This window comes from Magnolia sinica, chromosome 9 (genome assembly GCF_029962835.1).
Source record: "Magnolia sinica isolate HGM2019 chromosome 9, MsV1, whole genome shotgun sequence".
Lineage (NCBI taxonomy): Eukaryota > Viridiplantae > Streptophyta > Magnoliopsida > Magnoliales > Magnoliaceae > Magnolia > Magnolia sinica.
This window is the reverse complement of record NC_080581.1, coordinates 89241218-89529575: the sequence shown is the minus strand read 5'-3', so window position 1 is coordinate 89529575 and position 288358 is coordinate 89241218. Positions and strand designations below refer to the sequence as shown.

General features: G+C 39.9%; 5 protein-coding genes, 1 long non-coding RNA gene and 1 pseudogene across 10 annotated transcripts; all 7 read left to right on the top strand.

The window, feature by feature from the left end:
* Window positions 1-43286: 43286 nt before the first annotated feature.
* LOC131256025 (uncharacterized) lies at window positions 43287-43966 on the top strand. The gene is made up of 3 exons (XR_009176561.1): window positions 43287-43419; window positions 43548-43603; window positions 43669-43966. It is a non-coding gene; the product is annotated as an uncharacterized LOC131256025 (long non-coding RNA).
* A 1476-nt stretch (window positions 43967-45442) lies between these two features.
* On the top strand, window positions 45443-48273 carry LOC131256024 (oxysterol-binding protein-related protein 4B-like). 3 transcript variants are annotated; one of them, XR_009176560.1, is made up of 3 exons: window positions 45443-45534; window positions 45630-45875; window positions 47883-48270. XR_009176560.1 is itself a non-coding variant. In XM_058257022.1 (2 exons), exons 1-2 carry the CDS (start codon window positions 45804-45806, stop codon window positions 48147-48149), a joined length of 279 nt encoding a protein of 92 aa, XP_058113005.1. In that variant the 5' UTR covers window positions 45449-45803; the 3' UTR covers window positions 48150-48273. The 3 variants fall into 3 exon arrangements, 2 of the variants coding, with proteins under 2 accessions (XP_058113005.1, XP_058113004.1); XM_058257022.1 differs by having other exon boundaries at window positions 45449-45815; window positions 47883-48273; XM_058257021.1 differs by having other exon boundaries at window positions 45449-45875; window positions 47883-48273.
* A 52537-nt stretch (window positions 48274-100810) lies between these two features.
* LOC131255349 (putative disease resistance RPP13-like protein 3) lies at window positions 100811-112955 on the top strand. Its single transcript, XM_058256049.1, has 3 exons — window positions 100811-100960; window positions 110993-112836; window positions 112952-112955. Exons 2-3 carry the CDS (start codon window positions 111032-111034, stop codon window positions 112953-112955), a joined length of 1809 nt encoding a protein of 602 aa, XP_058112032.1. The 5' UTR covers window positions 100811-100960; window positions 110993-111031.
* LOC131256023 (disease resistance protein RPP8-like) lies at window positions 112956-185591 on the top strand. Of its 2 annotated transcripts, none has more exons than XM_058257020.1 (2): window positions 112956-113733; window positions 185287-185591. In XM_058257020.1, exon 1 carries the CDS (start codon window positions 112973-112975, stop codon window positions 113729-113731), a length of 759 nt encoding a protein of 252 aa, XP_058113003.1. In that variant the 5' UTR covers window positions 112956-112972; the 3' UTR covers window positions 113732-113733; window positions 185287-185591. The 2 variants fall into 2 exon arrangements, with proteins under 2 accessions (XP_058113003.1, XP_058113002.1); XM_058257019.1 differs by having other exon boundaries at window positions 185147-185591.
* Window positions 170764-268845, top strand: LOC131256020 (disease resistance protein RPP8-like). 2 transcript variants are annotated; one of them, XM_058257016.1, is made up of 3 exons: window positions 170764-170860; window positions 208199-209883; window positions 267464-268845. In XM_058257016.1, the coding sequence occupies exons 2-3, from the start codon at window positions 208269-208271 to the stop codon at window positions 268633-268635; spliced, it is 2787 nt and encodes a 928-aa protein (XP_058112999.1). In that variant the 5' UTR covers window positions 170764-170860; window positions 208199-208268; the 3' UTR covers window positions 268636-268845. The 2 variants fall into 2 exon arrangements, with proteins under 2 accessions (XP_058112999.1, XP_058112998.1); XM_058257015.1 differs by lacking the exon at window positions 170764-170860 and adding an exon at window positions 198722-198879.
* On the top strand, window positions 170903-212151 carry LOC131256021 (probable disease resistance RPP8-like protein 2; annotated as a pseudogene).
* Window positions 210129-214587, top strand: LOC131256022 (probable disease resistance RPP8-like protein 2). Its single transcript, XM_058257018.1, has 2 exons — window positions 210129-210928; window positions 214571-214587. The coding sequence occupies exon 1, from the start codon at window positions 210147-210149 to the stop codon at window positions 210924-210926; it is 780 nt and encodes a 259-aa protein (XP_058113001.1). The 5' UTR covers window positions 210129-210146; the 3' UTR covers window positions 210927-210928; window positions 214571-214587.
* Window positions 268846-288358: the final 19513 nt, after the last annotated feature.

Sequence of the window (288358 nt, the reverse complement as noted above, 5' to 3'; positions counted from 1 at the left end):
CTGTCCATCCATTTTAATAGATAATTTGAGGGCTCGGGCCCAAAAATGAAGTATATCCAAATCTGAAGTGGACCTCATCACGGGAAAACAGTGTAATTTGAAATTCTATCGTCGAAAATTTCTTGGGGGCCACAGAAGTTTTGGATCAATCTGTTATTTGTGTTTTCCCCTCATCCATGTCTGTGTGATCTTATGAACCGGTTGGATGAAAAATAAACATCACTGTGGGCCCTACCAAGGTTTCAACGGTGGAAGTCATTATTCCCACTGTTTCCTGTGGTGTGGTCCAATTGAGCTTTGGGCATGCTTCAATTTTTGGCTCAGTTACCAAAATGAGCTGAAAAACGGATGGACGGCGTGGATAACCCACACACATTCACGACAGGACCAACTTAGTTTACTCAGTGACATATAAGCCTACTGGTATCTGATCAGTACGCAATCCGATTTCACCTCCTCCGCTGAGGACGCGGACTGCGTCCTGTCCGGGCAGGGCTCTGTGGGGCCCACTGTGATGTAAGTGTTTTATCCACTCTATTCATCATTTTTCTCATTTCATTTTAATGTATGAGACAAAAAAACAAGGCAGGCGCAAGGCTTAAGTGGACCACAAATTGGGGATTGAACGTACAGCATTAAAAACTTCTAGAGAGCTGGAGAAGTTTCTGATCATATCATGCTGATATTTGTTTTTTCGCTTCATCCATGTCTACATGACCTTATGAATAGGTTTGGATGGTATAAAAAAAAAAAACATCACATTTGCCCTTAGAAAGGTTTCAACGGTGAATGTCATTATCACTGCAGCTTCCTTTGGTGTGGTCCACTAGAGCTGTGAACTTATTTCATTTTTTGTCTTATACCTTAAAATAATCTGATAAAAATGATGAACAGTGTGGATAAAACACTTACATCACAGTGGGCCCCACAGAGCCCTGTCCGTATGCAACATGCATCACGTGTGGAAGGGGAATAGGTGAGGAAATCGGATTGCGTGGTGAGTTACTCAAACTCAGTTGGGCCTACTATGAATGTATGTGGTTTATCTATGTCGTCCATCCATTTTTTAACCTCATTTTAGGCATTGAGACAAAAATTGAAGCTTATCCAAAGCTCAAGTGGACCATACCACAGGAAATTGTGGAAATAATGATTTCCATAGTTGAAACCTTGCTAGGTCCCACGGTAATGTTTATTTGTCATATAAACCGTTCATGAGATCATGAAAACATGGATGAAGGGAAAAAAACAACTATAATCTTGATCGAAAACTTATGTGACCCCAAGAATTTTTCAACGGTAGACATTCAATTCACATTGTTTCCTATGATGTGATCCATTTTAGACTTGTATATGCTTTGGTTTTGAACTAAGGCCCTAAAATTATATGGTAAAGTAGATAGACGGACCGGATAAAATACATAAATCATGGTAGATCCCACGGAGTTTACTCAAGACGCTTAGCTTACTGAGTTACTCAGTACGCAATCTGCTTCCATAGGTGAGACCCTGGCCTCACCCAAGATGGTGGGGTTCATGCCGAAGCGGTTATCATGATAGATGGTAGGCTTGGAAGCATGGAAGATGATTAGTGCTAAAATGGTTACAATATGATTAGAACGTGAGAAGCATCTAGATGATTAATCTAATACTATAAATAATAAAAGAATTTAGTAGAAAAAATTGTCTCATACTAGACAACCAAACCAAATCAAATCAATTTTATCTTTTAATTACTTTGTGCTCCTTAGCATTATCAGCATCATTCTCATATGTGTACATTCCTTAGTATAATCGGTAGCAGTAATTGGTAGCAATAATCAAGTTTATGTTAATAGCTGTAATTTGGGTCTACACACATACATTGGATTCAACTTCGAGTATCAAGAAAGTTTTTCAATTAGAGAGGTGCTTTGTAGTTGTTCTTCGCGACCAATTCTAAGAATATCATTTTTGTTTTTATCTGTATTGAAAAGCCTTGTTGTATGGAAGGCAAATGTACAACCCATTTTTCAGAAGACGAACTCCACCCTCTAATAATCATCTAATGATGCTTGGGGTCATAGTTGTTTGGTTTGAATTGATCAACACATTCAATTCTAACATGCCTGTATTAAACCATGTGGCCAAATTTGAAATCAAACCACGACAATATCAGGGCATTATCCCAAAATTGAAGCAAATCCAATCATCTAGTAAACCACACCAAAAGAAAACGTGGTGACTGACCATTAATGGGCAGCAAAAGTTCAGGATGAAGATGATATTTGTTTCTCCCCTTTAGAAACATGAAGGTGCCTGCCAAGAAGTATTTAATGATATGGTATGCTCTACTTATAATTAGGTTTATTTCATTTTATTTTATTTTTTTGGATAATGCCCTAAAATTGTTTGGAAAAAAGGATGACAGCCATGAATATAGAATGCATACATCAAGGTGGGCACCATGGTGAGAGCCGCACCATCTTGGGTGAGGCCAAGGTCTCACCTATTCCACTGCACTCCATTCAAGCGATCTGTATGGAGACTAACCTTCATCGCGTCTCAATCAACTTGATTTTTGGGAGAGATGGAAAAATTGAAGGGGTGCATCTTATGATCACTTGAGGGAGTAAGGGTCCACATAGACACATTGGATTATTAGATTAAAGTTATTGAATAGCCAAAAGCCATTAAAAAAAAATTATTAAAAAAAAAAAAAACACAGATGGCTAATGAATTGATAGGATGCAAATGTGTGGCCCACCTAATGAATGGATATAAGATCTTGAAGCATCAAAATGTGAACGGCCCATATGCACAAGTGGGGCCAAAGTTCAATAATCATGGCGGCTCTAACCCCAATCGGGGTGTTCCAAAAACTTTATAGATGGGATGATTCTTCCCATTCGCATTATGATGGTTGCTTTGGACTCTTCTTTTTTTTTTCTCCAAAATAATTTAATTTTAGGCCACTAATCTAAGGGTCACGATACTCTTAGGTTGGGGAACTTCTTAGGCATTAATCATCCCCTTGGTTACTTCAAATCGATGGCTAGGATCCATAAGCCATTGGCTTTGCATACACAAAGTGGCAAATTGGGATATCTGTGGACACTAGAGGGTGGATTTCCTAATGGGACGAGAGATCTGTTGTCAAAAGATGTCTTCTATCTTCTGGGACGCTCGATCGGTCGAGCGGGCTGCTCAACTAGGCGAGGCACGCTCGACTCAAAGTCTAGTGAGCTCGTTTTTTGGGTGTCCGTGATGCTCGACCGGTCGAGCGGGTTGCTTGACCAGTCGAGACCCTCCTTCGACTAGTAGAGGTTACGCAGATCCTGCGTGGACTGCGTAAATTTGTGGCGGTTTTCGAATTTTTTCAAAGGATGTGCATAAGTGGAGTTTCCTAAACTATAAATATGGGTCCCTAGGGCTATTCTAATGTATTCTAAGGCTTTCTAAAAGTTTTTCAAGGGTTCCTAAAAGGGTTTTATGGTTATCAAAGGGTGAAACAAGGGTGAGATTCGAGGTTGTTCGAATCGAGTAAGTCCTCTCTCTTGTAATTTCTATTTCATAGTGGAATTCTGTCGCTTTGTGCCGTGGTTTTTTCCCGCAAGGGTTTTCCACGTTAAATCTTTGTATTCTCTTGTGTTTGCTTGGTGTCATTGGATTGCTATCATAGATCTAGATCTGTGTAATTCCGCAGCACAAATCCCCAACAAGTGGTATCAAAGCCAGGTTGGGGCACAGATCTGAATCTGAGGGATTAGTAATAATGGCAAGCACTATGTATGATATTGAGAAGTACTTAGGGAAAAATAATTTTGAGTTATGGAAGATCAAGATGACCAGTTCCTTAATCAAGTAATGTGAAGATGATGCTCTTGAGGAGTGAAAGTCTACTATGACTGATGATGAATGAAATACTCTTGATAAGAAGGCTTTATCATCGATCCGTTTATGTCTCACGAATGAAGTTCTCTACAATGTCATAAGAGAGAAAACTACAACTAAGTTATGGGCAAAGTTAGAAGATGTCTATGCGAAAAAATTATCTGAAAATCACCTACATTTAAAGCGGCAGTGGTATAACTTCAAGATGGCAGAAGGTGGAGATCTAGAAGCTCACATCAGCAACTTTAATACATTGGTTTACAAATTACTGGATATGGAGGAAGTGATGAAAGATGAAGAACAAGCATGTATGTTGCTAAATTCTCTTCCGGTGTCATATGAGTCATTCAAGGACACTGTGTGCAGCACGAATAAAACCCCAAGTGTCGACACTGTTATCTCAGCCCTTCAAGGGAAGGCCATGAGAAAGCTTAATGTCGACATTGGGATATCTTTTGAGGCACTGATTATGAGGGGTAGGAATTCTGAACAAGGTACAGGTTCTTTAGGTTCTTTAGGTTCTAGATCCAAATCTAGGGGCAAGGGCAAAAGAAAAGTAAAGTGCTGGAATTGTAGGATGAAAGGACATGTGAAGAAAGATTGTAAAAATCTTAAATCAAATAGAGAAGATTCTGAGGCTTCGTACAGGGAGGTCAATGCTGCCACATCAGATGGATCGAGTAGATGTGATGGTGATGTTTTATCTGTGTCTTCGCTCAGACGACCATACGACGATCGTAAGGACTGGTGGATGCTAGACACAGGGGCATCTTTTTACATGACTCCTCATCAAAGTTGGTTCACCAGGTACAGAGAGTGCGATGGTGGACAGGTATTTATGGGCAATAACAATGCCCGTAATGTTGTAACTGTTGGTTCGGTGCGCATCAGGATGTTTGATGAGGTGGAGCGTACCTTGACTGATGTCAGGCACATTCTTAATTTGAAGCAGAATTTGATTTCTCTTGATGTACTTGAGGCAAAAGGATATAAGTACACAGGTATTGATGGTGCTCTTAAGGTATCTAAGGGGGCACGAGTAATCATGAAAGTGCAACGACTCGATCATGTTTACTAGTTGATCGGGAACACTTTAAAAGGTGGAGCTGTAATGGTTGTAGCAGATTTCACTTCTGCATGTGTGTGGCATGCTGGGATGGCCACATAAGCGGGCAGGGCAGGAAGGCTGAGATGCACGAACAGGGATACAAAGCAGGTGGAGCAGCCACTTATGAGAAGAATCACATGGCATGATCGCAGGATATCGGCGAGATACATGGACGACTCTAATATTACAGGGGATTCATCTTCTATTCAGATGGCTCTAAGTGAGCTTGGTGCTGAGAAGTGAAAGGTGACTATGGGCGATGTAATGGAATCATTGTACCAGATCGACATATGGGAGCGGGTGGAGCTTCCAGTGGGCCGGAGAGCGGTTGGATGTAAGCGGATCTTCAGGAGGATACAACATAAATACAGGGCGAGGATGGTAGCGAAGGGTTATGCTCAGAGAGAAGGGATCGACTTCTCATAGATGTTCGCGCCGACGGTATAACAGGTGTCTATTAGATCCGTGATTGGCGCTAGTTGACCAATGTGATCTTGAGCTGGAAGGATGGATGTGGAGTCTGCACTTCTGCAAGGAAAAGTGAAGAGCAGATCTACATGAAGCAACCAAAGCATTTCGAAGTTAAGGGGGCTGAGAAAAGACTTTGCAGGAGGTTGTGGTACGACCTGTCGCCTAGGCAGTGGTTTGATTCCTTCATGATGAGTCAGGAATTGATGACAAGTAAATCGTCAATTATGACATGTCTGAAATCAATGTACTGAAGACTCAGTTAAGTGGGATATTCAAAATGAAGGATCGGGGGGCTATAAAGATGGTTCTCAGCGTTAAGACTGAAAGAGGAGTAGATTTTGGTAATCACAGGAGGAATACCTTGTGTGTAGGTATTGATCAAGGATGTGATGGGCCAGGTAAAGCCGGACGGTGTTCCTTACGCGTCTCTCCTTAAGTTTTTCTCAGGACATGTCCCAAAACAGATAAGAAAAATTAGGATATCTCATGAGCCTTATTCGAATGCAATTGGCAGTGTGTGCCATGGTTTTGGACCAGTTATTTTACAGGCTATCAGTATTGTAAGCAAGTACCCCGACAAGCAATATTGGGTAGCGGTGAGATAGTAAGAAGACTACGTCTTTCCTTTTAAGAAGACAGGAGCAAAGTGTGGTTGGGCACGTGGATTCAGATTGGCAGACATGTTCACCTAAACTGTTCCTGTAGAGAAGTTCAAGTTCTGTGCAACTTCTCTGGGCTTGGCAATGGCGAAAAAGAAGGACGAAGTGTGCACGAGAAGTTATGATGTGATGCAGAGATAAGAGAAGAGGTCAAGGAGCTACACATTTGAAGATTGAAGATATGGTGGAGATTGTTGTTAGAAGATGACTTTTATCTTCTAGGACGCTCGACCGGTCAAGGCACGCTCGACTCAAAGTTCAGCGAGCTCGTGTTTTGGGTGTCCGTAATGCTCGACCAGTGGAGGGTCAGGCTCGACCGGTCAAGCGGGTTGCTCGACCAGTTGAGGCCCTCCTTCGACTAGTCGAGTTTACGCAGATCTTGTGCAGACTGCGTAAATTTGAGGGAGTTTCTGTACTTTTCCAAAGAAGGTACGTAAGTGGAGTTTCGTAAACTATAAATATATGTCCCTAGGGCTATTCTAATGTATTCTAAAGCTTTTTAAAATTTTTTCAAGGGTTCCTAAAAGAGTTTTAGGGTTATCAAAAGGTGTAGCAAGGGTGAGATTCGAGGTTGTTTGAATCGGGTAAGTCCTCTCTCTTGTAATTTCTATTTCATAGTGGAACTCTGTCACTTTGTGCCATGGTTTTTTCCCGTAAGGGTTTTCCACGTTAAATCTTTGTGTTCTCTTGTATTTGCTTGGTGTCATTGGATTGCTATCCTAGATCTAGATCTGTGTGATTCCACAGCACAAATCCCCAACAAGATCAACTCTCTTCTTTCCACTGTTTTCCTTGCTTAAGGACTTTCGTTATAAGGGGTAAAGAGTGTAATATTTGTTCAAAGTCGCCACTAACCAATTATTACGATTCTACAGTCGGTTAAACCCCATATAAATGCTTAAGATTGGGGACCTAAATATCATTAACCCTAAGATGATTTATGAGTTTACGTTCTAGAAATTCTAAGTAAGAGACCGGGGTTAGAGAGAGGGAAGGTGTTAGGTACCCACACTACCCGTATGAATGTACAGTCTTTACTTCACAAGATTTTACTAATTTCTTAAGAATAAGGTTGGTTCTCACGTGCAAAAAATTTAATGCAATGCAATATCAGTGATGATTAACCGATCTGAATTTTTGATGGGTAGAATCTGACTTTATCGGCAAGACACAAAGTATACATTTGAAATGGTCAAGTGCAGAGTGTAAAGTATATATGTATGTTTCTTCAATTGGGCTTGCATTTGGACTTGAGTTTAGGCTTGGTTTTTAGCTTAAGTAGGTGAGTTAATTGAGTTATGGGGTTGGGTAGGCTGACCGGGTGAGTTGACTTAGTGACACGACTGGGTGAGCTGACTCAAGGTTCTAAATTTTTAGGTTCCTAGGGTTTGGGATTAGGCTGACTAGGTCAACTGGATTAACTTGGTTGAATAGGCTATGTTCAGGGTTTAGGACTAGGGTTACTGGGATTTAGGTTTATAGGGTTAGAGTTAAGGATTAAGGTTTGGTTGTCCATCCATCAATTCAACCTCAATCAACTTATCTGCCTATGATGGGGGGTGTCTACATAATCATATGCTATGCATCAAGACAGTAGAGTTCCTTCCGGTGCATTACCCACATTCAGTGTAGAAAGGCCATATGGGAAGAGGATTACACCACCCAGGCATTGTGGGTAATGAGCCCAAAATTATATTTTATCCATAGTATCCATTTGTCTTGTCCCCTCATTTTAGGGCATGAGCCCAAAAATGAAGCAGATAAAAATCTCACATAGCCCTCACTACAGTGAACAGTGGTGATTGAACACCAATATTAAAAACTTCTCACAGGGTCAAGCTAATATTTGTGTTTTCCCTTCATGATATTTTCCTTATCTATATATAGACTATAGTATAGAAAATAGAAAATGGGTCGTGCTACCACCCCCAACCTCGTAATGGTACCGGCTAGATGTGGAGCCCATGTGATGGAGTCAAACCATCTAATCCATCCATGACATGTGTCAGAAGGACCCAAAATGGAAATGGGCCACAGAAAAAGAAAAAAATCTGTGAGGTAATGCCCACCCTTGAATTCCAAAGGGCATTCCCATGTCGTAAAACAGCATAACTTTTTTCTAGCCTAAACCCTTAATCTGTCTTGAATGAAAGGCCTGAAGGGTCTAGATTCTATATGTACAATATTAATGTAGGCTCCGCCCTCCAATGCAAGGCATTTCCTCTCGACATTTTTTATGTGCTATGGCTAGTTAAGTCTTGGATTGGGTTGATTTATGTGGGTTGGGGTTTCTTTCGGGTTTGTATCTGATGGACGGTTGGATTTTGAGAACATATACTACAAGAAAAGTCATTTTACTGACGAAACTTTTCGTCGCTAAAAGCGTTTTATCGTAGTTAGAACCTTTTACCAACGAACATTTTCATCGGTAATTTCGTTGCTAAAAGCATCAGGGGAAAAATTTTCACCAACGAAAACAAAATTTCGTTGGCAAAGATAAGTCTTTTGACGAAAACAAAATTTCGTTGGCAAAGATAAGTCTTTTGCGGTAAAACCTTTTAGTGAACAAAACTTTATACCTACGATTATTTTCATAGCTAAAAATATAAACAAGTTGTTACAAAACTTTTACCTATGAATATTATCGTAGCTAAAAATATTTACACCACGAACTTATAAAGTATTATAAAGTATTACAAAACGTTTAGCAAGTTAAAAATACAAAACATATGCCTACGAATATGTTCATAGCTAAAAAAAATATTTTACAAAAAAATATTTACAAAACCTATACCTACAAATATTATCGTAGCTAAATTTTTACCTACGACTATTTTCGTAGGTAAAAACTTACTTTTACATAAAGGTATCTCTTTTTTTTTTTTTTTCCAACATTCCAGTGCAAAATTCCTGAAATACACCTATTACAATATATTTCATCATATTCTTCCTGATATACATGTGTTATGTAATATATTTTATCATATTCACATTCATTCACACTAATAGGCTCAACTTGTAGGAACTGAGATATTATATAACATCCTCGAGTTGCAGATCATACAATTCATTTGTTCCCGACACTGGCTAACAAGTAATGAGACTTCATGACCTACCTATACCAGCTGCGCCCATGCTTGGTTTATTTCCACATCCCCTACCACCGCCTCCGCCGCCTCCACGTCGGCCTCCAAATCGGCCACCACTATCTCTGCTACCTCTACCACCGCCGCTCCTGCCACCACCTTCATGGTTGTCACTTCTTGGCTCAAGGCGTAGTCCCCAAGTTCCGAACCGTTAAGTTCCAAGGCCTTGGAGAAACTATCACCATCTGTGAAATCTAGGTAAGCTGACCTGCAAAAAAAGGTGAGGCAAAAGTCACCTAACAAGCAACAACCAAACAGATATGGAAAATCCCCAAATTATTTGCTCAAAAAAAAAATAAAGATTAAAAGAATATGAGCAGGTATGTCAGAAGTGGCAATATTGAAAGAAATGGCATCTTCCCATTCAACACAGCAATGGCACACATGGGGCCAATCAGCACATTTCTTGGGCTGGCTTCCACAGAGCACACAACTGCACTTAGCATACATCTATACACATTGGCAAAACAAATCGCAAGAGCCTTTTTTTTGAAAGGTGTAATAAAATACAATAGGTTTTCTCAAAAGATGTCAGAACAAAATCACGAGCATACCTACGCACATTTGACATTTAGCAAAACAAATAGCTTTTTCACAAGACCTTTTGTCACAAATAGCTTGGTCTAATTAAAATACCATCATCCTGAATAGCTTGGTCTAATTAGAATACGATGCAACATGTATGTATCTTGGAGCTGAGCAAGCTACAGACATAGACTGTTGAATAGTTTGAAAAAGAAAAGAAAAGATATGAAAACCATCATCCTAAATAAAACCATAGTGAAGGTAAAGGACATTCTGTTAGCAATATAAAGATGGAAATGGGCATGGAGCTTCCAAACATTCTGTTGATTCTCCCTGGCTAATGGAAAATCAGTAACCTGCATTGCCAGAAAAACATGAAAGAACACCAAAAAATCCCTTTTAGAAAGAAGAAGAAAACACACACACGCATGCAACTAGCTCAGGCAAGTAGTTAGTATATGATAGACCATTCCTTCCATCTACAACATAAGTTGGCCACCACATTGTTGCTTCAGCTTAGTTAAAAGGCTTTGTTCATGGTCAACATTCATGCTCCTGTCAAACAACAAAAGATAATCCAGAAACCTTTCTTGACTAAGGAAATCATTTACTATAATCTAAATCATTGAAAAGTCTTTCAGGAGGGACAACCTTTTCCATTTTGACAGTTAAAAAGTTCAAACGTTCAGATTTCACAATTCTCCGCTTATTCTTTAGTAATTCATATGCCTGAAACAGATTTAGCAAACCATATTATCTTTGATTTTTTACCTTCATTACAGTTTCTTCCTTCCACATATCGAATCCCTTGAAGAAGTACCTAATACATACATAAAAATAAAAAATAAAAATAAAAAAAATCAATGTACAAATAAGCCCAATTCAAACTAATGAAAGCCAAAATAAAAATAAAAAGTAAGCGAACTGTCAACCTGAAACATATTCGAACAGCCTTGGGTCAGCTTTGATGGGAATAAGGCCCAACCTATTGGCTAGGACTTCATCTTGGACCACGATGTGTTGTCTACACCAACCATTCAATGCAACAAAAAACAACTGAGCCAACCATCTCAAAAGATGGTTATAAACAAAAAGGAAAAGTCATGTGCTATACAACTGCTTTTCTCTGTAAACACCAGCAGGTTCGTTCCCAAGTACGTGCTATACAACTGCTTTTCTCTGCACATATTGAATACAATTAGTAAGATTTACACTTTAAAAAAGGACAATGAGAACCTAATTACCCTATCATTCAACTTGACTTGGCAAGATTTTGAGCTGCGTCTCTTCAAAACTCGTTGGAGATTAACTCTTTAAAAAAAAAACTTGCTGGAGATCCTGTCTTGATCCGGACTCAACAAGACTAGAAACATGAAAAGAGTTCTCACAGGAATCCAGTTCTAAGTTAAATCTTCAATTACACTACATCGATTAAGTTTACTAACAAGTAAACAAGCACTTCACCTTTACTATGTGTGCTTTCCAACAAAGCAAAATGGGACGAGATGTCAATTGACCTTTCAACCAATCATGAAAAACAATTTCTCTGGATCCTTTCACAACCACACCTTGTCTTGGGAAAAACTTGAATCATGGATGAAAGGTTCACATTCTTATATCAATGACATGGATAATTTATATAAACCAAGATCACTGAAACATAAATACTCTTAACTAAAATGAGATGAACTAATTTTAATTTACATTGCAGGTGGATAGTTAATGACAACAATGATGGATATGCATGGCAACATCACATTTGCTGATTGAAATGGAACAATTCAGTCAAACCCATTTCTTAAAAATGTTTCATAAGAGAAGTACAACATTTGGAAAAACCAATTTCCTTGGCATTAGGAAGAAAGGGGATCCATAAAACCAGATCAGGCCGGTTGGTAGTAAGATAGAAAAGCTCTATCACATTTGCTGATCTCACTTAGCACCTAAGGTTGGGAACTGACCTGGAACTTCAATGGAAGAAAACTAATTCTTCTGTCTCAGAAATTGCACAGAACTGTATAATCATGAAGAACATAAAAACATCCTATACTCTAGGATGCACAGATGGACTTTGTCAACATGTACCATGAGGACCACTTAAGAAACTGCCACCGCTAATTATGCACAAACCACAATGAGGCTGTGTTTTGATGTACTCCAAATCACTGGTTATTCATATATTTTGGCAACAAGAACAACCATCAACTCGCCAAGCATTTCGATGGAGTAAGAAACCAGAATCACATTATATGGGATATGGTGTCTCTGCCTTCTCTGCGCAAAAGAATATCCAAAGTGTTTCATCCTACCCAAAACAGAAAGGTATTAATATTGCAGAAAAGCATCCCATCCCACCTTTCTAAGAATATCCAAAATCCAAGTACGGTTATACCCAATTGCGAAGTTCAGGAACAACCAAAAATGTTGGCTTCTCATTCTTATATCACTATTCTTTCCAAAAAATTGTATAAAGCTGTAACAAACACCCCAAGTACGTAAAGTGCTTATCATAACATACACCCCAAGCACCCATTTCCCAATAACTGGCATTGATACCGCAGAAGCTACAATCATACCCACATTCAGATTATTTTTTTTCCTTTTTTCTTTTTTGCCTTTAATACCCTCTAGGCAGTTTAATTTTAGGCAGATGTGCCATTTCTGAGTGCCAGTGTATCATCCATCACACCCTGCCAAAGTATCAAATCATATACAGTAGCGTGGGGCCCACATAAACTTGACCCTGATATCATTTGTCCTAAAAGCGGCGGTTGCTGATTTACTTTCTAAATCTGTTTTCAAGAATCCACCACTTGTGCATTTATTCATAGTAAAGTAATTCATCAACAAAATAGAAATACATAAATGCAAAAACTGTGATGATGCACTCATTCCATCCAAATGGAGCAAGTGATAATCCACACTATAAATCCAATGAATCTCAGTGTGGATGGAAGATGCCCTCTGATAGAGAGGTTCCTGATCTTTCGATCAATGTCCCTGGAGTAAACGGTTAAGGAAAAAAAATACAGCAATAGTCTGTAAAAATGCCAAAGAGTGGATGGTTAGGAACTTCCACTTGGTTCAGGTTCCAATAAAATGAGAACTTGTGAGATTGTTGACAAATTACAAATGCAAATTAGATTTTATCCTAGATATGAAATCACCATTTTCTGTTCCCCTTTTATTCTTCCAGGTGTGGGGATTGATTGGAGATCGACTGAAGCACCTAGAGAGATGGGGAATTGACCATCAAATATGGTACTTCTTGCTTCTAATTTTATTTCAACCCTTGGGCTACTTTAGTACACAAGCTGCATCCATGTTATACCAGTGCCTTATCCATGCCATATCTAGTGAAAATAGAACCTGAATTTCGAAATCCACTCAGGCACTTGTATTGAGCTTTTACAATACAAGCAATGAGAATATTAGGAAGCTAATAAGCGTGTAAGTAATGAGTGTACATAGAATGGAAAACTTAACCAACGGCTACACTATGTTCACAAAACACTAGCTTTAAAAAAACCTCCACTTTAACATAGAGAGTTCTATTAAAACATGAAAATGACAGCTTTAAAAGAAGACTCCGAAAGAGTACCTGAATGACAGCAACACCACCAGAGAGTTTTGCTATTCTTTCGTTAAGCTTCTCTTTCATAATCCTGTTCAGCATCCTGCAAAAACCCAAAATATATATGCCACTAAGGGTGTCATTTGAGGTAGTATTCGTCTTGCATTATTACCAGCTACTCCATTGCCTACATGTTTGATAATACCCTGTGTGTATCTCCATCGCACTCCTAAAGCACAATAATCCAAATGATTCTAGTCTACAAAGAGTAGATTATGCATTTTTACAGAAACAAAGAAGTAATTGAGCATGAAGCTGTATAATGTCAGCTGGAACATAAGTTTCTATCCGTATAATCACAAGACAGTTTAACAGGCCAACATGTATGCCATCATAGTACTAATTTCACTTAAGACATAGGTTTCCCACACCGCTCCCAAATCCATATCGAAACATGTCAAATGCAATTCTTCTCATGCATAGAAGAATAAATGTAACGTGTTTATTAATGGATCAAAAATGTGGAAGGCAAAGAGATAAAAGCAATGGAAGGGTCAAAGGGAAGAAAAATATAAGACAATCATCCATCCTCCCAACTTGCAGAAGTTCAAAGTAAAATATGCAGAATAAGAAGGTTAGGTAAATGCAATTCTCCTCAAAACACAATTTATAGGTCATGCAAACTTTCTTAGGGAAAACAAAAACATGATTCACAAAGATAACCCAATCAAAGATAATGCTTAGAAAACATCATGAAACACCAAAAATATTATTGCCATGTAAAATTGTAAATTTAAACTATAAGAAACATTCCTTAAATTGAAGCAGGCAGAGATGTATACTTATAAAAAGTTTCCATCCAAAAGGCATTTCCTGTTAGAAGACAACCCAGAAAGAGAAAAAAACAATGTCAAAATTTCCACATGATGGAAGCAATAAGTAAGATGTTCCTCCAACTCAGCTCCCTCCAATTCCTCGAGCTCTGCCTCCAGTTCATTCTAACATGGTGAAAAGATTATATTCAGAATCTGCAGCTAGAAAAAGTAAATGGACAAATGAAGATTTATGCGAGGATGAACGTACTTCATCAAAATCAGCTGCTGTGCCAATAGGAGTAGACAGTGCTTCCTGAATCTGTTTCATGTTCTCAGTCTGCTCGTTGATCTCATCCATTGTCTTGTCCACATCATCAATGTTTCTGTAAAATAAAACACCATTATGGAATTATTGAAACCAGTTTTTGCAATATACGAGTTGAGTGAAATTTTTCATTTAAAACTAAGAATGGGAATTCACATGTGTGCAAAGTGCTGTCATCTCAAAACACCATCAGGCCATAAGAAAGTGATTTCAAATGCAATGGGGAAATGGTTGAAGAATTCTAGACTGGATGTTCGTGTATCACGATTTTGCATTGGAAGAGGAGAAATTTTTCACTAGAACTAGGTATCATTGTGGTATTTCCTGTGCAGTTTTTGTAAAATATGGCATTAAGATCCAAGCTAATACAAAGCTCACATCCTCCACAAGTGTTCCATTGTGGCAAAACCATTGCCCAATCCATATGATTTTGTCCATGAACAATACGGTTGTATCATCCACATCACCGGATAAGGGTGATATGGCCCATTTCTATTGGTGACATATACGGCCCACCAAAACCAATTTTCAATCGTCCACATTTTGATATAAAGACTTGATAAAATTATAATCATTGTTCTCTTTGTTTAGTAAAAGAATATAACTAACATGATTATTTTTTTTTTTTCAGGTATGGACATTGGATTTTTCAAATATCTAGCTCAATGCCAAGCATTCAAACTTCAAAATGGCCGTTTGAATAAAATCAGTCTGAAAAAATGAGTGACTAGGATATTACATGGATGAGAAATTTGTACACAAGTGTGGGGTGTGCTGCTGGTGCTGCTACAAGGTTACACACATGTCAAAACACATGTTTTTTTTTTAAATGTTTATATGTAATTCCAACCTAGAAAAAGACGTAAGCTCCATGCATGGTTTTTTTTATTTTTTCAAATTGAATAGATTTTTGGTGTCCTGTTATCATGGTGAGACGATGCGGATTGGCAGGTTGGATGCCATACAAACAGGAGGGTGGGCCCAACAGAAAGCTAGTTGCAGGATATTCTCATCCACAACAGCTGTAAAGGAAGTGGCCTCGAAGACGAAAAGGGAGGTGGAGTTTGATTAGACTAGTGAGTTATAGTAAGAAACAGAGTCACCATCAGGAGAAACACTGACAAGAAGAGAATTGAATGGAGAGGTGCAGCAAATCAGACAGGTGCACCAAAGATGATAAGGGTTTTCAAAAGTTGTTATTGAAGACTGTTGTATTCTTCAAGTTTGTTGCAACAACTTTATCATATACACATCCACTTGTTTATACAAAGAAAGCAATATTATCTTCTACAACTCTAATTTATAACTCAAATGCCCATAGTCAAAATATCCATCTGCCAACATCATCTGCCTGAACTGAGAGAACTTGATTTCATAAAACACTGCCAGATGATGTGGATAGAGCATGATATTTTAGATCGCATATATCTAATGCTTCATGAATACATATTATGAAACTAAAGTCTATAGGATTTTTTGTCGTTATTCATATTATGAAATATATTTTCAATTTCATTATATATCATTGTAGGTGTGCCAGCATATCAGGTTTTCCAAGGTTCCAATGTCCAGCACCTGGTGTCTGTATCCAACACGGACACACATGTCCATGTCCAAGTTACATACAAATTTTCACGAATGCAATATAAGGCTTGAAAGAAACCATTCACCCAAGAATTCATTCTGGATATCGACGGACAGTTGGAACAGAAAGCATTCTGTTAATGTAGAGGCCACTGCTTAAGGTTAGTGTCTTTTAACCAAAAGAAGGAAAATGTACTACATCAATAGCATCAATCTCTATCTAGAAAGGAAGGAGAAAATGAATCTGGGTGTGCTAAAAAATATTTGAAAATTAAAAAGGAGAGATGTTTCGAGGAAAGTAGCTAGAAAACTCTAAATGCTATCAGTGCTGTTTGTCAAGCAACTTACGAACAATTCAACAACAAACTAATTTAGGAATAATGAGCAAGAGAAAAGTAATCACCAAGAAGAGAAATTATATGACTCATACAAACTAGTGGAAGCAAAGTAATCATCAAAAAGATACATGCACATAGCTGGATCTAATAGAGTTTGGCACTCGTAAAAATCATATAACCATGATTCAAGTAATCATAATCACTACAATTGCGGCGAAAGCTATGACATGTTTAAGATAAAATACAATAACAACTACAATAGCATTAAATGAATCGATAAAAAAATAGCTGAATCAAATGGTAGTAGTAAATGTGAGAACGAAGCATATACCTTTTTTTTTCTTGAAGTGCTTGCAATGGCGCCTCTCAATCTAGCAACAAAGAGGGAAACCAGTAGTCCCAGATGCACCGAGACAAGTCAATGATGGGACTCCAATGGAGATGATGAAGGGTCCTCTGAGGTTTTCTGAGGTGATGAATCTGATAGAGGGAGAGGGAGCACGACACAGGGAGAGGGAGATGGAGAGGGAGAGGTAGCACGAGACAGGGAGAGGGAGATGGAGCACGAGATTGGGGAACAGAGATTGAGAGAGAGAGAGAGAGAGAGAGAGAGAGAGAGATTGGGGAACGAATAGAGAGAGGGAGGAAGATGAGAGAGCTGGAGCAAGATTGGGAGAGAGATAGGGTTAGGGAACGGAGCGCGCGGGCGCGCGCGAGAGACAGAGAGATTAGGGCTGTTCACGAGTCAAGCTAGCTCGAAAAGCTCGCTCGACTCGGCTCGAGTCAGCTCGGATTGACTCGGCTTGAATAGCCGATTCGAGCCAAGCCAAGCTAATTATTTGAAGATCGAGTTGAGTTCAAGCCAAGTTCGACCATAGGGCATTTCGACTCGACTCGACTCGAAGCTCGAACTCGAGCTCAACTTGGCTCGATTAATAAATATAATAAATATTTTCTATATATATATATATATAAGTTTTAAGTTTAAACTTAAAAATAAAAAAATAAAGAAAAACCCTGGAGTTTCTACCCGACCGCACGCACCCCCTTCCCTTTCCCTTTCTTCTCTTTCTCTGCACACTGCTAGCCGCACGCCCGCCCCGACCACCACCACTAGTTTTCATTTCAACTCCACAATAGTATGATTTCAATATCTTGAGATCTACTTCTTAGACGAGAAACCCAAGAAATTTGAGATAGGTTCTTCTCAGATTTGTTAGAGCTTCAAGGAAATCCAATGATCTGATTGGCTAAAGCTCTTTACTTGGATTTCTGATCTATGTTCTGCTCTATTTTTTTTTCTAGTACTTGGATTTCTGCTGGTGGAAGAAGATCAAGAACAGATCGGTTCTTATAGGTTTCCTCATCCGATTCGAACCTTTGTTTAGTTTTTTCATCGGGTTTTGCTTTGATTCTCTTAAGATTTTTGAATTTTTTTATCAATGGAGGAGGATCAAGAACAGAATCCATAACTCTCTCACCCAACAAGCTCGAGCTCGACTCGAGGTAAACTCGACTCGACTCGAACCATTAGCTCGACTCGAACTCGACTCGACAGCTTTGGCAAACAAGCCAAGTTTCAATGTTGAGCTCGAGGCTAAGCTCGAGCTCGAGCTCGAACTCGAGTACATCATGGACAAGCCAAGCCAAGCTTGGCCCACCTCGACTCGACTCGGCTCGATGCCCACCTCTGAGAGATTCAGAGATTTGGGGTTTTTCTGGGCGGGCCTCTTTTTGAGAGCGCGCCCAAAATTTGGGGTTTTTTTTAGTATGGCTCTGTGGGCCCCACCATGATGCGTGTCAAACATCTACCCCATAAGTCAGATGCATCATCCCATGGTGGTTCCAGGGATTAAAAATAAAATCAATCTATGGCTTTTGTGGGCCACACCACATACAAAAGTTGAGAGGGGTTACCCTCCATTAAAACATTCATAATTATTTTTTGGGCCCACAGAGATGTGGTCCACAAATCCAGCCCATCCATTATGTGTGTGCCACTTGGATGAGGGGTCATAAAAAGTTTCAGACGCATCCAAATTTCCTGTGGGGCCCACCAAGTGCTTTTATATGTTTTAGGCGTGTCTTCACATGATTTTAGATGGTATGGTCCATCGGAGTTCCGTATACGGTTGATTTTTGGGATATCCCATAATTTAAAGGGGACCCATCAAATGCATGGTGTTGATGTTTGACACACATCATGGTGGGGCCCACACAGCTTAACCTCATGGGGAGGGCATGGATTAATCACATACATCATGGTGGGCCAACATAATAAATGAAATTAGGATTTTAAAATGATACTAAATAAAATTATTTAATTGGAATTTTTAAAAAAAATTAAGACTAATAATATCAAATATTCTTGGGAATTTGGAGAATCTTGTAAGGTCTGAACATATCACATGGCAATATAAATCATAGGTGGACCACACCATTAAAAACTTCCTAGGGTCCAATGTAAGGTTTATTTGCCACCATTAATGAATGGATCAAGCTGGTTTTTGTCTTTTCCTATCATCTGGGCCTGTATGACCTAATCAACAGATTGGATGTCAAATAAAAAGTACAGTGGGCCTTAGGAGGGTTTTAATGGTGGATATCCAATCACTATTGTTTTCATGTGGTGTGGTCCACCTGAGATTTATATCCCTCTCATTTTTGGTATCAAGCCCTAACATGATATGTAAAAATGGATGGACGGCATGGATGAAACACATACATCATGGTGGGACCCACAGAGCACTGACCACTAGCCACGGGGCTGGTGTCAGGGGGAGTGGCCAATCCGTTTCCCTCTTGGACGTCATACGGTGACGTCACCAAGTTTAAAACCCTCCTCATTTATTCCCCTTATTTGTGGGGTGGTTCATTTAATTAATCTTTGGATATGAATCATTTTTCAGATAAATCTGTAAAATGATCTTGAAAAATGGATGAACAATGTGAGTTGATCCCGAATTTTCGGTAAATCCAGAACTCAAGTGGACCATGCCACACGAAACAGTGTGGAATAATGATTTCCACCGTTGATACCTTCCTTGGGCCCATAGTAATGTTTGTTTGACATCTAACAAATTCATAATATAAAAAAAATATAAATGAAGAGAAAACACAAAAATATATGAATTATTGTGGGCCAACTATGATGACAGTGTAAAATCCACTCTGTCCATCATTTTCTCCGAATCATGATAGAATGGGATTTAAAAAATCAGATAGATCCATTGTCAGAGAAATGGAGAGAAGATACCACCATTTGTACCAAAGTAGCCCATGGGTGCAAGATCTAAGTTGTACATCAAGTGAGTCCCACGACATACATCTCTGATTCCAGCCTACTACTCAAGTGGATCACATATTTGTCTTCCTTGACCTTCAAACAGTTGCCACAAACATGTTAGCTATAGAACCTTGCATCACCTATATGCCCATAGTTACTTGAATCGCAGTTTTTTATTTTTTCTTTTTTGTTGGAAGGTATAATCTCAACAAATGATTCAAGAAGACTTCAACAGCCTTGAAACAGAGATTAGAAAGTTAAATCTTTTGGATCCTCAATGATCTTCACTAGAGTTTGCAAGAATGAAGCCAAATCAGCATCATATATAACACGATGATCTGCAATAACATTCACTTGCAAGCATTCACAGTTTTGGCTAGGTGAGTTTGTGGAAGGCTCAAGATTGGAGGTTCCAAGCTTCCAAATAACTAACTGGGCAGAATGTTTCTCACTTGCACATTTGACTTTTCACACCAATCTGGCCATCCTTGGTAGCAACTACAGTTGGTTGGGATGCTCCAATGGCCATGATTGCACCCTGCAGAACAATCCATTGCAAATTTATTTGTCAGACTCTCAATTGAATAGGGGATTGTGTATTTAATTTAAAAAAACTAAAACATAGAATCCCCTTGTTTTGTTTTGTTTTTCTTTTCTTTTCTTTTCTCAAAGTGGGATTGTGTATTTAATTGACGTGGTGCAGCATTTAGGGGACTTCCTGAAGACATAGGAGTCAGGAAATTCAATTTTCACCCATGGCATAGAATTGCATGCGTTCCCTACACTTGTTAAAATTAAATGACACTAGCAGTGCCACCGGTCCTTGGGCCAAGACATAATCCTGACTGCTTGTTGAGTGGACTGCTACTGAATTAGTTTAGTGGGTGTTTATACAAAATTATGCTAATTAATGAAGAAATTTCATGATGCAACCAAATACACCATTACCCAAAAACAAACACCAATTAGATTATCCTAATTATCCATATTATGGGCTGAAAATGGATATTTAAAAACAAAAATCGCCAACACATATATAACAAATAAGAAGGAAATCAACTCTGATATGGTTAGGATTGTTTGATTAGAGTAGCTTTCGTAACTATTCCACAATGAGACCCACCAAAATAAATGGTTGGAATTACAGGGCAAAATCATTTCCCATACACAATATAAGGATAAAAGAAAACATGAACTCTGTTGTAAGTGATTAATTAGTGCATATACCAAGTCATACTCATCAAAGTGACTAACTAGTGCATTTCTGATCACCCTTTGTGAAAAACTACAATCATGCAAATTTTCTGTACTTTGAAAAACTACAATCAAGTGGATTTTCTATATTTGTTAAGAGGAGTTTCTTCAAGGCATATACCAAGTACTCAAGGCATTGGTCAGCCTGGTTTTTCATCTCTGTTATGCTCTCTTTGTGAGGTTTTCTTGCATTATTTTCAACTGATCCGGGCATACACTTGACATGGACGCCATTTCCTTTGTAGCTTCTTTGTCCAGCAGTAGTGATTCTACATCCCAAAGGAAAAAAGAAAAAGGTAAAACAATTATAATCATAAGACATCTACAAAAGTGCACTTCTTGCACGAATTACCTCAAACTTAAATACCTGTATATTACCAAATAATTATGAATGTTTTAATGGAGGATAACCCCTCTCAACTTTTGTATGTGGTGTGGCCCACAATTATCATAGATTGACTTGTTTTTTAATCCCTGGGCCCACCATGGAATGGTGCATCTCACTGATGGGGTAGAAGTTTGACACGCATCATGGTGAGGCCCACACTACTCTCCCCACTGTGGAGATTTCAAATAAACATTACGATGGGCATTACGATAGTTTCAACGGTGGGAATCACTCTCCCTGCTGTTTTCTGTGGTGGGGTCCACTACAACTTTTTATTTGCCTCATTATGCCCTAAAATAATATCTCAAACTGGATGGACAGTGTGGATACAACACATACATCACAGTGGGGCCCACACAACTTGGTGACGTCACTTCAGTAGCCAATACACTACTCAACCTGTATAAGCCCACCCGTGAGTTCTCTCTCTTTCTCTGTCTCGCGACCTCTCCCTCCTCTCACTCTCTAACTCTCTCTTCCTCTCTCTCTGATATCTCCATACGATCCTCTCTCCGTCTCTCTCGCATCCTCTCCCTCCTCTCTCTCTGTCTCTCTCTGATCTTTCTTGCGGTCTGTTGCCAAACGCCCTACCCACGCACGCCCTCTCTCTCTCTCTCTCTCTCTCTCTCTCTCTCTCTCTCTCTGAAGCTTGGTTGAAGGTTGTTGGGAACAAAAGTTATAAGTCCGTAGATTCGGACTTAATGCCTCGGCCGCCTAAGAATGTGCCAAACCCGAGGCATGATTCGCAAAACCGAGACAAAGGTTGAGTCGGTTCCGACGACAAAGGTTGAGTCGGTTCGGACGACTCATCCGCACTCCGGGCATGCGTCGGGTGGACCACCTTACCAGATCGGCCGTCGCAAGATCAAGCCTCATCCCGGATATCTTGGGATAAGATCTCCAACCCCGAAGCTCACGGGATCGGATGAAGGCTCCAGATGGGCACGACCCAACCTCCGTGATACTAGGAGAAGATCCCGCGCACAATATCAGGAAGAGAATCCTCGTGCGATTAAATGCTCCAGCAGCTATAAAAGAGGGACCCCGATCACCCTGAAAGGTACACAAGAACAAGTTCTCTCAAAAAAGCTCCTCAATACTCTTAGACCCAGAATCCAGGCCTGACTTTGGCATCGGAGGGTCCCCTGCTCAAGCCAGGGTCTCCTTTGTCTCCTTTTTGTGCAGGTACACGAAGGTCCAAGAGGAGGAACCGGGCATTTGCATCAACAGCTTGGCGCCGTCTGTGGGAACCGTACAAAAAGCCATCTCGTATCTCTATACTGATTTCAATGGTGATGACTAGAAGGACGGTCCCAGAAGAAGATTTGAATGAGAATGCGATTACAGGGCCAGCGGTCAGTCGCGGTCTCCGCAGCCCAGAACCCACCTAACAACCGCCGACGAGGGGCGACCGGAACAAGCAACAATTAGCGGGGTCGCGACGATGGGCGGTTGGACAAGGAGGTTCAAGAAATCCGCTCTGATATGAATATGATGAAGCAGATGCTGGAACGAATGTATCAGCAGCAAATGCAGCCACTCCCGCATCCTCAAGGGGAGACAGCGCACGTACCGGCGGCGGCGGTTGATCCTCAACCTTCCGCGCCGCAGTCTTTCCGGCCGAGCCAACCCCAAGGCGGATCAGAACCATCTCCAGCGCAGTCAGCCAACGCTTCCCTCCCCCCGACCGATCTTCGACACGAGATAGAGCGAAGAAGGTGCAACCGCCCTTCCACGGAAGGCACGACCGAGAGCAATGAACCTTGGAAAGCCGATATTCAAAATTTTAAAAGAGAAGTGCGGGAAGAAATGGCGAAAGAGATGGCGGACATAAAGCACGACCGGAATGTATATCCAACCGGGTCCAAAGCGAAGGCGTCCCCCTTTGTGGACTCGGTACTGAAGGCCCGGTTGCCCGAGAGGTTTCGATTGCCTCAAATCACTCCTTTCACCGGCAAGACCGACCCAACGGAGCACATCGAATGCTTCAGAACCTATATGGAGCTCCACGATGCCTCGGACGCAGTAATGTGTCGGGCCTTTTCTCTTACATTGACCGATGTAGCTCGACTGTGGTTCAAACAGTTGAAACCAAAGTCCGTCAGTTCATTCGCTGAGCTGAGCGATGCCTTCCTCACCAACTTCATCGGCGGAAAGAAGAAATTGAAGCCCCCTGCACATCTGAACAACGTAGTTCAAAAGCAGGGAGAGCTATTGAAAAATTATATCAAGCGTTTTAATTTCGAATCCCTTCAGGTTCGAAAACATTCAGAAGAAACGGCTCTCAATGCGCTCATGCAAGGAGTTAGAGATAAGCCATTCCTGGCCTCTCTAGACAAAACTCCGCCCGACACTCTGGCAGAATTTATGGCACGGTCGGATAAGTATGCGAATGCCGAGGAAGCGCGAATCCTGCGTGAAACTAAAACTTTGGCAAAAGAGTCGGCCAAAAAGGAAGCCGACTTGGCCGGAGGAAGGAAGCGCAAGGATGATCAGGCGCGTGATGAGCGAAGATCAGGCAAACGGCCGGATCGAAAATTTTCTACATATACTCCCCTAAACAAGACTCGGGAAGAAGTATTGATGGAAATAAAAAACGAAGGCTTTGTTAACTGGCCCAGTAAGCTCAGGAGTAATCCTAATCGGCGGGACAAAGATAAATACTGCCATTATCACCGTGATCACGGACATAACACAAGTGATTGCCGTCACCTAAAAGAAGAGATCGAACGACTCATAAAAGACGGCCAACTCAGAGAACATATGGTTAAAGCTGGGGCAGCTGAGGCACGCCCGACCGAAAGCCAGCCTATGGAAGAAATCCGGACGATTATCGGTGGTCCACAAGGTGGGGGCGACTCAAACAATGCACGAAGGAATCATGCAAGAAAACTTACTCAGCCTCAGTCCGAGCTCATGATCATAGATCGGCCACCAAAGGAGAAGAAAAGAGAAAGATATTGCATCTCTTTCACAGAGGAAGATGCCCGAGGCATCTATCACCCCTACGATGACGCATTAATTGTCACCATGGCTATCGCTAACCGAAAGGTGTTTCGGATACTCGTCGATACGGGGTCATCTGCAGACGTGTTATTTACCCAGGCGTTCGACAAAATGGGGATCGAACGGTCCACACTACGCCCAGTTCGGACCTCATTGATCAGTTTTTCCGGAGGACAGGTACTGCCTGAAGGGATTGTCTCGTTGCCGCTCACTGCTGGTAGTGCCCCATGTCAGACGACGATGATGGTTGACTTCTTGGTCGTCGATCAACCCTCAGTATACAACGCAATACTCGGCCGACCTTCATTGAGTCTCCTCCAGGCCGTGGTATCCACATACCACCTTTCAATGAAATTCCCGACCGAGTCGGGAGTCGGAATTGTCAAAGGAGACCAGCAGGATGCAAGGCGATGTTACATGATAGCCGTAAAAGGAGCCGCCGACAAAAGTCCGACCAACATATTAACGATTGAATCATTGGACCCTCGGGGCGAGAATTATGAACGAGGACAGCCGGTCGAGGATCTTGTCTCGGTCCCCTTGGTCGAGACAGATGGATCCAAGACGGTACGAATTGGCTCGTCTCTGCAGTCCCCTTTGAAAGAAAAGCTGACAGCCCTGCTGTCACGCCCCGAACTCGGAAACCGGGCTCACAAAATTCCCGATCGCCGAATCCGGCGCCGACAGCCTCCGTAGAACCCCATTTTCGGATCCCGGCACCCATTCACCAGGTTCCGATCCTGGAATACTACAAGGAGGATTTCAAGTCATCAGTCTGATTCATAATGAGCATAACAAAAGCATAACCCACAAACAATAACCACAAGAACACCACCACAAAATCCACTAAGATCAAAAACTTTTGAGTACAATGCGATAGAAAAGGAAAATACAATGTGATAAAAGAAACAAAACTCCAGAAGCTCGTCTGCACGGTCCAACTACGGCGAGACTATGGCTGCGACTGCGTCCTGGCGTCACCTGCACGCATCAATCGTGCATAAGCTTATGAAAAGCTTAGAGGGTGGTGTAAGTATGTGCGCAATATAAACGTGCTCAAAATGCAAGGTCAGAGTGATGCGGAAACATGGTGATGAGCACATGAATGCAATCAGCCGTACCAAGGCTATGCGGTGCAAGATATGAATGCTATCGGCCATACACAGCCATGCGATGCGAGATGCAACTCAAGCATGCCAATTCTCAACACGTATCAGTACAGTTTTCATTCTGGATAATCACCGGGGTTCAATACACTCCAAATGGCACTGCTCCTCTCCTAGCCGCATAGTCCAAACGAGCGTAAGAAACCTCACTATCCGCCCGACCAATAGCCAATACCTATCCGCCACGTCGATAGCGGACCCATTCGCGAGCTGGTCAAACTCACCTAGTATTGCCCCTACCCTCGGGCGAGTAAGGCCACACTCCTTTCCAACCGACCACAACACGGTGGGAGACGCGGCCTCTCGGTATTCGGCCCTCGTGCGCTCATATATCCACTCGGTCTCGACATTGGAGTCATCCTCCGGTACCATCGGGTTTAGGGATTTTCACCCAGGGACATCTATGGTGCCCGTATGCTAGAAACAAATTTTCAGTGCTCAATCCTGCCATCCACGATGTATCTGTGGAGGCTACGGCCCTGATGTCGCTAGGGCATATAGTAACTATAATCACACAAATGCAAGTGCATGAGTCACATTATCAGTCATGTCCTGGATGTACCATGCACTTATATGGGGCAACTCCGCCTATCAGGGAGCCCATAAACAGTCCGCCCAAAGGCATATGCTATGATCGGTCACTCCTCACACATGCATACATATGATGCGAATGATCATGAACCATGGATCTATACTAAACATGCATATAGGGATGGGCTCTGCGTATCACGGAAATGGGCATAGACGGCCTGCAGAGTATAAGTATGAACCTATCAGTGGCCTTAAGGAGTGTGACAATGCGGACATTTAACCAACATTGTCCTTACAATGTGGACGTCAAACCAACATTGTTCCCAAGGCTTAGCCCGCCATAAAGCACCATTACACAAACCATAGGAAATCACACATTGCAATGGACTAATATACATCTCATTGGGCCTCGACCCATAGTGCTCAGATACATCAAATGGGCCATCTTATATGGGCCTTATATAAGTCAAGTGGGCCGCATTAGTGGGCCTTATGTACATTGCAATGGGCCATAACCCATGAGCCTTTGAAAACTTCACAATGGGTCTCGTAACATGGCCCTTATATATATCAGAGTGGGCCTCGACATCGGGCCACCAATACGTTGAATGGGCCTAACCTCATGGGCCTTATATATATATCAAGGTGGGCCTCCCCAACGGCCAGAAATACATCAATATGGCTCCACCACATGGGCCTAGGGCCCACCATAATATTTATTTGAAATCCAACCTATTCATAAGGTCACTTGGACCTTGGGTAAGGCCCACTGAAATGTTCATTTGAAATCCAACTTATTCATAAGGTCACACGGGCAAGGGAGGAGGGGAACAACAATTTTCAGCTTGATCTGAAACTTCTGTGGACCCAGAAAGGGTTTCAATGGTAGAGTTCAATTCACACTGTTTCTTGTGATGTGGGCCGCCCGAGCGCTGGATTGGCCTGATTTTTGAGGGGGGTCCATGTCAAATAGTGGCCCACAAATGGACGGTGTGGATACAAAATATACATCATGGTGGGGCCCACGGATGGAGCCGTGGGTCCCTGCCTCTTGGCCGCCCGTCACTGCAGCAGCAGCAGCAGCGCTGCTGCTGTTTTAAATTTTTTTTTTTTTTTTTGTTTTGGGGCCCACCGAGATGTGATTCACAATCCAGCCCATCCATTGTGTGGGTCCCATCTAAATGACCGTACAGACCAAGTTTCAACGACATCCAAAACTCAGGTAGGCCCCACCAAGCGATTTTATATGTTTAGGCATGTCTTTACATGTTTTTAAATGGTGTGGTCTACATGAGTTTCGTATGAGCCTGATTTTTGGTATGGACGGCTGGTTCATGGAGACCCAGCAAATACACAGTGTCGATCATCGAAAGGAGCCAAGGTGGGGCCCACAGCTGGGGCCGTGAGCCCCAGCACGTCCGTCCGTCCGTCAGGCAGCCCAGCGCAGGCGCTGCCTGCGCGCTCTGCCTTCTTTATTTTTTTTTGAAAAAAAGGGTTTTGTTGCGGTTTTTCCCAGGTGGGGCCCGCTTTAGTAAGATCCACTCCATCCATTGGTCTCTGTGGCTTGATACCAACCCATAGAGTCCAATATTGGGCTTTTTCAGATGTACAGGAGCATCAGGGAGCAAATCAAAGGTAGGGACACTGTTTCCTATGGTACGGCCCGCCAGAAAATGGGATCAACTTCATTTTTCGGCTCAACGCCTAAAATGAGTTGAGGAACAACATGGACGGCTCGGATCTTACATATACATCAAGGTGGGGCCTGCATGAGTGGCCCACCACTCCTTTCTTCTCTTTTTTTTTTTAAAAAGGTTCATTGTTGCAACGTCCAGCGTCCAGGGACGCTGGACGGTTTGTATATATTCCCAAAAAAATGTGGTGGGTCCCACGTGAATGTGGCCCACCAATATATATATATATATATATATATATATATATATATATATATATATATATATATATATATATATACATTTAATGTTTACCTTATATTGTATATATATATAAGTACATATTATATTATATATTATATACATATATTATATAAAATATAACATACATATATATATATACATATAAAAAGATGCATTAGACCCATCCCAATAGTAGAGGGTGCGGATCATCACCTATAATAGAGTGGGCCACACCGTCTGATGTAGATGGACGGAGGAGATGTAACACCTATCGGTGGGATCCACACCATTACAAAGAAAGAATGAGAGAGATAAAGAGAGAGATACACGGTGAGATAGAGGAACCCCGCCACTATGGGCCCTCTTGATTAAATCACATACATCCAAATGGGTCCCACCAACAAGTGGGCCCTAAAATTTAAATTAATGGAAAAACACCCACCTTATCTTCCTTCTCCTAGCTCCCTTGGACTCCTTAGCTCCTTACCTTCACTTTTAATGGAGATTGATGAAGGATGAATGGTTGAGATTGGAGATGAGAGGGTGGGCCACACTTGAAGTTGAGAGAGGAGTGTTGGATGAGTGAAATTTCTCATGGGATTTGGAAAATTTGCTAGAGAATGAGAGGGAGAGATAGAAATAATGGGTGGAGGGATGGGTGGAGTGATGGTTGTAAGAAAGGAGTGATGAGAGGTATGGTTTAGTTTGAAATTGGTGGAGAAGAGGGATGGTTGAAGTTGAAAATGAGAAAAAGAGGAATGGTGAGGTGGAAAGATGGTGGACTTTTGGAAAAAGAGGGAATGGGTGAAGTACTTTGAGGCATGGTTGCATTTATGGTTAATTAGAGGGACTAATTGTGTAGAGATTCCCTCGAAATCCGCAACGCGCGGTGTTTCTTCGGAATAAACGCTGATCGGCATCTTCTTACCTGGGTATCGGTTCGGTGCGCAAGTCACGGCGTTGGAACCGCGGCGACGACGCGATCGTCAAGACATAAGTTTCAGATCGAGCCGACGTCGGTGCGCGGGACCTGGCTTAGGATCGTGCGCAAACACCGAATTCGGTGCAAAGGTTGCCGAAATTTGACCGGAAGGACCGCGGAAGCTAACAGAATGGTACGGATTAGGACACGGGTCTTACACCTGCTCCGTAGGTACGCCGACGTCTTTGCCTGTAGTCATGAAGATATGCCCGGGATCGACCCCTCTGTGGTAACTCACCGACTCAACATCGATCCGTTGTATCGACCGATCCGACAGAAGCGGCGACCGCTCGGCCCTGAACGATACGCTATCATTGAGGAAGAAGTCGACAAACTCCTCCAGGCTAATTTCATCGAAGAAGTATACTATCCAGAGTGGGTCGCGAATGTCGTGCTCGTAAAGAAATCCAACGGGAAGTGGCGGGTCTGTATTGACTATACTGACTTAAATAAAGCCTGCCCAAAGGATAGCTTTCCGCTTCCAAGGATAGACCAACTAGTAGATAGCACCGCCGGACATGAGCTCCTTAGCTTCATGGATGCTTATTCAGGATATAATCAAATTGCAATGCATAAGACAGATAAATCAAAAACTACCTTTGTCACCGACAAAGGCCTTTATTGTTACCGAGTGATGCCATTTGTTCTGAAGCTGGCGCAACCTATCAAAGATTAGTTAATAAAATCTTTGCTCGGCTGAAGGTGAACCATGGAAGTATATATTGATGACATGCTCGTCAAGTACACACGGCGGATCATGTGAATGATTTGGAAGAAATGTTTCTCACCCTACGAAAGTTTGGATGAAGTAATCCGAATAAATGCGGTTTTGGGGTGCGCTCGGAAAGTTCCTCGGTTTCTTGGTTAGTCGAGGAATAGAGGCAAACCCCGAGAAGATAAAGGCTTTGATTGATATGGAATCCCTAAAACCATAAAGGACATACAAAGGTTGACTGGACGAGTCACAACACTTAATCGGTTCCCGAGCCACAGATAAATGTCTCCCTTTCTTCAATTGAAAGGAAGACAAACAATGGGCTGGACGGAAGAATGTGAAGTGGCATTCCAACAATTAAAATCATGTCTCGGTTCCGCACCTCTCTTATCAAAGCCCGAATCGGGGGAGTCTTTGCTCCTTTACCTAGCGGTGTCCGAGGCAGCGGTTAGCTCGGCCTTGATACGAGAATCCGAAGGAAAGCAACTGCCGGTTTACTACGTCAGCAAAGCATTATTGCCGGCAGAAACAAGATACCCAAGCCTGGAAAAAATGGCCTTGGCTTTAATCACTTCCTCTGCCGACTCAGGCCGTACTTCCATGCCCATACCATCATCGTAATGACCGATCTTCCGCTTCGCCAGGTATTGCAACTTCCGGCCGACTCACGAAATGGGCCATCGAATTGAGTGAATTTGACATTCAATATAAACCGAAGGCAGCAATCAAAGGGCAAGCAGTAGCTGATTTTATCGCCGAAGGAACTCCATCATTCGAGCTCCCGGTCAACGATATGCCAAAGGATGTTGCAGTTCCAACAACAACCGCTCCCCCGACCCTTACCTACCCTATTCCCTGGAAACTATTTGTCGACGATTCTTCCAACTCGAAGGCAAGTGGGGCTGGGGTTGTGCTAGAAACCCCCGATCATACCTATATACAGTATGCCTTACGACTTGGATTCCAAGCGTCGAACAATACAGCGGAATATAAAGCGTTGTTACTCGGCCTCCGTCTCGCCGCTAGCTTGGAGGTCACGCACCTCAGTGTTTTCAGCGACTCTCAGTTGGTTGTTAATCAAATTCCGGGATACCGAAACAAAAGACCGTTAAGGGCGTACATGCAAAGCGAAAGAACTTATCAACGGATTTCAACTTTGTCGTATCACTCGGATCCCTCGAACAAAAAATGTTAGCCTCCGCCGATGAAGATGAAATACCTAGGTCCGTCCCCGTCGAATACGCGATAAGCCGAGTATAGATGAACCAATTAGCGAGGCCGCAATACAATCAACTCGGAACCATCCTGGATCGATCAATCCGCCAATACCTTGACGAAGGGAAGTTGCCCGAGGATCGCGCCGAGGCTCGACAAATTAAGATCCGAGCCTCCCGTTACACCATACTCAACGGAACCCTCTATAAGAAAGGTTACTACGCCCCTTTGCGGGCCTCAAACCCAGCGAGGCAGACTATGTATTACGGGAAATCCATGAAGGAATCTGCAAACTCTTGAGGGCGATCTCTCGCCCATAAGGTCCTACAACATACCGGCCCACTATCCAACACGACACTCGCCAGCTCATCCACAAATGCGATAAATGTCAACGATTCGCAGCAATTCCGAGGCAAGCCCCCGAGGCACTGACGCCGATGACTGGTCCCTGGCCCTTCGCACAATGGGGTATCGACATCATAGGCCCGCTCCCTATGGGAAAAGGTCAGACCAAGTTTGCTGTGGTAGCAGTGGACTATTTCACGAAGTGGGCCGAGGCGGAGCCATTAGCTAAAATAACCGAGCAGAAGATCACCGAGTTTGTGTGGAAAAATATTATCTGCCGATTCGGAGTGCCCCATTGTCTGATAATGGAAGGCAATTTGATAATAGGAGCTTTCGCGAGATGTGCGACAACCTCGGAATCAGAAACGTTTATTCTTCACCTCATCACCCTCAAACCAACGGACAGGTTGAGGCGGTTAACAAGATTATCAAGCAACATCTTCAGACCAAGCTTGGCCGGGCCAAAGGAGCATGGGCCGAAGAGCTCCCGAAGATTCTTTGGGCTTACCGAACTACGGCTCGAACAGCCACAGGAGAGACTCCGTTTTCACTAGCTTATGGCTCGGAAGCCGTCACTCCCGTTGAAGTCGGATTACCTTCGACTCGAATCACCTCATTCAATGCAGAAGAGAATGAAGAACTCCTTGCACTCGGACTCAACCTTTGGACGAACAAAGGGAAGTGGCGCGGCTGCGCACGGAGGCACGGCAATGACAAGTGGCTCGATTCTACAATACCCGAGTTAAGGTTAGAAGGTTTCGAATGGGAGATATGGTTCTCCGGAAACTTTTTTCCAACACCAAGGAATTTGGATCGGGTACGCTGGGACCCAATTGGGAAGGACCCTATATCGTCTCGGGCACCATACGACCAGGAACGTATCGGCTAGAAGACCTAAACGGACAACCATTGCCTCACCCTTGGAACGCTGAACACCTCAAGGTCTACTATCCTTAGCTCGGTACTCAATGTTTAAAGACTCTGAACTAAGAAAGATTAAAGCCAAATCAAATGAATAAAGCTAAGCATTTTTCTTTCATTCATCAAAGCACGTACAAATACAAGGTGTGACTACATCAAAGTGAATAGAAAGAAAAAATCAAAGGGCCCTGGTAACTGTCCTCATGCGTCGGCCTCGTCCCCAGCAGCAGTGTCTTCGGCAGCGACGTCCGGGTTCTCGGGTTCCGAGGCGATTTCTGAAAGGTCAAGGTCAGGAAAAGATTCCTTTATATCCTTGACGCATTCCAGATATCCGCTTTGGAACAAGCGGTCCCTCTCGTCCTCGAACTCCGCCGACTCAAGGAAAGCTTGGACGGCTTGGTCCCTGGCCTTCTCAGCCTCCCGAGCCTTCTCGTCGGCCTGCCGAATATGCTCCGCCGCCTCAAGCTTAGCCTGAGCTAAGTCATCTGCGCACGAAGCATGAACTGCGAGAATTCTCCGGTTCTCTTCTTCAGCTTCGAAGAGCAGAGCCATTGCCCGAGCAACCTCCGCTCTCGCTTCATCCAAGGCTCTTCTGGAGGAAGCCGCCTCTGCTCCCGCATCTTCGGCAGCCTTCCGGGCAAGGGCCGCCTCGCCTGTCAGGATGCCGACCCGGATTTCGGCCTCCTCGCGTCGCCCTTCGGCTTCTGACAGAAGGGTCTGCAGGATAGCTCCTTGCTGGCCTTAATCAAGCAGGGAGCGAGTTCGAAAAGCATCCTCGCTGCATGGCTGACGGTTTGCGATGACGGGGCGTTATAGAGCCTCACGAACTCTCTTTCGCCCCCGTGGGCTAAGGCCCAGGGAACCATCCCCGATACCACTTGCTGCAGGACAGACGGCCCTTCCTGGTTCGTCTCCTCCCCTCTGGAGGATGCGGTCCTCGTCTCACCTTCCCCTCTGGAAGACGCGGCCCTGGTCTCTTCCTCCCGCCTCCGTCCGTTTCAACGTTTGCAGTCGGGTGCCGCTGAGGTTCCGGGCAACCGCCGTCTCTTACCCTTTCTTGGGTGGGAAGGACGACACAAATTTAAATATCGAATTCACAGTATGCTATTTATATTTCCTTTTAAGTGTCTTACCTGAAAAAAGTTAACCCATTCTAATATTTAAAAAGCCCCTTAAATAGACTGCATCAACCCTTATAATGGTCTAGAACATGCATATAGTTAAGGGGAAAAAGGGAAACAATCTAGAAAAAAGGCCAAAAATTGGATGGCTGGGATCATTGATGTGCGGAAATTATTTGGACCTCCAATTAAATTTTTTTTTTGAAGGGTTACATCCAATCAATTTCCAAGACCTATCTGCAGGATCCAACGTCCTCAACTCTTTGATCCGAGCCGAGGCACTCGAGCCGAGCTTCGCCCGCTTCTTCGGGATATCTGCCAGACACAAGTCCTTCAGACTCAGAATATTACAAAAAATGAAAAAGGACGAGAGAGAGAGAACCCAAGTCACCTGCCCTCTGGAAAGTCCGAGGAACACGAGCCTCGTAAGACCCGGAGTCATCAGTCTCCCAGCGACCACATGCCCAAAACCAACGCTCTCTCCAATGTTTGTTGGAAGTGGGAGGGTAAGTTATCAAGGAACCGCCTTCACCTCACCAAGCAGCGAAGACGTAGAAGCCAGGGTAGTTCGGACAGGTGGAGAAATTCGTCGACTGTAAGCGGTGGCTGGTCCATCTCGGCCCACAACACCGCACACCCGAATAAGTTCCTCCACCCATTCGGGCCTATCTGCCCCGGGGCAATCTCCCCGGACGATGGCCTGAAGGGGCAGACGCAAGCCGCATTGCATTGACACTTGGTAAATGGCGACCGCCCCAGCAGGAGGGTGATCCGGCAAGTCATTTGGACGGGGGAGATAGGTGATGACCGATTCGGGGATGTGATACCCGATTCGGATTCTGTCTAAGTCCGCCTCAGTTAAAACTGAGGGAACCGGACCGCTTAAATCTTCCCCCGATCCTTCTCCTTCAGACTCGGCATGCGCCGGTTCATCAACGGGAACTGGGTCGGAGGTTCCCTCGGCAATCAACATTTCATCTTCTTCCTCCTCATCTTCCTCCATGCCCCTTGGGAAGTTGGGCCTTCCCGGGCGGGTTAATAAAGACGACCCACCACGAGAAGGAACAACAGAAGCAGGGCGCTCCGCCGGAGCTTCAGTGACTCTCTCAGATAGAAAAGCAGCGTTGGCATCCACTGCTATCTCCGTCAGTAAGGAAGGCGATTCCGCAACATTCCAAAAACGTTGCGCTTCGCCTTCGTCTCCGGAAGCTCCCCCCTGGGGACTTCAAGAATCCCTACCCGCCATTATTATCTAATAGAGAGGGAGGAGAAACTCACCGGAGGGACAAAGGAAAACGGAAATGGCGGAAGGAAGCGCTGACGGTTAAGAGAGGAAAGGAAGAAGATGAAAGACTGAGAAGGCTCCAAAGGGAATGAAAAGTAGGAATGGCAATAGAAGTTCAAAATGCGGGACCCCCACCAATTTATAAGATTGCCATACGGCGGGAGTAATTAATGAGGAAATGATTTGACGCCTGCATCGATTCCCCCACTCGACACGTGGCGCTCGTCGACTGACGACAATAATGCCCTTGCTACGTGTCCAACCCTCATTGGCGGGATAAGCGATTTGACGGCTGACGGCGCATGCGATGTCAGGAACCGAACCGCCTCCCGTCAAAAGCGACATGGAACGCATTAAATGACCACCTACTGTCTCGGACTGGGTTGTGAACCGACTCAAAGCTCGCTACTCCTAAGTGTCATATGAAACACACGGAGTAGGGGGGCTTACTGTTGGGAACAAAAGTTATAAGTCCGTAGATTCGGACTTAATGCCTCGGCCGCCTAAGAATGTGCCAAACCCGAGGCATGATTCGCAAAACCGAGACAAAGGTTGAGTCGGTTCCGACGACAAAGGTTGAGTCGGTTCGGACGACTCATCCGCACTCCGGGCATGCGTCGGGTGGACCACCTTACCAGATCGGCCATCGCAAGATCAAGCCTCATCCCGGATATCTTGGGATAAGATCTCCAACCCCGAAGCTCACGGGATCGGATGAAGGCTCCAGATGGGCACGACCCAATCTCCGTGATACTAGGAGAAGATCCCGCGCACAATATCAGGAAGAGAATCCTCGTGCGATTAAATGCCCCAGCAGCTATAAAAGAGGGACCCCGATCACCCTGAAAGGTACACAAGAACAAGTTCTCTCTAAAAAGCTCTTCAATACTCTTAGACCCAGAATCCAGGCCTGACTTTGGCATCAGAGGGTCCCCTGCTCAAGCCAGGGTCTCCTTTGTCTCCTTTTTGTGCAGGTACACGAAGGTCCAAGAGGAGGAACCGGGCATTTGCATCAACAAAGGTCATTCACGACAGTGAGGTATATCTCTCTCTCTCTCTCTCTCTCTCTCTCTCTCTCTCAATCTCAATATCGATTTAGGGATTTGGGGATTGAAGTACTCAAGGATTTGGGGATTTAGGGCGTGTTTGGGCAGTGGGATTAGAAGGGATTATGTGGGATGGAATTGCAATTGGTCCTGTGCCAATTCCACTCCATGTTTGGCAGTGGGCCCCATGATTGGAAACCCCCTGGATTTGAAACCCCTGTGATTAGAATCCACGGTGCCAATTGACCCTAAGGGACTGTTTGGGAGCGTGGATTTGGAACCCCCTCGACTCGGATTAGGAGGTGTTCTTATCATGATCCGGTTGCAATCATATGGTTGCAATCCAAGTGGTGCCTCTTGCTGGTGGCCGTTCTTTGGCATGTGTGGGCACATGGATGTATTCTAGCGGACATTCATCTTTGGATTTTCGAAATCCAATCTCATGTATGATGAAATAAGGTCTGTTAGAGGTTTGCTAAGCCCATGTACAAGGCCTACCCTCTAATGGCATCACATGTGCCACCATGGCGGACAATGCAATATCAAAGCCATCAATCAGGTTGGTCCAGCTGTCAAGATGTTCTCACCCAAAAAATCAGGCTGAAGGAGTAGAGCATACATACCATCCTAACAGTGAGCATCTGAGCAGTGAGCAGTGCATAGGCTGGCTCCCATTGTGAAAATGATCATATACAAAAAAATCACCTTGGTTCACTCATCATGTTGTGTATGCATACAAGTTGCATTTGGACTGCTGGATACTTAATCAAAATCGTTCTCTCTTTTTGTACGAGGGTGGTCTAACGGATGAGTGGATCATCCTGATTTTCTATATGGCCATTTTCATGCTGGGTACCACCTTAGACACCACTAAAATGTTCCACACTAGCCCATAGTTTCAAGTTTGGTACTTGTGCTGTGTCAAAGTTTGTGGAGTTTATTGTAGTATACTATGTCATGGATGGATGGTGAAACACTTGACTTCTACATCTTTGGATTGTTTAGCAAAAGTTCAATGGTGAATTGCTCCCTGACACTCAAAAGATGGGCCACACCATGAGTATCATTTGGGCCAAAAATCAAGACGCTCATCATGCAATCCACCCCATATGAAATGAGTGGACTGGCCTGATTTTTGTGCCAGGTGTTTGTCATGGTGGATCCCACCTTTTGGATGGACCCAATGTTGTATACAAATGGCATGCTAGCATGGGTGGTCTAGTTGGACAGTAAGACCATTGAGGTGGATGTTAATTCATAGGCACAATCAAATATTTCATAGGCAGTTAATGCAATGAGTAAGTATATGGAAAATTCAGTAAAAACACACTTTTAGGCTGTGAAATGGATTCTACACTACTCGAAGAACACTCAAAAGTGTCATGATAGTATCTGTCATGACACTTTTGAGTGTCATGACAAATGGCATGCTAGCATGGGTGGTCTAGTTGGACAGTAAGACCATTGAGGTGGATGTTAATTCATAGGCACAACCAAATATTTCATAGGCAGTTAGTGCAATGAGTAAGTATATGGAAAATTCAGGAAAAACACACTTTTAGGTTGTGAAATGGATTCTACACTACTCGAAGAACACTCAAAAGTGTCATGATAGTATCTGTCAAGAACAATAATAAAAAAGACCATTCCATTGGATATGCAGATGCTGATTTTGCAAGTGATTTAGACTAGAGAATGCTTACCATGGGCTATGTATTCACTCTTGCAAGTGGTCTGGTTAATTAGAAATCGACGTTACAATCAACAATTACTTTATCTACCATTGAGGCAAAGTGCATAGTTACTATAAAAGTTATGAAATAAAGTTCATGGTTAAAAGACTTGGTGAACTTGGCTTAGAATGAAAAAAATAAATAAATATGTGTCTATTGTGATAGCCAAAGAACTTGCATTTGGCTAAAAATAAAGTATGTCATACAAGATTCAAACACAAAGATGTGCAGTATAATTATATTCAAGTAGCTATCTCTGAAGGTACAGTGTCATTGCAGTACAATTATATAAGAGAGAAGTTTATTACATACATGACTTCTCTTGAGCTTGATGTTACTTAGAAATTAACAACATTTAGACAATGGTTAATGCGAATGTTTTTTGTGGTATTAGATAATTTAGTCTTAAGTGAGAAATATTGAGGTCATGTGCCATTTATCTTTATGTACTCTATATGTGGTGTGTTTTTACATAAAGGGATCATGTGTGGAAAGTGAAGAATCTTCTAGGGATTTTTTTGATGAGAGATTTTCTACCGTGGATTAGTGGGAGAGAGAGGTAAGCCTTATTTTCTTATTTTTTATTGTTATATATATATATATATATAAACAAACTTCGTGCTACTACCTCACAAATATAAGCATATCGTTGAACCACATTAATATATATGCCTCCTATCTCTTACACTACAAGAAAAAGATGCAGAGCCGACAGTTGTGGTTACCCTTTGCCGGCCGCCAGTTTTACCGGCCGCAGGTAAAGGGGCCGATAAAAAGAAAAAGGGACGCCCTAATTCATTTGGCTCCCCGATCGACTCTCTCTCTCTCTATTTTAAAATGAAGAGAAAACGACTCTCTCTCGTTCTCTCTCTCGATTGCAGAATCGAGGAATAACAACAGTCAAAAACAGTAATCCTAACCCTAGAAATCTCTCTCTCTCTCTCTCTCTCTCTCTCTCTCTCTCTCTCTCTCTCTCTCTCTCTCTCTCTCTCTCTCTCTCTCTCTCTCTCTCTCGGTTACTGAAGACTAGGGTTTTTGGATGTGAGATCGTTCGGATCCATCATGGCCGATCTTCCCGACGACGCAGCGGCAGCGGCGAGGGCTTCTCCCCGGCAGCGCCGAGCAATGGCCGTACGGATGCGCAGCCGCTGACGGTGTCGGGATCGTTCAAGGGGTCGAGGAGGCGGACATCAGTCTGGCGAAGCCTCGACGCAGACGAGTTCATTTAGTTTGTTTAGATTTCAAAGGGAAGTTGGGATTCTGCCCTGGATCCAATTTTGAGCTAAATCCAACCTTTGTAGTTCCTTGAACTGACCGATTTCAGGTGGCATTTCTCCGGAGATCTACTGATGGCTCAAATTCAACAAAGCCAAGTTGGTAAGTCAACTGATTGCGGCAGGTATGCTTCCATAGATGTGATTCCTTCCCATGTACAAACTCTTGAGATTGGTTGAAAGATTGCTGATTGTTTCAGGAATTAGGATGTCGAGATGTTAGGATGTGTTGGAATAAAATCAGTTCCTTTTTATACTTTGTTTTTTTCTTTTTAGGATCCGTTGGAATAAAATCTGTTCCTTTTTATACTTTGTTTTTTTCTTTTTAGGATCTGTTGGAATAAAATCTGTTCCTTTTTTATATTTTAAATGAGTTTTTTGTCAGGATCTTTTGGAATAAAATCAGCTATTTCTCTTCTCTGTTTTTTTTTTTTTTCCTTAAATTGGAATATGATTCTTTTCTTAATTGAATGGCCAAAAACGTTGCATTGGAAATTCTTTTTAATGCATTTTCTTTTTCTTTTTCATTTCCCTTGTATTCATGCAAATAAAGGCCACAACAGTTGAGGTGCTACAAGCGTTAAAGGGAAAATTGGGCCCTCTTTCTTGTCATTGAAAAATACAAAGGGCCAATTTTGTCATTTCAGAGCAGCCCTCTTTCCCGTTGGAAGAGAAGATGTCAAAAGCACATGGATGTTCTTCTCATGTCCTCATGTTGGAAAGGAAGCTGCAATTGACTTTATGTTCTATTTTTATTTTTTATTTTCCTAATGACAGCATGCATTGGTTGATGAATCTTTCTCCAATCAAACGTTACAGACTCTAGTTTCATTCCGCCGCTGATTTACACATGCATGGGGAGTTCGCGCGACATTGCCATCGGGACCAGTAGCAGTTGTGTCTCTCCTTCTGGGGACTTTGCTACAAAATGAGGTTGATTCTGTTAAAAATCCAGATGAGTATCTCCAGCTTGTATTCACTGCAACATTCTTTGCTGGGATCACTCTAGTCACACACTTGGATTTTTTAGGTAACTGAACGATCTGTTTTACAAGTTTTCCATACCCTTGTTAACTTAAAAGGTCGGTATTCTTTGTTATAACATTGACGATTCTGGTAATGTTTACATATTAGGATTCTTGATCGACTTCCTATCTCATGCGGCCATTGTTGGGTTCATGGGTGGGGCACCCATCACAATTGCTCTGTAACAGCTCAAAGGTTTCCTTGGCATAAAGAATTTTACTAAGAAGACGGATATAATTCCGGTTTTGTGTTTGGTATGGAGTTTTGTACATCACGGGGTATGAAAATCTACTGAAAACGACTGTTATTGATAGTGTTTAAAAGCTTGGATTTGAGATGGAAACCAACCAACTCAAAACTAGCAACCATGATAAGTCAATTAGGTTGTCCAATGACTCAGTCAAGCCAAAACTAAATTTCCCTAAGCTAATGAGTTTAGAAGTACAGATTGTTGTCATTTTTCCTCACTGACTGTTTTCTTCTACTACATTCGCAGTGGAATTGGTAGAAAATCCTCATAGGATCAGTCTTCTTGGTTTTCCTTCCAGTTACCAAATACATTCTAAGTTTTTTCTCTTTGCTTCATATTCCTTGGACTCCATGCTTGTGGAAGGTTTCCTTCTTACATGACTCAAAATTGTTACAAGGGAAGAAGAAGAAGAGCCTTTTCTAGGTGCCCGCGATCGCCCCTTTGATCTCTGTTATTCTCTTGACCTTTTTCGTGTATATTACACCTGCAGAAAAGCATGGTGTTAAAATTGGAAGTTTCCGAACTTTGTAGAGTTAACATCTCTATTTTATCTAATATTAGTCAACTAATAGTGCTGCAAATGTCTAAAAGTTGAAAGACATACAAAGGGGTATAAATCTGTCATCCTTGGACCAAATTCATTTCAGTGGTGAATTTGCTGCGAAGGGTTTCAGAATTGGTGCAGTGGCTGGTATGATAGCATTAACTGTATGCCTACTCCACACACATAAAGAATCCTAATTTTTAAGACATGCTGCTTGCAAACATCCATCTGCAAATGCAAGACAAGTAGTCAAACGCATGTGAGATTCGGGCCCTTCATAAGGTAGGCCCCAAGGTGAATGCCCCCTATTCCAAAAATCAGGCCAGTTCATCCACAGGGTGGCTGCGCATGTATATTGAATGAGGAACATTTGATTTTCTAACCATCTATTGTTTCATACATGTGTGGGCCACCAAGTGAGTGGACTGGACTGAGCTTGGGAATATTCACCATTGAGCCCACTGGATGAATGGTCTGGATCTCACACTGGAGTTCTCAGATTGGTTCATATAAATGCAAAGCCACACCTACTTGTTACTATTTATAGGGAGATTGAAGTTGCTTGTATTTGATATAAATTTTCATTTTCAATATTGTTATCTATATGGTTGTTAAGGAGTTGGGCCTGGGTTGCCTTTGGTGTGGATTTTGAACTGATTGGATGTGCCTATCTGGCTGGCCCTATTCAAAATTTCAATTTTGCTAAGCCCAAGCCTTGCCCATTGACAGTTGTAGTTATCCAACTGTCTACATTTCATTTATCTGTTTTTTTGCTTTTTGCTGATTATGGACCAGAACAAGCTGAAGGTCCTATTGTCCTCATCTTAGCACCTACCAGGGAATTTTTGAGTTTCGAATCCCTAATTAGGGATTTGTCGTGTCGATTCCCTAATTGAAATCATTGAAAACATTAATTGATCTTTTATTGAAAAGTAACTTTTAGTGTAAGCAGTTTTCTCACTATGATTTTCGGCCGATAGTCTATCCACATGTGACCCATCAGATCAATACTCCTGAGCATTAGAGATGTTTGCCACATGTACTTTGATGTAGGAGCTTCATAGAACTTGCATCAGAGATGTTTGCCACATGTTCTTTGATGTAGGAGCTTCATGGAAGTTGCATCAGAGATGTTTGCCACATGCACCTTGAGGAAGGACTAAGGAGCTTCATGGAACTTGCATCGACCCAAATATTAGAATTCCGCTTTGGTCATTCACTTGCTTCAAAAAGAGTCGAGTCAAGAAACACAGGTTCTTTAAACCCAAATATTTCAAATCTGCATTTACAAGCAACCTGCTTCTTAGACCTAAGCACAAGTTCTGGGTGAGATTTGTTAAGCCCACACATGAGTGCACAACAACATGCAGCCACATGTTCCAATATAGCGTAAGGTGCAAGAACAAAGCTTTCCATAAAGTAACCTACGTTGCCTAAAACTTCTGGCATAAGAGTGAAGTTGTTTCACACCTCAAGCGGACCTGTTTCAAAACAAACGTATATCTAGAAATTTGTATTACCCTATTGTGCCCCATTGAGGAATGAAACTTGTATTTTGCTTAAGAAGATCTAATCACTGTTGCCCTCCTCTGTTCGTAGTGGGAAGGTTAATGCTCTGCCTACATCTATGCCCATCAAATTGCGTTTAATCACAATACGAAAAACAATACACTTCCCTAAATTGTATTTAATCACAATATAGTTTTTCTGTTTCTATTTCCAACACCATGCTTCTGTGTCTTATATTAGTTACGTCCACAGAGATGTGAAGCCTAAAAATTTTCTACAGGATCAGAGAACTTGCTCAGATACCATGTTGACTGCAGACAATTTTAAGTGATAGAATGCAAGATATGATATTTATAAACCTCTAGTACCAAATGCAGGAAGAATCTAGAATAGCTAGGAGGATTGGAGAGATCCAGAAAGCAATATAGTTGCAAGTTTTCCATCACAAAAGAATTACAGGAATGCCATTTCAAATCATCCCTCAACAAGTACAGCTTTGTCTGTTAATATGCATGGGTGATTGATCTTTCTCAAAGTATCTGGGTATCATGATTCCGGGAAAATCAGTACCAGTTCATGTGAAATGGATCGATTATACTTTACCTGGCCGTGTCCATTTGTATGTTTTACTTGCATTTCTAAATTTGAAATGGTGATGTATGGAGTGAAACAGTTGTAAGGCTTCCCCTAGGATCTTGAAGAGGACCTTTGGTCATAAGGTTCTAGTTCTTACATATATGTTGATGATTTTACCGGCATAAACTTGAAGAATGTCAACATCAGTGAGAAAGTTTATTCCTATTCTGATTTGTAGAGTAGACAAGAGGCTTAATTCTCCTCAATGAATATTTCATGGTAGTTTTAGATCTTGATTCAATATCCCAAATGGGTTGTTTGTTATGGGTAAGTTGCAAGGAAATTGAAATCTGAGCCATAAAACTATATGTTTGTCCACTCAATGGATTAGTGACTTCTAATACTTCCATTCTCTTTACACAGGCCATCTAACTGGAGGAAAAAACGAATCCATTTTTCTCTATAATTCTTTGTGAAACCTTTTATCTAAGCTGCAAGTCATTCATTTGTTGCACCAACCTTTTGTGTACTTCATTCTTCTTGAGAACTTCTAATTTTTTTTTTTCCTGGAATAATGGCAGGGTTTTGATATGAAACTAATCAATGTAAATCGGACTTGCAAAGTTACAAAGGTGAAGCATGATTAAAATTGGTTTGAATTTCTCGTGTATTTCATCTGTGGAGGTATTTAATTCACTTATAGAGTTGGTGCAGATGTTGCATGATTAAAATCATGTTCCTTTTTCTCTCTTAGGGAGGAGGATGGTGCGACGATGTTACGACTTGCCTCTCATGAAAAGAAAACCATTTGGGTTCATCCAAGAAGACTGGGTTTGATGTCTACTTCTCCATGGCTAGGGGGAATGCCACTTTGCCTGCTATGGAAATGACCAAGTGCTTCGACATCAGCTAGTAAGCCATTGTTATTAAGGTGTCTCTTGCTTGATTCTATACATTAAGGATCCGTTATCATATTCAATTTGTAAGATGCTAATGGAATAACCTGGAACAGTGGCTAATGGCTAAGATTTGTTTTGTAGGTTAGAACTGAATGGTAACCATTCTTTTCTCTATTGGAAGCTCCATACTTCCACAGGTAGGGCCCACGGTAATGGTCTCTTTGTTGGTGTGCAAGTAATCACAAAGTGTGAAGGTAAGCAGGAACTGATTTGAGCATGGGAATGGAGAAGCTTCAGCTTCAAAATGTTAGCAAGTATGAACAGCTAAGAGGCAGGAGCAGGAGCACAAATCAAAAACACAATTCAAAGTGACAGTGGCACCTAGGTAGAAAATTTTGCAGCCGAGGTTGTGCAGTTCTTATGCTGTTGTGTTTTTTTTTTTGTCCAGCATGAGCATGCATATCTGACATCTTTTATTATTGTTTTTTTTTTTTTTTTTCTTTCTTTTAACCTTCATCATCATCATCATCTAAGCCTTATAGGAGGCAGTCGTCTAAGTCCAGAATGGTTCTTGAAAATTCTATTCCTAAACCACTTGAAGCTCGGCTCACATTCAGCTGGTTCCAAGGATTCCAATCTATGTGCGGGCACTGTAAAGGAATAACAATTCTTCCACTGTCTCTCTCTGTCATTTTGTGATCTTCATTTTGTGGCCTATGAAATATATGTTGTACCTAGTAGATCTTCAACAACATAGGGAAGACAAAAACCTTTAAACTAATGGAGTTTCAATGGTCCCATAGTCTCTCTAAATCAACAGTCTTATATGTAGAGATAAAGACAGGCAATTAGTTTTAAAATTATGATTTAAATATGTTGATACTACAATCAAGAATTAAATGAGTTTGTGACAAAGAATATAAGCATGGATGGCATTGACTTGAATATATTGGATTTATTTTTTGTGCAGTTAGGAAAATCTTTTTCCTTGGGCCACCCAAATGCCAAGATTAGTGTCCTCCATGCAGCCCTGTCTTTTGAAGCCCCCAAATTATTTAAATCTTGTGATGTGCAGAACAACATAAACCCATTGTAATCTCCCTTTGTGCAGGTTCTGGACCGTGGTGAGAAGATTGAGCTTCTGGTAGACAAAACAGAGAACCACCGCTCACAGGTGGTGAACCTCAATATCATTGAGGGCCTGAACCTGCTGAAGGACTCCGAAATACTGGTGCTGATGCCTTTTACTGCTAGACAGCTTGCCAAAGATCGACAGAAGAAACGAGTCCCTTGGAAACAATGGCAATCATTGGCAACAAGGAGATCATTGACATTAACCAAGGTATGTTAGCTGCTTAGACTGGTGTAAAAAAAAAAAAAAAAAAAAAGAAGAACTAGGACGCATGTGGGTCACCTTTTCTTTTTCTTTTTATTTTTTATTTTTTGTACTTTTTGATTAGAAAGATTTTCTCTATTGCTACGGATTGTCAGTGGCCATGATCCCTACAGCTACGGATTTCATTCGTAGAAAACTTTAAAAGAGCTACAGTACCAATGGCATGGTCGTACTGTAGGATAGCCATCTTTAGCTACGGATTTTATTCGTAGCTTTTTACCAATTTTCTGGTAGTGTAGCAAAAAGTGGCGATTTAGCGGCATCCAGCACGATCGTCAGTAAAGGTCCTGACCGCCGGTAAATCCTTTACCGACCGAAGCTTTACCGGCTGTTAGCTGACTGCGGGCAAAGAATTTGCCGGCGGTTTTCTGGGAGTTTACCGGCGGTTTTGACCGCCGCTAAATGCCAGTTTTCTTGTAGTGTTACCTTTTGATTTTCCCTTTTGGGCTTTTACTTTTTATCTTTCATTTTGTAGTTGTGTTGCTTGCGTCGATCATATGACGGTAATTTTCTGCGGTACATTGTTCATAGATCTAGAATATTTACTTGATGCATCCAGCCTTCCACCTTTTCTACTTTACCATTTAAGCCATTCCTCACAATGTCCTCATCCTTGATTAGGCTTATCAAATCAACCACCTTCTTACGCCCCCTCTGGCACTGGAGGGTGGATTGGCCGTTGAACACAAGGTTCCCAGTAGTCTCGAGCGCATTTTAAGCTTATTAAAAAATGTACGGCCAGGATCTGATCTCACCCAATTACAGGCAAGTCTTTCCTCTTTCAAGCGAGCCCAACTCATGGACTGAAGAGAAATGATTACGTACAGGCAATTATGTGGACTTTCATATACATATCTGTCTTCAGGCTGATTTGTCACGTGTGTATGACATCTGAGCCGTGCAAAAGATGGGCCACTGCATGAATATCATCTGGCTTGAAAATCAGATTGACCAACTCGTTGGGTGGGTCGCATGTGTTTGCTGTCATTCCACGGCTATTAATGGATTTGAAGGTGTGGCCCACCTTTGGGTGGGTTAGCCTCATCTTCATGTGTTCCCCACCTTCTGCACCGGTAGGATGTCCTACACAACTGACACCATGCCGGAAAAGCCATAGCTGCATGTGAAGGTTCACATAAGGTGTATGTACAAGGAATGATATTATGTTACTCTTATCTCTACACTTCGTAAGAGCAGTTACCAGATTCAACGGCTGTAATTGTTGATGATGTTGGGCCCCACCAAAGTTCACATACGTTCAAATGTATGGATCTGCGTGGGACGCACCCGTAATGTGTATGTGGAATCCAAACTGTCCATCTTGTCTGCCTCCTTTGATTCACCGTACATGTAAAGAGAAATCCTGATCCAAAACTCGAGTGGGACACACCACAGCTATGAATTTACAACCACTCATAAAACCTGTATATTCACTTTTTGTGGCCCACCTGAGTTTTTGAATGGCCTGAGTATTAGTGTGACCCTTATTCCTGTTGCGTCAAACCTGATGATTGGGTTGGATGACATATCTACAACAGGTGGACCCCACATTCCATCTGGAAGTTACTATGGTGGGTGCCTCCCTACCCAATGTCCTCTATTGCTCCCTTTGGTGTGGCCCACCTGAGTTATGGGTCAGGCTAGATTTTGGGTTCGAGGCATTAAAATGTCAGGCACATCTAATGGATGGATGGATGGCATCACACATCACGGGTCTCTACACTGCTTGAACATATGTTTATTCCACCGTTTGGATGTGAGTGTGGATGGGAAATCCAAACCGTCCATCTAGTTGCCCCTAAAGTGGATGACGTATAGGTTTGAAACCTGTCCATCCAGTTGTTGGCCTTCTACTTGAAAGTAAAACTGATCAACTACTTACATTCCTTGGGTACAACTGATGGCTAGGATCATCCAGGCAGGGGCCACTTGCTACTTAATGATTGTGGACTAGTTGATTTTTTCAGGTGATCCTAACTATACAATCAATGCAATTCTTGGATTATGGTTACTCCATAAGAGGGCCCACTAGATTAATGGCCCAAATCATTTTGATCTATTCCCATCACATACAACCTCATAAGCAGTGCCTGTTATATGTGGCCTTGTAGAAGCTTTCCAAAAACGTTTTAGAGATTTGTTGGCCACCGTGATCGATGGTTATGATGATGTAAAAGTGAGGTTGATCCTTAACCGTTGGCTCAAGCTGATCATATGATGGAAGGTGCATGTGGGAGGAAGGTTCAAGGTTTGGTGTAGAAGATTAGAAAGCTTCCTTAAGTAGCCTTTGTGAAATCTATCAGAGATGCACCCACCGTGTCGCTTGATCATGTCCTTTTATTGTTTATAGAAAATAATGCACGGTTTTCAATTCCATGAGACCATTTGAGGGCCTGTTTGGATGATGCCAGTAATTGTGATGTTGTTAGCATACAAATTGAAACTATGCTATCCATCCTATCTGCAAAAAACCATTGCTGCCGTTGGATCATGGAAGTGAATTGGCTTATCTACTCTATGGTTGATTTGGGTGGGCCACCAATTTCGATCTTTCAACTCCGTCAATGCTCGAAAATTGGTTAGTCTCATTTATGGATAAGTAATTGATGTTGTTAGCATATGAATTGAAACTATGCCATCCATCCTATCTGCAAACTATTGCCACCATCCAATGTGGAGGTGAATTAGCTCATCTACTCCATTGTAGTTGATTTGGGTGGCTACCCATTATTATCTTTCAATTCTTTGATTTATTTAATTGTGTTGCTTGATCTAAAACCCTTAACTAAAATGCAAGTCCCATCGGATTTTACCCGCCTGCATGGAAATGTTCCAATGTCCAGTATATGCGAGTGAACCCAAACCATCCATCAGAGGCATCCCGAAAATCTAGACCATTAGTGAACTTTTGGGTGCAACAATAAAAAATGGAAGAAGTGAGCTATGAAGTGAGTTGGGCTAATTTAACTGTCATCCAAACGGGCTATGGTGACTTTTTATCACAAATTGTAAATATCAATCTTTGGGGCTCCCAAACATTTGCTTTTTAGACTTATGGGTTTCTGTTTTTGCCAATGTAGCTTCCTCCTATCTTCAATCTGCCAAAATCACAACTTCAGTTGTATGGTGAGTCTGTGTACTGCATTGGTGAGGATACGCTGAGCAGGTGTGCTAATGGAAAGAACGCTCTAGAGAGATTCACGAGCATTGTTACATGGAATATAACGACAGCTCAGCCAGCGATCTTTGGTTTAGCACTGTTCAATCCCGTGCTTGGAGAAACGCACCATGTGTCGAGGGGAAGTTTAAATGTTCTTCTTGAACAGGTAAGCATTCATGAGGAGTGATCCATTGCACTTCCATTGAATCTATCAATAACAACTGTATAATCTTCACCAAATGGTTTTTGGGGCTGTTTGGGAACATTGAAAACCATAGACAAGAAATTGGTTTCCATAGAAATCTACTTTCTATATATGTTTGATATATTAAAAAAGTAGCTGTGGGAATCATTTTCTATTTCAAAATTTGGCTTGAAAGAAAAAACATGGCTATTAATTTCTTTCAAGAATATGTTAGTTGTCGATTTTCACAGTTACAAGAGAATTCATATCATTTTACCATTGACCTTCTAACATTTTCATAGAAAACAACTATGCTGAACAAACAAGATAACATAGCTTGAATTTATTTCCAGGGTTTTCTTGAAAATAGGATTCATCATTCATCTATAATTTTCCTACCTTTCCAAACAAAGATAAAGGAAAAATGCAATTTTTATCCCATGTTTTTAAGGCACACACCTCTTTTTTCCACTTTCGGCACTGAAATAATACCAAGAGATAGAAAACGGCAGTGTATGCATCATTAACTAGGGATGTAAAAATCGTTTTCATAGACTAACTTTAGGAAAATTGGAGTTGTTTTGTACTCTCGCAAACAATGATGATTGGCTCAAACCTAAGGCCTCAGTCTTGAAACATGTCTTGTCTCCCATTGAGCTATGGGCTTGAATCTGAAGTGTACATTTTGGCATGGATGAACTTGAATTGAACCGTCCATATCGTAGGAACACCATGGATAGATTGGAATCTCAAATCCAGATTGTTTTGGTTATTGTAACCGTTGATTAATGGACATTTTTTTGCTGAATTTTGATCATTGTACTACATTTCAGCCATCTATTATACTTCCAATGATCTGAAGTTGGAAGATCAAATTAGTGTAGATTTTAGTTTATGATCTATCTAATTTGATTTAGTTGTATGCCACTCTTACAATTTCTTAGTACATGACCATCAAACACCAATCAAAGTTCTTCTCTTGGCTTGTTTGGGTAGGAGGAATCCACAGGAGAAGATTTTTTTTCCCCCCCACAAAACCACAGTTCTCCATTGTTTTGATTGCAAAAAAAACGATAACGATCCTCAATTACATTTTTATCTTGATGCAAGGAAAGTGTAATTGAGTTTCTCAAAAAAAGGTAGCTGGTAGTTAGAATTCTCTGGTGGAAGATATGAGATGACCATTCATTGCCATTCCTCAATACCATTTGGAGGAATCTTGTCTTTATTCATTGCAATCCAAACATGACAAAGAAATTATTTTCCATGAAATCACTGGTTTCCACTGTTTGGATGCAAGAAACAGTAAGGCATTCCCAATAGCATTTCCATCTTTATAGCATTTCTTTTTCTTTTTTTGGAAATCATAAATGCAAATTTGGATGTCCTCACCTTGGATTCCTCCTAAACAAATAGGCCTGATTTAATGCTAATTAGAATAGTTATTTGCTCGAATGCTAATCTCTCTCTCTCTCTCTCTCTCTCTCTCTCTCTCTCTCTCTCTCTCTCTCTCTCTCTCTCTCTCTCTCTCTCTCTACAGGTTTCACATCACCGACCAGTAACTGCACTGCATGCAACAGATGAAAATGCAAACATGGAGCTAATTTGGAGCCAAAATCTTGTACCAAGTTCTATGGTTGGTCATTTCAAACTTTCCAAAATAACGTAAGAAAAAAACACTTTATATCTTTATGAATGACTCTAAATGGATTTTTTTTTTGCTTCATTAGTACAAGTTCTGATTGCTTAACCATAATTCTGATGAGATCTGTTTCAAAGATTTTCAATCTCAGTGGACCCAAAAGATGGGCCCCATTCATGCCCCACAATCTAAACCAGTAAAAAAAAATCCCCACTTTTGATAGTGTCCTTAGTCATACTTTCCCATGTATATGTAGCCCACTAGATTGGTGGGGTCATTTGGCTTCCTGCAATCTTTAAAGGGGCTGTGAATTGATTTCCAGGAATACATTCCTAGTGAAAGAGATTGTATGTGGTGTTTGGGTACCAGGAAAGCTATTCTCAAAAATTCAGTTCTTTTATTTGAATATTGGAAAGAGTTCTGAGCATAGGAGAGGCCTTTATATATATATATATATATATATATATATATATATATATATATATATATATATATATATATATATATATATATATATATATAGTTGGCCTAGCAATTTATCATTTTTTCCCCATGTTGGGTGGAGGTCCCACCATCTTTAACTTGAATATGTATTTATGAAGGCAATTTTCATTTCTCAAGCAATCATATAGTTCTATTTACAGTTATGTTTGAAATATAACATCCCTTAAATTGTAACTTTTATACTTTTCATAAGCCATTTACAATTAGGAAATGCTAGTGTTAGCAATATCCCAAGAGCTTTTAATTGATGTGTGGAATGTGCAATCGTCAAACTAGGCTGTCCATTCATTTTTACCTCTAGGATAAAGCAAAGGTGAAAAAAAGAATTCTATGGTGCAGCATCTGCACTGCACAGGTCATGCACCAAGCTAGCAAAGTCCCCTACTTATTGGGCCTTGATTCTCATGACCTATTACAGCTGGCAATGCAGAATTTTTGAGTTTGCCACTTGAGAGTCTTGTGTATGTTGCCAAATTGGATAAATCACGAGGAACACATGCAAGACCCAGTCATTGGAATCCGTAAGTTAGTCATGCACCAAGCTAGCAGAGTTTCTTTCTGCTTGTTTAGCTTCATTTAGTCATGTACAAGTCATTGATGTTTGTTAAAAGTTGAAACAATTGATTGAGATTTTTTAATATCATCTGTTGTTTCTTTGATGAATAGGCATCAGATGAAAAAAAAAAAGTACACAACATTGCAATGTGGATGCTGGTCTATGCACTTCCACCTGTCTTGGCTTTGATACACATACTCATGGGTAGTATAGGTGCATGCTAAATGACTTGGATTAGTTGGATTTAGATGGTTAGTCATATTTACTTGTGTTTGTGCTTGTTGTTGCTTGATTCAATTTGTTTTGTTTTCCAAGTTAGTGAATTTTATTTTCTAAATAGGAGTTATAAGTTGTTGAGTATCTTTGGTTTTATGATTTTACTTGTACATTCCTGTATTGATTGCTTAAGCATGACGATAAGTTATTGAGAAATTTCTTGAAGCATATATGTTTGGGTTTGGATAGATGTGAATATGATGAAATATATTATATAACACGTGTATATTAGGAAGAATATAATGAAATATACTATAACAAGTGTATATGAGGGGAAACCTACGATATATTTCGTAGGTAAAAGTTTCAACCACGTTTTTACCTACGAAATATTTCATAGGTAAAAGTCTCATACACATATTTTTACCTATGAATAATTTCGTAGACACCTATGAATAATTTCGTAGGTAAAAATCTCAATCACGGAATAGTTAAAATTTTAATTTTTACCTACGAAAAATTTCGTAGGTGAAAGTCAATTATAATTGTCCCAACGAATCGCGAAAATTTAACAAAAACTTTTCTAGATAAAAGTCTCATTTACACTTGACTTAAAGTTAAATATTATGTTTTTACCTACGAATGATTACGTAGGCAAGAGTCTCATGAGGGAAAAAAATTATAATTTTACCTGCAAAACCGTTTGTAGGTAAAAGTCTTTTAAAGTGAAAAATTATATTTTTACCTACAAAACTTTCGTAGGCAAAAGTCCCAAACTTGAATTAGTATAATTTTACCTACGAAACATTTCGTAGGTACAATTCTGATGCACGTATGAAAGCTTCCGTAGGTAAAAGCCATAACCATTAGTATAATTTTACCTACGAAACATTTCGTAGGTACAATTCTGATGCACGTATGAAAGCTTCCGTAGGTAAAAGCCATAACCAGCGGGGGGGGAGTAAATAATATGTTTTTGCCTACGAAATATTTCGTAGGTAATAGTCCCATGTTAACCTACAACACTGGACGTAGGTAAGAGTCGAAATAAAAATATAGCTCGTAAGTAAGAGTCCCATACACGTTGTTTACCTACGACACTAGACGTAGGTAAGAGTTGAAATGAAAAATTATATTTTTACCTACAAAGGTAAACGTCACATAAACATTTTTTGACCTACGAAACTTTTGATTGATAAAAGTAATCTTTTTGATTTAAAGTTTGTTCAAAAATTCAAAACACCCTTTCCCTATGAAATGTTTCGTAGGTAAGGATGAATTTCTCAAAATATCCTTTAGCTACGAATAGTTTCGTAGGTAAAGATCACTTTTCCCCAAACTTCTCGATCTTTTGACTTCAAAACACCTTTTACCTATGAAACTTTTCGATTTTTCGACTTCAAAACACCCTTTACCTATGAAACGTTTCGTAGGTAAAGATGACTCTTTATTGAAAACACCTTTCACCTACGAAAATTTTCGTAGGTAATTGGTAAAAGTCATCTTTCCCTACGAATATTAGTTTCATCGGTATAAACTATATTTCTTGTAGTGACATCATTGGGCCCACGTTAACTCATTATTTGTCCATAACTTCAGCTACCCCGCATATGCTCATCATCATCCTTATCTAAGCCTTGGCACAATTGCAGCCATTCCACACAAGCTGTCTTGAAAAAATATACTAATCAGATGATTCGGACCATCTAATCAATGGCATTAAGGACCTTACTGATTTTCAGTCGGTTGGATTTGGATTTCGAAGATCTGATTGACTTGTCTACTAGAGTGACAGAATATGAATGGCTCCTATGAAAGGAAAATCTGTGGAAGAATGCATCCCCTTGGGACATTACCATGATCCCAATTATGATATTATGATGGCCAAAATCAACTTTAAAAAACCTTTTATTTGCACTGCCTTAACAAAAACAGATGATGAATCTTATGCTCAAAATTTAAATGACGCCATAGAATTTTCAGAGCATGGAAGACATTTCTCATCTAATATAACTAAGGCTAATGAGATTTTTTATCTCATTTATTTTTCAATTTTATTTTTAAATAACATTTTCTTATAAAATTTAGGATCTATTTCCAAATTTATTGTTTGTTATAAAAAGATTCTTGAGAAAATCTTCAAGTAGTCATTGGCATGTGCCATATCAACACAGGGCACATATGAAACACTTGAAGATGGACGATGGCACATGTAGATGCTTAAGTTTAATTATTTGTGTTACAGATGATATGCTAGCACATGTGGCATACATGTAAGGTGCAAACTTAAGATGGATGGTGGCGCATGTATCATAGTAGAACATGCACGACTAAGGCTGTACACGAACCGGGCTAGCCCAGTTAACTCGCTCGACTTGGCCTGAACAAACTCGACTCGGCCCGACCCCGAACTGAGTTCGGTTAGGGACGGGCCATTTTCTTCAGCTCGAAACTGAGTTCAGGCCAAGTTCGGACAGGTCCTAGTTCGGCCCGACTCAGCCCTAAATCGGCCCGAAACTGGGATGCGGATTACCTGTCAAAGCTCTTTCCATGAACTTGTTGTAAGGTCCAAAACAAGCTCGAACTCGCCCGATTATTGACCGGGCCAAGTTCGGGCTAGACATGTTAGCCCGGTGACCGGGCCGGGTTCAGGCTGTGTTTGCTGGTGACCAGGCCGGGCCGGGTTGAGCCCAATTCGACTCAGTTCGGCTCGATGTACACCCTTGTGCACAACACAACAAGATATGGAGAATGATACATTAGCACATGCAACTCATGTGAGGCACTTTGTACATGTGAGGCCCAAGTAAAAAAATGGATGGTGACAAATGTGTTATAACAGCGCATGTGCTACACAATAAAAGATGGACACTGAAAAGTTGGCAAATGTGGATCATTTGAAGCACTTTGTACATGTGGTGCCTAAGTGAAGATGGACAATACCTGCACATGTAGCATAGTGGCACGTGTGCTACCACATAATAGAAAATGGACAATGAAAAGTTGCCACATGTGGCACATTTGACATGCTTTATATATGTGGTGCCCAAGTGAAGATGGATGGTAGCACATGTGGTATAGTGGCATGTGTGCCACATAACAGAAGATAGACAATGAAAAGTTGGCATGTCAGACCCATTTGAGGCGCTTTGTACATGTGGGGTCGTCTAAGTGAAGATATATGGATGGTGGCACATGTGGAATAGTGGCATGTGTGCTACACAATAGAAGATAAACAATGGAAAGTTGGCACATGCAATACATATGTGAGACACTTTGTGAATATGGCGCCCAAGTGAAAATGGATGGTGCGCACGTAGCATAGTAGCATGTGTGTGGCACAATAGAGGATGGATAGTGGAACAGTCACATATGTAATTATGCATGTGAGGTGATTGAAGACATGTGAGGCAATTAGAGATAGGTGGTAGCACTTGTGTATTTAGCTATTGAGAAATTCATTTTCCTTCAACTGTGGAAATATCCCCTTGCTTGGGAGGAATAAATTTGTTGATTTTTAATTAAGAGGAAATGAGAAATGATGTTTTTCACTAATTCTTACCCAAAAAAAAAGTCTTCACAAATAATAGAAAACTATTTTAAAGGAAATTTATGTTACCTTACATTTCCTTTCATTGAATATAAACCCGCCCTTATAATTCCTTCACAAATTAAAATGCCTAAGTGGTGCTTTTTAGGGGTAATTACTGAAGTAATTAATTTATTATTTTCATTGAAACATAATAAAATTAGAAAGTTTTGGGGCTAACATGGTATGTGTATGACATCCAGCCTGTTAAACACATACCCAACCATAATAATCACATCAACTAAAAATCTTTCCGATTGAACCACTATATGAGCTAAATGTTCATTTTGATGTTTTCAAGTGGTGTAATTTTTTCATGGCATGGCTCACCTTATATTTAGATTGCCTAAAATTTTCATTCTTCTAAATACCATGATGTACATTTGTTGGGCGGGTTGGATACATAAAAATATCACGTGGGCCCCACAAATCTCCACTTTATCACTTTTTAAAGAAAAAAGTGCAGAGAGAGATGCTTGGGAGAGTAGTGGCTTGAGAGCCCTCTCACAACCTAGGGTTTGCATTATATATGAGATGTAAGACAAAGAGAGTTGGGCCTAAAGGTGGGCCCAGACCTAAAGATTACCCAAATGGTCCTATTTTCTACACTCCCCCTCAAGCTAGGCATATTTTTTGTGCATACCCAACTTATTACAAATTTGTACTCTCATATCCCAAGTTAATGCTTTTGTAAAAATCTCTTAGTTAGTACTTTGATTGAACATGTTTGATGACGATCTCTTTAGATGCGACTTTCTCTCGAATGAAGTGACATTCCCACTTTTATATGTTTCGTCCTTTCATGAAATATTGAATTATTGACAATATGGATAGCCACCTAATTATCACAATGAAGGATCATAGGAGAGATGTCAAAAGTATTCTTGAAGAAGGGATGTCACTCAAATCATTTTGCAAACTGTGTGGCCCATAACCCAATATTCAGCCTCAGCACTGGACCTAACGAATACATTCTTTTTCTTGATGTGCCATATCACAAGATTACCTCCAATGAAAGTACAGTATCCAAAGGTGGAACGTTTATCAATCACAGATCTAACCCAACCTACATCTGTATATCCATCAATGCAAAGATGAGTATTGGACTAATATAATTAACCTTGTCCAAGAGTCCCAAGTAGCGCAAATACGAACCACAATCTCCCAATGTGGTACTCTTAGCTTATGCATAAATCAATTAACTAGTCTCATAGAAAAAGAGATATCTGGTCCAGTTACCGTAAGATAGATTATTTTTCCAACTAGTCGACAATATCATTTGGTTCTTCAAACAGGTCCCCTTGATCATCTACCAATTTACTATTTAGCTCCATTGGATTGTCACATGGTCTATATCCTAGCATTCATGTCTCTTCCATATTATACTTTCGATGGTTTAAAGTAATTCCAACAGTTGAGCATGCACCTTTATTCCAAGAAAGTAACTCAAAGGTGCCTAGATCCTTGGTTTGGAATTGCCACTAAATATATAGAGTCTACCTGGGACTATGATGTCGTCGACGTATATAAACAATCAAAATCACAATCCTTTTCACAATTCGGTTTATATATGAAAATGGAGTGATCCACACAACAATAATGGAAAGTAGTATAAATAAGAGCATCATTAAACTTCTCGAACCACACAATAAACCTCGGGCAATGAAGTTTACAAACGCTCCCTCTCTCCCCCTGGACAATGAACCCCGAGGGTTATTCCATGTAAACTTCTTTTGAAAAATCATCATGTAAGAAGTTGTTCTTCACGTCCAGTTGATAAAAGGGGCTAGGATCTGTTAGCTGCAATTGAGATGAAAACTCGCACCAAGTTTAGCTTAACCACAAGAGAGAATATCTCCTCATAATCTAACTCAATTGTCTGTGTATAACCTTTTGCCAGGAGAGTACTTAAGAAAGATACATTTTATGGCTCTCGAGTCCATTTTATGTAATGGGGTACCAACACTATGAAGAAATGTAATACACCCAAACACACAAGGAGGAAGAGAGAATGACTTTTTTCCAGGGAATAAAAGAGAGAAGGGTGTACACCCATGTAAAACAGAGGATGGTTAGCGATTTATAAGATAACAAGCCATTAGAACTGAATAGTTCCAAAGATACTTTAGAACATTCATGTGTATCATGAGGGAGCGAGCCACTTCCAGAAAATGTGTAGTCTTATATTCAACAACACTGTTTTGTTGCAATGTATATGGGTATGATATTTGATGTGTAATACCGAAGTAATATAGGTAAGTCTAGAAGTGACTACATAAATACTCAAGAGCATTATTCGAATGTAAGAATTTTACTTATCTTTAGTGCTGAGTTCTAATTTTAGCATGAAAATGTTTAAAACATTCAAAAATCTCCGACTTATCATAAAGCATATAGACCCATGTCACATGGGAGCAATCATCAATGAATGAAAGAAAATATTTAAAATTACTCAAACTTGGGATCTGAAAGGGTCTCCACACATTTGAATGAACTAATGCAAATAATTTAGTTTCATGGTTATTAATTTGAGAACTAAAACTAGACCTAGTGTGTTTTGCCAACTAACATGTTTCACAATTTATTGGAGAAAAATAATAAGCTAGAAAGAAGTTTACGAAGAGACTCAAAGGACGAATGTCCAAAGCAGGCATGTCATTTGAGAGTGTTCTGCTCCAAAATGTTGGTAAATGCACATCCATGTCTACCTTGCTCAAAGTAATAGTCCTTAAGATTCACCCCCCCTACCAATCGTTGCCCATGTCTTGATATCCTAAAAGACTTGCCCATGTCTTGATATCCTAAAAGACATAATGAGAAGGAAAAAATGTTATAGAATAATTCATTTGTTTTGTAATTTGACTAAGAGAAAAAAGACTAAAATGAAACTTATGAGCAAATAAAATATATGAAAGAGTTATGTTCTCTCTAAGATGCACTTTTCCTTTTCTATAAACATCAGGTAAGGAACCATTAGCTAAAGAAATAGGAGCACAAGTAATAGACTCATTAAGGGTGGACAAGAGAGGACAAATACTTGTCATGTGGTCCATGGCCATTGAATCAATGACCTAAGGAGACATACCGATCAATGCAACAAAGGCGTTACCTGAGTTAGCCAGGGATGTAGATGAAGTGGCAATTGAGTTTGCACTTGTGTTCTTGCTCAATAATTTTTCAAGGTTGGCCTGAACAATGGACTGCATAGTATCACTTAGATGAGGAGGAATAGTAGTACTGGATGTCCCCTCTTCTTGGTATGAGGGTGAATGTGCCTCATGAGGAGTCAGACCCCCATTTCATCGAATTAAATCCTAACAATGGTCCACATTATGGTTACTTTTTTTACAATATATGCAGTGATGTTGTTTTCTTGGAAGAGATCAGGAGCTATCACTAGAGGAAATCCTTCCACGTTCTCCGTTGCTAAAATGTCCCCTATATTACGGTTGTCAGCCACCACGAGTATTGTTAACCATAATAGAGATATTATCATTTGAATGATGGGATGAAGAGGATTCTAAAGGATTTGGGCCCTTAGCATACATACAAACACTTCAAATGATGTTGGCGTCTTCTCACTTGCCAAAAGTTGTGTCGTAGTAGGGTCTAAGTAGGGTTGGACCGTAGTAAGGAAAATAGCTATGCAAATCTCTTCCTTCTGGCACTGCTGAGTTACAATTTCCTAGGTAAAGGGATTATGTAATTTCTACTCTTCAACAAGACCACAAAATTTGGCACAATGGTCATTAAAATTGTTTCCTTGTCTCATAATTTGAAATTTCTAAAAAATATCCTATGAACTCTGAATATTATTTTTGTTGGAATAAAGTTCCTAAAGATTCTGCCAAATCTCCTTTGAGTTATCACCATACATAACAGTGTGATAGACATGCTCTTCCATGCCATTGGAGAGCTAGTGCATCACGTGATAATCCTCTTCTTTTCATTTGGATAAGGAATTTGAGTTCTATGAAGGCGCACTCCCAGTTAGATACTTCAATTTTCTTTTAAAAGCTAGGAGAAGATTCTGTCAAATCTCCTTCGAGCTATTCCCATACATAACAATGTGATAGACATACTCTTCCATGATATGGAAGAGCCAGTTCATCACTTGATAATCATCCTCCTTTCGTTTGGATTGGGAATCTAAGTCCTTCGAAGGTGCACTCTCAATTAAATACTTCAATTTTATTTTAGAGGTAAGGAAAATCTGAACTGATCGGACCCGGGGGAGATAATTGCTCAGCCCTCATAATTTTAAAGAGGATATATGTTGAACATCAGTTTTCACATCTATAATTTGGAACACCATTCTTCCTAATGACAATGATTTAAAATTGATAAACTACCTCTAAGCAATCAAACGGAAAGCATAATTAAAAAATCAATTAAGGAGTACCATCAAGATGGATGCGAACCACCTCAGTTGATAATGTGTAGATGAATCTAGTGACAGAGATGTCTAGCTATAAGCAATGATCAATGACCATGAGCCACAGTACATGCCAATGGTCTAATCAGTGACAACGGTCACAATGAGTAATCAATGATGCGGTCCAACAATGATCAACAAGCCACCACAAATCTATCTAGCAGAAAACGGAATGCCCAACACATTTGATGGTGCCGTTGATCTAGGCTACGTGCACGAATGGAGAGTGGCCCACAACAACGCATGTGATGAAATACCATTTTCGCATGTGATGATATACCATTTAACAATCCTATATTATAGATGATCTTAGACACCCACGTCACTTGATGAAAGCAATAGGAGAACCACATTACAACATATCAGCGTACAACAATAACAAGGCATCACATTCTCTATTAATGGCAGAAAAAAGTTGCTCTAGTTACGCCATTAATGGCGGTCACAAATGCAAAACCCAACTAGTTATGTGGTTTAGAACAGATCCACCATGCTATTTTACATGCTCAAAACAGTAACAATGGAGGTGGGGCAAAGACGGCTCCAATAGTTAAAGATTGCAAGATGTTATAACATTTGGTAGATTAGAAAACCAACATCTCTGATACCACATTGATTTGGAAGAGAAGATTATGAGAGTGAGAGAGAGAGAGAGGCTTGGAAGCGTAGCAGCCGTGAGAGCCCCCTAATGTAGAGCAGGTCGCGGACAGTTACATGGCCAAGATGGATCAGAAAAGGCCCGGTCGACGACAGAAGTGATCCGGACCATCGAACCTTAAATCGGGCGTATCTTGCAATCCGGAATGAGTTATCTGACGTAAAATATATGATTTTGGGGTAGAACGAGCTACTGAAGCCAACCAACCCGCTACGCCGGGTTGCGCAGCCCGGAATTGTGAAAAACCCCTGGATCAATGGTCGTTTCCCCGTTTTAATTTTGCTTTTACTATAAATAGTAAGTTTTTAGTTTGATTATAACTCTTCATCCGTCGGGCTTTAGGAGTTGCGCCCAACGTGAAAAGAGCTTAGAATAATTAGGAGAACGGTTTGGTGAAGCCAAATAGGACACTTACTATTTTTGGCCGAAAACCTTGCGCACTAGTAGACATCACGACCGTCTATAAATAGTAAGTTTACTATTTATAATAAGTCGCGGATTCTAAGAGTTTGAGTTGTAGTTTGATTCTGATTTCTTTCTCATTGCTTGGTACCCCTATTTAAAGGGTTGTGAACTCGTTTTTATTCATCAATTAATCAATTTCGAATTTATTAGAATTTATTTCTATTTTCTTGCTTTCTTTCCTCGTGGATTTGAGAAGTCTCTGTGAGGAGTCCAGAGAAGCTCCGTGGATTCGGAGTAGTTATCCTTGAGGAAGACGGTGATCATCCTCATCACGTTCATCCCTGCGTCACTTAGGGTTCGCATTATATATGAAATGTAAGAAAAAGAGCGTTAACCTGAACGGTCCTATTACTATATAGTGAACATTATGGTAATTTCATAGCTCAAAAAACACTTCTCCCACATTTCAGTCACACTAGTCATCATTTGGTAGAATCCCAATTTGTGAGGAATTTTGTGGTAAAAATCTTTTTAAAATATGGGTAAAAGAATTATTTTGGGAACAATGATTTTGTGATAAAGTAGCCAAAAAAAAAAAAAAAAAATGAATGGTAAAATTTTCACAATATTCTCCCACTCTTCTCACAATAATATCAAATTTAGGATCTTTCTGCCAGAATTTTATGATATTTGCAAAATTCCATGATATTTGTCACAATGTTAGCAAACCTCTTCGGTCATGCCCAAAGCATCAGACAAGGAAGCCAAAATAACGTTGACAAAAGAACATAATAGCTCTAGCACGATTATGAGAAAAACAAAAATACTCCAGTAGAGTGGGATGGTTGATAGACAGGCACTGAGATGTTATGTACCCGGAATGTAGCTGATTCAAGTTAAACCGTTCAAATTATGGCCTCCACTTTAGATGGATGGTAAAAACAAAAATTACGCTAATTCCTTTTCATTACTGGTAGAATTTTTTTAATTAGTAGTCCATATTTTAAATAACAAATTTTCATTAATCAGATGTTAGGATAGAATCCCAAATTTTGGACGGTTGAATTTAAGTTTGCGTTTGCCACGTGTACATTTTCTGAGTGCCTGTTTAAAGTATCTAATTCTCCTGTTGATTTTCCATGAGTGATCTGAGCCTTTAATGTCCAACACGTCAGACCATAAAAGGTGTCTAGATGCATCCATTGTACACATGTTGGACCAAAGGTTTGATGACGTGGACCTTTAAATATTAGGGAAAGTTATCAAAACCTTTCACTAATTTTAAAATGTTTTCAAGAAGCTACCTCCTTATATAATTATCATTTTACTATCTTCAGTTGCATTTTATTTAACCACAGGTTGGGTAGACGTATGAGCAAATGGGCCAGCTGCTAAGATGGGCTCCACTTTGATGTGTATGTAAATCCATCCTAACTATCAGGTACATCAACTTTTTTAGGCAAAAGTTCCAAAAATGACCACCATCTATAATTCAAGTGGACCACATAATCGTAAATAGTGTAGAGGGCAACAATCACCCTCCAAATGTTTTCCTTGAAATGTTCCACTTGAATCATCGATGAACCTTATTTTAGGTCCTAAGCCTAAATTTAATGTGGCATCTAATACTTTGAATGGATTTCAAATAAACATCCTAATGGACCCATTAAAAGTCAAGGGTGAGCGTCTCTCTGTCAACTATTTTCTTTGATGTGTAGCCCACCTAATTACACAAGTTGGCCTTATTTTTTGACTCTGTGTCTAAAGTAGGATTACACATCTAAGGGACTGTTTGGGCAGTGGTATTAAGCCGGATTAGATGGGATTGTATTACTAATCCCACTTTGGAATTTGGGATGTCATGTTTGGAAGGTGTGTGAGATGGGATCAAAATTAGCTCTATATGCTTTGGAATATGAGCCTGGGAATTAGAAAGGGTCACGAGAATGCCTCTCAAAATTCAACATTGCTTTCCAAATTCATCAGAAATAAAAAAAAAAAAACATAATGAGTCCATCCCGCCCCGCACTATGCGAATCTAGCGAATAGGTGTGGGATCCACATTAGCAAGTTATGTAGGTCCCACCATGATGTATGGGATATATCCAGACCATTCATCCATTTTCTGATATCATTTTAAGGCATGGGCCCAAAAAATAGGCAGATCCGAAGCTCAAATGGACCACACCATAAAAAAGCAATGGGGATTGAACGCATACCACTGAAAACTTCTTAGGGGCCACAAAAGTTTTGGATCAATATGATATTTTGTGTTTTCCCTTCATCCAGTTCTTTGTGACCTCATGAACAAGTAGGATAGCAAATAAACATCAAGATGGGCCCTAGGAAGGTTTCAATGGTGGGCATCACTGTCCCTACTACTTACTGGTGTGGTCTACATAAGCACTGGATCTTCATCTTTTTTTGGTCCATGCATAAAATAATCTCACAAAAAGGATGGGCGGCACAGATATAACACATACATCATAGTGGGGACTACAAAACTTGTTGACGTCGACACACTAAGAAGATCAGGTCAGTGGCTCGTGATAATTCCAAACAACGTATCCATGGATGGTGGATTTTGCTGCATCTACTTCTATAATTTGAATTTAAATCCTAGGATTTACTTTTTTTATACTTACATATCAAACATAGGATTAGAAAACATGGGATAAACCAAATCCACCGACAATACCTTACATTTGCATTTATTGCAACGTTTACAATTCCATCTACCTTAATCCCACCTAACACAGCTATCAGGCCCTAATGGTCAAAGTAGATTTCTATATACATCACGAATGGGCCTGCCAAAAGTCAAGTAGGGGCATCCCAGACCAATATACATAGAAATTCGGTTAGAGAAAAAAAAATTACATTTATTCTTGATGTCACCTTGTGTAAGTAATGAGAGAGTTGGTCTTTTTTGTTTTTTCAAAAAGGAAAAATAAAAAATAAAAAATTGCACTACCCTTAATTTTGAGAGCCCACTGCAATATTTACCCAAGATTCACTCCGACCATTGAATATTTAGTTAGTTCCATGTTAAGCCCAGGGACAAAATCAGATTGATCAATAATGATTCTGATCAACCACATCAAAGGAAACAGTCATGAGAGAGACATTCACCCCTAATTTTTATTTGAACCATTATGATAATTATATGTAACCCACTCTAAACATTAGATGCCATACAAAAATTTATACTTATAGCCCAAAAATGATACTCATCCATGACTCACTTGGGCAACACTAATGAAATTAGTTTAGAGGATGAGTGATGTCATGAACATTGTTTTTAATCATATAAACCACCTAAATCATGCAAGGAACTCATATTTTGAGCTTGGCATAATATGGGATGACATGAGCCCGCCGACCTCTTTGCTTAGTTGCATAAAAGAAAGTTAGATTCAATAATGATTCATATATAAGTACTGGAACGTAAATTTTATACTACTCTGTAATTATTATTTTTTTTGTTAATTACCTTTCCATTATTCCCACCACCGCAGGCAGAGAGTGTCCTGAGCACTTTCCAAACTAGATTCCACCCATCTTATCTATTAATATTGACATTTTCGGATAGGTGTTGTGCTTCTATCATGGAGTATTATTTTCATTACATGATCTAATGCAGCAAACTTTTGGTCATCACTTATCCCTGCTTCAGATGAACGGTTGAGATCCCAAAACCATAAATGGAGACATCAGGATATTATTCATGTCCTCAGGCATCCGGACAGATATTTACTTCACTAGGTTATCAACATGATTACATCCACTCCTACAAGGAGAAAATGAGAAACCGGTTCCTCCGTATCCTCCTCGTCGCAACATGTGTTTTAACGAAGAGTGACATATGTGTCACAGCTCAATTGCGTCGGATTCAGTAGTGGCCCCTCCAGTACTTACGTCAGTGATGGAAAAGCTCCGTGGACCACAAAGATATATATGTTTTATCCACACCGTTCATTCATTTTGACAGCTCATTTCAAGGCATTACCCCAAACATAAAATAGATACACCATGGGAAATAGTGTAATTAAATGACCACAGTTAAAAATAATAATTAAAAATAAAATAAAAAATCTTGAAGGTTACAGAGGTTTTGGGTAAGTTAATATCTATACGTGTTTTCCCTCAATCCAGGTGTATGTGATCAAATCAATAGACGGGATGGTAAATAAATATTACAGTGGGCCTTGGGAAGTTTTTAATGGTGGTAGTTCAATCCACATTCTTTCATAGGTGTGGTCCACCTGAAATTTGGATGTGCTTAGTTTTTAGGCTCATGCCCAAATGAAGCTAAAATGAACATACGACTGGATAAAATTAGGGTTCTACATGAACCGAGCTAGCTCGGTCAACTCGCTCAACTTGGCTCAAAAAAGCTCCAATTGGCTCGGTTCGAAGCTGAGTTCGATTTGAGTTAAGTTGGTTTTTAGAGCTCGAAAATGAGTTCGAGTCGAGTTCAAGCTGGCCCCAACTCGACTTGACTCGATTCGATATGTAGCTCGAACCTGGTTCAACTTGGTTAGTTAATATAAAAGTTAAAAAACCCTAACATCTACTCCTTTTTAGTTTTCAAAAAATAAAGCAATGAGCAGGCTCTAATATTGCCCACCAAGTGTTTAATGGAATGACTTAACGAAATGTTGGTTGGTGACAAGGAAGGTATATTTCATCAAACAAATCCTTCTTTTTTTCTTTTTTTTTTATGTTGCTTGTAAGGTGTTTAATGAGATACCTATAAAACTGCCGTTGGTATTTTACATTCAGTAAGAATTTGAAGGTACAGTCCATATATTTGCGAAAATGATACGTAAGTGAACTTGGCTCAATCTTAGCTCAAACTCAGCGCAAACTCGGCTGAAACTAGCTCGAGCTGCTAACTGAACCAAGCAAGTTGGCCAATCAAGCTTGAGGACCGAGCCAAGCTGAGCTTGCAATGAGGCTAGATAGTGGCCGTGCCAAGTGGAGCTGAGGCCAGCTCGACTGGGTTCGAGTCGACATACACCCTGTATCAAAATGCATACATCACGTTAGTGCCTACGGTGCTTTTTACAACACTTACGTCAGCATGGAGGGATCGCTACGGAATCCAGGTCAAGCCCAGATGATTTGTGGCCTCCGAGGGTGGCAGGGGAATGATTGAACAAATGATCACCGTACGCTTGAGCTGCCTGGGGACCACTGCGATGTATGAGTTCCATCCAACCCGTACATTTGATAAGACCGCCAGGTTAGGCCAAGAAATTCATCCTAGCCTAGAACTCAGGTGGGCCACACCAAAGGAAGACGGGGAACATTTGAGAGGGCGACGCCCACCATGTAAATTCCAGATGGGATGTTGTGGGGCACTGTGTTGTGTACGTGTCATCCAACCAGTGATGATCAGGTGTTCTTTAGCTGAAAAATTCAAGAGGATGCACACCAGATGTTCCAGTGGAGAATTGAATCGGAAGGATTCTTTAGATGTACGGTTATCACGAGGATGCACACCAGATGCACGGTTTGGATTCCTTATAAATATCATAGGTGAGCCCCACACGTCTGGAAGCGTACAGTGATTAATACGTCAGAACGTACGTGATAATTCGTGGCATGTACTGCGGAGGCGGATTAGCTACCACTGAAGTGACTTCACCAAGTTTTATGGGGCCCACCATGATTTGTGTTATATCCACACCGTCTATCCATTGGAAGAGATCATTTTAGTGCAGAACAAAAAAAAGATGAGGCAGATCAAAAGCTCAAGTGGACCCACATAGAAAACAATGGGAACAGCGACGCCCACCGTTGAAACCTTCCCACCCCACCATGATGTTTATTTGAGATGTAATCTATTCATAAGTTAAACATGGACATGTACGAAGTAAAAACACAAGTATAAGCTTGATCGAAAGCTTTTGTAGACCCTGAAAAAAATTCAATGGTTGGCGTTCAATCCCAACTTGAGTATTTGATCTACCTCATTCTTTAGCTCAGGACTTAAAATAATCTCTTCGTGTAGATGGACGGCGTAGATACAACATATACATCATTACGGGCCCACATAACTTGGTGACGTCACTTCAGTAGCAAATTCGCTACTATCTAATTTCCGTCCATTTGGGATTGGATGTCATGTATTTCCCTTTTTTAAGAGGCCAATGGCCTGGGCGTAAGCTGTGCGGCCCACTGAGAAGCTTGTGAGAAATCTACTCCGTCCATTATTTTTTAAATGCTCACAGTAGAATAGTGATTCATACACGAGGCATATCCAAAACTCAGATGGGCCACATGCGAGGAAACAGTCGGAATGGAAACGCCTACCATTGAAACATTTCGGGAGATCACTATGATGTTTATATGCCATCCAAACCTTTTGTAAGCTCACAACTACTCGGATGAACTGTACGCATAAATATCATCCTGATTCAAAAATTCCTGTGGCTCTCACAAAGTTTCCAATGGTAAGTGTTCAATCCCTGCTGTTCCCTATGGCGTGGTCCACCTAAGTTTCGGATCTTCTTGTTTCTCGGATCCCCACCCTTTTGTTAGCTTGTGAAACCAACGGACGGAGTGGATTCTCCACTGGCATCTCTGTGGGCTCCACATAGACTCCTCTGCCTACATGAACGTATTAGGCACGGGCAATTGCGTCCCATTTTTTAGTATTTCACGTTGGAGAGAAATGCTCCACTGCACGTCCCCCACGGGCCTGAAGTTAAAGTTAGGGCTGAAAGCTGGGTTGGGCTCGGGCATGATGTATCCAGTTTAGATTTGGTCTTGGGCTATACCAATACCAACCTGGTAAAACTTGAAGTTATAAATGATGATTGTGTGTGGTTCATCTGTGTTGAGGGCACAAGAAATTCCAGTGATGTTGGGTCTTATTGGTCCACATCATTTCCGATGACTCGAGCTAATAAGATACGCCAGATTTCTCTCCCAAATGGATTGTGTGCTACACAACATGACTTTTAAATGGATAGTTGTCTTATATTTTAGCTTGTTTGTTTTAAAAAAAAATGAATTTTTTTTCAATAAATAATTATATATATAATTAATAAAATCATAAGTACAAAAAATAAGATGTGTATTAAAATATAATAGACTAATGTAATAACAAAAATATTAACATGTATCCACCTAATCAACTCGACCAAGCCCGCTTAGATTGGGCTTGGGTTGAGAATTTCCACCCTGATGTTGGGTTGGGTTGGGTTGGGTTGGGTAAGGGTTGAGGTATAGGAACCTTGGTTTATAGGCCAGCGTTTGAGCACTAACCCAACCGAACCTGCCTGAGTTTCAGCCCGAGTTAGGTGCTCTAGTTGTATTAGGCCACTTAAAAACAGACCAATTTATTGATCTTGACCATTCATTACGTCCAACACAAACATCAGGATATGTAAATATGACACTAATCTAACAAATATTAGCCATTTAATTAATGGACTTTAACATGGACGGTCAATTTAGTTTTCAAAAAAAGGGTTCAATCAACAATTCGATCCATCTATTTGTTAGATTCCACATAAATTACTTATGATTCTAAAGAATCACTATTGTTAAGCCATCTTAACTGTCCAATCCATGAATTGGCAAAAGGAATGGTTGTTGAAAATAAGTCCAAACAAAGGATGGAATGAATCATCCAATCAGGTTGTCCAGAAAATGGATTCTAGACTTAATAGGCAGTTCAGATCCATTGATTGAACTGTCAGCTTGAATCGGTGCAACTAAAAGAATTACATATCTCTTTACAATTTTACTCCTTTACTTTTCAAGTGTTCATTAGATTCGCATGGTAGGACAGCATAGCATGGGTATATGCTCACCACCATGTGATCTCCATTGTGGTTCATTAATGGTCGATCACCACTATTTCTTATTTATATGGTCTACCTGATTATTAGATCTGCTTCATTGTTCGGATAAATCCCTAAAATGATATGAAAAAACGAATGGATAATATGGCGTGGATACAGAATACATACATCAAGGTGGTCTCATGGTAATTAGGACCGCACCATTGTGAGTCTAGGGTCTCACCTAATCTGCTTCCCATTGAAATGTCACTATGCTTGTTGATGCACATGAGGCACTAAGACTACTCGTGAGTAGGAAGAGAATCTTGCTCCCCCACACTTGCCAATGCAGCACGTGCGTATAAGATCGAAAGTGTTCATTAGGTGGTCCTCGGAATTATGCATTTCTGACAAAAATCTACTTAGTTATGTTTGTTGTGGTTCGATTTACTATTTGAGTCACGTGATAAGTGCGGGTGTGCTAGAATTGAATGTGCGGTTCAATTCAAACCGAACAACTATGACCCCAAGTGTCAACATAAATAGATGCACAATATGTGACTAAAATTGAATAAGATCAGTCGCTTATTCAACCACTCGCACGGTATGATAAAACGATCAGTCGATAGTCATAAGGTAGGATTCATCCTCTAATAATAAATCACACCTTTGCCTTATGGACAAAAGTAATTTTTAATACAAATAAAAAAGTAACAAGAAAGAAATTCTTGTAATCAGTTGCGAACAACAGTTAAAAAACACTTTCCTAGAGAGAACCTTGTTTGATGCTTTAACTGAATCTAGTATATGAGTATAGACTCAAAGTACATCTAACGTTAATAGCTATGGGATTAACGTTACGGATTACACAAAGGAATATAAATAGTGAATAAAGTGTTAGAATAGTAAGAATATCTTGTACACAACGGAGGATGGAAGAAAACGATAACGAAATGATCAGATCTATCAAGTTCAAGGCTCAACTGGAATAGTCAATTTCTCAAGACAGATTTATTGCCCTTTTTCTAGAAGTTCTAGCAAGTGTAAACGAAGGAAATCTGCAAATTGTCTTTAGGATACAATGAACTTTCAATCCGATTTTCAACACGAAAATTTGCACATTTAAGTGTTGAACAAATCTCTAGTTTTGACACCGATATGCCTCAAAACGTTTAGAAAAACTTAGCAAGAGATTAGATCGAGAGTAATAGAACAGAAGATGATATAATATCAAGGTTAAGAGTTGTTTCTTCTGGATTATAGTATCCAGGATTTATATCAATTAAAAGGTTATGGATTTCTTCATGAAGAGGTGTTAAAGTGCCTCTTCAAGAAATCTATACCCATTCACAGCAAATAATTGCCTTTTCATAAAAGAACATGACTCTTTATCCTATGGCAGTTATTTCTGTACCCATTCAGACAGGAGCAGTTATCCAACAAGAAAAACTATATCCACATAAGCGACACATGGCATAGGTGACACATGTACAATTATGTCACAATTACTCTCAATCAACAAAAAAGGTAATTAAACATCAGGGTACCATGGCCCAAAAAATATGAACCTAGTGCCAAAAAGACTAAAGCCCTCTTAGCTCCTCGTAACGATGTGCACGTGCGAAGTGCTAAGTGCACCTAATAAAGTGCCAAAAAGGGCCCAAGCAGCTCTACAGCCCACGCCGCGCGCCCGGATGGTGCGAGGAGATTTGAACCCTGGTTGCATAAGTAAAAACCCCTTCTCTTACCGATAGGCTATACACGCTATTTATGAAAAGTTTAAATAATTAATATATTTATTTACTCTCTAAAAATAACTTTTAGTTTTGAAATTTATTTTTTTATTCTTAAAAACACAACAATCCCCCACAATTTCAAAAATAAAATCATTCTTGAACGAATGACATATCAGTATAAATAGGTGCATAAGTAAAGGTATCTTTTGGATTTGAACATTTACTTTAGTGTATACGTATCAAAGTTATGTCAGGTACTTAGTGACCCATTAGTCTTGAACTAAGGACCTTATATGACTCACTGGACACATAATACACATCTATTCATATATAACTGGAGATCTTAAAAGTTCGCACATTTCTGGCTTTGTGCGTATCCTTATTTCATGAGTATTCTAGAGACGATCCCAATCTCTTCAAAAGCGGCCTCACTTCTCTACTCATATAGGTAGATCTATCAAAGATGATTCTGCTTTATCTCAGCAAAGTTTGCTTATAGATCTATTAAGAGTTAATACTCAACCTCTTATGAAATGCAGAAACCAAACACTAGACTTTTAGGAATGAGGCTCAAATTTTCTTTTTCTAATGTATGTTTTAGTCACATACTTGACTTATTTGTCCTTTTGAACCTAGTCTATATTTCAAAACATAGGTAGGGTTGCCATCAAGAGTGAAAGTTACATCTTTATGGATCTTAGTCTCATTCCTTTAGTGGTTCTTCTTATTTGATCTTTTGATAAACCTTTTGTTAAGGGATCTGCTAAGTTCAGGATGGATTTAACATATTTCACTGTGATTACTCCATCTTTAAGCAATCCTTTAACAAAGTTATGCCTTAGACCTACATTTCTAGACTTACCATTATAAGTCTTACTCATTGCACCACAAAAAGTAGCCTGACTATCACAAAAGATAGAAATGGCAGGAGTAGGTTTTGGCCAATACGAGATTTTCAACAGTAGGTATCTTAGCCATTCACCTTCTTTATAAGCAGCACCAAGTGCAATAAACTCACTTTCCATTGTAGAGTAAGATATGCATGTTTGTTTCCTAGATGCCCATGATATTGCTTCTCCTCTAAGAGTGAATATCTAGCCACTTTAGATTTAGATTCTATGCTATCTGCATTCTAGCTTGCATTGTTGTAGCCTTCAAGTACAGTGAGATATGATTTATAACGTAGTCCATAGTCTATGGTTCCTCTTAGATACTTTAAACTCTCGAAATTGCATTCCAGTGTACTTGTCCTGGATTACTGGTATACCTGCTTAGCATTCCTACTGTGAATGCTATATCGGGTCTAGTGCAATTCATTACATACATTAAACTCCTAATAACACTCGCATATTCTTGTTGTGCTTTACATCTACCAATATTTTTAACCAATTTAATACTTGGATCAAATGGGGTTGAAACCGGTTTACTACATTAATGATTAAACTTCTTTAACACTTCCTCTAGATAATGAGAGTGTGTTAAGGCTATTCTATCATTAAGATTATAAATCTTAATACCTAATATTATATTAGCTTTGTCCATATCTTTTATGTCGAAGTTGGTACTTAGAAACTTTTTAGTTTCTTTCACACAATCCTCATTTGGTCTAAATATTAGCATATCATCTACATATAGGCAGATAATGATTTGACATTTAATATATATGCACTTATCTGCTTGGTTTACTCTAAAACCATTAGATTATACTACTTGATCAAACTTCTCATGCCATTATTTAGGAGCTTGCTTGAGCCCATAGAGAGATTTGACTAGTTTACACACTTTCTTCTCTTGCCCGGGTTGAACAAACCCTTCAGGTTGTTCCATATAAACTTCCTCATCTAGATCACCATTTAAGAATGCCGTTTTAACATCCATTTGATGGATTACTAGGTGGTAAATTGTTGCAAGAGCAATTAAAGTCCTAATAGTAGATATTCGAGCAACAAGAGTATATGTATCGAAAAAATCGATACCTTTCTTTTGTCTAAATCCTTTGGTTACCAATCGAGCTTTAAACTTATTTATGATTCCATTATGATTAAATTTTTTTTAAAAAATTCACTTACATCCTATAGGATTTGAACCTAGTGGAAGATCGGTCAAACACCAAGTGTTATTTGAGACTATGGAATCCATTTCATCGTCTATGGCTTCCCTCCAAAACTGTGCATCAGGAAATGAAAGAGCTTCACTAAGCGTTGATGGATCACTTTCAATACTTAGTGGTAGAATAATCTCATTTCGTATTTCATTTTTATCGCCTTTTATAAGGAACATATAGAAATCTAAGCCAAAAGATGTTTCTTTTCTTGTCATTTTCGATTTCATTGGTTCATTTCCTTCTGGATGAGTATTAGATTTATCATGAAAGTTGTTAGACTCTTCGTTCATTGGTTCTATTATATTTTCATCAACATGCCTTTTTGTATGATTATTCATATAGTCTTTGTATATTGTATTTTCAAAAAATATAGCATACCTAGACTCTTTAATCATGTTTTTGTCAGCAAAAGAAGTTTTTTCTAGAACTAGGAATCTATATACGGGACTATGAATCCCATAACCTACAAAAGCACACCTGATTCCTCTAGGACCTAACTTTACTCTCTTAGAATCATTAATCCTGACTTCTGCTATACTTCCCCACCCTTTGAAGTAATGAAGATATGGTTTCTTCTTTTTTCATAATTCATCTGGCGAGATATCTAATTTTTTGTGTGGGATGACATTTAGAATACAGTTTGCTGTTAATAATGCTTCCCCCCACAAATTCAGTGGTAATCCAGAATTTAATATCATACAATTGATCATCTCAACTAATGTCTTATTTTTTCGTTTCGCTAGGCCATTTTGTTGAGGTGTGTAAGGTGTCGTAAATTTATGGATTATATCATTTGATTCACAAAATTCGTTGAATTCATTAGAAGAGTACTCACCCCCTCTATCACTTCTAAGGGCTTTAATCTTTATATTCAACTGATTTTCGACTTCGGCCTTATAAAGCTTAAACTTTTCAAAGGCTTCATCTTTAGATTTTATCAAGTATACATAGGAAAATCTAGTGAAGTCATCGATAAATGTGATAAAATACATTTTTCCTCCATGAGTTAAGGTATTATTTAAATCACAGATATCGAAATGAATTAACTCTAAGGGTTATGATTTTCTCATGTCAGTCCCAAATGGTTTTCTGGTTATTTTAGAATGGGCACACATATCACATTTCCCTTCTTATTGTATTTCATATTTTGGTATAAGTCCCATGATCATCATTCTTTTTATTGAATGATAATTAACACGACCTGGTCTAGCATGCCATAATGATACTGAATCCACTATATAAACGAAAACATCATTATTATTATTAATATTTAGTTTAATCATACCATTACATGAATATCCTTTGCCAACAAACATACCATTCTTAGTGATAACCAACTTATCAGACTTAATCAGTATTTTGAATCCTCTCTTATCGAGAAGATCGCCTGACACTAGATTTTTAGACATCTCAGGTACATACAATACATTTGTTACTGTCAGTCTTTTGCCTGATGTAAACTGAAGCTCGACTGTTCCTTTTCCAACAACGTTCGCACAAATGTTATTACCCATCTTCACTTCTTATCCAATTGCAATACCTTCATAGATCTTGAAGATGTTTCAGTCCTTCAATATGTGAATGGTTGCACCAGTATTTAGCCACCATCCACCATCGGATATTACTGTGTTAGCTTCAGTAACCATTGCTACAAGTTGGTCTTCTGCCATGTTAGCCTGAGCTTTCAGTTGTTTCTTCCTGTGTCCACATTCCTTTATGTATGTCCAGGATTATTGCAAAAGTGACACTTGCCCTTTTTCTTTCCCTTTTTCTTAAACTCTGTATCCTTCTTTGGGGGAAAAGATTTGAAGTTTTGGAATTTTGGCTTGTCATCTTCTACTATATTTGCTTTGGAATGATTTTTCGAAGCACTTTCTTTCTTGTCTCGGTTTCTAGACTCTTCTTCTATACGAAGATGTCGTTGAAACCCTTCAAGAGTGTACTTCCTTTCATCATGTTTCAGTTTCTTTTTATATTCAAACCATGATGAGGGTAATTTTACAATTACTACACCGACCAAGAATTCTTCAGGAAGATCTATCCCACCAATCTTCAATTCATCAACCAAGTTCTGTAGTTCGGTTACTTGGGAGAGAATTGGTTGATCATTTTTAAACTTGAAGTGGACATAATTGTCGATCAGAAATTTCTGAGTACTGATCTCTTCAGTTTTATATTTTTGATCCAATTTTGTCCACAGATCTTTAGCAGAGGATATTTTACGGTACGAATTATTGATAGAATTAGAGAGGGCGTTTAGGATATGACCTTTGCATATAAAATCATCCTCCTTCCTTTTCTTCCGTTTTTTCTTCACTTGATCTGAGTCATCTTCTTTTGGCTCAGGTAGAGAAGACAGATCATCATTTAGAATGTAGGATAACTTGAGAGTAGTCAGAAAGAAAAACATCTTCTGCTGCCATCTTGAGAAGAATTAACCGGCGAAACGATTCAGTCGTACAAAGTCTTGGTTCATAACTTGAATAGAATGAATTGCCTTCATTGTGAAAAGATAAAAATATCTGTCTTGAATGTTAGAATAGTAAGAGTATCTTGTACACAACGGAGGATGGAAGAAAATGATAACGAAATGATCAGATCTATCAAGTTCAAGGCTCGACTGGAATAGTCAATTTCTCAAGACAAATTTGCTGCCCTTTTTCTGGAAGTTCCAGCAAGTACAAACAAAGGAAATCTGCAAATTGTCTTCAGGATACAATGAACTCTCAATCCGATTTTCAACACGAAAATTTACACATTTAAGTGTTGAACAGATCTCTAGTTTTGACACCGATATGCCTTAAAACGTTCAGAAAAACTCAGCAAGAGATTAGATCAAGAGTAATAGAACAGAAGATGATATAATCTCAAGGATTAAGAGTTGTTTCTTCTGGATTATAGTATCCAAGATTTATATCAATTGAAAGGTTATGGATTTCTTCCTGAAGAGGTGCTAAAGTGCCTCTTTAAGAAATCCATACCCATTCATAGCAAATAATTGCCTTTTCATAAAAGGACATGACTGTTTGTCCTATGGTAGTTAATTCTGTACCCATTCAGACAGGAGCAGTTATCCAACAGGAAAAACTGTATCCACATAAGCAACACATGACATAGGTGACATATGTACAATTATGTCACAATTACTCTCAATCAACAAAAAACGTAATAAAACATCAGGGTACCATGGCCCAAAAAATATGAACCGAGTGCCAAAAAGACTAAAGCCCTCTTAGCTCCTCGTGACGATGCGCACGTGCGAAGTGCTAAGTACGCCTAATAAAGCGCCCAAGCAGCCCTATAGCCCACGCCCCGCACGCGTGTGCGGACGGTGCGAAAGGAGATTTGAACCCTGGTTGTATAAGCAAAAACCCTTTCTCTTACCGACAGGCTATACACACTATTTATGGAAAGTTTAAATAATTAATATATTTATTATTTACTTTTTAAAAATAACTTTTAGTTTTGAAATTTATTTTTTTATTCTTAAAAACACAACATAAAGTAAATTATTACACTACAGAATGTAAATAGTGAATAAAGTAAAGGATTATATTAATAAATATAAATTATAAGTAATTGAAATGATAATTAAAAGATAAATTGAATTTGGTTTGGTTGATACCAGACAATTTACTTTATTGAATTACTTTGATATTTATAGTTTTAAATGGGTCATATGGATGCTTCTCATGTTTTAATGGTTGATATAATCATTCAGCATTATCTAACCTTCTCAGCTTCTAAATTTGTTATCTATCCTGCAGCTACTTCAGGTTGATCTCTCTTAACACGATCACTTGTGGATGATGTGGTGTTATTATTCAATGCCCTCCAACTATATTTTCATAAAATTCTCATTGTATATCTTAAAAGAATTTTCAAATACAAAACATTATACACATCTCATTTTAATCAACTTTCATAGAATTTGGAGACAATGGGGATGAACGATGTTCTTCACATGGGATGTGAAAAGATGACAGTGTTAAATAAGATTTTAATGCTCCACATTGAGACATATCTATTGCCATTTTTTCCAAGAAAATCCTAATTTTTTTCAATATTTCACGTAGTAATGGTTGGGTCCACTTGATTAACAGTCTGGATCTCATACATTGTGGCAAGCGTATGGAGAATTGGATTCTCTTGCTACACTCGCGAGTACTCCCGGCAGGGCTTATGGTCCTTGTATGGAGGAGAGTGCTCAAATACACCCAAATGTCTTGCAATGTAATACGTAGGGACCTACTATGAGTGTCATCCAGTAAGAAGATGATCCAAACCGTTTTTACGATGGATGTCATCCTGTAAAATGAGCATTCGGTAAATAAAATCTATTACATCGAATTATTTTAGCACTTAGCAGTCAGTTCTTTTGATTTGAAAATGGACGGTCATTAAAATCTTTAAATAATCAACTGACTGATATAATAAATTCAAAATAAATTTAAAAAGTCTTTGATCAAAGAACAGAGTTCTCACATAAACGGTTTGGGTCCTTAAAAAATGGTCCACTTCCAACAGCTAAAACCCTGATGTATTACATTACATTACGCACTAATGTACTTGAGCAAACCCCTCTATAAAAGATCTCACGTTTAGGGCGTGTTTGGACGGGCAATGGATATCGACCATCCATCGACTTACAACGGTTATCCCGACTCTTCCATCCCACCAGTTGTTTGGCCAGTCCATGTACGGGTGATGGCGCCATCCTCGGAAACGGTGTGTGGGATTTCTATCGGATTTGGCGCATCCGTTCCCCTCTTTTCTCCATCCCACGAAATCTCATGGGATTCACTCTCTCTCTCACGTCTCTCTTTTATAAGACCACTAGGGTCGGTCGGCTGGGAACGTGGAGAGGTGAAGTCGGTTGGCTTGTATCAGTCCTTGTAATGGGACTGGTTGTAAGAAGAGAAGATGCACGATTACGCAAAAGTCGTTGTAATGGGACCGGTTGCAGACCAATTTGCGTGCACTGTGGATGCTTTCTCAGTGTGAAACAAGCTAGGTCGGGGCTGATCCTATCCTCTAAGCATGATAAACGGATTAGATTACCCAAACCGATCACAGAGGTAGGCCACATCAAGTCACAGCGGCATGGTTGCCCTGTTCGCATGCGCAATGGAAATCCCATTGATTCCGGGATTTCTCTGCGAAATTTCTTTCCATTTTCCTTTTTTTCTCAACCCTTCTCCATGTGTGGCCCACTCCCTATGGATCCTCCTGCAAAAACCTCTTTGCAAAACCTGTTTACACATCTACGCAGCCAGTTGTCTTGCATAACCGACTGGAAAGGCAGGAATCCTGCTGGCATATTCAATGCACAAGGATGCTTCTTCAAAAAGGGAGAACGTCCCTATGGTTGATTTTTTATGGACAAACGGATGGACGGTGTGAGTTGTTCAGTGGGGTCCTGATGGTGGCCCACAATGTCCCTCAAACGGACGACTCCCTACTGACCCTCCTGCGAAAACCTTGCTGCGGAGGTCTAATGCCATACCCAAACACGCCAGGCAGGAAGTCAATGGTGTACAGTGAATCCAATGGCCATCCCAAACACGCTGGCCAGCCATCCTAGAAGTCGTTCCATCCCATGGGATTAGCCGACATCCACTGACAACACCATCATTACCTTAAAAACACTCACATCCCTCCTAATCCCATGGGATTGGTCCGGCTAAACACGCCCTTAGTGGGATGATGTCACCTTTATGGCTCAGTTTCATTCTCGCCGAGGTGGGCGCCGCTGGTCATGTGAGCATCACCGAAGATCACAAAACGCCATGTGCCACGTGGACGAGATCCAACTCGGTAGCTTATGCACTTGACCCTAGGTTGAATATCGAAGGCTTTTATTCGTGCAATCACCACTAGTCCATTATAATAAGTGCATAGGATCCGACATGTGAATTGTAATTAACTACTCTGATAAAAGTACTATAATGCCCCTGCAACGACTGCGATTGGCAAGAAGAGACATATGCAAGAGAGGATCAGGTGATATCGCGAATACACGAGGTGGGTGGAATCCTTGACTGTGGGGCTCACAGTGATGTATTTTACTTAAATCCACGCCGTCCAAAAATTCTAAAAGATCATTTTAGGTATGATTCCAAAAATGAAGCATGTAAAAAATATTAGGTGGACCACACCACGAGAAATAGTATCGATTGAATCCCACCATCAAAAACTTCTTGTGGTCCAGCGGAATGTTTATTTGCCAAGTAACCTGATGACAAGGTCACAAAGACCTATATGAAGAGACCACACAAATATCATCTTGATCCAAAGCTTTGATGACCCACATGAAGCTTTTAATTGTCGGATACTACTGTTTCCTATACTATGGTCCATTTGATATTTGGATATGCTTCATTTTTTAGATCATGCCCTGAAATGAGTTTTCAATACAGATGAACATGGTGGATGTAGTCACATAGATCAAGGTGGGTCCCACAGTCCGGGTCCCACACACCTCTGGTGGATCCAGGGTCTCACTTAATCCGCTCCCGACATATGCCGCTTTAGGCTAACTCTAGAGTGTGCGGTGCACACCATTTGTTTAAATGGTTGCAACTGTGGGGCCCACCGTGACACATGTGTTTAAGGGTGTACATCGAGTGGAACCGAGTCGAGCTGGCCTTAACTCGACTCGGCTCGAACACTGGTTGACCTTAGCTCGAACTCGGCTTGGCTCGGTCCTCGAGTCTGATTGGCTAGCTCGGCTCAGTTCGGTCAACAGCTCGGGCCAGCTTGGGCCGAGTTTGAGCCAAGATCGAGCCTAGTTCGCCATTGAGGCATTTCCACAAACACCTGAACTGCAACTTCAAAACCCCACTTTTTACAAACAAAGGCAATAGTTTTATAAATATTTTCTCAAACACCTTGTAAGTAACATAAAAAACAAAAAAAAAATTAAATTTAAAAAAAAAAAAAAAACAAAGAGAAAAAAGGTATTAGCTTCATGTACATACCTTTCTTGCCACTAGTCAAACCTTCCTTGCCACCAATGGCCACCACGGATAGAATGGCTGGTCTATAGTTCAGAACTTTGTATCCTCTTCTGCAAGTAGACAGCTGTTCACAGACCGTGCACTTTGCTCGCTCAGTGCTTCTACTATCGATATCAAGATTGACATTCTTCTGCTTACACTGCACTGAATTTCCCTGCAGCACCGGAGGCTCTTCGACCCTCCTTGTTGTGGACAAAGGATTGGACATGTCCAGGACCAGATGTGATCCTACAGCTTTGCTAGATATCTTCCTCTTCACAAGCTGAATATAGTGATCATGGCCTCTCTGACGAGCGAAATCTTCAAGAGTAAACCCAGACACATCTTGTCCTTTCTCCCATGTTTGTATCCAATCCTGAATAATACAATTGATGAAAAAGCTAGCCGTAAAATCATTACCAAAAGAATGACATTTTTTCAAGTTCTCTATGAAGTGTGGTCCCCAACATGCACATGCTAACATATATGCCAAACCTTCCTTGCCACCAGCATTTCGTTGAGTCATTTTATCAAACATTTGGTGAGCAATATCAATGGCAAAGTAACCGAGTCACCGAACTGGTTCAATCCGAGTTCAATTCAAGCTGCAGTCGATCCGAGTTGAGTCGACCTGGGGCCTGCTCGATTTCGACTCGAACTCATTTTCGAGCTCAAAAAATCAGCTCGAACTCAGCTTCGAACTGAGTCGAATCAAGCTTTTTCGAGTCGAGTCGAGTGAGTTAACCGAGCTAGCTCGGTTGGTGTACACCCCCACGTGTGTTTTATCCCTGTCCGTTTTGAGAGCTAATTTTAAGGCATGTACTTAAATTGAAGCACATCAAAAGCTCAAGTGGACCAGACTATGGGAAACAGTTGTGATTGAATGGCCACCGTTAAAACTTATTGGTGGCCACAGAAGTTTTTGAATCTGCCCGATATTTGTGTGTTACCTTCGTCCAGATACGTGTGATGTCACGCCCCAAACTTGGTAATTGGGCTCACAAAATTTTCAATCGACGAATCTGGTGCTGACAGCTTCCGTAGTACCCCATTCTCGGCTCCCAGCGCACATGCACCAGATTCTGGTCCTGGGATCCTACAAAGAGAATTTTCTAACGTACATTTATCTCATAAGAAGCATAACCACAAGTATACTCAAATCATAAGAGCAACATCATCATCACATATCCCCTAATATAAAATTTCGAATACAGTGCTGCAAGGGAAATACATATATAAAAAATCAAGGCTCCAAAAGTCTGTTACATGCTCCAAGCTCCACGCTGCTGCAACCTAACATCACCTGCACGCATCTATCGTACATAAGCTTATAGAAAGCTTAGAGAGTGGTGTAAGTGTGTGCACAAGGTGAGTGACAAGTATTCAACGCAATGTCATAATCATATAAAGTCGAAATAGGCGCAAGATCATGAATTTTACGATATCAAAGTCAGCGAAAATACTGACAAGTCCATGAGTCAAACAATATCAACATACGCCATATAGATCAGCTATATAAATGAGGAGTCATAACGAGTTAAATATCAAATGTCGAGGATGCAATGCAATATACAAATTCCTGATGAATTCACGAATAGCGTCAACCATACCTAGACCATATAAATGCAGAAACACAGTGACCCAAAATGTCATATGCTGCAGATGTAATGCAATATACGGTGCGAATGGAGTGACCATGCTAGAGTGTGAAGTCGGGATGATAGTACGTAGTATCGCAGGCTATGGGGCCCATCACAAGGGACTTCTATCCAAACTAGTTGCATACCTAATTTGGATAGTCAGACTCAATGTGGTAAACTCCTGATCTCAGGTTAGTCGCGCACCCCAACCGAAATTCTGGCCATTACGAATGTATACGTAACAAATAGTTACGCACCACCAACCCGTGTGGATAGTAAATGAATGAATGAGTATGCAACTCCTGTTCAATAGGTCCACATATCAGTACAGTTCATCTCTGGGATCATTACCGGGGTTTAGTATACTCCAAATGACACTGCCCCTCTCTCAGCAGCACAGTCCAAGTGAGCGTAAGAAACCTCACTATCTGCCTGGCTAATAGTCTGTCAATACCTATCCGGCACGTTGATAGCGGACCCATTCACAAGCTGGTCAAACTCAGCCTAGCTATGCCCCCTACGCTCAGGGGGTAAGGCCACACCCCTTCCCAACTGACCTTGACACTGTGAGACGCGGCCTCCTGGTATTCGGCACTTGGGCGCTCATGAACCCACTCGGTCTCGACGTTGGGGCGTCTCCTGGCATCGGAGGTTTAGGGACTTTCGCATACGGACATCCAAAGTACCCAGATGCTCGAACCAAATATTTTTGGTGTCCCATCTAACTATCCACGACATGCCTGTGAAGGTCACAGCCCTGATGTCACTAGGGCGTACAGTAATCACAACACACAATATAAGATGCATGAGTCATACAATCCAGTCATGCATCAATCCTGCCAATACCGCGCTCTCATGTGGGGCAACTTCATCTATCAGAGTCTCATAAATAACATGCCCAATAATATATGCAATGGTCGACCACATCTCATAACAAACATGCAGATGATATGTATGGGCATGTATCATGATGCTATGCTGTCATATACTCATAATCGGTATCAATAACCGGTATCGACAATCAACCTCGACAATATGGACATTTAACCAACATTGCCCCCAAGGGATGGCCCACATAAAGCCTAACATATAGTGGACCCATGGCCTTACATAAGGACCTAATATACAACACCCTTGGCCTTACTCAAGGGTCATATATACACAACAGGTGGGCCCTGCTCATCGGCCTCAGATACATGACATGTGGCCCTACACATAGGTCTCGAATACATCAAATGGGTCATACATCATGAGCCTAATACATATCATAATGGCCTTGCCCATCGGGCACGAATACATCACAATGAGCCTTAACTACGGGTCACATATACATCATATAGGTCTCGTCAATCGGCCTTGGTAATCGAAATCAGCCTCAACAATCGAAATCGACCTCAACAATCAGAATCGGCCTCGACAAATCGAGATCGGCCTCGATACTCAGCCTCGGTAATCGGTACCGACAACCAACACATATAAGCAAGGCAGGGTCCGTAGATGGACAACCAATCAACCATAATGTAAAGATCGATTTCGGCCGTGGTTATATCAAATCTGATAGCACGGAGCCATCCGTTTATAGTGAATGAGGCCCTCTTATATGGGTTAACCCAGAAGAAAATGATAAGAATGAGCCTAATAAGGCCTAAGGGAAGGTCACAATGTGGACATCCAACCATCATTGCCCATCAATGTGGACATCTAACCAACATTGCTCCCAAGGAGTGGCCTACATAGGGCCAAACATATAGTGGGCCCATGGCCTCTGATACAATCACAATGGGCCTCATTTACGTCACATCGGCCTCGTCATATGGGTCAATCATACATCACATCGGGCCTCGAATACACAACAGGTGGGCCTTATACCTGGGCCTCAATATATCATATGAGCCTCATCGCACGGGCCTCAATACTAAGCCTCATATATCGAGTGGGCCTCATTACATGGGCTTAACAATACAAACGGGCGGGCCCCGCCCATGGACCAAAATACATTATGATGGGTCACACCAATGGGCCTCATCTATATCAAATTGGGCGGCGCCAATGGTCCTCATGTATATCAAGGTGGGCCTCAACAACAGGCCACAAATACATTAAGATGGGCCTAATCACATGGGCCAAATCAAATGGGTCAATACTAATAGGCTAGGTCGAATGGGCCGATTCAAATACATTATTTATCCATAGTTAGAGATTATTTTAGAGCATTATTTAAAAATGAATCATATCCGAAGGATCATCTGGACCATACCACAATAGTAGCGGTGATAATGATCAAAATATCATTTGGACCGCATCACAAATAGCAGTGGAGACAGTGATTTTCACTGTTTAGAAAATTACACGAGGGGCGCCATTACATTTGTTTTCTATCCAGACTATTCATACGGTCATAAAGACCTGAATATGAGGAAAGACAAATTTCATATTGGTCCAAGACTTTTGTGACCCAAAGGGCTATAGTGTTGGACGTTAAATCCCCACTATTATGGCAGTGTGGTCCATTTGATATTTAGTTCAGTCTTATTTTTCTTCTCAAACCCAGGGACGAGCCCACTAAATGTGTGGATGGTTTGGATGGAAAATATCCATCATAGTGGGGCGCACGTGGCACCGTCCAGATGGACGGTGTAGATAAAACACATACGTGATCGGAGGGTCCCACCAGCACCAGCTGACGTGAATCCTCACAACAGCAGTTGATGTGTGAAGTTCACCAGCCAAACCACTCATCAGGTGGTTCCCACGCACGTGGGCCACCCTACCCTCCTCTCTCTTAATATAATATAATATATTATATATTAATTATTATATTAAGCATTTATTATTATATTTTTTTTTGAATCACCGTCCAAATAGATCACCGTCCATACCCATGTTTGGACAGACGGTGTGAGTATACATACATAAGTGGGTCCCACGTGGGGCCCACCATAACATTTGTTTTCCACCCAATCGGTTAACAAGGTCATACGACCCTGGATGAGTTGGAAAAAAAATTTCATAATGGTCCAAAACCTCAGGGACACCCAGACCGGTTTAATAGCAGACGTTTAATCACCTCTATTTCCTATAACGTGGGCCACCTGAGTTCTAAACACGGTTGATTTCAGAGGTAGGCCACGTTAAAAAGGGGCCCCATCAAGTGCACGGTGTGGATTCTCTACACCCATCATAGTTGGGCCCACGGCTGGGACCGTGGGTCCCTACCAGTTCGTCCACAGCAGTGCAGGACACTGCCTGCGCATCCTCAGGCAGCAGGGACATCCTGCTGCATATAGATGTTATTTATTATTATTTTTTTATAAGTTTTCTTAGGATTTTTCACAGGTGGGGCTAGCATCGTAGGATCCATCCCACTCAATAGCTCCTATGGCTCAAGACAAGCCAAACGAGCCCAATATTTGACATATTTTAGGGTACTGAAACATCAAAGTGCATTTTAACGGTAGAAAATATTATTTTCTATGCTATGGCCCGCCAGAAAGTCAGATTTACCTCATTTTTCAGCTCAACGCCTAAAATAAGTAGGGAAAAGGGATAGACGGTGTGGATTGGATTAAGGAATCAAGGACCTAAGAACCACTTTTTTTTGTCCAGCCGCTGTCAGCCCATCCCACTATCTGTGCACACTTCACTGGACCCACGTCCAGCGTCCGGACGGACTGAATACATATCAAGGTGGGTCCCACATAAATGTGGCCCACTTGATTCAGATTCATCTGATATTTGCGTTTTCCTTTTGTCTAGGCCCGGTAACGGTTATACGGTGTAGATCAAACACATCCAGCAGGTGGGTCCCATATGAAGGTGAATGGCTTGGATGAAATATATGCTTCATGGTGGGACACACACACCCCTTCATCATCATCACCATACAAAGAAAGAGTGAGTGAGAGAGAGAGAGAAACGATGATAGAGGGACCCCGCCACTATGGGCCCCTCATGGATACATCATATGCATCAAATGGGTCCCACCAATAAGTAGGCCCTAAAATAAGAATGAACAGTGGATCACTCACCTCTAGGCCCTCTCCTTACTCCATTAACCTCCTTAGCTCCTTGCCTACGCTTTTGATGGTGGTTGATGGAGTTTTGATGGTGGGGATGAGAGATGAGAGGGTGGGGAAAGTGGGCCACACTTGTTGTTGTTTGGGAGAGAAGAGAGGTTGGACGTGGGATGCTTGGGAGTGAAGAAATGGAATGAGAGAGAGAAAAGTTATGGTGGAAAGGGATAGGGTGATGTGTGATGGGTGATGGGTGGAGTGATGTGTTGTAAGAAAGGGATGGATGGAGAGAGAGGGAGAGTTGACTTTGGGAATGGAAAGGGATGGGTTGTTGTACTTGGGGTATAGAGTGACTTGACTTGTACTTGACATTGATTGATTGATTGAATTGATGGGACATGTTGTAAAGATTCTCTCGGAATTTGCACGCGCGGCGTTTTTCTTGAGTGAACGTGGGCCCACATCTTCTAGCCCGGGTATCGATTCGGTAGGCGAGTCGCGGCGTTGGAACAGCGACGACGGCATGGTCGCCAAGGTACATGTTTCGGGTCGAGTCGACTTTGGTATGCGGGACCCGGCTTAGGATCGCACACAAACGTTGGATACAGGTCGAAGGTTGCCGAAATTCGACCGAGAGGACCGTGGAAGCATACGGAACAGTACGGACTATGATACGGGTTTTACACGTAACCTTGTATACTGGTTGGATGGTGAATAACATTACAACGGGCTAGGAAGGTTTGGCTGGTGGGTACGTATCATTAATCCATTGTTTCCTGTGGTGTGGGGATGAACTATTATATGAATCACTTTGATTTTTCTAATAAATGTAATGAAGGTGTTTTTTTTTTCTTTTTTTTTTCTTTTTTTTTTTTTGTTGCGATCTTTAGAAAGTCACTTTTTGTACTCTAGTTTAAATCTTTCCAACACAAACATGCCACTACGTTTTTATCTGGGCTTGGATTTCGATCTGGTCAAGGCCGGACCGTCGAGCTAGAAGTATTCAAAATTTTGATTTTGGTTGGCCGAAGCCCTGCCCATTGAGAGCCTTAATATTGTCAAATGCCCTTTGGACCATTCGATCGGCTGGGCGTAAACAATTGCATCCAATGTAGGCCGTCCATTTGGCTAATGTACAGTACATGTAACTAGATGAACGGACCTGATTGACCATTCACCTACCAAGTGTCATCCGGTCAAATTGCTCTGTTAGATATTTTAAAAAACGTGGCATGCTGTGGTGCACTCATGTAAGGAAGGCACCATAAGTGCGTTTGCCTCACGCTGTTTGCTGGCTTGAAGAGGAATGCTCTACGTGCTGTGCATTCGCACGTGCTAAAACTAGTATAATTTGCTGATGTGGCTCACGTGTTTACCCTGTCAGTCCACGTAAAAGCCCAGACGAATGTATAAAAGAAGAACATGAGTTTTGGAGAAGTAAAACCAACAATCTACATGCAAAACACGTGTGGTGCACGTTGTGATGAGTCGCGAACATGGGTGGTAATGGGTCGGGTCAGCCTAGCCCGGTCAGGCTCGAGATAGATGCCCCAACCAGCTCATCTATATAAGCCATTCCAACCCAAACTTCACCCAGTGTCATCAAAAAGTGCAAATGGTCAGGAAGGTTCTCTCAGCCTGCAATCTGAACCTGAATAATTTCATGGGGGTAGCCCGTCTTTGATAAGCCACCGGCCATCCATCAGATGCTCAAAGATATCTAGGACACAAGTTCATTGAGCAAGAATCCAATCATTGGTAGCCTATTCAGCCACTAGCATTGAATGATAAAACAATTGCTTTTGAGAGTGTGTGGAAGTAATGGATTGTCCTATGTTAATGGGTCACACCTTTTCCTTTAACACAAAATGACTTTTTGATATAAATAAAATAACAACAAAAAATTAATGAATTCTTATATTGGATCGAATGTATTATATTGCAGTATGTCGTAATTACTCGAGCAAATTTCTCTATAAAAGATCTTACATATTGTCGGTTGATGTGACCTTCACGGCTCAATTTCATTTGGGCGCCGCTGCTCACGTGAGCCTCACCGAAGATCACACAACGCCAAATGCCACGTGGACGAGATCCGACTCGGTAGCTTGTGCACGTCACCATAGGTCGAATATCCAAGGCTTTTATTTGTGCAATGACCACTCGTCCATTATAATAAGCGTTTAGGATCCGACATGTGTTACGATAGAAGTACCAAAATGCTCCTGCGACGACGGCGATTGGCGAGAAGAGACTTATGCGAGAGAGGATTAGGTGATACAGTGGATGCAACGAGGTGGGTGGGATCCCTAACTGTGGGGCTCATAGTAATGTATTTTACTTAAATCCACACCGTCCAAAAATTTTAAAAAAATCATTCTAGGGCATTATTAAAAAAATTAAGCATGAAAAAATATTATTTGAACCACACCACAAGAAACAGTCTTGATTGAATCCTCACCATTAAAACATTCATTGAGTCCACCGGAATGTCTATTTTCCATCTAACCTGTCGGTAAGGTCACAAAGACCTATGAGAAGAGACCACACAAATATCATCTTGATCCAAAGCTTTGATGACCCACATGAAGCTTTTAATTGTCAGATACTACTAGTTCTTGTACTATGGTCATATGGATGTAATGACCCAGAATTTTGGTACACGTGCGTACACATACATGTATGTATAATTGCCTTCATTGGAGTATACACACATAGACCCATGCATACATCCACGCACCCATGCACATATGCATCTATCGGCTCATATAAATTGTGACCGTTGATGTGTGATCGTTTTGCTTAGTGTGAACTATTAATTAATGTCATTAATGATTACATGATTTTGGTAGAATATATTTAAGTTTATTTATAATGCACTCTCTCAATTCATATACTTAAGACCACGTGTTTAATTATTAACTAATCCAAATCTAGCCAACATCAACTATTGACTGTGCACTGAGATTAATCTGATCTTAACCAGTAGATTGTTGTTAAAAAATAAAATAAAAATCGAGAACAACCCATTTTTTGTGGGAACCAACCCCACCGTCCGCTTGTGTGTGGCCCACCTGAGTTTCAGATCAGCCTCATTTTTTTGCTTTATATCTTCTCTTGGCCAGGCCGAGATGATGGACGAATTAGATTTAAATTATTGTTAATGGGACCCACTATATCTTAAAAAATAAAAATAAAATAAAAAATGAAAGTTACATCTTCCGCACGACTAAACCACCTTCTCCACTTTCCTTCCGTTTTGTACGGTAATGGCCGCCGAACCTCCCACTAAATGAAACCGTTCCATGATTCTCACTCCTCTATTCCATTACGCATCATTTTATAAAAAAAAGAGAGAGAGAAAGAATTGAAAGAATCAATCAAATAAAAAAAATTAGAGTGGGAGAGAGAGAGAGCGCTGTAAATCAAGAGAGAGAGATTAAAGCGAGGCCGGATCGTCAGACTTTAAGGTAGGTGATCTTAACCTGAAATTTACCATTTTCAATTTTATTATATCTATTTAATCCAAATTTTCGTAGAAATATTATTGTTAATTAATTTAATTTTATATTTTTTATGTAGGGAATCTACGCATTTAGAAATTTCTATTTTATTCTATTTTAAATATTTAATACTGAAATAATTTATACATAAATAAAATAAAATAAAATAAATTTAGAATAAAATAAATAGTTTATTTAAGATTATTTTATTAATTCTTAAATGTTTTGTTAAGAGGAAAAATTATTAAATTAAATTTCAAATAAATTATAATATCCTACAAAATTTTACAGTACAAATAGAATATATAATTAATTATTTAAAGTATTGATAATTCATTATATAGAATGGTGAATATAAGTGATGTAAGATTGATAAGTATATATAAGCAAATATGATTATAAAAATAAAATAATAATATATAATAATAATAACAAATTATAAATTATATAATTGTAATATGTAATCAGTATTAATATGATATATAATAAGATATATAATAAAATAAAATAAAATAAAAAGGTTTATAAGATCATTAATGTATAGTAAAATATAAATATTATGTTACATAATAATATATTAGTAATACAATATAATTGTAGGTTAAAAAAAATAATGACAAAATATATAACATAATTAAAATAAACATATGTAAGATAATATTATATTACATAATTAATACATAAGTATTTAATATTATTTATATGATTATGTTATAAGCAAAAAAAAAAAGTTTTATCTGATAATATATAAAAGTGTAATAAATATAATTTATTATTTCTATAAAAAAAAATTATGTAAATGATGATATTAATAATTTAACATAAAAGTAATATAATAATTATATTAAATGTATCAAACAAAAGTAAATTTATTAATTTAGATAGTCAATTATAAAACAAGGTTAATCATACTGACATAATGTTATAACAAATAATTTATATAATAATAATAGTATTCAAAATTCAAATTAATATCTTTCTTAACCTTATTTAATTTAGATTTAAAAATAAATAATAATAAAATTCTGAATTTAGGTTTAAATAGTTAGATAAAATAATAATAATAAAAATAAATTTTAAATTATCAAATAATAATTTAATTACATTATTAATGTTATATTATATAAATCAGTGTGATAATTTTTGTTATGTAAAGATTAAAATTCAAATTTTATTTCTAAAATTTGAAGAGTTAATTAAATTAAATTTAAATGAACTTAAGTTTAAGAAAATTTTCAAATTTTTGGAATTAAAACTAAATTGATTAGATTTTTATACTTTGGAATTCTAGTGATTAATGTATATTTAAAACTTTATTAAATTAAAATTTTTATAAAGTATAATATTAGATTTTTAACTAAAAAAAAATATATGTATACCTTTTCCTTGTAGTTCAAAATTTTTGTTTAAATTAAAATTTAAATAATTTATCGATTAAACCTAAATATACATTCACAATGAATTATCAAAAAGAAATTAAAATTGTTATAAAATAATCAAGTTATTTCAATATGTGTGTGTGTGTGTGTGTGTATTTGTCAAGTTTATGTGATAAATAAAATAAAAATTTTAATTTTATAATTTAGTGAATAAAAATAATAAATATTTTGATGCTAATATTTAACATTATTTAAGTAAAAAAAATAATTTAATTAAAGTTAGAATTTAAATAAAATTTCTTGTACATTATTTCAGTGTAATTCCTAAATTAAATAATAGTAAAAATAATATTTTATTTAAGTATTTAAATTATTAAAGTTTTAATAAAATGATATCTAAAATTATTAATTAGAAATAAAAATTTATATTGTTGATATTTTAGATGGTAAAACAGTAATTTATCTTATATACCATATCAGCCCAACAACACAAACAGTAGAAAACCTTGATTGGAAACAGCTATGGTTAAATAGACTAACCTGAAATCCAAACCATTCATTAAATAGACCACTTAGGTGTTATTTTCTTTTGGTAGATGGTGTCCTGAAACTCAACTTCTCACGCATCCAGCGAGTGTAGACAGCAAGTTAATGCCATGTGTTGCGTCAGTGGGAGAAACTCGTTGAGAGCGTAAGCGTGGGTCAGGTCTATCATGCGACGCTAAGTAAGTTGTGGGCGTATGGTTTAGTCCAGAAATCGACGGTCCAAATATCAGGTGGGTGATTCTCCTCCATTTATGAACTTTCTGATTTTATATATTTTAGAAAATTTATTTATTTATTTGATATAATGACTTCAAATTAATATTGTCAAATTCCTTTATACCTAATATCTACTTTTCTAAATTTTAGCATTTACTGAATCTGATTAACTTGTAGAGTTAGATTTTAATCTAACTTTTATTTCTAAAATTTGGTGTTAAGATTTAGACCTTAAATCTGTATTAAAGTAATTGATTTAAAATAATATTAATTAATTTGATTCTAAATTTTGGTTTTCCTTTTAGAAAAAAATGGGCAAAGAAAATATCTTGATGTTTCAGTAAATTTTAGGAATTGAATTTTTACGGCATCGAATTTCTGCACATTTGTATAGAACTTGCATTGTTGTATCGAGATTTAAATAATTAAATTATTTCGCTACTGATTTTGGAATAATTCATGACATGCATTCATCTCTACTGATTATGGAATTATAGAAAAAGAAAGAAAAATGAGGAAATGATTGTGGTATTAGCAAGTAGGGCAATCGTGTCCCTTGGGTGAAAGACCCTAAAGCCAGCAAGTAGGACAATCATGTCCCTTGGGTGAGAGACCCTAAAGCCGCAAGTAGGGCAATCGTGTCCCTTGGGTGAGAGACCCTAAAGCTCAGCAAGTAGGGCAATCGTGTCCCTCGGGTGAAAGACCGTAGAACCCGTTGGATCCTTCTGAGTCTCCTTTGGTACGGCGTATGAGTACAATTGTGTGCGCGGACATACGCCAGAGGTACAACGAGCAGTAGTCTGACTAGCTAACGTATAAATGAGTCCCTCACCATGAGGTACTGGTGTGTGGGCGTTAATGCAACGTGGTCATACACCTAGGTACGGTGTTGTAAGATGTGATGATTATTTAATTTTATTCTTGAATTCATGATAGTGTGGCATTCAGTACGTCTTTATGATTCTAGCATCGCATTCATGTCATATGAAATATTTAATATTTTGATTCATGTTTTGGAATTTCAGAAAGTACTTTTATTATTTATTCGTTTGATATAAATCTAGAAATTTCATATTTGGTTGGATAAGATCCCACGAGCGGTTGTGCTCATACCCAAAATAACAGTGTTTCAGGGCATCAGAGTTTAGTCAAAGGCAAAGTGGAGTGAAGGTCCAATCATCAATTTACTTATCTTTTATTTGTACCGATGAAAAAAAAAATGTATAATAAGAACTTAGAAGTGAGTTTAGGCTGTAATAGTTAAAGATTGTATTTGATGAATATTGTTTATTGTAATGAGTTTTAATTAAGTGTGGTTGTGAATGTTTAAAATTGAATCATGACCTGAGATTCGGACCTGGGTCTAGCCAACTCGAGTACCGAATTTCAGGGCGTGACAGATTGGTATCAAAGCTTAGGGATTAGATCTATACTGAGGACCTTAGGTATGGGTTACACTAGTGCTTAAGTATGAATTTTAGAGAAATCGATATTAGCTTTTATCACTGTGCTTAAATAGAATTTAATTAAAGTTTTTATGAGTTTAAATAGAGATTGTAACCGAGCTTACGAGTGGATTTTAGAGAACCTGAAATTATATTTGTTTGTACAAACCTAAACATACTAACGATAGGGTGCAACTTATGTTTATCCTTGTTGTATATTATTGCTTGTGATGTAAATGTTGTTTGTTCTTAACTTGTGTATGTTGTTAGTATATCCTTTTAGTTGCATACGCTTAAGCACATCAGAGTGCGCAGTGAAAGTGTGGTTGTGGGTACGATCGAATCTCGGGGACGAGATTCCCGTAAGGTGGGGGATTGTAATAACCCAAATTTGTATAGTAATTTACACACGCTTTTACTCACACAAAACTACTATACATGGAATGTAGTAAACATATAGACACATAACCGATTATAAAAAGTATCCTTATCAGCCCTTTTGGTGGGTGTGCTTGAATTTCGGGGACGAAATTCTTGTAAGGGTGGTAGAATGTAATGACCCAGAATTTTGGTACACGTGCGTACACATACATGTATGTATAATTGCCTTCATTGGAGTATACACACATAGACCCATGCATACATCCACGCACCCATGCACATATGCATCTATCGGCTCATATAAATTGTGACCGTTGATGTGTGATCGTTTTGCTTAGTGTGAACTATTAATTAATGTCATTAATGATTACATGATTTTGGTAGAATATATTTAAGTTTATTTATAATGCACTCTCTCAATTCATATACTTAAGACCACGTGTTTAATTATTAACTAATCCAAATCTAGCCAACATCAACTATCGATTATGCACTGAGATTAACTGATCTTAACCACTAGATTGTTGTTAAAAAATAAAATAAAAATCGAGAACAACCCATTTTTTTGTGGGAACCAACCCCACCGTCCGCTTGTGTGTGGCCCACCTGAGTTTCAGATCAGCCTCATTTTTTTGCTTTATATCTTCTCTTGGCCAGGCCGAGATGATGGACGGATTAGATTTAAATTATTGTTAATGGGACCCACTATATCTTAAAAAATAAAAATAAAATAAAAAATGAAAGTTACATCTTCCGCACGACTAAACCACCTTCTCCACTTTCCTTCCGTTTTGTACGGTAATGGCCGCCGAACCTCCCACTAAATGAAACCGTTCCATGATTCTCACTCCTCTATTCCATTACGCATCATTTTATAAAAAAAAGAGAGAGAGAAAGAATTGAAAGAATCAATCAAATAAAAAAAAATTAGAGTGGGAGAGAGAGAGAGAGCGCTGTAAATCGAGAGAGAGAGATTAAAGCGAGGCCGGATCGTCAGACTTTAAGGTAGGTGATCTTAACCTGAAATTTACCATTTTCAATTTTATTATATCTATTTAATCCAAATTTTCGTAGAAATATTATTGTTAATTAATTTAATTTTATATTTTTTATGTAGGGAATCTACGCATTTAGAAATTTCTATTTTATTCTATTTTAAATATTTAATACTGAAATAATTTATACATAAATAAAATAAAATAAAATAAATTTACAGAATAAAATAAATAGTTTATTTAAGATTATTTTATTAATTCTTAAATGTTTTGTTAAGAGGAAAAATTATTAAATTAAATTTCAAATAAATTATAATATCCTACAAAATTTTACAGTACAAATAGAATATATAATTAATTATTTAAAGTATTGATAATTCATTATATAGAATGGTGAATATAAGTGATGTAAGATTGATAAGTATATATAAGCAAATATGATTATAAAAATAAAATAATAATATATAATAATAATAACAAATTATAAATTATATAATTGTAATATGTAATCAGTATTAATATGATATATAATAAGATATATAATAAAATAAAATAAAATAAAAAGGTTTATAAGATCATTAATGTATAGTAAAATATAAATATTATGTTACATAATAATATATTAGTAATACAATATAATTGTAGGTTAAAAAAAATAATGACAAAATATATAACATAATTAAAATAAACATATGTAAGATAATATTATATTACATAATTAATACATAAGTATTTAATATTATTTATATGATTATGTTATAAGCAAAAAAAAAAAGTTTTATCTGATAATATATAAAAGTGTAATAAATATAATTTATTATTTCTATAAAAAAAATTATGTAAATGATGATATTAATAATTTAACATAAAAGTAATATAATAATTATATTAAATGTATCAAACAAAAGTAAATTTATTAATTTAGATAGTCAATTATAAAACAAGGTTAATCATACTGACATAATGTTATAACAAATAATTTATATAATAATAATAGTATTCAAAATTCAAATTAATATCTTTCTTAACCTTATTTAATTTAGATTTAAAAATAAATAATAATAAAATTCTGAATTTAGGTTTAAATAGTTAGATAAAATAATAATAATAAAAATAAATTTTAAATTATCAAATAATAATTTAATTACATTATTAATGTTATATTATATAAATCAGTGTGATAATTTTTGTTATGTAAAGATTAAAATTCAAATTTTATTTCTAAAATTTGAAGAGTTAATTAAATTAAATTTAAATGAACTTAAGTTTAAGAAAATTTTCAAATTTTTGGAATTAAAACTAAATTGATTAGATTTTTATACTTTGGAATTCTAGTGATTAATGTATATTTAAAACTTTATTGAATTAAAATTTTTATAAAGTATAATATTAGATTTTTAACTAAAAAAATATATGTATACCTTTTCCTTGTAGTTCAAAATTTTTGTTTAAATTAAAATTTAAATAATTTATCGATTAAACCTAAATATACATTCACAATGAATTATCAAAAAGAAATTAAAATTGTTATAAAATAATCAAGTTATTTCAATATGTGTGTGTGTGTGTGTGTATTTGTCAAGTTTATGTGATAAATAAAATAAAAATTTTAATTTTATAATTTAGTGAATAAAAATAATAAATATTTTGATGCTAATATTTAACATTATTAAAGTAAAAAAAAATAATTTAATTAAAGTTAGAATTTAAATAAAATTTCTTGTACATTATTTCAGTATAATTCCTAAATTAAATAATAGTAAAAATAATATTTTATTTAAGTATTTAAATTATTAAGTTTTAATAAAATGATATCTAAAATTATTAATTAGAAATAAAAATTTATATTGTTGATATTTTAGATGGTAAAACAGTAATTTATCTTACATACCATATCAGCCCAACAACACAAACAGTAGAAAACCTTGATTGAAAACAGCTATGGTTAAATAGACAAACCTGAAATCCAAACCATTCATTAAATAGACCACTTAGGCGTTATTTTCTTTTGGTAGATGGTGTCCTGAAACTCAACTTCCCACGCATCCAGCGAGTGTAGACAGCAAGTTAATACTATGTGTTGCGTCAGTGGGAGAAACTTGTTAAGAGCATAAGCGTGGGTCAGGTCTAGCATGCGACGCTAAGTAGGTCGTGGGCGTATGGTTTAATCCAGAAATCGACGGTACAAATATCAGGTGGGTGATTCTCCTCCATTTATGAACTTTCTGATTTTATGTATTTTAGAAAATTTATTTATTTATTTGATATAATGACTTCAAATTAATATTGTCAAATTCCTTTATACCTAATATCTACTTTTCTAAATTTTAGCATTTACTGAATCTGATTAACTTGTAGAGTTAGATTTTAATCTAACTTTTATTTCTGAAATTTGGTGTTAAGATTTATACCTTAAATCTGTGTTAAAGTAATTGATTTAAATTAATTGGTTTAAATAATATTAATTAATTTGATTCTAAATTTTGGTTTTCCTTTTAGAAAAAAAATGGGCAAAGAAAATATCTTGATGTTTCAGTAAATTTTAGGAATTGAATTTTTACGGCATCGAATTTCTGCACATTTGTATAGAACTTGCATTGTTGTATCGAGATTTAAATAATTAAATTATTTCGCTACTGATTTTGGAATAATTCATGACATGCATTCATCTCTACTGATTATGGAATTATAGAAAAAGAAAGAAAATTGAGGAAATGATTGTGGTATTAGCAAGTAGGGCAATCGTGTCCCTTGGGTGAAAGACCCTAAAGCCAGCAAGTAGGACAATCGTGTCCCTTGGGTGAAAGACCCTAAAGCCAGCAAGTAGGGCAATCGTGTCCCTTGGGTGAGAGACCCTAAAGCTAGCAAGTAGGGCAATCGTGTCCCTTGGGTGAAAGACCGTAGAACCCGTTGGATCCTTCGGAGTCTCCTTTGTGTACGGCGTATGAGTACAATTGTGTGCGCGGACATACGTCAGAGGTACAACTGGAGCAGTAGTCTGACTAGCTAACGTATAAATGAGTCCCTCACCATGAGGTACTGGTGTGTGGGCGTTAATGCAACGTGGTCATACACCTAGGTACGGTGTTGTAAGATGTGATGATTATTTAATTTTATTCTTGAATTCATGATAGTGTGGCATTCAGTACGTCTTTATGATTCTAGCATCGCATTCATGTCATATGAAATATTTAATATTTTGATTCATGTTTTGAAATTTCAGAAAGTACTTTTATTATTTATTCGTTTGATATAAATCTAGAAATTTCATATTTGGTTGGATAAGATCCCACGAGCGGTTGTGCTCATACCCAAAATAACAGTGTTTCAGGGCATCAGAGTTTAGTCAAAGGCAAAGTGGAGTGAAGGTCCAATCATCAATTTACTTATCTTTTATTTGTACCGATGAAAAAAAAAATATATAATAAGAACTTAGAAGTGAGTTTAGGCTGTAATAGTTAAAGATTGTATTTGATGAATATTGTTTATTGTAATGAGTTTTAATTAAGTGTGGTTGTGAATGTTTAAAATTGAATCATGACCTGAGATTCGGACCTGGGTCTAGCCAACTCGAGTACCGAATTTCAGGGCGTGACAATGGATATGCTTCATTTTTTAGATCCTGCCTTAAAATGAGTTTTAAATACAGATGGACGGGGTTGATGTACTCACATAGATCAAGGTGGGCCCCACAGTCAGGGTCCCACGCACCTCTGGTGTATCCGGGATCTCACCTAATCCGCGCCCGACATATGCCGCTTTAGGCTCGACTGTGGGGTGTGCGGTGCACACCATTTATTTAAACGGTGGCAACTGTGGGGCCCACTGTGATACGTGTGTTTTATCCCCGTCCGTTTTGAGATCAGGCATGGACTTGAAATGAAGCACATCTGATTGAGGGTTCGAGTACCCATAGGTGCTGAAATCCCACCATGGCGTGAGTGTGTGGTGGTGTTTGGGGTGTAAAAATAAAAAGAAAAAAATGAAGCACGTCAAAAAGCTCATGTGAACCGGACTGTAGGAAACAATTGTGATTGAACGGCCACTGTTAAAACTTATTGGTGGCCACACAAGTTTTTGAATCTGGCAGATATTTGTGTGTTATCTTCATCCAGATACGTGTGACCTTATATACAGGTTGGATGGCGAATAAGCATTACTGCGGGCTAGGAAGGTTTCGTTGGTGAGTACCGTTAATCCACTGTTTCCTGTGGTGTGGTACACTTAAGCTTCAGATTTGGTTATTTTTTAGTTTATGCTTAAAATGAGCTAGAAAAAACAGATAAACGGAATGGATACAAAATATTCATCAAGTTGGGCTCCACAGCGTCCAACCCAACCTAGCTGGATGGGTTCATTTATCATGTGGGTTACGGACGCACAAGAAATAAAACAAGAGAAATTGACTACCGTAGAACCCACCTTTTACCCAGCGTCTTTTCTAAGAACTCCTAAACTTTAACTTTCCAAAGCAAACCATTCTGTACGGACAATTTATTTGCAGAAAGAAGTACCCTTACATTCATAACCTATAGCTATGGATTATAACCGTAGGGATAGGTATTTAGCCACCTTTGGCCCACGGGTGCTTTGTTATGCAAATAGTATGTCCATGCAGAATGGTTTACTTTAGGAAAATAAAGTTTGGGAGCGCTTTGAAAAGACGCGGGGTAAAAGGTCGAATATACATTCATCAATTTCTTGATAAACAAATGAAAAATAGATATGTGCACGTAGATGAACTGAGAAGTATTAGAGTAATCAAACCGTTCAAGTCGTGGGACCTTCTCGAGATTGATCATTGGATTAGAATCTAAAAGATTGCATGACCATAATTCATTGATTGATGGACATTTAATTAACGGTTAAGATGACAAATGGTCTACATTTCTAATTCGAAAAACTAGTACATTACTTAAAGTCAAAATCTAATTTTCGGCCCAAATTTTTGGACGGTTTTATTTTTAGTTACAAGTAAGCTTTGTGTACAATCTCTGATTGCATGAGCATGTACCACCACTTTCGGTCAGATGTATCCAATAACTGCCCTTGCCAGGAACTATATGATACAAGCCAATATCTTTGTACGTACACGTGGTTTTTAATTATGAGAATTGGGTTAAAGTTTTAGGTAATCAAAGCCATTGATTTATTGTCTAAGAGTAGTTGGAATATGGTAGAAAAAATATTAATCATTGAATATTTTCTCAGACGGTTGAGAAAAGAAATATAATAACGGTTCAAATTCAAATTTAAAATATTTCTAATATCGATTCATGATATCTTTCTATACGGAATATTTCTTATTTATGATCCATCATAAGCTGGATGCAACATACCAATCGTACGGATTACTGAGAATTAGAAACGCGTGTAACTGTTCAAAGTTGCAGACCAGTGTATCATATAATTTCTCTAAGTACAGATAGCTCTGCTAGTTTGCCACCATTCTGGAAATGGTGGTGGCTCATCTTTTCGTATGTGGTACTCATTCACAGCTATCTAGACCATCCAAAATATAAGATGCATTAGGAATAGAAGCATTCCACAAATTATTTTTTTAAAAAGCAAAATCTAATCAAACAATCTCATCTCGTGTACATTACGCTGGTACCTCCGTGTACATTACGCTGGTCAAAGAACAGATTCCCATCCACATACGTCAAGGTTTTGAAGTGAAGATGTTTGCTACTCTTAACGAGTATTCTTGATGATAAGCTGAAACGTAAAAGTTACTTAAAATTGCATACATATCATAAAATTAAGCAAGAGTAAACCATCCAAATGAAGGCTTCCGGTTTAGATATATCATGATTTAAATAATTAAGCTCATTTTATTATTTTCATCTCAGATTGATGGATATTTATTGGACGGCTTAGAATTGATAAATACAAGGGTTGTATTTCAACAAACATATATTGTGAATGAGAGATAACGATAGTTAAAACAATAAGAATTTAAGATAGTGAATTAATATCAATGAGTTCCACAATTTAGTTGGTTTAAATTGAATTAATGTATATCACATGAACAATGTGTTAGTGACTGTGTATGAATGTCACGTGTTGCTTGAGTATCATATTTCAGCGCCTCCTTTCAAAGTCGAAGTCTTGAACGCTCACACGGCAACGCGGGATTACCGACACGGATTGGCCATTTTAGGTCATGAGTCCAAACATGAGCCGAGTCCAAATTTCAAATGGACAATACCACGTGAAATAGTGGGAATATTAACATTTATGGTTTAAAACTTCTTTAGACCCACCATGATGTGTATTTTCCATTCAACCAGCTCCTAATGATGATGCGTAGATTTAAGTGAAGGATTCAAAGGGAAAGCACAAATATATCTTCTATGGTTCTAAGGAAGATTTTATTGGTGTGTGTTCAATCTCACCATTTTCTATGGTGTGATTTTTCTAACTTTGGCGCAGCTTCATTTTGGGGCTTATATCCAAGAATGAACTGGCAAAGAGATGGGCAGACGGGATGAAACACATTCATCATAGTGGCCCAATAAAGCTTGTGCTTATGACAGCTCTATTTATATTCCTGCAGTTCTCCTCCGTTGGTATCTAGGCCAAGAAAGGTCTAGTGACCTTGGTAGCCGATGAAGCAGATTTTCTGTTAAAGCCTTTTGCATGAAGTTGCTGCGCAAGGATGTTGGGTGGGTCTCACTGACACGCTTGTGAGAATCCACCGCGTTTACCCCCCTTGAGAGCTCATTTAACGATATCATACCAAAAATCATGTGTATCTAAAACTTAAGTGAGTCACATGAGAGGAAACATTGGGGATTTAGTGTAAATCGTTTAAACATTTTTGGGGCCATAAAATTGTGTTTGGCAATTTTTATTGGTACTTCCACTTCATCCCAGTAGTAATGACCTTATAAACGGTTTGGATGACATATAAACATCAAGGTGGAGCCCAAGAAGGTTTCAATGGTAGAACTTTTTTTTTCAAATTTGTCATCTCACGTGACCCACTTTAGTTTTGGATCATTTCAATTTTTTGTCACATTTTTTAAAATAAACACACAAAACGGATGAACGGAATGGATTTATCACAGACATATCTGTGAGCCCCCACCTAGCATCCTTGTGGAGAAAGAAAGACCGTGGATCCCGGATCTCACCTGATCGGCTCCCACTGAACTTAGAAAATTCCACGAAAATTCCACGAAGGTGCCGATGCTGGATCATTTTCAAATGGCATGACACCTTCACGTGATGGTAATGATTATTTAGAAAAGTAACAGCGCTTGGTGGCCTCGTAATTCTACCCGGAGCGGATTAGATAAAACCCTATCCTTCGAGGTGGGTGGAACTCTTGGGTATGGGGCTCAGGTTAATACATTTGTCTTAAATTCACACCATCCAAACATTTTAAAAGCTCGTTTTAAGACATGATCTTAAAAATAAATCTGACAAAAATTTTAGGTGGAACACGCCAGGAAATGGTCATGATTGAATCCCCACTATTAAAATCTTAGTAGATTCCACCGGAATATTTATTTGCCATCGAACCTGTTAATAAGATCACAAACACACAGATGAAGAGATCAAACATATATCATTTTGATCCAAAGAATTTTTTGGCCCACAAGAAGTTTTTAATGATCAATCGCCACTGTTTCCTGTACCATGGCTCATGTGTGATTTGGAGCTACTTCATTTTTTTGATCATGCTCTAAAATGAGCTTTAAACAGGGATGAATGGCTTAGATGTGGTCACATACATCACAGTGGGCCCCACGGTTAGGGGATGCACGACTTTGGTGTATCCGGGGTCTCACCTTATCTGCTTGCGGATGGATTCCAGAGTTTTCTTCTTCCTTTTTTCTCTCTTTTTCTTTTTCTTTCCCTTATTTATATCTATTACCCTGTCTCTCTTTCTCTCTCTCTCTCTGCTATCTTTTTTTCATTTTCGTCTTCCATTTCTCCCTTCTTTCTGAATACTCGAAGAAACCCAGCCTTCTTCTTGAGCTGTTTGCCGGCCGGACTTTCAGAATTTCGACTTTGGATTTCAAGTCTTTTGCCCCTTTCAGAAGGTAAAACGTTTTTTCGTTATTATTATTATTTTCTTTTAATCTTTCCCCTCTCTTCTTGGGAAGCGGATTGGCTGATGAACCACACACCACCGAGATCTGGCCGGTGTGGGTACGTGTCGTGTGTAGACGAGTACTGCCGGTCCTCGAGCTCGTTGTACGAACGGTTCAAAGTAGATCAGAGTCATATGGCCCAAAATGATGTATTTATTATATCCACACCGTTCATCCATTTTGCAAAATTATTTTAGAGCATGACCTCAAAACTAATTCATATGCAAAGTTTAAGTGGACCACACCACAAATAGCAGTGGAGATAATGATTCTCACCGTTAAAAAAATTTTATGGCCCACCATAGCATGTATTTTCTATCCAATCTGTTAATAAGGTCGCATAAGACCTGGATGAATAGGAAAACTAAATATCATATTGATCCAAAACTTACTCTCTTTGCAATGGTAGTCGTCAATCCCCACTGCTTTTTGCCAGTGTAGTCTACTTAATCTTTGGATCTTCTTATTCTTTGGCTCAAGCATTATACCAGATGGTTGGGATATAATTCATACCTCATGATGGGACCCACAGAACCTAGATCGGCGGTGTGTAGTACACCAGCTAAGCCGCTGCCCTTTTCTTGATGAGTGGCTGCCCATGCGTATGGGGTCCACCGTAAAGTTTATTTGCCATCCAACCATTGATAAGGTCAACCAAACCACGGATGGAGGAAAAATACGAAGATGGGCTTGATCAAAAACTTTTGTGGCCCATAAAAAGTTTGGGACGGTCATTCAACACTGTTCCTAATGATATAATCCATTTGAGTTTTATATTTGTTGAAATTTTAGAATTACATCTTAAGATATAATCCAATGGTAGTCACTCTATCCCATTGTTTTCTCGGTATTGTCCACTTGGCTTTAGATCTGGTTCATTTACGTGGTCATGCCTAAAACTAATTTGAAAAAAAAAAAAAAAAAGATGAATGGTGTGGATGTTACACGTACATCATGCCACATGGACCAGTGCCGTGTCAATACTGGTGGTCTTCTGCGCCAGGCAATTTGAGCCCCCTAGTAATCTCCCTATGCCTTATCCGAGTAGATGGTACATCTACAGTTATGCCAACAAGATGAAAGGTTTGGATCATGTATCCAAGTACGATCCATCTACTTCTAGATGCAGGCTTTAAAAAAAAAAAAAAAAAAACAATAGTTGCGCTGCATACCGAAATGAATGGGGGCAGTTTGGGTGGTCTGTGGATCCCTAATTGTAGGAATTATATTCCTTTCATCCAGATCGTCCGTCCATTTTGAAAGCTCATTTTATGTCACGATCGCAAAAATGAAGCAAATCCAACTGTTAGGTGGACTACATCGGAGGAAACAGTAGCGATTGAACCCCACCATTAAAAACTTAATAAGGCCACTGGAATCTTGATTTGATCAAGATGATGAGACCACCCGACTAAAACTTTTGTAGCTCACAAGAAGTTTTCAACGGTGGTTACCATTTTTCCTATATTATGGTCCACATGATATTTGGATCTGATTCATTTTTTTGATCCTACCCTAAAATGAGTTTTCAAAACAAGTGAATGGCGTGGATATAAGTCACATATATCACAGTGGGCCTCGCGGTCATGGATCTCACCCAGCTTTGTGGATCCGATGATCCACCGAAGCCGCCCCCGAAATGAAATGCATGTGGTTGGTGGCCTTTCTTAATCAGTGTGAATTTTCAAACAAAAGTCAGTCAACAAAGGTTTATCCGTCCGTCGGGGATTGCGTATTCTCCCAGTACGCTGCTTGGTAATAACTGTTCATGCCTATCCATCCGTTTTGAAAAATCACAATAGGGCAGGATTTTAAATATCCGACAGATCCCAAACTCACGTGAGTCATACCATGAGAAAAAGTGGAGATTGAACGCCTGATATGTAGATATTTGTTCCTAAAGTGGTTTTGATGGTATATAAACATCAGTTCCCAGAAGCTTTCAACGGTGGATATAGTTGTTCCCATTGTACACCCATATAACATGGGTGTTATGGGTGTTACCCTTACGTTGGGGCCCTCTTGATATTTTTTGTATATCCATGCCGTTTATCTATTTCTCTACCCTAATTTTAGGATGAGATCCAAAAGATTATGTATATCTAAATCTTAGGTGGACCATAACACAGGAAATAGTGGTGATTGAGTGCTCACCATTCAAAATTCGAAGAGAGCCAATCCTAAGGTTTGACTTCAACATGTTGATAACACCAAGCAGATTTAGATGAAGGGAAAATAGAATGATCAACTTGATCTTCACCCAGATCCATAGCTAACTGGTAGACTGAGCGGAGATACCTCGATTCAACACCTGACGTGTACTAACAAGCTAACCAAATAAAAAACTTGATCCAGAAAAAAGTTCTGTGGCCCCACCATGGTACATATTTTGTATCCAAACCGTCCATCCATTTGGAGAGATCATTTTAAGTCATGACCTAAAGAATGAACCACATACAAAGCTTTAGTGGACCCACCACAGAAAATATTGGGGAGAGTGACGCACACCCTTAAAAACTTCTCAGGGCCACAAAAGTTTTTGATCAAGCTGATATTTATATTTTCCCTTCTTTCATGTTTGCATTAGCTTATGAACAATTTGGATCTCAAATAAACATAATGATGAACCTTAGGAAGTTTCCAACGGTGGGCGTCACTCTCGCCACTGTTTTATGTGGTCAGGTTCACTACAACTTTGGATTTGCCTTATTCTTTGCTCTATGCCCTAAGATAATCTCTCCAAATGGATGGGCAGTGTGGATGTAACACATACATCATGATGGATCCCACAGAACTTAATGACTTCTCCGCAAATCCGTGCGGATCGCGTCACGCTCAACTTGTCAATAGCTAATCCCCATCCGGTGACTTCTCTGCAAATCTGCGCAGATCGCGTCCTAACGCTGCGGTCTCTAGCTATGAATGGGCATGAGATTTGAGTGGTCACGTGATGTATGGGTTTTATCCACACCATCCATCCATTTTTCCTTATCTTTTCAAGGCATTAACCTAAAACTAAGGCATATCCAAATCTCAAGTGGACCACACCACATGAAGTAGAGGTGATAATGATTCCCACCATTAAATATTTTTTAGGGCCCACCGTGATGTTTATTTGACATTCAACCTGTAGATTAGGTCATATAGACCTAGATGATGGCAAAAAACAAGTATGAGCTTGATCCAAAAATTTGGTAGCCCCAGGAAGTTTTTAATGGTGAGAGTTCAATCAACACTGTGTGGCCCACTTGAGATTTTGATCTACCTCAATTTTGGGTTCATATTATAAAATTATTTTTAAAAATGTATGGACGGCTTTGATTTTTCACTAACATCTTGGTGGGACCCACCTAACATCCCAGCGGAAGAACTTCATGTGAAAGGCTTACGCCGAGAATAGGGTGAAGATGTGTGCCAGAGAAAAAAAAAACTCATTCTTTCAAACTCGCGCATAAGAGCGCTTTCATCCAGATCGTTGAATAATTGATAGCAAGGTTTACATGTCATTACATGTGAACTGGTGCATAGCTTAGCGTCTCTCTCTCTCTCTCTCTCTCTCTCTCTCTCTCTCTCTCTATATATATATATATATATATATATATATATGGGAAATGGTTTTATGCCATCAACCTCATGGGAACTTCCCATGAGGTCGAGCTTGGTGGGCCCCACCGTGATGCGTGTCGAACATCTACCCCATCAGTCAGATGCACCATTCCATGGTGGGCCTCAGGCTTAAAAATCAAGTCAATCCATGACTTGTGTGGGCCACACCACATACAAAAGTTGAGAGGGGTTAACCTCCCATTAAAACATTCATAATCATTTGTTGGGCCCATCGAGATGTGCTTCACAAATCTAGCCCATCCATTATGTCTATCCCACTTGGATGAGGGGTCAGACCAAGTTTCAGACGCATCCAAATTTTAGGTGGGCCTCACAAAGTGCTTTTATATGTGTTAGGCATGTCTACACATGATTTTAATTAGATGGTATGGCCCACCTAAGTTTCATATATGGTTGATTTTTGGGATATCCCATAATTTAAAGGGAACCCATCAAATGCACGGTGTTGATGTTCAACACGCATCACGGTGGGGCCCACATAGCCCGATCTCATGGGAAGTTCCCATGAGCTCAACCGCATAGAACCATTTCCCTATATATATATATATATATATATATATATATATATATATATATATATCTAGATCTATATATATATATATATATATAGGCCCCACATGGTTAGGGTAAAACCCCCCAAGGGGTTACTTGGGGTAACAGCTAATTCGCTCCCCAATTATAGGGCATCCGTTTTGAAAGTGGTTCGATTGGTGACCCCCCACCAACCCGCTATCTAGTGTCGAATCTCATGGTGCCTTACAATGATGTATGTGTTTTATCCATGCCATTCATCTATTTTGATAGCTTATTTTAGGACATGATGTATGTGTTTTATCTAGGGCTGAAAGTCAGGCGGGTTGGATCGGGTTGGTGCTTAACCCCAGCCCAACCCAAGGTTCCTATACCCCAACCCTAACCCAACCTGGGGCTGGGAATTCTCAACCCAAGCGGACTCAGTCGGGTTAGTCAGGTTGGTCGGGTGGATACATGCTAATATTTTTATTATTACATTAGTTTATTATATTTCAATACACATCTTATTTTTTGTACCTATGATTTTATTAATCATATGTGTAGTTATTTACTGTATAAAAAATAAAAAAAAAATTAAAAAAAAAACAAAACAACAACAGCAACTTTATTTTATTTTTCTAAACAAACTAACTAAAATATAGGACAACTACTCCTTTAAAAGTCGTGTTGTGAAGCATGCCATCTATTTGGGAGAGAGAAATCTAGCATATCTTAGTAGCCTAAGTCATTGCAAATAGCATGGACCAATGTGACACAACTGCACTGAAATCTAATGTGCCTTCAACACAAACAATCCACACTCAATTATAATTTATAAGTAATATATATATTTGGGTTAGGTTTAGGCTAGGCGACCCAAGACCTCAACCCGAGCCCGACCCAAGTTTTATTGGGTTAGTGTTTATATAGCCCAAGCTCGAGACCAAATCTAATACATCCTGCCTGAGCCCAACGTAATGTTGGGTCGGTCACAGGTCAGTCGAGTTGAACCCGCCTAACTTTTAGCCCTAGTTTTATCCATGGCATTCATCTATTCTAGTAGCTCATTTTAGGGCATGAACCCAAACATGAGGTAGATCTAAATGTTGGGTGGACCATGCCAGATGAAAACATTGGTGATTGAATTCCCTCTGTTAAAAACTTCCTAAGGCCCACTGTAATGTTTATTTGCCATCCAATCTAATGATTAGGTCATATGACCATGGATGAAGGGAAACACAAATATACAGTTGATCTAAAAGTTTTGGGGCTGCTAGGAAGATTTCAATGTTAAGAATTCAATTCTCAATTTTCCCTATGGTGTGGTTCACTTGAGCTTTTAATCTATATCATTTTTGGGCTCTTGCACTACGATGAGCAAGAAAAACGGATGGACGGCATGGATAAAACATGCACGTCATGGTGGGCCCCATAGAGCTTTGAGCTTTGAAACCAACTATTTCGCTGACATTGGGGTCACCATTCAAACCACATCATCCGTTTTGGTGGGATAAGGACTCTATGGGACCCACCGTGGTGTAAGGACTTTCTGAGACCCACCATGGCACATTGCGTAAGTACTATGTGACACCCACAATGGTGTTTGCATTTTAGCAACATCAACCATTTGTTTTGCCGACTCATTTTAGGGCATGGTCCAAAAATTGAAGGGATATTCAAAGCTCAAGTGGACCACACCACAAAGAAGTGGGGATTGAATACCTACCATTGAAAACTTCTTTTGTATTGTAGAAGTCTTTGGATCAATTTGATATTTGTGTTCTGGGTCTTTATGACCTTATGAACAGGTTAGATGGCAAATAAACATCATAGTGGACCTTTTGTTTTTGTTTTTGTTTTTTTTTTTAATTTTAACGCCAACATCATAGTGGACAAATTATGAACAAGTTGAATGGCAAATAAACATCATGGTGGGCCTTGGAAAAGTTTTAACAGTGGGCATCATTGTCCCCATTGCTTTCCGTGAGGTGGTCCACTTGGGGTTTGAAACTATCTCGTTTTTGGGCTCATGCCTTAAAGTGATTTTGCAAAATGGATGAACAGTGTGGATATAACACATATGTCATAGTGGGGCCCACAGAAGTTTGCCACCTCAGCAAGTCCGTTGTTATGTTCTATACTACCCAATCCGAGCCTAGGGAGAAGCGGTAACTAATGTGAAAATATGTAAATGAACAAAGTCTAATAAGCTCATTGGCATCTCTACTCTAATTCAGTAAGAGTTACTCTAATAAGCTCTTTTTCAAGTACGAAAAGTTATTATTTAAAATAAATACATTTAGAAAAATATTTAAATTATAGCTTTTTTAGGGACAATTGATGTCATTTTTAAAGATTGTGCGAGCTCCATTATAAAAGCATTCGAGATGGTTGTTTTGTTGGATCTTAGATGGATCGTGCCCCAAATGGTAAAAGACTAGATGGCTATATAAGATCTTCATATATTAAGACATTTGGGCCATCCATTAGGTCGGATATTAGATGCGGATCGTCTATATATGGAGCCCACCTTTGATGTGGACCGTCCATTGTGTGAGCCAAACTTTCAAAGTAGGTCGTCCATCATGCAAAACCCGTCTCATATGTATAATATTCATCATTAGGGGCCCACCTTGATGTAGGCCATCCATCATATGGGGCCCACCATCAATGCCAATTGTCCTTTATGTGAGGCTTCTCAATGTCCGCTACCCGTCACCTACACGTAGAGTCCACATTTGATATGTTCATAATGTGGGCCCTACCTTCGAAGTGGCTTGTCCATCATGTGGGGCCCACGTTTGATATTTTCCATTCATCATGTGAGGCTCACCTTCTATGTGGATCATCCATCATGTGGCCTACTTTGGATACGTGTCCTCCATCATGTGAGACCTTGGATGTGGACTGTCCATTAGGTGGGGCCCACTTGATGTGGACCGTCCATTACGAGGGGGGACACTTTGATGTGAGTCATCCATCATGTGAAGCCTGCTTCATCCATTATGTGGGCCCACCTTGATGTGGACCATTCATTATGTGGGCCCCACCTTCAATGTGGGTCATTCATCATGTGGGCCCACCTTCAATGTGGGTCATTCATCATGTGGGCCCACCTTCAATGACCATCATCCATCATGTGGTTCCCACCTTTGATGCAGACCACCCATAAAATGAGACCCACTTGATGTGGATGTTCCATCATGCTAGGCACGCAATTTGATGCATATCATCCATCATGTGGGGCCCACCTTTGATGTGAATCATTCATTATGTGGACCCACCTTGATGTGTACCATACGTCATGTGGGGCCCCCACGTTCAATATGCATCGTTCATCATTAGGGCCCCACCTTTGATGTCCACCATCCATAATGTCAGTCCCACCTTTGTCATGGACCATCTATCATATGGGGCCCGCTTGATGTAGATAGTCAATTATGTGTGGGCACATTTTGATCCGAGTCATCCATCACATGGGACCCACCTTTGATGTCCACCAACCATCATGTAGGTCCCACCTTTACTATGGACCATCCATCACGTGGATTCCAACCTTCAATATAGGTCATTCATCATGTGGGCCCACCTTTAATGTCAACCTTTCATCATGTGGCCCCACATTCAATGTTCACAATTTATCATGTGGGTCCCACCTTTATTGTGGATTGTCCATCATGTGGGGCTACACCTTGATGTGGGCCATCCATCATGTCGGGCTCACCTCTGATGTGACCATGCATTATGTGGGCCCACCTTTGTTGTGGACCATTCGTCATGTAGGGCCCCACCTTCACTATTGGTCGTTCATCATGTGGGCCTACCTTGGAGAGATTGTAAAGAAAAGAGAAGGGTGCAAGATGGAAATTATTTTAAAACTCTAAAGGACAAAATTGTTTAAAAATTGATTAAAAATACTATCTACCCACTTAAGCCAAATAATCTATTTTTCAAAAAGTAATCTTTTTTCCAACTTATAAAATCGAAGCTTATTTGATATTTTCTAAATGAATAAACTATCTAATTAGGCTTTTACCAAATAGCCTAAAATCTTTAAAAATAAAAATAAAAATAAAGCCAATAAACTCTTATTTGTAGAGATCCCAAACACCCTTTAAATATATATATTTTATTTTTTGTTCTTATATTTTATTAGCTAACCTCACCTTTTACATCATAAACCGCGGGTATACTAAACATGGGATTAGATGGGTTTAAGTGGGATGGAATTACCGAAATGTAAGGATTACACTTTGTCAGGGATTGTCTTCTAATCCCATGGCTCATAGGCCATCCCACTTCATGTTTGTGAAACGGATTGGCTACTCATCTTGCCACCACCGGTCAGTGCTTTATGGGCCCCACCATGATGTATATGTTTCATCCATATTGTCCACCCATTCTTCCATGTCATTTTATGGTATGAGCCCAAAAATGAGTTTGATCCAAATCTCAAGTGGACTGCACAGTTGGCCCTAGGAGGTTTTTAATGGTGTAATTCAATCACTACTGTTTTCCCTTGGTGTGGTCCACCTGAGATTTATATCTACCTCATTTTTGGGATCAAGCACTAAAATTATATTTTAAAATGGATGGATGGCATGGATAAAACACATACATCATGGTGGGGTCTACGTAGCACCGACCACTAGCCACTCAAAACTCAAAAGTAAGATGGCATAAACCCTTGCTCCGGCGCTGATTTCAAGAAGGGGCTTTCTTATGTGAGTCCCAAACAGGACAGTGCAACGATTCATGGGATCTTAAAACCCACTTCCACTTAATCCCATTTAAACCCCTGCGCCAAACACCCATTAACGATTTTGTGTTTTAGATCCAAAGCTAAAGTGTACCACACCACACCTAAAAGAAAACGGAAGGAATTGATGCTACCGTTGAAAAGTTCTTTTGAGTCCACAGAAGTGTCTGAAGAAGTTCATATTTGTGCTTTAGATTCATCTAAGTATGTGTGACCTTATGAGCATGTTAGATGGAAAATAAGCCTATCGATTGGTCTCATGAAGCTTTCAACTGTAGTTTGCTCAATCACCGCTGCTCTGTGGTTTAGTTCACTTGAGCTTTGGATATTACCTAATTTCTTGTATCATGCTTTAGAATTATTTAAAAAAATTAATGACCGGTGTGGATGTAACACAAAAGTCATGAGGAACCCGAAAGTTTCCATGCTCTAAAAGTTGCGTTGTGCCGATTTTAAATGTCATCAAGTAACAATGAGCAACAACACTGGAATTTCCGAAGTCTTCCACACGGCTACTCCCCCGCCACCAGCCCGATGGTTAGGTGTCGGTGCTTTGTGGGCCCAACCATGATGTATATGTTGTATCCATGCCATCCATTTATTTTTAAGGTAATTTTATGTTTCAAGCCCAAAAATGAAGTATATCCTAATATCAAGTGGACCACCTTACAGGAAACAGTGTTAATTGAACGTCGACCATTAAAACCTTTTTGGGGCCATAGAAGTCTATATGACCTAATCAACAGATTGGATGTCAAATAAACAGTACAGTGGTCCTTAGGAGGATTTTAATGGTGGATATCCAATCAATATTGTTTTCCATTGGTGTGGTCCACCTGAGATTTATTTACCTCTCATTTTTGGGATCAAGTGCTAAAATTATCTGTAAAAATGAATGAACGGCATGGATAAAAGACATACTTCATAGTGGGCCCGTAGAGCACCTACTATTAGCCACCGGGCTAGTGGCAGGGGAGCAGCCAATCCGTTTCCCAACAACACAGATGATCCGCACTCAAAGAGAGTCGTGGGTTTTACGAAAGCAGAAGATGAAATAACTAAGTGCGCCTTTGCTTTTGTAGGGAGAGACTTTCCTTGTTGAAGAAGGCTATTTTTTGAACATGGAAGCTCCTGAAGGAAGGGAGACAGAGAGAATGGCAAAGAGTGCTGCTCAATCCGCTGCAGAAACTCTGACCTATTTTCTAAGGCAGAAAGATTTTTACCTTCCCCATGTAGATAGGTGTGTTATGCCACTTCGAAACGAACTCAAAGCCTTACTCAAAGACGTGGATGGGATGCGCGGGTATAATGAAAGTGTTCAGCTAATAGAAGTAGCAAACAACATCAAGAACGTCATCGACTCCTTCATCTTTAAAATTGCAGAGCAACGAGGAGCGACGAGTGCTGGATTGATGAGTTACCAATCCACTTTTAATAGTGGCATCAAAGACATACCAGCCATTGAGGATCTTGGAAAGAAGATCTTCGACTTAAAAAGAAGGCTCGACGAGATCTTGTCCAACAGATCACAGTACGGCATCCACAATATACAGGCACGTGGAGAAGCTTCAACTTCTTCAAATCAAAGCCAGATACAGAGGGAGAAGAGGGCTCCTATTGTCGCTGAAGCCGAAGTGTTCAGCTTCGAAGACGAGACGAGGACACTGGTGGAGAGGCTGATTCCAGGAGATATGCGGCGTGTTGTCATTTCGATCACTGGTATAAGAGGAACAAGTAAGACTACTCTTGCAAAGGAAGTTTACCACCATGTACGGAAGAGTTTCGGTGTTCGTTTTTGGGTGAATGCGCCTCAAGAATATCTAGTGCGAGATATTCTTTTAGCATGTATCATTAGTATATGTCGATGGCGAGGCTCAATGGAGAGTGATAGTGAGGAAGACTTGCGGAGAAAACTCTCTTGGTACTTGGAACGGATGCGGTATCTGGTGGTAATTGATGGTATATGGTCCAGAGAAGCTTGGGATGGCTTGGTTACTGCATTTCCAGATTGTGAAAATGGCAGCAGAGTGCTGCTCACGACTCATAATGAAGAAGTAGCAAAGTATGCAGATACGCAGAGCACACCTCATAAATTACATATTCTCAATGAAAACGAGAGCTGGACATTGTTTTGCAAGAAAGCACTACTGGAAAATCCTTCTCCTGCATGCCTTCCAAATCTGGAGGAGTTGGGGAGAAGGATGGTTGCGAAATGCGGAGGTTTACCTCTAGCAATCACAGTCTTAGGAGGCGTCTTATCAAGGAAAGAGAAGTCAGTGTATAAGTGGGAGAAAGTGCTTAGAAGTGTGGAATGGTGGCTACATCAAAGTGAAGAAGATGCAATCTTGGGCATATTGGCCCTGAGCTACGATGACTTGCCCTATTACTTGAAGCCCTGCTCTCTTTATTTTGGAGCATTTCTTGAACACTCCGAAATCTGTGTGGATGAATTGATTCGGATATGTATAGCGGAAGGATTCGTGCAGAGAAGGGGAGAAAAAGAAATGGAAGACGTTGCGGAGGATTATGTAGAAGAGCTCATCAGTAGAAGCATGATTCAGGTGGCCGAAAGGAAAAGCAATGGAATGGTTAAAAAGTGTTGGATTCATGATCAACTACGCGACCTTGCGATTTCAAAAGCAGAGAGCGAAAGATTCCTGTACGTGTACGGTAACAAAGCGCCTACGTCATCCATCATGGCAGACCGACTTGCAATGACTAGTGGTGACATCAGCAACTGCATCTCTCTTAACAGCTCCACTGCACACCTCCGCTCTTTATTGGACTTCAGCTACGAGGGTGACTTGAGAAGGAAACTAGCCCTGAATACCCTGGGCGGATCTTTCAAATTTCTTAGGGTGTTGCATCTCGAAAGCGGAACACCCTTACGTGTCCCTGACGAAATTGGGGACCTAATCTGCTTGAGGTACCTACGTCTGCGGGCGTCAGAATTTCTACCATCCATCAGCCTGTCTAATTTACAAACTCTTGATATACGGCATTCACTCTGGTCAGGTCTGCTACTAGATGTTATTACGCAGATGAAACAGCTAAGGCACTTAATGGTAGGGTATGGTTGGTTCATCAGCGGCATGCAACTCCATCACTTGAGCAATCTCCAGACGCTGAAAGGAGTAAAGGCGGGCAGCTGGATAGAAGATGGGTTAGAGAAACTGACCAATTTGAGAGATTTGGAAATAGATGAAATACAAGGAGATGTCCATATGGCATTATCTCGTTCCATTAGTAAATTGGTCCACCTCAGATCATTGTTGCTAGATGCACTTTATCAATCGTGGATTCCAGCTTTTGAGTCCTTCTCAAAACATGAGCATCTATATAAAATGGAATTGATTGGACGTTTAGAGAAATTACCAGAGCCGCATGCATTCCCACCAAACCTCACTGAGCTATTCTTATATGGGTCCAAATTAGATCGAGACCCGATGGTAACACTGGAGAAGCTGCCCAACCTTCGGAGTCTCTGTATCGACAGCAGTGTTATTGGAGAAGACCCTTACATGGGAAAGGAAATGGTTTGCTCTGCTGGAGGGTTTCCACTGCTCGACACTCTGAATATTGTTGGATTCCATGAATTAGAGGAGTGGAGAGTGGAGGAAGGAGCTATGCGGAATCTTAGGTGTTTGGCGATTGAAGACTGCAAAAGATTGAAGATGCTTCCTGATGGATTGCGATATGTCATCACCCTTCAAGAATTGAAGTTGGAAGACATGTCAGAAGAAATGAAAGAAAGGGTGAGAGAAAATGAGGGAGAGGACTGGTATAAGATCCGAGACATACCCTCTCTTATCATCAAATAAGAGTAAGGATGTCTTTTTCTTTATTTAAATTTTATTTGTCTTTTCAATATTTATATATTTATTAAAATTGGATCCTCTGCCCGCCATATCAGCAGGGATTTCTTAATTGTTGCAATGTGATTAGTGGAGTCAGTGATAACGTAGCCATTCACACTGGAACAAGCAGGAAATCCCTGCTTGTGTCAAAGAGAAGATCCAAACTCTTATTTATCCTAATTGTCAGTGAGGGATGTTTATTGCCCCGTCCCACTGGCACCAGGATATCCCTGATGGCTCGATGTGGTGCATTTTTTTAAAATTTTTTCTTTGGTATTGTATTTGGAGGATCCACCTCCTCCGGACGCCGATTGCGCACTGAGCAACTCATCACGCTGAGAGTAAACTCTGTGGGGTCGACCATGATTTACATATTTTATCCACTCTGTCCATCCATTTTAATAGATAATTTGAGGGCTCTGGCCCAAAAATGAAGTATATCCAAATCTGAAGTGGACCTCATCACGGGAAAACAGTGTGAATTGAAATTCTATCGTCAAAAATTTCTTGGGGGCCACAGAAGTTTTGGATCAATCGGTTATCTGTGTTTTCCCTTCATTCATGTCTGTGAAATCTTATGAACCGGTTGGATGAAAAATAAACATCACTGTGGGCCCTACCAAGGTTTCAACGGTGGAAGTCAGTATTCCCACTGTTTCCTGTGGTGTGGTCCAATTGAGCTTTGGGCATGCTTCAATTGTAGGCTCAGCTACCAAAATGAGCTGAAAAACAGATGGACGGCATGGATAACCCACACACATTCACACTAGGATCAACTTAGTTTACTCAGTGAGATATAAGCCTACTGGTATCTCAGAACGCAATCCGATTTCACCTCCTCCGTGGAGGACGCGGATTGCGTCCTGTCCGAGCAGGGTTCTATGGGGCCCACTGTGATGTAAGTGTTTTATCCACTCTATTCATCATTTTTCTCATTTCATTTTAAGGTATGAGACAAAAAAACAAGGCAGGCACAAGGCTTAAGTGGACCACAAATTGGGGATTGAACGTACAGCATTAAAAACTTCTTGAGAGCTGGAGAAGTTTCTGATCAGATCATGCTGATATTTGTTTTTTTGCTTCATCCATGTCTACATGACCTTATGAATAGGTTTGGATGGTTAAAAAAAAAAAATAACATCACGTTTGCCCTTAGAAAGGTTTCAAGGGTGAGTGTCATTAGCACTGCAGCTTCCTTTGGTGTGGTCCACTAGAGCTGTGAACTTATTTCATTTTTTGTCTCATACCTTAAAATGATGAACAGTGTGGATAAAACACTTACATCACAGTGGGCCCCACAGAGCCCTGCCCAGACGCAATATGCATCATGTGTGGAAGGGGAATAGGCGAGGAAATCGGATTGCGTAGTGAGTTACTCAAACTCAGTTGGGCCCACTATGAATGTACGTGGTTTATCTATGTCATCCATCCATTTTTCAACCTCATTTTAGGCATTGAGACAAAAATTGAAGCTTATCCAAAGCTCAAGTGGACCATACCACAGGAAATCGTGGAAATAATGATTTCCATAGTTGAAACCTTGCTAGGTCCCACAGTAATGTTTATTTGTCATATAAACTGTTCATAAGATCATGAAAACATGGATGAAGGGAAAAAACAACTATAATCTTGATTCAAAACTTATGTGACCCCAAGAATTTTTCAACGGTAGACATTCAATTCACATTGTTTCCTATGGTGTGATCCATTTTAGACTTGTATATGCTTTGGTTTTGAACTAGGGCCCTAAAATTATCCGGTAAAGTAGATGGACGAACTGGATAAAATACATAAATCATGGTGGACACCACAGAGCTTACTCAGGACGCTTAGCGTACTGAGTTACTCAATACGCAATCCGCTTCCATAGGTGAGACCCTGGCCTCACCCAAGATGGTGGGGTTCCTACTGTACAGCCCACCTTTATGTATGTATTCTTTATATATTCACACTGTCAATCCGTTTTTCCGTGTCACATCAATTCTACCCTATTTCTACCGATTCCTACAATGGCCAATCAAGAAAGCTTGATGATTAGGAAATTTTCATTCTTCTCAATACCATGGTGTACATTTGTTGGGCGGTTTGGATACATAAAAATATCACGTGGGCCCCACAAATCTCCACCTTATCACTTTTTAAAGAAAAAAGTGCCAAGAGAGAGAGATGCTTGGGAGAGTAGCTGGAGAGCCCTCTCACAACCTAGGGTTTGCATTATATATGACATGTAAGAGAAAGAGAGTTGGGCCTAAAGGTGGGCCCAGACCTAAAGATAACCCAAATGGTCCTATTTTCTACACTCCCCCTCAAGCTAGGCATATATATTGTGCATACCCAACTTATTACAAATTTGTACTCCCATATCCTAAGTTAATGCTTTTGTAAAAATCTCTTAGTTACTACTTTGATTGAACATATGTTTGATGACGATCTCTTTAGATGCGACTTTCTCTCGAATGAAGTGACAATCCACCTTTATATGTTTAGTCCTTTCATGAAATATTGAATTATTGACAATATGGATAGCTGCCTAATTATCACAATGAAGGATCATAAGAGAGATGTCAAAAGAATTCTTGAAGAAGGGATGTCACTCAAATCATTTCACAAACTGTGGCCCATAACCCTATATTCAGCCTCAAGCACCGGACCTAACCAATACATTCTTTTTCTTAATGTCCCACATCACAAGATTACCTCCAATCAAAGTACAGTATCCGAAGGTGGAACGTTTATCAATCACAGATTTAACCCAACCTACATCTGTATATCCATCAATGCGAAGATGAGTATTAGACTAATATAATTAACCTTGTCCAAGAGTCCCAAGTAGCGCAGAATACGAACCACAACCTCCCAACGTGGTACTCTTAGCTTATGCATAAATCAATTAACTAGTCTTACAGAAAAAGAGATATCTGGTCCAGTTACCGTAAGATATAGATTATTTTTCCAACTAGTTGACAATATCATTCGGGTTCTTCAAACAGGTCCCCTTGATCATCTACCAATTTACTATTTAGCTCCATTGGAGTGTCACATGGTCTATATCCTAGCATTCATGGCTCTTCCATATTATACTTTTGATAGTTTAAAGTAATTCCAACAGTTGAGCATGCACCTTTATTCCAAGAAAGTAACTCAAGGTGCCTAGATCCTTAGTTTGGAATTGCAACTAAATATATAGTGTCTACCTGTGACTATGATGTCGTCGACATTCATAAACAATCAAAATCACAATCCTTTTCACAATTCGGTTTATATATGAAAATGGAGTGATCCACACAACAATAATGGAAAGTAGTATAAATAAGAGCATCACTAAACTTCTCGAACCACGCAATAAACCTCAGGCAATGAAGTTTACAAACGCTCCCCCTCTCCCCCTGGGCAATGAACCCCGATTATTCCATGTAAACTTCTTTTGAAAAATCATCATGTAAGAAGGTATTCTTCACGTCTAGTTGATAAAAGGGACTAGGATCTGGTAGCTGCAATTGAGATGAAAAATCGCTCCAAGTTTAGATTAACCACAAGAGAGAATATCTCCTCATAATCTAATTCAATTGTCTGTGTATAACCTTTTGCCAGGAGAGTACCTAAGAAAGATACATTTTATGGCTCTCGAGTCCATTTTATGTAAGGGGGTACCAATACTATGAAGAAATGTAATACACCCAAACACACAAGGAGGAAGAGAGTGATTTTTTTCCAGGGAATAAAAGAGAGAAGGGTGTACACCCATGCAAAACAGAGGATGGTTAGCGATTTATAAGATAACAAGCCATTAGAACTGAATAGTTCCAAAGATACTTTAGAACATTCATGTGTATCATGAGGGAGCGAGCCACTTCCAGAAAATGTGTAGTCTTAGATTCAGCAACACTGTTTTGTTGCAATATATATGGGCATGATATTTGATGTGTAATACCGAAGTAATATAGGTAAGTCTAGAAGTGACTAGATAGATACTCAAGAGCATTATTTGAATGTAAGAATTTTACTTATCTTTAGAGCTGAGTTCTAATTTTAGCATGAAAATGTTTAAAACATTCAAAAATCTTCGACTTATCATAAAGCATATAGACCCATGTCACATGGAAGCAATCATCAATGAATGAAACAAAATATTTAAAATTACTCAAACTTGGGATCTAAAAGGGTCCCCACACATCTGAATGAACTAATGCAAATAATTCAGTTTCATGGTTATTAATTTGAGAACTAAAACTAGACCTAGTGTGTTTTGCCAACTAACATGTTTCACAATTTATTGGAGAAAAATAATAAGCTAGAAAGAAGTTTACAAAGAGACTCAAAGGACGAATGTCCCAATCGGGCATGCCATTTGAGAGCGTTCTGCTCCAAAATGTTGGTAAGTGCACATCCATGTCTACCTTGCTCAAAGTAATAGTCCTTAAGATTCACCCCCCTACCAATCGTCGCCCATGTCTTGATATCCTAAAAGACATAATGAGAAGATGTTATAGAATAATTCATTTGTTTTGTAATTTGATTAAGAGGAAAAATATTAAAATGAAACTTATGAGCAAATAAAATATATAAAAGAGTTATGTTCTCTCGAAGATGCACTTTTCCTTTTCCATAAACATCAGGAAAGGAACCATTAGCTAAAGAAATAGGAGCACAAGTAATAGACTCATTAAGGGTGGATGATGTAGAACCTGTCACAGACACGTTCCTAGCATGGTTGAGCCAAAAGAAGATGGACCGTGAATTGACTATAACTTTTGTTCCGGGTATCGTTACGGGGCGCACAACCTATCAATCTTTACTGAAATGGGCCATCCGAGGTGAACCGACCCACAAAGTGGGTCGCATCTGTCCGTTTCGTCAAAAAAGGCGCGCTTTCAGCTCAAAAACGAATTTTTAGAAAAAAATTTACTATTTTTAGTAATTCCGATTTTTTTAATATTTTTTTAGAGTTTTAGATTTTCTTTCCTTTTAGAAATAAATTTTAGTTATACTAGGACTCTTCTAGAGAAGTTTATTTGCAATTTTTATTTTTAGAAATTAGGCCTTAGAAGAGTTTTATTAGAATTAGGATTTTTATTAGAGTTAGAATTTTGCTATTTTTGGTAATTACGAATTTTAGTTTATTTTTTTTCTATATTAATGGTGTAAGGAGACACATTAGAAGATTATCAATTATTCATCAATCAATTTCGATTTTATTAGAATTTATTTCTATTTTCTGCTTTCTTTCCTCGTGGATTCGAGAAGTCTCTGTGAGGAGTCCAGAGAAGTTCCGTGGATTCGGAATAGTTATCCTCTTGAGGAAGACGGTGCTCGACCTCACGTCCTCCCCTGCGTCAGTTTGGTATCAAAGCGAGGTTTCTCCTCGGATTGATGGCTTTTAACGACGAGTCGGGCAACAATCCCATGGGCGGTGCTCCAGGGAATTTACCTTTAACGGCGGCAGCTTTCGAAGCAGCACGGCGAGAGAATCGGCAAGCTATGCAAGGGCTGCAGGCTTCCATCGATCGCATGGCGGATCGTTTGGCGGAGGCCCTAGGACAACTCCGTGTTCATGGTGGTGATCCACCATCAACAATTGCTAGAATTCGTAATCATATTGATCGTAGGGCGACGCTATCAGTGAACCACAGGATCACTCCTGATAAAGTGAGATCTAGCGACATGATTTTACAGCATCCTAGACGAGCCATTGATCAGATGGATTGGATGGACCAAGAATTCAAGATGAAAGTCGATCTTCCTAGTTTTAATGGTCAACTCTACTTGAGGACTTCCTCGATTGGTTGCTTAAAGTCGAACGTTTCTTCGACTACATGAATATAATGGAAGAAAAGAAAGTTAATCTCGTGGCCTACAAGTTGACGGGCAGAGCTTCAGATTGGTGGGAGCAACTTCAACTCGAACGAATGAGACAGCTGAAGGCGCCAATCCGCATGTGGTCGCGGATGAAGAAGTTATTGTGCATGCGATTCTTTCCTACCAATTACGATCAGGTATTATTCCAACAAAATCAAAATTACTGGCAAGATAACCAATCATTAAAGGGTTATGCAGAGAAATTCTATTATTTGTCGGCGAGAGGTGATCGAGTCAAAACGGAGTTGCAACAAACCACAGGATTCATCAGTGGAAAACATGTGACCCCTATGGGAACGGTGAGCCAACTCAAGACTTCTAAAGTGGAAGGACAATCTCTCATGACTGAACAGGCATTTGTTAAACAATCTGAGGAAACGGGAGACATATATACAGTAGTTGAAGAGAAAAAATATGTGGAGCCTATGAATATCTTAGAGGATTTGGAACCAGTATCGCAAGAGTTCAAGGGGGTTGTGCTTGATGAACTCCCTAATAAATTACCTCCCATACGAGATATGCAAAATCACGTTGATCCCATCACAGGGGCAAGTCCGCCTAATTGCCCACATTATCAGAAAAAATATGAAATCTTGAAGACGGATGTGAAGGAATTAATCGATATTAGTCAAGTCAAGGAAAGCATGAGTATATGTATTGTATCGGCTCAAAAGCTTAATGTCAAGTACAAAAAAAAGTCTAATGAACATTGGCGTCAGAAGTTATCTCAGACTCATGTGCCAAGTCTCTTGCAGTAGGGAAACCACGTCCAAGGAAATACAAACTGATGTAGAACCTATCACAAACACGTTCCTAGCATGGTTGAGCCAAAAGAAGATGGACCGTGAATTGACTATAACTTTTGATCCGGGTATCGTTACGGGGCGCACAACCTATCAATCTTTACTGAAATGGGCCATCCGAGGTGAACCGACCCACAAAGTGGGTCGCATCTGTCCGTTTCGTCAAAAAAGGCGCGCTTTCAGCTCAAAAACGAATTTTTAGAAAAAAATTTACTATTTTTAGTAATTCCGATTTTTTTAATATTTTTTTAGAGTTTTAGATTTTCTTTCCTTTTAGAAATAAATTTTAGTTATACTAGGACTCTTCTAGAGAAGTTTATTTGCAATTTTTATTTTTAGAAATTAGGCCTTAGAAGAGTTTTATTAGAATTAGGATTTTTATTAGAGTTAGAATTTTGCTATTTTTGGTAATTACGAATTTTAGTTTATTTTTTTTCTATATTAATGGTGTAAGGAGACACATTAGAAGATTATCAATTATTCATCAATCAATTTCGATTTTATTAGAATTTATTTCTATTTTCTGCTTTCTTTCCTCGTGGATTCGAGAAGTCTCTGTGAGGAGTCCAGAGAAGTTCCGTGGATTCGGAATAGTTATCCTCTTGAGGAAGACGGTGCTCGACCTCACGTCCTCCCCTGCGTCAGTTTGGTATCAAAGCGAGGTTTCTCCTCGGATTGATGGCTTTTAACGACGAGTCGGGCAACAATCCCATGGGCGGTGCTCCAGGGAATTTACCTTTAACGGCGGCAGCTTTCGAAGCAGCACGGCGAGAGAATCGGCAAGCTATGCAAGGGCTGCAGGCTTCCATCGATCGCATGGCGGATCGTTTGGCGGAGGCCCTAGGACAACTCCGTGTTCATGGTGGTGATCCACCATCAACAATTGCTAGAATTCGTAATCATATTGATCGTAGGGCGACGCTATCAGTGAACCACAGGATCACTCCTGATAAAGTGAGATCTAGCGACATGATTTTACAGCATCCTAGACGAGCCATTGATCAGATGGATTGGATGGACCAAGAATTCAAGATGAAAGTCGATCTTCCTAGTTTTAATGGTCAACTCTACTTCAAGGACTTCCTCGATTGGTTGCTTAAAGTCGAACGTTTCTTCGACTACATGAATATAATGGAAGAAAAGAAAGTTAATCTCGTGGCCTACAAGTTGACGGGCAGAGCTTCAGATTGGTGGGAGCAACTTCAACTCGAACGAATGAGACAGCTGAAGGCGCCAATCCGCATGTGGTCGCGGATGAAGAAGTTATTGTGCATGCGATTCTTTCCTACCAATTACGATCAGGTATTATTCCAACAAAATCAAAATTACTGGCAAGATAACCAATCATTAAAGGGTTATGCAGAGAAATTCTATTATTTGTCGGCGAGAGGTGATCGAGTCAAAACGGAGTTGCAACAAACCACAGGATTCATCAGTGGAAAACATGTGACCCCTATGGGAACGGTGAGCCAACTCAAGACTTCTAAAGTGGAAGGACAATCTCTCATGACTGAACAGGCATTTGTTAAACAATCTGAGGAAACGGGAGACATATATACAGTAGTTGAAGAGAAAAAATATGTGGAGCCTATGAATATCTTAGAGGATTTGGAACCAGTATCGCAAGAGTTCAAGGGGGTTGTGCTTGATGAACTCCCTAATAAATTACCTCCCATACGAGATATGCAAAATCACGTTGATCCCATCACAGGGGCAAGTCCGCCTAATTGCCCACATTATCAGAAAAAATATGAAATCTTGAAGACGGATGTGAAGGAATTAATCGATATTAGTCAAGTCAAGGAAAGCATGAGTATATGTATTGTATCGGCTCAAAAGCTTAATGTCAAGTACAAAAAAAAGTCTAATGAACATTGGCGTCAGAAGTTATCTCAGACTCATGTGCCAAGTCTCTTGCGTAACTCGAGGACGAGTTTTTTTCAAGTGGAGGGGTCTGATGTAGAACCTGTCACAGACACGTTCCTAGCATGGTTGAGCCAAAAGAAGATGGACCGTGAATTGACTATAACTTTTGATCCGGGTATCGTTACGGGGCGCACAACCTATCAATCTTTACTGAAATGGGCCATCCGAGGTGAACCGACCCACAAAGTGGGTCGCATCTGTCCGTTTCGTCAAAAAAGGCGCGCTTTCAGCTCAAAAACGAATTTTTAGAAAAAAATTTACTATTTTTAGTAATTCCGATTTTTTTAATATTTTTTTAGAGTTTTAGATTTTCTTTCCTTTTAGAAATAAATTTTAGTTATACTAGGACTCTTCTAGAGAAGTTTATTTGCAATTTTTATTTTTAGAAATTAGGCCTTAGAAGAGTTTTATTAGAATTAGGATTTTTATTAGAGTTAGAATTTTGCTATTTTTGGTAATTACGAATTTTAGTTTATTTTTTTTCTATATTAATGGTGTAAGGAGACACATTAGAAGATTATCAATTATTCATCAATCAATTTCGATTTTATTAGAATTTATTTCTATTTTCTGCTTTCTTTCCTCGTGGATTCGAGAAGTCTCTGTGAGGAGTCCAGAGAAGTTCCGTGGATTCGGAATAGTTATCCTCTTGAGGAAGACGGTGCTCGACCTCACGTCCTCCCCTGCGTCAGTGGACATGAGAGGACAAATACTTGTCATGTGGTCCATGGCCATTGAATCAATGACCTAAGGAGACATACCAGTCAATGCAACAAAGGCGTTACCTGAGTTAGCCAGGGATGTAGATGAAGTGGCAATTGAGTCTGCACTTGTGTTCATGCTCAATAATTTTTCAAGTTTGGCCCAAACAATGGACTGCATAGTATCACTTAGATGAGGAGGAATAGTAGTACCGGATGTCCCCTCTTCTTGGTATGAGGGTGAATGTGCCTCATGAGGAGTCAGACCCCCATTTCATAGAATTAAATCCCAACAATGGTCCACATTATGGTTACTTTTCTTACAATATATGCAGTGATGTTGTTTTCTTGGAAGAGATCAGGAGCTATCACTAGAGGAAATCCTTCCACGTTCTCTGTTGCTAAAACGTCCCCTATATTATGGTTGTCAGCCACCACGAGTATTGTTACCCCTAATAGAGATATTATCATTTGAATGATGGGATGAAGAGGATTCTAAAGGATTTGGGCCCTTGGCATACATACAAACACTTCAAATAATGTTGGCATCTTCTCACTTGCCAAAAGTTATGTCGTAGTAGGTTCTAAGTAGGGTTGGACCGTAGTAAGGAAAATAGCTACGCAAATCTCTTCCCTCTGGCACTGTCAAGTTACAATGTCCTAGGTAAAGGGATTATGTAATTTCTACTCTTCAACAAGACCACAAAATTTGGCACAATGGTCATTACAATTGTTTCCTTGTCTTGTAATTTGAAATTTCTAAAAAATATCATATGAGAACTCTGAATATTATTTTTGTTGGAATAAAGTTCCTAAAGATTCTGCCAAATCTCCTTCGAGTTATCACCATACATAACAGTGTGATAGACATTCTCTTCCATGCCATTAGAGAGCTAGTGCATCACCTGATAATCCTCTTCCTTTCATTTGGATAAGGAATTTGAGTTCTATGAAGCCGCCCTCCCAGTTAGATACTTCAATTTTCTTTTAAAGGCTAGGAGAAGATTCTGTCAAATCTCCTTCGAGCTATTATCATACATAACAGTGTGATAGACATACTCTTCCATGCTATGGAAGAGCCAGTTCATCACTTGATAATCATCCTCCTTTCATTTGGATCGGGAATCTAAGTTCTTTGAAGGTGCACTCTCAATTAAATACTTCAATTTTATTTTAGAGGTCAGGAAAATCTGAACTGATCGGACGCGGGGGAGATAATTGCTCACCCCTCATAATTTTAAAGAGGATATATGTTGAACACCAGTTTTCACATCTATAATTTGGAACGCCATTCTTCCTAATGACAATGATTTAAAATTGATAAACTATCTCTAAGCAATCAAACAGAAAGCATAATAAAGAAATCAAATGAGGAGTACCATCAAGATGGATGTGAATCACGTCATATGATAATGTGTAGATGAATTAGTGACAAAGAGATGTCTAGCTACAAGCAATGATCAATGACCATGAGCCACAGTACATGCTAATGGTCTAATTGGTGACAACGGTCACAATGAGTAATCAATGATACGGTCCAACAACGATCAACAAGCCACCACAAAATCTATCTAGCAGAAAATGGAATGCCCAACAGATTTGATGGTACCATCGATCTAGGCTACGTGCACGAATGGAGAGTGGCCCACAACAACGCATGTGATGATATACCATTTTCGCTTGTGATGATATACCATTTAACAGTCCTATATTATAGATGATCTTAGACACCCACGTCACTTGATGAAAGCAATAGGAGGACCACATTACAACATATCAGCGTACAACAATAACAAGGCATCACATCCTCTATTAATGGCAGAAAAAAGTTGCTCTAGTTACACCATTAATGGCGGTCACAAATGCAAAACCCAACTAGTTATGTGGTTTAGAACAGATCCACCATGCTATTTTACATGCTCAAAACAGTAACAATGGAGGTGGGGCAAAGACGGCTCCAATAGTTAAAGATTGCAAGATGTTATAACATTTGGTAGATTAGAAAACCAACATCTCTGATACCACATTGATTTGGAAGAGAAGATTATGAGAGTGAGAGAGAGAGAGAGAGGCTTGGGAGAGTAGCAGCCGTGAGAGCCCCCTAATAACTTAGGGTTCGAATTATATATGAAATGTAAGAAAAAGAGCGTTAACCCGAACGGTCCTATTACTATACAGTGAACATTATGGTAATTTCATAGCTCAAAAAACACTTCTCCCACATTTCAGTCACACTAGTCATTATTTGGTAGAATCCCAATTTGTGAGGAATTTTGTGGTAATTTTTAAAATATGGGTAAAAGAATTATTTTGGGAACAATGATTTTGTGATAAAGTAGCCAAAAAATGAATGGTAAAATTTTCACAATATTCTCCCACTCTTCTCACAATAATATCAAATTTAGGATCTTTCTGCCAGAATTTTATGATATTTGCAAAATTCCATGATATTTGTCACAATGTTAGCAAACCTCTTCGATCAGGCCCAATGCATCAGACAAGGAAGCCAAAATAACGTTGACAAAAGAACATAATAGCTCTAGCACGATTATGAGAAAAACCAAAATACTCCAGTAGAGTGGGCTGGTTGATAGACAGGCACTGAGAAGTTATGTACCCGGAATGTAGTTGATTCAAGTTAAACCGTTCAAATTATGGCCTCCACTTTAGATGGATGGTAAAAACAAAAATTACGCTAATTCCTTTTCCTTACTGGTAGAATTTTTTTAATTAGTAGTCCATATTTTAAATAACAAATTTTCATTAATCAGATGTTAGGATAGAATCCCAAATTTTGGACGGTTGAATTTAAGTTTGCGTTTGCCACGTGTACATTTTCTGAGTGCCTGTTTAAAGTATCTAATTCTCCTGTTGATTTTCCATGAGTGATCTGAGCCTTTAATGTCCAACACGTCAGACCATAAAAGGTGTCTAGATGCATCCATTGTACACATGTTGGACCAAAGGTTTGATGACGTGGACCTTTAAATATTAGGGAAATTTATCAAAACCTTTCACTAATTTTAAAATGTTTTCAAGAAGCTACCTCCTTATATAATTATCATTTTACTATCTTCAGTTGCATTTTATTTAACCACAGGTTGGGTAGACGTATGAGCAAATGGGCCAGCTGCTAAGATGGGCTCCACTTTGATGTGTATGTAAATCCATCCTAACTATCAGGTACATCAACTTTTTTAGGCAAAAGTTCCAAAAATGACCACCATCTATAATTCAAGTGGACCACATAGTCGTAAATAGTGTAGAGGGTAACAATCACCCTCCAAATGTTTCCCTTGAAATGCTCCACCTGAATCATGGATGAACCTTATTTTAGGTCCTAAGCCTAAATTTTATGTGGCATCTGATGCTTTGAATGAATTTCAAATAAACATCCTAATGGACCCATTAAAAGTCAAGGGTGAGCGTCTCTCTGTCAACTATTTTCTTTGATGTTTAGCCCACCTAATTACACAAGTTGGCCTTATTTTTTGACTCTGTGTCTAAAGTAGGATTACACATCTAAGGGCCTGTTTGGGCAGTGGTAGTAAGCCGGATTAGATGGGATTGTATTACTAATCTCACTTTGAAATTTGGGATGTCATGTTTGGAAGGTGTGTGAGATGGGATCAAAATTAGCTCTATATGCTTTGGAATATGAGCTTGGTATTAGAAAGGGTTACGAGAATGCCTCTCAAAATTCAACATTGCTTTCTAGATTTGTCAGAAATTTTAAAAAAAAAAAAAAACATAATGTGTCCATCCCGCCCAGCACTATGCGAATCTAGCGAATAGGTGTGGGATCCACATTAGCAAGTTATGTAGGTCCCACCATGATGTATGGGATATATCCAAACCATTCATCCATTTTCCGATATCATTTTAAGGCATGGGCCCAAAAAATAGGCAGATCCAAAGCTCAAATGGACCACACCATAAAAAGCAATGGGGATTGAACGCATACCACTGAAAACTTCTTAGGGGCCACAAGTTTTGGATCAATATGATATTTGTGTTTTCCCTTCATCCAATTCTTTGTGACCTCATGATGAACAAGTTGGATAGCAAATAAACATCACGGTGGCCCCTAGGAACGTTTCAATGGTGGGCATCACTGTCCCTACTACTTACTGGTGTGGTCCACATAAGCACTGGATCTTCGTCTTTTTTTGGTCCATGCATAAAATGATCTCACAAAAAGGATGGGCGGCACAGATATAACACATACATCATAGTGGGGACCACAAAACTAGTTGACGTCAACACACTAAGAAGATCAGTTCGGTGGCTCGTGATAATTCCAAACAACGTATCCATGGATGGTGGATTTTGCTGCATCCACATCCATAATTTGAATTTAAATCCTAGGATTTACTTTTTTTATACTTACGTATCAAACATAGGATTAGAAAACATGGGATAAACCAAATCCACCGACAATACCTTACATTTGCATTTATTGCAACGTTTACAATTCCATCCACCTTAATTCCACCTAACACAGCTGACAGGCCCTAATGGTCAAAGTAGATTTCTATATACATCACGAATGGGCCTGCCAAAAGTCAAGTAGGGGCATCCCACACCAATATACATAGAGATTCGATTAGAGAAAAAAAAAATTACATTTATTCTTGATCTCTCCTTGTGTAAGTAATAAGAGAGTTGGTCTTTTTTGTTTTTTCAAAAAGGAAAAATAAAAAATAAAAAATTGCACTACTCTTAATTTTGACGGCCCACTGCGATATTTACCTAAGATTCACTCCGACCATTGAATATTTAGTTAGTTCCATGTTAAGCCCAGGGACAAAATCAGATTGATCAATAATGATTCTGATCAACCACATCAAAGGAAACAGTCATGAGAGAGACATTCACCCCTAATTTTTATGAACCATTATGATAATTATATGTAACCCACTGTACACATTAGATGCCGTACAAAAATTTATACTTATAGCCCAAAAATGATACTCATCCATGATTCACTTGGGCAACACTAATGAAATTAGTTTAGAGGATGAGTGATGTCATGAACATTGTTTTTAATCATATAAACCACCTAAATCATGCAAGGAACTCATATTTTGAGCTTGGCATAATATGGGATGACATGAGCCTGCCGACCTCTTTGCTTAGTTGCATAAAAGAAAGTTAGATTCATTAATGAGGTTTTGCATATATATATATATGTATATATATATATATATATAAAAAAGTACTGGAACGTAAATTTTATACTACTCTGTAATTAATTTTTTTGTTAATAACCTTTCCATTATTCCCACCACCGTAGGCAGAGGGTGTCCCGAGCACTTCCCAAACTAGATTCCACCCATCTTATCTATTAATATTGATATTTTCGGATAGGTGTTGTGCTTCTCTCGTGGAGTATTATTTTCATTACATGATCTAATCTAGCAAACTTTTGGTCATCACTTATCCCTGCTTCAGATCAACGGTTGAGATCCCAAAACCACAAATGGAGACATCAGGATATTATTCATGTCCTCACGCATGCGGACAGATATTTACTTCACTATGTTATTGACGCAGGGATGAACGTGATGAGGATAACTACTCCCAATCCACGGAGCTTCTCTGGACTCCTCACAGAGACTTCTCGAATCTACGAGGAAAGAAAGCAGAAAATAGAAATAAATTCTAATAAATTCGAAATTGATTAATTAATGGCTAAAAATGAGTTCACAACCCTTTAAATAGGGGTACCAAGTAATGGGAAAGAAATTAGAATCAAACTACAACTCAAACTCCTAGAATTCGCGACTTACTATAAATAGTAAACTTACTATTTATAAACGGTCGTGATGTCTACTAGTGTGCAAGGTTTTCGGCCAGAAATAGTAAGTGCCCTATTTGGCTTCACCAAACCGTTCTCCTAATTATTCTAAGCTCTTTTCACGTTGGGCGCAACTCCTAAAGCCTGACGGATGAAGAGTTATAATCAAACTAAAACTTACTATTTATAGTAAAAACGAAATTAAAACAGGGAAACGACCATCGATGCAGGGATTTTTCGCAATTTTGGGCTGCGCAACCCGGCATAGCAGGTTGGTTGGCTTCAGTAGCTTGTTCTACCCCAAAATCATATATTTTACGTCAGATAACTCATTCCGGATTGTAAGATACGTCCGATTTAAGGTTCGATGGTCTGGATCACTTCTGTCGTCGACTGGGCCTTTTCTGATCCATCTTGGCCATATAACTGTCCGCGACCTGCTCTACATCAGTCTCCTCCACTTCAAAAGAACTCGTCCTCGAGTTATACTCTGGTTCATGATACTCGATCAGGTCCGCGACATTGAAAGTCTGTGAGATTGTCATGTCATCTAGAAGATCAACAATATAAGCATTGTCATTGATCTTTTGGATGATTGGGACGGATCCAATCTTCTTATTTTTCAACTTGTTGTACGTCCTGATCGGAAATCTCTCTTTGCGCAGACGGACCATAACGCGGTCGCCCACCTCGAACACTTTTTGTCGCCGATGCTTGTCCACTTGTTCCTTGTACTTCTCGTTCGAGGCATGTAGCTTGGTCTGCACTTCTGCATGGATGCCCATGATCTTGTCTGTCATATGTTCTGCTGCAATGCTCGTGCCTGGGTGCTTCAGTAGAGGGACCAAGTCAAGTGTGTGGCGAGGCACTCGTCCGTAGATAATCTGGAACGGTGATCTCCCTGTCGAGCGGTTCACCATGTTGTTGAATGCAAACTCTGCTTGGGACAAGGACAAATCCCACTGCTTCAGTTTTTCTCTTGAAATACAGCGAATGAGGTTTCCCAATGTGCGATTCACAACTTCGGTCTGCCCATCAGTCTGTGAATGGTAAGCACTGCTGAATTGAAGTCGTGTATCGAATCGATTCCATAAAGTTCGCCAAAAGTGGCTAATGAACTTCGTGTCACGATCGCAAGTAATGGTCTTGGGGACCCCGTGTAGCCAAACGACCTCCCTGAAAAATAAATTCGCCCCGTGTGTTGCATCGAGGGTCTTCTTGCATGGGATAAAGTGCGTCACCTTTGAGAAACGATCTACCACCACGAACACCGAATCCATGCCGCATTGTGTTCGTGGGAGACCAAGCACGAAGTCCATTGATAAATCATCCCAAGGACCGTCAGGCACAGGTAACGGGGTGTAGAGGCCCATATTCTGAGATTGCCCCTTGGAGGTCTGACAAACATGACAATGTTGTACCGTTCTTCCACAAGAGCTCGCGTCTTGTCTCGCCCCAGGTGTCCACCAAGGCCACCTCCATGTAGCTCCTGAATAATCGGTTCTCTCAGAGAACTTTGGGGGATGCATAATCAATTCCCTTTGAAGAGAAAATCGTCTTGTATATGAAGGTCATTGGGGTGACCATCTTGACACTTCATCCAAGAATCTTTAAAATCCTCATCCTCGGCATATAGCTCCTTGAGACAGTCGAAGACGACTACCTCGTTGCTCATTGTAACTAGTAGTGATGCACGACGACTAAGTGCATCAACCACCTTGTTCTGCTGCCCTGACTTGTGCTTCAGAACGAACGTGTATTCCTGTAAAAATGCAACCCATCTAGCATGCACATGATTCACGTTAGTCTGACTATTAATAAACTTTAATCCTTGATGGTCAGTGTACAAAACAAACTCTCTTTGAATCAGATAATGCCGCCAATGTCGCAGCGCCTGATCAACTGCCTACAACTCAAGCTCATAACTTCTCGCTATAGAAGGCTACCGGCCTACCTTCCTGTGATAATACTCCTCCAATTCCGACGTATGAAGCGTCACACTCAACCTCAAACAATTTGTCGAAATTAGGAAGCACCAAGACCGGTGTTGTAGACAAATGATGCTTGATCTCATGAAAGCTCTTATCAGCTTTATCGGTCCACTGGAATGGTCCTTTTATCATGCAATCTATTATAGGCACGACTATGGTGCTAAAATCTCGCACAAATCGATGATAGAAGTCGTCAACCCGTGAAAACTCCTCACCTCATGAATGTTTGTCGGGATCGGTCATTCCCTAATAGCTCGCACATTTTCATCGTCCACACGAATGCCTGTGGACGTTACAACAAATCTTAGAAACAATAGGTTGTCAGTTAAAAAACTACACTTCTTCAAGTTGAGGTACAACTTGTTAATTTGTAGGACCTGTAGCACCTGCCTGAGATGTTTCCTATGCTCCGCCTCATCCTGGCTATATATCAATATGTCATCAAAATATACTACCACAAATTAGCCAGTGAACGGTTTTAGAACTTGATTCATCAAACGCATAAAAGTACTTGGTGCGTTCGATAGGCTAAAGGGCATGACCAGCCACTCATACAACCCTTCCTTGGTCTTGAATGTCGTTTTCCACTCATCACCGGGTCGAATACGAATCTGATGGTACCCGCTCCTTAGATCTAGTTTAGAGAACACCTTAGCCCCTTCTAATATATCGAGCATATCGTTCAATCGTGGTATTGGGAACCGATATTTGATGGTAATTTTGTTGATTGCTCGGCTATCGACACATATGCACCAGTTTCCATCTTTTTTTGGCATTAATAATGCTGGTACGGCACATGAGCTCATGCTCTCTCTCAAGAGACCCTTACGGATCAATTCCTCCACTTGCCCATGAAGTATCTTACACTCCTTCGGACTCATCCGATAATGAGGGCGATTGGGCAGGCTGCCCCAGGGACGAGGTCTATGTGATGTTGGATGTCCCTCATGGGGGGCAATCCATCAGGTAAATCCTCAGGCCAGACTTCTTTGAATTCGTTTAGCAACAGTCTTAAACTTGGAGGGATGTTTGAGGGTTCCTCTTCCTCGCCCTTCACTACTATGGCGTATACCTCGCTAGTTTCCTTGGATTCCTCCATGAAATTCCCAATGGTCAAGAGGGAACTCCCCTCCAATTTAGAGGCTTCAGGGTGGTTCTCTGGTGTCATAGGAGTAAGGATTATTTTTCAACTATCCTTGACGAATACGTAGACATTATCTCGTCCCCGATGGTCGCATCACGGTCCGACTGCCAAGGTTGACCGAGTAACATATGACAAGCTTCCATATTGACCATATCACAAAGTATTTGATCCTTATAATTTTTGCCAATTAAAAATGAGATAGTGTATTGTTCAATTACCTTAGTCTCATTCACTTTTTTTATCCAGCCAATTGAGTATGGGGAAGGATGTTTCATCGTTGGTAACCGTAACTTGTCCACCATTACTCTCGAGACGATGTTTTCGCTACTACCACTATCTATGATCACATCACAGACCTTTCCGTTGACGGTGCACCAAGTACGAAATATATTGTGTCGTTGTGGATGTAATTCCTTTCGTGGGGCATACAGTAATTGCCTCGCAACTAAAAATTCGCCACGATCCTCGTTCGTCACTTCAAACTCACCTGCTATTTCTTCAGTTGTTTGTTCATGTTCATCCAAGCAATGGTCTTCTTTTGCGGCCTCATCTTCAGTTCCCCCATTCGTTTATAGTCAAGTGCGCTGCGGGACGTTGAGGACAAGTGTTTGATAAGTGGCCTGGTTGGCCACAGCGGTAACAATTGTTCGACCTTGGCCGAGTATAAGGATTTGAAATCCTACTCGGACCTGCTGTTGTGGGTGTTGCATGTTGAGGTCTGGATGAGCTGCTCCCCGTATCACGGTTTGCGATTGTAGGAAGTTGAGGTACTGGATCTTTTTCTTGTAGCAGTACTGGATCCTGCGTGGGACCCGTCATGGGGGGTCGATTTGAAGGATATGGACGAGCAGGAGCTCTTGCAAGTTGCTAAATCCCAACGAATCTTTAATTAAGATCCCCCAACTACTAATTAATTTCTAATCAATCTAAGCTATCAACAACCCACCTATAAAGATTTGGTCCTATTCTACTAGCCTAAAAATAATAAAACCAAATCTTATAATCTGTGACAGTTCGATTTCCTTGTCTGCAATTTTGATATTGTTGGAATAATATCTGCTCATAATCACTGGGGAGAAATCATGATCAAAGAAGACGTCTCATCCGTGGCATGATGAGATGGGCGCCTTGTTCTGGTGGGCTCGTGAGAGTTGTAATTGTTTCAACCATGCAGAAGCACCAGATTTTAATTTAAACGCTACCAATTTTACTCTTTTATGATCTGGCACGTCCATGTAATCAAAATATCCCTCTACTTCGGCTAGCCAATCGAGAAAATCTTTTATGCATAATAAACCGTTAAAACTAGAAAGTTCAGCCTTACCTCGATAGTCTCTTTCAGCACGATCTAAATGATTACCTCCATGGATTGGTCGTTGAGCAAAACTCTCATTAAGGTCCTCGTCACTAGAACTTGAATCATCTGGTGTAGCCCTATGGTTTGCCACTGGTAGTGCTCTATGAAAATCGGGGTTGTGTCGTACAGCAACCATGGGTGGTGGAGCCACCATGGGTGGTGGAGCACCGCCTAGGGCTCGGGAGGAAGTAGCGCATCCGCAAGACGGTCGAGAGTTGCCTGCAGCCCTTGTATGGTCAACTGACTCTTCCGATGGAAAGCTTCCATTCTTTCCGAAAGATAACGAATCCCTGGATCACCGTCTACAGGATTTTGATTTATACCTTCGTTGTTTGCCATCGGCCCAAGGAAAATCCTTGCTCTGATACCAATTGACGCAGGGATGAACGTGATGAGGATAACTACTCCGAATCCACGGAGCTTCTCTGGACTCCTCACAGAGACTTCTCGAATCCACGAGGAAAGAAAGCACAAAATAGAAATAAATTCTAATAAATTCGAAATTGATTAATTGATGACTAAAAACGAGTTCACAACCCTTTAAATAGGGGTACCAAGCAATGGGAAAGAAATTAGAATCAAACTACAACTCAAACTCCTAGAATCCGCGACTTACTATAAATAGTAAACTTACTATTTATAGACGGTCGTGATGTCTACTAGTGCGCAAGGTTTTCGGCCAAAAATAGTAAGTGTCCTATTTGGCTTCACCAAACCGTTCTCCTAATTATTCTAAGCTCTTTTCACGTTGGGCGCAACTCCTAAAGCCCAACGGATGAAGAGTTATAATCAAACTAAAACTTACTATTTATAGTAAAAACGAAATTAAAACAGGGAAACGACCGTCGATCCAGGGGTTTTTCACAATTCCGGGCTGCGCAACCCGGCGTAGCAGGTTGGTTGGCTTCAATAGCTTGTTCTACCCCAAATTCATATAATTTACGTCAGATAACTCATTCCAGATTGCAAGATACACCCGATTTAAGGTTCGATAGTCTGGATCACTTCTGTCGTCGACCGGGCCTTTTCTGATCCATCTTGGCCATGTAACTGTCCGCGACCTGCTCTACATCAGTTATCAACATGATTACATCCACTCCTACGAGGAGAAAATGACAAACAGGTTCCTCCATATGCTCCTCGTCGCAGCATGCGTTTTAACGAAGGGTGACATAAGTGTCACAGCTCAATTGCGTCGGATTCAGTAGTGGCCCCTCCAGTACTTACGTCAGTGCTGGAAAAGCTCCGTGGACCACAAAGATATATATGTTTTATCCACACCGTTCATTCATTTTGACAGCTCATTTCAGGGCATTACCCCAAAAATAAAACAGATACACCATGGGAAATAATGTAATTAAATGACCACAGTTAAAAATAATAATTTTAAAAAAAAATCTTGAAGGTTACAGAGGTTTTGGGTAAGTTGATATATATAGGTGTTTTCCCTCCATCCAGGTGTATATGATCAAATCAATACATTGGATGGTAAATAAATATTATAGTGGGCCTTAGGAAGTTTTTAATGGTGGTAGTTCAATCCACATTCTTTCATAGGTGTGGTCCACTTGAAATTTGGATGTGCTTAGTTTTTAGGCTCATGCTCAAATGAAGGAAAAATGAACGTACGACTGGATAAAACTAGGGGTGTACATGAACCGAGCTAGCTCTCAACTCGCTCGACTCGGCTCAAAAAAGCTCCAGTTGGCTCGGTTCGAAGCTGAGTTCGATTTGAGTTGAGTTGGTTTTTAGAGCTCGAAAATGAGTTCGAGTCGAGTTCAAGCTGGCCCCAGCTCGACTCGACTCGATTCGATATATAGCTCGAACCGGGTTCAACTTGGTTAGTTAATATAAAAAGTTAAAAAAATCCTAGCATCTATCCTTTTTTAGTTTTCAAAAAATAAAGCAATGAGCATTCTCTATTGTTGCCCACCAAGTGTTTAATGAAATAACTCAACTAAATGTTAGCTGGTGACAAGGAAGGTATATTTCATCAAATAAATCCTTCTTCTTTTTTCTTTCTTTTTATGTTGCTTATAAGGTGTTTAATGAGATACTTATAAAATTGTTGCTGGTGTTTTACATTCAGTAAGAATTTGAAGGTGTAGTCCATATATTTATGAAAATACTATATAGGTGAACTTGGTTCGATCTTAGCTCGAACTCAGCCGGACTCGACTGAAACTAGCTCGAGCTGCTAGCTGAACCAAGCCAGCTGGCTAATCAAGCTGAGGACCGAGCCAAGCTGAGTTTGTAATGAGGCTAGGAAGTGGCCGTGCGAAGTGGAGCTGAGGCCAGCTCGACTGAGTTCGAGTCGATATACACCCTGTATCAAAACGCATACATCATGTTAGCGCCTACGGTGCTTTTTACAGCACTTACGTCAGCACGGAGGGATAGCTACGGAATCCAAGTCAAGCCCAGATGATGTTGTCCCCATGCAGGGTGGCAGGGAAATGATTGAACAAATGGTCACCGTACGCTTGAGCTACCCGGGGGCCACTGCCATGTATGAGTTCCATCCAACCCGTCCATTTGATAAGACCGCCCACGTTAGGCCAAGAAATCCAGCATACCCTAGAACTCAGGTGGGCCACACCAAAAGAAGACGGGGGACATTTGAGAGGGCGACGCCCACCATGTAAATTCCAGATGGGATGTTGTGGGGGCACTGTGTTGTGTACGTGTCGTCCAACCAGTGATGATAAGGTGTTCTTTAGCTGAAAAATTCACGAGGATGCACACCAGATGTTTCAGTGGAGAATTGGATCAGAAGGATTCTTTAGATGTACGGTTATCACGAGGATGCACACCAGATGTACGGTTTGGATTCCTTATAAATATCATAGGTGAGCCCCACACGTCTGGAACGTACAGTAATAATATGTCAGAACGTACGTGATAATTCGTGGCATGTACTGCGGACGCAGATTAGCTACCACTGAAGTGACGTCACCAAGTTTTGTGGAGCCCACCATTGTGTGCCGTATCCACACTGTCTATCCATTTGAAGAGATCATTTTAGTGTAGAACACAAAAAATTTGAGGCAGATCAAAAGCTCAAGTGGACCCACCGTAGAAAACAGTAGGGATAGCAACACCCACCGTTGAAACCTTCCTATCCCACCTTGATGTTTATTTGAGATCTAATCTATTCATGGACATGTACAAGTAAAAACGCAAGGATCAGCTTGATCGAAATGGACATGTACGAAGTAAAAACACAAGTATCAGCTTGATCGAAAGCTTTTGTAGCCCCTGAAAAAAGTTCAATGGTTGGCGTTCAATCCCAACTTAAGTATTTGATCTGCCTCAGTCTTTAGCTCAGGAATTAAAGCAATCTCTTCGTGTAGATGGACGGCGTAGATACAACATATACATGATTATGGGCTCACATAACTTGGTGACGTCGCTTCAGTAGCAAATTCGCTACTATGTCAGTATCTAATTTCCGTCCATTTGGGATTGGATAAAATGTATTTCTCTTTTTTAAGAGGCCAATGGCCTGGGCGTAAGCTGTGGGGCCACTGAGAAGCTTGTGAGAAATCTACTCCATCTATCATTTTTTAAATGCTCACAGTAGAATAGTAATTCATACACGAGGCATATCCAAAACTCAGATGGGCCACATGACAGGAAACAGTGGGAATGGAAATGCGTACCATTGAAACATTTCGGGAGATCATTATGATGTTTTTATGCCATCCAAACCTTTTGTAAGCTCACAACTACTCGGATGAACTGTACGCATAAATATCATCCTGATTCAAAAATTCCTGTGGCTCTCACAAAGTTTCCAATGGTAAGTGTTTAATCCCTGCTGTTCCCTATGGCGTGGTCCATCTGAGTTAAGGATCTTCTTGTTTCTTGGAACCCCAACCTCTTGTTAGCTTGCAAAACCAACGGACGGAGTGGATTTTCCACGGCCATCTCTGTGGGCCCCACATAAGACCCCACTGCCTACATGAACGTACTAGGCACGGGCGTTTGCGTCCCCTTTTTTAATATTTCACGTGGGGAGAAATGCTCCACTGCACGTCCCCTACGGTCACGAAGTTAAAGTTAGGGCTGAAAGCGGGGTTGGGCTCGGGCACGATGTATCTAGTTTAGATCTGGTTTTCGGCTATACCAACACCAACCTGATGAAATTTGGGTCGGGCTTAGGCAACGGCTCAAGCCCGATCAAAACATAAGTTATAAATGATGATTGTGTATGGTACGTCTGTGTTGAAGGCATAAGAAATACTAGTGACGTTGGATCTCATTGGTCCACAGCATTTCTGATGACTCGAGCTAATAAGATACGCTAAATTTCTCTCCCAAATAGACTGTGTGCTACACAACATGACTTTTAAATGGATAGTTATCTTATATTTTAGCTTGTTTGTTTAAAAAAATGAATTTTTTTAATAAATAATTATATATATAATAAATAAAATCATAAGTACAAAAAATAAGACGTGTATTAAAATATGATAGACTAATGTAATAACGAAAATATTAGCATATATCCACCTAATCAACCCGACCAAGCCCGCTTGGATTGGGCTTGGGTTGAGAATTTTCAACCTAATGTTGGGTTGGGTTGGGTTAGGGTTGAGGTATAGGAAACTTGGTTTATAAACCAGCGTTTGAGCACTAACTCAACCGAACTTGCCCGAGTTTCAACCCTAGTTACCGTGCTCTAATTGTATTAGGCCACTTAAAAACAGACCAATTTATTGATCCTGACCATTCATTACGTCCAACACAAACATCAGGATATGTTATGTAAATATGACACTAATCCGACAAATATTAGCCATTTAATTAATGGACTTTAACATGGACGGTCAAATTAGTTTTCAAAAAAAGGGTTCAATCAACAATTTGATCCATCTATTTGTTAGGTTCCACATAAATTACATATGATTCTAAAGAATCACTTTTGTTAAGTCATCTTAACCGTCCAATTCATGAATTGGCAAAAAGGATGGTTGTTGAAAATAAGTCCAAACAAAGGATAGAATGAATCATCCAATCAGGTAGTCCAGAAAATAGATTCTAGACTTAATAGGTAGTTCAGATTCATTGATTGAACTGTCAACTTGAATAAGTGCAACTAAAAGAATTACACATCCCTTTCCAATTTTACTCCTTTACTTTTCAAGTGTTCATTAGATTCGCATGGTAGGACAGCATAACATGGGCATATGCTCACCACCATGTGATCACCATTGTGGTTCATCAATGGTCGATCACTACTATTTCTTATTTATATGGTCTACCTGATTATTGGATCTACTTCGTTGTTCGGATAATTCGCTAAAATGATATGAAAAAATGAATGGATAATATGGCGTAGATACAGAATACATACATCAAGGTGGTCTCATGGTAATTAGGACCGCACCATTGTGAGTCTAGGGTCTCACCTAATCTGCTCCCCACTGAAATGTCACTGTGCTTGTTGATGCACATGAGGCGCTAAGACTACTCGTAAGTAGGAAGAGAATCTTGCTCCCCCACACCTGCCAATGTAGCACGTGTGTATAACATCGGAAGTGTTCATTAGATGGTCTTCGGAATTATGCATTTCAGACAAAAATCTACTTAGTTATTTTTGTTGTGGTTCGATTTACTGTTTGAGTCACGTGATCAATATGGGTGTGCTAGAATTGAATGTGCGATTCAATTCAAACCGAACAACTATGACCCCAAGTGTCAACATAAATGGATGCGTAGTAAGTAATCAAAATTGAATAAGATCGGTCGCCTATTCAACCACTCGCACAATATGATAAAACGATTAGTCGATAGTCATAAGGTAGGATTCATCCTCTAATAATAAATCAGACCTTTGCCTTATGGACAAAAATAAATTTTAATACAAATAAAAAAGCAATAAGAAAGAAATTCTTTAATCAGTTGCGAAAAACAACTAAAAAACATTGTCCTAGAGAGAACTTTGTTTGATGCTTTAACTAAATCTAGTATATGAGTATAGACTCAAAGTACAGCTAACGTTAACAGCTATGCGATTAATGTTATGGATTATATAAAGGAATATAAATAGTGAATAAAGTAAATTATTACACTACATAATGTAAATAGCAAATAAAGTAAAGGATTATATTAATAAATATAATTTATAAGTAATTGAAATAATAATTAAAAGATAAATTGGATTTGATTTGGTTGATACTGGACAATTACTTTATTGAATTACTTTAATACTTATAGTTTTAAATGGGTCATATGGATGCTTCTCATGTTTTAATGGTTGATATAGTCATTCAACATTATCTAACCTTCTCAGCTTCTAAATTTGTCATCTATCCTGCAGCTACTTGGGTGTGATCTGTCTTCACACGATCACTTGTGGATGATGTGGTGTTATTCAATGCCCTCCAACTATATTTTCATAAAATTCTCATTGTATATCTTAAAAGAATCTTCAAATACAAAACATTATACGCAACTCATTTTGATTAACTTTCATAGAATCTGGAGACAACAGGGATGAACAATGTTCTTCACAGACATGGGATGTGAAAAGATGACAGTTAAATAAGATTTTAATGCTCCACATTGAGACATATCTGTTGCCGTTTTTTTCAGGAAAATCCTAATTTTTTTTAATATTTCACATAGTAATGGTTGGGACCACCTGATTAACAGTCCGGATCTCATACGCTATGGCATGTGTACGGAGAAGTGGATTCTCTTGCTACACTCGCGAGTACTCCCAGCAGGGCTCACGGTTCTTGTATGGAGGAGAGTGCTCAAATACACCCAAATGTCTTGCAATGTAATACATAGGGACTTATCATGAGTCTCATCCTGTAATAAGATGATCCAAACCGTTTATACGATGGATGTCATCCTGTAAAATGAGCATTCGGTAAATAAAATCTATTACATCAAATTATTTTAGCACTTAGCAGTCGGTTCTTTTGCTTTGAAAATGGACGGTCATTATGATCTTTAAAAATGGACGGTCATTATGATCTTTAAATAATCAGCTGACTGATATAACAAATTCAAAATATATTTAAAATGTCTCTGATCGAAGAACAGAGCTCTCACGTAAACAGTTTGGGTCCTTAAAAAATGGTCCACTTCCAACGGCTAAAACCCGGATGTATTATATTACCGTACACGGTAATGTACTCGAGCAAACCCCTCTATAAAAGATCTCACGTTTGGTGGGATGATGTGACCTTTACGGCTCAGTTTCATTTCCGCCGAGGTGGGCGCCGCAGGTCACATGAGCCTTACCGAAGATCACAAAACGCCATTGCCACGTGGACGAGATCCGACTTCGGTAGCTTGTGCACGTGACCGTAGGTCGAATATCCATGGCTTTTATTCCTGCAATCACCACTAGTTCATTATAATATAATAAGTGCTTAGGATCTCGACATGTGAGTTGTAATTAACTAATACGATAAAAGTACTATGATGACCCTGCAACGACTACGATCGGCGAGGAGAGACATATGCGAGAGAGGATTAGGTGGTATCGCGGATACACTGAGGTGGGTGGGATCCCTGACTGTGGGGCTTACAGTGATTTATTTTACTTAAATCCACACCGTCCAAAAGTTTTCAAAGATCATTTTTGGTTATGATTCTAAAATGAAGCATGAAAAAAAATATTAGGTAGACCACACCACGAGAAATAATATTGATTGAATCCCCACTATTAAAAACTTCATAAGGGTCCAGCGGAATGTTTATTTACCGAGTAACCTGTTGATAAGGTCATAAAGACCACACAAATATCATCCTGATCAAAAGCTTTGGTGACCCACGTGAAGCTTTTAATCGTCAGATACTACTATTTGCTGTACTAGTCCATCTGAAATTTGGAAATGCTTCATTTTTTTCAATCATCCCTGAAATGAGTTTTCAAGACAGATGGACGGAGTGGATGTACTCACATAGATCAAGTGGATTCCACAGTCACGGTCACCCAGCCCTGGTGGATCCGCGGTCTCACCTAATCCGCTCCCGACGTATGCCGCTTTAGGCTCGACTCCAGAGTGGGCGGTGCACACCATTTATTAAATAAATGGTGGCAACTGTGGGGCCCACTCGTGATAGTGATACGTGTGTTTTATCCCCTTCCGTTTTGAGAGCTAATTATAAGGCATGGACTTAAATTGAAGCAAATCAAAAGCTCAAGTAGACCAGATTACAGGTTGGATAGCGAGTAACATTACAGCGGGCTAGGCTGGTGGGTATCATTAATATACTGTTTCCTGTGGTGTGATCTACTTAAGCTTCAGATTTAGTTGATTTTATAGCTCAGTCCTTAAACTGAGCTATAAAAAACAGATGAACGGAATGGATATAAAACATTCATCGAGTTGAGCCCCACAACGTCCAACCCCACCTAGCTGGATGGGTTCATTTATCACATGGGCTACAAACGCACCTGAACAATGAAAAATAGATATATGCGCCAGGTGAACTGAGAATGTATATCTGGGCGATTATACAAGCCGTATTAGAGTAATCAAGCCGTTCAACTCGTGGGAACTTCTCGAGATTGATCATTGGATTAGAATCTAAAAAATTGCATGATCATAATTCACTGATTGGTGGACATTTAATTAACGGTTAAGATGACAAATATTCTACATTTCTAATTCGAAAAACTAGTACATTAGTGAAATATGGGATTGTCAAAATCTAATTTTCGGCCCAGAATTTTGGACGGTTTTATTTTGAGTTACAAGTAAAATTTGTGTACAATCTCTGATTGCATGAGCATGTACCACCACTCTCTGTCTGATGTATCCAATAACTGCCCTTGGCAGGAACTATATGATACAAGCCACTATCTTTGCACGTACATGTGATTTTTAATTCTGAGAATTTGGGTGAATTTTTCGGTAATCAAATCCATTGATTTATTGTCTAAAAGTAGTTGGAAATGGTATAGAAAAATATTAACCGTTCAATATTTTCTCAGACGGTTAAGAAAAGAAATACAATAATGGTCCAAATTCATTTTTAAAATATTTCTAATATTGATTAATGATATCTTCCTATACGGAATATTTCTTAGTTATGATCCATTACCAGCTGGATTCAACATACCAAGGGTCCGGATTACGGTGAATAAGAAATACGTGTGTACTGTTCAAAATTGCTGACGACGTGTATCATATAATTTCTCAAAGTATGATAGTTCTGATAGTTTTTTACCATTCTGGAAATGGTGGTGGCTCATCTTTTTCGTATGTGGTACTCATTCACATCTATCTAGACCATCCACAATATAACATACATTGGGAATAAAATCATGCTACTAAAATCAATCTAATCATTTAATTTTATCAGTCCAATTTATGGCTTTTTAATGAATAATTTTATTTAAAATCGTGTGGCCCAATTCCATTGTAAAAACAGATGAAAACTTCTATCTATATAATCAAATATATCCCGTTTCAGACTTTGGACGGTCTGGATTGATTTACAACTGAGAAAAGTAAACGTATAAACAGGATCTACCATTTCAAAAATGGTGGTCGACTCTCCCAGTGCCTGTTGTAGTCCGGTCATTGTCGTAATTTCGTTAAGCCCGGTGGCCTTTTCATTGAGGTCTGGGTCGCGCAGGATCCTCCTATAAAAACCCCGTACTTCACTCTCCTTCTCTCTTGCGTAGATCCTCAAATGGCGATTACAGCAGCATCGGCGGCGATCGGCATTTCAAAGCTCTTTCCTACTTCTTCTTCTTCAAACCCTCAAAACCCTACTTCCAAAACCCCTTTTCTCAGATCTCGAACTCAAAACCTCTCTTCTTCCTCTTCCTCCCATCTATCCGGCGGTGGTGACAGCAAGCTCCTCTCCAAAGCGGTTTCCAGCTGCAAGAAAACCGCTCCCGGTTTCAGATCTCCGATCTTGGTTTCTCCGAAGGCCGTTTCCGACTCCCGGAACTCTCAGACCTGTCTCGATCCCGATGCTAGCAGAGTATGATCTTTTTCTTTCAGCTGTTTTTCTTCCTTCCTTTCTGTTTTTCTCTTCTTATTTTTTTGGGAATTTTCAGGTAATTTTTCTGATTTTCTTTTTCTTCCTTGAGAAATTCTCCGATACTCTCAGAGCACTATAACTTATACTATTCCTAGTTGGATCAGTTCATTTTGTCATTTCAATCGATCTATCTGGACCGTCTACAAAGTCCAGAACACAATTCATGGACTACTATGCAAGAATTTCACTGATCAAGTGATCTATCCACCCTCGATTTGACCCTATTTTTTATAGCCATCCTTTTTCGAAGATATGGATGGAATGGCTATGATTGTGTAACGAAAATGATTCTTCAGAATCATAAGCAATGCATGATGGGCCTTAACAAATTGATGGATCAGATTGTTGATTGGTGCTATTTTTTAAACAATCTTGACTGTCCATATTAAAGGCCATTGATCAATGGTTAATATTTGTTGGATTAGTGTAATTTTTGTATTGTAGCCCATGGAACATGGGTTGGACCTGATGAACGATGTGGATGGATGAATTAGATTGAATTGAAGAGTATCCAGGTGGACCAATGGAACTAGGAGCACTGTAAGTTATAGTGTTCTGAGAGCAATGGAGAGTTTCTCTTCTTCTTTCTTTATCTGGGTCTGATTTTGATTTTCTAATGAGTGATTTGAGGAAAGTTTGGTGTGCAGAAAAGATCAGAAAGTTCATTGAGAGTATCAGAGTTCGGGAGTTTTGAGGAGTCTCTCTCTCTCTCTCTCTCTCTCTCTCTCTCTCTCTCTCTCTCTCGTTTGGATTGGATCTTGATGTTGAAGATTGCGTTCGAATAGTTTTTCTTAATCATTTTTTGTGTTTTTCTTTTTTATATGAATTAGATTGGATCTCAATTTGAAGACAAATGAGTGGTGAATTTGGTGGCAATGCGGTCTGGAAGAATATTGGAGATGATTCTTGGTTTCTTCTTTCTATATAGATTGTTGTTGATTTGTTTTTACTTGATGATCTTTTTTTTTCTTTTTTTTTCCTGATTTGGATCGGATCATGATTTTGAAGGAATTTGATAATTTGAGGAAACTGCTGTTTCAGTTTGGAAATTTTGTGAGAATTGGAATTTTAGTCTTTTGCCAATATTCTTTTCTGGTAATCTGTTATTTTGTAATTTGGGTTTGTTGTCGGTTTTGAAATTCTAGTGAAGTTGGGAATCTTGCTGAAGTGCAGTCTAGAAAAATGATGGGATACAGTTGCGAGAATTGATTTTCTAGGTTTTTGATATCATGTATTGCTGTCTTGTTTCTATTTTTCTTGGTGATGTATTTCTTCTTTTTCTCTGTTTTGGATGGGATGTTTATCTTGTGATAACTAGCAATTAGCTTGTGGCTTGGAAAAGATCAAAGCATTCCAAGGATTGAAATTCTGATTGTTGAAGAGTACTGGATTTTATTTTTTTTATTTTTTTTTTATTTTGTCATTCTGGTTATTTTATTGATGATCAATTTGTTTATGTGGTCTGGGCTGGTTTTGAGCTCCATGCTAATGCATATGGGGGAATATTGAGACACTTGTTAGTGGGATGACGTGACCTTTACGGCTCAGTTTCATTTTCGCCAAGGTGGGCGCCCCTGCTCACGGGAGCCTTACCGAAATCACAAAACGCCATGTGCCACGTGGACGAGATCCGACTCGGTAGCTAGTGCAAGTGACCGTAGTCGATTACAATATAAGTGTCTAGGAATCGACATGTGAGTTGTAATTAACTAGTACCATAAAAGTACTAGAATGCTCCTGCAACGACTGCAATCGGCGAGAAGAGACATATGCGACAGAGGATTAGGTGATATCGTGGATACACCGAAGTGGGTGGAATCCCGGACCGTGGGGCTCACAGTGATGTATAGGTGATATCGTGGATGCACCGAGGTGGGTGGAATATCTGACAGTGGGGCTCACAGCGATGTATTTTACTTAAATCCACACCGTCCAAAAAATTTCAAAGATCATTTAAGGGCATGATTCCAAAAATGAAGCATGTAAAAAATATTAGGTGGACCACACCACGAGAAATAGTATTGATTGAATCCCACCATTAAAAACTTCATGTGGTCCAGCAGAATGTTTATTTGCCAAGTAACTGTTGACAAGGTCACAAAGACCTATATGAAGAGACCACGGAAGTATCATCATGATCCAAAGCTTTGATGACCCACATGAAGCTTTTAATTGTCATATACTACTATTTCCTGTACTATGGTCCATCTGATATTTGGATATGCTTCATTTTTTTAGATCATGCCCTGAAATCAGTTTTCAATACAGATGAACGGGGTGGATGTAGTCAGATAGATCAAGGTGAGTCCCACAGTCAGGGTCCCACATGGATCGGGGTCTCACTTAATCCACTCCCGACATAGGCTGCTTTAGGCTGACTTTAGAGTGTGTGGTGCACACCATTTGTTTAAATGGTGGCAACTGTGGGGCCCACCGTGATAGGTGTGTTTAGGGGGGTACATCGAGTCGATCCGAGTCAAGCTGGCCTCAGCTCGACTTGGCTCGAACACTGGCTAACTTCAGCTTGAACTCGGCTCAGCTCGGACCTCTAGCCTGACTAGCCAGTTCTGCTGGGTTCGATCAACAGCTCGAGTCGAGTTCAAGCTAAGATCAAGCCGAGTTCGCCATTGAGGCATTTCCACAAACACCTAAACTGCAACTTCAAAACCTCACTGTTTTACAAACAGAGGCAACGGTTTTACAAGTATTTTCTCAAACACCTTCTAAGTAACATTAAAAAAATAAAAAAATAAATTTAAAAAATTTTTTTTAAAAAAAAAACAAAGAGCAAAAAGGTATTAGTTTCATATACATACCTTTCTTGCCACCAGCCAAACCTTCTTGCCACCAATGGCCACCACCGATAGAATGGCTGGTCTATAGTTCAGAACTCTGTATCCTCTTTTGCAAGTAGACAGTTGTTCACAGACCCTGCACTTCACTTGCTCAGTGTTTCTATTATCTATATCAAAACTGGCATTCTTCTACTTACACTGCACTGAATTTCCCTGCAGCACCGGAGGCTCTTTGACCCTCCTTGTTGTGGACAAAGGATCGGACATGTCCAGGACCAAATTTGCTACTGCAGCTTTGCTAGATATCTTCCTCTTCACCATCTAAATATAGTGATCATGGCCTCTCTGACGAGCATATTCTTATGGAGTAAACCTAGACACATCCCGTCCTTTCTCCCATGTTTGTATCCAATCTTGAACAATACAATTGATGAAAAAGCTAGTCCACGTGAGATAATGAACAAAAGAATGGCATTATTTCAAGTTCTCTATGAAGAGTGGTCCCCAACATGCATATGCTGACATATATGCCAAACCTTCCTTGCCACCAGCCACATTTTGTTGAGTCATTTTATCAAACGGTTGGTGAGCAACATCGAAGGCAAAGTAACCGAGTCACCGAACTGGTTCGATCCGAGTTCGATTCGAGCTGGATTCGATCTGAGTCAAGTCGAGCTGGGTCCTGCTCGAACTCATTTCGAGCTCAAAAAATCAGCTCGACTCGGCTCGAACTCAGCTTCAAACCGTGTCAATTCGAGCGAGCTAACCGAGCTAGCTTGGTTCGTGTACACCTCCACGTGTGTTTTATCCCCATCTGTTTTGAGAGCTAATTTTAATGCATGGACTTAAATTGAAGCACATCAAAAGCTCAAGTGGACCAGACTATGGGAAACAGTTGTGATTGAACGGCCACTGTTAAAACTTATTGGTGGCCACACAAGTTTTTTAATCTGGTCGATATTTGTGCGTGACCTTCGTTCAGATACGTGTGTCCTTATATACAGGTTGGATGGTGAATAACATTACAGCGGGCTAGGAAGGTTTCGCTGGTGGGTATCATTAATCCACTGTTTCCCGTGGTGTGGGGATGATCTATTATATGAATCGCTTTAATTTTTCAAATAAATGTAATAAGGTTTTTGTTTTTTATCCTACCTTTATTATGTAGAAAGCTATTTTTTGTACTCTAGTTGAAATCTTTCCAACACAAACATGTCACTAGATTTTTGACTTGGCTCGGATTTCCAACTGGTTAAGGACGGACTGTTGAACTAGAAGTATTCAAATTTTTTATTTTGGTTGGCCCAAGAGCTATGCCCATTGAGAGCTTTAATATTGTCAAATGCCCTTTGGACCATTCCATCGGCTGGGTGTAAACAATTACATCCAATGTAGGCCGTCCATTTGGCTAATGTACGGTACATGTAACTAGATGAACGGACCTGATTGACCATTCACCAACCAAGTGTCATCCGGACAGATTGCTCTGTTAGATATTTTAAAAAACGTGGCATGCTGTGGTGCACTCATGTAAGGAAGGCACCATGCGTGCATTTGCCTGGTGCTGTTTGTTAGCTGCACTGGTGCTGTTTGTTAGCTTGAAGAGGAATGCTCTACGTGCTGTGCATTCGCACGTGCTAAAACTATTATAATATGCTGACGTGGCTTGCGTGTTTACCCTGCCAGTCCATGTAAACGCCGAGACACATGTATAAAAGAAGAACATGAGTTTTGGAGAAGTAAAACCAACAATCTACATGCAAAACACGTGTGGTGCACGTTGTGACGAGTCCCGAACATGGGTGGTAATGGGTCAGGTCAGCCTAGCCCCGTCAGGCTCGAGATAGATGCCCCAACCAGCTCATCTATATAAGCCATTCCAACACGATTAAAAGACAATTCAACGGGTTGGATTGAATCTTGTTTACTGAGTCGAGTCGGACTCAGTCCTAACTTGCTTAATGAATGGGAACTGGATCTGGCCCAAACTTCGCCCAGTGTAATCAGAAAGTGTAAATGGTCAGGAAGGTTCTCTCAGCCTGCAATCTGGACCTGAATATGGCTACCTCCCCCAACAAATTGTGGATTTTATATTCCAGGCAGGTTTTCTGTGTATCAGATAACCCGGATTGCAGGTTCCGGCCGTTCACCCCCTCTAGTTCCTTCTCAGTTAGATCGGGATGAGAGTTATGTCAGATGAGAAATCCTCGAAGAGCGTGGTTCAATTGGGTTTGGCATCCCAGCCTGCCGCCTAGAATGTCACTTCTCGTCTGGCGGCTGTTAAACAAAGCTATACCAGTTGATGTGGAAGTTCAAAAACGTGGAATTCCTATGGTGTCCACTTGTGATTGCTTCTCCTATCTCTCGGATGCAAATCGATCGGTGGAATCATTGGAACACATCTTCATTTCTAGCCCTATAGCTCGATCTACTTGGAACTACTTTGGCGGTGCTTTCGGGATGGTTTTTAACTCTATCTCCTCCATCAACGGAATGTTGACAGCTTGGTGGAACGACACTAACCACACCTCCCCTCTCCAGCAAATCACTCCCTACGTGATCGTTTGGGAAATTTGGAAAGCCCATAACGCAACCAGGTTTGAGGGCATCAGGCCATCTTCATCCTCCATCCGCTCAAATATATCTTGATGGCTTTCCACGCTTGCTTCCCATTTCCTGGCACTTCTCTCCACCCTCCGCCCTCTCGATAGTTCATGGCTGAATTGGGCCATCGCCCCAACTTAGGTTGCTCCAAACCTCCTCTGGTAGTCAGGTGGCAGCAACTGGATCACGGCTGGGTCAAGCTCAAAGTGGATGGATCTACACGAGGGAATCCGAACCCTTCAGGTGGAGGTGGGATTTGTAGAGACGATAAGGGACTGTTCATTTTTGCTTTCTCCTCGGCTTTCGGTTTGGCTTCTAACATAAACGCAGAACTCAGGGCAATCCACGATGGCCTCGATCATTGCATTCAGCTGGGCCTTAGTCAGATTATTGTGGAATCAGACTCAAGGCTGGTCATTGGTTTTTTGAACGGGTCAATCACTCCCAGTTGGAAATGGAAATATTGGATTGCATGGATTATCAGATTCAACTCTTTCGCCCGTATCATTTTCTCACATATCTTTCGGGAAGGCAATGGGCCGACTGATGGCATGGCGAAATTGGCTAGCTCCTCCCAGATAAACTCTCTGATCATGCAGTACGCGCTCCTCCCTGTCAATGTTAGGGGAAGCCTCTTCCTGGATAAGGTAGGTCTTGGGGCTATCTGGCTCGGTTTCTAGATCTCAGGCCAGTTTCATTTGCTCTTCTCTCCTTTCTTTTTTTCCTGATTCTTCTTGTATCAACTCCAAGTTCTTCTTCCACTCACATGATAGGTGAGGCCTATCCTTTTTGTAGGGTCCCACCCGAAGGTACGTAAATTTTTGAAAGTAATGAAATCGTGGCATCAGCCCACTTCCCTTTAAAATAAAATCTAGACCTTAATAATTTCATGGGGTCAGCCCGTCTTTGATAACCCACCGGCCATCCATCAGATGCTCAAAGATATCTAGGACACAAGTTCAGTGAGCAAGAATCCAATCATTGGATGGTTGCGATCGTGCAATTGATGCCATCATGGGCCATTTATAACGAAGTAGCTAGAGCCCACCTAATTAATTATCCCCAATTACGGCTCACATTGAACATAAGAATAACATCCAACCAGTCCATGGAATCTGTCCCCATGCATTTGTCTGTGAATCCAAGAATCTGGACAATCCAAAATACAAGTGAGCCACACCACAAGGAACAGTTGAGAGCGGATGCTCACCATTGATTTATGTGGGGGTCCGCCACGGTGTATATTCACCATGTGGTCCACTCATCGACCTATCTGTCTAAGATCGAGGGGTACGAAAAAAATAGGCAATTCTGAAATTTTGAGTGGGCCTAGCAGAAATCAATGTTGGCTGTCCCCCTCTCTCAAATTTCTGCCAGTAAGGCTCACTTGAGTTTTGAGAACGACCAGATTTTCGAATCCTTGGCGAAAGGGGACGTCGGGAGCGTGCAACTGTGCAGATATCTGCCCAGAGCATCAAGCTGATACCTGGAGTTTTCATAAGTCCACCCGCCTGGATGAGGCAACTCCTCTACAGGCTATGTCATATTCCAACATGACAGAGTGGTGTAAGATCTAACTCGTCCATCAAACAAATGTCATTTCAAAGATTCTATATCCCAAAAAAAAAAAAATTCAAGCAATTCCACCAATCATGTGCGTACAATATCAAGCCAAATTAACGGCTAACCGTTGTCTTATCTTCTAAATCATCGACTTATGTGTTTATCTATAGGTTTTGGGTCACAGTATAAATGTGATAGGACCCGCCTGATGGACGGCTTGGATCTTGCATCCACGGGTTGCGCTTTAGTAGGCCCGATGAGCAAGCCAATGCCCGGAATCCCAATCAATTAGCTACTCACATCCACGCGACTTCTTCCCCGCCAGTCCCTAGCAACAAACGGTCACTCATGCCCACCTTGATGTGGTGCATATCCATGGTGTTCTCGTACCATTTTAAAGCATGAGCAAAAAGATGAGAGAGGTGCAAGGCTCAGATAGACTACATCATAGATGACTTGCTTTTAAAGCGTTATGCATTTAATGCAACTCAAGCTTATTATTTAGTATAGTTCAATTGAGCATTGGATTTGCCCTATCTTTGTGCTCATACCTTAAAATGATACGGAGAAAGAGATGAACACGTGGATAAATAAATACATCACGGTAGGCCCACTCACAAAAGTGTCTATTTTTGTACTAGAGATGGATGGGTAGGATGCTATCCATGTTCAAAAAGGGAAGTAGATCAAGTCCGAACCTAGACTCACCTGAGATGGTATGGTAAGTTGTATCAACGCCGTCCATTCATTTTTACATATAATTTTAGAGAACTAACAACATAGTTGGTACCTGGTGCAACAACAGAGTTGGTACTAGTCAAAGATGGGCCAGATTGGATAGGATGTTGTTTAACATTGACTGGATGCGAGCCTCCCCACCCTTCAAGGTGGATCATCTCACTCGATCCTTCTCTGATCACTCCCTTGTCTTACTGTCTTTCCATCAACCATGGTTAGTACCCCCACCCCTTCAGATTTCAGCGTATGTGGACACACCATGAGGACTTCATGAGGGTTATGAAATTCGGCTGGGATGTTAAGATTGAAGCTCCTCCCATGATAAAATTCCTGATCAAAATGAAGAATATCAAGACCACACTCAGAGTATGGAATTTGGAGGTATTTAGGAATTTACAGAGGAACATTAAGGTGGCTGAGGATGAGGTCAACAGGGTTGAGCAGAATCTTCTGTCTTCGCAGTCAGTTGCCAACACCTTATCTCTCAACCTAGCGCATGCTAAACTCAAGAAGGCCTACCTCCATGAAGAGATCTTTTGGAAGCAAAAATCAAGGGTCTCTTGGCTTGCAGAGAGGGACAACAACACTAGGTTTTTCCATGATACGGTGCTGGATAAGCATAGAAGGCTTCAGATTAAGAAGCTTAAGAAGGACACAGGGGAAGTCATTGACAATGTAGAAGGCATTGGCACTGAGGCGGAAGAGTATTATAGAAAGTTGTTCTCTTCTCAAGAATCTACTATGAACCAGGACTTTCTTCATTGTATTCCCTCGCTGGTGACTGAGGAGATGAATGTGAACCTTATGAGACCCCTAAACATGGATGAAGTGAAGCAGGCTATCTCATCCATCCCTCTGGATAGTGCTCCGGGTACGGATGGATTTGGGGGGTCCTTTTTGTCTTCATGTTGGGAAGTTATCAAAGAAGATTTGTTTGACGCGGCCAACGAGTTCATCCAAGGGGGGCAGATTCCTAGAGCCTTCCAATGCACTCTTATCTGTCTCATACTAAAAAGGAACAACCCGGAAGTCATCTCGAATTTTAGGCCAATTAGCCTGTGCAACTGTATTATGAAGATCTTCTCCAAAATCATATCTTTCAGGCTGGCTCCTATCCTCCCTCTTATCGTCTCTAATCAACAGGGAGCTTTTGTGAAGGGCAGATCAATCACAGAGAATATCTCATTAGCTAGAGAGATGGCTTATGAGATAGGCTGCAAGACCTTTGGTGGCAATCTAATTATCAAATTAGATATGGAAAAGGCCTACGACCTCCTGGAATGGTCCTTCATATCTAATGTGCTCCTCAAATTCGGATTTCACCCTTGTTGGGTCTCTTCCCTCCAATGTTGCTGGATAAACGTGTGGTTCTCCATCCTGATCAACGGGAGAAGCTTTGGTTTCTTTTCAGCTAGTAGGGGCATAAGGCGGGGAGACCCAATCTCTCCCTCAATCTTTATCATAGCATCTGAAGTGTTAAGTAGGGGAATCGACAACCTATTCTCATCTGGGGCCTGTCATCCCTTTCATCTTCCTAGGTGCTACCCTACTATCTCCCATTTTCTTTTCGTTGACGATGTCATTCTCTTTCTTAACGGCAGGTTGTCCAATGTCAGGAAACTCCTTCATTTTATTATTGTTGTTTATGAATCAGCCTCGGGGCAAAAAGTTAACGTTGCCAAATCTTCTTTCATAGCTTGTAAGTCAATGTTCATGGCCAGAGCACTAAGGCTGACCAATCTGATAGGCTTTAAACAAGCCTACTTCCCCATGACTTACCTTGGGGTCCTTTTGGCCAAAGGCAGAATCAAGCAGCCATACCTTCACCCGCTTATTCAGAAGATTTCCAACAAGATTGCGGGATAGAAGGCAAAGCTTCTCAATCCAGTGGCCAAACTAGTTCTGATCAAGCATGTCCTCTTTAGCATCCCCATCTTCCTCATGTCAGCTATCAACATCCTAAAGTCAATTTCCAAAAGCATCGACAGGGCACTTGCTAATTTCTTTTGGGGAAGCTCTGAAGGTGGCAACAAGAGACATTGGATTAGCGGGCAGAAGATTTGCGTTCCAACTAAGGAAGGTGGCCTCGGAATCAGGCGTTCCCAGGACATTATAGGCTTTCCATGCTAAGATGGGATAGAATTTGTTGCAGGGTTCATCGCTGTGGACTGAGCTCTTCAATGCTAAATACGTTACAAACCTCATCATCAGTATGGGTGCTGCCCGATCAGCATCTTCCCCAGTCTGGAAGGAGATTTTTAAAGATCTCCGGTTCACCCTTCAGAATTTCAGATGGTTTCTTGGCGTGGGTGATATCAGTTTCTAGTTCTCCAACTAGACTGGTAGAGGTTTTCTTGAAGCTGCGGTGCGAGGATCTATTCTGTCGCATCTCCTTCAGATCTTTGTTCGTCGGCTCGTCTCCTCTGATGGAAGCACCTCCCTCTCTTCCCTAGTTCACCTGCTCCCTGCGGTCACTTTGCAGGCAGCCATCTGCAATGCAGATGCTATGTCTGACCGGCCTGATAAGGTTGTCTGGGCCCTATCTTCCTCTGGTAACTTCACTCTAAAGTTGGCCTGGGATGGGATTAGAACTCATTAGCAGAGACAGTGATGGTCCAAATGGCTGTGGAATGATTTTCTGCCCCCGAAAATAGCGTTATTTGTGTGGAAAGTTATCTAAGGTGCTGTCCCAGTTGATGTAGCAGTGCAAAATATTGGCATTCCGATGGTATTGAAATGTGAATGTTGCCCATTGCTTCCTCCTTAGCCTCACCATCGATGGGCTTCTACTCTGCCAATTCTAGACGTTGCTGCTTCCCCTGCCGCCAGCTGATCCCTCTAGTTAGACTCCCACATCCTTTCTCCCCCTCATTCAACCCCCTCCAACCATGTGGTTGAGGATGTGAACCACTTGTTCTATTTTGGTGAAACAACCAACTGCGTCTAGGGCTACTTTCATAAGGTATTTGGCATCCCTTTTACCCAAAACCAAGCCTTAATATCGAAATTCCAGCAGTGGACCTCTCTGGCCTCTCCCAAATCGAGGTTTAGAATCCTTATTTGTTCAGCCCCTTCATTTATCATCTGGGAGATTTGGCTGAGTAGAAACTCAGCCAGGTTTGACGGCACCACCATGGCAGCTTCTTTTATCATTCATCGAGTCAACAACTGGCTGAGGGAGACTGTTTCTTTCATTGTAGCCTCTAACAAGCACTCCCTTTCAGAAGTCATTTCTCTCCAAATCCTGAAGATTCCATGCCTTCCCCCGCCTCTCCCCAGGAAGCCGACTCTAGTCAGATGGCTCAAACCACCTGTTGGCTGGTTGAAGCTCAACTCAGATGGTTCTTCTTTAGGCAATCCGGGCCAAAGTGGGGGTGGGGGTGTCTATAGGGATAGCCAGGGCTGCTTTATATTTGCTTACAGGAGAAATTATGGGCTGGCTTCCAACACCTTTGCTGAAGCCCAAGCCTTGTTGGATGGATTGATCATCTGCAATAATCTTCGTTTAAACAACATTGTCGCTGAAGTGGACTCCAAGCTTATCTCAGATGCAGCAAGTAACGTTTCTGGCACCTTCCCCTGGAGAATTTGGTGGATCATGGGAGCCGTCCACCGCTGGAGGAAGAAGCTCAATATCTCCTTTTCCCACACTTATAGGGAAGGTAACGTTGTTGCAGACGCTTTAGCCAGATTTGCTAGCGAAGGATGCCCAGACCGGATATTCAATTCGCACTCTCTTCTCCCTAAAGAAGTTCAGGGATTGCTTGTCATGGACAACACTGGCTTAGGCTCTTTCAGATTTCATTGAGCCTCCCTATTTCAGTTTTAGTTTCCTATTTTGTTCTCGTAAATGTCTCATGATAGGTGGGGACCACCTCTTTTTGTAGGTCCCTACCTGAAGGTCTGTAATTGTTTGCCTGTGATTAAGAGATCAGTGGCATGAGCCCACTGTTAAAATAATAATAATAATAATAATAATAATAATAATAATAAAATAGATATCATTATTAGGTGGACCATACCATAGGAAATAGTGCTGAATAAAGTCCATACCATTAGAAACTCATCAAAGAGTATGGTTAATGTTTCTTTGGTGTTTATTTGACATCCAATCTATTGGTAAGGTCACGTGAGGCTAGATGAAGCAAAATATCAAATATCAAATTTATTTAAAACTTTTGTAGATCATTAATGGTCAATCACCACTGTTTTTGATAGTATGGTATACTTAATTATTGGATCTACTTCATTGTTTGGAGAATTCCCTAAAACGATTTGAAAAAATAGATGGACAACATAGTGTGCATATAGAATACATACGTCAAGGTGATCTCCATGGTAAGGACTGCATCAGCCACTTGCTGAGCCACTACCCACCCACGATCCCCAAAACCTCTCCATCCTGCCCCCCTGCTTCCCCCTCCTCCCAGCATTTCCCACCAACAACCGCAACCCAGCAGCTCTCGACCCATCAGCCCCTTACTCCCCCTTCCATCTAACATCCCTTAACATCACCTCCATTCCAGCAGCTCTCGATTCATCAGCCTGTTATCCCCAGGCCTTTCGCCCCAACCTCATATTCATGTTCCAAGGCAGAGTGGGCAACCTTGTCCACAACCTAATAATAGCGGCCCCAAAAACTCTCCTCCCAACTCAGCAGCGCCCAACCGTAGCCCTCAAATTGAAGATTTAGACCACCTATTCTGTCATGGTAGATCTGCTAGTCAAATTCGGAGCCATTTCCTCAGTTTGTTCCAAATCCTGTTCACCCATAACCAGTCCATCCAAGCTCGAATCCAGTAATGGACTGCAGCTGCGTCCAGTTCTTCCTATCGGCGGCTTCTTCGGAGTCTGGCCTCTCCCATTATCATTTTGTTGATCTGGCTCGGTAGGAATGGAGCAAAATTCGATAATCACCAACTCGAAGCAGATCTCATCATCACCAGAATTTCCAATTGGCTTATGGAAATAGGATCTCAACTCCTAGGCATTGACATCTCTGTGTTGTGAGGCCTAGTTTTGTAGGGATTTTCCATGGCAATGTCCCGCTCCCACTCCTCAATTAATAGGGCAACAGTTGTCAAATGGTTAAGGCCAACCGTGACCTCGATGAAATTGAACGTTGACGGTTCCATACGGGGCAACCCCAGGGTTGGAGGTGGTGGAGGTGTTTATCACGATCTCGACGGGAATCTTATCTTTGCCTTATATACCAGCTATGGCCAGATCTCCAACATGTTAGCGGAATCCCATGCGATGGTTGATGGGTTAAGCTTTGCAAGGATCCGGGGCTAACCTCAATCATAGTTGAAACCAACTCCCGAGTTCTCTTTGAAGCAGTCTCCAATCACTCCTCTACCTACGGCTGGAAGCTTTGGTATCTTTTAGAATCTATCCACCAACTTGTGCAGCCCCCCAACCTCAGCTTCAGCCGTACACCTTGCGGGAAGATAATTCTGTGGCGGACGACCTCGCCAACATTACTAGCAGCGGCGTAGCTGATAAAATTTTCCTCAATCTAGCTGATCTTCCCTGCAAAGTTAGAGATTCGATGATTCTAGGCAAAGCTGGGGTGGGTCTAATCAGGCAATGCGAGATTAAGAAAGGTGTCGACTAAGTTACTTGTTTTTGGGCTCCTTCTCGGCCTGTTTCCCTTGTGAGCGTTCCCCTGCTACCGATGGTTTCGTGCGGAGAATCTTGCTCCCCTTTCCTCTTTCATCGCTACTCCGCTACTAGTCTGCTCGGTCCATCTTTCAGTCTACCTTCCTTTTCCCCATGCTTTGGTCTTGGGGCATATGATAAGCAAGGTCCGTTTTTCTCTTTTTGTTAATCCGGGTCCCGCCCAAATGAATGTACAATCTGTTCATTTTATATATTGATGATGGCAACACCCACCTTTTTTCAGAAAAAATAAGAAGAAGAAGAAGTGGACTTCTCATACACTTCACAATGAGCCCTACCAAAAGTCAAGTAGGGGCATCCCACTCTAATGTACATAGAAATTTGGAAAAAAAAAAAAAACAAAACAAAAAAAAGAACAAAACTGCATTTATTCTTGATCTCATTCAATATAAGTAATAAGAAAATCGGTCCTTTTTTTTGTTTTTTCAAAAAAGAAAAAAGAAAAAAATTTACACTACTCTCGGTTTTGACAGCCCCACTATGATGTTTATGTAAGATACACTTCTACCATTAGATATTTAGTTCCATGTTAAGCACAGGGATAAAATCAGACTGCATATCAAAGGTAATGGTTAGGGGAGAGATTCAACCCTAATTTTCATATGGACTATGTAACGCACTCTAATCATCATATTCCACACCAAAATTTATACTTGTGGCCCAAAAACCATACTCATCCATGATTCACTTGGCAACATAAAGGAAAACAGTTTAGACGGTGATCTAGATCCTTTCGATGTGTCAGTAGAAAAATAGAGGATAAATGGACAGTTTCCATTGGTGATGTGAATGCCAATAAATCCAATGTTTCATGCACTTAGCCCATTAGATCATTACTCACACGATTTCCTTAATGTAAGACCATGGTTAAGCGATTAAGCCCAATTCCTTCCAATGATAAGGGTGGGCTTGGGCAAAAGTCATTTTAGCCGGACCCAACCCAATCCAACCTGGCCCAACCCAACTTCCATATACATGTGTTATATCCGACACATAGGGCATTTTAATCCTTAGGCAACCATCTATCTTGAATGCAGACGGTTTCATTCCTCTGTAATTCCTTCTTTCCTATGCGTTTGTCCAATTGATAGGTATCGGATCTAGGCCCAATCATTTTAAAAAAAAATTTTGGCCAGGCTGGGCCTGGATATTAAGTGTCAGGACTGATTTGAACTATCTAAATGATTCCAACCCATTAGATAAAATGATTTGCTTTTGTGTAGGGCAGGGATTAAGGTTGGGCAAGATAGGTGTTTGAACAATATCAGGCAATACCAAATGAATGGTGTAAATTGACGGCTAACCATTGTCTTATCTTCTAAATCATCCACTTATGCGTATATCTATAGGTTTTGGGTCACAATATAAATGTGGTAGGACCCACCTGATGGATGGCTTGGATCTTTCTGTTGATAGACTGTACCCGGTACACCTTACGCTGGTCAAAGAACCGATTCCCCTGCACGTACAGCAAGTTTTTCAAGTGGATATGTTTGCTACTCTGATTGAGTGTTACTGATGATAAGCTAACACTTAAAAGTCACATAACAATTACATACATAGCATAAAATTAAGCAAGATTAAACCATCCAAATGAAGGCTTCCAGTTTAGATATATCATGACTTAAATAATTAAACTTATTTTATTATATTCATTTCAGATTGGTGGACATTTATTGGATGGTTTAGAATTGTTAAATACAAGGGTTATATTTCAACAAACATACATCCACCAATCAGAGATAACAATGGTTAAAACAATAAGAATTTAGGATCGTGAATTAATAGCAATGAGTTTCACAATGTAGTTGGTTTAAATCGATGTAATGTAAATCACATATACAATGTGTAAGTGGCTATGTACGAAATATCATATGCTGCTTAAAGTATCAGATTTCAATGCATTCTTTCAAAATCAAGTCGTCCACACGCATCTCGCCAACGCCGGTATTACTGACACGGATTGACTGCAGTCCCCTTTGTATATGTTATATCCATTACGTCCATCAGTTTTGCCCGGCCATTTTAGGTCGTGAGCCCAAACATGAGCCTAGTCTAAATCCCAAATGGACCACACCATATGAAATAGTGGGAATATATATTAACATTCATGGTTGAAAATTTCTTTTGACCCACCATGATGTGTATTTTCCATTTAACCGGTACCTAGAAATGTCACTTAGGATTCACAGGGAAAGCACAAATATAACTTCCATGGTCCTAAGGAAGATCTTATTGGTGGGCATTCAATCCCACCATTTTCTATGGTGTGATCTGCTGAGCTTTGGAGCAGCTTTATTTCGGGGACTTATATCCAAGAATGAGCTAGAAAACGGACGGACGGAGTGGATGAAACACATTCAACATATTGGCCCTATAAAGCTTGTGCCCACTACTGCTCTATCCATACTCCTGCAGTTCTTCTCCTCCCTAGGTATCGAGGCTGATAAAGGCTGAGTGGCCTTGGGAGTGGATTCGGTGAGACCGTGGATGCACCCAGGTGGGTGGGACCCCTGACTGTGATATATGTGACTCAATCCACACCGTCCATCCGTATTTAAAGTTCATTATAGTGCATGTTTCAAAAACAGAAGCACATCTAAATCTCAGGTGAACCATAATTCAGAAAATAGTAGTAATCAGCCATTAAAAACTTTCTGTGGGCCATAAAAGTTTTAGATCAAGTTGATGTTTGGGTGATCTTTTCACCCAAATCTTTATCACCTTATCAACCGGTTGGGTGGCAAATAAACATACAAATGGTCTCCATGAAGTTTTTAATGATGGGAATCAATCACTGTGGTTTTGTGTGTTATGGTCCACAAAATATTTGGATCTACTTCATTTTCGGAACCATGTTCTAAGATGAGCTTTTAAAACGATTGGACAGCCTAGATTTAAGCATATATATCAAGCCCCACGGTAGGGGTTCACTCATTTCAGTGGATCCTCCCACCGAACTTATAAAATTTCAGGAAGGTGCCGATGCGATATCATATTCAAATGGCATGACACCGTCACATGATGGTGATTCATTTAAAGATGAGACAGGGGTGGCCTTCTGATGCTGTCAGGAGGGATTAGATGAGACCCTACTGTTCCACATGCATAGGACTCCTCACTACGGGGCTCAGGTTGATGTATTTATTTTAAATTCACACCGTACAGTCATTTTGAAAGATCATTTTAATACATGACTTTAAAAATAAACCTGACTAAAATTTTAGATGGTCCACACTACAAGAAATAGTCATGATTGAATCCCCATGATTAAATACTTTATAGATTCGACCTGAATGTTTATTTGCTATCCAACCTATTAATAAGATCACAAGCACATAAATGAAGAGACCACACAAAAATCATATTGATCCAAATATTTTGTGGTCCACAAGAAGTTTTTAACGATCAATCGCAACCGTTTCCTATACTATGGCCCATCTAGGATTTGGAACCGCTTAATTTTTACGATCATACCCCAAAATGAGCTTTAAATAAGAATGAATGGCGTGGATGTGGTCACATACATCACAGTGGACCCTACAGTTAGAGGATCGACCATTTCGGTTGATCCGGAGTGACACCTAATGTGCTTACGATGGATTCCTCAGCTTTTTCCTTTTTCTTTTGTTCCCTTCCTTTGTTTAGAGAGAAATCTACGACTGTGGACCCCACCTTTTTTCCAGTGGTTTTTTTTGAAGCAATACAAACTTAGAATACGCACCTGGACCTCCTCGTACGGAGTCAAAATTTCAGGACGAAAACACCCCCACCTTGCTTTTGAAGACGAGCGCTGACGCTCCTCCAACCGAGAGTTGTACGAACGGCTCAAAAGAGATCAAAGTTACATGGCCCCACAGCTATGTATTTATTATATCCACAACGTTCATCCATATTTCGAGATCATTTCGGAGCATTATCCCCAAAAAAAAAAAAATCATATCCAAAGATCAACTGGACCACACCACAAACAGCAGCAGGGAAATTGATTTTCACCGTTAAAAATTTTGTAGGGACCATCATGACATTTATTTTCCATCCAACCTATTCATAAGGTGACAAAGGCCTGGATGAAGAGGCAAAACAAATTTCATAATGATCCAAAATTCTGTAACCCCTACAAGGGTTTCAATGGTAGACGTTCAATTCCCCACTGCCTTTTACAGTGTGGTCCACTTGATAGTTAGATCTATCTTATTTTTCGTCTCAAGCTTTAATACACGCTCGCCAAATAGATGGACGGTTTGGATATAACACAGACCTCATGATGGGACCTACAAAAGTAAAATGGTAAAAAAAAAAAAAAAAGCCACGGAGGGCTGCGGCACTACCACCGGTTTGGCGGCAGGTTCGGTGGCAGTGCCGCCGGACCGGCGGTAGTGCCGCGGCCGTCCGACTTTTTTTTTTTTTTTTTTACATTGAGAACTTTTTCTCCCAACATTTTTCTCTACTACATAATTAAGTAAATATGTATATATAAGTATATAAAAATATTTTTTTATCTTTCAATTCATTTCTTTGTCTATTTATTTAACAAGCATATCTCCTAAACTAGAATGATTTACTTCACGTACCACATATGATTTTAGGGTAGGAGAAGCTAATTAAGCCAACCAACCTATTTATTTTCCAAGATTCCATCGAGTCGATGGTCGAAAATCCATTTCATTCAGTTCGTGGTCAATTTCAATCACTTCGCGGTCAAACTGGAAATTCAGCGAGGCAAACATGAAATTGAGCGAAGAAAACATGAAATTGAGTGGGGAAAATTGAAAATTTAGCGGATAAAACATGAAATTGAGCAGGGTAAATATGAAATTAGGGCTGAAAGTCAGGCCGGTTGGTTCGGGTTAGGGCTCAACCCTAACCCAATCCAAGGTTCCTATACCTAAACTCTGACATAACCCAACCCAATCTTGGGTTGGGAATTCTCAATCCAAGCTCAACCCAAGAGGGCTCGACGGGTTGATTAGGTTGGTTGAGTGTATACATGTCTATTTGGGAGAGAGAAATCCGACATATCTTGTTAGCTTAAGTCCTGGGAAATGACGTGGACAAATGGGACCCGACATCACTAGTGTACCTTCTACACATACAATCCACACTCAATTATAATTTATAAGTAACTAATATATTGATTGGGTTCGGGTTGGGTCAGGCAACCTGAGACCTTAACCCAAACCCAACCTAAGTTTTATCGGGTTGGTGTTTGTATAGCCCAAGCTTGAGATCGGACCTGACATATCCTGCTCGAACCTAACCCAATGTCGGGTCGGTCTCAGGTCGGTTGGGTTGTACCCGCCCAACTTTCAGTCGTACATGAAATTAAGGGAGGCAAACTAGAAATTCAGAGGGGCAAACATGAAATTGAGCGAAGGAAACTATAAAATCAGTAGGGCAAACTAGAAAATCAGCAAGGTAAATTAGAAAATCAGCGGGGCAAACTAGAAAATCAGCGGGGCAAACTAGAAAATCAGCAAGGCAAACTATGAAATCAGCGGAGCAAACTAGAAAATCAGCGGGGCGAACTAGAAAGTCAGCCTGGCAAACTAGAAAATCAGTGGGGCAAACTATGAAATCAGCGAGGCAAACTAGAAAATCAGCAGGACAAACTAGAAAATCAATGGGGGAAACTAGAAAATCAGCGGGGCAAACTAGAAAATCAGCGGGGCAAACTAGACAATTAGCGGGGGCGAACTTAACAGATATTTTCATGTCTTGAGCTGATAAATCTAAACTTATCCAATGTTCAAATGGACCACAACAAATGAAATTTTGAATTAAACTTCTATTGTTGATCATTTCTTAGGGGCTACAGAAGTTTTGGATCAAGCTTATAATTGTTTTTTCTATTAATCCATGTCTGTATGATCTTATGAATAGGTTTGATAACAAACAAATATCACCGTTGGGCCTATTATGGTTTCAACGGTGGAAATCATTATGCCCATTGTTTCCCGTAGTGTGATCCACTTGATCTTTTGATATGCTTTAATTTGGGGCTAAACCGCTAAAATTAGATAGAAAAATGGGTAGGAGAAGCTAATTAAGCCAACCAACCTAGTTATTTTCCAAGATTCCATCGGGTCGATGGTCGAAAATCCATTTCATTCAGTTCGCGGTCAATTTCAATCACTTCGCGGTCAAACTGAAAATTCAGCGGGGCAAACATGAAATTAAGCGAAGCAAACATGAAATTGAGTGGGGAAAACTAGAAATTTAGCGGGTAAAACATGAAATTGAGTAGGGCAAAAATGAAATTAGGGCTGAAAGTCGGGCCGGTTGGTTCGAGTTGGTGCTCAACCCTAACCCAACCCAAGGTTCCTATACCTAAACCTTGACCTAACCCAACCCAATCTTGGGTTGAGAATTCTCAACCCAAGCCCAATCCAAGAGAGCTCGACGGGTTGATTAGGTTGGTCGAGTGTATACATGTCTATTTAGGAGAGAGAAATCCGATATATCTTATTAGCTTAAGTCCTTGGAAATGACGTGGACAAATGAGACCCGACATCACTAGTGTACCTTCTACACATACAATCCACACTCAATTATAATTTATAACTAATATATTGATTGGGTTCGGGTTGGGTCAGGCAACCTGAGACCTCAACCCAAACCCAACCTAAGTTTTATCGGGTTGGTATTTGTATAGCCCAAGCTTGAGATCGGACCTGATATATCCTGCCCGAGCCTAACCTAATGTCGGGTCGGTCGAGTTGAACCCGCCCAACTTTCAGTCGTATATGAAATTGAGGGGGGCAAACTAGAAATTCAGAGGGGCAAACATGAAATTGAGAGGAAGAAACTATAAAATCAGCGGGGCAAACTAGAAAATCAGTGAGGGAAATTAGAAAATCAGCGGGGCAAATTAAAAAATCAGTGAGGCAAACTAGAAAATCAGCGGGGCAAACTATGAAATCAGCGAAGCAAACTAGAAAATCAGCGGGGCAAACTATGAAATCAGCGGGGCAAACTAGAAAATCAGTGAGGCAAACATGAAAATCAACGGGGCAAACTAGAAAATCAGCGGGGCAAACTATGAAGGCAAACTAGAAAATCAGAGGGGCGAACTAGAAAATTAGCGAGGCAAACATGAAAATCAGCGAAGCAAACTATGAAATCAGCGAGGCAAACTAGAAAATCAGCGGGACAAACTAGAAAATCAATGGGGGAAACTAGAAAATCAGCGGGGCAAACTACAAAATCAGCGAGGCAAACTAGGAAATCAGCGGGGCAAACATGAAATTAAGCAGGGCAAACATGAAATTCAACAGGGCAAACTAGACAATCAGCGGGGCGAACTTAACAGATATTTTCATTGCTTAAGCCGATAAATCTAAACTTATTCAATGTTTAAATGGACCACACCAAATGAAATTTTTAATTGAACTTCTATTGTTGATCATTTCTTAAGGGCTATAGAAGTTTTAAATCAAGCTTATAATTGTTTTTTCTATTATTCCATGTCTGTATGATCTTATGAATAGGTTTGATAACAAACAAACATCACTATTGGGCCCATTATGGTTTCAACGGTGGAAATCATTATGCCCATTGTTTCCCGTGATGTGATCCCTTGGAAATGACGTGGACAAATGAGACCCAACATCACTAGTGTACCTTCTACACAAACAATCCACACTTAATTATAATTTATAAGTAACTAATATATTGATCGAGTTCAGGTTAGGTCGGATAACCTGAGACCTCAACCCAAGCCCAACCTAAGTTTTATCAGGTTGGTGTTTGTATAGCCCAAGCTTGAGATCAGACCCGATATATCCTACCCAAGCCCAACCCAATGCAGTGGGGAATTGAACATCTACCATTGAAACCCTTTTAAGGGTTATAGAAGGTTTGTATCATTATGAAATTTATTTTTCCTCTTCGTCAGGTCTTTGCGACCTTATGAATGAACTCAGATGAGGAGGATTTCTCACAAACATCACAGTTGGCCCCACCTGAGTTTCTATTGGTTGACGCTCATTCAACACTGTTTCCTGTAATGTGGTATAGTTGAGATTTGGATATACCTCATTTTTGGTATCATACCATAAAATGATCTGGAAAAATATATGGACGGCATGGATGAAAATCATACATCATGATGGGGCTCACAGACTAGCGACGATCCGCCATTGGCGGGTGGCAAGAGGAGTACCCAATCCGTTTATGTGAAAAGGAGGGGTATTTCCGTGAAAAACAGCGGGCAAACTAGAAAAACGGCGGGGCAAACTGAAATATGAGTGGGGCATACTAGAAAAACAGCAGGGCAAACTGAAGTATGAGTGGGGCAAACTAGAAAAATAGTGGGGCAAACTAGAAAAATAGCGGGGGAAACATGAAAAACAGCAGGGAAAACATGAAAAACAGCAGGGGAAACATAAAAAACAGCGGGGAAAACTAGAAAAACAGCGGGGCAAACTAGAAAAACAACGGGAGAAACATGAAAAACAGCGGGGCAAACTAGAAAAACAACGGGGGAAGCATGAAAAACAGCGGGAGAAACATGAAAAACAGCAGGGCAAATATGAAAAACAGCGGGAGAAACATGAAAATAGTGGAGGAAACTAGAAAAACAGCGGGGCAAACTAGAAAAACAGCGGGGCAAACTAGAAAAACAGCGGGGCAAACATGAAAACCAGCGGGAGAAACATGAAAAATAGCGGGCCAAACTAGAAAAACAGAGGGGGAAACATAAAAAAAACAGCGGGAAAAATAAGAAAAACAGCGGAAAATATATGAAAAACAGTGGAAAAAATATGAAAAACATGAAAAATATGAAAAACAACGGGGGAAATATGAAAAACAGCGAGGGAAACTAGAAAAACAGTAAGGGAAACATGAAAAACAGCGGGGGAAACATGAAAAACTCTATGGGCCCATCATGATAGATGTGTTTTATCCATGCTAGGTGGCTGTCCATTTTACCAGCTCATTTTAGAGTATGAGCACGAAAGTGATGCAGGTCTAAACAAGTGCAGCTCAACATTTTTGGGGGCCTTAGGCAAGTCATAAAAATAAGGCTTAGAATTTAATTTTTTGAGAACTTAATTAGCAATAAAGTAGATAGTTGTGGTCCTAGGTTTTAGGAAAAGAATTTATTGCGAATGATGTTATTATTTTGAAAAGAGACGATAGAGTTGGACTATTATTATTGATAGTGTTAGTTTCTAGGATTTATTTTTATTAGGAGTTGGAAACATGAGCTCCGCTGTTTTTCATATTTCTCTGTTGTTTTTCATGTTTTTTCCACTGTTTTTCATGTTTTTCCTGCTGTTTTTCATGTTTTCCCCGCTGTTTTTCTAGTTTGCCCCGCTGTTTTTCATGTTTCCCCCGCTGTTTTTCATGTTTCCCCCGTTACTTTTCTAGTTTGCCCCACTGTTTTTCTAGTTTACCCCGCTCATACTTCAGTTTGCCCTACTGTTTTTCTAGCTTACCCCACTCATATTTCATGCTTACCTTGCTCATTTTCATGTTTGCCCCGCTCTTTTTCATGCTTGCCCCGCTCTTAGGATCGATACCAAGGCCTCAAGCGTTGAAACGAGGTATTTCCACTCAGTCTGCCAATTGAGCTATGGATCTAGGTGATAGCTAGATCTGTCTTATTTTTCGTCTCAAGCCTTAATACGATCTCGTCAAATAGATGGACGGTTTGGATATAACACGTACCTTATAATGGGACCCACAAAATACCGTAGGAATTATAACGAAAAAAGAAAAAGAAAAAGAAGCTAGTGAATTAGGGTCAGTGGGACCTTATAGCTAATGGTGAAAATAAGTGTTTTGACCTGATAGAGGGAGGTGGTTTCACACATACTGCATAGTGGGCTATATAAAGCATGAGTGTAGGCCTATTTTAGTTTGCCCTGCTATTTTTCTAGTTTGCCCCACTCATATTTCAGTTTACCCCGCTATTTTTCTTGTTTGCCCCTCTGTTTTTCTACTTTGCCCCGCTCATATTTCAGTTTGCCCCGCCGTTTTTCTTATTTGCCCCGCTGTTTTTCTACTTTGCCTCGTAAATTTTCAACCATCGACCCGAGGAAATCTTAGAAAATAACTAGGTTGGTTGGATAAATTAGCTTCTCCTACCCCAAAATCATATGTGGTACGTTAAGTAAATCATTCTAGTTTGGATCCTTACTCTTGCTCGAGTGGTAGACTCTTACGAGTTTCAACACCCGGTCAAGCATTTGAGTATCCATAGGTGGTGAAATTCCACTCGTGTGAGTGTGTGGGGGTGTGTGTGCGTGTGTAAAAAAAAAAAAAAATCATTCTAATTTAGGAGATATGCTTGTTAAATACATAGATAAAGAAATGAATTAAAAGATAGAAAAATATTTTTATATACTTATATATACATATTTACATAATTATGTATTAGAGAAAAATGTAAAGGAGAAAAAGTTCTCCCCCAAAAAAAAAAAAAATTGCCAGACTTCTACGGCACTGCCGTCGGTTCGGCGGCTTTTATGGGTCCCATCATGAGGTCTGTGTTATATCCAAACTGTCCATCTATTTAGCGAGCTCATATTAAGGATTGAGACGAAAAATAAGATAGATCTAACTATCCAGTGGACCACACTCTAAAAGGCAGTGGGGAATTGAACGTTTACCATTGAAACCCTTTTAGGGGTTACAAAAGTTTTGGATAATTATGAAATTTATTTTTCTTCTTCATCCAAGTCTTTGTGACCCTATGAATGAACTTAGACGGGGAGGATTTCTCACAAACATCACAGTGGGCCCCAACTTAGACGGGGGAGGATTTCTAATGTTTGATGCTCATTCAACACCGTTTCCAGTAATGTGGTACACTAAGATTTGGATATACTCATTTTTTGTCTCATACCATAAAATGATTCGTAAAAATATATGGACGGCATGGATGAAAAGCATACATCATGGTGGGGCCCACAGACCACCGAAGATCTGCCATTGGCGGGTGGTAGGCGGAGTAGCGAATCTATTTCTGTGAAAAGGAGGGGTATTTTCGTCCGTATAGGGGAAACATAAAAATGAGCGAAGCAAACTAGAAAATGAGCGGGGGAAACATGAAAATGAACGGGGCAAGCATGAAAAATGAGCGGGGCAAACTGAAATATGAGTGGGGCAAACTGAAATATGAACGGGGCAAACTTGAAAATGAGAGAAAATTCACCCCAGAGAGAGAGAGAGAGAGAAGGGTTTCATCAACCGAAAATCGAAGATGGTGAAGAAAAATCCCTCAATTTCAAGAGAAAATGAAAACAAATCAAAGCTCATGTAAAGAAAATACCTGGAAAACGCCAACAGAGAGAGAGAGAGAGAGAGAGAGAGAGAGAGAGAGAGAGAAGATGTATTTTCTTTACATGAACTTTTTCTCCCTTACATTTTTCTCTAATACATAATTAAGTAAATATGTATATATAAGTATATAAAAATATTTTTCTATCTTTCAATTCATTTCTTTGTCTATTTATTTAACAAGCATATCTCCTAAACTAGAATGATTTACTTAACGTACCACATATGATTTTGGGGTAGGAGAAGCTAATTTAGCCAACCAACCTAGTTATTTTCCAAGATTCCATCGGGTCGATGGTGAAAAATCCATTTCATTCAGTTCGTGGTTAATTTCAATCACTTCGCGGTCAAACTAAAAATTCAACGGGGCAAACATGAAATTAAGTGAGGCAAACATGAAATTGAGTGGGGAAAACTAGAAATTTAGCGGGTAAAACATGAAATTGAGTAGGGCAAACATGAAATTAGGGCTGAAAGTCGGGCCGGTTGGTTCGGGTTGGTGCTCAACCCTAACCCAACCCAAGGTTCCTATACCTAAACCTTGACTTAACCCACCCAATCTTGGGTTGGGAATTCTCAACCCAAGCCCAACACAAGAGGGCTCGACGGGTTGATTGGGTTGGTCGGGTGTATGCATGCTAGTATTTTCATTATTATATTAGTTTATTATATTTCAATATAGGACTTATTTTTTGTATCTATGATTTTATTAATTATATACGTGATTATTCATCATAAAGAACTTCATTTTTTTTCTTTAAAAAACCAAGCTAAAATATAGGACTACCCCTTTAAAAAGTCATGTAGCATAGCACGCAATCTATTTGGGAGAGAGAAATCCGACATATCTTGTTAGCTTGAGTCCTTGGAAATGACGTGGACAAATGAGACCCAACGTCACTAGTGTACGTTCTACACAAACAATCCACACTCAATTTATTTGCCTCGCTGCTTTCATGTTTCCTCCGCTGATTTTCTAATTTGCCCCGCTCATATTTCAGTTTGCCCCACTGCGTTTCATGTTTCCCCTGCTGATTTTCTAGTTTGCCCCGCTGCTTTTTATGTTTCCCCCGCTGATTTTCATGTTTCCCCTGCTGATTTTCTAGTTTGCCCCGCTGCTTTTCATGTTTCCCCCACTGATTTTCATGTTTCCCCCATTGATTTTCTAGTTTGCCCCGCTCATATTTCAGTTTGCCCCGCTGCTTTTCATGTTTTCCCCGCTGCTTTTCATGTTTGCCCCGCTGATTTTCATGTTTCCCCCGCTGATTTTCTAGTTTGCCCCGCTCATATTTCAGTTTGCCCCGCTGATTTTCTAGTTTGCCCCGCTGCTTTTCATGTTTCTCCAACTGATTTTCTAGTTTGCCCCGCTACTTTTCATGTTTCCCCCGCTGATTTTCTAGTTTGCCCCGCTGCTTTTCATGTTTCCCCCGCTGATTTTCTAGTTTACCCTGCTCTTCTTCATGTTTGCCCTGCTCTTTTTCATGCTTGCCTCGCTCATTTTCATGTTTGGCCCTCTCATTTTCATGTTTGCCCCGCTAATTTTCATGCTTGCCCTCTCATTTTCATGTTTGCCCCGTTGAATTTCATGTTTACCCTGCTGAATTTCATGCTTGCCCCGCTAAATTAACTTCTCCTACCCCAAAATCATATATAGTACGTTAAGTATATCATTCTAGTTTGGATCCTTACTCTCCCTCGGGTGGTACACTCTTAGGAGTTTCAACACCTGGTCAAGCGTTTAAGTATTTATAGGTGGTAAAATTCCACTAGTGTGAGTGTGTGGGGGTGTGTGTGCGTGTGTAAAAAAAAAATCATTTTAATTTAGGAGATATGCTTGTTGAATACATGGACGAAGAAATGAATTAAAAGATAAAAAAATATTTTTATATACTTATATATACATATTTATATAATTATGTATTAGAGAAAAATGTAAGGGAGAAAAAGTTCTCCCAGTAAAAAAAATAAAAAAATAAAAAATAAAATTCTGCCAGACTGCCGCGGCACTGCCGCCGGTTCGGCGGCACTGCTGCGGCAGTCTGTTGGTTTTTTTTTTTTTTTTTTAACTGTGTTGCATGTGTGGGTCCAACCATGAGGTTTGTGTTATATCCAAACCGTTCATCTATTTGGCGAGCTCATATTAAGGCTTGAGACGAAAAATAAGATAGATCTAGCTATCAAGTGGACCACACTGTAAAAGGCAGTGGAGAATTGAACGTCTACCATTTAAACCCTTTCAAGGGTTACAAAAGTTTTTGATCATTCTGAAATTTGTATTTCCTCTTCATCCAGGTCTTTGTGACCCTATGAATGAACTTAGATGGGGAGGATTTCTCGCAAACATCACAATGGGCTCCACCTGAGTTTCCAATGGTTGACGCTCATTCAACAATGTTTCCTGTAATGTGGTACACTTGAGACTTGGATATACCTCATTTTTGGTCTCAAATCGTAAAATGATCTGAAAAAATATATGGATGGCATGGATGAAAAGCAAACATTATGGTGAGGCCCACATACGACTATCCACCATGGGCGGGTGGCAGGAGGCGTACCCAATCCGTTTCCGTCAAAAGGAGGGGTATTTTCGTCCTGGAATTTGTCATCCGTACGAGGAGGTCTAACTGCGTATTCTAAGTTTGTATTGTTCCAAGAATATCCAATGGATAAAAGGTGGGGTCCACAGTCGTAAATTTCTCTTGTTTATATCTATTACCTTTCTTTCTCTCTCGTAGCTTTTCTTCATTTTCGTCTTCCATTTATCCATCTCTCCGAATACTCCTTGTGCTGTTTGCCGGCCGGACTTCTACTCTCAGATTAGGTAGAACGTTTTTCTCTTTCTTCTTCTTATTATTTTTTTTCTTTTGATTTTTCCCCTCTTTTCTTTTCTTGGGAAGCGGATTGGCTGGTGTATGGTGTACCACACACCACCGATCTGGCCGGTGTGGGTACGTGTCGTGCGAAGACGAGTGCTGCCGCTCCTCGATCTCCTGCTTGTACGAACGGTTCAAAGTAGATCTACGTTACATAGCTCAAAGTGATGTATTTATTATATCCAAACCGTTCATCCATTTTGCGAGATTATTTTAGAGCACAACTCCAAAAACGATACATATTCAAATTTTAAGTGGACCACACCACAAATAGCAGTGGGACAATGATTCTCTCCGTTAAAACATTCGTAGGGCCCACCATAGCGTTTATTTTCCATCCAATCTGTTTGTAAAGTCGCATAGGCCTGGATAAAGAGGAATAGCAAATATCAAATTGATCCAAAACCTCTGTGACCCCAAAAGGGTTTTAATGGTAGATGTTCAATCTCCCGCTACTTTTTACAGTGTGGTCCACTTAATCTTTGGATCTATCTTATTCTTTGGCTCAAGCCTTACGACGAACTCTCCAAATGGAAGGACGGTTGTGATATAATACATACCCCATGATGGGACCCACAGAACTTGGTGACTTCAACACATCAGCCAGATCGGTGGTGTGTAGTACACCAGCCAAGTTGCATCCCTTTTCTTGATGTATGGCTGCACATTATAAGGCCTTGTGGGGCCCACCGTAAAGTTTATTTGCCATCCAACCGTTGATAAGGTCTACCAGACCTGGATGGAGGAACAATATGAAGATGGGCTTGATCCAATACTTCTGTGGCCCACAAAAAGTTTCGGCACTGTTCTCAATGATATAATCTATTAAAGTTTTATATTTTTTTAAATTTTGGGATTACATCTTAAGATAAGCTGAAAAATGGATGGATCGTGTTGATATTCAAGGCAGTTATGGAGGTGACCTTACACGGTAGGGTATTACGAGGGCAGATTGGACCGGGGACAGAGATGTCTCTGTACTCGGTGATGTGCCGCCTCCACAGAGATGGCCGTGACAAATCCACTACGTCCAGCTCTTTTAAAGGCCCACTGCAATGTTTATTTGCCATCCAATCTAATGATTAGGGTATATGAACTTGGATGAAGGGAAACACAAATATAAGGTTGATCCAAAAGTTTTAGGGCTGCTAGGAAGATTTCAATGTTAAGAATTCGATTCCCAATTTTGATTTACATCATTTTTGGGCTCATGCACTGCAATGAGCAAGAAAAATGGATGGACGGCATGGATAAAACATGCACATCATGGTGGGGGCCACGGAGCTTTGAGCTTTGACACGAACTATTTGGCTGCCATTGGGATCACCATTCAAACCGCATCATCCATTGTGGTGGGATAAGGACTCTATGGGACGTGTAAGGACTTTGTGGGACTAACCATGGCACATTGTGAAAGTACCATGTGAGACACACAATGGTGTTTGCATTTTATCCACACCGGCCATCTGTTTTGCCAACTCATTTCAGGGCATGGTCCCAAAATTGAAGGATATCCAAATCTCAACTGGTCCACACCACAAAGAGGTGGGGATTGAATACCTACCATTGAAAACTTCTTTGTATTGTAAAAGTCTTGGATCAATTTGATATTTGTGTTTTCAAGGCCTTTATGACCTTATGAACAAGTTGGATGGCAAAATAAACATCATGGCGGATCTTTCTTTCTTCTTTTTTTCTTTCTTTTTTTTTTTTTTTTTTTTTTTTAAAAACGGTAACATCATGGTGGACCTAATTATGAACAAGTTGAATGGCAACTAAACATCATGGTGGGGGTGGGCCTTAGAAAGGTTTCAACAGTAGGCATCATTTTTCCCATTGCTTTTTGTGAGGTGGTCCACTTGAGGTTTGGAATTACCTTGCTGTTGGGCTCACGCCTTAAAATGATTTTGCAAAATGGATGAATGGTGTGGATATAACACATATGTCATAGTGGCGCCCAAAGAAGTTTACCACCTCAGTAAGTCTATACTATCCAATCCAAAAGCCCAGGGAGAAGCGGAAACTAATGTGAAAATTACATGAAAAAGGTCTAATAAACCCATTGGCATCTCTAGTCTAAATCAATATAGCTACTCTAATAAGCTCTTTTTCAACTATGAAAAGCTATTATTTGAAATAAATACATTTAGCAAAACATTGAAATAAGAGTTTTTTTTTTTTTTTTTAGGGACAACTGATGTCATTTTTAAAGATTGTGCGCTCCATTATAAGAGCATTCTCTATGGTTGTTTTGGTGGATCTCATCGTAGATGGATCGTGCCCCAAATGGCAAAAGACTAGATGACTATATAAGATTTTCATATATTAAGACATTTGGGTCATCTATTTTGTCAAACTATTTTGTCAAATATTAGCTGTGGACAAGGTATCCTGTATCGGTATTGGTTGGCGTAACGGTACCCTCCGAAACCGATACGAATACGGGGTCGTAACGGTGATACGGAGCGTAACAGCTCGTAACGGCGCAATTTTTTTTTTTTTTTGCCCAAAAAATATGAAAAAATATAGATTAAATCCAGAATATTTTAAGCATTCCAAATATGCATTCATTTATAAATTGGAATATGTTTATGGTGGTGTAACGGTCCACTCTTTGGTGAGAAGTTGTATCGGACGGTCTGATAAATTTATGAATCAGATAACCTGAATTTGACTACAAAATTCATATATTTAATTTTCTAACTATCTACTATCGATGATAGATATATTAGAATGAATGTAATATGAAAATATTTTACATTAGGTGTTTGCAATTATTTTTGAGGAATTTCTCGAACATACCTGTGGACGTGACTGTGATTCCTGTCTATGACCTGTCATCGTTAAGTCAAGAATATTAATAAAAAAATTAGTAGTGTCTGATATACTCCTATGCAACTTGATTAAGGATTACTTGATTGGTTGTTAGGAGAACTATTTTAAATACAAGTTCGGCAATGTCAAGTGTGTGCTTGGCTTGTTGCAATAATACTGTTGTGAGCTGTCTGCTACAAATGCTTACCTTAATACAAATATATACTCACAATCACAAATCACTACCAAAATGAAAATCTCTTTTTTTGTAGTTACTTGACCTCCACATCATCGTCATCGTCATTATTAGGCTGAGGCTGTCCAATAGGTGTAGGTGCTGCATCTGCATATCTATAATATCCAGTGCCAGAAGGAAATACTAGATCAACAAAACCAAAGATGACTGATGCTGACTAAGCAACGACTCTGACCCCGAGTAAGGATATCCACCAGTGCCCGTCGAATAGCCATACTGGTGCCCATACTCAGGCTGCTGAGAATCTTGAGATTGAGAGTGCGTCTGCTGTGATGAGTAACTTGGATTTGGATCTGGATATCTATAATTATATGGATATTGATCAGGAGGACTACTCTAACATGAATGTGATGGAACAGGCTTAGTATAACCACCATAATCATAATCCAATTGACTATAAGAATATCCATCATAATAATCAGAACCATGAGCCTACTGATGTTCCGGACCTCTCGGACCTGATGCACCACTAGATGTACCCTCCTCCAGCTGGTTGTATCGTGACTCAGTACATTCATAAGTCCGACCTCGTGTACTACCTCGTCGATATTTATCGGCATCGCGATTTGTGAACGGCTGTATAGGGCGTTGAGCAACACCAGAAGTGCTGGCACCATGGGCAGGGGGGTCATCGTCACCATCATCCGACACGGTCACGCTACCACTGCTCGTACTCTTTTGTTGATCTTGACCCGTACTTGGCATAAACGCTGCCCCTCTTACTAGGTCCAATACATCTGCACGACTCTCTTGTTGCGCTCTACGTATTTTTGGGTCATCAATTTTCAATTCTTCACTATCCTCTTCAATTTGCTTTTCCCTTATTTCCAACCAAGGTAGAAGTGGGTCATCCTCATCATAAATATTGTCCAAGTTTATTGGACAATAGTTTCTCTCATCGGCAGCTGTAATGCTCCTATGATGTCGTCGCATTCTTAGTTTTATGTTGTAGTGCATGAAGACAAGTCTATCTAATGTTTTACTCTACAATCTATTCTTATTCTTTGAATGAAAAAGCGCAAAACAACTCCAATTCCTTTTGCAACTAGAGGAAGATGTTGTCTGGCTCAAAACTTTTACTGCAATTTTTTAGAGAGCCTTTGTACTCTCTCTGAAATTAATCCACCATTCGACCGGTTGTAACTTAGATACTGCATGCTGTGCAAAAGCATCTTCAAAGCTACCAAAGCGATTTCCAAATGTATATAATTCATTCAACGCATTTATTTGCAGATCTAAGTCAGGCTCTAATATCTTTATCACATTTTTTAGCCCGACACAAACTTCATCATCCACAACAAATGATTGGGCATATCTATACCTAGGATTTAGGTAGTAACCTGCTGCATGAAGATCGTGATGGAGTTGTCGTGTCCATCTCCTGTCGATTATCCTCCAATAAAACTCAGCTTCTACAATCACGTTGAATTGCCAACTTTGCTTTATCCATGGTATCGTATAGGAAGCCCATGATAGGTGCTTCGTTGGTTTCAACAAGACGGAGTACCCTCATTAGTGGCTCCATCATCTTTATGATCGACTTGACCCTCTTCCAATATTTATTGTCCCGTATGGTGTTCATAACTTCAACTGGTGTCCCTGATGTCTTTTTCTCATGTTTTGTGTTGAGCCATTCTTGGGAAGCGAACATCTCACTTAACTCTCCCCTATACTGGAATAAACTCTCTAATGCTATAAAGTTTGTTGCGAATCTAGTCACCACAGGCCTCAACAACTCTCGTCCTTTTGTGAACTTTCTCATTATTGTACTACTTGATTATGGTTGTAAATAAACGTCATCACTTCTTTTGCCCTTTCGACCATTTCCTTAATATTCTTCTTCTTCCCAATATCTTCCAATATAAGATCAATACAATGGACAACACATGGTGACAAAAAAAGATGTTTTCTCTTATTCGTCAACATATGTCCTACAAGCTTATATAATGCTTCATTATCTGTCACAATCTGCACTACATTCTCATCTCCAATCTCTTCCACAGCTTTATCCATTATTTGTCCTGCAAGCTTATATGGTGACAAAAAAAAATATTTTCTCTTATTCATTAACATATGTCCTGCAAGCTTATATGATGCTTCATTATCTGTCACAATCTGCATTACATTCTCCTCTCTAATCTCTTCCATAACTTTATCCATTAGTTCAGTAATATAATTAGAATCTTTTGTTACTTCTGAGGCATCAATTAACTTGTGGTATATAGTTCCTAAGTGGCAGTACATCATGAAGTTGATCATGCTGCATCTGGTTGGATCAATCTAACCATCACACATGATCGTGCATCCTCTGGCTTGCTATACAGGTTTAAAGGTAGCCACGTATGCTTTCACATCCACATACTCTACATCAGTTCATTTCCCCCTAATCTCCTTAGCCGTTGGAGCTTTTATTCCTTCACTTACTTCTGCTGCTACATCAATTACTACCTGCCAATATGGAGAGTTAGCCGCGTTAGGCGGTATGTTGGTATGTATAAATAACTTTGTTATTGCTCTACCTAATTTCTTAACGGAAGTTCTACTTCACATTTGTTTTATCTTCTTTTGTTTAGTTGATTCTTTCCTAAACAGGATTGGATCAATAGAGGGTCTCCTAAGCTCATTTACTTTTTTATCTAAACGTATAGGAGCATCACGAAAATGTCTGTCGTCGACTCCTAAACACACGTTGTAACCCACCAAACCTACCCCCCCTGCAGCCCACTCCCACTCCCACTGCCTCCCCCGTATCACGCACTGACCCATGTGTACCAAACATGTAACAACATTCTTCCTCTTCACAAGCTAGACGTATACCTATAGTTAATTCTTGATATGAATGTTCGTCAGAATCAATAATATCTTCATCACGAACGCCTATATATTCAGGACCAAACACCTCCTGGCGAGCTGCATCTAAAACATTATCTTTCTTCTTTCGTATAACAGCACGTTTACCCTTCGACTTATCCAGATTAGCTTGCATTAAAAGCATTATCACTTTCGGTACTCTATACATGCCGCAACTTAACCCTTTCGATGTGTCAAATGTTGTTTGAGACGGGTAATTCCACCAGTCACTATTTTATCACAATACTTGCATTTCATTTGGTGCCTAATACCACCAACCCTCTCACAATGTTGTCATCCAATATCTTCACTTATTGATGGCTAAACGCAGACATTTCTTTAGGTTTAGGTAGATACTAGATAATTATACATAGATTAGATATGAGTATGAGTGTATGACCTATGTCAATAAAGATGATTTTATGTTCTAACTAAAGTACTAAACCCTAAGAAGCTCCAAAACATATTCAATATAAGCAAATAAAAACATAAAGTCACTAATTCGAAAATAAAAATATATATATAAAATGACACCACAAATCTGTAAAATACACATTAATATGTTCTACTATGATTAACACATAATATTCTATGATTAAAATAGTAAACCATTCATTAAAAAATTATTTTTCGAATTTTTTTAAAAAAAGGCCGAAATTAGCGCGTAAATAGAAAAAAATATAAAAAAATATAAAATGATACCATAAATCTGTAAAATGCACACTAACATGCTCTACTATGATTTACACATCATATTTTATGATTAAAACAACAAACCATTCATTAGAAAATGATTTTTCAATTTTTTTTTTTAAATGGCCGAAATTAGTGCATAAAAAAATATAAAATGACACCACAAATCTGTAAAATGCACATTAACATGTTCTACTATAATTAACACATCATATTCTATGATTAAAACAGCAAACCATTTATTAAAAAATGATTTTTCGAATTTTAAAAAAAGGGATAAAATTAGTACGTAAATAGAAAAAAATATAAAATGACATCACAAATCTATAAAATGCACATTAACATGTTCTACTATAATTAACATATCATATTCTATGATTAAAACAGCAAACCATTTATTAAAAAATAATTTTTTAAAATTTTAAAAAAAGGGCCAAAATTAGTGCGTAGATAAAAAAATATAAAAAAATATAAAATGACACTACAAATCTGTAAAATGCACATTAACATGTTCTACTATAATTAACACATCATATTCTATGATTAAAACAGCAAACTATTCATTAAAAAATGATTTTTCGATTTTTTTTTTTAAAAGGGCCAAATTTAGTGCGTAAATAGAAAAAAATATAAAAAATATATAAAATGACACCACAAATCTGTAAATGCACAATAAGATGTTCTACTGTAATTAACACATTATATTCTATGATTAAAACAACAAACCATTCATTAAAAAATGATTTCTCGATTTTTTTTTTAAAAAGGCCAAAATTAGTGCGTAAATAGAAAAAAATATAAAAAATATACAATGACACCACAAATCTATAAAATGCACATTAACATGTTCTACTATGATTAACACATCATATTCTATGATTAAAACAGAAAAACATACAATAAAAAGTATAAATACCTATTTTTGACGAATTTATGAAAAATGGCTTACGGAGCTTCGATTCAAGAAAATCCGTAATATAATGTTTTTTATCTCAAATATTAAGCCAAGATTGGTCGAAAATAGTACTAGAAGGATTGAGTGAGAGTTTGGAAGGAAATGGTTTCAAAAAAATGCAAAAACAGAGCTTAAAAAAGTAAAAAAATTATGACCGTTATTCAACCGTTATGGGCTAGCCGTTATGGGTCAGTAACGGTCGTTACGCCCGTAACGGGTCCGTAACGGGCCCGTAACGGGCGTTACGGTACCAAAATTGGGACATCGCCTGTTATGCCGCCGTATCACGTAACGGGCCCTACCGTTACCGTTACGTATCGGCCGATACGTAACCGATATGGGACACCTTAGCTATAGATCATCTATCATATGGAGCCCACCTTTGATGTGAATTGTCCATCGTGTGAGCCAAACTTTCAAAGTAGGTCATCCATCATGTAAGACCCATCTTGTATGTATAACATTCATCATTAGGGACCCACCTTGATGTAGGCCATCCATCATATGGGGCCCACCATCAATGCTAATTGTCATTTATGTGAGGCTTCTCAATGTCCGCTACCTGTCACCCACACGTGGAGTCCACATTTGATGTGTTCATAGTGTGGGCCCTACCTTCGAAGTTGTTTGTCCATAACATGGGGCCCACTTTTGATATTTGTCATTCATCATGTGGGAACACCTTCTATGTGGATCATCCATCATGTGGCCCACTTTGGATACGTGTCCTCCATCATGTGAGACCTTGGATATGGACTGTCCATTAGGTGGGGCCCACTTGATGTGGACTGTCCATTACGGGGGGCACACTTTGATGTGAGTCATCCATCATGTGAAGCCTACTTCATCCATTATGTGAGCCCACCTTGATGTGGGCCATTCATTAGGTGGGGCCCTACCTTCAATATGGGTCATTCATCATGTGGGCCCACCTTCAATGACCATCATCCATCATGTGGATCCCACCTTTGATGCGAACCACCCATAAAATGAGACCCACTTGATGTGGATGATCTATCATGCTAGGTCACAATTTGATGTGTATCTTCCATCATGTGGGGCCCACCTTTGATGTGAATCATTCATTATGTGGGCCCACCTTGATGTGTACCATACATCATGTGGGGCCCCATTTTCAATATGCATCGTTCATCATGAGGGCCCCACCTTTGATGTCCATCATCTATCATGTGGGTCCCACATTTGTCATGGACCATCTATTATATGGGGCCCGCTTGATGTAGATAGTCCATCATGCTGGGACACATTTTTATCCTAGTCATCCATCATGTGGGACCCACCTTTGATGTCCACCAACCATCATGTAGGTCCCACCTTTACTATGGACCATCCATCATGTGGGTTCCAACCTTCAATATAGGTCATTCATCATGTGGGCCCACCTTTAATGTTAACCTTCCATCATGTGATCCCACATTCAATGTCCACCAATTATCACGTGGGTCCCACCTTTAATGTGGATTGTCCATCATGTGGGGCCACACCTTGATGTGGCCCATCCTTCATGTGGGGATCACCTTTGATGTGACCATGCATTATATGGGCTCACCTTTCTTGTGGACCATTCATCATATAGGTCCCCACCTTCACTGTAGGTCATTCATCACGTGGGCCTACCTTGCCGAGATTGTAAAGAAAAGAGAAGGGTGCAAGATGGAAATTATTTTAAAACTTTAGAGATAAAATTGTTCAAAAATTGATTAAAAAAACTATCTACCCACTTAAGCCAAATAATCTATTTTTCAAAAAGTAACCCTTTCCTAACTTATAAAATCAAAACTTATTTGATATTTTCTAAATGAATAAACTATCTAGTTAGGCTCTAATCTTTTTTCTTGAAAAAAAATTAAGCCAATAAACTCTTATTTGTAGAGATCCCAAACACCCCGTAAACATATGTATCTTATTTTTTATTCTTACATTTTATTAGCTGACCTCACCTTACATCATGACCTGTGGGCACACCTGATATAAAAGAAAACAGAAGAAATTGATGCTACTGCTCAAAACTTCTTGAGGCCACAAAAGTGTCTGGTGAAGTTGATATTTTTGTGATCTTATGAATAGATTAGATGGAAAATAAGCCAAAGGATTGATCGTAAAAAGATTTCAACCGTAGTTTGTTCAATCACCACTGCTTTATGTGGTGTGGTTCACTTGAGCTTTGGATGTAATTAATTTCTTGTATCATGATCTAGAATTATCTGAAAAAAATTGATGAACGGTGTGGATGTAACACAAAGGTCATGGTGAACCTAGAAACGTTCCATACTATAAAAAGTTATCTTGTGCAGCAGGCAATCTAATGTGATCACGTGAGTCTTCGGAAATGACGTTTAACAGTGAGCAACAACACTGGAATTTCCTGCCGCCAGCCGATAGGTTGTGGTCGGTCTTTTGTGGGCCCAACCATGGTATATATGTTTCATCTGTGCCGTCCATTTATTTTTAAGATAATTTTATGTTATGAGCCCAAAAATGAGATATATCCCAATATCAAGTGTACCACATTACAGGAAATAGTGTTGATTGAACGTTGACCATTAAAAACTTTTTGGGGTCATAAAAGTTTAGGATCAAGCATTCAAGCTGTTATTTGTTTTTTCCCTTCATCTAGGTCTGTATGACCTAATCAACAGATTGATGTCAAATAAACAGTAGTGTGCCTTAGGAGGGATTTAATGGTGGATATACAATCAATATTGTTTTCCTGTGGTGTGGTCCACCTTAGATTTATTTACCTCTCATTTTTGGGATCAAGCCCTAAAATGATCCGTAAAAATGAATTAACGGCATGGATAAAAGACATACTTCATAGTGGAGCCCGTAAAGCACCGAGAGTAGCCAATCCGTTTCCCAACAACACGGATGATCCGCGCTCAAATAGTGCCGTGGGTTTTACGAAAGCAAAAGATGAAATAATTAAGTGCGCCTTTGCTTTTGTAGGGAGAGACTTTCCTTGTTGAAGAAGGCTATTTTTTGAACATAAGCTTCTAAAGGAAGGGAAGCAGAGAGAATGGCTGAGAGTGCTGTTCAATCCGCCGCAGAAACTCTGACCTATTTTCTAAGGCAGAAAGATTTTTACCTTTCCCATGTAGATGTGTGGGTTATGTCGCTTCGGAACAAACTCAAAGCCCTACTCAAAGATGTGGATGGGATGCGCGGGTATAATGAAAGTGTTCAGCTAATAGAAGTAGCAAACAACACCAAGAACGTCATCGACTTCTTCATCTTTAAAATTGCACAGCAACGAGGAGAGACGAGTGCTGGATTGATGAGTTACCAATCCACTTTTAATAGTGGCATCAAAGACAAACCAGCCATTGAGGATCTTGGAAAGAAGATCTTCGACTTAAAAAGAAGGCTCGACGAGATCATCTTGTCCAACAGATCACAGTACGGCATCGACAATATACAGCCATGTGGAGAAGCTTCAACTTCTTCAAATCAAAGCCAGATACAGAAGGTGAAGAGGGCTCCTATTGTTGAGGAAGCCGAAGTGGTCGGATTTGAAGACGAGGCAAGGACACTTGTGGGGAGGCTGATTGCAGGAGATATGCAGCGTGTTGTCATTTCCATCACTGCTCCGGGAGGAATAGGAAAGACTACTCTTGCGAAGAAAGTTTACGATAATATCCAAGTACGGAAGAGTTTCTCTTTTCGTTGTTGGGTGGATGTGCATCAACAATATCAAGTGCGAGATATTCTTTCTGCAGCATGTTTCATTACTTTCTTTCCATTGATCTCACAAGGCTCAATGGAGAGGATGAGTGAGGAAGACTTGCGGAGAAAACTCTCTGGGTACTTGGAACGGAAGCGGTATCTGGTGGTAATTGATGGTATATGGTCCAGAGAAGCTTGGGATGGCTTGGTTACTGCATTTCCAGATGGCAAAAACAGCAGCAGAGTGCTGCTTACGACTCGCAATGAAGTATTAGCTAAGTATGCAGATACACAGAGCACACCCCATAAATTACGTTATCTCAATGAAAACATGAGCTGGACATTGTTTTGCAAGAAAGCACTACTGGGAAATCCTTCTCCTGCACGCCTTCCAGATCTGGAGGAGTTGGGGAGAAGGATGGTTGCGAAATGTAGAGGTTTACCTCTAGCAATTACAGTGTTAGGAGGCGTCCTATCAAGGAAAGAGAAGTCAGTGTATGAGTGGGAGAAAGTGCTTAGAAGTGTGGAATGGTGGCTACATCAAAGTGAAGAAGATGTGATGTCTGTCATATTTGCCCTGAGCTACCATGACATGCCCAATTACTTGAAGCCCTGCTTTCTTTATTTTGGGGCATTTCATGGAAACTCCAAAATCTCTGTCCGCAAATTGATTCGGATGTGGGTAGCGGAAGGATTCGTGCAGAGAAGAGGAGGAGAAGAAATGGAGGACGTTGCGGAGGATTATGTAAAAGAACTCATCGATAGAAGCATGATTCAGGTGGCCGAAAGGAAGAGCAATGGGATGGCTAAAAAGTGTCGTATTCATGATCTTCTACACGACCTTGCAATTTCAAAAGCCAATGACGAGAGATTCCTGGACGTGTATGGGAACACAGCGCCTACGTCACCGACCATGGCAGCCCGACTTGCAATTACTAGTGGTGACATCAGCAAGTGCATTTCTCTTAACAGCTCCACTCCACATCTCTTCTCTGTATTGGACTTCAGTAACGAGAGTGACTTGCCAGAGAAACTAACCTTGAAAATCCAGGGCGGAGCTTTCAAATTTCTTAGGGTGATGCATCTCCAAAGTCGAGAACTCGGTAGTCTCCCTGATGAAATTGGGGACCTAATCCACCTGAGGTACCTACGTCTCGAAATGCGGGAGTTAAAATATCTACCATCCACCATAACTCGCCTGTCCAATTTACAGACTCTTGATATACGGCATATTTCATTCCGGTTCGGACGGCTACCAGATGATATTGTGAAGATGGAACAGACAAGGCACTTAATGGTACGCTCTGGTTGGTTCAGCAACGGCATGCAACTCCATCACTTGAGCAATCTCCGAACGCTTAAAACAGTAGAGGCAGGCAGCTGGATAGAAGATGGGTTGGAGAAACTGACCAATTTGAGAGATTTGGTAATATATGAAATACGAGGAGATGTCCATACGGCATTATCTCGTTCCATTAGTAAATTGGTCCACCTCAGATCATTGTCGCTAAGGGCACATTATCAATCGTGTATTCCAGCTTTTGAGTCCTCAAAACATGGGCATCTATATAAAATGACATTGTTTGGACGCTTAGAGAAATTACCAGAGCCGCATGTATTCCCACCTAACCTCACTGAGCTTTGCTTGTATGGTTCCAAATTAGAACGAGACCCGATGGTAACACTGGAGAAGCTGCCCAACCTTCGGAGTCTCTGTATGGACTGCAGATTTCATACAGGAGACATTTACATGGGAAAGGAAATGGTTTGCTCTGCTGGAGGGTTTCCACTGCTCGACACTTTTGAGTATCGTTGGATTGTATCCATTAGAGGAGTGGCGAGTAGAGGAAGGAGCAATGCCGATTCTTAGATCTTTAAAGATTGAATTATGCAGAAGATTGAAGATGCTTCCTGATGGATTGCGATATGTCATCACCCTTCAAGAATTGAAGCTGGTAGATATGCCCGTAGCATTCGAAGCAAGGGTGAGAGAGGAGGGAGAGGACTGGTTTAAGATCGGACACATACCCTCTCTTATCATCCAATAAGAGTAAGGATATCTTTTTCTTTATTTAAATTTTATGTCTTTTCAATTTTTATATATTTATTAAATTTGGATCCTCTTCCCGCCGTATCAGCAGGGATTTCTTATTTGTTGCAATGTGATTAGTGGAGTCAGTGATCACGTAGCCATTCACATTGCAACAAGCAGGAAATCCCTGCTTGTGTCAAAGAGAGAAGATCCAGACTCTTATTTATCTTAATTGTCAGTGAGGGATGTTTATTGCCCCGTGCCACTGGCACCAGGATATCCCTGATCGCTTGATGTGGTGCATTTTTATTTTATTATATATATATTTTTTACTGTATTTGTGGAGGATCCACCTCCGCCGTGGGAGGGGAATAGGTGAGGAAACCGGATTGCGTACTGAGTTACTCAATACACTCTTATTGTACTGACTAAACTCAGTTCCGGCCATCCATTTTTCAACCTCATTTTAGGTATTGAGACAAAAATTGAAGCTTATCCAAAGCTCAAGTGGACCATACCACAGGAAACCGGGGAAATAAAGATTCCCATCGTTGAAACCTTGCTAGGCCCCACAGTGATGTTTATTTGTCATATAAACTGTTCATAAGATCACAAAAACATGGATGAATGAAAAAATAAATAAATATAATCTTGATCCAAAACTTCTATGCCCCCAAGAATTTTTCAACAGTAGGCATTCAATTCACACTGTTTCCTGTGGTGTGGTCCATTATAGGCTTGTATATGCTTCAGTTTTAAACTAAGGCCCCAAAATTATCTGGTAAAGTGGATGGGCCAACTGGATAAAATACATAAATCATGGTGGATCCTGCAGAGTCTGCCATTCGCTTCCATAGGTGAGATCCTAGCCTCACCCAAGATGGTTGGGTTCCTACTGTGCAGCCCACCTTAATGTAATGTATGATTTATATATTCACACTGTCCATCAGCTTTTACGGATCACATCTGTTCTACCCTATTTCTACCAATTTCTACAAGGGCCAATCAAGAAAGCTTGATGATCAAGACAGTTGCATAGTGTATTTGAAGATTTTTAAAGATATCCAAAGAAGATTTTATGGTAATACAGCTGGTGTCTTTCAAGCAGCACTCGTCATCATTAAGTGAGACTGGTCGAGCGAAAAGTGAACAAGCTGAAGCAGTTATCGAGATAGGTGGCAGGCTTAGAAGCATGGAAGGCCATTAGTGCTAAAATGGTTGCAATAATCATTAGAATGTGAGAAGCATCTATATGATTGATCTAATGCTATAGATAATGTAAGAAGTTAGTAGAAAAAATTGTCTCATACCATGCAATCAAACCAAATCAAATCAATTTTATCTTTTAATTACTTTGTGCTCTTTATAATTACTAGTATCATTCTCATATGTTTACATTCCTTAGTATAATTGGTAGCAATAATCCAGTAGATGTTAACTCTAATTGTAATTTGGGTCTTCACACGTACATTGGATTAAACTTGGAGTATCAAGAAAGTTTTCCATTTAGAAAGGTACTTTGTAGTTGTTCTTCGCAACCAATTTTAAGAATATCATTTTTGTTTTTATATGTATTGAAAAGCCTTGTTGTATGGAAGGCAAATGTGCAACCTATTTTTCAAAGGACGAACTACACCCTTTGATAATCATCTGATGACGCTTGGGGTCATGGTTGTTTGGTTTGAATTGATCGACATATTCAAATCTAACATGCCCATATTAAACTATGCGGCCAAATTTGAAATCGAACTATGACAATATCAGGGCATTATCCCAAAATTGAAGCAAATCCAATCATTAAGTAAACCACACCATAAGAAAAAGTGGTGACTGACCATTAATGGGCAGCAGAAGTACAAGAAGATGATATTTGTTTCTTCCCATGAGAAACATGAAGGTGCCTGCCAAGAAGTTTTTAATGCTATGGTATGCTCTACTTATAATTAGGTTTACTTCATTTTTTATTTATTTATTTTGGATAATACCCTAAAATTGTTTGGAAAAAAGGATGGCAGCCATGAATATAGAATGCATACATCAAGGTGGGCGCCATGGTGAGAGCCACACCATCTTGGGTGAGGCCAGGGTCTCACCTATTCTGCTCCACGCCATTCAAGCAGTCTGTATGGAGACTCACCTTCATCTCAGTCTCAATCAACTTGATTTTTGGGAGTGATGGAAAAATTGAAGGGGTGCACCTTATGATCACTTGAGGGAGTAAGCAACCACATAGACACATTGGCTTATTAGATTAAAGTTATTGAATAGCCAAAAGCCATTAAAAAAATTTTTTAAGAAAAAAAAAACCCACAGATGGCTAATGGATTGATAGGATGCAAATGTGCGGCCCACCTGATGAATGGATATAAGATCTTGAAGCATCAAAATGTGAACGGCCCATATGCACAAGTGGGGCCAAACGTCAATAATCATGGCGGCTCTAACCCCAATTAGGATGTTCCAAAAACTTTCTAGATGGGATGATTCATCCCATCCGCATTATGATGGTTGTTTTGGACTCTTCTTGTTTTTTTCTCCAAAATAATTTAACTTTAGGCCACTAATCTAAGGGTCACAATACTCTTAGGTTGGGGAACTTCCTAGGCATTAATCATCCACTTGGTTACTTCAGATCGATGGCTAGGATCCATAAGCCATTGGCTTTACATACACAAAGTGACAAATTGGGATACCTATGGATGCTAGAGGGCGGATTTCCTGATGGGACGAAAGATCAACTCTCTTCTTTCCACTGTTTTCCTTGCTCGAGGACTTTCGTTAAAAGGGATAAAGAATGTAATATCTATTCGGACAAATTATTATAATTCTATAGTTTGTTAGACCCCGTGTAAATGCTTAAGATTAGGGACCCGAATATCCCTAACCCTAAGATGACTTATGAGTTTACGTTCCAGAGATTCAAAATAAGAGACTGGGGTTACAAAAAGGGAAGTTGTTAGGTACCCACACTACTCGTACGGATGTACGGTCTTTACTTCACAAAATTTGACTAATTTCTTAAGAATAAGGTTGATTCTCACATGCAAAAAATTTAACGCGATGCAATATCAATGATGATTAACCGATTTGAATTTTTGATAGGTATGATCCGACTTTATCGGCAAACCACAAAGCATACATTCGAAATGGTCAAGTGCAGAGTGTAAAGTATGTATGTATATTTCTTCAATTGGGCTTGCATTTGGACTTGAGTTTAGGCTTGGTTTTTAACTTGAGTAGGTAAGTTAATTGGGTTATGGGGTTGGGTAGGCTAATCGGGTGAGTTGACTCAGTGACTTGATTGGTTGAGCTGACTCAAGGTTCTAAATTTTTAGGTTCCTAGGGTTCAGAATTAGGCTAACTAGGTCAAATGGATTAACTTGGTTGAATAGGCTGAATTCAGGGTTTAAGACTGGGGTTACTAGGATTTAGGTTTATAGGGTTAGAGTTAAGAATTAGGGTTTGGTTGTTCTTCATGTGGGATGTGAAAAGATGAATCCATGGGTTGCACTTTAGTGGGCCCGATGAGCAAGCCAATGCCCAGAATCCCAATTAATTAGCTACTCACATCCATGCGACTTCTTCCCCGGCAGTCTCTAGCAACAAACGGTCACTCATGCCCACCTTGATGCCGTGCATATCCATGGTGTCCATCCCTGTTTTTCGTATCATTTTAAAGCATGAGTACAAAGATGAGAGAGATGCTAAGCTCAAATAGACTACGTCATAGATGACTTGCATTTAATGCAACTCAAGCTTATTATTTAGTATGGTTCAATTGAGCGTTAGATTTGCCTTATCTTTGTGCACATACAAGAAAAGAGATGAACACGTGGATAAATAAATACATCATGGTAGGGCCACTCACAAAAGTGCCTATTTTTGTGCTAGAGATGGATGGGTAGGATGCTATCCATGTTCGAAAAGGGAAGCAAATCAAGTCCGAACCTAGACTCACCTGAGATGGTGTGGTAAGTTGTATCAACGCAGTCCATACATTTTTACATATAATTTCAGAGAACTTACAAAAAAATAAAGTAGATATCATTATTAGGTGGACCATACCATAGGAAATAGTGGTGAATAAATTTCATACCATTAAAAACTTATCAAGGAGTGTGGTTAATGTGTCCTTTGTGTTTATTTGACATCCAATCTATTGATAAGGCCCGGTGAGGCTAGATGAAGCAAAATATCAAATATCAAATTTATTCAAAACTTTTGTAGATCATTAATGGTCAATCACCATTGTTTTTCATAGTATGGTCTACTTAATTATTGGATTTGCGTCATTGTTTGGATAATTACCTAAATTGATCTGAAAATATAGATGGACAACATGGTGTGCATATAGAATACATACATCAAGGTGGTCTCCACGGTAAGGACCACACCATCGTGAGTGATTCATGGGAGAACCGGGGTCCTACCTAATCTGCGCTCCCCATTGAAAGGTCATCACGCTTGTTGATGCACATGAGATGCCAAGACTACCGTGAGTAGGAAGAGAATCTTGCTTGCCAATGTAGCACGTGTGTATAAGATCAAAATTGTTCATCAGATGGTCCTCTCAACCAAAAATCCACCTAGTTATGTTTGTTGTGGTTCGATTTATAGTGTAGGTCACGTGATAAGTGTATGCATGTCGAAATTGAATGTGCAGCCGAATTTAAACCAAACAATTATGACTCTAAGTGTCAAGATCAGTAGATACATAGAATGTGATTAAGATTCAATAAGTTTGGTAGCCTATTCAGCCACTAGCATAGAATGATAAAACGATTAGATGATAGTCAGAGAATAGGGTTCGTCCTATGATAATGAGTCACACCTTTTCCTTTCACACAAAATGATTTTTTGATATAAATAAAATAATAACAAGAAATTAATGAATTCTTATATTTGATCGAAAAAAATAACTACAAAACATATTCCTGAATGAAGCACTCTGCTTAATGCTTGAACTGAATCTAGCATATGAGCATACGTAGACTTAAATTTATGTAAAGTTAACAGCTACTTGATTAATATAATACATATTACACAAATGAATGTAAATAGTGAGTAAAGTAAATGATTATACTACAAAATGTAAATAGTGAGCAAATGATTACACTAAGAAATGTAAATGATAAATAATTTGATAAACAATTAAATGATAGATTTAATATGGTTTAGTTGATATGAGAAAATTTGTTTTGTTGAATTCATTTGTTATTTATAGTTTTAACCTGGCGATGTGAATGCTTATTCCGTTCTGACGATTAATATAATCATATTCAACATTATTTAACCTTACCTGCTTCTAAATTTGTTATCTTTTCTATAATCATTTCAGCACGAAATCTCTCTACCTGACCACTTAATGGATGATATGGCTTTTCTCTATGTTCTCTAAGTGTATTTTTGCAAAATTCTCTCAGCATATCTGGAAACAAAAAAAAAATTAAAAAAAAAAAATCTTCAAATACACTACATAAATCTATCTTGATCGCACGCAACTCATTTGACTGATTTTCATAACACAATGTTCTTCATGTGAGATGTGAAAAGATGGACAGTTAAGTAGGATTTTAATGCTCCACGTTGAGACATATATCCGTTGCCATCTTTTCGAAGTAAACATCTTAATTTTGTCAATATTTGACATAGTAATGGTTGGGTTCACCTGATTAACAGTCCGGATCTCACACGCTATGGCATGTGTCTCGAGAGTTGGATTCTCTCGCTACACTCGCGAGTACTCCTGGCAGGATCCCGTGAACGTGGTCCTTGTAGGGAACGGATTGGCTACTGCCACCAGCCCCATGGCTGATGGTCGGTGCTATGTGGCCCCATCATGACGTATGTGCTTCATCCATTCCGTTCATTCATTTTTACGGATCATTTTAGAGCTTCATACAAAAAATGATAAGAATATAAATCTCAGTGTACCACACCATACGAAAACAATAGTAATTGGATATCCACCATTATAATCCTCCTAAGGCCTACTATACTGTTTATTTGACATCCAATATGTTTATTAGGTCATGCAGACCCAGATGAAGGGAAAAAAACAAAGATCAGCTTGATTCAAATCTTTTATAGCTCCCAAAAAGTTTTTAATGGTCAAAATTCATTCAACATTATTTCCTTTAATGTGGTCCATTTGAGATTGGGATATACTTCATATTTTCTCTTATAAGATGAAATGATCTAGAAAAATAGATGGACGACGTGGATGAAAAACATACATCATGGTGGGGCCCACAGAGCACCGACATCAGCCATTGGCTGGTGGCAGGGGGAGTAGCCAATCCCTTTCTAAGGAGGGGAGTGCTCAAGTACACCCCAAATGTCTTGCAATGTAATACTTCGGGACTTAATACAAGTGTCATCCTGTAAGAAGATTATCCAAACCGTTTATACGATTAATGTCATTCTGTAAGATGTACATCCCACAAATAAAATATCTTACATTTATTGTTTTAGCACTTAACAGTCGGTTCCTTTACTTTGAAAATGAACGGTCATTATAATCTTTAAATAATCAACTGACTGATAAAATAAATTCAAAATAAATTTAAAAAGTTTCTGATCAAAGAACAGAGCTCTCGCCAAAACGGTTTGGGTCCTTAAAAATGGTCCACTTCCAGCTTGTGCACCTGACCGTAGGTCGAATATTGTAATTAACTAGTACGATAAAAGTACTAAAATACTCCTGCAACGACTGCGATCGGCGAGAAGAGATGTATGCCAGAGAGGATTAGGTGACGCCACGGATACAGCGAGGTGGGTGGGATCCCTAACGGTGGGGCTCATAGTAATGTATTTTACTTAAATCCACACCGTCCAAAAATTTTTAAAAATCATTTTAGGTCATTATTGAAAAAAATTAAGCATGAAAAAATATTATGTGAACCACACCACAAGAAACAGTCTTGATTGAATCCTCACCATTAAAAAAGTCATACAGTCCACGGGAATGTTTATTTTCCATCGACCACACAAATATCACCTTGATACAAAGCTTTGATGACCCACATGAAGCTTTTAATTGTCAGATACTACTAGTTACTGTACTACGGTCATATCACATCTGATATTTGGATATGCTTCATTTTTTAGATCCTGCCCTGAAATGAGTTTTAAATACTGATGGACAGGGTTGATGTACTCACATAGGTCAAGGTGGGCCACATAGGTCAAGGTGGGCCCCACAGTCAGGGTCCGACGACCTCTGGTGTATTCGGGATCTCACCTAATCCGCTCCCAACATATGCCGCTTTAGACTCGACTCTAGAGCGTGCGGTGCACACCATTTATTTAAACGGTGGCAACTGTGGGGCCCACCGTGATACGTGTGTTTTATCCCCGTCCGTTTTGAGAGCAGGCATGGACTTGAAATGTAGCTCATCTGATTAAGGGTTCGAGTACCCATAGGTGGTGAAATCCCACCATGGCGTGAGTGTGTGGTGGTCTGTGTGCGGGTGTAAAAATAAAAATAAAAAAATGAAGCACATCAAAAAGCACATGTGAACCAGACTGTAGGAAACAGTTGTGATTGAACGGCCACCGTTAAAACTTATTGGTGGCAACACAAGTTTTTGAATCTTGCCCGTTATTTGCGTGTTACCTTCATCCAGATACGTGTGACCTTATATACAGGTTGGATGGCGAATAAACATTACAGCAGGCTAGGAAGGTTTCGTTGGTGAGTACCATTAATCCACTGTTTCCTGTGGTGTGGTACACTTAAGCCTCAGATTTGGTTATTTTTTAGCTCATGCCTTAAAATGAGCTAGAAAAAACGGATGAGCGGAATGGATACAAAATATATATCAAGTTGGGCTCCACAGCGTCCAACCCAACCTAGCTGGATGGGTTCATTTACCATGCGGGTTACAGACCCACGAGAGATAAAACAAGAGAAATTGACCACCGTAGAAGCCACTTTTACCCAGCGTCTTTTTTAAGCCCTCCTAAACTTTAAATTTCCAATGCAAACCATTCTATAAGGACAAACTATTTGCAGGTGGAAGTACCCTTCGTCACAATCTATTGCTACGGATTATAACGGTAGCTATAGCTGTTTAGCCACCGCTGATCAAAGTGTATTTTCATCTGCAAATAGTGTGACCGTACATAATAGTTTACTTTGGAAAAGTTAAGTTTGGGAGCGCTTTTAAAAGACGACAGGTAAAAGGTCGAATATACAGTGGTCAATTTCTCGATAAACAAATGAAAAATAGATATGTGCATGTATATGAACTAACAATGTACGTGTCAGTAATTATACAAGCCGTATTAGAGTAATCAAACCGTTCAAGTCATGGAATCTTCTCAAAATTGATCATTGGATTAGAATTTAAAAAATTGCATGATCATAATTCACTGATTGATGGACATTTAATTAACGGTTAAGATGACAAATAGTCTACATTTCTAATTCGAAAAACTAGTACATTACTTAAATCAGAGATTGTCAAAATCTAATTTTTGGCCCAAAATTTTGGACGGTTTTATTTCTAGTTACAAGTAAGCTTTTTGTACAATCTCTGATTGCATGAGCATGTACCACTACTCTCTGTCATATGTATCCAATAACTACCCTTGCCAGGAACTTTATGATACAAGCCAGTATCTTTGCACGTACACGGGGTTTTTAATTACGAGAATTAGAGTGATTTTTTCGGCAACCAAGGCCAGTGATTTGTTGTCTAGGAGTAGGTGGGTCTAGAAAAATATTAACCATTGAATATTTTCTCAGTCGGTTGAGAAATGAAATACAATAACGGTCCAAATTCAAACTGAAAATATTTCTAATATCGATTCATGATATCATTGGATACGGAATATTTCTTAGTTATTATCCATCAGCATATGGATTCAACATACCAATGGTTCAGATTATGGAGATTTAGAAACACATGTGTACTGTTCAAAATTACTAACCACATGTTGTGGGACTTAATTTATATGCAGAATAAGCCTACAGATTTGTCTGTGCATGGGACATGGCGATTAGGGGTTCAGATAGCTTACCTAGCTGAGACGCTGCCATGGAAGCCGGATAAGAATACCAGAATTCCTTTAGAGTTTAGGATCTTCCTCTCCTTCACACCCTTTCTGCATTACAATAGATGGGACTCGACTTCTGCTATGTGGTGTAGGATCGGGGACCCAGCTCTCTCATATAGAGTCTGTGGAGAGAGAGTTTGAAACTCATCACAACTCTCTCTCTCTCTCACGCGCTCCACATTGTAGTATCCTACTTCAACTCAAACTGCTGTCTGCGTAAGATAGCTATAGCATTCCAGCCCTAGTACGCAAAGCTGTGCAGATAGACTGCGCAGCGCATCACCTGAAGTGGGGCCCACTGGTCTACTCAATCATCCAGTCCAACTGAATGACAATCCAGACCGTTGATCAGTAAGGCCTACTAAATAGAGTTCTTACATTCTCCCACTTGGGCCTCATTGAGTAACGTCAATGATAGTCATATAGAATAATTTTGTAAACAAGTTTTGATCTTTTAAGAAAACATCCAAATAGTTAACCAATGAAATAGTTGAACAATATGAGTAATGCTATTCAATCTGGTCCATTAAAACTGTCAGTATCGAAACGCGGTAGTCATCACAACATTTAATTTAAGCGAAGTGAGACTAACCACAATCACAAATACTTTTAATCTTAACGACATAGATCACGAACTAGGCAATGTGGTATAAAGATTACACACTTTAGTGTGATAATATGTGTCTATCCTTAAGAGGTCCTGAAGCTTTTATATGTCTCCAACGAGACACGACTATAGTTCTACTTACTCAAAATTTGCGCATATATATATAGAGAGAGAGAGAAGTAGAAATAAATCTTTATATCAAAATCATCCAAACAAACTGTATAAAATGAGATCTCTAAGTGTCTGTGAAAATCAATGTACGCTCAACTCTCACTAACTGAAAACATCTGTGGGATCCATGACTCCCATGGATGTTACATGCTCCTAAAATGGTGTGATAGGGAGCCCTTTAGTGAGCGGATCTACAATCATCTGCTTAGTGCCGATGAATTCCACGGACACTTGATGATTCTGAACCATTTCCTTTACAACAAGGCACTTGATGTCGATATGTCTCGACCTTGACGAATGCTTGTTGTTACTAGAGAAGGAAATAGTAGTCAAATTATTATAAAATATTCTCAATAGTTTCGGGATATGCTCCAGTACCCGCAAACCTAAAAAGAAACTCTGTAACCATAGTGCCTGATTAGATGCCTCATGGCAGATAATAAATTCAGCTTCCATAGTGGATGAGGCTGTGGTAGACTGTTTCATGCTTTTCCACGACACAGCTCCTCCCACCATCATGAGATGTATCCTGAAGTAGACTTCTTAGTGTCAACGCAGCATGCAAAGTCTGCGTCTGAATATCCGATCAACTCCAACTGATCAGATCTTCTATATTTGAGTCTGAAGTCTTTCGTTCTCTAAAGATACCGTAATACTTTCTTCGCAGCTATCCAAGATTTAATTGAAGACAGTTCAGTATAACTTCAATGGCGTTCTTCCATTGAGCGTAATTAGATCCATTAAGGGCAGGGACTTGATTCTGATTAGTTGGAATTGAGACTGAAATAAAAGAGATACATATATACTCACATTAGTTCATAATTTCACAAATCAATTTCGTGAATGTAAACAAATATCAGGCAAAATTAGTCAATTCAGTTGCTAAAGGAGGCATCAACTGAATCATCCAGGATGACGATGGGCCCAACCATCTCATCCTGGTGAGAATCTGTTACATTACCATCATTCCTCCTGTGGGTGGTAATAACAACATGTTAGTGATCCTCCTGAACATGAAGCTAAGTGATGTCAGTCATGTAAATATAAGACACTCAACACCTGCAAGTGAGATGAGTCTTTCAGCTTTACATCACCAACACCATTTACTTCACCCGTTCACTTGATTGCCAAATGGTAATCGTCTGTATTTTCGTTACCGTATGCAGATAATGTGAACGCAAATGTATGCAATTCTCCTTATCCCAATGTTACAAGTCTGTACTTGTAGAATTTTTATCGATTAAGGTCACTATGGTGGCTAACACAACCAAATCCAACACTACAAACATAGACTTAAGATCGCAATTACAATCCTGCCTCTCAATGGATTATAACTTAATTAGTCCGATGCGGTCCATAAGTTAATTGATACTGACCTTTTGGAATTCTTTAAAGTGAAACATATAAATAGGCTTCACACCTTATATTCCAACGGTCTATATCAACACTTAAAGATGGGTGATGGACCAATAATAGGGCTGCTCCAGTACTTTATGTGATCTGAAAGTGTCCAATGAGCATGAATAATCCAGTTCCTAATATCCACATGATAGACAAATAGTACGGAACTTTACAATTGGATGGTTAGGTCCATGCGTAGGTGTCCACAAGATGGACAGATTAGTTTAAACACTTAATATTTGTTAGATGAAAGTTCACGTATGTCATCTACCTAGTGAATGAGATATATAATATGCCTATGAGACAGCCCAGATTATGAACATGAAATGATATTTGATGGTCCATATTTAGAAATTTAATGGACTAGTTTTAACTCAGGGCCCACCATCAAAACAGTATATTGGGCCCACTACCAATGATAAGCCCACGAGAGACTGGGAATACATCCCGTTCGCGGGTACAGGAGTCAGACCCGAATACGCTTAATCGGGTCCAAAGACCCGATTCCATATAAGGTCGATCTCGACTTAATACTCACAGCAAAAAAACAGGTCGTTTTCAACCTAGTGTTTGTGGCGAAAAAAAAAAAAACCAGGTCGATTTCGACCCACTTCAAGCCACGGCTGAAAGGAGGGAGAAAGAAAGATCAAATCACAGCTAGTTTCCTTATCCGCCCGATACAATGAGTAAAGATCGAGATCCTCTCATCTCTGCAAACATTATCGGAAGTAGCGGCTGCGGCGGAGATAGTGGCTGCCATTGATGGACGCGAAAGCACGAGACGTTGGCAATGGCTCCGGATAGAGGAAGAAAAGGAGATCGAAAACCATCACCATCGTCTGCACGAACAAGGTTCAATAATGGCTGCCAGTCCAACGGATCAAGGTACGGGATTTGGGGTAACTGGAATTTGGGAATGGAAATCCTCAATTGAGCAATTAGATTTGGGATTTTCAAAATCCCTAATATGGGTTTTTGTATTTAGGGTTTCAAATCCAAATTCCTTAATCTGAAACTCTGAATTTAGGGTTTTGAATCCAAATCCCTAATCTGAAACTCTGATTTTACGGATTGAAAATTGAAGCCCCTAATCTTCTAATTTGGGGATTCAAAATCAAAATCCCTAGTCTACTCTGGATTTTGGGGATGGGAATTTGAAATTCCCAATTTAGGATTTGGGATTCGAAATCCCTAATTGTTGTATTTGGGATTAAAATCCCTAATTTCAAAATTTGGGGATTCGAATTCGAAATCCCTAATTTTGGATGTGGGAATTGAAATTCCTACTTGCTTTATTTGTCTTTAGGGTTTTCGAAATTCAAATCCCTAATCTTAATATTTCTAGATTCAAGGACTCGGAAATCCCTGATCACAACTGTTTCAGGAATTCGAAAATCCCTGATATGATCCGATATAGTTGGATGCGATCATCCTTACCTATGCACAGATGGCTCAGATACCTATTTTAAGACTTAATCTATATGCGGAATAAGCCCACGGATCTGCCTGTGCATGGGACATGGCGATCAGGGGTTCAGATAGCTTGCTTAGCTGAGACGACACCATGGAAGCCGAAGAAGAATACCAGAATACCAGAATTCTTGTAGAGCTTAGGATCTTCCTCTCCTTCACACCCTTTCTGCAATACAATAGATGGGACTCGAATTCTACTGTGTGGTGTGGGATCGGGGACCCAGCTCTCTCATATAGAGTCTGTGGAGAGAGAGTTTGAAACCCATCACAACTCTCTCTCTCTCTCCCACGCTCCACATTGTAGTATCCTAGTTCAACTCAAACTGTTGTCTGCGTAAGACAGCTATAGCATTTCAGCCCTAGTACGCAAAGCTGCACAGATAGACTGCGCAACGCATCACCTGAAGTAGGCCCACTGGTCTACTCAATCATCCAGTCCAACTGAATGACAATCCACACCGTTGACCAGTAAGGCCCACTAAATAGAGTTCTTACACACGTATCATATAATTTCTCTACGTACGGATAAATCTACTAGTTTGCCACCATTCTGGAAATGGTGGTGGCTCATCTTTTCATATGTGGTACTCATTCACAGCTATCTAGACCATCCAAAATATAAGATGCAAATAAAAATCTAATCAAACAATCTCATCAAGGTGGGGTCATTAAATTGTGTCTGAATTTTATTTTATTTTTCGTTATTGTCACTTCATCCCAATAGTAATGACCTTATAAACGGTTTGGATGGCATATAAACATCAAGGTGGAGGCCAGGAAGGTTTCAATAGTAGAAATTTTTTCCCCAAATTTATCCTCTCGTGTGACCCACTTGAGTTTTAGATCATTTTATTTTTTTGTGACATTTTCTAAAATAAGCATGTAAAACAGATGGACGGGGTGGATTTATCACAAACATATCTGTGGGCCCCACCTAACAAACTTCGTGCGAAAGACTTTACCACGAAATCCAGGTCCAGACCGTGGATCCGGGAACTCACATAATTCGCTCCCGCTGAACTTGTAAAATTCCACGGAAATTCCGTAAAGGTACCGATGCTGGATCATTTTCAAATTGCATGACACCTTCACGGGTAATACCATTTTGAAAAGTAACGGTAATAACATAACTTTAGAAAGAAAAAAAAAAAACGTATGAAAATGACAATTTCACGATGAGACAGGGCTTGGTGGCCTCACAATTCTACCGGGAGCGCATTACATGAGACCTTATCCATTTGAGGTGGGTGGGACTCTTGACTACGGGGCTTAGCGTAATGCATGTCTTAAATTCACACCATCCAATCGTTTTAAAAGCTCGTTTTAAGACATGATTTTAAAAATAAATCTGACTAAAATTTTAGGTGGACCACGTGAGGAAATGGTCATGATTGAATCCCCACTATTAAAAGCTTCATAGATTCCACTGGAAGATTTATTTGCCATCCAACCTGTTAATAAGATCACAAACACACAGCTAAAGAGGTCAAACATATATCATTTTGATCCAAAGATTTTCTTGGCCCACAAAAAGTTTTTAATGATTAATCGCCACTGTTTCCCGTACTATGGCTCATGTGGGATTTGGAACTACATTTTTTTGGATCATGCCCTAAAATGAGCTTTAAATAAGGATGGATGGCGTAGATGTGGTCACATACATCTCAGTGGGCCCCACGGTTAGGGGATGCACGACTTCGGTGGATCCGGGGTCTCACCTGATCTGCTTGTGGATGGATTCCATAGTTTTCTTATTTCTTATTTCTTTTTTCTTATTTCTTATTTCTTATTTCTTTTTCTATATCTATTACCCTCTCTTTCTCTCTAGCATCTTTTCTTCATTTTCGTCTTCCATTTCTCCCTTCTTTCCGAATACTCAAAGAAACCCACCTTCTTCTTTGGGCTGTTTGCCGGCCGGACTTCCAGTATTTCGACTTTGGATTTCAAGTCTTTTGCCCCTTTCATAAGGTAAAACGTTTTTTTTATTTCTTATTATTCTTATTATTATGTTCTTTTAATTTTTCCCCTCTCTTCTTGGGAAGCGGATTGGCTGGTGAACCCACACCACCGATCTGGCCGGTGTGGGTACGTGTCGTGTGAAGACGAGTGCTGCCGGTCCTCGAGCTCGTTGTACGAACGGCTCAAAGTAGATCAAAGTCATATGGCCCAAAATGATGTATTTATTATATCCACACCGTTCATCCATTTTGCAAAATTATTTTAGAGCATGACATCGAAAATAATTCATATGCAAAGTTTAAGTGGACCACACCACAAATAACAGTGGAGATAATGATTCTCCCTGTTAAAAAAAATTTATGGCCTACCATGTATTTTCCATCCAATCTGTTCATAACGTCGCACAAAACCTAGATGAATAGGAGAACCAAATATTATACTGATCTAAAACTTACTGTTTTTGCAACGGTAGCCGTTCAATCCCCCACTGCCTTTTGCAGTGTAGTCTACTTAATCCTCGGATCTGTCTTATTCTTTGGCTCACGCATTATGAGACACCAGCTAGATCGGCGGTGTGTAGTACACCAGCCAAGCCGCTGCCCTTTTCTTGATGAATGGCTGCCCATGCGTATGGGGTCCACCGTAAAGTTTATTTGTCATCCAACCATTGATAAGGTCAACCAGACGACGGATGGAGGAAAAATACAAAGATGGGCTTGATCAAAAACTTTTGTGGCCCACAAAGAGTTTGGGACGGTCATTCAACACTGTTCCCAATGATGTTATCCATTTGAGTTTTATATTTGTTAAAAGATTTTAGAATCACATCTTAAGATAAGCTGAAAAATGATGGACAAATAATTCTCATACAAAATTTCTGTCACCGCCTGATGTTAAATTCCCATAGTTTCATGTGGTATGGACCACAAGAGAATTGAATCTGCCTGCCTTTTAAAATCCTGTCCGATCGTGGTCTTTCAAAACAGATGGACAGAGTGGATTTGTCACTGACATCTTTAAAGATTTTGAAGTGGCATAGTTATGTGGGTCGTACCATGATGTATGTGTTATATCCATGCCATCCATTCATTTTGCCAAATCATTTAAATGATGCACATCAAAGTTAATATGTGACACACCATAGAGAGCAGTGGGTTGAAACCTTCTTGGGCCCACCATCATGTTTATTTACCATCCAACTTGTTCATAAGGCCACACAGGCCTGGATGAAGGCAAAACACAAATGTCAACTTGATTCATCACTTCCTTTGCCCCAAGAAGTTTTCAATGGTAGTCACTCTACCCCATTGCTTTCTCGGAATTGTCCACCTGGATCTGCTTCATTTATGTGGTCATGCCTAAAACTATTAAGAAAAAAAAAAAAAAAAACAAAAGAAAAAAAAGGATGAATGGTGTCGATGTTACACATACATCATGCCACATGGACCAGTGCCGTGTCAATACTGGTGGTCTTCTGCGCCAGGCAATTTGAGCCCCCTAGTAATCTCCCTATGCGGGTCCTTACTCTTGCTCCAGTGGTAGACTCTGAATAGTTTCAACACCTGGTCAAGGGTCCGAGTACCCATGGGTGGTGAAATCCCACTACGTCGTGAGTGTGTGGGGGTGTGTGTGTGTGTGTGTGTGCGCGTGTGTATCCCTATGCCTTATACGAGTCATGCATCTACGGTTATACCAAACATGACGTGTGTGAACCGACATGGGTGTGTACTAACAAGTTAACCAAACAAAAAATTTTATCCAAAATTTTTGTCACCTAGAAAAAGTTTAAGTTCTGTGGCCCCACCATGGTGCATATTTTGTATGCAAACCGTCCATCCCTTTGGAGAGATCATTTTAAGTCATGACCTAAAGAATGAGCCACATACAAAGCTTTAGTGGACCCACCACAGAAAATAGTGGGGAGAGTGACACACACCCTTAAAAACTTCTAAGGGCTACAAAAGTTTTTGATCAAGCTGATATTTATGTTTTCCCTTCTTTCATGTTTGCGTTAGCTTATGAACAGTTTGGATCTCAAATAAACATAATGATGAACCTTAGGAAGTTTCCAACGGTGGGCGTCACTCTCCCCACTGTTTTATGTGGTCGAGTTCACTACAACTTTGGATTTGCCTTATTCTTTGCTCTATGCCCTAAAATAATCTCTCCAAATGGATGGGCAGTGTGGATGTAACATATACATCATGATAGATCCCACAGAACTTAATGACTTCTCCGCAAATCCATGCGGATCGCGTCACGCTCAACTTGTCAATAGCTAATCCCCATCTGGTGACTTCTCCGCAAATTTGCGCAGATCGCATCCTAATGCTGCGGTCTCTAGCTATGAATGGGCAAGAGATTTGAGTGGTCACGTGATGTATGGGTTTTATCCACACCATCCATCCATTTTTCCTTATCTTTTCAAGGCATTATCCTAAAACTAAGGCGGATCCAAATCTCAAGTGGACCACACCACATGAAGTAGTGGTGATAATGATTCCCTCCGTTAAATATTTTTTAGGGCCCACCGTGACGTTTATTTGACATTCAACCTGTAGATTAGGTCATATAGACCTGGATGATGGCAAAAACGAGTATCAGCTTGATCCAAAATTTTGGTAGCTCCCAGGAAGTTTTTAATGGTGAGAGTTCAATCAACACTGTGTGGCCCACTTGAGATTTTGATCTACTTCAGTTTTGGGTTCATACTATAAAATTATTTTTTAAAATGTATGGACGACATTGATTTATCACTAACATCTTGGTGGGACCCACCTAACATCCCAGTGGAAGAACTTCATGTGAAAGGCTTACGCCGAGAATAGGGTGAACATATGTGCTAGAGAGAAAAAACTCATTCTTTCAAACTCACGCATAAGAACGCTTTCATCCAGACCCGGTGCATAGCTTAGAGTCTCTCTCTCTCTCTCTCTCTCTCTCTCTCTCTCTCTCTCTCTCTCTCTCTCTATATATATATATATATATATATGGGAAATGGTTTTATGCGGTCAACCTCATGGGAACTTCCCATGAGGTCGAGCTGGTGGGCCCCACTGTGATGCCTGTCGAACATCTACCCCATCAGTCAGATGCACCATTCCATGGTGGGCCTCGAGCTTAAAAATCAAGTCAATCCATGACTTGTGTGGGCCACACCACATACAAAAGTTGAGAGGGGTTACCCTCCCATTAAAACATTCATAATCATTTGTTGGGCCCATTGAGATGTGGTTCACAAATCCAGCCCATCCATTATGTCTATCCCACTTGGATGAGGGGTTAGACCAAGTTTCAGATGCATCCAAATTTTAGATGGGCCCCACAAAGTGCTTTTATATGCTTTAGGCATGTCTACACATGATTTTAATTAGATGGTATGGCCCACCGAAGTTTCATATATGGTTGATTTTTGGGATATCCCATAATTTAAAGGGAACCCATCAAATGCATGGTGTTGATGTTCAACATGCATCACAGTGGGGCCCACATAGCCCGATCTCATGGGAAGTTCCCATGAGCTCGACCACATAGAACCATTTCCCTGTATATATATATATATATATACACACACACACACACACATATATGTGGGCCCCACATGGTTAGGGTAAAACCCCCCAAGGGGTTACCTGGGGTAACAGCTAATTTGCTCCCCAATTATAGGGCATCCGTTTTGAAAGTGGTTCGATTGGTGACCCCCCACCAACCCGCTATCTAGTGTCAAATCTCATGGTGCCTCATAATGATGTATGTGTTTTATCCATGCCATTCATCTATTTTGATAGCTTATTTTAGGGCATGATGTATGTGTTTTATCTAGGGCTGAAAGTCAGGCGGGTTGGGTCGGGTTGGTGCTTAACCCCAGCCCAACCCAAGGTTCCCATACCCCAACCCTAACCCAACCCAACCCAACCCAACCTCGGGCTGGGAATTCTCAACCCAAGTGGACTCGGTCGGGTTAGTCGGGTTGGTCGGGTGGATACATGCTAATATTTTTATTATTACATTAGTCTATTATATTTCAATACACATCTTATTTTTTGTACCTATGATTTTATTAATCATATGTGTAGTTATTTACCGTATATAAAAAAAAAAAAAACAACAACTTTATTTTATTTTTCTAAACAAACTAATTAAAATATAGGACAACTACTCCTTTAAAAGTCGTACTGTTAAGCATGCCATCTATTTGGGAGAGAAATCTAGCATATCTTAGTAGCCTAAGTCATTGCAAATGGCATGGACCAATGAGACACAACTGCACTGAAATCTAATGTGCCTTCAACACAAACAATCCACACTCAATTATAATTTATAAGTAACTTTATATATATATCTCGATCGGGTTCGGGTTAGGTTTAGGCTGGGCAACCCAAGACCTCAACCCGAGCCCTACCCAAGTTTTATTGGGCTAGTGTTTATATAGCCCAAGCTCGAGACCAAATCTAATACATCCTGCCCGAGCCCAACGTAATGTCGAGTCGGTCACAGGTCAATCGAGTTGAACCCACCTAACTTTCAGCCCTAGTTTTATCCATGGCATTCATCTATTCTAGTAGCTCATTTTAGGGCATGAACCCAAACATTAGGTACATCTAAATGTTGGGTGGACCATGCTAGATGAAAACATTGGTGACTGAACTCCCACTGTTAAAAACTTCCTAAGGCCCACTGTAATGTTTATTTGCCATCCAATCTAATGATTAGGTCATATGACCATGGATGAAGGGAAACACAAATATACAGTTGATCTAAAAGTTTTGGGGCTGCTAGGACGATTTCAATGTTAAGAATTCAATTCTCAATTTTTCCTATGGTGTGGTTCACTTGAGCTTTTAATCTATATAATTTTTGGGCTCTTGCACTACGATGAGCAAGAAAAACGGATGGACGGCATGGATAAAACATGCACGTCATGGTGGGCCCCATAGAGCTTTGAGCTTTGAAACCAACTATTTCGCTAACATTGGGGTCACCATTCAAACCACATCATCCGTTTTGGTGGGATAAGGACTCTATGGAACCCACCGTGGTGTAAGGACTTTCTGAGACCCACCATGGCACATTGTGTAAGTACCATGTGACACCCACAATGGTGTTTGCATTTTAGCAACATCAACCATTTGTTTTGCCGACTCATTTTAGGGCATCATCCAAAAATTGAAGGAATATTCAAAGCTCAAGTGGACCACACCACAAAGAAGTGGGGATTGAATACCTACCATTGAAAACTTCTTTTGTATTGTAGAAGTCTTTGGATCAATTTGATGTTTGTGTTCTGGGTCTTTATGACCTTATGAACAGGTTGGATGGCAAATAAACATCATAGTGGACCTTTTGTTTTTGTTTTTGTTTTTTTTTTTATTTTTTAACACCAACATCATAGTGGACATAATTATGAACAAGTTGAATGGCAAATAAACATCATGGTGGGCCTTCGAAAAGTTTCAATAGTGGGCATCATTGTCCCCATTGCTTTCCGTGAGGTGGTCCACTTGAGGTTTGAAACTACCTCGTTTTTGGGCTCATGCCTTAAAATGATTTTGCAAAATGGATGAACAGTGTGAATATAACACATATGTCATAGTGGGGCCCACAGAAGTTTGCCACCTCAGCAAGTCAGTTGTTATGTTCTATACTACCCAATCCGAGCCTAGGGAGAAGCGGTAACTAATGTGAAAATATGTAAATGAACAAAGTCTAATAAGCTCATTGGCATCTCTACTCTAATTCAATAAGAGCTACTCTAATAAGCTCTTTTTCAAGTACGAAAAGTTATTATTTAAAATAAATACATTTAGAAAAATATTTAAATAAGAGCTTTTTTAGAGACAATTGATGTCATTTTTAAAGATTGTGCGAGCTCCATTATAAGAGCATTCGAGATGGTTGTTTTGTTGGATCTTAGATGGATCGTGCCCCAAATGGTAAAAGACTAGATGGCTATATAAGATCTTCATATATTAAGACATTTGGGCCATCCATTAGGTCGGATATTAGATGCGGATCGTCTATATATGGAGCCCACCTTTGATGTGGACCATCCATCGTGTGAGCCAAACTTTCAAGGTAGGTCGTCCATCATGCAAAACCCGTCTCATATGTATAATATTCATCATTAGGGGCCCACCTTGATGTAGGCCATCCATCATATGGGGCCCACCATCAATGCTAATTGTCCTTTATGTGAGGCTTCTCAATGTCCGCTACATGTCACCTACACGTAGAGTCCACATTTGATATGTTCATAATGTGGGCCCTACCTTCGAAGTGGCTTGTCCATCATGTGGGGCCCACTTTTGATATTTTCCATTCATCATTTGAGGCTCACCTTCTATGTGGATCATCCATCATGTGGCCTACTTTGGATACGTGTCCTCCATCATGTGAGACCTTGGATGTGAACTGTCCATTAGGTGGGGCCCACTTGATGTGGATCGTCCATTACGAGGGGGGACACTTTGATGTGAGTCATCCATCATGTGAAGCCTGCTTCATCCATTATGTGGGCCCACCTTGATGTGGACCATTCATTGTGTGGGCCCCACCTTCAATGTGGGTCATTCATCATGTGGGCCCACCTTCAATGACCATCATCCATCATGTGGTTCTCACCTTTGGTGCTGACCACTCATAAAATGAGACCCACTTGATGTGGATGTTCCATCATGCTAGGCACGCAATTTGATGCATATCATCCATCATGTGGGGCCCACCTTTGATGTGAATCATTCATTATGTGGCCCACCTTGATGTGTACCATACGTCATGTGGGGCCCCCACGTTCAATATGCATAGTTCATCATGAGGGGCCCACCTTTGATGTCCACCATCCATCATGTTGGTCCCACCTTTGTCATGGACCATCTATCATATGGGGCCTGCTTGATGTAGATAGTCTATTATGCGTGGACACATTTTGATCCGAGTCATCCATCACGTGGGACCCACCTTTGATGTCCACCAACCATCATGTAGGTCCCACCTTTACTATGGACCATCCATCACATGGATTCCAACCTTCAATATAGGTCACTCATCATGTGGGCCCACCTTTAATGTCAACCTTCCATCATGTGGCCCCACATTCAATGTTCACAATTTATCATGTGGGTCCCACCTTTATTGTGGATTGTCCATCATGTGGGGCCACACCTTGATGTGGGCCATCCATCATGTGAGGCTCACCTTTGATGTGACCATGCATTATGTGGGCCCACCTTTGTTGTGGACCATTCATCATGTAGGGCCCCACCTTCACTATAGGTCGTTCATCACGTGGGCCTACCTTGGAGAGATTGTAAAGAAAAAAGAAGGGTGCAAGATGGAAATTATTTTAAAACTCTTAAGGACAAAATTGTTTAAAATTTGATTAAAAATACTATCTACCCACTTAAGCCAAATAATCTATTTTTCAAAAAGTAATCTTTTTCCAACTTATAAAAAGCTTATTTGATATTTTCTAAATGAATAACCTATCTAATTAGGCTTTTACCAAATAGCCTAAAATCTTTAAAAATAAAAATAAAAATAAAGCCAATAAACTCTTATTTGTAGAGATCCCAAACACCCCTTAAATATATATATTTTATTTTTTGTTCGTATATTTTATTAGCTAACCGCACCTTTTACATCATAAACCATGGGTATACTAAGCATGGGATTAGATGGGTTTAAGTGGGATGGAATTACCGAAATGTAATGATTACACTTTGTCAGGGATTGTCTTCTAATCCCATGGCTCGGAGGCCATCCCACTTCATGTTTGTGAAACGGATTGGCTACTCATCTTGCCACTACCGGTCAGTGCTTTATGGCCCCCACCATGATGTATGTGTTTCATCCATGTTGTCCACCCATTCTTCCATGTCATTTTATGGTATGAGCCCAAAAATGAGTTTGATCCAAATCTCAAGTGGACCGCACAGTTGGCCCTAGGAGGTTTTTAATGGTGTAATTCAATCACTACTGTTTTCCCATGGTGTGGTCCACCTGAGATTTATATCTACCTCATTTTTGGGATCAAGCACTAAAATTATATTTTAAAATGGATGGATGGCATGGATAAAACACATACATCATGGTGGGGTCTACGTAGCACCGACCACTAACCACATGAAACTCAAAAGTAGGATTGCAGTAACCCTTGCTCCGACGCTGATTTCAAGAAAGGGCTTCCTTATCTGAGTCCCAAACAAGACATTGTAACGATTCATGGGTTCTTAAAACCCACTCCCACTTAATCCCATTTAAACTCATGCGCCAAATGCCCATTAACGATTTTGTGTTTTAGATCCAAAGCTAAAAGTGTACCACACCACACCTAAAAGAAAACGGAAGGAATTGATGCTACCGTTGAAAAGTTCTTCTGAGTCTACAGAAGTGTCTGATGAAGTTCATATTTGTGCTTTAGATTCATCTAAGTATGTGTGACCTTATGAGCATGTTAGATGGAAAGTAAGCCTAACGATTGGTCTCATGAAGCTTTCAACTGTAGTTTGCTCAATCACCGCTGCTCTGTGGAGTAGTTCACTTGAGCTTTGGATATTACCTAATTTCTTGTATCGTGCTTTAGAATTATTTAAAAAAATTGACGAATCGGTGTGGATGTAACACAAAAGTCATGATGAACCAGAAAGTTTCCATGCGCTAAAAGTCGCGCTGTGCCGGTTTTAAATGTCATCAAGTAACAATGAGCAACAACACTGGAATTTCCGAAGTCTTCCACACGGCGGCTACTCCGCCACCAGCCGATGGTTAGTTGTCGGTGCTTTGTGGGCCCAACCATGATGTATATGTGGGCCCAACCATGATGTATATGTTTCATCTATGCCATCCATTTATTTTTAAGATAATTTGATGTTATAAGCCCAAAAATGAAGTATATCCTAATATCAAGTAGACCACGTTACAGGAAACAGTGTTAATTGAACGTAGACCATTAAAAACGTTTTGGGGCCATAAAAGTCTATATGACCTAATCAACAGATTGGATGTCAAATAAACAGTACAGTGGTCCTTAAGAGGATTTTAATGGTGGATATCCAATCAATATTGTTTTCCATTGGTGTGGTCCACCTGAGATTTATTTACCTCTCATTTTTGGGATCAAGTGCTAAAATTATCTGTAAATGAATCAACGGCGTGGATAAAAGACATACTTCATAGTGGGCCCGTAGAGCACCGACCACTAGCCACCGGGCTAGTGGCAGGGGAGTAGCCAATCCGTTTCCCAACAACACAGATGATCCGCACTCAAAGAGAGTCGTGGGTTTTACGAAAGCTGAAGATGAAATAATTAAGTGCGCCTTTGCTTTTGTAGGGAGAGACTTTCCTGGTTGAAGAAGGATATTTTTTGAATATAGAAGCTTCCGAAGGAAGGGAGACAGAGAATGGCTGAGAGTGCTATTCAATCCGCCGCAGAAACTCTGACCTATTTTCTAAGGCAGAAAGATTTTTACCTTTCCCATGTAGATGTGTGGGTCATGTCACTTCGAAACAATCTCAAAGCCATACTCAAAGACGTGGATGGGATGCGCGGGTATAATGAAAATGTTCAGCTAATAGAAGTAGCAAACAACACTAAGAATGTCATCGACTCCTTCATCTTTAAAATTGCAGAGCAGCGAGGAGAGACGAGTGCTGGATTGATGAGTTACCAATCCACTTTTGATAGTGGCATCAAAGACAAACCAGCCATTGAGGATCTTGGAAAGAAGATCTTCGACTTAAAAACAAGGCTCGATGTCTTGTCCAACAGATCACAGTACGGCATCCACAATATACAGGCATCTGGAGAAGCTTCAACTTCTTCGACTCAAAGCCAGATACTGAGGGAGAAGAGGGCTCCTATTGTAGAGGAAGCCAAAGCGGTCGGCTTTGAAGACGAGGCAAGGACACTGGTGGGGAGGCTGATTGCAGGAGATATGCGGCGTGTTGTCATTTCGATCACTGGTACGGCAGGAACAGGAAAGACTGCTCTTGCAAAGAAAGTTTACAATGACGTCTATGTACGGAGTAGATTCCATATTTGTTGTTGGGTGAATGTGGCTCAAGAATATTATCAAGTGCGAGATATTCTTTTAGCAAGCTTTCCATGTCTCTCAAGAGACAAACCTGAGGAAGCCTTGCGGAGATACTTGGAAGGGATGCGGTATATGGTGGTAATTGATGATATATGGTCCAGAGAAGCTTGGGATGGCTTGGTTACTGCATTTCCAGATTGTGAAAATGGCAGCAGAGTGCTGCTCACGACTCGTAATGAAGAAGTAGCAAAGTATGCAGATACACAGAGCACACCTCATAAATTACATATTCTCAATGAAAATGAGAGCTGGACATTGTTTTGCAAGAAAGCACTACTGGAAAATCCTTCTCCTGCATGCCCTCCAAATCTGGTGGCGTTGGGGAGAAGGATGGTTGCGAAATGTGGAGGTTTACCTCTAGCAATCACAGTCTTAGGAGGCGTCTTATCAAGGAAAGAGAAGTCAGTGTATAAGTGGGAGAAAGTGCTTAGAAGTGTGGAATGGTGGGTACATCAAAGTGAAGAAGATGCAATCTCGGGCATATTGGCCCTGAGCTACGGTGACTTGCCCTATTACTTGAAGCCCTACTTTCTTTATTTTGGAGCATTTCCTGAACACTCCGAAATCTTTGTGGACGAATTGATTCGGATATGGATAGCGGAAGGATTCGTGCAGAGAAGAGAAGAAAAAGATATGGAGGACGTTGCGGAGGATTTTGTAGAAGAGCTCATCAGTAGAAGCATGATTCAGGTGTCCGAAAGGAAAAGCAATGGAATGATTAAAAAGTGCCGCATTAATAATCATCTACGCAACCTTGCGATTTCAAAAGCAAAGAACGAAAATTTCCTGTACGTGTATGGTAACAAAGCACCTACGTCATCATCCATCATGGCAGACCGACTTGCAATTACTAGTGGTGACATCAGCAACTGCATCTCTCTGAACAGCTCCACTCCACGTCTCCTCTCTTTGTTGGACTTCAGTTACGAGAGTGGCTTGCCAGAGAAACTAGCCCTGAATATCCCGGGCGGATCTTTCGAATTTCTCAGGGTGTTGCATCTCCAAAGCAGAGAACTCTCAGGTCTCCCTGACGAAATTGGGGACCTAATCCGCTTGAGGTACCTACGTCTTGAAATGGGGAAGTTAAAATATCTACCATCCACCATAATTCGCCTGTCTAATTTACAAACTCTTGATATACGGTATTCAGGCATGCCAGGTTGGCTACTAGATGATATTACCCAGATGGAACAGATAAGGCACTTAATCGTATACAATGGTTGGTTCAGCAACGGCATGCAACTCCATCACTTGAGCAATCTCCGGACGCTTACTAGAGTAAGGGCGGGCAGCTGGATAGAAAATGGGTTGGAGAAACTGACCAATTTGGGAGATTTGGGAATATATGAAATACGAGGAGATGTCCATATGGCATTATCTCGTTCCATTAGTAAATTGGTCCACCTCAGATCATTGTCGCTAATGTCATGGGATGGATCGTGGATTCCAGCTTTTGAGTCCTTCTCAAAACATGAGCATCTATATAAAATGACATTGATTGGACGCTTAGAGAAATTACCAGAGCCGCATGTATTCCCACCTAACCTCACTGAGCTTTGCTTGTATGGTTCCAAATTAGAACGAGACCCGATGGTAACACTGGAGAAGCTGCCCAACCTTCGGAGTCTCTGTATCCACGCCAGTTTTATTGGAGGAGACCCTTGCATGGGAAAGGAAATGGTTTGCTCTGCTGGAGGGTTTCCACTGCTCGACACTCTGAATATTGTTGGATTATATGAATTAGAGGAGTGGAGAGTGGAGGAAGGAGCTATGCGGAATCTTAGGTGTTTGGAGATTTCATCATGTGAAAGATTGAGGATGCTTCCTGATGGATTGCGATATATCATCACCCTTCAAGAATTGAAGTTGGAATACATGTCAGAAGAATTGAAAGAAAGGGTAAGAGAGAACGAGGGTGAGGATTGGTTTAAGATCCGACACATACCCTCTCTTATCATCCAATAAGAGTAAGGATATCTTTTTCTTTATTTAAATTTTATTTGTCATTTCAAATTTGATATATTTATTAAATTTGGATCCTCTGCCCGCCATATCAGCAGGGATTTCTTATTTGTTGCAATGTGATTAGTGGAGTCAGTGATAACGTAGCCATTCACACTGGAACAAGCAGGAAATCCCTGCTTGTGTCAAAGAGAAGATCCAGACTCTTATTTATCCTAATTGTCAGTGAGGGATGTTTATTGCCCCATCCCACTGGCACCAGGATATCCCTGATGGCTTGATGTGGTGCATTTTTTTAAAATTTTTTCTTTGGTATTGTATTTGGAGGATGTACCTCCTCCGGACGCCGATTGCGCACTGAGTAACTCATCACGCTGAGAGTAAACTCTGTGGGGTCGACCATGATTTACATATTTTATCCACTCTGTCCATCCATTTTAATAGATAATTTGAGGGCTCTGGCCCAAAAATGAAGTATATCCAAATCTGAAGTGGACCTCATCACGGGAAAACAGTGTGAATTGAAATTCTATCGTTGAAAATTTCTTGGGGGCCACAGAAGTTTTGGATCAATCTGTTATCTGTGTTTTCCCTTCATCCATGTCTGTGTGATCTTATGAACCGGTTGGATGAAAATTCAACATCACTGTGGACCCAACCAAGGTTTCAACGGTGGAAGTCAGTATTCCCACTGTTTCCTGTGGTGTGGTCCAATTGAGCTTTGGGCATGCTTCAATTGTTGGCTCAGCTACCAAAATGAGCTGAAAAACGGATGGACGGCGTGGATAACCCACACACATTCACGGTAGGACCAACTTAGTTTACTCAGTGAGATATAAGCCTACTGGTATCTCAGAACGCAATCCAATTTCACCTCCTCCGTGGAGGACGTGGATTGCGTCCTGTCCGGGCAGGGCTCTGTGGGGCCCACTGTGATGTAAGTGTTTTATCCACCCCATTCATCATTTTTCTCATTTCATTTTAAGGTATGAGACAAAAAAACAAGGCAGGCACAAGGCTTAAGTGGACCACAAATTGGGGATTAAACGTACAGCATTAAAAACTTCTTGAGAGCTGGAGAAGTTTCTGATCAGATCATGCTAATATTTGTTTTTTCGCTTCATCCATGTCTACATGACCTTATGAATAGGTTTGGATGGAAAAAAAAAAAAAAAACATCACGTTTGCCCTTAGAAAGGTTTCAACGGTGAGTGTCATTATCACTACAGCTTCCTTTGGTGTGGTCCACTAGAGCTGTGAACTTATTTCATTTTTTGTCTTCTACCTTAAAATGATCTGATAAAAATGATGAACAGTGTGGATAAAACACTTACATCACAGTGGGCCCTACAGAGCCCTGCCCGGACACAATATGCACCCCGTGTGGAAGGGGAAAAGGCGAGGAAATCGGATTGCGTAGTGAGTTACTCAAACTCAGTTGGGCCCACTATGAATGTACGTGGTTTATCTATGTCGTCCATCCATTTTTCAACCTCATTTTAGGCATTGAGACAAAAATTGAAGCTTATCCAAAGCTCAAGTGGACCATACCAAAGGAAATCGTGGAAATAATGATTTCCATAGTTGAAACCTTGCTAGGTCCCACAGTAATGTTTATTTGTCATATAAACCGTTCATAAGATCATGAAAACATGGATGAAGGGAAAAAACAACTATAATCTTAATTCAAAACTTATGTGACCCCAAGAATTTTTCAACGGTAGACATTCAATTCACATTGTTTCCTATGGTGTGATCCATTTTAGACTTGTATATGCTTTGGTTTTGAACTAAGGCCCTAAAATTATCTGGTAAAGTAGATGGACAAACTGGATAAAATACATAAATCTTAATGGACCCCACGGAGTTTACTCACCACGCTTAGCGTACTGAGTTACTCAATACGCAATCCACTTCCATAGGTGAGACCCTGGCCTCACCCAAGATGGTGGGGTTCCTACTGTGCAGCCCACCTTTATGTATGTATTCTTTATATATTCACACTGTCAATCCGTTTTTCCATGTCACATCAATTCTACCCTATTTCTCCCGATTCCTACATTGGCCAATCAAGAAAGCTTGATGAGTAGGAAATTTTCATTCTTCTAAATACCATGGTGTACATTTGTTGGGTGGGTTGGATACATAAAAATATCACGTGGGCCCACAAATCTCCACTTTATCACTTTTTAAAGAAAAAAGTGCCAAGAGAGAGAGAGAGAGATGCTTGGGAGAGTAGCTGGAGAGCCCTCTCACAACCTAGGGTTTGCATTATATATGACATATAAGACAGAGAGTTGGGCCTAAAGGTGGGCCCAGACCTAAAGATAACCCAAATGGTCCTATTTTCTACACTCCCCCTCAAGCTAGGCATATATATTGTGCATACCCAACTTATTACAAATTTGTACTCCCATATCCCAAGTTAATGCTTTTGTAAAAATCTCTTCGTTAGTACTTTGATTGAACATGTTTGATGACGATCTCTTTAGATGCGACTTTCTCTCGAATGAAGTGACAGTCCACCTTTTTATGTTTCGTCCTTTCAAGAGATATTGAATTATTGACAATATGGATAGCTGCCTAATTATCACAATGAAGGATCATAAGAGAGATGTCAAAAGAATTCTTGAAGAAGGGATGTCACTCAAATCATTTCACAAACTGTGTGGCCCATAACCCTATATTCAGCCTCAAGCACTAGACCTAACCAATACATTCTTTTTCTTAATGTCCCACATCACAAGATTACCTCCAATCAGAGTACAGTATCCGAAGGTGGAATGTTTATCAATCACAGATTTAACCCAACCTACATCTGTATATCCATCAATGCGAAGATGAGTATTAGACTAATATAATTAACCTTGTCCAAGAGTCCCAAGTAGCGCAGAATACGAACCACAACCTCCCAATGTGGTACTCTTAGCTTATGCATAAATCAATTAACTAGTCTTACAGAAAAAGAGATATCTGGTCCAGTTACCGTAAGATAGATTATTTTTCCAACTAGTTGACAATATCATTCGGGTTCTTCAAACAGGTCCCCTTGATCATCTACTAATTTACTATTTAGCTCCGTTGGAGTGTCACATGGTCTATATCCTAGCATTCATGTCTCTTCCATACTATACTTTCGATAGTTTAAAGTAATTCCAACAGTTGAGCATGCACCTTTATTCCGAGAAAGTAACTCAAGGTGCCTAGATCCTTGGTTTGGAATTGCTACTAAATATATAGCGTTTACCTGTGACTATGATGTCGTCGACGTACATAAACAATCAAAATCACAATCCTTTTCACAATTCGGTTTATGTATGAAAATGGAGTGATCCACACAACAATAATGGAAAGTAGTATAAATAAGAGCATCACTAAACTTCTCGAACCACGCAATAAACCTCAGGCAATGAAGTTTACAAACGCTCCCCCTCTCCCCCTGGGCAATGAACCCCAAGGGTTATTCCATGTAAACTTCTTTTGAATAATCATCATGTAAGAAGGTATTCTTCACGTTTAGTTGATAAAAGGGGCTAGGATCTGGTAGCTGCAATTGAGACGAAAAATCGCACCAAGTTTAGATTAACCACAAGAGAGAATATCTCCTCATAATCTAACTCAATTGTCTGTGTATAACCTTTTGCCAGGAGAGTACCTAAGAAAGATACATTTTGTGGCTCTCGAGTCCATTTTATGTGATGGGGTACCAACACTATGAAGAAATGTAATACACCCAAACACATAAGGAGGAAGAGGGTGATTTTTTTCCAGGGAATAAAAGAGAGAAGGGTGTACACCCATGCAAAACAGAGGATGATTGGCGATTTAGAAGATAACAAGCCATTAGAACTGAATAGTTTCAAAGATACTTTAGAACATTCATGTGTATCATGAGGGAGCGAGCCACTTCCAGAAAATGTGTAGTCTTATATTCAGCAACACTGTTTTGTTGCAATATATATGGGCATGATATTTGACGTGTAATACCGAAGTAATATAGGTAAGTCTAGAAGTGACCAGATAGATACTCAAGAGCATTATTTGAATGTAAGAATTTTACTTATCTTTAGAGCTGAGTTCTAATTTTAGCATGAAAATGTTTAAAACATTCAAAAATCTCCGACTTATCATAAAGCATATAGACCCATGTCACATGGGAGCAATCATCAATGAATGAAACAAAATATTTAAAATTACTCAAACTTGGGATCTAAAAGGGTCTCCACATCTGAATGAACTAATGCAAATAATTCAGTTTCATGGTTATTAATTTGAGAACTAAAACTAGACCTAGTATGTTTTGCCAACTAACATGTTTCACAATTTATTGGAGAAAAATAATAAGCTAGAAAGAAGTATACGAAGAGACTCAAAGGACGAATATCCCAATCGGGCATGCCATTTGAGAGTGTTCTGCTCCAAAATGTTGGTAAGTGCACATCCATGTCTACCTTGCTCAAAGTAATAGTCCTTAAGATTCACCCCCCTACCAATCGTCGCCCATGTCTTGATATCCTAAAAGACATAATGAGAAGGAAAAAATGTAATAGAATAATTCATTTGTTTTGTAATTTGATTAAGAGAAAAAGATTAAAATGAAACTTATGAGCAAATAAAATATATAAAAGAGTTATGTTCTCTCTAAGATGCACTTTTCCTTTTCCATAAACATTAGGAAAGGAACCATTAGCTAAAGAAATAGGAGCACAAGTAATAGACTCATTAAGGGTGGACATGAGAGGACAAATACTTGTCATGTGGTCCACGGCCATTGAATCAATGACCTAAGGAGACATACCAGTCAATGCGACAAAGGCGTTACCTGAGTTAGCCACGGATGTAGATGAAGTGGCAATTGAGTCTGCACTTGTGTTCATGCTCAATAATTTTTCAAGTTTGGCCCAAACAATGGACTGCATAGTATCACTTAGATGAGGAGGAATAGTAGTACCGGATGTCCCCTCTTCTTGGTATGAGGGTGCAAATGTGCCTCATGAGGAGTCAGACCCCCATTTCATCGAATTAAATCCCAACAACGGTCCACATTATGGTTACTTTTCTTACAATATATGCAGTGATGTCGTTTTCTTGGAAGAGATCAGGAGCTATCACTAGAGGAAATCCTTCCACGTGCTCCGTTGCTAAAAGTCCCCTATATTACGGTTGTCGGCCACCACGAGTATTGTTACCCATAATAGAGATATTATCATTTGAATGATGGGATGAAGAGGATTCTAAAGGATTTGGGCCCTTGGCATACATACAAACACTTCAAATAATGTTGGCATCTTCTCACTTGCCAAAAGTTATGTCATAGTAGGGTCTAAGTAGGGTTGGACCGTAGCAAGGAAAATAGCTATGCAAATCTCTTCCCTCTGGCACTGTTGAGTTAGAATGTCCTAGGTAAAGGGATTATGTAATTTCTACTCTTCAACAAGACCACAAAATTTGGCACAATGGTCATTAAAATTGTTTCCTTGTCTTGTAATTTGAAATTTCTAAAAAATATCATATGAGAACTCTGAATATTATTTTTGTTGGAATAAAGTTCCTAAAGATTCTGCCAAATCTCCTTCGAGTTATCACCATACATAACAGTGTGATAGACATTCTCTTCCATGCCATTGGAGAGCTAGTGCATCACTTGATAATCCTCTTCCTTTCATTTGGATAAGGAATTTGAGTTCTATGAAGGCGCACTCCCAGTTAGATACTTCAATTTTCTTTTAAAGGCTAGGAGAAGATTCTGTCAAATCTCCTTCGAGCTATTATCATACATAACAATGTGATAGACATACTCTTCCATTCAATGGAGGGTGATTATCAAGTATGCCAATGACCATGAGCCACAGCACATGCTAATGGTCTAATCGGTGACAACGGTCACAATAAGTAATCAATGATACGGTCCAACAACGATCAACAAGCCACCACAAATCTATCTAGCAGAAAATGGAATGCCCAACACATTTGATGGTACCGTCGATCTAGGCTACGTGCACGAATGGAGAGTGGCCCACAACAACGCATGTGATGATATACCATTTTCGCTTGTGATGATATACCATTTAACAGTCCTATATTATAGATGATCGTAGACACCCATGTCACTTGATGAAAGCAATAGGAGGACCACATTACAACATATCAGCGTACAACAATAACAAGGCATCACATTCTCTATTAATGGTAGAAAAAAGTTGCTCTAGTTACGCCGTTAATGGCGGTCACAAATGCAAAACCCAACTAGTTATGTGGTTTAGAACAGATCCACCATGCTATTTTACATGCTCAAAACAGTAACAATGGAGGTGGGGCAAAGACGGCTCCAATAGTTAAAGATTGCAAGATGTTATAACATTTGGTAGATTAGAAAACCAACATCTCTGATACCACATTGATTTGGAAGAGAAGATTATGAGAGTGAGAGAGAGAGAGAGAGAGAGAGAGAGGCTTGGGAGAGTAGCAGCCGTGAGAGCCCCCTAATAACTTAGGGTTCGCATTATATATGAAATGTAAGAAAAAGAGCGTTAACCTGAACGGTCCTATTACTATATAGTGAACATTATGGTAATTTCATAGCTCAAAAAACACTTCTCCCACATTTCAGTCACACTAGTCATTATTTGGTAGAATCCCAATTTGTGAGGAATTTTGTGGTAAAAATCTTTTTAAAATATGGGTAAAAGAATTATTTTGGGAACAATGATTTTGTGATAAAGTAGCCAAAAAAAAAAAAAATGAATGGTAAAATTTTCACAATATTCTACCACTCTTCTCACAATAATATCAAATTTAGGATCTTTCTGCCAGAATTTTATGATATTTGCAAAATTCCATGATATTTGTCACAATGTTAGCAAACCTCTTCGATCAGGCCCAAAGCATCAGACAAGGAAGCCAAAATAACGTTGAAAAAAGGACATAATAGCTCTAGCACGATTATGAGAAAAACAAAAATACTCCAGTAGAGTGGGATGGTTGAAAGACAGGCACTGAGAAGTTAATGTACCCGTAATGTAGCTGATTCAAGTTAAATCGTTTAAATTATGGCCTCCACTTTAGATGGATGGTAAAAACAAAAATTACGCTAATTCCTTTTCCTTACTGGCAGAATTTTTTTAATTAGTAGTCCATATTTTAAATAACAAATTTTCATTAATCAGATGTTAGGATAGAATCCCAAATTTTGGATGGTTGAATTTAAGTTTGCGTTTGCCACGTGTACATTTTCTGAGTGCCTGTTTAAAGTATCTAATTCTCCTGTTGATTTTCCATGAGTGATCTGAGCCTTTAATGTCCAATACGTCAGACCATAAAAGGTGTCTAGATGCATCCATTGTACACATGTTGGACCAAAGGTTTGATGACGTGGACCTTTAAATATTAGGGAAATTTATCAAAACCTTTCACTAATTTTAAAATGTTTTCGAGAAGCTACCTCCTTATATAATTATCATTTTACTATCTTCAGTTGCATTTTATTTAACCACAGGTTGGGTAGACGTATGAGCAAATGGGCCAGCTGCTAAGATGGGCTCCACTTTGATGTCTCTGTAAATCCATTCTAACTATCAGGTACATCAACTCTTCTTAGGCAAAAGGCCCAAAAATGACCACCATCTATAATTCAAGTGGACCACATGATCGTAAACAGTGCACAGGGCAACAATCACCCTCCAAACGTTTCCCTTGAAATGTTCCACCTGAATCATGGATGAACCTTATGTTAGGTCCTAAGCCTAAATGTAATGTGGTATCTAATGCTTTGAATGGATTTCATATTATCATCGTAATGGACCTATTCAAAGTCAAGGGTGATCGTCTCTCTGTCAACTATTTTCTTTGATGTGTAGCCCACCTATTTACGCAAGTTGGCCTTATTTTTGGACTTTGTGTCTAAAGTAGGATTACACATCGAAGGGCCGTTTGGGCAGTGGTATTAAGCCGGATTAGATAGGATTGTATTACTAATCCCACTTTGGAATTTGGGATGTCATGTTTGGAATGTGTATGAGATGGGATCAAAATTAGCTCTATATGCTTTGGAATATGAGCCTGGAATTAGAAAGGATTATGAGAATGCCTCTCAAAATTCAACATTGCTTTCCAGATTCGTCAGAAATTAAAAAAAAAACATAATGTGTCCATCCCGCCTAACACTATGGAATAGGTGTGGGATCCACATTAGCAAGTTATGTAGGTCCCACCATGATGTATGGGATATATGCAGACCATTCATCCATTTTCCGATATCATTTTAAGGCATGGGCCCAAAAAATAGGCAGATCCAAAGCTCAAATGGACCACACCATAAAAAGCAATGGGGATTGAACGCATACCACTAAAAACTTCTTAGGGGCCACAGAAGTTTTGGATCAATATGATATTTTTGTTTTCCCTTCATCCAGTTCTTTGTGACCTTATGAACAAGTTGGATAGCAAATAAACATCACGGTGGGCCCTAGGAAGGTTTCAATGGTGGGCATCATTGTCCCTACTACTTACTGGTGTGGTCCACATAAGCACTGGATCTTCCTCTTTTTTTGGCCCAAACATAAAATGATCTCACAAAAAGGATGGGCGGCACAGATATAACACATACATCATAGTGGGGACCACAAAACTTGTTGACGTCAACACACTAAGAAGATCAGGTCGTGGCTCGTGATAGTTCCAAACAACGTATCCACGGATGGTGGATTTTGCTGCATCCACATCCATAATTTGAATTTAAATCCTAGGATTTACTTTTTTTATACTTAGGTATCAAACATGGGATTAGAAAACATGGGATAAACCAAATCCACCAACAATACCTTACATTTGCATTTATTGCAACTTTTACAATTCCATCCACCTTAATCCCACCTAATACAGTTGACAGGCCCTAATGGTCAAAGTAGATTTCTATATACATCACGAATGGGCCTGCCAAAAGTCAAGTAGGGGCATCCCACACCAATATACAAAGAGATTAGATTAGAGAAAAAAAAAATTACATTTATTCTTGATCTCACCTTGTGTAAGTAATAAGAGAGTTGGTCTTTTTGGTTTTTTCAAAAAGGAAAAATAAAAAATAAAAAATTGCACTACTCTTAATTTTGACGGCCCACTGCAATATTTACCTAAGATTCACTCCGTCTATTGAATATTTAGTTAGTTCCATGTTATGCCCAGGGACAAAATCAGATTGATCAATAATAATTCTGATCAACCACATCAAAGGAAAGAATCATGAGAGAGACATTCACCCCTAATTTTTATATGAAGCATTATGATAATTATATGTAACCCACTGTAAACATTAGATGCCATACAAAAATTTATACTTATAGCCCAAAAATGATACTCATCCATGATTCACTTGGCCAACACCAATGAAATTAGTTTAGAGGATGAGTGATGTCGTGAACATTGTTTTTAATCATATAAACCACCTAAATCATGTAAGGAACTCATATTTTGAGCTTGGCATAATATGGGATGACATGAGCCCGCGGACCTCTTTGCTTAGTTGCATAAAAGAAAGTTAGATTCATTAATGAGGTTTTGTGTATATATATATATATATATATATGTTAGTACTGGAACGTAAATTTTACACTGTAATTTTTTTTTTTTGTTGTTAATTACCTTTCCATTATTCCCACCACCGCAGGCAGAGGGTGTCCTGAGCACTTTCCAAACTAGATTCCACCCGTCTTATCTATTAGTATTGATATTTTCGGATAGGTGTTGTGCTTCTATCATGGAGTATTATTTTCATTACATGATCTAATCTAGCAAACTTTTGGTCATCACTTATACCTGCTTCAGATCCACAAATGGAGACATCAGGATATTATTCATGTCCTCACGCATTCGGACAGATATTTACTTCACTACGTTATCAACATGATTACATCCACTCCTACGAGGAGAAAATGACAAACAGGTTCCTCCATATCCTTGTCGTCGCAACATGTGATTTAACGAAGAGTGACATATGTGTCACAACTCAATTGCGTCGGATTCAGTAGTGGCCCCTCCAGTACTTACGTCAATGCTGGAAAAGCTCCGTGGACCACAACGGTATATATGTTTTATCCACACCATTCATTCATTTTGACAGCTCATTTCAGGGCATTACCCCAAAAATAAAACAGATACACCATGGGAAATAATGTAATTAAATGACCACAGTTAAAAATAATAATTATAAAAAAATAATAATAATAATAAATCTTGAAGGTTGCAGAGGTTTTGCGTAGGTTGATATATATGCGTGTTTTCCCTCAATCCAGGTGTATGTGATCATGTGATCAAATCAATAGACTGGATGGTAAATAAATATTACAGTGGGCCTTAGGAAGTTTTTAATGGTGGTAGTTCAATCCACATTCTTTCATAGGTGTGGTCCACTTGAAATTTAGATGTGCTTAGTTTTTAGGCTCACGCCCAAATGAAGGAAAAATGAACGTATGACTGGATAAAACTAGGGGTGTGCATGAACCAAGCTAGCTCGGTCAACTCGCTCGACTTGGCTCAAAAAAGCTCCAATTGGCTCGGTTCGAAGTTGAGTTTGATTTGAGTTGAGTTGGTTTTTAGAGCTCGAAAATGAGTTCGAGTCGAGTTCAAGCTGGCCCAGCTTAACTCAACTCGATTCGATATGTAGCTCGAGCCTGGTTCAACTTGGTTAGTAAATATAAAAAATTAAAAAACCCTAGCATTTACCCCTTTCTAGTTTTCAAAAAATAAAGCAATGAGCATTCTCTAATGTTGCCCACCAAGTGTTTAATGAAATGACTCAACGAAATATCGGCTAGTGATAAGGAAGGTATATTTCATCAAACAAATCCTTCTTCTTCCTCTTTTTTTTATTTTTATTTATTTTATTTTTTTTATTTGTTGCTTATAAGATGTTTAATGGGATACCTATAAAACCGCCGCTGGTGTTTTACATTCAGTAAAAATTTGAAGGTGCGGTCCATATATTTACGAAAATGCTATATATATAGGCTAATTTGGCTCGATCTTGGCTCGAACTCAACACAAACTCAGCTAAAACTAGCTCAAGCTGCTAACTGAACCAAGCGAGCTGGCCAATCAAGCTTGAGGACCCAGCCAAGCTGTGTTTGCAATGAGGCTAGATGGTGGCCGTGCCAAGTGGAGCTGAGGCCAGCTCGACTGGGTTCTGAGTCGATATACACGCCGTATCCAAATGCATACATCATGTTAGTGCCTACGGTGTTTTTTACAGCACGGAGGGATCGCAACGGAATCCAAGTCAAGCCCAGATGATGTTGTCCCCACGGAGGGTGGCAGGGGGATGATTGAACAAATAGTCAGCGTACGCTTGAGCTGCCTGGGGGCCACTGCCATGTATGAGTTCCATCCAACCCGTCCATTTGATAAGACCGCCCACGTTAGGCCAAGAAATCCAGCCTAGCCTAGAACTCAGGTGGGCCACACCAAAGGAAGACGAGGGGACATTTGAGAGGGTGACGCCCACCATGTAAATTCCAGATGGGATGTTGTGGGGCACTGTGTTGTGTACGTGTCATCCAACCAGTGATGATCAGGTGTTCTTTAGCTGAAAAATTCACGAGGATGCACACCAGATGTTCCAGTGGAGAATTGGATCGGAAGGATCCTTTAGATGTACGGTTATCACGAGGATGCACACCAGATGCATGGTTTGGATTCCTTATAAATATCATAGGTGAGCCCCACACGTCTGCAACGTACAGTAATTATGACGTAAGAACGTATGTGATAATTCGTGGCATGTACTGCGGACGCCGATTAGCTACCGGCATATTCGCTACTGAAGTGACGTCACCAAGGTTTGTGGGTCCACCATGATGTGTGTTGTATCAACACCGTCTATCCATTTGAAGAGATCATTTTAGTGCAGAACAAAAATAAAATAAAATTTGAGGCAGATCAAAAGATCAAGTAGACCCACCGTAGAAAACATTGGGGACAGTGACGCCCACCGTTGAAACCTTCCCATCCCACCATGATGTTTATTTGAGATCTAATCTATTCATAAGTTAAACATGGACATGTACGAAGTAAAAACACAAGTATAAGCTTGATCGAAAGCTTTTATAGTCCCTGAAAAAAAATTCAATGGTTGGCGTTCAATCCCAACTTGAGTATTTGATCTACCTCATTCTTTAGCTCAGGACTTAAAATAATCTCTTCATGTAGATGGACGGCGTAGATACAACATATACATGATTACGAGCCCACATAACTTGTGACGTCACTTCAGTAGGAATTCGCTACAATGTCGGTATCTAATTTGCGTCCATTTGGGATTGGATATCATGTATTGCCCTTTTTTAAGAGGTCAATTGCCTGGGCATAAGCTGTAGGCCCCACTGAGAAGCCTGTGAGAAATCTACTCCGTCCATCATTTTTTAAATGCTCACAGTAGAATAGTAATTCATACACGAGGAAGATCCAAAACTCAGATGGGCCACATGGCAGGAAACAGTCGGAAGGGAAACGCCTACCGTTGAAACATTTCGGGAGATCACTGTGATGTTTATATGCCATCTAAACCTTTTGTAAGCTCACTACTACTCGGATGAACTGTACGCATAAATATCATCCTGATTCAAAAATTCCTGTGGCTCTCACAAAGTTTCCAATGGTAAGTGTTCAATCCCTGCTGTTCCCTATGGCGTGGTCCACCTGAGTTTCGGATCTTTTGTTTCTTGGATTCCCACCCTTTTGTTAGCTTGTGAAACCAACGGACGGAGTGGATTTCAACGGGCATCTTTGTGGGCTCCACATAGACTCCGCTGCCTACATGAACGTGCTAGGCACGGGCAATCGCGTCCCATTTTTTTAGTATTTCACGTGGGGAGAAATGCTCCACTGCACGCCCTCCACGGGCCTGAAGTTAAAGTTAGGGCTGAAAGCGGCTCGGGCATGATGTTTCCGTTTTAGATTTGGTCTTGGGCTCTACCAATACCAACCCGTTAAAACTTGGGTCGGGATCGGGTTGCCGGATCCAACCCGAACCCAATTAAAACATATGTTATAAATGATGATTGTGTATGCTTCGTCAGTGTTGAAGGCACAAGAAATTCCAATGACTTCGGGTCTTATTGGTCCACATCATTTCCGATGACTCGAGCTAATAAGATACGCCAAATTTCTCTCCCAAATATATTGTGGTATACATAACACGACTTTTAAATGGATAGTTGTCTTATATTTTAGCTTGTTTGTTTTTAAAAAAAATTAAGTTTTTTTCAATAAATAATTATATATATAAGTAATAAAATCATGGGTACAAAAAAAAAAGACGTGTATTAAAATATAATAGACTAATGTAATAACGAAAATATTAGCATATATCCACCTAATCAACCCGACCAAGCCCGCTTGGATTGGGCTTGGGTTGAGAATTTTCAACCTAATGTTGGGTTGGGGTGGGTTAGGGTTGAGATATAGGAACCTTGGTTTATAGGCCAGCGTTTGAGCACTAACCCGGCTGAACCTATCCAAGTTTCAGCCCTAGTTACGGTGCTCTAGTTGTATTAGGCCACTTAAAAACAAACCAATTTATTGATCCTGACCATTCATTACGTCCAACGCAAACATCAGGATATGTTATGTAAATATGACACTAATTTGACAAATATTAGCCATTTAATTAATGGACTTTAACATGGACAGTCAAATTAGTTTTCAAAAAAAGGGTTCATTCAACAATTTGATCCATCTTTTGTTAGGTTCCACATAAATTACTTATGATTCTAAAGAATCACTTTTGTTAAGCCATCTTAACCGTCCAATTCATGAATTGGCAAAAAGGATGGTTGTTCAAAATAAGTCCAAACAAAGGATGGAATGAATCATCCAATCAGGTAGTCCAGAAAATAGATTCTAGACTTAATAGGCAGTTCAGATCCATTGATTGAACTGTCAACTTGTCAACTTGAATCAGTGCAACTAAAAGAATTACACATCCCTTTCCAATTTTACTCCTTTACTTTTCAAGTGTTCATTAGATTCGCATGGTAGGACAGCATAGCATGGGTATATGCTCCACCATGTGATCACCATTGTGGTTCATTAATGGTCGATCACTACTATTTCTTATCTATATGGTCTACCTGATTATTGGATCTGCTTTGTTGTTCAGATAATTCCCTACAATGATATGAAAAAATGGATGGATAATATGGCATGGATACAAAATACATACATCAAGGTGGTCTCATGGTAATTAGGACTGCACCATTGTAAGTCTAGGGTCTCACCTAAGCTGCTCCCCACTAAAATGTCACTGTGCTTGTTGATGCACATGAGGCGCTAAGACTACTCATGAGTAGGAAGAAAATCTTGCTCCCCCACACCTGCCAATGTAGCATGTGTGTATAAGATCGGAAGTGTTCATTAGATGGTCCTCGGAATTATGCATTTCGGATAAAAATCTACTTAGTTATGTTTGTTGTGGTTTGATTTACTGTTTGAGTCACGTGATAAGTGCGGGTGTGCTAAAATTGAATGTGCGGTTCAATTCAAACCGAACAACTATGACCCCAAGTGTCAACATAAATAGATGCACAATATGTGACCAAAATTGAATAAGATCGGTCGCATATTCAACCACTCGTACAGTATGATAAAACGATCAGTCGATAGTCATAAGGTAGGATTCATCCTCTAATGATAAATCACACCTTTGCCTTATGGACAAAAGTAATTTTTAATATATATATAAAAAAAAAAAAAAAAGCAATAAGAAAGAAATTCTCATAATCAGTTGCGAACAATAGCTAAAAAACACTTTCCTAGAGAGAACTTTGTTTGATGCTATAACTGAATCTAGTATAAGAGTATAGACTCAAAGTACAGCTAACGTTAACAGCTATGCGATTAACGTTATGGATTACACAAAGGAATATAAATAGTGAATAAAGTAAATTATTATACTACAGAATGTAAATAGCAAATAAAGTAGAGGATTATATTAATAAATATAAATTATAAGTAATTGAAATGATAATTAAAAGATAAATTGGATTTGATTTGGTTGATACCAGACAATTTACTTTATTGAATTACTTTGATATTTATAGTTTTAAATGGGTCATAAGGATGCTTCTCATGTTTTAAAGGTTGATATAATCATTCAGCATTATCTAACCTTCTCAGCATCTAAATTTGTCATATGTCCTGCAGCTACTTCGGTGTGATCTCTCTTCACACCATCACTTGTGGATGATGTGGTGTTATTCAATGCCCTCCAACTATATTTTCATAAAATTCTCATTGTATATCGTAAAAGAATCTTCAAATACAAAACATTATACGCAACTCATTTTAATCAACTTTCATAGAATCCGGAGACAGTAGGGATGTTCTTCACATACATGGGATGTGAAAAGATGACAGTTAAATAAGATTTTAATGCTCCACATTGAGACATATCTGTTGCCGTTTTTTCCAGGAAAATCCTAATTTTTTTCAATATTTCAAGTAGTAATGGTAGGGTCCACCTGATTAACAGTCCGGATCTCATACGCTATGGCATGTGTATGGAGAATTGGATTCTCCTGCTACACTCGCGAGTACTCCCGGCAGGGCTCGTGGTCTTTGTATGGAGGAGAGTGCTCAAATACACCCAAATGTCTTGCAATGTAATACGTAGGGACTTACTATGAGTGTCATCCCGTAAGAAGATGATCCAAACCGTTTTTACGATGGATGTCATCCCGTAAAATGAGCATTTGGTAAATAAAATATATTACATTGAATTATTTTATCACTTAGCAGTCGGTTCTTTTGCTTTGAAAATGGACGGTCATTATAATTTTTAAATAATCAACTGATTGATATAATAAATTCAAAATATATTTAAAAAGTCTCTGATCGAAGAACAGAGCTCTCACATAAACGGTTTGGCTCCTTAAAAATGGCCCACTTCCAACGGCTAAAACCCGGATGTATTATATTACATTACACAGTTACTCGAGCAAACCCCTCTATAAAAGATCGAGAAATTTGGGACTGTGGACCCCACCTTTTATCCAGCTGTTTTTATGAAACAATACAAACTTTGTTTTGCAACGTAGACCTGCACGTACGGACAGCGAATTTGAGGACGAAAATACCCCTTCTTTCACGGAAACGGATTGGGCACTCCGCCTGCCGCCAGCCAATGGCGGATGGTCAGTGGTCTGTGGGCCCCACCATGATGTATGCTTTTCATCCATGCCGTCCATATACTTTTTCAGATCATTTTATGGTATGAGACAAAAAAATGAGGTATATCCAAATCTGAAGTATACCACATTACAGTAAATAGTGTTGAATGAGCGTCAACCATTAGAAACCTTTAGGGGGCCCACTGTGATGTTTGTGAGAAATCCTACCCGTCTAAGTTCATTCATAGGGTTACAAAGACTTGGATGAAGAGGAAAAACAAATTTCATAATGATCCAAAACTTCTGTAACCTTAAAAGGGTTTCAATGGTAGACGTTCAATTCCCCACTACCTTTTAAAGTGTGGTCCACTTGATAGTTGGATCTATCTTATTTTTCGTCTCAAGACTTAATATGAGCACACCAAATAGATGGACGGTATGGATATAACACAGACCTCATCATGGGACCCTCATAAGCAACACAACATTAAAAAAAAAAAAAACCACAGACTGCAGCGGCATTGCTACTGGCGTAGTATGGCACGGTTATAGCTACGGTTATAATCCGTAGCCATAGTGTATCGAAAATTTCAATATTTTAGGCAAACTCGCTGGACAATTTGGACTTTTTCGATAATATTGAAAGGCTTTCGATATATCCAAGTACCTATATATATATATATATATATAAAAGCACATATAAAAAAATTTCTCTCTTTTTTCATTTCTTTCTTTATTCATTTATCAAGAATATCTTCTAAACCGAAATTGGTTACTTGATATACACTATATGATTTTGGGGTAGGGGAAGCTATTTTAGCCAACCAATATATATATATATATATATATATAAAAGCACATATAAAAAAATTTCTCTCTTTTTTCATTTCTTTCTTTATTCATTTATCAAGAATATCTTCTAAACCGAAATTGGTTACTTGATATACACTATATGATTTTGGGGTAGGGGAAGCTATTTTAGCCAACCAATATATATATATATATATATATATAAGCACATGTAAAAAAATTTCTCTCTTTTTTCATTTCTTTCTTTATTCATTTATCAAGAATATCTTCTAAACCGAAATTGGTTACTTGATATACACTATATGATTTTGGGGTAGGGGAAGCTATTTTAGCCAACCAACTCGGTTATTTTTCAAGATTCCATCAGGCCGATGGTCGAAAATTTATTTCATTCACTTCGCAATCAATTTCATTCATTTCATTTACTTTGCGATCAATTTTATATTTGCCCCACTCAATTTCATATTTGCCCCGCTCAATTTCTAGTTTGCCTCGCTCATTTTTCAGTTTGCCCCGCTCAATTTCATGTTTGCCCCGCTTAATTTTCAGTTTGGTCCGCTCAATTTTTTCATTTACCCCGCTCAATTTCATTTTTGCCTCGCTCAATTTTCAGTTTGCTTGCTCAATGGGTTCATGTTATCCCTCAAGTTACTTTAGGTAAGCCCATTCGAAGATTGTTAACGATGAAAATTAATTTTCCCATTGCTCTTTATAGTGTGGTCCAGCTAATCTTTGGATATGATTCTTTTTTATATAATGCTCCCAAATGATCTCAAAATATGGATGAACGTTGTGGATATAATAAATACAAAATTGTGGGGCCCTTGTAATTTTGATCTCCTTTGAGCGGGGCGAACATGAAAATTGAGTAGGGCAAATTAGAAATTGAGCGAGGCAAAGTAGAAATTGAGCGGGGCAAACATGAAATTGAGCAGGGCGAACTAGAAATTGAGCTAGGCAAACATGAAATTAAGCGGGACAAACATGAAATTGAGCGGGGCAAACATGAAATTGAGCGGGGCAAACACGAAATTCAGGGGGGTAAACTGAAAATTGATCGGGGAAAACATAAAATTGAGTGGGGCCAACGAGAAATTGAGCGGGGCAAACTAGAAATTCAGTGGGGCAAATATGAAATTGAGCGAGGCAAACTAGAAATTCAACGGGGCAAACACGAAATCGAGCAGGGCAAACTAGAAATTCAGCGAGGCAAACATGAAATTGAGTGGGGCAAACATGAAATTAAGCGAGGCAAACAAGAAATTCAGCGGGATAAACATGAAATTGAGCGGGGCAAACATGAGGTCTGTGTTAGGGACCGAATGCATTTTATATAGGGGTAGCTATGGGAGAGAATTTTGTGAGTCTTATCACAGGGTATATGTTATATCCAGATCGTACATCCATTTGGGGAGCTTGTCTTAAGGCTTGAGATGAAAAATGTAATGCCCTGGAAATCGGGGGTGTGCATATGCTCGACTCCTGAGTTCCCGAGGTCACTTATAGCCAATTTTCATTAATATGCAATCCAATCTAAATGCGCAGCCTGGAATCTCTTGGAACATGAAGTACATCCACACAAGTCCACTGAAATGAAAGAGACTGAATATAAATATATATATACATGTCCCAAGGAATACATGGGTCGCATAAGATGATACCCAACAAAATCGCAAAAGAATAGTAACTCCAAAAAGGAATAAAACTGAGCCCTTGCTCAGTGATCAAATCCCGCCTCTCAAGCTAGCGGAGAACCGTCCATCAGCTGGAAGTATGATGGCTCGTCTTCCTCCTCGAAGCTCGCCTCACCAGGCTCCTCTAATCCCGAGTCACCTGCATCTATAAATGGGTCTGGTTGGTGTTTTAAAACACCGTCCCAGAGTGGGAGTGAGTGATCAACTCAGTGGGTGCTATTAGTCTTAAGTTATCACAGGCATCAATTTTGATATGATCTTAATGAAAAGCAAACAATCACACACATCTAAGTAATCTTATTAATGCGCATGTATGCAGCATGACATGATGCATGCCCTCACCATAACGCTCTCTCGTGCGACAACATCTAACGATCGCTAATGCCAACACTCCCTCAGTGCGACCTCGACTGCCGAGTCGCCACCCTAACTAGTGCAATGCAATGATCGTGTTAGCCGTGTGATTAGTTAGGTCTATTCATCCAGCAGATTTGAGAATCTGGTACACCCCACGTATCAATGCCCTAAACGAGTTGCGAGGCCAAGACCCCCCAATGTGTGAGGCCGAGACCCCGCGGTCCGTGATCCCGTCGGGTTCCTCATCCCCGACTTCAAGCACATGAGGAGTGCCATGAGAAAGGGATCGCTCGCGGTCACTATGGGGAGGCGCGGTACCCCAGCATAGGCCGACAGCTCGGACACAGTGTCCCATTCCACCATGCCGGGCTCATGGGGCTGTAGACCAAATTTCAAGTGGGTTATTGATGGGCTACAACGGTTGTAAGGTGTTTCAGGTTCCATACATGTGTGAGCAAACAGGGTTAACAAACAAGGTTGGTCAGATAGTAGGCTAGACCGCATGAGTCAGGCGAGCATGAGGCGAGTGACATCGGGCACAAAGGACCCATGTAGTCGAACTACAGCCACCCGAACACACCCGCCCAAACGCATGGGTCTAGCCATAGCATAGTCCAACCGATGGGACTACCGTCACTTCTCAAATTCCTGACCAACCCAAGGAGGGTGAGGAGATTCATAGCATACCAACTATCTAAAAATCATCAAGCATAATAGTATCCTATACTTATGCATTCCATCCATACGATACGGACATCCTCGCAAGCAAATATACATTATTAATAGCTAAGGTGCGTGTGAGTGTGTGAGTGTGTGAGGAAGTTAAACACTTCCTCCATCCAAGGAAATCATGTGCACAAGGTTATGAATCATACACATAAAACAACACCACATGTGAGGAAAAGAATCAAGCAACCATGGGCATATTGTCAACCATACATCAATGTCATGTGAGAGGCAAAATCAATCATCATATGAGTCAAGCAATAATTCCATATTATTTTAACAAACCTACAACTCCTAGGGTTTCTCTAAATTCTCCAAATATGACATCTAAGCAACCAAAATCATTAATCTCATATTAGAATTGGTGCTAGGCCACCTAAGAGCAATAGTCCGCACCTATGGATCGTTGAAGACTTGAAAAACGACCTAGGAGTGTGGATTTTGGGTCGATTGGCCGGAATCCCTAAAACAAAGCATTGCATGTTAGAATCTCATGCAAACCCCTCCTCATCATAAGGTTTTCAAGAAAAATGGGTGATGGATCTTACCTAGGCGATCAACGGAATGAAATGACGGTCGTGGAGGAGGGTTTCCTCTTGGAGACGAGGTAGAAAGTTGTAGGGTTTGATTTCCTTGGGCCCCACCTCGATCTCTTGCTCACGTTCACTCCTTTCCTCTCTTCTTCCTCTCTCTTTCTCCTCCTTTCTCCTCTTTCTCTTCTCCTTTTTCTCTCTTCTCTCTTTCCTTCTTTAGGGCAAAATCGTATGGGGAGAGAGAGAGCCCAAATGAGGCCCTTTTATAATGCCAGATTTGGTGGAAATGGCCCCAAGTGTTGGGTTTTTACTATACTAGACCTATGGGAGGGTATTTTCAAGATCTAAGGATCACTATAGGGTATATATATTGATATACACCGTAGGATAGTTAGCCCTAATGATGATCTACGTATGAACATGATCGGTCCGCCATTTGGATGCGCCGATCGGCAGATATGATTAGAAATCTGTTCAACGGTCATCGATGGTCGATCGGGGCCACGACTATACGGATATGAGCAGGGAAATATCCTTACTTCAAGTGTGAAGTTTGGTCGCAAACCGACGGTCCAAAATTCTCAACTTTGCATAAGAGTGGATGACTCAATTCACTTAAGTTCTAGATCCTTTCTTTAGGGTATTTGCGCTTCTCATGCACTCATCCTTCGGCTCAAATTGAGCGGTTCTGGACACTACCCGAGTCTGACTTCCGTGATGGACGTCGAGCCCAGCAAGACGAACATTACTCCATAATTTTGGAACTAATGGCCCACCAACGAGCGGTCTAGAGCTTGTTTGGATAACCGGGGTAATTCTGGTGGCCCTCCGACCATGAAACTTATAGGATAGGTGCTCCATGGCCCGATGAAGGGCCATGCAAAATTTGGGAATGATCAGATATGGGGTTTGGTCGCACGGGTCTGATTCGCGATCAACGGTCACCGCGCCATGATCGGGACCCAGATTTTTATGGACGGGTGTAGAAAAATACATTAGACCCTCATCGTAAATTATGAAGAAATCTGACGGCTGAAATGTCTTACACTTCAGTTTTATTTACACGTGCCAGATTCTAATTTTGGCATTGGTGGGGCGCATCTGGCAAGTGCCAGATTCCACTTCTGGGTGTCCACTGGGTCCGTGGTCCGCGATGGTCCCCAAGCCCAGTGAGATCTATGCTCCCTTGAATTTTTATAATTTTCTGACCTTCCCATGTCGCGGTATAGCCCGCACGGGCTGTCGCTAGGTGTAAACGGCCATCTGGCTTGGAGGCCCGCACCAGGTTCTATCAGGACCCGTCTGGCCTTATCAATTAGGCAAATCTTGGTCTAATTTATTTGTGATACCTCACTACCAGTAGCTTAAACGAACGGTCTTGTGGCAAATCCTATGTGGACGCCCCAGGACACTATTCTGGTTGGGCGGGATGTTACACTATACCTGATGTTCAAGTGATCGGGCGGATTCATTGGCTTCCTACGGCTGGTTAATCGGACTGGTGCGGTTCTTTATTGGTACCACCCCTGTATACACTAACATTGAGTGCTAATGGTTAATTAGTAATATTATAAGTTAATTAAATTTTTTTAAAAAAATTAAAGGAATTTTGAAAATCCAAAACAGTGAAAATCCAGGATGTTACAAAAAATAAGACAGATCTAACTATTAAGCGGACCACACTGCAAAAATCAATAGAGGATTGAACGTCGATCATTGAAACTTTTTTTGGGCTCACAGAAGTTTTAGATCAATATGAAATTTGTTTTTACTCTTCATTCAAGTGTTTGTGACCTTATGAAAAGATTGGATGTAAAATAAATATTACGGTGGGCCTTACGAATTGTTTAACGGTGTGAAAAGATTGGATGTAAAATAAATATTACGGTGGGCCTTACGAATTGTTTAACGGTGAAAATCATTATTGCTACTACTATTTATGGTGTGGTCCAGATAATCTTTGGATATGATTCAATTTTTTGGATAATGCTCTAAAATAATCTAGATATAATAAATACATCACTGTGTGGCTATGTAACTTTGATCTCCTTTGAACTGTTCGTACAACGTGGAGATCGAGGAGCGTCAGTGCTCCTCTTCCAATGATATGTACCTACAGCAGTTGTACACCAGCCAATCAGCTTCCCTCTCCGGCACAACACACGATCATTTGAGGCGTTGTCATGTTAAGAAAGTCTAACGGTGGATTAGGTACTGCCTTGGGAGTTCTGAGCTCCAGACAGACTAGTGCTTCTAGACTTAACATGTTTATTTACGTCTCTTAAACATTAATGAGGGGAAAACACAAATATATTTTGTTTCCCACCGTTTGCCCCGTTGAATTTCATGTTTGTTCCGCTCAATTTCTAGTTTGCCCCGCTTAATTTCATATTTGCCCCGGTTAATTTCATGTTCGCCCCGCTCAATTTCATGTTTGCTCCACTGAATTTGTAGTTTGTCCCATTCAATTTCATGTTTGCCCCGCTCAATTTCAAGTTTGCCCCGCTCGATTTTTAGTTTGCCCCGTTCAATTTCATATTTGCCCCATTGAAATTCATGTTTGCCCCGCTGAATTTCATGTTTGCCCTGCTCAATTTCTAGTTTGTCCCGCTCAATTTCATGTTTGCCCCGCTTAATTTCTCGTTGGTCTCACTCAATTTTATATCTGCCCTGCTCAATTTCTAGTTTGCCCCGCTTAATTTCCAATTTGACCGCGAAGTGATTGAAATTGACAACGAAGTGAATGAAATAGATTTTTGACCATCGACCCGATGAAATCGTAGAAAATAACTAGGTTTATTGGCTAAATTAGCTTCTCCTACCCCAAAATCATATGTGGTATGTTAAGTAAATCATTCTAGTTTAGGAGATATGCTCGTTGAATAAATAGACAAAGAAATGAATTAAAAAAGAGAAAAAAAATTTATATGCTCATATATATATATATATATATATATATGTATGTATGTATGTATTAGAGAAAAATGTAGGTAGAATAAAGTTCTCCATGTAAAAAATTAAAATTAAATTTTTTTTTTTTTAAAAGCACAAACTGCAATGGACTACAGTTATGGCTACGGTTATAATTCGTAGCCATAGGTAAAACTGCAGGAATTTTGAGGCAAACTTGCTGGATAGTTTGGGACCTTTTTCGATATATTGAAAGACCTTTGATACACATCGAAAAGGCAGGGGCTACGGCTAGGCTATGGTTATAATCCGTAGCTATAGGTTTCGGGTTTTTTATTTATTATTATTATTATTATTTATTTTTGTAATTCCCACCGCCTTTTGTGGGTCCCATCATGAGGTCTGTGTTATATCCAAACCGTCCATCTATTTGGCAAGCTCATATTAAGCTTGAGACGTAAAATAAGACAGATCTAACTATCAAGTGGTGGGCCCTACAAAATTTTTAATGGTGAAAATCAATTTTCCCACTGCTCTTTGTGGTGTGGTCCAGTTGATCTTTGGATATGATTTTTTTTTGGATAATGCTCCAAAATGATCTCGAAATATGGATGAACACTGTGGATATAATAAATACATAGTTGGGGGCCATGTAACTTTGATCTCTTTTGAGCCGTTCGTGCAACTCTCGGTTGGAGGAGCGTCAGCGCTCGTCTTCAAAGGGGAGGGGTATTTTCGTCCTCAAATTTGTTGTCCGTATGCGCAAGTCTAAGTCGCAAAACAAAGTTTGTATTGTTTTGTAAAAACAGGTGGATAAAAGGTGGGTCCACAGTCCTAAATTTCTCATAAAAGATCTCACGTTTAGTGGGATGGTGTGACCTTTACGGCTCAGTTTCATTTTCTCCGAGGGGGGTGCCGCAGGTCACGTGAGCCTTACCGAAAATCACAAAACGCCATTGCCACGTGGATGAGATCCAACTCAGGAGCTTATGCACGTGACCCTAGGTCGAATATCCAAGGCTTTTATTCGTGCAATCACCACTAATCCATTATAATAAGTGCATAGGATCTGACATGTGAGTTGTAATTAACTACTATGATAAAAGTACTATAATGCCCCTGCAACGGCTGCGATTGGCAAGAAGAGACATATGCGAGAGAGGATCAAGTGATATTGCGGATACACGAGGTGGGTGGAATCCCTGACTGTGGGGCTCACGGTGATGTATTTTACTTATATCCACGCCGTCCAAAAATTTTCAAAGATCATTTTTTGGCATGATTCCAAAAATGAAGCATGTAAAAAATATTAGGTGGACCACACCATGAGAAATAGTATCGATTGAATCCCACCATTAAAAACTTCTTGTTGTCCAGTGGAATGTTTATTTGCCAAGTAACCTGTTGACAAGGTCACAAAGAACTATATGAAGAGACCACACAAATATCATCTTGATCCAAAGCTTTGATGACCCACATGAAGCTTTTAATTGTCGGATACTACTATTTCCTGCACTATGGGTCCATTTGATATTTAGATATGCTTCATTTTTTAGATCATGCCCTGAAATGAGTTTTCAATACAGATAAACAGAGTGGATGTAGTCACATAGATCAAGGTGGGTCCCATAGTCAGGGTCCCACACACCTCTGGTGGATCTGGGGTCTCACTTAATCCGCTCCCGACATATGCCGCTTTAGGATAACTCTAGAGTGTGCGGTGCACACCATTTGTTTAAATGGTGGCAACTGTGGGGCCCACCATGACACGTGTGTTTAGGGGTGTACATCGAGTCGAACCGAGTCAAGCTGGCCTCAACTCGACTCGGCTCGAACACTGGCTGACCTCACCTTGAACTCGGCTCGGCTCGGTCCTGAAGCCTGACTAGCCAACTCAGCTCGGTTCGGTCAACAGCTCGGGCCAGCTTGGGCCGAGTTCGAGCCAAGATCAGGCCGAGTTCGCCATTGAGGCATTTCTACAAACACCTGAACTGCGACTTCAAAACCCCACTGTTTTACAAACAAAGGCAATGGTTTTACAAGTATTTTCTCAAACATCTTTTAAATAACATAAAAAACAAAAAAAATTATAAAAATTATAAAAAATAAAATTTAAAAAAAAGAGAGAAAAAAAGTGTTAGTTTCATGTACATACCTTTCTTGCCACTAGTCAAACCTTCCTTGCCACGAATGGCCACCACCGATAGAATGGCTGGTCTATAGTTCAGAACTCTGTATCCTCTTCTGCAAGTAGACAGCTATTCACAGACCCTGCACTTCGCGCGCTCAGTGCTTCTACTATCTATATCAAGATTGGCATTCTTCTGCTTACACTGCACTGAATTTCCCTGCAGCACCGGAGGCTCTTCGACCCTCGTTGTGGACAAAGGATTGGACATGTCCAGGACCAGATGTGCTTCTATAGCTTTGCTAGATATCTTCCTCTTCACAAGCTGAATATATATAATGATCATGGCCTCTCTAACGAGCAAAATCTTCGGGAGTAAACCTAGACACGTCCCGTCCTTTCTCCCACGTTTATATCCAATCCTGAACAATACAATTGATGAAAAAGCTAGTCCGCGTAAAATCATGACCAAAAGAATGACATTTTTTCAAGTTCTCTATGAAGTGTGGTCTCCAACATGCACATGCCAAACCTTCCTTGCCACCAGCCACATTTCGTTGAGTCATTTTATCAAACAGTCGGTGAGCAACATTAACAGCAAAGTAACTGAGTCACCAAACTGGTTTAATCCGAGTTCGATTTGAGCTGGATTCGATCCAAGTTGAGTCGACCTGGGGCCTACTCGAATTCGACTCGAACTCATTTTCGAGCTCAAAAAATCAGCTCAACTCGACTCGAACTCAACTTCGAACCGAGTCGAATCGAGCTTTTTCGAGTGAGTCAACCGAGCTAACCGAGCTAGCTCAGTTGGTGGACACCCCTACGTGTGTTTTATCCCTATCCGTTTTGAGAGCTAATTTTAAGGCATGTACTTAAATTGAAGCATATCAAAAGCTCAAGTGGACCAGACTATGGGAAACAGTTGTGATTGAACGGCCACCGTTAAAACTTATCGGTGGCCACACAAGTTTTTGAATCTGGCCGATATTTGTGTGTTACCTTCGTCCAGATACGTGTGACCTTATACACAGGTTGGATGGTGAATAACATTACAGCGGGCTAGGAAGTTTTCGCTGGTGGGTATCATTAATCCACTGTTTCCTGTGGTGTGGGGATGATCTATTATATGAATCGCTTTGATTTTTCGACCTTTATTTTGTAGAAAGCTATTTTTTGTACTCTAGTTTAAATCTTTCCAACACAAACATGTCACTAAATTTTTGACTGGGCTCGGATTTCGAACTGGTTAAGGCCGGACCGTCAAGCTAGATGTATTCAAAATTTTGATTTCGGTTGGCCCAAGCCCTGCCCATTGAGAGCCTTAATATTGTCAAATGCCCTTTGGACCATTCCATCGGCTGGGTGTAAACAATTACATCCAATGTAGGCCGTCCATTTGGCTAATGTACAATACATGTAACTAGATGAACGGACCTGATTGATCATTCACCAACCAAGTGTCATCCGGACAGATTGCTCTGTTAGATATTTTAAAAAACGTGGCATGCTGTGGTGCACTCATGTAGGGAAGGCACCATGCGTGCATTTGCCTGGTGCTGTTTGTTTGCTTGAAGAGGAATGCTCTACGTGTTGTGCATTCGCACGTGCTAAAACTAGTATAATATGCTGACGTGGCTCGCATGTTTACCCTGCTAGTCCACGTAAAAGCCGAGACGCATGTATAAAAGAAGAACATGCGTTTTGGAGAAGTAAAACCAACAATCTACCTGCAAAACACGTGTGGTGCATGCACGTTGTGATGAGTTGCGAACATGGGTGGTAATGGGTCAGGTCAGCCTAGCCCGGTCAGGCTCGAGATAGATGCCACAACCAGCTTATCTCTATAAGCCATTCCAACCCAATTAAAAGACGATTCAACAGGTTGGATTGAATCTTGTTTACTGAGTCGAGTCGGACTCAGTCCTAACTTGCTTAATGAATGGGAGCTGGATCTGACCCAAACTTCACCCAGAAAGTGCAAATGGTTAGGAAGGTTCCCTCAGCCTGCATCTGGACCTGAATAAATTCATGGGGTCAGCTCGTCTTTGATAAGCCACTGGCCAGGCAATCAGCGGGCCCCAAGCATCCATCAGATGGTCAAAGATATCTAGGACACAAGTTCAGTGAGAAAGAATCCAGTCATTGGATGGTTGGGATTGTCCAATTGATGCCACTTTAGCATCATGGGCCATTTATAACGGAATAGTGGAGCCCACCTAATAAATGATCCCCAAGTACGGCTCACATTGGACATATGCATAACATCCAACCCGTCCATCGAATGTGTCCCCATGCATTTGTCTGTGAATCCAAGAATCAGGTCAATCCAAAACACAAGTGAGCCACACTATAGGGAAGAGTTGAGAGCGGATGCTCGCCATTGATTTATGTGGGGGTCCGCCACGTTGTATATTCACCATCCGGTCCACTCATCGACCTATCTGTCTAAGATCGAGGGGTACCACAAAAATAGGCAATTCTGAAATTTTGAGTGGGCCCAGCAGAAATCAATGGTGGCTGTCCCCCTCTCTCAAATTTCCACCGGTAAGGCTCACTTAAATTTTGGGATCGACCAGATTTTCGGACCCTTGGGGAAAGGGGACGTCAGGCGCGTGCAACTGTGCAGATATCCGCCCAGAGCATTGGCTGATACCTGGAGTTTTCATAATTCCACTCGCCTGGACAAGGCAACTCCTCTGCAAGCCACGTCATATTCCAACATGACAGATTCGTGTAAGATCTAAGTCGTCCATCAAACAAATGTCATTTTAAAGATTCTATATACCAAAAAAAATCAAGCAATTCCACCAATCATGTGCGTACAATATCAAGCCAAATTGACGGCTAACCGTTATCTTATCTTCTAAATCATCGACTTATGTGTTTATCTATAGGTTTTGGGTCACAGTATAAATGTGATAGGACCCACCTGATGGACGGCTTAGATCTTGCATCCACAGGTTGCACTTTAGTGGGCCGAATGAGCAAGCCAATGCTCGGAATCCCAATTAATTAACTACTCACATCCACGCGACTTCTTCCCCGACAGTCTCTAGCAACGAACGGTCACTCATGCCCACCTTGATGTAGTGCATATCTATGGTGTCCATCTCTTTTCTCGTATCATTTTAAAGCATGAGCACAAAGATGAGAGAGATGCAAAGCTCAAATAGACTACGTCATGGATGACTTGCTTTTAAAGCACTACGCATTTAATGCAACTAAAGCTTATTATTTAGTATGGTTCAATTGAGCGTTGGATTTACCCTATCTTTGTACGCTCATACCTAAAATGATACGATAAAAGAGATGAATACATGGATAAATAAATACATCAGGGTAGGCCCACTCACAAAAGTGCCTATTTTTGTGCTAGAGATGGATGGGTAGGATGCTATCCATGTTCGAAAAGGGAAGCCGATCAAGTCCGAACCTAGATTCACGAGATGGTGTGGTAAGTTGTATCAACGCCGTCCATTCATTTTTACATATAATTTTAGAGAACTAACAACAGGGTTGGTACCTGGTGCAACAACAGAGTTGGTACTAGTCGAAGATGGGTCAGATTGGATAGGATGCTTTTTAACATTGACTGGATGCGAGCCTCCCCACCATTTAAGGTGGATCATCTCACTCAATCCTTCTCTAATCACTCTCCTGTCTTATTATCTTTCCACCAACCACGGTTAGTACCCCGGCCCCTTCAGATTTCAGATTTCAACGTATGTAGACACACCATGAAGACTTCATGAGGTTTATGAAATCCGGCTGGGATGTTAAGATTGAAGCTCCTCCCATGATAAAATTCCTGATCAAAATGGAGAATACCAAGACAATACTCAAAGTATGGAATTTGGAGCTATTTGGAAATTTACAGAGGAACATTCAAGTGGCTGAGGATGAGGTCAATAGGGTTAAGCATAATCTTCTGTATTCGCAATCAGTTGCCAACACCTTATCTCTCAACCTAGGGCAGGCTAAACTCAAGAAGGCCTACCTCCATGAAGAGATCTTTTGGAAGCAAAAAATCGAGGGTCTCATGGCTTGTAAAGGGGACAGAAACACTAGGTTTTTCCATGATACGGTGTTGAATAAGAATAGAAGGCTTCTAGATCCTTACTCTTGCTCCAGTGGTAGACACTCAGGAGTTTCAACACCCGGTCAAGGGTTCGAGTATCCATAGGTGGTGAACTCCCGGCCACTACAGTGTGAGTGTGTGGGGGTGTGTGTGCGTGTGTTAAAAAAAAATAGAAGGCTTCAGATTAAGAAGCTTAAGAAGGACACGAGGGAAGTCATTGACAAGGTAGAAGACATTGGCACTGAGGCGGAAGAGTATTGTAGAAAGTTGTTCTCTTCTCAACAATCTACTATGAACCAGGACCTTCTTCATTGTATTCCCTTGCTGGTGACTGAGGAGATGAATGTGAACCTTATGAGACCCCTAACCATGGATGAAGTGAAGTAGGTTGTCTCATCCATCCCTCCCGATAGTGCATCGGATCCGGGCTGATTTGGAGGGTCTTTTTTCTCTTCATGTTGGGAAGTTATCAAAGAGGATTTGTTTGATGTGGCCAACGAGTTCATCCAAGGGGGGCAGATTCCTAGAGCCTTCCAATGCACTCTTATCTGTCTCATACCGAAAAGGAACAACCCGGAAGTCATCTAGGATTTTAGGCCAATTAGCCTATGCAATTGTATTATGAAGATCTTCTCCAAAATCATGTCTTCCAGGCTGGCTCCTATTCTCCCTCTTATCATCTCTAATCAACAAGGGGCTTTTGTGAAGGGCAGATCAATCACAGAGAATATCTCAATAGCTAGAGAGATGGTTATGAGATAGACTGTAAGACCTTTGGTGGCAATCTAATTATCAAATTAGATATGGAAAAGGCATATGATTGCCTGGAATGGTCCTTCATATCCAACGTGCTCCTCAAATTCAGATTTCACCCTTGTTGGGTCTCTTCCCTCCAACGTTGTTGGACAAATATGTGGTTCTCCATCCTGTTCAATAGGAGAAGCTTTGGTTTCTTTTCAGCTAGTAGGGGTATAAGGCACGGAGACCCAATCTCTCCCTCGATCTTTATCATAGCATCTAAAATGTTAAGTAGGGGAATCTCCAACCTATTCTCATCTGGGGCCTGTCATCCCTTTCATCTTCCCAGGTGCTGCCCTACTAACTCCATCTTCTTTTCACTGATGATGTCATTCTCTTTCTTAACGGCAGGTTGTCGAACGTCAGGAAACTCCTTCATTTTATTGCTGTTTACGAATCAGCCTCGGGGCAAAAATTTAACGTTGTCAAATCTTCTTTCATAGCTCCTAAGTCAATGTCCATGGCCAGAGTAGTAAGGCTGACCAATCTGACAGGCTTTAAACAAGCCTACTTCCCCATGACTTACCTTGGGGTCCCTTTGGCCAAAGGCAGAATCAAGCTGCCATACCTTCACCCGCTTATTCAGAAGATTTTCAACAATATTACAAGATGGAAGGCGAAGCTTCTCAATCCAGTGGCCAAACTAGTTCTGATCAAGCACGTCCTCTCTAGCATCTCCATCTTCCTCATGTCTGCTATCAACATCCCAAAGTTGGTTTCCAAAAGCATCGGCAGGGCGTTTGCTAATTTCTTCCGGGGCAGCTCTGAAGGTGGCAACAAGAGACATTGGATTAGCTGGCAGAAGATTTGCGTTCCAACTAAGGAAGGTGGCCTCGGAATCAGGCGTTCCCAGGACGTATTACGAGCTTTCCGTGGCAAGATGAGATGGAATTTGTTGCAGGTTTCATCGCTGTGGGCTGAGCTCTTCAATGCTAAATACTTTACAAACCTCATCACCAGTAAGGGTGCTGCCCGATCAACATCTTCCCTAGTCTGGAAGGAGATTTTTAAAGATCTCTAGTTCACCCTTCAGAATTCCAAATGGTTTCTTGGCGTGGGCGACATCAATTTCTAGTTCTCCAACTGGACTGGTAGAGGTTTTCTTGGAACTGCGGTGCGAGGATCTATTCCGTTGAATCGCCTTCAGATCTCTGTTCGTCAGCTCATCTCCTCTGATGGAAGCGCCTCTCTCTCTTCCCTAGCTCACCTGCTCCCTGCGGCCTCTTTGCAGGCAGCCATCTGCAATGCAGACACTATTTCTGACCGGCCTGATAAGCTTGTCTGTGCCCTGTCTTCCTCTAGTAACTTCACTCTAAAGTCGGCCTGGGATGTGATTAGAACTCATCGGCAGAGACAGCGATGGTCCAAATGGCTGTGGAATGATTTTCTACCCCCGAAAATAGCGTTATTTGTGTGGAAAGTTATCCAAGGTGTTGTCCCAGTCAATGTAGCGATGCAAAATGTTGGCATTCCGATGGTATTAAAATGTGAATGTTGCCCATTGCTTCCTCCTCAGCCCCACCATCGACGGCCTTCTACTCTACCAATTCCAGACGTTGCTACTTCCCCTACTGTCAGCCGGTCCCTCTAGTTAGACTCCCACACCCTTTCTCCCCCTCATTCAGCCCCCTCCAACCATGCGGCTGAGGATGCGAATCACTTGTTCTGTTTTAGTGAAACAACCAAGTGCGTCTGGGCCTACTTTCATAAGGTTTTTGGCATCCCTTTTACCTAAAACCAAGCCCTGATACCGAAATTCCAGTAGTGGACCTCTCTGGCCTCTCCCAAATCGAGGTTTAGAATCCTTCTTGGTTCAGCCCCTTCATTTATCCTCTGGGAGATTTGGCTGAGCAGAAACTCAACTCGATTTGACGGCACCACCATGGCAGCTTCTTCCATCATTCATCGAGTCAGCAACTGGTTGAGGGAGACTGCTTCTTTCATTGCGGCCCCCGACAAGCACTCCCTTTCAGAAGTCATTTCTCTCTAGATCTTGAAGATTCCCTCCCTTGCCTCGCCTCTCCCCAGGAAGCTGACTCTAGTTAGATGGCTCAAACCGTCTGTTGGCTGGTTGAAGCTCAACTCAGATAGTTCTTCTTTAGGCAATTCGGGCCAAAGTGGGGGTGGGGGTGTCTGTAGGGATAGTCAGAACTGCTTTATATTTGCTTACAGGGGAAATTATGGGTTGGCTTCCAAAACCTTTGTTGAAGCCCAAGCCCTGTTGATGGATTGGTCATAAACAACAATCTTCGTTTAAACAACATTGTTGTTGAAGTGGACTCCAAGCTTATCTCAAATGCAGCAAGTAACATGTCTGACACCTTCTCCTGGAGAATTTGGTGGATCATGGGAGCTGTCCACCGCTGGAGGAAGAAGCTCAACATCTCCTTTTCCCACACTTATAGGGAAGGTAACGCTGTTGCAGATGCTTTAGCCAGATCCGCCAGCGAAGGATGCCCAGACCGAATATTCAACTTGCGCTCTCTTCTCCCTAAAGAAGTCCAGGGATTGCTTGTCATGGATAACACTGGCTTAGGCTCTTTCAGATTTCCTTGAGCCTTCCTATTTCAGTTTTAGTTTCCTGTTTTGTGCTTGTAAATGTCTCATGATTGGTGGGGACCATCCCTTTTTGTAGGTCCCTACCCGAAGGTCTGTAATTGTTTGCCTGTGATTAAGAGATCAATGGCATGAGCCCACCTTTAAAATAATAATAATAGTAATAATAATAATAATAATAAAATAGATGTCATTATTAGGTGGACCATACCATAGGAAATAGTGGTGAATAAAGTCCATACCATTAAAAACTTGTCAAGGAGTATGGTTAATGTTTCCTTGGTGTTTATTTGACATCCAATCTATTGGTAAGGTCACGTGAGGCTAGATGAAGCAAAATATCAAATATCAAATTTATTAAAAACGTTTGTAGATCATTAATGGTCAATCACTACTGTTTTTTATAGTATGGTCTACTTAATTATTAGATTTGCTTCATTGTTTGGATAATTCCCTAAAATGATCTAAAAAAATAGATGGACAACATAGTGTGTAAGCCCCGTATCCTAGACCGTACCGTTCCATAGGCTTCCGCAGTCTTTCCGGTCGAATTCCGGCAACCATCGACCCTTAACCGGTATTTGCGCGCGACCTGGATTCTCGTGCCGACAACCCGAGTCGACTCAACCCAGGGCTTATACCTTAGCGACCGCGTCTTCGCCGCGGTTCCGATGCCACGACTCGCGCGCTGATGCGATGCTCTGGTCGGGAGTTGTGGGCCAGCGTTCGGTGCGAGGAAACGCCGCGCGTGCGAATCCCGAGAGAATCTCTACAAGGTGTCACATCAATCAATCAATCCCATCATGTCAAGTACACATCACTTTTCACCCTTTCCCAAGCAACCCCCCAAAGTCAAAAAGTTCTTACACCACCCATACCCCTTCTTACAACTTTTACCAAAAAAGTCAAAAAGTTCTTACACCCCCATCCCTCTCTCCCATCCATCACTCCATCACCCATCATTCTCTCTCTCTCTCTCTCTCCCTTACAAGTCTCTCTCTCTCATTCCATACTCTCCCATAAGCAAGTCCCATACGTATGAGTCCCCCATGGTGAGAAAATGGCATTTGTGAGGCCCACCTTTCCTACCCCTTCATCTCTCATCTCAACCATCCATTTCTCATCTTCCTCCATCAAAGAGTAGCACAAGGAGCTAAGGAAGCTAAGGGAGCAAGAAGATCAAGTGGTGGGTGCCTTGATAGGGTAGCTTTTGATGTTTTTAAGATGGGCCAAGTGAGGCCAACCGATCAATGGTGGGATCTCACTTTGGACCCTAAGATGTGGCCGATGGCCCACTTGGATCATCATGATCATTCCATGATGGGGCCATTCTCCATGGACCCCATCATGATGTTTATTTCTTGCATGCTTAGGGTCATCTAGACCGTCTATTTTAGTGGAGAAGGGATCTCCACCATTGGATTTCGATTTAATGGGCCCACATGTTATGGGATCCACTTGATGTATGATTTAGTGCAAGGGAGGGCCCATAGTGCCGGGGTCCCTCCATCACGCGGATCCCACTCTCTCTCTCTCTCTCTCTACCCCTCTCTATTTCATTTTTTCTTTTTTATGTGTGATTATATCATGCTTGTATGGCCCACTTGGATGGATCCCACCCTGAAGCATACATCCTACTCAAGCCATCTACAAGTGGGGCCCACTTTGTGCTTAGTATCCACACCATCCTCAATGAGGTGGCCCACCTAAGCAGGGCCCACCTCTAATGTATTTACAAAGTCCAGCGTCCAGGGACGCTGGACGTTTCTGTTGGAAAATGCAAAAATCAGCTTGGTTTTAAGTCAATGAGGTGGGCCACTTGTGTAGGCTCCATCCTGATGCATGTATTCAATCCACGCCGTCCATTCCTTTCTTGACCCCATTTCAGGCGTTGAACCAAGATATGGTGCCAACTCGAGGTCCTAGTGGGCCATACCGTAGCAAATGGTGGTTTACGCCATTGAAACATTTCCTAAACTTTTTATACGTTGAAATATGCCCAATATTGGGCTTGGTTTGCTTGTCTTGAGCCATAGAGGGCTACTGGACGGAGTGGATTCGCTGGATATGGACCCCACCTGCAAAATCCATGAAAAAACAAAAAAATCAAAAAAATAAAAATAAAACCTCAACACAGCAGCTCAGGGACGGTAGCAGGCGCTGCCTGCGTCCAGCGTCCAACGGACGGGCTGGCAGATAGCCACCCATGGCTGTAGCCGTGGGCCCCACCTTGATGTTTATGTGTCATCCAATCCATTCACACGGTGGGCCCTAAGGTCAGGGGACCACCCTCCAAAAATCAGCCTGATCCAAGACTCAGGTGGCCCACACCGTAGAAAACAGTGGGATTGAACCTCTACCTTTGAAACCCATTTGGGGTCCACAGAAGTTTTGGATCAGGGTGAAAATTGCTCCCACCCTCTATTTAGGCCCACTCGGCCTTGTCAACGGGTTGGATGGCATAGAAACATTGCGGTGGGCCCCACATGGAGCCCACAGTGATGTAAGTGTTTTATCTCCACCGTCCGCCTGGACGGTGGAGCCCACTGTGATGCGTGCTGGGTGCGTGCGTGCTGTGTGTGTGTGTGTGTGTATATATATATATATGTATATTTATATGTATATAAAATATTATATTATATGTGCTACATATATATTATATATTATATCATATTTAATATAATGATGGAGGGAGGCCCATCTCAATTATTTTTGGCCCTTGATTGAGGCCCACTTTGATTTACATGTAAGGCCCATGGGTCGAGGTTTATTTGATGTGTTATGGGCCCATGGGTCGAGGCCCATTTGATGTGTTAGGGGCCCATGGGTTAAGGCCCGTTAAGATGTATTAGGACCCATGGGTCGAGGCCCATTAAGATGTAATGGGGCCAACTGGCGAGGCCCATTTGATACATATAAGGCCCATGTGAGTAGGCCCATTTGATGCACGTATGGGGCCCAACTGTCGAGGCCCATTTGACACATGTAAGGCCCATAAGATTAGGCCCGTTTGATACGTTCTAAGGCCCATAGGTTATAGCCCATTGCAATGTACATAAGGCCCATTGGTGGGGCCCATTGATGTGGCCCACTTAATGAATATAGGCCCATATGATACGGCCCATTCTATGGGGCCCAACTGTCGAGGCCCATTTGACACATGTAAGGCCCATAAGATTAGGCCCGTTTGATACGTTCTAAGGCCCACAGGTTATAGCCCATTGCAATGTACATAAGGCCCATTGGTGGGGCCCATTGATGTGGCCCACTTAATGAATATAGGCCCATATGATACGGCCCATTTGATGTATTGAAGGCCCAATGGGATATACCAAAGGTCCATTGCAATGTGCAACCCCAACATAATTTATGACAGTCGTGCCTTGGGAGCAATGTTGGTTTGACGTCCACATTGCAAGTATAATGTTGGTTAAATGTCCACAATATGCCTTTCCCTAGGGCCCATTGTTGGGCCCATGCGTGTGATGTGTAGGCCGTCTAGGCCCATCTTCGTTATGAACATCATCTATCCCATATAACATGTTTAGTTCCATGATTCATGATCATATGCATCATACGTATGCTTGATATGAGAGTTGACTGATCATAGCATATGCCTTTGGGCAGATTGTTTAGGGGCTCCCGTACAGGGGGTGTTGCCCTACATGAGCGCACGATACTCGCAGGATTGCTGTATGACTGGATAGTGTGATTCATACATTTGCATTGTGTGATATGGTTACTGTACGCCCTAGCGACATCAGGGTCGTAACCTCCACAGACGCATCGTGGTTGGCAGGATTGGATACCGAAAATACTGTTCTACATGGGGTGCGATAGATATCCCTGGGTGAAAGTCCCTAAACCCTTATGGTACCAGGAGGTTGCTCCAACGTCTAGACCGAGTGGACGCATGAGCGCTGAGTGCCGATTACCAGACGGTTGCGCTTTCCACTATGTCGTGGTCGGTTGGAAGGGGGTGCGGCCTTACCCGCCCGAGAGTAAGGGGCAATGCTAGGCTGAGTCTGACCAGCTCGAGGAATGGGTCCGCTATTGACGATCCGAGCCCGATATTGGCAGGCGGATAGTGAGGTCTTTTCTACTCACCTTATTGCGCGCGATGGGGCGACAATCTGGCTTGGAGTGTACTAGACCCCGGTGATATTCCAGATTTTTAGCTATATTGATATGTGGACTTAGATGAGGATTTGTATGCTTAAGTTGCATTTCGCATTGCATGGCCTTGGTATGGCCGACATCATTCTTTGCACCGCATGGCCTTGGTACGGCTAATGGTATTCTTGACTTTCATCAGTATGTTCCGCATTACTCTGATACTGCTTGGCTGCATTACCACATTGAGCATACACTTTCACCACCCTTTAAGCTTTCTATAAGCTTATGCACGACCGTTGCGTGCAGATGACGTTGGATCGCAGTAGCGTTGAAGCTTGGGCGAGTAGCTGATCTTCCTTTGGAGCTTTTGGTCTATCATCATTGTATTTCCCTTATGCTCATTGTACTTGTAAGGTTTTTTATTATAGCGGAAATGTGATGGAGTTTTTGGTTGTTGTTTGTGGGTTATGCCTTTGGTTATGCTTATTGCGAATCAAACTGATGTTGAAAATCCTCCTTGTAGCATCCCAGGATCGGAACCTGGCGAATGGGCGCTGGGAGCTGAGAATGGGGTTCTACGGAGGCTGTCGGCGCCGGATTCGGCGATCGGGAATTTTGTGAGCCCGGTTTCCGAGTTTGGGGCGTGACATAGTGTGCATATAGAATATATACATACACCAAGGTGGTCTCCATGGTAAGGACTACACCATCGTGGGTGATTCATGGGAGAACTGGGGTCTCACCTAATCCGCACTCCCTATTGAAAGGTCATCACACGTGTTGATGCACACGAGATGCCAAGACTACCGTGAGTAGGAAGAGAATCTTGTTCCCCTACACTTGCCAATGTAGCACATGTGTATAAGATCAAAATTGTTCATCAAATGGTCCTCGGTATTATGCATTTCAACCAAAAATCCACCTAGTTATGTTTGTTGTGGTTCGATTTACAGTGTGGGTCACGTGATAAGTGTAGGCATGTCGGAATTGAATGTGTAGCTGAATTCAAACCAAACGATTATGACCCAAAGTGTCAAGATAAGTAGATATGTAGAATGCGATTAAGATTCAATAAGTTCGGTGGCCTATTCAGCCACTAGCATAGAATGATAAAATGATCAGATGATAGTCAGAGAATAGGGTTCGTCCTATGATAATGGGTCACACCTTTTCCTTTCACACAATGACTTTTATATATATATATATATATATATATATATATATATATATATATATATATATATATATATATATATATATATATATATATATATAACAACAAGAAATTAATGAATTCTTATATTCGATCAAAAAAAAAAAAAAACGGCAAAACACTTTCCTAAATGAAGAACTCTGCTTGATGCTTGATCTGAATCTAGCATATGAGTATAGACTCAAATTTATGTAAAGTTCAGAGCTACTTGATTAATATAATACGTATTATACAAAGGAATGTAAATAGTGAGTAAAGTAAATGATTATACTACGGAATGTAAATAGCGAGCAAATGATTACATGAAGAAATGTAAATGATAGATAATTTGATAAACAATTAAATGATAGATTTGATATGATTTAGTTGGTATGAGAAAATTTGTTTTGTTGAATTCATTTGTTATTTACAGTCTTAAATTTGTGATATGAATGCTTAATATAACATTCAACATTATTTAACCCTCTCTGCTGCTAAACTGGTCATCTTTTCTATAGTCATTTTAGCACGAAATCTCTCTATTTGACCACTCTAACTAGATTTTTGTAAAATTCTCTCTATATATCTGGAAAAAAAATAAAAATTCAAATACACTATATAAATCTATCTTGATCACTCATTTGACTGATTTTCATAACAATTAAAGACAATGTTCTTCATGTGAGATGTGAAAAGATGGACAGTTAAGTAGGATTGTAATGCTCCACGTTGAAACATGTATCTGTTGCCATCTTTTCCAAGTAAACATCCTAATTTTGTCAATATTTGACATGGTAATGGTTGGGTCCACCTGATTAACAGTCCGGATCTCACACGCTACGGCATGTGTATCGAGAGTTGGATTCTTTAGCTACACTCGCAGATACTCCTCGGCAGGCTCCCGTGAACATGGTCCTTGTATAGAGAGGAGTGCTCAAGTACACCCAAATGTCTGGCAATGTAATACTTTGGGACTTACTACAAGTGTCCTTATAAGAAGATTATCCAAATCGTTTATACGATTAATGTCATCCTGTAAGATGTACACCCCACAAATAAAATATCTTACATTTATTGGTTTAGCACTTAACAGTCGGTTCCTTTACTTTGAAAATGAACGGTCATTATAATCTTCAAATAATCAACTGACTGATAAAATAAATTCAAAATAAATTTAAAAAGTCTCTGATCAAAGAACAGAGCTCTCACATAAACGGTTTGGGTCCTTAAAAAATGGTCCAGTTCCAACGGCTAAAACCCGGATGTATTATATTACAGTATGCCATAACGTACTAGAGCAAACCTCTCTATAAAAGATCCCACGTAATGAGGGATGATGTGACCTTCACCGTTCAGTTTCATTTTCGCCAAGGTGGGCGCTGCTGCTCACGTGAGCCGAAGATCACAAAACGCTAAATGCCACGTGGATGAGATCGGACACGGTAGCTTGTGCACGTGACCGTAGGTCGAATATCCAAGGCTTTTATTTGTGCAATCACCACTCGTACGATAAAAGTACTAAAATACTCCTGCCACTACTGCGTTCGGCGAGAAGAGATGTATGCGAGAGAGGATTAGGTGATACCGCGGATACAGCGAGGTGGGTGGGATCCCTAGCGGTGGGGCTCATAGTAATGTATTTTATTTCAATCCACACCGTCTAAAAATTTTAAAAAATCATTTTAGGTATTATTGAAAAACATTAAGCATGAAAAAATAGTACGTGAACCACACCACAAGAAACAGTTTTGATTGAATCCTCACCATTAAAAAACTCATAGAGTCCCCAGGAATGTTTATTTTCCATCTAACCTGTTGATGAGGTCACAAAGACCTATGTGAAGAGACCACACAAATATCATCTTGATCCAAAGTTTTGATGACCCACATGAAGCTTTTAATTGTCAGATACTACTAGTTACTGTACTATGGTCATATCACATCAGATATTTGTATATGCTTCATTTTTTAGATCCTGCCTAAAATGAGTTTTAAATACAGATGGACGGGGTTGATGTATTCACGTAGATCAAAGTGGGCCCCACAGTCAGGGTCCCACGCACCTTGGTGTATCCGGGATCGCACCTAATCCGCTCACGACATATGCCGCTTTAGGCTCGACTCTGGAGTGTGCGGTGCACACCATTTATTTAGGCGGTGGCAACCGTGGGGCCCACCGTGATACGTGTGTTTTGTCCCCGTCCGTTTTGAGAGCAGGCATGGACTTGAAATGAAGCACATCTGACTAAGGGTCCTGAGTACCCATATGTGGTGAAATCCCACCATGGAGTGTGTGGTGGGGCGTGTGCGGGTGTAAAAATAAAAATAAAAAAATGAAGTACATCAAGAAGCTCATGTGAACCAGACTGAAGGAAACAGTTGTGATTGAACGGCTACCGTTAAAATTTATTGGTGGCTACACAAGTTTTTGAATCTGGCCGCTATTTGTGTGTTACCTTCTTCCAGATACGTGTGACCTTATATACAGGTTGGATGGGGAATAAACATTACAGCAGGCTAGGAAGGTTTCGTTGGTGAGTACCATTAATCCACTGTGTTTCCTGTTGTGTGGTACATTAAGCTTCAGATTTGGTTATTTTTTACCTCATGCCGTAAAATGAGCTAGGAAAAACAGATGAACAGAATGGATACAAAATATTCATCAAGTTGGTCTCCACAGCATCCAACGCAACCTAGCTGGATGGGTTCATTTATCACGTGGGTTATAGACGCACAAGATATTAAACAAGAGAAATTGACCACCATAGAAGCCACCTTTTACCCTTTTCAAAGTGCTCCCAAACTTTATTTTTCGAAAGTAAACCATTCGGTGCGGACAAACTATTTGCTGGCAAAAATTCCCTTGCATTCAGAAGCTATGGCTACGGATTATAACCGTAGGCATAGGTGTTTAGGCACAGTCAATCCAAGAGTATTTTTCGTTTGCAAATAGTGTGTCCATATAGAATGGCTTACCTTGGAAAAGTAAAGTTTAGAGCGCTTTGAAAAGATGCCAGGTAAAAGGTTGAATATACAGTGGTCAATTTCTCAAGAAAAAATTAGAGCTATAGATGAGTCCATACAATGCCTTTTTTATTTTCTCTACTCGGAAACTTATTTTACAAAAAATGACCTTTTTAGGTTTCGAATGCTAGTATTTTGACCAAAATATCCTTGCCTATTAGGGTAAGCACTAAAAAAAGCAGGGGTATTTTGGTCTCTTGGGTTTATCCGTACGACTTGATGTCTACTTTCGCAGTTAAGGTTTCTTTTGGGCGAATGAAATTGGTGGGTGATACTTGAGATCTATACGCTCAGGGTTGTACACGAACCGAGCAAGCCCGATTAACTCGCTCGACTCGGCCCGAAAAAGCTCGACTCGACCCAACCCGGAACTGAGTTCGGGTCAGGATTGGTCATTTTCTTCGGCCCGAAATTGAGTTCGGGCCGAGTTCAAATAGGTTCCAGTTCGGGCCGAAACCCGACTCGACCTGGCCCGACTGGCCCGACCCGGCCTACACACACACACACACACACACACATATATTCTTAAATTAAGTTACCTACCAAAGCTCTTCCCATGAAGTAAATGAAGCAGAGTCAAAAAATCAAAGTTGTCCAAATCGTGGGTCCGAAACTGGCCCGAACTCCCCCGATTGCTGACCAGGCCGGGTTCGGGCTGGACATGTTGGCCAAGTGACTGGGCCGGTTCGGGTTCGGACTGATTTGGCTGGTGGCCAAGCCGGGCCGGGTTGAGGCCAGTTCGAGTCGGTTTGGCCCGATGTACACCCCTATATACGCTAAACAAATGAAAAATAGATATATGCATATAGATGAATTGAGAATGTATGTGTCAGTAATTATACAAGCCGTATTAGAGTAATCAAACCGTTCAAATCGTGGGACCTTCTTGAGATTGATCATTGGATTAGAATCTAAAAAATTGCATGATCATAATTCACTAATTGATGGACATTTAATTAACGGTTAAGATGACAAATAGTCTATATTTCTAATTCGAAAAACTAGTACATTACTTAAATCAGGGATTGTCAAAATCTAATTTTTGGCCCAAAATTTTGGACGGTTTTATTTTTAGTTATGAGTAAGCTTTGTGTACAATCTCTGATTGCCTGAGCATGTACCACCACTCTCTGTCACATGTACCCAGTAACTGCCCTGGCCAGTAACTTTACGATACAAGCCAGTATCTTTGAACATACACGGGGTTTTTAATTCTGAGAATTTGGGTGAATATTTTGGTAATCAAGGCCAATGATTTGTTGTCTAAGAGTAGGTGGAATATGGTCTAGAAAAATATTAACCGTTGAATATTTTCTCAGACGGTTGAGAAAAGAAATACAATAATGGTCCAAATTCAAATTGAAAATATTTCTAATATCGATTCATGATATCCTTGGATACGGAATATTTCTTAGTTATGATCCATCAGCGTCGGGATTCAAAATACCAATGGTTTGGATCACGGAGAATTAGAAACATGTGTACTGTTCAAAATTGCCTACAACTGTGTATCGTATAATTTCTCTACGTACGGATTGATCTGCTGGTTTGCCACCATTATGGAAATGGTGGTGGCTCATCTTTTCGTATGTGGTACTCATTCACAGCTATCTAGACCATCCAAAATATAAGATGCATTGGGAATAAAAGCATTCCACTAAAATAAAAATAAAAAATCTAATCAAACAATCTCATCCCGTGTACATTACGCTGGTCGAAGAATAGGTTCCCATCCACATACGTCAAGGTTTTGAAGTGAAGATGTTTGCTACTCTTAACGAGTATTCTTGATGATAAGCTGAAACCTAAAAGTTACTTAAAATTGCATATATATCATAAAATCAAGCAAGATTAAACCATCCAAATGAAGGCTTCCAGTTTAGATATATCATGATTTAAATAATTAAGCTCATTTTATTATTTTCATCTCAGATTGATGGATATTTATTGGACGGCTTAGAATTGATAAATACAAGGGTTGTATTTCAACAAACATATATCTATGAATCAGAGATAACGATGGTTAAAACAATAAGAATTTAAGATAGTGAATTAATATCAATGAGTTTCACAATTTAGTTGGTTTAAATTGAATCAATGTAAATCACATACACAATGTATTAGTGACTGTGTATGAATGTCACGTGTTGCTTGAGTATCATATTTCAACGCCTACTTTCAAAGTCGAAGTCCTCAACACTCACACGGCAACGCAGGATTACCTACACGGATTGGCTGTAACCCCTGATGTATATGTCATATCCATTACGTTCATCAGTTTTGCCTGGCCATTTTAGGTCATGACTCCAAACATGAGCCGATCGAGTCCAAATCTCAAATGGACAACACCACATGAAATAGTGGGAATATTAACATTCATGGTTGAAAACTTCTTTAGACCCACCATGATGTGTATTTTCCATTCAACCAGTACCTAATGTTAGGTAGATCTAAGTGAAAGATTCAAAGGGAAAGCACAAATATAACTTCTATGGTCCTAAGGAAGATTTTATTGGTGGGTGTTCAATCCCACCATTTTCTCCGGTGTGATCTTTCTAACTTTGGCGCAGCTTCATTTTGGGGCTTATATTCAAGAATGAACTGGCAAACAGATGGATGGAGGGGACGAAACACATTCATCGTGGTGGCCCTATAAAGCTTGTGCTCATGACGCTCTATCTATATTCCTGTAGTTCTTCTCCTCCGTATCTAGGCTAAGAAAGGTCTACTGAACGTGGGAGCCGATGAAGCAGATTTCTTTAAAGCCTTTTGCATTAAGTTGCTGCGCAAGGATGTTGCTGAGATGTTTGTGAGAATCCACTGCATTTATCTCCCTTGAGAGCTCATTTTACGATATCATACCAAAAATCATGTCTATCCAAAACTTAAGTGGGTCACATGAGAGGAAACATTGAGGATTTAGTGTAAATCGTTGAAACATTCTTTGGGGTCATTAAATTGCGTCTGGAATTTTTATTTTTTTGGTATTTTCACGTCATCCCAATGGCAATGACCTTATAAACGGTTTGGATGGTATATAAACATCAAGGCGGAGGCTAGGAAGGTTTCAACGGTAGAAATTTTTTCCCCAAATTTATCCTCTGGTGTGACCCATTGAGTTTTAGATCATTTTAAATTTTTTGTCACATTTTCTAAAATAAGCACATAAAACGGATGGACCGGGTGAATTTATCACAAACATATTTGTGGGCCCCACCTAACATCGTTGCGCAGAAACTTGGTGCGAAAGACTTTACCACGACATCCAGCGATTACGTGAGACCGTGAGTGTGTGGGGTGTGTGCGCGTGTGTAAAAAAAAAGGAAAAGAGAAAAAACAAAAAATAAAAATAAAAATGTGAGACCGTGGATCCGGGAACTCACCTAATTGGCTCCCACTAAACTTGTAAAATTCCACGGAAATTCCGTGAAGGTGCCGATGCTGGATCATTTTCAAATTGCATGACTTTGCATGACCCCTAACTTAAAAAAATAAAATAAAATAAAAAACGCATGAAATGACAATTTCACGATTAGACAGGGCTTGGTGGCCTCGTAATTCTACCGGAGCGCATTAAATGAGACCTTATCCTTTTGAGGTGGGTGGGAGTCTTGACTACGAGGCCTAGGGTAATGCATTTGTCTTAAATTCGCTCGTTTCAAGACATTATCTTAAAAATAAACCTGGCTAAAATTTTCGGTGGACCATGGGAGGAAGTGGTCTTGATTGAATCCCCACTATTAAAATCTTCATAGATTCCAACAGAATATTTATTTGCCATCCAACCTGTTAATGAGTTCACAAACACACAGATGAAGAGATCAAACATATATCATTTTGATCCAAAGATTTTTTTGGCCCACAAGAAATTTTTAACGATCAATCGCCACTGTTTCCTGTACTATGGCTCACGTGGGATTTGGAACTACTTCATTTTTTTGGATCGTGCCCTCAAATGAGCATTAAATACGGATGGATGGCATAGATGTGGTCACATACATCACAGTGGGCCCCACGGCTAGGGGATGCACGACTTCGGTGGATCCGGGGTCTCACCTGATCTGCTTGTGGATGGATTCCAGAGTTTTGTTTTTTCTTTCCTTTGTATATATTTATTACCCTTTCTTTCTCTCTAGTATCTTTTCTTCATTTTCGTCTTCCATTTCTCCCTTCGTTCCGAACGCTCAAAGAAACCCACCTTCTTCTTGCGCTGTTTGCCGGCCGGACTTCCAGTATTTCGACTTTGGATTTCAAGTCTTTTGCCCGACGGTAAAACGTTTTTTTTCTTTCTTATTATTATTATTATTATTATTATTATTATTATATTCTTTTAATTTTTCCCCTCTCTTCTTGGGAAGCGGATTGGCTGGTGAACCCCACACCACCGATCTGGCCGGTGTGGGTACGTGTCGTGTGAAGACGAGTACTGCCGGTCCTCGAGCTCGTTGTACGAACGGCTCAAAGTAGATCAAAGTCATATGGCCCAAAATGATGTATTTATTATATCCACACCGTTCATTCATTTTGCAAAATTATTTTAGAGCATCACCTCAAAAATAATTTATATACAAAGTTTAAGTGGACCACACCACAAATAGCAGTGGAGATAATGATTCTAACCGTTAAAAAAACTTTATAGCCCACCATAGCATGTATTTTCCAACCAATCTGTTCGTAAGGTTACACAAAGCCTGGATGAATAGGAAAACCAAATATCATATTGATCTAAAGCTTACTCTTTTTGCAACGGTAGCCGTTCAATCCCCCACTTGCCTTTTGCAGTGTAGCCTACTTAATCTTTGGATCTGTCTTATTTTTGGGCTTACGAGAGCTTGCCAGGATATAATACATACCTCTTGATGGGACCCACTGAACTTTGTGACGTCAACACAGCAGCTAGATCTGCGGTGTGTAGTACACCAGCCAAGCCGCTGCCCTTTTCTTGATGGCTGCCCATGCGTATGGGTCTACCGTAAAGTTTATTTGCCATCCAACCATTGATAAGGTCAACCAGACCCGGATGGAGGAAAAATACGAAGATGAGATTGATCAAAAGCTTTCGTGGCCTACAAATGTTTGGGACGGTCATTCAACACTGTTCCTAATGATATAATCCATTTGAGTTTTATATTTGTTAAAATTTTAGAATTACATCTTAAGATAAGCTGAAAAATGATGGACAAATAACATTCTCATACAAGATTTCTGTCACCGCCCGATGTTAAATCCCCGTAGTTTCATGTGGTATGGACCATGAGACAATTGAATCTGCCTGCCTTTTAAAATACCTGTCCGATCGTAGTCTTTCAAAACAGATGGACAGAGTGGATTTGTCACTGACATCTTTAAAGATTTTGAAGTGGCATAGTTATGTGGGTGGGTCGTACAATGTATGTGTTATATCCATACCATCCATTCATTTTGCCATATCATTTAAACGATGCACATCAGAAGTTAATATGTGACACACCATAAAGAGCATTGGGTTGAAACCTTCCTAGGGCCCACCATTATGTTTATTTACCATCCAACTGGTTCATAAGGCCACACCGGCCTGGGTGAAGGCAAAACACAAATATCAACTTGATTCATCACTTCATGTGCCTCAAGAAGTTTTCAATGGTAGTCACTCTATCCCATTGCTTTCTCAGTATTGTCCACTTGGCTTTAGATCTGGTTCATTTACGTGGTCATGCCTAAAACTAATTTGAAAAAAAAAAAGGATGAATGGTGTGGATGTTACACATACATCATGCCAAATGGACCAGTGCTGTGTCAATACTGGTGGTCTTCTGCGCCAGGCAATTTGAGCCCCCTAGTAATCTCCCTATGCCTTATCTGAGTAGATGGTCCATCTACGGTTATACCATCAAGATGAAACGTTTGGATCATGCATCCAAGTACGATCCATCTACTTCTAGATGCAGGCTTAAAAAAAAAAAAAAAAAAACCAATAGTTGCGCTGCATACTGAAATGAATGGGGGCAGTTTGGGTGGTCTGTGGATCCCTAATTGTAGGAATTATATTCCTTTCATCCAGATCATCCGTCCATTTTGAAAGCTCATTTTAGGTCACGATCGCAAAAATGAAGCAAATCCAACTGTTAGGTGGACTACATCGGAAGAAACAGTAGCGATTGAACCCCACCATTAAAAACTTCCTAAGGCCACTGGAACGTTGATTTGATCAAGATGAAGAGACCACCCAACTAAAACTTTTGTAGCTCACAAGAAGTTTTCAACGGTGGTTACCATTTTTCCTATATCATGGTCCACATGATATTTGGATCTTATTCACTTTTTTGATCTTACCCTAAAATGAGTTTTCAAAACAAGTGAATGGCGTGGATATAAGTCACATATATCACAGTGGGCCTCGCGGTCATGGATCTCACCCAGCTTTGTGGATCCGATGATCCACCGAAGCCGCCCCCGAAATGAAATGCATGTGGTTGGTGGCCTTTCTTAATCAGTGTGAATTTTCAAACAAAAGTCAGTCAACAAAGGTTTATCCGTCCGTCGGGGATTGCGTATTCTCCCAGTACGCTGCTTGGTAATAACTGTTCATGCCTATCAATCCGTTTTGAAAAATCACAGTAGGGCAGGATTCTAAATATCTGACAGATCCCAAACTCACGTGAGTCATACCATGAGAAAAAGTGGAGATTGAACGCCTGATATGTAGATATTTGTTCCTAAAGTGGTTTTGATGGTATATAAACATCAGTTCCCAGAAGCTTTCAACGGTGGATATAGTTGTTCCCATTGTACACCCATGAAATATGGGTGTTATGGGTGTTACCCTTACCTTGGGGCCCACCTTGATATTTTTTGTATATCCATGCCGTTTATCTATTTCTCTACCCTAATTTTAGGATGAGATCCAAAAGATTATGTATATCTAAATCTCAGGTGGACCATAACACAGGAAATAGTGGTGATTGAGTGCTCACCATTCAAAATTCGAAAAGAGCCAATCCTAAGGTTTCAATTCAACAAGTTGATAACACCGAGCAGATTTAGATGAAGGGAAAATAGAAAGATCAACTTGATCTACACCCAAATCCATAGCTAACTGGCAGACTGAGTGGAGATACCTCGATTCAACACCTGACGTCATGGTATCATGTGTGCACTGACATGGGTGTGTACTAACAAGCTAACCAAATAAAAAACTTGATCCAGAAAAAAGTTCTGTGGCCCCACCATGGTACATATTTTGTATCCAAACCGTCCATCCATTTGGAGAGATCATTTTAAGTCATGACCTAAAGAATGAACCACATACAAAGCTTTAGTGGACCCACCACAGAAAATAGTGGGGAGAGTGACGCACACCCTTAAAAACTTCTTAGGGCCACAAAAGTTTTTGATCAAGCTGATATTTATATTTTCCCTTCTTTCATGTTTACGTTAGCTTATGAACAGTTTGGATCTCAAATAAACATAATGATGAACCTTAGGAAGTTTCCAACGGTGGGCGTCACTCTCCCTGCTGTTTTATGTGGTCGGGTTCACTACAACTTTGGATTTGCCTTATTCTTTGCTATATGCCCTAAAATAATGTCTTCAAATGGATGGGCGGTGTGGATGTAACACATACATCACGATGGATCCCACAGAACTTAATGACTTCTCTGCAAATCCGTGCGGATTGCGTCACGATCAACTTGTCAATGGCTATCCCCATCCGGTGACTTCTCTGCAAATCCGCACAGATCACGTCCTAACGCTGCAGTCTCTAGCTATGAATGGGCAGGATATTTGAGTTGTCACATGATGTATGGGTTTTATCCACACCATCCATCCATTTTTCCTTATCTTTTCATGGCATTATCCTAAAACTAAGGCAGATCCAAATCTCAAGTGGACCACACCACATGAAGTAGCGGTGATAATTATTCCTACCGTTAAATATTTTTTAGGGCCCACCGTGATGCTTATTTGACATTCAACCTATAGATTAGGTCATATAGACCTGGATGATGTCAAAAACCAAGTGTCAGCTTGATCCAAAAATTTGGTAGCCCTAGGAAGTTTTTAATGGTGAGAGTTCAATCAACACTGTGTGGCCCACTTGAGATTTTGATCTACCTCAGTTTTGGGTTCATACTATAAAATTATTTTTAAAAATGTATGGACGGCATTGATTAATCACTAACATCTTGGTGGGACCCACCTAACATCCCAGTGGAAGAACTTCATGTGAAAGGCTTACGCCGAGAATAGGGTGAAGATGTGTGCCGGAGAAAAAAAAACTCATTCTTTCAAACTCGCGCATAAGAACGCTTTCATCCAGACCGTCGAATAATTGATAGCAAGGTTCGCACGTCATTACATGCGAACCGGTGCATAGCTTAGCGTCTCTCTCTCTCTATATATATATATGTGTGTGTGTGTGTGTGTGTGTGTGGGAAATGGTTTTATGCGGTTAACCTCATGGGAACTTCCCATGAGGTCGAGCTCGGTGGGCCCTACCGTGATGCGTGTCGAACATCTATCCCATCAGTCAAATCACGATTCCATGGTGGGCCTCGGGCTTAAAAATCAAGTCAATCCATGACTTGTGTGGGCCACACCACATACAAAAGTTGAGAGGGGTTACCCTCCCGTTAAGACATTCATAATCATTTGTTGGGCCCATCAAGATGTGGTTCACAAATCTAGCCCATCCATTATGTCTATCCCACTTGGATGAGGGGTCAGACCAAGTTTCAGACGCATTCAAATTTTAGGTGGGCCCCACAAAGTGCTTTTATATGTTTTAGGCATGTCTACACATGATTTTAATTAGATGGTATGGCCCACCTAAGTTTCATATATGGTTGATTTTGGGGATATCCCATAATTTAAAGGGAACCCATCAAATGCACGGTGTTGATGTTCAACACACATCATGGTGGGGCCCACATAGCCCGATCTCATGGGAAGTTCCCATGAGCTCGACCGCATAGAACCATTTCCATATATATATATATATATATATGGGTTTAGGCTGGGCAACCCAAGACCTCAACCCGAGCCCAACCCAAGTTTTATTGGGTTAGTGTTTATATAGCCCAAGCTCGAGACCAAATCTGATACATCCTGCCCGAGCCCAATGTAATGTCCGGTTGGTCACAGGTCAGTCGAGTTGAACCTGCCTAACTTTCAGCCCTAGTTTTATCCATGGCATTCATCTATTCTAGTTGCTCATTTTAGGGCATGAACCCAAACATGAGTTAGATCTAAATGTTGGGTGGACCATGCCAGATGAAAACATTGGTGATTGAACTCTACTGTTAAAAACTTCCTAAGGCCCACTGTAATGTTTATTTGCCATCCAATCAAATGATTAGGTCATATGACCATGGATGAAGGGAAACACAAACATACAGTTGATCTAAAAGTTTTGGGGCTGCTAGGAAGATTTCAATGTTAAGAATTCAATTCTCAATTTTTCCTATGGTGTGGTTCACTTGAGCTTTTAATCTATATCATTTTTGGGCTCTTGCACTACGATGAGCAAGAAAAACGGATGGACGGCATGGATAAAACATGCACGTCATGGTGGGCCCCACAGAGCTTTGAGCTTTGAAACCAACTATTTCGCTGACATTGGGGTCACCATTCAAACCACATCATCCGTTTTGGTGGGATAAGGACTCTGTGGGACCCACCGTGGTGTAAGGACTTTCTGAGACCCACCACGGCACATTGTGTAAGTACTATGTGACACCCACAATGGTGTTTGCATTTTAGCAACATCAACCATTTGTTTTGCTGACTCATTTTAGGGCATGGTCCAAAAATTGAAGGAATATTCAAAGCTCAAGTGGACCACACCACAAAGAAGTGGGGATTGAATACCTACCATTGAAAACTTCTTTTGTATTGTAAAAGTCTTTGGATTAATTTGATATTTGTGTTATGGGTCTTTATGACCTTATGAACAGGTTGGATGGCAAATAAACATCATAGTGGAACCTTTTTTTTTTTTTTTAAACACCAACATCATAGTGGACATAATTATGAACAAGTTGAAAGGGAAATAAACATCATGGTGGGCCTTAGAAAAGTTTCAACAGTGGGCATCATTGTCCCCATTGCTTTCTGTGAGGTGGTCCACTTGAGGTTTGAAACTACCTCATTTTTGGGCTCATGCCTTAAAATGATTTTGCAAAATGGATGAACAGTGTGGATATAACACATGTCATAGTGGGGCCCACAGAAGTTTGCCACCTCAGCAAGTCTGTTGTTATGTTCTATACTACCCAATCCGAGCCCAGGGAGAAGCGGTAACTAATGTGAAAATATGTAAATGAACAAAGTCTAATAAGCTCATTGGCATCTCTACTCCAATTCAATAAGAGCTACTCTAATAAGCTCTTTTTCAAGTACGAAAAGTTATTATTTAAAATAAATACATTTAGAAAAAAATTTAAATAAGAGCTTTTTTAGGGACGATTGATGTCATTTTTAAAGATTGTGCGAGCTCCATTATAAGAGCATTCGAGATGGTTGTTTTGTTGGATCTTAGATGGATCGTGCCCCAAATGGTAAAAGACTAGATGGCTATATAAGATCTTCATATATTAAGACATTTGGGCCATCCATTAGGTCGGATATTAGATGCGGATCGTCTATATATGGAGCCCACCTTTGATGTGGACCGTCCATCGTGTGAGCCAAACTTTCAAAGTAGGTCGTCCATCATGCAAAACCCGTCTCATATGTATAATATTCATCATTAGGGGCCCACCTTGATGTAGGCCATCCATCATATGGGGCCCACCATCAATGCTAATTGTCCTTTACGTGAGGCTTCTCAATGTTCGCTACCCGTCACCTACACGTAGAGTCCACGTTTGATATGTTCATAATGTGGGACCTACCTTCAAAGTGGCTTGTCCATCATGTGGGGCCCACTTTTGATATTTTCCATTCATCATGTGAGGCTCACCTTCTATGTGGATCATCCATCATGTGGCCTACTTTGGATACATGTCCTCCATCATGTGAGACCTTGGATGTGGACTGTCCATTAGGTGGGGCCCACTTGATGTGGACCGTCCATTACAAGGGGGGACACTTTGATGTGAGTCATCCATCATGTGAAGCCTGCTTCATCCATTATGTGGGCCCACCTTGATGTGGACCATTCATTATGTGGGCCCCACCTTCAATGTGGGTCATTCATCATGTGGGCCCACCTTCAATGACCATCATCCATCATGTGAGTCCCACCTTTGATGCAGACCACCCATAAAATGAGACCCACTTGATGTGGATGTTCCATCATGCTAGGCACGCAATTTGATGCATATCATCCATCATGTGGGGCCCACCTTTGATGTGAATCATCCATTATGTGGGCCCACCTTGATGTGTACCATACGTCATATTGGGCCCCCACGTTCAATATGCATCGTTCATCATGAGGGCCCCACCTTTGATGTCCACCATCCATCATGTCGGTCCCAACTTTGTCATGGACCATCTATCATATGGGGCCCCCTTGATGTAGATAGTCCATCATGTGTGGACACATTTGATCCGAGTCATCCATCACGTGGGACCCACATTTGATGTCCACCAACCATCATGTAGGTCCCACCTTTACTATGGACCATCCATGACGTGGATTCCAACCTTCAATATAGGTCATTGATCATGTGGGCCCACCTTTAATGTCAACCTTCCATCATGTGGCCCCACATTCAATGTTCACAATTTATCATGTGGGTCCCACCTTTAATGTGGATTGTCCATCATGTGGGGCCACACCTTGATGTGGGCCATCCATCATGTGGGGCTCACCTTTGATGTGACCATGCATTATGTGGGCACACCTTTGTTGTGGACCATTCATCATGTAGGGCCCCACCTTCACTATAGGTTGTTCATCACGTGGGCCTACCTTGAGATTGTAAAGAAAAGAGAAGGGTGCAAGATGGAAATTATTTTAAAACTCTTTAAGAACAAAATTGTTTAAAAATTGATTAAAAATACTATCTACCCACTTAAGCCAAATAATCTATTTTTCAAAAAGTAATCTTTTTCCAACTTATAAAATCAAAGCTTATTTGATATTTTCTAAATGAATAAGCTATCTAATTAGGCTTTTACCAAATAGCCTAAAATCTTTAAAAATAAAAATAAAAATAAAAATAAAGCAAATAAACTCTTATTTGTAGAGATCCCAAACACCCCTTAAATATATATATTTTATTTTTTATTCTTATATTTTATTAGGTAACCTCACCTTTTACATCATAAACCGTGGGTATACTAAGCATGGGATTAGATGGGTTTAAGTGAGATGGAATTACCGAAATGTAATAAATACACTTTGTTAGGGATTGTCTTCTAATCCCATGGCTCGGAGGCCATCCCACTTCATGTTTGTGAAACAGATTAGCTACTCATCTTGCCACTACCGGTCAATGCTCTATGGGCCCCACCATGATGTATGTGTTTCATCCATGCTGTCCACCCATTCTTCCATGTCATTTTATGGTATGAGCCCAAAAATGAGTTTGATCCAAATCTCAAGTGGACCGCACAGTTGGCCCTAGGAGGTTTTTAATGGTGTAATTCAATCACTACTGTTTTCCCATGGTGTGGTCCACCTGAGATTTATATCTACCTCATTTTTGGGATCAAGCACTAAAATTATATTTTAAAATGGATGGATGGCATGGTTAAAACACATACATCATAGTGGGGTTTATGTAGCACCGACCACTAGCCACACGAAACTCAAAAGTAGGATTGCAGAAACCCTGGTTCTGGCGCTGATTTCAAGAAGGGGCTTCCTTATATGAGTCCCAAACAGGACATTGCAACGATTCATGGGATCTTAAAACCCACTCCCACTTAATCCCATTTAAACCCATGCGCCAAATGCCCATTAACGATTTTGTGTTTTAGATCCAAAGCTAAAGTGTACCACACCACACCTAAAAGAAAACGGAAGGAATTGATGCTACCGTTGAAAAGTTCTTTTGAGTCCACAGAAGTGTCTGATGAAGTTCATATTTGTGCTTTAGATTCATCTAAGTATGTGTGACCTTATGAACATGTTAGATGGAAAATAAGCCTAACGATTGGTCTCATGAAGCTTTCAACTGTAGTTTGCTCAATCACCGCTGCTCTGTGGAGTAGTTCACTTGAGCTTTGGATATTACCTAATTTCTTGTATCATGCTTTAGAATTATTTAAAAAAATTGATGAACGGTGTGGATGTAACACAAAAGTCATGATGAACCAGAAAGTTTCCATGCGTTAAAAGTTGCGTTGTGCCGATTTTAAATGTCATCAAGTAACAATGAGCAACAACACTGGAATTTCCGAAGTCTTCCACACGGCTACTCCCCCGCCACCAGCCGATGGTTAGTTGTCGGTGCTTTGTGGGCCCAACCATGATGTATATGTTTCATCCATGCCATCCATTTATTTTTAAGATAATTTTATGTTATTAGTCCAAAAATGAAGTATATCCTAATATCAAGTGGACCACGTTACAGGAAACAGTGTTAATTGAACGTCGACCATTTAAAACCTTTTGGGGCCATAAAAGTCTATATGACCTAATCAACAGATTGGATGTCAAATAAACAGTACAGTGGTCCTTAGGAGGATTTTAATGGTGGATATCCAATCAATATTGTTTTCCATTGTTGTGGTCCACCTGAGATTTATTTACCTCTCATTTTTGGGATCAAGTGCTAAAATTATCTGTAAAAATGAATGAACGGCATGGATAAAAGACATACTTCATAGTGGGCCCGTAGAGCACCGACCACTAGCCACCGGGCTAGTGGCAGGGGAGTAGCCAATCCGTTTCCCAACAACACAGATGATCCGCACTCAAAGAGAGTCGTGGGTTTTACGAAAGCAGAAGATGAAATAACTAAGTGCGCCTTTGCTTTTGTAGGGAGAGACTTTCCTTGTTGAAGAAGGCTATTTTTTGAACATGGAAGCTTCTGAAGGAAGGGAGACAGAGAGAATGGCTGAGAGTGCTGTTCAATCCGCCGCAGAAACTCTGACCTATTTTCTAAGGCAGAAAGATTTTTACCTTTCCCATGTAGATGTGTGGGTCATGTCACTTCGAAACAATCTCAAAGCCATACTCAAAGACGTGGATGGGATGCGCGGGTATAATGAAAATGTTCAGCTAATAGAAGTAGCAAACAACACTAAGAACGTCATCGACTCCTTCATCTTTAAAGTTACAGGAGAGACGAGTTACCAATCCACTTTTAATAGTGGCATCAAAGACAAACCAGCCATTGAGGATCTTGGAAAGAAGATCTTCGACTTAAAAAGAAGGCTCGACGAGATCTTGTCCAACAGATCACAGTACGGCATCTACAATATACAGGCACGTGGAGAAGCTTCAACTTCTTCAAATCAAAGCCAGATACAGAGGGAGAAGAGGGCTCCTATTGTCGAGGAAGCCGAAGTGTTCAGCTTCGAAGACGAGACAAGGACACTGGTGGAGAGGCTGATTCCAGGAGAAATGCGGCGTGTTGTCATTTCGATCACTGGTATGAGAGGAACAGGTAAGACTACTCTTGCAATGGAAGTTTACCACCATGTAAGGAAGAGTTTCGATATTCATTTTTGGGTGAATGCGCCTCAAGAATATCTAGTGCGAGATATTCTTTTCGCATGTTTGGTTTCATACTATCCATGGTTCTCACGAGGCTCAATGAAGGGGATGAGTGAGGAAGACTTGGGGAGACAACTCTCTGGGTACTTGGGACTGCGGCGGTATCTGGTGGTAATTGATGGTATATGGTCCAGAGAAGCTTGGGATGGCTTGGTGACTGCATTTCCAGATTGGGAAAACGGCAGCATAGTGCTGCTCACGACTCGTAATGAAGAAGTAGCAAAGTATGCAGATACACAGAGCACACCTCATAAATTACATATTCTCAATGAAAATGAGAGCTGGACATTGTTTTGCAAGAAAGCACTACTGGAAAATCCTTCTCCTGCATGCCTTCCAAATCTGGTGGAGTTGGGGAGAAGGATGGTTGCGAAATGCGGAGGTTTACCTCTAGCAATCACAGTCTTAGGAGGCGTCTTATCAAGGAAAGAGAAGTCAGTGTATGAGTGGGAGAAAGTGCTTGGAAGTGTGGAATGGTGGCTACATCAAAGTGAAGAAGATGCAATCTCGGGCATATTGGCCCTGAGCTACGATGACTTGCCCTATTACTTGAAGCCCTGCTTTCTTTATTTTGGAGCATTTCCTGAAGACTCCGAAATCTATGTGGGCGAATTGATTCGGATATGGATAGCGGAAGGATTCGTGCAGATAAGGGGAGAAAAAGAAATGGAAGACGTTGCGGAGGATTATGTAGAAGAGCTCATCAGTAGAAGCATGATTCAGGTGTCCGAAAGGAAAAGCAATGGAATGGCTAAAAAGTGTCGTATTCATGATCAACTACGCGACCTTGCGATTTCAAAAGCAGAGAGCGAAAGATTCCTGTACGTGTACGGTAACAAAGCGCCTACGTCATCCATCATGGCAGCCCGACTTGCAATTACTAGTGGTGACATCAGCAACTGCATCTCTCTTAACAGCTCCACTCCACACCTCCGCTCTTTATTGGACTTCAGCTACGAGACTGACTTGACAGAGAAACTAGCCCTGAATATCCTGGGCGGATCTTTCGAATTTCTTAGGGTGTTGCATCTCGAAAGCGGAAAACTCTTACGTCTCCCTGACCAAATTGGGGACCTAATCCGCTTGAGGTACTTACGTCTGGATATGCCGGAGTTAGAATATCTACCATCCACCATAATTCGCCTGTCTAATTTACAGACTCTTGATATACGGTATTCAGTCATGTCAGATTGGCTACTAGATGATATTACGAAGATGGAACAGATAAGGCACTTAATGGTACCCAATTGTATGTTCAGCAACGGCATGCAACTCCATCACTTGAGCAATCTCCAGACGCTTAAAACAGTAGAGGCAGGCAGCTGGATAGAAGATGGGTTGGAGAAACTGACCAATTTGAGAGATTTGGAAATAAAGGAAATACTAGGAGATGTCCATATGGCATTATCTCGTTCCATTAGTAAATTGGTCCACCTTAGATCATTGTCGCTAGATGCACTTTATCAATCGTGGATTCCAGCTTTTGAGTCCTTCTCAAAACATGAGCATCTATATAAAATGATATTGAAAGGACGCTTAGAGAAATTACCAGAGCCGCATGTATTCCCACCTAACCTCACTCAGCTACACTTGGAGGAGTCCAAATTAGAACGAGACCCGATGGTAACACTGGAGAAGCTGCCCAACCTTCGGAGTCTCTGTATGCGATGGGCTTACATGGGAAAGGAAATGGTTTGCTCTGCTGGAGGGTTTCCACTGCTTGACACTTTGACTATTAGTGGATTCAATGAATTAGAGGAGTGGAGAGTGGAGGAAGGAGCTATGCGGAATCTTAGGTGTTTGGGGATTTCATTCTGCAACAGATTGAAGATGCTTCCTGATGGATTGCGATATATCATCACCCTTCAAGAATTGAAGTTGGAATACATGTCAGAAGAATTGAAAGGAAGGGTAAGAAAGAACGAGGGTGAGGATTGGTTTAAGATCCGACACATACCCTCTCTTATCATCAAATAAGAGTAAGGACGTCTTTTTCTTTATTTAAATTTTATTTGTCTTTTCAATTTTTATATATTTATTAAATTTGGATCCTCTGCCCGCCATATCAGCAGGGATTTCTTATTTGTTGCAATGTGATTAGTGGAGTCAGTGATAACGTAGCCATTCACACTGGAACAAGCAGGAAATCTCTGCTTGTGTCAAAGAGAAGATCCAGACTCTTATTTATCCTAATTGTCAGTGAGGGATGTTTATTGCCCCGTCCCACTGGCACCAGGATATCCCTGATGGCTCGATGTGGTGCATTTTTTTTAAATTTTTTCTTTGGTATTGTATTTGGAGGATCCACCTCCTCCGGACGCCGATTGCGCACTGAGTAACTCATCACGCTGAGAGTAAACTCTGTGGGGTCGACCATGATTTACATATTTTATCCACTCTGTCCATCCATTTTAATAGATAATTTGAGGGCTCTCGCCCAAAAATGAAGTATATCCAAATCTGAAGTGGACCTCATCACGGGAGAACAGTGTGAATTGAAATTCTATCGTCGAAAATTTCTTGGGGGCCACAGAAGTTTTGGATCAATCTGTTATCTGTGTTTTCCCTTCATCCATGTCTGTGTGATCTTATGAACCGGTTGGATGAAAAATAAACATCACTGTGGGCCCTACCAAGGTTTCAATGGTGGAAGTCAGTATTCCCACTGTTTCCTGTGGTGTGGTCCAATTGAGCTTTGGGCATGCTTCAATTGTTGGCTCAGCTACCAAAATGAGCTGAAAAACGGATGGACGGCGTGGATAACCCACACACATTCACGGTAGGACCAACTTAGTTTACTCAGTGAGATATAAGCCTACTGGTATCTCAGAACGCAATCCGATTTCACCTCCTCCGTGGAGGACGCGGATTGCGTCCTGTCCGGGCAGGGCTCTGTGGGGCCCACTGTGATGTAAGTGTTTTATCCACCCCATTCATCATTTTTCTCGTTTCATTTTAAGGCATGAGACAAAAAAACAAGGCAGGCACAAGGCTTAAGTGGACCACAAATTAGGGATTGAACGTACAGCATTAAAAACTTCTAGAGAGCTGGAGAAGTTTCTGATCAGATCATGCTGATATTTGTTTTTTCGCTTCATCCATGTCCGCATGACCTTATGAATAGGTTTAGATGGTTAAAAAAAAAAAAAAAACATCACGTTTGCCCTTAGAAAGGTTTCAACGGTGAGTGTCATTATCATTTCAGCTTCCTTTGGTGTGGTCAACTAGAGCTGTGAACTTATTTCATTTTTTGTCTCATACCTTAAAATGATCTGATAAAAATGATGAACAGTGTGGATAAAACACTTACATCACAATGGGCCCCACAGAGCCCTACCCGGACGTAATATGCGTCACGTGTGGAAGGGGAATAGGCGAGGAAATCGGATTACGTAGTGAGTTACTCAAACTCAGTTGGGCCCACTATGAATGTACGTGGTTTATCTATGTCGTCCATCCATTTTTCAACCTCATTTTAGGCATTGAGACAAAAATTGAAGCTTATCCAAAGCTCAAGTGGACCATACCACAGGAAATCGTGGAAATAATGATTTCCATAGTTGAAACCTTGCTAGGTCTCACAGTAATGTTTATTTGTCATATAAACCGTTCATAAGATCATGAAAACATGGATGAAGGGAAAAAACAACTATAATCTTGATTCAAAACTTATGTGCCCCAAGAATTTTTCAATGGTAGACATTCAATTCACACTGTTTCCTGTGGTGTGGTCCATTTTAGACTTGTAAATGCTTCGGTTTTGGAAAAGGCCCTAAAATTATCTGAAAAAGTGGATAGGCGGACTGGATAAAATACATAAAGCATGGTGGACCCCACAGAGTTTACTCAGTATGCTTAGCGCACAAAGTTACTCAGCAATCTGCTTCCATATGTGAGACCCTGGCCTCACCCAGGATGGTTGGGTTCCTACTGTGCAGCCCACCTTAATGTATGTATTCTTTATATATTCACACTGTCAATCCGTTTTTCCATGTCACATCAATTCTACCCTATTTCTACCGATTCCTAGAATGGCCAACCAAGACAGCTTGATGATTAGAAAATTTTCATTCTTCTAAATACCATGGTGTACATTTTGTTGGGCGGGTTGGATACATAAAAATATCATGTGGGCCCCACAAATCTCCACTTTATCACTTTTTAAAGAAAAAAGTGCCAAGAGAGAGAGATGCTTGGGAGAGTAGTGGCTGGAGAGCCCTCTCACAACCTAGGGTTTGCATTATATATGAGATGTAAGACAGAGAGTTGGGCCTAAAGGTGGGCCCAGACCTAAAGATAACCCAAATGGTCCTATTTTCTACACTCCCCCTCAAGCTAGGCATATATATTGTGCATACCCAACTTATTACAAATTTGTACTCCCATATCCCAAGTTAATGCTTTTGTAAAATTCTCTTAGTTAGTACTTTGATTGAACATGTTTGATGACGATCTCTTTAGATGCGACTTTCTCTCGAACAAAGTGACAGTCCACCTTTATATGTTTCGTCCTTTCATGAAATATTGAATTATTGACAATATGGATAGCTGCTTAATTATCACAATGAAGGATCATAAGAGAGATGTCAAAAGAATTCTTGAAGAAAGGATGTCACTCAAATCATTTCACAAACTATGCGGCCCATAACCCTATATTCAGCCTCAAGCACTGGACCTAACCAATACATTCTTTTTCTTAATGTCCCACATCACAAGATTACCTCCAATCAGAGTACAGTATCCGAAGGTGGAATGTTTATCAATCACAGATTTAACCCAACCTACATCTGTATATCCATCAATGCGAAGATGAGTATTAGACTAATATAATTAACCTTGTCCAAGAGTCCCAAGTAGCACAGAATATGAACCACAACCTCCCAATGTGGTACTCTTAGCTTATGCATAAATCAATTAACTAGTCTTACAGAAAAAGAGATATCTGGTCCAGTTACCGTAAGATAGATTATTTTTCCAACTAGTTGACAATATCATTCGGGTTCTTCAAACAGGTCCCCTTGATCATCTACTAATTTACTATTTAGCTCCGTTGGAGTGTCACATTGTCTATATCCTAGCATTCATGTCTCTTCCATACTATACTTTCGATAGTTTAAAGTAATTCCAACAGTTGAGCATGCACCTTTATTCCAAGAAAGTAACTCAATGTGCCTAGATCCTTGGTTTGGAATTGCTACTAAATATATAGCGTCTACCTGTGACTATGATGTCGTCGACGTACATAAACAATCAAAATCACAATCCTTTTCACAATTCGGTTTATGTATGAAAATGGAGTGATCCACACAACAATAATGGAAAGTAGTATAAATAAGAGCATCACTAAACTTCTCGAACCACGCAATAAACCTCAGGCAATGAAGTTTACAAACGCTCCCCCTCTCCCCCTGGGCAATGAACCCCAAGGGTTATTCCATGTAAACTTCTTTTGAAAAATTATCATGTAAGAAGGTATTCTTCACATCTAGTTAATAAAAGGGGCTAGGATCTGGTAGCTGCAATTGAGATGAAAAATCGCACCAAGTTTAGATTAACCACAAGAGAGAATATCTCCTCATAATCTAACTCAATTGTCTGTGTATAACCTTTTGCCAGGAGAGTACCTAAGAAAGATACATTTTATGGCTTTCGAGTCCATTTTATGTAATGGGGTACCAACACTATGAAGAAATGTAATACACCCAAACACATAAGGAGGAAGAGAGTGATTTTTTTCCAGGGAATAAAAGAGAGAAGGGTGTACACCCATGCAAAACAGAGGATGATTGGCGATTTATAAGATAACAAGCCATTAGAACTGAATAGAGTCAAAGATACTTAATAACATTCATGTGTATCATGAGGGAGCGAGCCACTTCCAGAAAATGTGTAGTCTTATATTCAGCAACCCTGTTTTGTTGCAATATATATGGGCATGATATTTGATGTGTAATACCGAAGTAATATAGGTAAGTCTAGAAGTGACTAGATAGATACTCAAGAGCATTATTTGAATGTAAGAATTTTACTTATCTTTAGAGCTGAGTTCTAATTTTAACATGAAAATGATTAAAACATTCAAAAATCTCCGACTTATCATAAAGCATATAGACCCATGTCACATGGGAGCAATCATTAATGAATGAAACAAAATATTTAAAATTACTCAAACTTGGGATCTAAAAGGGTCTCCACACATCTGAATGAACTAATGCAAAGAATTCAGTTTCATGGTTATTAATTTGAGAACTAAAACTAGACCTAGTGTGTTTTGCCAACTAACATGTTTCACAATTTATTAGAGAAAAATAATAAGCTAGAAAGAAGTTTACGAAGAGACTCAAAGGACGAATATCCCAATCGGGCATGCCATTTGTGAGTGTTCTGCTCCAAAATGTTGGTAAGTGCACATCCATGTCTACCTTGCTCAAAGTAATAGTCCTTAAGATTCACCCCCCTACCAATCGTCGCCCATGTCTTGATATCCTAAAAGACATAATGAGAAGGAAAAAATGTTATAGAATAATTCATTTGTTTTGTAATTTGATTAAGAGGAAAAAAGATTAAAATGAAACTTACGAGCAAATAAAATATATAAAAGAGTTATGTTCTCTCTAAGAAGCACTTTTCCTTTTCCATAAACATTAGGAAAGGAACCATTAGCTAAAGAAATAGGAGCACAAGTAATAGACTCATTAAGGGTGGACATGAGAGGACAAATACTTGTCATGTGGTCCATGGCCATTGAATCAATGACCTAAGGAGTCATACCAGTCAATGCGACAAAGGCGTTACCTGAGTTAGCCAGGGATGTAGATGAAGTGGCAATTGAGTCTGCACTTGTGTTCATGCTCAATAATTTTTCAAGTTTGGCCCAAACAATGGACTGCATAGTATCACTTAGATGAGGAGGAATAGTAGTACCGGATGTCCCCTCTTCTTGGTATGAGGATACAAATGTGCCTCATGAGGAGTCAGAGCCCCATTTCATCGAATTAAATCCCAACAATGGTCCACATTATGGTTACTTTTCCTACAATATATGCAGTGATGTCGTTTTCTTGGAAGAGATTAGGAGCTATCACTAGAGGAAATCCTTCCACGCTCTCCGTTGCTAAAACATCCCCTATATTACGGTTGTCGGCCACCATGAGTATTGTTACCCATAATAGAGATATTATCATTTGAATGATGGGATGAAGAGGATTCTAAAGGATTTGGGCCCTTGGCATACATACAAACACTTCAAATAATGTTGGCATCTTCTCACTTGCCAAAAGTTATGTCGTAGTAGGGTCTAAGTACGGTTGGACCGTAGTAAGGAAAATAGCTATGCAAATCTCTTCCCTCTGGCACTGTCGAGTTAGAATGTCCTAGGTAAAGGGATTATGTAATTTCTACTCTTCAACAAGACCACAAAATTTGGCACGATGGTCATTAAAATTGTTTCCTTGTCTTGTAATTTGAAATTTCTAAAAAATATCATATGAGAACTCTGAATATTATTTTTGTTGGAATAAAGTTCCTAAAGATTATGCCAAATCTCCTTCGAGTTATCACCATACATAAGTGTGATAGACATTCTCTTCCATGCCATTGGAGAGCTAGTGCATCACCTGATAATCCTCTTCCTATCATTTGGATAAGGAATTTGAGTTCTATGAAGGCGCACTCCCAGTTAGATACTTCAATTTTCTTTTACAGGCTAGGAGAAGATTCTGTCAAATCTCCTCCGAGCTATTATCATACATAACAATGTGATAGACATACTCTTCCATGCTATGGAAGAGCCAGTTCATCACTTGATAATCATCCTCCTTTCATTTGGATCGGGAATCTAAGTTCTTTGAAGGTGCACTCTCAATTAAATACTTCAATTTTATTTTAGAGGTCAGGAAAATCTGAATTGATCGGACCCGGGGGAGATAATTGCTCACCCCTCATAATTTTAAAGAGGATATATGTTGAACACCAGTTTTCACATCTATAATTTGGAACGCCATTCTTCCCAATGACAATGATTTAAAATTGATAAACTATCTCTAAGCAATCAAACAGAAAGCATAATAAAGAAATCAAATAAGGAGTACCATCAAGATGGATGTGAATCACGTCATATGATAATGTGTAGATGAATTAGTGACAAAGAGATGTCTAGCTACAAGCAATGATCAATGACCATGAGCCACAGTACATGCTAATGGTGTAATCGGTGACAACGGTCACAATGAGTAATCAATGATACGGTCCAACAAGGATCAACAAGCCACCACAAATCTATCTAGCAGAAAATGGAATGCCCAACACATTTGATGGTACCGTTGATCTAGGCTACGTGCACGAATGGAGAGTGGCCCACAACAACGCATGTGATGATATACCATTTTCGCTTGTGATGATATACCATTTAACAGTCCTATATTATAGATGATCTTAGACACCCACGTCACTTGATGAAAGCAATAGGAGGACAACATTACAACATATCAGCGTACAACAATAACAAGGCATCACATTCTCTATTAATGGCAGAAAAAAGTTGCTCTAGTGACGCCATTAATGGCGGTCACAAATGCAAAACCCAACTAGTTATGTGGTTTAGAACAGATCCACCATGCTATTTTACATGCTCAAAACAGTAACAATGGAGGTGGGGCAAAGACGGCTCCAATAGTTAAAGATTGCAAGATGTTGTAACATTTGGTAGATTAGAAAACCAACATCTCTTATACCACATTGATTTGGAAGAGAAGATTATGAGAGTGAGACAGAGAGAGGCTTGGGAGAGTAGCAGCCGTGAGAGCCCCCTAATAACTTAGGGTTCGCATTATATATGAAATGTAAGAAAAAGAGCGTTAACCTGAACGGTCCTATTACTATATAGTGAACATTATGGTAATTTCATAGCTCAAAAAACACTTCTCCCACATTTCAGTCACACTAGTCATTATTTGGTAGAATCCCAATTTGTGAGGAATTTTGTGGTAAAAATCTTTTTAAAATATGGGTAAAAGAATTATTTTGGGAACAATGATTTTGTGATAAAGTAGCCAAAAAAAATGAATGGTAAAATTTTCACAATATTCTTCCACTCTTCTCACAATAATATCAAATTTAGGATCTTTTTGCCAGATTTTTATGATATTTGCAAAATTCCATGATATTTGTCACAATGTTAGCAAACCTCTTCGATCAGGCCCAAAGCATCAGACAAGGAAGCCAAAATAACGTTGACAAAAGAACATAATAGCTCTAGCACGATTATGAGAAAAACAAAAATACTCCAGTAGAGTGGGATGGTTGATAGACAGGCACTGAGAAGTTATATACCCGGAACGTAGCTGATTCAAGTTAAACCGTTCAAATTATGGCCTCCACTTTAGATGGATGGTAAAAACAGAAATTATGCTAATTCCTTTTCCTTACTGGTAGAATTTTTTTAATTAGTAGTCCATATTTTAAATAACAAATTTTCATTAATCAGATGTTAGGATAGAATCCCAAATTTTGGACGGTTGAATTTAAGTTTACGTTTGCCACGTGTACATGTTCTGAGTGCCTGTTTAAAGTATCTAATTCTCTTGTTGATTTTCCATGAGTGATCTGAGCCTTTAATGGCCAACACGTCAGACCATGAAAGGTGTCTAGATGCATCCATTGTACACATGTTGGACCAAAGGTTTGATGACGTGGACCTTTAAATATTAGGGAAATTTATCAAAACCTTTCACTAATTTTAAAATGTTTTCAAGAAGCTACCTCCTTATATAATTATCATTTTACTATCTTCAGTTGCATTTTATTTAACCACAGGTTGGGTAGACGTATGAGCAAATGGGCCAGCGCTGCTAAGATGGGCTCCACTTTGATGTCTATGTAAATCCATCCTAACTATCAGGTACATCAACTTTTTTAGGCAAAAGTTCCAAAAATGACCACCATCTATAATTCAAGTGGACCACATAGTCGTAAATAGTGTAGAGGGTAACAATCACCCTCCAAATGTTTCCCATGAAATGTTCCACCTGAATCATGGATGAACCTTATTTTAGGGCCTAAGCCTAAATTTTATGTGGCATCTAATGCTTTGGATGAATTTCAAATAAACATCCTAATGGACCCATTAAAAGTCAAGGGTGAGCGTCTCTCTGTCAACTATTTTCTTTGATGTGTAGCCCACCTAATTATACAAGTTGGCCTTATTTTTTGACTCTGTGTCTAAAGTAGGATTACACATCTAAGGGCCTGTTTGGGCAGTGGTATTAAGCCGGATTAGATGGGATTGTATTACTAATCCCACTTTGGAATTTGAGATGTCATGTTTGGAAGGTGTGTGAGATGGAATCAAAATTAACTTTATATGCTTTGAAATATGAGCCTGGTATTAGAAAGGGTTACGAGAATGCCTCTCAAAATTCAACATTGCTTTCCAGATTCGTCATAAATAACAAACATAATGAGTCCATCCCGCCCGGCATTATGCGAATCCAGTGAATAGGTGTGGGATCCACATTAGTAAGTTATGTAGGTCCCACCATGAAGTATGGGATATATCCAGACCATTCATCCATTTTCTGATATCATTTTAAGCTGTGGGCCCAAAAAATAGGTAGATCCAAAGCTCAAATGGACCACCCCATAAAAAGCAATGGGGATTGAACGCATACCATTGAAAACTTCTTAGGGGCCACAGAAGTTTTGGATCAATATGATATTTGTGTTTTCCCTTCATCCAGTTCTTTGTGACCTCGTGAACAAGTTGGATAGCAAATAAACATCACGGTGGGCCCTAGGAAGGTTTCAATGGTGGGCATCACTGTCCCTACTGCTTACTGGTGTGGTCCACATAAGGACTGGATCTTCCTCTTTTTTTGGCCCATGCCATAAAATGATCTCGCAAAAAGGATGGGCGGAACAGATATAACACATACATTATAGTGGGGACCACAAAACTTGTTGACGTCAACAAACTAAGAAGATCAGGCCAGTGGCTCGTGATAGTTCCAAACAACGTATCCACGTATGGTAGATTTTGCTGCATCAACATCCATAATTTGAATTTAAATCTTAGGATTTACTTTTTTAATACTTTCATATCAAACATGGGATTAGAAAACATGGGATAAACCAAATCCACGACAATACCTTACATTTGCATTTATTACAACTTTTATAATTCCATCCACCTTAATCCCACCTAATACAGCTGACAGGCCCAAACAGGCCCTTAGGGCCCGTTTGGCCGGGTGGATTGGAAGGGATTGAATGGAACTGGAAGCTGTAATATGGGTTGTCTTTGTTTTCCAGGGATTAAATTATTCATATCCCAATTTTGGCCCCTTGCTAATCCCGATTAAACCTTCCCACCCTTAATTAAACCAAAACCCGCAAATTTGAACATTATGGATTGGGACATTTAAAGGTAATGAGGGTTATATTTTTAAGACCATGGGATTATGACCCCTTTTGGAGCCCCCAAATTTAACTTAACCCTTCCAATCCATGATCCCTTCCAACCACCGGAAAGGGTTAGGATAAGGAGTTGGCTTTTTGTTTTTAAAAAAAAAATAAAAAAAAAGCAACTCTTAATTTTGACCATGGATATTTACCAAGACCCGCCGTTTTGTTAGTTCCATTTAAAAGGGACAAAATCAATTATAATAATATTTATAAAATAAATAATATAACATAACATTCACCCCTAATTTTTATTTTTGTAATTACAAGAGAAAGTATAAGCAACTCATATTTTGAGCTTGGCATAAGATGGGATGACATGAGCCCGCCGCCCTCTTTGCTTAGTTGCATAAAAGAAAGTTAGATTCATTAATGAGGTTTTGCATATATATATATATATATATATATATATATATATATATATATAACGTAAATTTTACACTACTCTGTAATTTTATTTTTTTTGTTAATTACCCTTCCATTATTCCCACCACCGCAGGCAGAGGGTGTCCTGAGCACCTTCCAAACTAAATTCCACCCATCTTATCTATTAATATGGATATTTCGGATAGGTGCTGTGCTTCTATCATGGAGTATTATTTTCATTACATGATCTAACGGTTATAATTGTCTAATCTAGCAAACTTTTGGTCATCACTTATCCCTGCTTCAGATCAACGGTTGAGATCCCAAAATCACAAATGGAGACATCAGGATAGTATTCATGTCCTCACGCATCCGGACAGATATTTACTTCACTACGGTATCAACATGTTTATTACATCCATTCCTACGTGGAGAAAATGACAAACAGGATCCTCCGTGTCCTCGTCGTCGCAACATGTGTGTTTACGAAGCGTGACATGTGTCACAGCTCAATTGCGTCGGATTCAGTAGTGACCCCTCCAGTACGTACGTCAGTGCTGGAAAAGCTCCGTGAACCAAGAGATGTATACGTTTTATCTATACCGTTCATCCATTTTGACAGTTCAGTTCAGGGCATTACCCCAAAAATAAAACAGATACACCATGGGAAATAGTGTAATTAAATGACCACAGTTAAAAATAATAATAATAATAATAATAATAATAATTCTTGAAGGTTACAGAGGTTTTTGGCAAGTTGATATACATGTTTTCCCTCCATCCAGGTGTATGTGATCAAATCAATAGACTGGATGGTAAATAAATATTACAGTGGGCCTTAGGAAGTTTTGAATGGCGGTAGTTCAATCCACATTGTTTTATAGGTGTGGTTCACTTGAAATTTGGATGTGTTTAATTTTTAGGCTCATGCCCAAATGAAAAAAAAATGAATGTACGGCCAAATAAAACTAAGGGTGTACATGAACCAAGTTAGATTTGTCAACTTGCTCGACTCGCCTCAAAAAAGCTTCAATCGGCTTGGTTCGAAGTTGAGTTCAGTCCGAGTTGGGTTGGTTTTTGGAGCTCGAAATTGAGTTCGAGTCGAGTTCGAGCTGGCCCCAGCTCAACTTGACTCAATTCGATATGTAACTCGAATCTGGTACAGCTTGGCTAGTTATTATAAAAAGTTAGAAAACCCTTGCATCTATTCCTTTTTAGTTTTCAAAAAATAAAGCAATGAGTATTCTCTAATATTACTCACTAAGTGTTTGATAAAATGACACAACAAAATGTCGGCTGGTAACAAGTAAGGTATATTGAATCAAACAAATCCTTCTCTTTTTTTCTTTTTTTTTATGTTGCTTGAAAGGTGTTTGATGAGATACTTATAAAACCGCTGCTAGTGTTTTACATTTAGTAAGAATTTAAAGGTACGGTCCATATATTTGAGAAAATACTATATAGGTGAACTTGGCTCGAACTCAGCTCACACTCGGCTAAAACTAGCTCAAACTACTAACTGAACCAAGTGAGCTGGCCACACAAGCTCGAGGACCAAGCCAAGCTAAGTTTTGAGATAAGGCCAGATAGTGGCCCAGCCAAGTGGAGCTGAGGCCAGCTCGACTGGGTTCGAGTCAATATACACCATGTATCAAAATGCATGCATCCTGTTAGTGCCTACGGTGCTTTTTACAGCACTTACGTCAGCACGGAGAGATCGCTACGGAATCCAAGTCAACCCCAGATAATGTCGTCCGCACGGAGGTGGCAAGGGAATGATTGAATGAATGCTCACCGTACGCTTGAGCTGCTGGGGGCCACTGCCATGTATGAGTTCCATCCAACCCATCCATTTGATAAGACCGCCCAGGTTAGGCCAAGAAATCCAGCCTAGCCTAGAACTCAGGTGGGCCACACCAAAGGAAGACGGGGGACATTTGAGAGGGTGACGCCCACCATGTACATTCCAGATGGGATGTTGTGGGGGCACTGTGTTGTGTACGTGTCATCCAACCAGTAATGATCAAGTGTTCTTTAGCTGAAAAATTCATGAGGATGCACACCAGATGTTCCAGTGGAGAATTGGATCGGAAGGATTCTTTAAATGTACGGTTATCACGAGGATGCACACCAGATGCACGGTTTGGATTCCTTATAAATATCATAGGTGAGCCCCACACGTCTGGAACGTACAGTAATTAATACGTCAGAACGTACGTGATAATTCGTGGCGTGTACTGCGGACGCGGATTAGCTACCACTGAAGTGACGTCACCAAGTTTTATGGGCCCACCATGATGTGTGCTGTATCCACACCGTCTATCCATTTAAAGAGATCATTTAAGTGCAGAACAAAAAAAAATGAGGTAGATCAGAAGCTCAAGTGGACCCACCATAGAAAACAGTGGGGACAGCAACGCTCACCGTTGAAACCTTCCTATCCCACCATGATGTTTATTTGGGATCTAATCTATTCGTAAGTTAAACATGGACAAGTACGAAGTAAAAAACACAAGTATCAGCCCTTTTTAGCCCCTAAAAAAAATTCACTGGTTGGCGTTCAATCCCAACTTAAGTATTTGATCTGCCTCATTCTTTAGCTCAGGGCTTAAAATAATCTCTTCATGTAGATGGACGGCATGGATACAACATATACATCATGATGGGTCCACATAATTTGGTGACGTCACTTCACTTCAGTCGCCAATTCGCTACTATGTCATTATCTAATTTGCGTCCATTTGGGATTGGATATCATGTATTGCCCTTTTTTTAAGAGGTCAATTGCCTGGGCGTAAGATGTGGGGCCCATTGAGATGCCCGTGAGAAATCTACTCTGTCTATCATTTTTTAAATGCTCACAGTAGAATAGTAATTCATACACGAGGCAGATCCAAAACTTAGATGGGCCACATGACAGGAAACAGTCGGAATGGAAACGCCTACCGTTGAAACATTTCGGGAGATCACTGTGATGTTTATATGCCATCCAAACCTTTTGTAAGCTCACTACTACTCGGATGAACTGTACGCATAAATATCATCCTGATTCAAAATTTCCCGTGGCTCTCACAAAGTTTCCAATGGTAAGTGCTCAATCCCTGCTGTTCCCTATGGCATGGTCCACCTGAGTTTCGGATCTTCTTGTTTCTTGGATCCCCACCCTTTTGTTAGCTTGTGAAACCAACGGACGAAGTGGATTTTCCACGGGCATCTCTGTGGGCTCCACATAGACTCCACTACCTACACGAACGTACTAGGCATGGGCAATTGCGTCCCAATTTTTAGAATTTCACGTGGGGAGAAATGCTCCTTTGCACGTCCTCTACGGGCCTGAAGTTAAAGATAGATCTGAAAGATGGGTTGGGCTCGAGCATGATGTACCCAGTTTAGATTTGGTCTTGCACTGTACCAACACCAACCCAATAAAACTTGGGTCAGGTACGGGTTGCCCGACCCAACTCGAACCCAATCAAAACATAAGTTATAAATGATGATTGTGTGTGGTTCGTTTGTGTTGAAGGCATAGGAAATTCCAATGACGTTGGGTCTTATTCGTCCATATCATTTCCAATTACTCGAGCTAATAAGAAACGCTAGATTTCTCTCCCAAATAGATTGTGTGCTACAGAACACGACTTTTAAATGGATAGTTGTCTTATATTTTAGCTTGTTTGTTAAAAATTGAATTTTTTTCAATAAATAATTATATATAATTAATAAAATCATAGGTACAAAAAATAAGACATGTTTTAAAATATAATAGATTAATGTAATAACGAAAATATTAGCATATATCCACCTAATCAACCCGACCAAGCACGCTTGGATTGGGCTTGGGTTGAGAATTTCCAACCTAATGTTGGGTTGGGTTGGGGTTGGGGTATAGGAACCTTGGGTTATAGGCCAGCGTTTGAGCACTTACCCGACCAAACCTGCCGGAGTTTCAACTCTAGTTAGGGTGCTCTAGTTGTATTAGGCCACTTAAAAACAGACCAATTTATTGATCCTGACCATTCATTACGTCCAACGCAAACATCAAGATATGCTATGTAAATATGACACTAATCTGACAAATATTAGCCATTTAATTAATAGACTTTAACATAGATGGTCAAGTTAGTTTTCAAAAAAGGGTTCAATCAACAATTCGATCCACCTATTTGTTAGGTTCCACATAAATTACTTATGATTCTAAAGAAGGATGGTTGTTGAAAATAAGTCCAAACAAAGGATGGAATGAATCATCCAATCAGGTAGTCCAGAAAATGGATTCGAGACTTAATAGGCAGTTCAGATCCAGTGATTGAACCGTCAACTTGAATCAGTGCAACTAAAAGAATTACACATCCCTTTACAATTTTACTCTTTACTTTTCAAGTGTTCATTAGATTTGCATGGTAGGACACCATAGCATGGGTATATGCTCACCACCATGTGATCACCATTGTGGTTCATTAATTAATGGCCGATCACTACCATTTCTTATTTATATGGTCTACCTGATTATTGGATCTGCTTCGTTGTTCGAATAATTTCCTAAAATGATATGAAAAAATGAATGGATAATATCATGTGGATACAAAATACATACATCAAGGTGGTCTCATGGTAATTAGGACCGCACCATTGTGAGTTTAGGGTCTCACCTAATCTACTCCCCATTGAAATGTCACTGCGCTTGTTGATGCACACGAGGCGCTAAGATTACTCGTGAGTAGGAAGAGAATCTTGCTCCCCCACACTTGCCAATGTAGCACGTGTGTATAAGATCAGAATTGTTCATTAAATGGTCCTCAGAATTATGCATTTCGGACAAAAATCTACTTAGTTATGTTTGTTGCGGTTCGATTTACTGTTTGAGTCACGTGATAAGTGCGGGCGTGCTAGAATTGAATGTGCGGTTTAATTCAAACCGAACAACTATGACCCCAAGTGTCAACATAAATAGATATACAGTATGTGACCAAAATTGAATAAGATCAATCGCCTATTCAACCACTCGTACAGTGTAATAAAATGATCAGTCGATAGTCATAAGACAGGATTCAACGTTTAATAATAAATCACACCTTTGCCTTGTGGACAAAAGTAATTTTTAATACAAATAAAAAGCAATAAGAAAGAAATTCTTATAATCAGTTGCGAACAACAGCTAAAAAGCACTTTCCTAAATAGAACTTTGTTTAATGCTTTAACTGAATCTAATATATGAGTATAGACTCAAAGTATAGCTAACATTAATAGCTATGTGATTAACATTACGGATTACACAAAGGAATATAAATAGTGAATAAAGTAAATTATTACACTACAGAATGTAAATAGCGAATAAAGTAAAGGATGATATTAATAAATATAAATTATAAGTAATTGAAATGATAATTAAAAGATAAATTGAATTTGGTTTGATTGATACCAGACAATTTACTTTATTGAATTACTTTGATATTTATCATTTTAAATAGGTCATATGGATGCTTCTCATGTTTTAATGGTTGATATAATTATTTAGCATTATCTAACCTTCTCAGCTTCTAAATTTGTCATCTATCCTGCAGCTACTTCGGTATAATCTCTCTTCACACGATCACTTGTGGATGATGTGGTGTTATTCAATGCCCTCCAACTATATTTTCATAAAGTTCTCATTGTATATCTTAAAAGAATCTTCAAATACAAAACATTATACTCAACTCATTTTGATTAACTTTCATAGAATCTGGAGACAGCAGGGATGACAATGTTCTTCACATACATGGGATGTGAAAAGATGACAGTTAAATAAGATTTTAATGCTCCACATTGAGACATATCTGTTGCCGTTTTTTTCAGGAAAATCCTAATTTTTTTCAATATTTCACATAGTAATGGTTGGGACCACCTGATTAACAGTCCGGATCTCATACACTATGGCATGTGTATGGAGAAGTGGATTCTCTTGCTACACTCGCGAGTACTCCCAGCAGGGCTCACGGTTCTTGTATGGAGGAGAGTGCTCAAATACACCCAAATGTCTTGCAATGTAATACATAGGGATTTAATATGAGTCTCATCCTGTAATAAGATAATCCAAACCGTTTTTACGATGGATGTCATCCTGTAAAATGAGCATTCGGTAAATAAAATCTATTACATCTAATTATTTTAGCACTTAGCAGTCGGTTCTTTTGCTTTGAAAATGGACGGTCATTATGATCTTTAAATAATTAGCTGACTGATATAACAAAATCAAAATATATTTAAAACATCTCTGATCGAAGAACAGAGCTCTCACATAAACAGTTTGGGTCCGTCCACTTCCAACGGCTAAAACCCAGATGTATTATATTACCGTACACAGTAATGTACTCGAGCAAACCCCTCCATAAAAGATCTCACGTTTGGTGGGATGATGTGACCTTTACGGCTTAGTTTCATTTCCGCCGAGGTGGGCGCCGCAGGTCACGTGAGCCTTACCGAAGAACACAAAACGCCATTGCCACGTGGACGAGATCCGACTCGGTAGCTTGTGAACGTGACCGTAGGTCGAATATCCATGGCTTTTATTCCTGCAATCCCCACTAGTTCATTATAATATAATAAGTGCTTAGGATCTCGACATGTGAGTTGTAATTAACTAATACGATAAAAGTACTATGATGACCCTGCAACGACTACGATCGGCGAGGAGAGACATATGCGACAGAGGATTAGGTGGTATCGCGGATACACTGAGGTGGGTGGGATCCCTAACTGTGGGGCTCACAGTGATTTATTTTACTTAAATCCACACCGTCTAAAAGTTTTCAAAGATCATTTTAGGATGATTCTAAAAATGAAGCATGAAAAAAAATACTAGGTAGACCACACCACGAGAAATAGTATTCATTGAATCCCCACCATTAAGAACTTCATAAGGGTCCAGCGGAATGTTTATTTACCGAGTAACCTGTTGATAAGGTCATAAAGACCACACAAATATCATCCTGATCAAAAGCTTTGGTGACCCACGTGAAGCTTTTAATTGCCAGATACTACTATTTGCTGTACTAGTCCATCTGAAATTTGGAAATGCTTCATTTTTTTAATCATAACCTGAAATGAGTTTTCAATACAGATGGACGGAGTGGATGTACTGACATAGATCAAGGTGGGTCCCACAGTCACGGTCACGCAGCTGGCGGTCTCACCTAATCTGCTCCCGACGTATGCCGCTTTAGGCTCGACTCCAGAGTGTGCGGTCCACACCATTTATTTAAATGGTGGCAACTGTGGGGCCCACTTGTGATAGTGATACGTGTGTTTTATTCCCTTCCATTTTGAGAGCTAATTATAAGGCATGGACTTAAATTGAAGCACATCAAAAGCTGAAGTGGACCAGACTATAGGAAATAGTTGTGATTGAACGGCCACACTTAAAACTTACTGGGGGCCACACAAGTTTTTGAATTTGGCCGATATTTGTGTGTTACCTTCATCCAGATACGTGTGACCTTATATACAGGTTAGATGGTGAATAAACATTACAGCAGGCTAGGCTGGTGGGTATCATTAATCCACTGTTTCATGTGGTGTGGTCCACTTAAGATTCAGATTTGGTTCATTTTATAGCTTATTCCTTAAACTGAGATATAAAAAACAGATGAACGGAATGGATATAAAACATTCATCGAGTTGGGCCCCACAACGTCCAACCCCACCTAGCTGAAAGGGTTCATTTATCACATGGGCTACAAACGCACCTGAACAATGAAAAATAGATATTTGCGCCAGGTGAACTGAGAATGCATATCTCGGCGATTATACAAGCGGTATTAGAGTAATCAAGCCGTTCAACTCGTGGGAACTTCTCGAGATTGATCATTGGATTAGAATCTAAAAAATTGCATGATCATAATTCACAGATTGATGGACATTTAATTAACGGTTAAGATGACAAATAGTCTACATTTCTGATTCGAAAAACACGTACATTAGTGAAATATGGGATTGTCAAAATCTAATTTTCGGCCCAGAATTTTGGACGGTTTTATTTTGAGTTACAAGTAAGATTTGTGTATAATCTCTGATTGCATGAGCATGTACCACCACTCTCTGTCAGATGTATCCAATAACTGCCGAGAAATTTACGACTGTACGACCCATTTATGGCCCATTTAGGAGACTAAGCCCACCTCATTTTCCTCTGCGAGAATACGCCCCAGCTGTACGGATGGCTTGCCAAAGGTCGAAAATGCCCCTGCTTGTTCCGTCAAGCGGATCGGGGTGCTCGAAGACGAGCGCTGACACTCCTCGAACTCCGAGTTGTACGAACGGTTCAAAAGATATCAAAGTTACATGGCCTCACGTTTACGTATTTATTATAACCACAAAGTCTCATATTTCGAGATCATTGGGGAGCATTATCAAAAAAAAAAAAATCATATCCAAAGATCAACTGGACCACACCACAAAGAGCAACGGGAAAATTGATTTTCACCGTTAAAATTTTTGTAGGGCCCACCATAACATTTATTTTCCATCCAATCTATCCATAAGGTCACAAAAGCTTGGATGAAGAGGGAAAAAAAATTTCATAATGATCCAAAACTTCTGTGAGCCCTAAAAGGTTTTCAATGGTAGAAGTTCAATTATCTACAGCCTTTTACAGTGTGGTCCACTTGATAGCTAGATCTGTCTCATTTTTCGTCTCAAGGCTTAATACAAGTTCTTCCAATATATGAACGGTTTGGATATAACACATGCCTCATCATAGGACACATAAAAAGCGATGGGGATTACAAAAGTAAAAAATAAAATAATAATAAATAAATAGGCCAGGAACTTATGGCTACGGTGTTTTCTATAGCTACGGATTATAACCGTAGCCATAGACGTAGCCCTTGCTGCTTCGATATGTCCTTTTATATATATCGAAGGTCTTTCGATTAATCGAAAAAGTTCCAGAACTGTCCAGCGAGTTTGCCTCAAAATTCCTGCAATTTTCAATACATATCGAAGAGTATTCGATATGTATCGAAGATGATATGACCAATAGCTACGGATTATAACCGTAGCCATAACTGTAGTCTGTGCTGGTTTATTTTTTATTTTTTATTTTTTATTTTTTATTTTTTATTTTTTATTTTTTTACATAGACAAATTTATTCAACCTACAATTTTCTCTAATACATATTTATATAAATATGTATATATAAGCATATAAAAAAAAATTCTCTCTTTTTTTCATTTATTTCTTTATTCATTTAACAAGAATATCTCCTCAACCAAAATTAGTTACTTGACATACCCTATATGATTTTGGGGTAAGAGAAGCTACTTTAGCCAACCAACCTGGTTATTTTTCAAGATTCCATTAGATCTATGGTCGAAAATCCATTTCATTCACTTTGCGGTCAATTTCAATCAGTTCGCGGTCAATTTCATTTATTTCATTTACTTCGCGATCAATTCCATGCATTTTACGGTCAATCCCAGCGATTCCGTTTTGATTCACGGTCATTTCCATGCATTTCACAATCAATTCCCTTCACTTCATGGTCATTTGCATGCATTTCGCGGCCAAATCGCTTCAAACCATGATCATTCTCATGCATTTCACGATCATCCCAAACTATTCCGTGTTGATTCACGGTTGTTTTGAGGCATTTCGCAGTCAATTCCCTTCACTTCACGGTTAGTTGCATGCATTTCGCAGTCAATTTGCTTCAAACCATGATCATTCTCATGCATTTCACGGTCATCCCAAACAATTCCGTGTTGATTCATGGTCGTTTCGAGGCATTTCGCGGTCAATTCCCTTCACTTCACGGTCATTTGCATGCATTTTGCAATCAAATCGCTTCAAACCATGATAATTCCCATGCATTTCGCAGTCATCCCAAACAATTCCGTG

Coding starts and splice junctions, on each gene's coding strand:
- LOC131255349 (XM_058256049.1), top strand. CDS start 111,032: ATGGAAGCTCCTGAAGGAAGGGAGACAGAGAGAATGGCAAAGAGTGCT.
- LOC131256020 (XM_058257016.1), top strand. CDS start 208,269: ATGGCTGAGAGTGCTATTCAATCCGCCGCAGAAACTCTGACCTATTTT. Junction 209,884..267,463: donor CCTCTCTTTGTTGGACTTCA/GTTACGAGAGTG, acceptor TTTCAAAAGCAG/AGAGCGAAAGATTCCTGTAC.
- LOC131256023 (XM_058257020.1), top strand. CDS start 112,973: ATGGTAGGGTATGGTTGGTTCATCAGCGGCATGCAACTCCATCACTTG.
- LOC131256022 (XM_058257018.1), top strand. CDS start 210,147: ATGGAACAGATAAGGCACTTAATCGTATACAATGGTTGGTTCAGCAAC.
- LOC131256024 (XM_058257021.1), top strand. CDS start 45,804: ATGGATTTGAAGGTGTGGCCCACCTTTGGGTGGGTTAGCCTCATCTTC. Junction 45,876..47,882: donor GTTCCCCACCTTCTGCACCG/GTAGGATGTCCT, acceptor TTGCCAATGTAG/CTTCCTCCTATCTTCAATCT.